The sequence below is a fragment of the Rhinolophus sinicus genome, chromosome 1 (assembly GCF_057876585.1).
Source record: "Rhinolophus sinicus isolate RSI-liver-muscle chromosome 1, RSI-T2T, whole genome shotgun sequence".
NCBI classification, from domain to species: Eukaryota; Metazoa; Chordata; class Mammalia; order Chiroptera; family Rhinolophidae; genus Rhinolophus; species Rhinolophus sinicus.
The window spans coordinates 13276633-13564990 of record NC_142501.1 but is presented as its reverse complement, the minus strand read 5'-3'; the positions used below and the strand labels follow the sequence as shown (position 1 = coordinate 13564990).

Sequence of the window (288358 nt, the reverse complement as noted above, 5' to 3'; positions counted from 1 at the left end):
ACCTTCTGCCTGAATTGCTCTTTTCCGGTAACTGTACAGAACTGGTTTATTCTGCTCTGTACCAGTCACAGCCTCCATGCCGTGATTGTCAACATGTGGTCCCTGGATCGGCAGCATCAGTATCACCTGGGAACTTGTTAGAAATGCAGGTTCTTGGTCTCCTCCCCAGACCTACTGAATGAGAAGCTCCAAGGATGGGGCCCATCGATCTTGGCTTTGCTGAGCCCTCTGGGTGTTTTTGGTGCACACTGAAGTTTAAGAACCACTGTCTTAGAACAAGAAAGATTTCTCTCTCATTCACCTGACAAGAGCACTGGGGGTTTTCCGTAGCTCTGTTCTATATCATCTTACTTTGCCAGCATATGGAGTCACCCCTATTGGGACAAGAGAGAGAGAGAGAGAGAGAGAGAGAGAGAGAGAGAGAGAGAGAGAGAGAGAACCCAAGCGCTAGTTCTTAAAACTGCTCAATGTGATACGTGTCACTTCCACTCCCATTCCATTGTCCTCGGCAAATCTAAGGGGAATGGGGCAGAAACATAATCCTGTCACAGAGAGGGGGGGACATAAAAAAGGGTAATAGGATATTGGATTAGCTTTATTTTTTCATTTCTCTCTAGATTTACAGATGACAGGAAGAGTGAAAGTGTTTTGACAGACATTTTTCAAGGTCATGGGACAATCATAATTTTTCTCATTGTTGAGCGTGCATGTGTCGATGACGATCCCGCACAACTGGGCACGACGAGGTCTGCCCGTATTAGGAAGGACGGGAATGCAACTTACGCCGTCTTTTTTTCCTATCTCTGCTCAAGTGTTGCTCCTTAGAAAACTTCCCCCATATTAAACTGCTTCATTTAATATGGTCCTGTCCCCTATCCTCTGTCACTCTATCACATTACCCTATTTAATTTTCTTCACAGCAGTTACACCAAGCTGAAGCTACTTTATTAGTGTAATTGTTTTAAAACGTATTACCGCATACACTTCATGAAAACGGGCACTTGGTCTGTTATTATTCACAGCTGTACCCCAGAACTTAGAGCAGTACCTCCCGTGAACGTGTTCATTCAACATTTTGGGATATTGCCTGTGTTGCTGCCCCTGAGATGGACCAACTAAACTGCTATTAAAATGTAGCTGCTCTTTAAAATGGAGCTGGGCCTGTCCTGAGCCTGAGCCAGGATCTGGAGAAGAAGGATAAGAAGTTTTCCAATCTGATGCCCAGACGGCCCAATGTGGATTCGGGTGAGCTGGCGGAGGGGCCCTGACCAACAGGAAGCTGTAATGTTCAGCTCAGGATTCCATGAAACTGCTGTCTAGCTTCTTCCTTCTCAACTTGGGCAATACCCAGCATTTGCAGGGAGGCTTCTCCTATGTCTTTTTAATGAGAGGGACCAAATATCCTGGGGAAATGCCTTATTCCCATCTTGAGAAAGGATAACGTTTGGTGAGATTTGATTGTTTAGGGTAGAGAATATAACATGGAAGTGGTATACTAGAAGTCAACTAGGCATTTCGCTCCTTCAAAGGGTTATAATATGGTAGACTATTGTGGGCATTGAAAATTAATTGATCATTATTATTATTGCTCGTCTATTTTACACACACACACACACCACACACACACACACACACACACACACACACACACACACACATTATTGAATTGGGTTCCAGAGAGAATGGCAGGAGATGAAGGAGAAACAGAGGGCATGGAAAATTATTTTGAAGAGTCTCACTGTTAACGGGGTCAGAGAAATGGGGTAGTAATTGTCAGGTAGGATGTAACTCTTACAGCTGTATCTTCCAGCCGTGAGGGAAATGCCAAGAACACGTCTGAGAATTTGGCCAGAGACTTTCCATTGATGAGGTGCTGACTTTATTGAGCAAATAATAGCTATTCCTGAGCTTTAAGCTGCTCAGTCAAGAAACCAGTACTTGTGGCCCAATGTGTCCTAGAGGAAATGGCACCAAATATATGCTTTCATCAGGCTCCTAGGCTCTTGGCACCATGGCAGTACCGTGTGGGGTGTGCGCCTTTGAGTGAGTTTCTGATGGGCTGTTGACCAGCTGTGTATATTGGGGCAAGTTATTGAACATACATGAGCCTCTGTTTCTTCATCAAAACAATGGGTTTTATCATCGTTCTGAGTCCATAGGATTATTCAGAGGATGAAATGAGATCATCCTTAGGAAGCACTTGGCAGTGCTTTGAAAATTGCACATGTTCAACAAATATAAACTATTGTTACTTTATAGAACCTTTATTTAACAGCTCTGGTTAAGGAAAAGCCCTTGAACACACCCCGTCTTTGGAAGATTTACAAAAGCCTAGCTCTCCTGGGCCTCCCTAGTAGGGCAGAGACATCTGAATTAAAATGACCTTGAATAAACTTCTAGGTCAGGGCTCAGGGCTCAGAAGAGGAACTTTTGAGCTCTGAGTCCTCGATATTCTTCTGCCAAAACAATAGGGCAATTCCCGTCACAGCTGTCTCCATCCCTCCGCCCCCTCCCCCTTGATAGAGATACTCAGTTGTTCATCACGCCACAGTGGCCCACAGAGTAGCCAAGTTCTCCATGAGCCTCCTCAGTACATTTACTGCTCAGCAACGCTGCCTCAGAAGAATTAAATCAAATGACAGTTGTCAAAAGTGTTGGCAGTTCTTTGGCCTGTGATTGCCAGACTCTACTTCCTTTGTAGGTTGGCACCTGGAACCAGTAATAAATAACCTGCCTGGCTCCCTGTCCCCCTATTTCCCTGACCCCCTACAGCACAGGCAATTGAATCCCCAAAGCAGGCCTGGCTTGCCTCAGCCTCTGAAAATACCCAGCTTCATAACCGGAGGAAAAAACCCTCGGATACATTGCCTAGCTGAGGATTTCATCGTGACCTCTATTCCAGCCCTAGAGTGAGCCTGGCTCTTGTTTCTTCTGATCCAGGAATTCCAGTTCTTGTTCCAGTTCTTGCCTTGTCATCCTACTCCTGAATCCCTGTCAGACCAGCACCCCCCTCACTCTGCTCTCCTTCTTTCTCCCGCTGGGGCCATCTGACCTCCATCTTCAGCTCAGACTTGCCCCTGATCTCGGGGGCCTATTTTCATCTGGGCTAGGAAAGGCACCACCTCTGTTGAATCCAGGTGTTGCTCTAGAACCTTGATGTGTTTTGTTCCTGTTATTGCCTGTGTCAGCCATATGAGGATGGTCAAGTCAGAAGGACCAGTGGCTTTCCCAAAGGCACACAAATGGTAACAAATATGTGCCCCTTTCCCAAGCGCACACAAATGGTAACGGGGAGGTGTGTTTTGAGGGAGGATAGATTGTTAGAGGGCGCGATGCATCCAAATGATTTGCCTCCCCCCACCCTCAACTTTGCTTTCCTTTCATCCTTTCATCTGACAGGTAAATTCTGGAAATCTGATCAGGTGTGGTACACTCGTGGGCAGGGTGAACATACATACAAGGGCAGCGCTAGGATCATAATAGATTCCCTCTCTGTTTCTCTTTCTCCCTGTCTCTCTGTCCTCCTCTCTCTCCCTTTCTCTCCCAGACTTGAATGTTGTCATTTGGTAAGTGTGGGGCTTTGGCCTGTGGGGTTGGAGTGGATCCCTCCCTCCCAGGCACCTCTTCATACTCCAGTTAAATTTACCAGCGGGCTCTGCACGTGACTTTGGGCACATGCCCAACTAATAATCAAATTTTACTGAGCGTCCCCATTTGTCATCATGCCCTGTGAATGTCTCTCCCTTGGGATGAAGCCAGAATAGCTGGATCTGAGTTTCTTTTGGGTTCCAAAGATCAAAACCTTATGATGAATTCCTGAACATCACGTCTCTTCAGGCTTCACATCCAGGGCTCCGAATATACAAAACTAAGTAAAACACAGGGCATTAAATGCAGCACCTTTCCACCACCTAACAGCCCCGGCTTTGATGTCGTCTCCTATGTATACTAAAATGCTAAGCATTTGCTCAAACATGCCTTTCATCTCAGACAGAAAATTCCATCCACAAACTTCCTATGGATAGTCTGCAGCGCCTTCAAATTTCTTATGTTTGGCTGAATAAAATCCCGTCGCTTCAATAAAGGGAAAATGCAAAGGCTTTTCAAAGGAATATGCAATACTAGAAGCATCCTTTATTTATTTTTTTAATGCCAACAGTGGGCTTTTTAATATCTGATGTTTGAATTTGTCGTTAGGGATTTCTTGATGTTGGGTCCATCCATTTCTGTGGTAGGGGTATTGCTCAAAGAACAATAATGCGTCTTTGAGACTTGCTCTGCGTTGGGTTGGTTGTATGGAAAATGAGGAAGCCGTAGTCTGAAAGGGGTTACTCCACAACTCAAAGACATCTCCCTTTGCAGAAACCAAGGAGTTGCCCATCCAAGTGGAGATTTCCCTCCAAGTATGGCTCCGAGCTCACCGTCAGGGGTGAGCTGATTCATCCAGTCTGCGTTTCCAGAATACTCTGTCGCCAGTCCCCCACCCCCACCCCTCAGTACTTGCTTGTCTGTATCGCATCCATCAGACTCAATTTCCTGAGAGATTTAGAATAAGCTCTGTTCCAGCCAAATGCTTATCTTGATTCTGCGACAGAGATTCTACCCTGAGTCCAGATCCCGCTCGCTTCTATATCTTGGAACAGAAAAGTACGGTGGGAAGAATGTGGGGCCTGAAGGGAGATTTTAGTCATATGTCAGTCCTCCCATTCCATGGCTCTGGGTAGGGCATTGTTAAGGGTAATGGTATTACTATAACAAAGCCCCACGCCTAAGAGACAAGGTAACAGATGTTTATTTCTTGTTCACTTACTTTGACGTGTGTGTTCCTTATGATTGGGTAGTCTTCCGTGCGGTAGATTTAGGGACTCAGACTCTGCCTATTTGGGGTCTTATCCCTCTCCTGAACCCCTAGAGTCCCCTGCATTCAGTCTGTACATGGGGAAATAAGGATGGAGACATTATAACTGCTGCTTAACCAGCTCAGCCTGGAGGTGACACACATTCCATCAGCAAGATTTTGTCACAGGGCCCCAGCTAGATGAAGGTGAACTTGAAATATACTCTTTGGCTGGTGAACTTCTTTCAAGCAATAACCTCTACTATGGGAGAGATAACAAAACTCTTTGGTGAGTCGTTAGCTGTTCTAAACCCCTCTGCGCCTTCATTTCCTTACCTGAAAAATGAAGCTCCTAGAGCAGTTAAATTATCCAAGGTCATAGAGTTAGTACATGATGAGGTGAACGCTAAAAGCAGTATCTCCCAGCTTATATTGCATCTTCTTACTACCACACGGCCCAGCATCATAAAAATGTTTCAGATCAGTAGAGACCAGGTCCTCTCCCCTTTTTCCTCATACCCTAATATGAAGCTTAGGAAAGACTATTTTGAGCTGATCAACGTCTAGGTGTCTTTATAAAATGAAGAAATAGATGATAAGGGCCAGTCATGGGGTGAATACTATCTCCCAAATATTCATGTCTACCCAGGACCTCAGGATATGACGTTATTTGGAAATAAGTTTTCTGCAGATATCCCGGGAGTGCCAAAAAAATGTGTACACGTGACTTGTATTCATCTTTTATTATCGGTATATATTGAGTGCTGCAGTTTTAATACAGTTCTTTTCCTTTCTTGAGATGTGTATATATTGTTTGGCACCCTCTGTATTTAGTGAAGAATATCAAGGTAAGACCATCTTAGATTTTGGGTAGGCCCTACATCCAATGACTGGTGTCCTTATAAAAAAGAGAGGACACAGAGGCCCAGGAAAGAAGGCCATATGAAGACAGAGGCAGAGATTGGAGTTATCCTGCCACAAAGCCAAGGGCCACCATAAGTTGGAAGAGGCAAGGAAAGGTTGTCACCTAGAACCTTGAGGAAGCACGGCCCTGCTGACACCCTGATTTTGGACTCTTGGCCTCCAGAACTGGAAGACAATACATGTCTGTTGTTCTACATCACGAAATTTGTAATAATGTGTTGTGGCAACTCTGGGAAACTATCACTGGCCCTTTCCAGGAACAAAAGGAGAGAGTCTTCCATTTTATTTAGAGGGAGCTGGGAAGAGGAGTTCTCAAAGCAAGAGGCTTTGGCCTGAGCAAAGAAAGGGCAGCACATATGTTCAATCTGTGCTGAATCACATCCATCTGAGTAAAACTCACTATCAAAAGAATTTGCTTCAGTAGGCACCACAAATCTGGGGGCCAATCAGCTCTTGGGGCTCTGGATTCAGCATCGCAAACATGTCTTCATACAGTAGCACTTCTGCTATAGCTGAGAGAAGACACGCTCAGTGTTAGAGCGGGGTTCAAATCTCAGTTGCCTTCATACCCTTTATGTGGTCTTGGGCCAGTCAGTTGATTTCCTCACGAAGTGGCACAATCTCCACCCCTTCCTTGTAGAATGCAATGATGTAGTTGCATATATAAAGCACCCTCCGTGGTGTGGGCACCTAGCAGAAACTCCAGTTAGTGGAAGCCTTCAGCTTCTTTCCTGTCCTCAGCATTTATCTGGGCCCCTGACTTTAGCTTTGGGTTTCCTCATTACCTATTTTCAATAGATTTTTAGATTTTAATCTAAATATAAGTATCGGTAAGGACCGTGTCTGTCTGGATCCGTGTTACCTCTCTAGCACCTGAGGATAGTGGTACGATAAATACTTGAATTTGCCTCTGCGCCTGGTCTAAGTTCTTAGAGAATAGGGGCCCCATTCTCTTATGTATTTTGTATCCCAGCAGGGCTTTCTTAGAACTCGATTAGAAAATATGCTGACAGAGGACTGTTTCGATTGAATTATTGTGAGAATGAGTGAGAATGGGAGGAAAGGTCTGTGGGTCCAAAAAGGGAAGAGTTTGAGGTGAATGCACGTTGGGTCTTTTAATTGTCGAGAACTGCTGGTTCTCAGAATCAAAGTGCTTCATTATCTTTTTAACTCGTACATACGGGGTGCCAACAAAATGTATACGTATGACTTGTATTCATCTTTTGTTATCGGTATATATTATTACAATTTTAATACAGTTTTTTCCTTTCTTCAAATGTGCATACATTTCTTTTAGCACCTTCTGTGTATAGATTTAGGAGTCTGTTTCAAGGAATGTAATTAGGATCATTGACTCAAAAAAAAAATTGTGACGCACAAACCATTTTCTTTTTGGAAGGACAGATTAAAAGGTTAGTGATGTTCAATTCAGTAAAATAATGCTTTTTCTCTCTCTCTCATTTCATTTCATTTTGCTTATTGAGTTTTGAAAACTTTCTGGGAAAAAGGTCCCAGAACTCACTGGGACAGAGTGAGCATTGCAGCATGCACTGTTCCCAGAATCTCGGGTTCCGACTCACGTCCCTTGGAGTGCTCTGCCAGCCCCCCGTGTCTGCCCTGCCCTCTGGGCGATGTGCCCCACTGACTACTGTGGAACATGGTAGCAGCATGAGGGGGAGGTGACTGCATGGCAGTCACTGATGGGGAAGGGCGTGGGACTTCCTCATTGGTCAACCAGGCAGATGCGACAGTAGTGACAATCCCTGAGTTGGTGCCAATTGGGATTTGTTTCAACAGCATCCTGCCACCTTGGAAATAATGGGTGTTTGTTAGCTTAACTGTGCCAGTCATTTCACAATGTATTCAATATCAAAACACCACGTTGTACACCTTAAATAGACGCCGTTGTTATTTGTTGATTATACCTCAGTAAAGCTGGAAACAAAATAATGCATTAGCAAACCTCTACCGAGGTCTTAGGAAGGTCAGACAATTAAGTTCGCGAACTCATCCTAGAAAAAGTGCTACACACCTCATTGCTGAATATCACTACGGTCACCTTCAAAGTACTTCCTTTGGGAAGCTATGCACTGATACCAGCACCTAGTCCACCCTTCAAAGCAGTTTTGGAACTCTTTTTCTGGAATGGCCATCAGAGCTGTCGTCATATTACCCTTGATGTCCTGAATGTCATCAAAATGTCTTCCGTTCAATATTTCCTTTATTTTCGGGTAAAGAAAGAAGTCACTGGGGGCCAGATCAGGTGAGTAGTGAAGGTGTTCCAATACAGTGATTTGTTTACTGGCTCAAAACTCCCTCACAGACAGTGCCGTGTGAGCTGGTGCATTGTCATGATGCAAGAGCCATGAATTGTTGGCGAAAAGTTTAGGTTGTCTAACATTTTCACGCAGCCTTTTCAGCACTTCCAAATAGTAAACTCAGTTAACTGTTTGTCCAGTTGGTACAAATTCATAATGAGTAATCTCTCTGATACCAAAAAAGGTTATAACATCATTGTAACAAGTTTGCAAACTTAATTGTCAGACCTCGTGTTACTTGTCAAGCATGATTTGAAACATTTTACATCATCCCTTTCATTGAATCCTCATAATTATCCACTACATTAGGTGCCGTCACTATTACCTGTCTTAGTTTTACACATGGGAATCTGGTCTCAGAGAGGTTAAGCAACATGCCTAGTGTTGCACAGCTCAGAAAGGCAAAGACAGACCTTGAACTTAAGTGTTTGTACAACGTAAGCACTGTGAGGAAGAAAGGAGAATCTCAGTGCCAGGAGCTAAATCCATTGCCCGAGAGGCCTCAATTCAAATAGTTTCATGCCCCATAAAATGGTAAAAGTGGGAGAATGAAGGACCACTCTCTCCGAGTGTCCTGACAGCAGTGGGGTAAGGGAATAAATCAGCACAGTAGAATCGATCAATCACTTCACTTCTCCACTTTCTTACTGGCCACAAGGATTGTTCCAAGATATCCCCATTTGAAGGTCAGTACACCATATTCGGAGGGTGTCTTAGTATCTTCTCCTCACTCTCTGTTTCCTACAGCTGGGGCCACTTCCACCTCGAGCCTGACTCCAATAAAGGAGGACACAAGGGTCAAAGTTGAAAACTCAGGGGAATCAGCCTCGTCTTACCCCTTCTCTCCTATCAGTTTGGAGTCCAAGTTCCAGGACGCTGGTTTCTAATTTAGTCTGGAGACGGGGGTTCCTAGAGCAGTTGCCCATGAAATGATCTAACCAGTTCTGGGAAGGAATTGTCAAGCCATTTACTTTGACTTTCCTCAGTGATGTTTCTCTACCTGGATCCAAACTCGTCCTTGTCCAAATTCCTCTGCCAGCGTCCGTTCCACCTCCCCACAAACTGGAATGCAGATTAGGGACTCTACTCCCTTCCATGGGAGCTGAACTTACATCATGGTCGTGAGATCTGAGGTCCAGCTTTGGTGTTAAAATAGAGCCGGCCTCGAGTCTTGTTGGGGTGAGAAGTATTTAAGTTTATCTCAGGAGGAAGGCTGCTGTGTAGGCCACATCCATCTTGCCAGAGGTCTCTGCATTGGATTTTCAGCCCAAGTCCCAGGTAATAAAATCAAGGGTTACTTTGCCTTTGATTAATTGGGCGTTGTCCTATGCACATTTCTCCATCAAGGACTTCCTGAAGTGATTATTGATCATAAGCAAAAACTAGAAAGTCATGACACAGAGGTTAAGATCATGAATTCTGCAACTAGACTGTTTAGATTTAAATCCTGGCGTTATCACCCACTAACTGGGTGACCTCAGTTTTTCATCTATAAAATGAGTATGAGTACCTATGATGTATAATAGAATGCCAAAGCTTTCTTCATGGTTTTTTGTGAGGATTAGGTGAGTTATTTCATGTAAAATGGGTTCAAGCAAGGCTTGGCACATAGTAAACATTCAACAAATGTTAACTGGGATTATTGTGGGCATGATATAATATCCAGCTTGGATTTGGAATCGAAAGTTGACCTGGTTCTCAGGTTAGTTCTGCCACTTAGGAGCTGTGTGATATCGGCTGAGTTGCTTAGCCTCTCTGAGCTTCAATTTCTCCTTATTTGAAAAATGAGGCTGAATGCTGCACCCTTGTTGCACTTTCTCCCACCTATCCTGCCCTTGGGTTCTTTCTTCATTTTCCTCTCTCTTGGGTAAAATTTGCCTGCAGTAAATACTATATCATAAGCGGACACCAGGGTGCGAGGCCCTGACCACCTCTCCTAGACGCCTCCTTTTACTACCTGGCTCGTCTCCGGGGAATCAAGGCCTGTGCTTCCAGGAAAATGCCTTGCAGAGAACAGTGTGCAGTTCTGGTTTTTTCTGGGGTCAGCCCTACCTAACACCATGTGGCCAGTTGGTGGTGAGATTGAGTGGGATGGAGGAGACTCACAGGTACTAAAGAGAGGTAAGATATTTCGAAACAGGAGTGGGAGGGAGAGCGTGGAGGCTAAGAAGGGAAAGAGCTGCTTGGTACAGGAGGGGCAATTAGCCTTTTGTCTGTGTATTTCTCAAAGTCTGTGACATAGTTCCTTGCTATCCTCAACCCTGCCCACTGGTTTTGCTTCTACTTCTTTTACTCCGTTTTGAAATACTCATACAGAAGTACTTGGGACCCCTTTGTTTCCAGAGACATCAATCATGGTCATGCATCTTTCTGTGGAGATACTCGGAGTCAGGTCCCAAGCAGGCATCCAAGAACAGCCAAGCACAGCTGGTGAAGCCAGCCGGTCTTCCTTTGTTACGGCTGGAGGACAACACTCTGGCCTGGGATGGCACAGGCGTCCTGCTCAGCCAGGCTCGCTTTACTTTCCTGGCCATTCCATCTTTGAAGGGATCCTAGCCTGCGATCTGGTGTTCTGATCTCAGAGAGGGAGTCTCGCAAAACCAGAAAGAGGTGGTAGCCCTCGAGCCTGTCAGTATCCTGACTTCTCTGGGACCACCCAAAATTGTTACCCCGGCTTTGTTCCTCTCGTGGAGTTTGGAGTAGCCCAACCCCACCCAAATCCTTCCATCCTTGTCTTCGGGAGTCCCTGAGGATGCCTCATAGGGGCTCACCAGGGGCTGCACCCACGTTTCCTCCCACCTCCTGGCATCTGCTCGTTACTCCTATCCGAGATACAGATCACCAAGTGACCCTTTAGCTGAAAGGTCACCCTCTTTCTGTTGAGGCGAGATAGCACTCTGCCTCCTCAACACCTTAACTGAGTACTTCTGCTGTAGCCATTGTCAAGGGAATACCTGGGGGTTCGTGTCCACTTTACCCACAATGCCTTCTGTCCATGGGTTATAAAGCTTTGCTTTCTAGCAACAGACTCAGAGTGACAGCTGTTTCACTGGACTCAGCCTTATTGTAGTATTGACCCGCTGCTGCCCTGTCATCTCACTCCATTCCCGAGGACTTCGGTTCCAGCCCCCAGACTAAAAGCCATTGATGGTATCCTCACAAAGCTTGATTCCGGCTTCTCTTTGACCCTCCTCCATTTCCTTACTACCAGCTTCTATGAAATAAATCTCTCTCAAATTTATTTTCCTACTGAATGCCGGCCAGGCGTCTGTGTTCGTGTCTGTGGTGAGGTAGTTAGGTGTGGTTTCCATGGAGCAGGGCTGTGTTGATGTCATTCTCTGCCATGTCCCAGCGCCTCACAGCGGCCCTGGCACATAACATAATCTCAGCAAACGCGCGCTGAGGAAGCTCAGTATTCCCCCAATGGCCTTCTCCCTCTTCATCATCCAGTGGCTCCGTTCTCACTCTGCAGGATTCCGCGGAAGTCGCATCGCTTCCTGGAAGCTTTCCCTCACTCCCAAGTCTGAGTCACCTGCTTCTCCTGTGAGCCCACCCGGTGATGTGCTTGCCCGTGGCGTGGCACTCCGCTCGAAGAACGTCATCATTTATTTACATGTCTGTTTCATGGAAGTAGCTTCAAGTCAGGGACCATCTTTTACTTGTCATGTTTCATAAACGAAAAGGAAAACAAGTGAATTAATGATGGCTTTGGTCCCTGATCACACCACGTGTTTAATTGTCAGCCTCTCATGTGCTCCTTGGCCTGTCATGTAAATAGATCATCAGAGTCTGGAAATGTCTTAAGAGGCAGTGGACACAGGCCTCAGGCGAGGTGTCCAAGACTCCATCCTAACACACGCGGGCTGACACTTAAGTTCACGAGCTCATCCTGGGAAAAGGGCTACATACCTCATTGCTGAATATCACTACGGTCACCTTCCAAGTACTCCCTTGAGAAGCTATGCACTGATGCCAGCGCCTAGTCCACCCTTCAAAGCAATTTTGGAACTCTTTTTCTAGAATGGCCATCAGAGCTGTCATCATATTACCCTTGATGTCCTGAATGTCATCAAAATGTCTTCTTTTCAATAGTTCCTTTATCTTTGGATAAAGAAAGAAGTCATTGGGGGCCAGATCAGGTGAGTAGGGAGGTTGTTCCAATACAGTTATTTGTTTCCTGGCTAAGAACTCCCTCACAGACAGTGCTGTGTGAGCTGGTGCATTGTCGTGATGCAAGAGCCAGGAATTGTTGGCGAAAAGTTCAGGTGTCTAACTTTTTCACACAGCCTTTTCAGCACTTCCAAATAGTAAACTCAGTTAACTGTTTGTCCAGGTGGTACAAATTCATAATGAATAATCACCCTGATACTAAAAAAAGGTTAGCAACATCATTGCAACAAGTTCACGAACTTAATTGTCACACGTTCATACGCACATCCTATCAGTTATTTAAACATGGCCACAGCCGGCTTCGAATTCAGAGGGTGCCAGGTCTCTTTATCCTTTTGTGGGGCCAGGGCAGGCGCAGGACCCAGGGCTCCCAGGGAACTTCCTGACCTCCACCTGGAAGAGCAGCCTGGTCAATTCTGAAGCTTGTACAAGTGCTCGTGAGGTGTTCCAGCAGCTCAGCATCGGAGATTTCGCTCCTAGACTTGCTCTGGCCCTGCGCCTCCATTTGACTTGATGTGACTAAGAATTTCCTGATAGCCTAGTGGCATGACACTTTGCCCATGGAAAGAGTGGCCAACTTCTTTTCTGCACAGAATTTATGTTTTTTTAAAAAATGGATTTCTGATCATGAAACCCACTTTTGGGTTTTTGCTGCCTTTGCTCAGGGTGCCCAGATGCTACCCATGAGCTGTGAGCTTAGATTCCTGCATAGCCCTTTACCCCTGCCCACTGCGGATCCACAATGCCATGCCCATTGCGACCCCTGCCTCTTGTTGACCTGCCAGAACCCTGACCCAGGCTCGTTTCAGTACGTGGTCCTTTTTAGGCTGGCCTGAGCCTGGCAAGTGTAACCTTCGTCTTCTGTTCTGACACATCTCAGCTCTGTGGAGAGGAGGAGAACAGACATTGCATTAGCCAAGTGGCGAGGGAAGGACTGCTTGCCCTCAGCGGTTCTGATGACAGCATCGCCAGGTCAGGACATTCTGACTGGGAGGGCACCCGGAAGCCTTGTCTTCTCCCTGGTTGCTGGGAATGCTTTAACAACCCTTTATGTTTCTAGGGAGCTCTGCTCTTTCTTCAACATTTTCTAGGTTCCCTCTACCCCATTTCATTCTCACAACAGCCTTGAGTGAAAGGCAAACAAGTGGTTTACTGTGGAAATGTGGTCCAGCGGTCAAGTCGTACTGCTCTCTGCTTTCTGAGTCTGAGTGTACCCTGTTGTCCGGCACACGCTGTTCTCTCCTCACCTCTCCTCCTTGAGCTTCGTCTCTCCAATCCATTTGCGCCATTCTGCTCCACCCCACTGTGCTCCATTCCACGCTGTTCCATCCCACTCCACACCAAAGCTTCCTGGAAGTACAGCAGTGTAGTGGAAAAACCATGAGCTTCGGTGTCAGACTTAGGTTCAAACCCTAGTTCCACCTCTTATAAACTATATGACATCACATCTCTCAGCTTCTGTTTCTTTATTGTAAGATGTGGAGAGCAATGAGTGATCCACAGGGAGATGGTGAGAACAGAATGCTGGGATGCAGGTAAAATGTTGTTATAAACTGCAAACCCACATGCACATGTTACGACTCTTGTAATTATTCTGTGGAAGGCACTATGCTCACCACTGGGGCAAACTCAAACACTAGAACATGGGGACTTGCAGTTTATAAAAGGGGGTGATGTCAGTATCCTTGTCCACTGTGTGTGGCAACATGTGTTGAGTCTCATGAGAAGTACAAGATATAGCCAAAGAAAATATGACGTCTAACCTGAAGGGTGTGTGTGCGTATGTGTGTGTGTGGCACCTGTGTGCACGTGCACGAGTGTACGTGTATGATAAAGCCTCATGAAGAAGGGAACATTTGAGCTGGGCCAGGAAGTAGGATGACATTGTGTCAGAGGGACAGGAAGTGGCAGCAGAAACTTTACATAAGTTACTTCATTTTTCTGAGCCTCAGATTTCCCAAGTGTGAAATGGGGAAATAATGTCCACCTTGTCAATTAATGCACAATAATAATAGTGAATGCCTATATAGCACGTGTGGGGGCCGGCCCGGTGGCTCAGGTGGTTGGAGCTCCATGCTCCTAACTCCGAAGGCTGCCTGTTCGATTCCCACATGGGCCAGTGGGCTCTCAACCACAAGGTTGCCGGTTTGATTCCTCAAGTCCCGCAAGGGATGGTGGGCAGCGCCCCCTGCAACTAGCAACAGCAACTGGACCTGGAGCTGAGCTGCGCCCTCCACAACTACGATTGAAAGGGCAACAACTTGACTTGGAAAAAAGTCCTGGAAGTGCACACTGTTCCCCAATAAAGTCCTGTTTCCCCTCCCCAATTAAATCTTAAAAATAAATAAATAAATAAAACCATCTTGGGGATATTTGTTTAAAAAAAAAAAAAAACAACTTGTGCTTGAGCCTGTTCTCAGTGAATCATATGCATGATTTCATTTAATTCTTACAACAACATGATGAAGTTGGTACCATTTTAATCATAATTTTACAGTCAAGGCAAGTGGTTCGATAAATGTCTACGGTTGCAGAGTATCATGGAGAACTGGGATAAATATGCAATGTTTAACCTAGGCTTGGGGGCTCCAGACAACCACGCTGTCTTCCAGCAGGGAGGAGATAGAGGCGGGGCTCTGAGCTCCTTTGGGCTCCCGGAATGTGTTCATGTTTACTCTGCTCACACAAACGGTTAGCCTCCCTGCCCAGGAGTTCTGAGGCCCTGCTCCAGAGCCTGGTGTGTTATCTTAGTGGAAGGAATAGCTAACAAAACATTTTTGCTCAGTCCTTTGTAAATGTGCAAAGGCTTCCTAAATGCTAATTTGTAAGTAGAATGCCTCTAAGAAAGAAGATTCATCACTGCACCTTAAAAAACACAGGTTCCGTGAGCAATTCTGCAGCAAAGTGGAAGAAGGAAGAAGTAGAATCCACAGCCCCACACCCATTCCTGTCATCCCTATCGCAGGGAAAGAAAATGGAAGCCAGTGGGAAAAGGGATGAAAATCAGTGAATCATATGCATGATTTCATTTAATTCTTACAACAACATGATGAAGTTGGTACCCCTGCGGAAGACTTCTGCTTTGTGGTCAAATACTCACTTGGGCGATTATTTCCTTTCCTCCTGTTCCTGAGAAAGAGAAGAATGTTTATGGCGTGTGAGGTTGGGAGTTGGCTCGATCAGGAATCAGGTGCACGTGACAGAGACTGTGGCAGATGTTTTCAGCAGGACGTGTTTTAGACAGAGCAGTCGGATATTTCAAAATCTTTGGGAGGGCTGGAGCAGTAGCCATCAGTCTGGGGCTCCTAGAACACCCCAGAATAACACTGCAGAATCAGCCCACCCATGGAACGGCTCCCTCTGCCACTATCGACAGTTTGGGGAATCAGGTCCAGCAGCAGATCAACTGAGCTGCTCTCCGGGGGTCTGGACACTGGCTGCAGCCGCTGCCTCTGGCCTGCTCCAAGGAGCCATGCCTGGTGCTGGGCACGCCTGCCTTTCAAGTTCTGAAGCCCTGACCCTGACCTTGACTGTCCTGCTCTCTCTCTTACGGACACCCATGTGAAAGTTAACCTCTCCAAGCCTCAGTTTCCCCATCGGTGAGATGTTGACAGATTTTGGGGAGACTTCAATTTGAAAACCGTGGACAGGGCACGGCAGGATGCTACCTCTGCTGAGCCATTCCCGTCTGGGCCTGGCAGTGCCGTGTGGTTTCAGGTGTGTGGAGCTGTGCTCCTGAATCCTCAAATGCTCCCTCTGCCTGTCAGGAGGCTTACAATGTTCACGATGCTCACAGATTGTTAGAGACAGAGGGAATTAGTTAGGATCGCATCATTTTTAACACGCAAGGTCCCCTGTGGCTATTTCCCTCCTGGGATCTAATGTTTTAGAAGGCTATGTCTAAAAGAGTGCATCTGCTAAGCAATAATTAATTTGTACTCAGGCTTTTTAAAAACCAAAGGCATTGCACAAGGAGGAGACCTTCTGATGGGCATGAATTAATCAGTTTTCCTACATCGAATGAGTATAGTTTGCGTCTTAAGTTAAAAAAAACATCTTCTATGAGTTTTTGTTTCTCATTTGTTTGTCTTGTTCTTTTGTTGTTTTTGGTTTATATACCACATATCAGTGAAATCATATGGTTCTCTGCTTTTTCTGTCTGACTTATTTCGCTCAGCAAAAACTCATAGACACAGACAATAGTTTAGTGGTTACCAGAGGGTAAGGGGGGGTGGAGGGTGGGAGATGAGGGTAAGGGAGATCAAATATATGGTGATGGAAGGAGAACTGACTCTGGGTGGTGAACACACAATGGGATTTATAGATGATGTATTACAGAATTGTACACCTGAAATCTATGTAATTTTACTAACAATTGCCACCCCAATAAATTAAAAAAAAAACACGAAAAACATCTTGATGTTTCAGTTTGCTTGAGTGGCCTCACCTTGGGTATATGTACAATTTCCATCTGGCTTTTGTCCCTACACGTTCTCCCTGGGAGAGCCTGAGGATTTTGGAGCTGGGTTCATTGACTGGCTTGGGGCCCCTTGAGCCAGGTGCGGGGTGCCCCCTGAGGCATGTGAAAGGGACATGGGGGAGGAGGAAGTTCCTCAGATGGATGTTGAAGTGTAGTCACCCAAGGAATGTAGGAAGAGTGCTCCTCTAGAACTTTCCATTCAGTCTTCAAAAGAAACCTGTGAGGTTGGCACAACGTAATTGCCATTTTACAAATGAGAAAATGAAGGCTTAACGATGTATGTATTTGCACAGCAAGGTCCTTAAGAGGTCCGCATTTGCACAGCAAGTCAGCCGCAGAGCCCAGCTCCCGGCCCTGAGGCTAGTGTTCTTTCCATGGGCAGATGATGCTCTTCTGGCCGCCAGCCTGGTCTCCTGCGGCCCTGTCCTGCCTACCTGGAGTCCCTCCTCTCCCTGTCCCCCTTCACCTTTAGGCTCAGCCTTTTTTACCAAGAGAACCCCCACAGTCCAAACTGCTTCAGAAGAGGCACAGTCCAAGTAGAGACCCTTGGAATCCACGATGGCTATAACCCAACAACTTCCCACTGTGGGCTGGGACATAATTATTGTCAGTAATTAGAACTAAATTACTCTTGTCAAAACACACAGAATTGCAATACCAGCTCTGTGGCATCTTCAATCCCTTTTGTCCCAGTTGTCTCCCTCCCTCCTTCTGGCTTAATTGAGACCCATGTGGCCCCAAGATATCCACCCTCAATTGTGGTTTCCAGGTGAGGCGGGATGAAAGCTGGTGATAATAATAGTAGCGGCTCATGGCAGTTACCGTAGAAGGAAACAAAAAATGCAGCTTGAAGTGCAGTGAAATTCCAGGAACTTGTCTTCCGTGAAGGCATCCTGCAATTACAGACGTGAATAAAAACAAGCGAGAAAGGAAGAGAAAGAGAGAGAGAAAGAAGACAGGGGGTGGGGGGAGGAAGGACTTCGACTGTTTCCTTTCTGATTATGGTAGTAACACATGTCAGTTTTAGAAATTTTAGAAAATAGACAAAAGTATAAAGAAAAATAAAAACCATCCCAAATCCTAATATACAGAGGCAGTTGGTATTCATATGTAGAGTATTTTCTTCTAGTTAGATGTTCTCTCTCTCTCTCTCTCTCTCTCTCTCTCTCTCACACACAAACATGATTGTTTCCTAAGCTCATTAAGAAGAACTAAGCGGTGTATTATTTTGCTTCTGTCCCCTGGCAAATGGAAGGCTGAATTTCACTTGCCCCCAACAGGGAAAGTATGAACATTTTTCCCCCAAGGGTGGATTTTAACGCTGGAATTCCTGCAAAGGAGGGAGGCTCCCACCTCTGAAGCAGAAGCTGGGAAGAATGGGCCTGGCGGGAAGAAAGAACAGTGTTACCTGCAATCTTTTCTGTACTGATTCTGTCACTCTGAGTTCGCAGGTGACCTGCGGGAGATGGCCCTGGAAGCCAGATTCCACTTGGGTCAGAAGAAGAATGTATTCTGAAACATTTTTAACCTTGAATTTGTGGAATACATTCATACTTGGTACACGGCTGTTCGCCTTGGGTGGAATGGTGCTGAATGTCCAAGATTGTAGAGCTGGCTGGCTCCCACTGACCTGGCGCAGTGCACACTTTCTCATCCATTCCGGCGCCTCTCCAGGTGCCTCCGGTGGACCGTGTCTCAGCAGGTTGGCTGGGCAAGGTCAGGATCAACAACCGTGGCCTCAGGAAAGAAGGGGCCCCTGGGAACCTCTTGGCTTCACTGGTTTGGGTGGGAACTGCCTGGGCTAATAGTAGATTTGCCGCTAGAGGGAAGGCCCAAGATGGATGCCCCCACAAAACACGGGGGTCCTTTGTATACTTGGCTTCACACTTCCTAGTGGAGCGACCTTGTGAAGTTTGCTTGACTGCTCTGTTCCTCCGTTTCCAGAAGCAGGAGCTAAGTCATCTCCTTTGGGCAAGAGAGACAGGCAAGAGGAGGAGGTGAGGAGCTGCCAGGGAGAAAGTCACGGCTGGCCCCTAATGACGGTCCGTGCAGACTCCTGCTGCACACTCCGCGTCCAGAGGTCCCCGGCAAGGGCTCTCTCATGGCTCGTGATACAGGTGTCCTTGCCTTCTGTTCACGGGAAGCTGAAGGTCGTTATTGGCAGAAGCACAGCTCCATGAGGCATGTTAGGCTGGTGGAGACTTCACTGGATGGCAAATTGTGCCCATAGTTAGGCAGCTGCTGATGCAAGGGGCTCAGAATCTAGTTTCCAGGCTTGCTCGGGCCAGAAACATCTTCCAGTTGTAAGTGGTCTGAAATGATGTGGGAAGGGGAAGGAAGGGACTAGGGCTGGGGAGAAGTGGAGTGGGGAGATTAAAGGACAGAAAGAGGGGATGAGAGGGAGAGCGAGAGGAAGGAAGAGATAAGGAAGGAAAGCAGGAAGGAGCATTTCAGCTTCACTGTCTCTGACTAGAAAGAGCACCAGACTTCATTTCAGAAGGCAACTGTCCTTGGTGTCATAACTGTGAAAAATTGTTTGGCGTTATCTACTAAAGCTACATTGACGAGGACTGACAATTAAGTTCGTGAACTTGTTGCAGCAATGTTGCTTACCTTTTTTGATATCACAGGGATTACTCATTATGAATTTGTACCAACTGGACAAACAGTTAACGAGTTTACTATTTGGAAGTGCTGAAAAGGCTGCATGAAAAAGTTAGATGACCCGAACTTTTCACCAACAATTCATGGCTTTTGCATCACAACAATGCGCCAGCTCACACGGCACTGTCTGTGAGGGAGTTTTTAGCCAGTAAACAAATAACTGTATTGGAACACCCTCCCTACTCACCTGATCTGGCCCCCAATGACTTCTTTATTTACCTGAAGATAAAGGAAATATTGAAAGGCAGACATTTTGATGACATTCAGGACATCAAGGGTAATATGACTACATCTCTGATGGCCATTCCAGAAAAAGAGTTCCAAAATTGCTTTGAAGGGTGGACTAGGCACTGGTGTCAGTGCATAGTTTCCCAAGGGGAGTACTTCGAAGGTGACCATAGTGATATTCAGCGATGATGTATGTAGCAATTTTCTAGGATGAATTCGCAAACTTAATTGTCTGACCTCATATGCCTAATCTGTGACCCAGGCAATCCACTCCAAGATTCGTATTGAAGAGAAATCAGTATACATGTCCACCAAAAGACATGTCCAAGAATAACCATAGCAGATCTATTCCTACTGGGGCCACACTGGAACAATCCTTGTGCCTATCCACAGGACGATGGTGAACATACAATGGGGTACCACACAGCAAGTTTGAAAAGAAAACAGCAAGAAACTACTAATAATTGCAACTACATGCTGTTTTGTTGAGCACAACAAGCCAGGTGGAGAAAAGCCACATTCTGTAACATTCCTTTTTTTTTTTTTTATCAAGTTCAAGAACAGGCAAAACTAAACTATGGAGATAGATGGTCAGAATGATGGTTACTTTTTATGATGGGAAATTAATTAGGAAGAAGCATGATGGAAGCTTCTGGGGGGATATAAATATTTTATACCTTGATCTGGGTATGATTTATGGATGTAAAAACTATGTAAAAAGTAAGCCAGCTGTACACCAAATGTGTACATACTTTATGTAAATTATAACCAATAAAACATTTTTAGAAGGAAAAATCGTGTTTACTAAAGCAATAGGTGAAAAGCACTCACTGGGAGTTCAAACTTTCATTTTTTGACTAAGTCAGGAAGAAAAATCTTTCATGTGTTTATCTGACCCAGATTCCAATGGGGATTTTTGTTCTTATCTCACTAATTTGAAAAGCCTTGTTAAATAGCCGTGTACTGTAATCTTTGTCTAGTTGTTGCAAGCCCTTTTCCAATGTATCATCTTTCATCATCTTATTCATGGTGGTTTTTTTCAATGGTGATTTTTATGTAGAGAGGGCTTGAAGTTTTAAGTAATCGAATCCATCAATCTTCTGTCTCAGCTGTTTCTTTCATTGCCTGTTTTTGTTTTCTTTCCAGTTTTCTTACTTCTGAGGAACTGATAGGCAATCTAGCTGGAGCAGCAGAGAGAGTGAGGGGAGGTGAGCAAAAGTGGGATTGGAGAGGCAGTGAGGGATCAGACAGCACGCGTTTTTAGACTTTGGAATGGATTCTAAGTGTTATTAGTGGTCAGGAAGAGACACAAGCAGAACAGTAAGGCAAATTAATCTGTGTGTGACGAAGGTGACTTTGGCTGCTAGGTGGGGAATGGATGGGAGGGATGCAAAACCAGAAGACCTGTGGAGACAATTTCAGTGGCCCAGGGAAGAATGGCTGGGATTGCTGAGGTGCCACAGAGACGGAGAGATGGGGAAGCATCAGAGACATGGCTTAGTACTTGGTTCCATGGGACACATGGTCTGGACATGGGGGGTGAGAAGGGAGGTGGGGCTTGGCACGGAAGTCCTAAGGAGTGGAAGATAGCTGACCCCTCACCTGTATGTTCCCCCTAGATTTCTGATTTCTGAGTTTGGACATTTGTTTGCATTTACTTTTATCTCTTTATCAGCACAGAATTTGTTTTTAGTGGTTCAGTTGAGGCTGCAGTTTTATTCCCCTTACCCAATAGTGAATCCCTCTGTAAAAATTTCCTGAATAATCTCTCATTTCCTCATTGACTTATGAGGTTTCCCTTCTCAGTAAGGAACGCGTCCTATTTCTCAACCACCTCCCTCTAATGATCTTTCTCCTTTTACTGTCATCACACAATTTTGATGGTTGTATGTCTTGATTCATTTATTTGTTTGTCATAAAATTCTCTCCTAATCACTCTTTTTAAAAAGTTCTCAGTACTTTCCTTATTAATCTGTTTTGTTTACATTATTGCTGTTCCCCCAGGTGAACGTAAATATTTAATAAAGTCCAAACAAATACCATTAGGAATATAATTGGGATTTCATTAAGCCCATAAATTAATTTTAGAAGACTTAGTGTACAAATTTCTCATATATGAATATTTTTGCATATAGATTAAAATATGTTAATGTTTATTATTATTTTTCAGCACATTTTTAGGTGTATCCCATAGATCCTATTTATTCTTCAAAAAGTTTTTTTTCTCTCAGAATTTTATGTTTTAGTTGCTATTGTAAAATGTATTTTTTTTGTCATTCTCTCATGGATTATTATTGATACATGTGAAATATACAGATTTAAAAAATACCTTCTATGAAATTACATTATAAAACTAACTTAAAAGATATGTTTCAAAAAATTGATTCTCTGGAGTTTTATAAGAATATAATTGCATTATTGTACAACATGATAATTTTGTACAATCTTTTCAATAATCATATCCCCTCTTCATGTTTCATGCTAATTGCATTGCTGAGAATTTTCAGAACAATTCTAAATAATGATGAAAATGAACATCTTGTTTGCTTGCTTTTGCCTTTGGTTTTAATGGAAATTCTCTTCAGTTTTTCACTTTGAAGATAATGTTAGTAGTTAGGTTAACATATAAAGTCTTAATATGTTGGGGGGAAAAAGAAAGATTCCTAATTTCCCCCAAAAAAACTAATTTTGGGAGTATAGAATGTACTTTAAATGTTATTGACTATTTTTTCTTCCTCTGTTAAAATTGTTGTTCCTATTTTCTTCTTAAACATATTCACATGAAATGTTGCATTAATAGATTTCCTTATAAGAAATGATCTTTGCATTTCTTGGGTAAGTCCTGTTTGGTCCTTGTAAATAATGCTTTTCATTTTGTTGCTGGATTTGGTAGCTTTGCATTAAGTTTTGAAATCAGGAAGTGTAAGGCCCCTTACTTAGTCCTTCCTTTTCAAGATTGTTTTGGCTATTCAGGGTCCTTTAAGATTCCTTATGAATTTTAGAAAGAATTTTTCTTTATTTTTTTTGTTTTAATTAAAGTTTATTGGGGTGACAGTTGTTAGTAAAGTTACATAGATTTCAGGTGTACAATTTGTAACACATTATCTATATCTCACATTGTGTGTTCACCACCCAGAGTCAGTTCTCTTTCTATCACCATATATTAGACCCTGTTTACCCTCTTCTACAGCCCCCCTCCTCCCTTATCCACTGGTAACCCCTAAACTATTGTCTGTGTCTATGAGTTTTTGTTCTTTCAGTTGTGTGTCTTGTTCTTTTGTTGTTTTCGGTTTATATACCACATATCAGTGAAATCATATGGTTCTCTACTTTTTCTGACTTATTTCGCTTAGCATTATGTTCTCAAAGGATTTCTCTATTTTTGCAAAATGAAAAGTCATTGAATTTTGATAGGGATTGCATTGAACTGTAAATCAGTTTGATTCCTTTGGCTTTAAATAAGTTATATATCCAATTATATATTGTTTATCTGATCATTACTGTAGCTAGTCTTTGGTTTCTGCTGCCTTGCATTATGGTGGGTTAATTCCTCACATAGGTCCCGTGGTTTATGATTATGAGGCGATGTTTTGTGAAACATTCTTTGTGGGAATTTTTAAGGTATGAATTTAAGGTATGGTTCTCCGAAGAGAAAGAAACACATTTGCTACTACCAGTGGCTTAGGGAGGATTGTCATTCTAGGACACTTTAAACTATATATTTTATTTTATTTTTGAGGGTAATGGTCAAGGTTGTTAAAACTCGTGTGAGTATAAAATTAGTGTTAAGGATTCCCTGGGTAACATCTTTTGTCTTTTGCTTTTTTTTTTTTTTTTTTTTCACATGAGCCTGAGCCAAGTCCAAGTCCAAGAGAGACCAAAATCCATATTGTCTATTTCTGAGGGTGTTTGTGTGTGTAATTTTATTTCACCAAGGATGGCATTCATCTTAGGGGGTTTTGGCTTTATTCAAGGGTCTCCATCTGTGTGTCCAAGGTTGTGTCTTCTGATTATGTGTCTTGTCCCCATCACACATGGGATCCTTTAAAACACACTCTAAGTCACCAGACAGTGACCTAAGTCCTGAAGTAAAATTGTGCTACCGACTCACTTATCTTTCTGCATTCATTCTTTTTATTTGGTTTTTGGCCTTTTAAGATTTGTATTACTTCCTAAGCAGCAGAACTATGCATTTAAAAACTCAAGCCCCATATTTTATCCAGTATTTTATATATTGTTCTGAGAAGTTTCTGGACATCTGGTGTCCTCAGTCTCATCATTAGAATCCAGGAATTACTTCCAGAGTGTAATTAAGAATTCTATTTTATTTATTTGTAATTCACCAATATCTGCTTTTAGCATTCATTTCCTCCTTTCTTGATGTTAATTTTGATGTTAGTTTTAAAAAATTAAATGCTTAGTTACTCTAATTGCAATATTTTCTATTTAATAATGGAAGCTGTTAAGGGATTTGACTTAGGTAAATGGTAGCCTTTTCCCATTGATTTTTAAAAATATTGTTCTAATTTTTGCTATTTTCTAAATAGCATGTAATTATAATTTTTATTCCTTCTTTGAACCAATCCTTATTTAATAGAATGTTGTTTAATTTTTAAGTGGTTTTCTCATTGTTTTGATTACATTTTATGATTAATTTCTAGCTTTAATGCAATGTTGCCAGAGAACATGGCCTCTACAATTTCTACTACATAATTAAATTCTGAACATCACATGAATGCATTCAAAGGTGTTTTCTGTTTGATGTTAATTGTGTGTATATATATATATAGAGATAGATAAATAGATATAGATATATATACATATATATACACATATATATTTTTTAATTTTATCATACTGTTTAAATTATTAAATTTTCTATATTATTCTCTTCTTTTTACATTTTATTCTCTCAAAGGTGAAGAAAGGTATATTGAAATCTTTCACAAAATTGTGCTTTTATAAATTTCTCATCTAATATATAAAAGTTTTTTCATATTTTGTCTTATCTTTAGACCTTTAAAATGTATGATTCTTTTATTTTGATTCTGGAATTGCTATTTAATCAGTTTAAAATAACTTTTTGAAATGATTTTTGCCTTGAATTTTTTTCTGTATCATTATTAATCATTCTTGAAGCATAAATTAGCTCAAACTTTTCTTTTCCTGAGATATAATTTACAATTAATAATTTACAATATAATTTATAATTTACCATACAATTTACCTATTTAAAGTATACAATTCAATAGTTTTAATACATTCAGAGTTGTACAACCATTGCCACATCTATTTTAGAAAATATTCATTAACCCCCCCAAAAAAGTCCTGACCCATTAACAGTCACTTCCCATATACCCCCTAACTCCTGCCCACCTTCCACCCCTGAGCCCTAGACAAATATTTACCATGTTTCCCCGAAAATAAGGCCTAGCTGGACCATCAGCTCTAATGCGTCTTTTGGAGCAAAAATTAATATAAGACCTGGTCTTATTTTAATATAATATAAGACTGTATCTCATATAATATAATGTAATGTAATGTAACATAACATAATATAATATAATAATACCGGGTCTTATATTAATTTTTGTTCCAGAAGACACAGTAGAGCTGATGGTCCAGCTAGGTCTTATTTTCGAGGAAACACGGTATCTACTCTCAGTTTTTATAGATTTGCCTATTCTGAATATTTCATATAAATTGAGTCATACCATATGTGGTCTTTTGTGACTGGCTTTTTCACCTAGCACAATGTTTTCAAGGCTCATCCATGTTGTAGAATGTATCTTTACTTTTTATTGCCAAATAATATTCCATTATATGGATACCACATGTTGCTCATCCATTCATCGGTTGACGGACATTTGTGTTGTTTCTACTTTTTGTCTAGTACAAATAACGCTGCCATGAACGTGGTGCACAGGTCTTTGCAGGACACATGATTTCATTTCTCATCGTGCATACCTTCCCAACCACGCACCCCTTACCATATTGATTTCATCAAGAAGGTTTGCTCTTTGCTGTCACAGTTATGATTTTCCTGTCCTTGTATTTTTGGTTACTGTTTGTTTATTGAAGCAACATCAACTTTTACTGAGTTACTACCATTAGCCCCAACCATTAGTCCCATGTTTCTCTGGTTCTTTTTCTGCCACATTTCTTCTCCCATGAATATTTTCATAAAGGACCTTTTAAAAGCAAACACTGTGAAACCTTAAACACATAAGAACATATTGTATATTCATTTTAACCTATAGTTTAGTGGAATATAAAATAAAAGTTCAAAATTCTCACCGTACCACACTTTAAAATATTATGCCATTGTCATCCAGAATCTAGTGCTAATTTGAAAACTTTGATATAAATAATACCAGTAAACATGACATATCATTTCCTATGTGATGGTGTCATTCCAGGCACTCACTGTGTGTTAATCTGTTCACTGCTCATAAAGACTCTTATTAAAGTGTGTATTGTTATTATTAGCTCTTTTTATAAAAAAGGAAACCATGGCACAGAGAAGTTAGATAACAATAATACAATGATATGTTGCTAATAATTGGTCCAGCTGGATTTGACTCAGGCAGTCAGGGGCTAGAGTTTGACCCCTATGTCACATTGCTTTAAAAGCCAATTATTATCCATTTGTACTTGACCTGCTATTTCTCTCTATAAGCACTTATATTTTCCTCCTTGTCTTTTAAGCACTTCCGTTTCACTATATGTATCTACTGAGGATTCTCTTTTATACCTTGTTCGATATTCTATGAGGGTTTTCAATATTATTCTTTCTTTACTTTGGGAATATTTTTTCCCATTGTGATAGCTAATTTTATGTGTCAGCTGGACAGGGCCATGGGGTTCCCAAATATTTGGCCAAAAATTATTCTGGGTATGTCTGTGAGGGTTTTTTTTGGACGAGATTAACATTTGACTGGGTACAGCAGATTGCCCTCCCTAATGTGGGTGGGCCTCATCCAGTCAGCTGAAGGCCTGAATAGAGCAAAAAGGCTGAGCTTGTCTTGAATGAGTCGGAACGCCTCCTCATTGACTGCCTTTGAGCTGGGACATCTTTTTTCCACTCTGCCTTCAGAATTGAGCTGAAACACTGGTTCTTCCTGGGTCTTGAGTCTGCCGGCCTTCAGACTGGAACTACACCATCAGCACCCCTAGGCCTCCAGCTCACCAAATGCAGATGGGACTAGTCAGAGCCTCCATAATCACGTGAGGCAATGCCTTATAATACACACACACACACACACACACACACACACACACACACACAGTTGTTTCTGTTTCTCTGGAAAACCCTGACTGATGCACTCACAATTTCTCCAAATGTTTTCATTCTTTGGTTTCTTTTTTAATCTCATTCTGGGATTTCTACTATTCCCCTTGTATTAGTCAATGATTACTATATTAATGCTGCATAACTGTCCACCCTAAAATGCAGTGGCATTTAATAATAAGCATGCATGTCTCATTCCGGTGTTCATAGCTCAGCTGGGATGGCTCTGCTTGGGGCTTCAGGTCTGAGTGTTGGTTAGATCAGCTCTGTTCCACATATCCCTTTGGGGGCTCCCGTTAAAGGGTCATGGCTTCTTAAGACATGTTCTTTCTATAGTGATGTGGTTCAGAAGCACACGAGGGAAAATCCAAATGGGCAGGCATGTTTTAAATCTTGCCCTCGTCACATTTGCTAACGTTCCACTGAGCAAAGTCAAGTCAGGCAACGGGAAGCGCTGTCCATGCAGCTCAGTGTCACGACCAGGCTGTGGGTACATAACACTACAGCAAGGAATGAAGCCTCTGAGCTAAGGAGTCCCTCGATCACAGCCAGCCTCAGGTCACACATGTAAAATGCACTCCCTCTCATCCCAAGACCCCCAAAACTTTCATCCCGTATAAAATCAGGCTCAAAGTTCAGAAAATTGTGTTCTCTATTATCAGAACTTGAATAGTACCTATAAATAACACTTTTGTCTTCCTCTTCTGAGCACAGAATCAATTGAAAAATCGTCCAAGGAATCAGAAGTGTGAACTTCATTTCAAGCACAGCTGGACTGGGAAATAAGGATTTAATCTAAGCTTTTTGGGGGGGTTCTCACTAAAAAAAATTTCTCACCTCACTATGGCAGCGTCAGAGTCTGTCTCAAAGAGTTTACCACAGAGAGAGATGTTGGCCAGAAAGGCATGTCTCTGTACACTCGCAGGACTAAAGAGGGGAGAGAGGCAGGACTGAGCCTGCAGGCTGCAACCCCCTGGTTCTCAGAGTGGGGTCCCTAGACACACAGTATCAATAAGAACCACCTGGCATTTACAAGTGAAAATGAATGGGCCTCACTTAGACCTATTGAGTCAGAAACTCAGGCGGGTGGAGCCCAGCAATCTGTGCTTTTAGCAAATCCCCCAGGTGATTCTGCTGTATGACAAAGTTTGACACACCATTTAGTCCAGTGGTTCTCAACCCTGGCTGCACATTGCAATCACCTGGGAAATCTTTAAAAGCATTTCCTCCTATCCTGTGAGACTATGTTTGGGTCCAGCCTGGTATTTGTTCTTCTGTAGGTGTCCAGTTTCTTTGCTCTCCATGTAGGCAGTTAGGCTTATCACTGCTGGGGAAGGAGCCCAGAACATGGTTCCTAGGTCCATGAGTCACGTGGGGACAGTGATGGTGAGCAGATAGGGTTCTGGGTATAGGATCAGATGTTCTAGCCCAACTTTGCCCCTCCCTGCCAATGTGACCTCATGTAATTCACCTAACGTCTGTGCTTTCATTTCCTCTTCAGTAAAATCTCAACTGCCTACTTTCTAGCGTACTTGAGAGAAATCAAACGTGAAATAACATAAGGAAAGTGCTTTGCCAACTAAAAAGTGTTTAGACCACGTGTAAGCAGTTATTCTCTTTTATGCATTGAATTTGTCGAGTCAGCATCTTCCGTGCCTGCACAGGAGGCTCGACCACCCAAGACCTGGCCCCCAGGGAGTTGCTTGTTTGTTCTGCTAATTGGAAGATAGCCCCAGGATAGCTTCCGCCCACTGTGTCACAATTCACCTTTCCCCTTATTACAGAATCCTCACTGGGGCGTTTAATTACTCAGCCTCCTTCCATTCTTTGCCAGCATTTTTAGCTTTATCTCTGGCTGGTTATTTCTGCTGGGTGGAGTCCCCAGCCATAGGCTCCAGTCCTCTCTGAGCCCTTCTGTGTGGCTGTGCTGTGTTGTCTCGTGGAAACTCTCTGGCCTTACCTGTTGTATGAGTGGGTATGGGGGGGAGGGGACACTGAGGGTGTGTTGTTCTCTAAAATCACCCTGTCCTCTATGTGACGGCAGGGACATCCCCACTTGCACAAAGCTCAGACTATTTCAGGACAAGGGGGAGTCGAGGGTGCCTTTTCATAGCAAGAGGAACTTTTCGTCAGATGAATATTAAGCGATTAGCCAAAGGCCCACGGCCAAGAATTGAGCTCAGATATTTGGCCCAAGAAGTCCGTGTTCCCTACTTGACACCTTCCTGTTGCACTTACTCTCCAGGCCGAGGATTAGGTGCAGAGACCAGGTCTACACACCTGCCCACTGAGTGTTAGGAACATATTGCCCTCGCAGGATTGCTGTGTAAATGAGCCGTCATGTATGACTTCGGTGATGTTGCAGGTACTTGACAATGAGCATCTGTTAGATGCGTAAGATAATCAACATCTTCTCACTCAGCAGGGCGAGAGTTCCAGTCACGATGGCAGAGGCATTGTTTTTCATACATTAGATCGAATTCATGAACGACTTGACTCAGAATTAGGACCCTAATATTTACACAATGGAAGGTTTTGTAGTTATAGATCATTGCATTGTCGTATTTCTTTGTATTTTAAAGTAACTTGTATAATGGGCACCATAAATATTTGCTTTTCTATTATTTTCGAAGACGTTATTAGTGGCTTAACCAACAACCATTTATCCCCTTCCTCTTTGCCAATAAAACCGTACTTTTGTTCAAGAAGAAAAAGAGTAAAGCACTGGTGAGGAAAGAAGTCAGGAATGTATAAGAAGTTCCCCCGCCCTCCAAGGGTTGTTGGAAAATATGTATGGTAAATTAGTGTCTCTCTCTCTCTCTCTGTCTCTCTCTCTCTCTCTCTCACACACACACACACACACACACACACACACGTTTATATGTATATGCATATGTATGCATATTCGTGGTAGTTATGTTCTCTCTATATACATACATAATATATACATACACGTATATGTGAATGTGTATTCACATATGAGAATTGACATGTACATATGTATGCACACAATAGATTCTCATTATTCACAGTAATTATGTTATATATACATACAAATAATATATACATACTATATATGATAAATACACATATGTGTGTATGTATATATATGCATGTGTGTGTATATACAAGGTATGATCACAAAATACAGTGAATGTTTAAATTTAAAAATTTTATTACAGTAAAAGACACATTGCCATTAATCCCCCTCAAAATACTCCTCCTTGCTTCAAACACACTTATCCCATCGTTCTTTCCACTTTCTGAAGCAGTTCTGGAAGTTCTCTTTCGTGAATGTCTTTACTATATCCTCCATTATGGCAACACTCCATGTTACACATCGCTACTGGTCCAGCAATTTCTGTCAAATAAAAATATTACGGTGTGTTCTCCTCCCCCTTAGTCACTGGATCTGGCACCACGCAACCTCTGGCTCTTCCCCAAAGTCAAAATGACCATAAAAGGTTAATGTTTTGAATCGATTCAAGACATCGAGGCAGCCATGACAGCGCAACTAAAGACACTCACGAAAGAGGACTTCCAGAACTGCTTCAGAAAGTGGCAAGAATGATGGGGTAAGTGTGTTCGAAGTGAAGGGAAGTTATTTGAGGGGATTAATGGCAATGTGTCTTTCACTGTAATAATTTTTAAAAATTTAAACATTCACCATATTTTGTGAACACACCGTATATATATATATGCCACAAGGTGAATGGATAGATATTACATTGGGATTTTTAGTTACCAGTATCTGAACTTAGGAGGCAAAAAGTGGAATTGTGGCTGGGGTACCCTGGTATCAGCTAAACTACAAATGGCAGGCAGTGGAGAGATGCAGCAGGCCTGGGCATGGAGTGTTCGAGTACCACCAGGATTCCCTTTGCTTCAGTCTGTTCCAGTGCACGCTGCTTCTCCACGTGGCCACCAGTGGGTTCTACAGTTTGAACCCTGTTGCTTCCACTTTCAGAGTCTCTCTTTTGTTTGTTTTACGCCTGGACCAATCAACTGAGAGTGGAGACAGGATAAGAGATGTGGTACCCTGATTGACTGTTTCGAACTTGATGTAATCAGGGAGATTGGGTTTGTGAGAAGATAGCAGCACCCATTTGAGCACCGTGGCTGGACTTGCAAGGGGAGAAGCTTCAGGAAAAGAAGGTGCTATTCCCGGTGGAAGGGAGGGACTCTGGGAAGACCATTATAGGCACCAACAAAATGCTTTAAAAAGAGCTATTTTTATTTTATTATAATAATAAAATATTGTTCTATTTCATTACATTTGAGGCCGAGGGGATGCCAAGATTCCTCCAACTGACCATAACCCTGGCATGTAAAGGGTAAAGCGATGTCACATCTCGTTGGGGTCAGAGGCAGCACCACGGAGGAGGTAGCACAGGGCTTCTCCTTGGTTGACAAGCAGGTTGATGAGTGGGCTGTGTCAGAGGCAGACCCTCTTCTTGCAGGTTAGAAACGTGACAGAAGGAGGCAGTGCAGCAAGCCAGTCTCCAGGCTTGAATCCCATATTTGCAATCTATTAGCTGTGTGCCCTTGAGTATGTATTTACTAGTCTGAGCTGAACTTCTCCTCCTTGTAAAGTAGAGGGTATCGTGTCTCCTTCCTGGGGATTTTAAAGAGATGAAATAAAATCATGCACTTAAGGATCTGGCAGAGCACGCGTTCAATAATGCTCGTTTCCTTCTGTTGTCAGGGTTCAACCAGCTAGTTAGTGGCAGATAGGTGACTTGAGCCCAGAACTCCTTACTTGGAGGCCATTCCCCTTGCCACCGCAGTTCCCGGGCCCTCTGAACTGTCATGCACTTAAAATCACGGCTTCCCCGTGACCTGATCTGCTCTTACGTGCACCGTGGCTCCCATGGGCTCACGGACGCGTACGTGCCTTGAAGAGCACATTAGGGCCTTCCCTGGCTCCTTGCCTCCCTCACTTTAGACACAGTGATAAGAGCGAGAGGTAATGGAAATGCTGACCTTTGGGGACTATGTAATTAATTGTAGGCTGGTGCCATTAATACCTTTACCAATGAGCGCAGGACTGAGCAAGGACTTGTGGCACACGGAGGTCCTGTCTCTCTTGATTAAAGATGATCACTTTGAAAAAATGATTAGGACTCTAACGACATTCACATGAAAGGGAGACCTGTCCACTTAGGCTAATTTGGCATTACACTAACAACCGGATGAAAGACGGGCGAGATGTCAGAGCAAACCGATGCCAAGTTGTGAAATGAGTGTTTGCAGGTGATGTATTCATACAAACCCACTGGGTCTCATTGTCATTATGACAACAAAAGTAACAATGTGAAATCAAAAGACGACAAGGAACTAACAAATGTAGATAAACTTTCCCGAGACCTTTCGAGTGCCAGAAACTGAGTACTTTCCATCTAGTATCTCGTTTTATCCTCCATTAACCCAACGAGGTGGGGAGCTCTATTACCTGTTATCCTCATTGCACAGGTGAGGAGTGTGTAGGCCAGGGAGGTACCCAGTCTGTAAAATGGGTCAGTAGAGGACAGTTATGCTCACCAGGGGTGTATGGAAGGGTCTTAATTCCTGCTTGGCGATAATGGGATGATGCTGGGTTCCTGGCTGAGCCCTGAAAAGAAGCCAGGATTCGCTTCCTGCCTCCCACATTTAGAGGAAGGGATGTGTGATAACTGGGGTGCACCTTTGTGCTCCATCAAGGGAACCTGTGTTTGCTCCCTTCCCTTAGCCAGTGTCTGCTCACAGGTTAGAAAATGGAAGTAGTTCTAATTGTCGAGGGTTGTTGGTGTAAATACATACTCGAGTCCCCCCTTTCCCCTGCCTGTGCTCTGAATCAATTGAGAGAGGGAAAGGAATCCAGCAAATGACGAGCGAGGTATTACTGTTATTAAAGCTAGATCAGTAATGTGGCTGGAATGAGTTGTCACCCTGGGCTTCCTGATACTCAGGTTCAGAATGAGACAGACTTCATCCACCAAAGACACAGGCAGGGTTGGAGAGTTCTCCCCAACAGGAGGGGGGACTCTACAAATAAACTACCATGTGGTTGAACACAGGTCAGTCCCAAAGAGAGAACAGGACCAGAAGTGTGATCTATACACACTTGGTTCTTTTCCCAAGCGCACCATCAGAGCAAGCACTGCCCCCAGGGGAGGCGTGAGGGAGGTGTCAGCAAGAGGCAGGGGAATCACACTGGGGGATTGTAATTCATGTGCAAGGACACATCTGATTATAGGAAAGACTTCCTCTCTCACATTTCTTCCTCACAAGTGGAAAGGTGTGGAGGAGAGCTGCTACTGTGGGGTGTGTGTGTGTGTGTGTGTTGCACATGGGCACACGTGAATGTGTACCTACATCAATATTAATTGATAAATACTGACACTATCCAAACAGTAGCTTTACTAATATTTTGCCTTGACAAGATGCAGAAATTGAAATATCATCACAAAAATGATCTTTAAAGAATAGAAACTCTTAAAACTACAAGTGTGTGGGTCAGTCATTTGGAAGACCAAAGCCTTCTCAGAATATAAACATTTCCTCTCTCCCCACCCCCACCCCAAGATTTAGCATCAGCCAACATTCAGTTGAACTAATGTCCAGATAAGCCAGCTAATGTTGCTATCTCTAAGAGTTTGACGTAGGCCTTCATACTTTCGGCAGAGGTCGTTTAGAAAGAACAGTGGACTCCACAAGAATCAACAGGGGTGTGAAAAATTAGTTGAACCACAAGTGGAACAGATTGGGTTATAGTGACAGAGCTGGGAAAGGAAAACACTATCACCCTCTCCCCTCTCATCCTGCATTCATGGAAAGAAGGCTGTTTTGTTCCTATTCTTCTTTGAAATGAAAGAGAATAACAAATACACACTTCCAGCATCTTAAGATGGATTCTTAGGAGGAGAGAGTCCAACTGAAAAACTCATTCATTTCAATTAAGTAAAAAAAAAAAAATCCATAGTAATGCAATGTTAGCCTTGCAGTAAAGCCATCGTTTCTAGAAAAAGGAAAGGGCTACTCCTTAAAGAAACACTATCTCCCTCTTGACACGGCTTCTAAGAGACTTATATTGACCAGGCAAATGGAAAAGCAAAGTTCTATCTTTTCAGCAAGCTACAAGGTAGGAGAAGGATGAAACTTAAATTTATTTGTCTTAAAATTTGCTCACATTTCTCTGTGTCAATGCATGGTGAGGAGGTAAAGAAGTTAGATAGAACTGGGCTTGAATCCTGGTTCCTCTTACAACTTTGTTACTGGGCACTCAGTATCTAGACTCTTTGAACCTCAGTTTCCTCATTGATAATATGGATGTAGTGATAATAGTATGTTTGAAATAGACAGATTTCTAAAATAAAAATTAACCAGGATCCAAAGGCTAAGTGGTTGAGAAAAGGAAGGAAGGAAGGAAGGAAGGAAGGAAGGAAGGAAGGAAGGAAGGAAGGAAGGAAGGAAAGAAGCTTTGCTTTATTTAGGCAAATACTTAATGATGGCTTGAGTTGGATTTCGCTCTTAAAAATATTGTTGAGAAGAACATTACAATGGAAATGTATTCATTCTTCGCTTGACAGATATCAATTGTGCACCTACTATGTATTTGGCAGACGGTACGATAGTGACACAATTTAACTTCTAAGAGGAGCTTAGGTTTTCCTCCACTTCATTTTACTCCAAAGGAGAGTTTCCTGTGTGTCAACGACCGTCTTGAGCTGTGATCTTGGGGAAGTGGGGGGAGTGGAATTTGGAGATATAAAAATCCACTTTTTATTGCATTGGGTACCATTTTATTTGGGGATTTCTTGTTTTAAATTTGGGGGATTTATGGTGCTCCTTTCCTTGTTCTGTTTTGGATCTCTCTGTCTCTCTCTCTCTGTCTCTCTGTCTCTCTCTCTCTCTCTCTCTCTCTCTCTCTCTCTCTCTCTCTCGACTGGAGTTTTTTCTTTATTTCCTTCCCATGTGGCTGGCTTGATAAAACAGGTCAGGGGCTGCATCTTCTTGGAAGATGCCTCATCCTTAGTGACCCAGGTAGGAACTAGGGTGTGGTTCATAGAAAAGGGAGCTCAGTTCAGGCCATTTAGACCTACCCTCCGGTCTAGGATAGAGGAACCAGTGGACTAACCTTGGTAACTAGGATGGAGACCTGAAGGCCTCAGTAAGGTAATTCCCTGGGCTTCTGACCTTGTAGGGAACAGAGTTCACATCAAGCTCTATCTGGCTTTAGAACTTACGGAGGATGGGAAGAGGATTAATTAAAACTCAGTGCAGCTCCAATGGGCTCCATTGCAGATTTTTAAGCCTGGAAGTGACTGGACAGAAAGAAAAGAATTAGAGAATGCTTGGGAAAGGAAAAAAGAGAACTTAGAAATAATTTAGTCCATCAACTTCTATTCTTTCTTATTTCTCCTGCCATTTTACAGAAGGGGGATTTGAGCCCCAGGGAGATGAATTCACTTTGCAGCAGTAAGTGATTGGCAAGACTAAGACACGGAGTTTCTGGGATTCCTACCTATGATCTCCATGGACTGGCTGCAGGGTATTTCCCATTAAGACTTTCTCACTGGCTCTCCTGTGTGTCCCTTAGTGCAAGCCATCCTGTGAAATTGGGTTTCTTCTCCAGAGAAGATTGTGAGGGACAGGATAATCATTGATGAGACACAGACAGGGTGAAATCAAAGTTGATTCCCAAGTTGGGTGGTTGAGTGAGTAAATGGAGGGGCCACCATTTGAGGCAGAGTACAAGACAAACAGGTTTGGAAGGAGATAAAAAATATTATGAGTTCAGATTTCTATATGTTGGGTTGAAATCACAGCGGATGGCTGAGTTGGAGGGTCCAGCAGGAAGTTGCGTACCTGAGCTCAAGCGAGAGGACCCATCTAAAAGGCTCTCCTCTTATCTGAAATCTTTCAAAATCCTAATTTCTCAAGACCCAGTCTGTGAAGTGGTCCCTAATTTCCCACCCCCTCCAGCTTCTCTCTGTGTGCACCCATGCCACATTGCTTGTACCTTCATTAAAGTCTCCCGCCATTCAGCTGTGTGAGAATTGTCTTCACAAATTGTCCCTTGAAGCAGACTCAGCACCAGAGGCCATGTAGCGTTTTGAGTAAGAGCACAGCCTCATAATAGAGTTCAACCAGAGCCCTACCGATGTTTTTAACTTCGAGTGATTTATTTCACCTCTCAGGGCCTCAGTGTCCTCGTCTGTAAAGGGGGATGATAATCACGTATTTGACCAATTGGGTTGTGACATTTAAGTGAATTTATAAGTGAGACTTTCTTATAACAGCACCGGGCACATAGCATTTGCAAGAGTGACAGGGTTCCCTTCCATTTCTAATTCCTTAAATAAATCTCTAGGTTCTCTGACCTCTCATCCATTCTGCAGGCCTCAATGCAGCATCTTTTCAAGTGAGTAAGTTCCTTAATTCAAAACCATTCTTTTTTCCTTTGGCTCAGCAAGGATCTTATGCCCTTGACCACCAGGATTCCCTGGAGGCTGTGTTTGATGTTTGAAATTTTAAACAATTCCAGAGGGAAAAAAAGTCTGTTTGAAAAAGGTACCCATTAAAGAGCAGGAGGGCAAAATGCCCTTCTCAGTGACCTGAGCAAAACCTTGGGGGATTTCTCTGACCAGTCCGCACACACGAGTCACACATCACGCATCATGGTAACTTAAGATTCGCTTTGGAGAACAGTGGCTGAAAAGTATCTTTTTTTTTTTTTTTAAATCCTTCCCTGCCAATTCTGACTGACTGAGTTGGGGCTACAACAGAAAGGGTTTTGAACCATAACTGGCATGTCTGTAGCTGCAAATTCAACAATAATACACTTGTTAAACTGAAGGAGAGGTGTGAGTTGGCAGCTTAGAATAGATTTCATTTTCACTCTCGTCTGCTGCCAGGAACACGGCTCACCTGTCTTCCATGCTTTATTTCCTGGTGGGATTCAAGGTAGATGGCAGTCCACTCCATCTGCTCCCGCTATTCCAACCCAGAAGCTGATTTCCTTAACCCCTCTTTGGCCACCGGAAGGTTTGAGCGGGACCTTTGGTTCTAGGTGTGGTTCATCAGGAACCAGCTGGTTAGCTATTTCTTGGCACTGGGGTGCTAGCAGTATGGAGCCGACAGGTGGACATTTTGTGTTACTTTTGATGTTGAAGAGGTAGGGCGGGAGGGCTGAGCATCACTGCTGTTTGGAGTCTGACCCGGATTTGAATGTTTGTTCTGCTGCCTTGAGCAAGTGACATAGCTTCTCTTTGCCTCAGTTCTTCTTCTTTGTAATGGACATGATGGTGAGAACCACTCTGGATTGTGTAAGGATTCGAACAATCGTCCAGTTCGTTGCCTGGCACTGGCGATGCCCTCAATCACGGTTTCTGTGAAAGGTCTCCCAGTTTCTTAACAGCAAACAGCCTTGCAGAGAAGATGCGTGCACTGCTGCTAGTTAATACAGTACTTTGTGCATTTATTTAAAAAAAAAAAAGAAAGGGTGCAATATGCGGGTGGATGCTCCTTGGGCCAGGGCCCCTGGTTTAGAGAGATGCGCAGCTGGATTTCAGCCCCCCGCCCCATACCTGCAGCGAGGTGCCTGTGTGCAGTGCACAATGTCAACAGTTGTGCCCAGTGGCTCTGAAGGCTGATGTGCATTCTGGACTCATCATGGTTGAGCAGCGTTGCTCTCAGGAAAACAGAATCAAGTCAAGTCCAGACTCGCATGGCATTGAAGGGCTTCTAGAGTGTGACCTACAAGTTAATTTTTCAGACTTATCTTCCACTTCTTTCCCGTAGGAACATTTACTCCAAACAAACAGGGAATTCTTGTTACCATGAACTTGGCACATGACCATGCTTTTGCATGTGATGTGCTTCAGCTGTCATGCCTGATTGGCCATCAGGGGGCAGTATAACATAGTGGCTAAGAGAAGAGCCCAACTTCCTGTGTTTGTAGTTGCACCTTGGTGGTAAATTACCTGTGTCATCTTGGCCATTATGTAATCCCCTTGTGCCTCAGTTTCTCATCTGTATAATGGGGAGAATAATAGTACCTATCTCAGAGGGTTATGGGAAGGGTGTATATGGTTAATACGTGCAAGATACATTGTGAGTACTCAATTAACATGAGCTATCATTACTGTTTCCATCCATTGCTGCCTCCCATGATATTGTTTCTTTCTGTCCTCCATAAAGCCTTTATAGATGACCCTATGCAGAAGTGCACTGTCCCCTCTCTGACATATGCCGCACTTAACGTTGTTAATATTCATGGAATAATCAGAGCTGTAATGGTTGTATATGACAGAAACCTAATTTGTACTAGCTGAAGCTATAGAAATGTGCCAGCCTAGGGAAGAACATGAATGGCTAGAACAATGGATATAAATGCTAATAGGATACTCCTTCTCTCTCCTCTCTCTCATATCTTTGCTTATTCTCTTCATATCAATATTATCCTCTCAGCTCTGCTGTATCCATGAGACTGGAACCACGGTCTCAAATAGCTATAGGCGCATGTCTTTCCAAATGGGAAAGACCCTCTTATTCCAGGTATAGGCATGAAATCCCCAGGGAAGCATTCTGATTGGCTCATCTGGAGTCAAGTTTTTATCCATTAACCAATCTTTGTGGTTACAAATATAAAGTAAGCAGATAGCAATTCACATTAGCACTGTGTGGTGTGGAAAATGTTTATGGAAACAGTTCGGATGACTGGAGAGATGGTAATGCCATCAGCTGAGGCAGGGGGCACGAGAGGACTGAGCTGGCATGGGAGGCAGCACATGATGAGTTCCATTTTGGATACTCTGAGTCAGTAGGACATTTTAGGTCGATGGGTCTCAGGGCAGTTGAATACATGAATGCAGGGCTCAGGGGAGAGCTTAGGACTAGAGATATAAATTCGCGAGTCATAAGGACATAAAAAAAATCATTTAAAAATGTCCAAAGAGGACTTTTACTTCTAAGTAATATGTAGTAGATTGTAGCAGACTCACATTCCCATTGCATCAACTAGAAAAAAATTTAGTAAATTGCAAAACTCACATTTTTAAAGACATCTGAGAGAGAGCTGTGAAATCAAAGAGGAATAGATGAATGAAAATTCCAAAGAGAAAAGAACCTTTTCTAGGTGAACTGACAATTACCAGCCACTTATTCCCTCAGGGTCCTGCCATTCTAAACACAGGCCGAGGATCAGGCCTGACATACACCATGGGCTCTCCTGGGGATGCAACCCCCAGAGACTGCGCTAGTCACGCAAGGTTAGTACAGTGGATTGGAAACTAGAGAAGCCTCAGAAGAGAGGCTAATTGTTCTCTATGAGAGAGACTATTAGAAACACATGACGAATAGAAATACAGGCGTCTATCCTGAGACTCTTAACTACAAACCTACACTCACATGCACTAAAACCTAAGTATTACTTACGGGGAAGCATAGTTTTATTGCTTTTGTCTAGGATGGATGGAAAGAAATGAAATAAGCATCCCACCAAAGAAGCTACAAGTAGAATAGGTACAAAATCCCAAAGAAGTAGAAGGAAGAAAATAGTAAGAGAACAAGAAGAAATTAAATACAATGTAAATGTATAAAAAAGAAGATATACTCTGTAAATGGTGCAGTAATTGTCAACTTCTAGCAAGGTTGACACATCCCCCCCCCCCAAAAAAAAAAAAGAGGAAGCAGAGATAAACAATACTGTAACAAAAGGGAGCCATGACCAGAAATAAAACAACGATTAAAAAGAGAATATTATGAGTAACTTAATGTTGATAAATTTTAAAACTTAAGTGACATATCATAAATTCCTCCTAAAATGCGTATTATCAAACTGACCAAAGGAGAAACAGAAAAACTGAATGTTCTTATAACTATTCCAAAATATGTGGGTAGTTAAAATCTACGCACAGAGGCTCAAATGACCTTGCATGCTAATTCTACAGAACATAAAGGGACTGAGCCTTCCGGTATTTCATAAAAACTCTCTGAGTATAAAAAAAAAAAAAAAAAATCACTGACTTTTGGTGCAGGCTGAGATGGAATTAGTTCTTTGTAGCCTGTGTTTCCAATGGGTTATAACTAAAAATTTTATATCAAAAAATTAACTACCTGGGGATCCTGAAAGGTAATATCAGGCCAGTTGGGGCAAGAAGTCAAAACTGAAAGAATCACCACTACTGTAAGGGTAAGAGAATATTTGTAAATCACATATCTGAGAAAAGACTTGTATCAAGAATATACAAAAAAAAAAAAAAAAAGAATTTTTAAAACTCAACAATAAGAAAACAAGCACTCCTATTTTTAAAAATGAGCAAAAGATCTGAACCGACACCTTACAAAAGAAGATTTATGAATGGCACATGGAAAGATATTCAATACCATGAATTATTTGTTGAGATATTACTGTACATCTATCTCTATGGTGGCCGAACTAGGAAAAATATATACTTCATGTGCATCAAAAAGAATGAATTTTACTATGTGTAAATTTTAAATAAATTTTTGAAAAAGTAAAATAAAATTATTAAAAATGTCCCAACTCTTTTAAGTTTTCCACACCTAGACATCAAAACTGTACCAGGCTATTATAATAACAAAAAATTACAGAACAATCTCACTCCTGAATATACACATGTACCCTAAATCTAACAAAACATAAAAAAAAACACAACCAAATCGGGTTTTTTCCAAGGATGGCTGGTTAGTTCAAAATTAGAAAAATTTATTATTATTTTTTTGATTCAAGTTTATTAGGGTAACAATGGTTAGTAAAGTTACATAGGTTTCAGATGTATAGTTCTGTAATACATCATCTACATATCACACTAAAAATTTATTATAAGAATTACATTCCAAGTTAAAATTATTAATAAATGATCACCTCAATGTATAAAAAAATGAATTTATCAAAATTTCACAGCCATTCATGATAACATTAAAACTCTTCACAAGCTTAGAGTTGAAAAAAATTATTCCTATATATACACAAAAACCTTACAGCAAACATCATACTCAGTCATAAAATATTTAATGCATTCCCTTTACAATCAGGAAAAAGAAGAATGATAGCTATCACTGGTTATTTTCAGTATTTTATTGGAAATTTCTAGTCAGCAAAATAAGACAAGAAAAGGAAACCAAAGATAAATGCATTGAAAAACAAGAATCAAAGTGTCATTGCTTAAAGATGAGATTTTTCTGTATCAAAAATTTCAGAGACTCTATAGAAAATTATTATAGTGCATTAGAGAGTTTAACAAATAAGCTTAGCAAAGAGAGTTTTCCAGATAAAGGATCAATATGCAAAAGTCAGTTGCAGTTCTATACATTAGCAGTAGTCAAGTTGAAAATGCAACAACAAATAACATTTACAAAAAATTGAAATCACCAAAAATACATCTAAGAGAAGTTGTCCAAAAAATTTTTGTAGTGGAATCATATAAAATGTTACAGGAAAGGCATAAATGAAGATCCAAGTACTAGGAAAGAGGTCCGATGCTAATTTAGGACAGGAAAAGTCAATGTTATAAATATGTCAGTTTCTTCCAAATTCATCTCTAAATTCACCAAAATTCCAATCAATATTTCAAGGAGAAGTTTCATGGAACTTGATAGACTAATTTGAATAATCATAAAGGCTAACCAGGAGCTAATTAATAGTCAAGACACTCCCAAAGAAGGAGAACCAGACAAAGACTCACCCTCCCGGATATCAAGACTCTAGTTATAAAGCTATTATAATTAGTAATCTATTCTCCTGGTGCAAAAAGAGACGACTGCTCTAAGAGAACATATAAACATTCCTTTGCCTATAATGAGTCATGATATGTTTCAAATCAATGGAAGTGATGGCCTATTTTTCAATAGATGCTGATTAGTGGTAATTCATATGAAAAAAAAAGTCATGGATTTCCACACGTCACACATAAAAATCGCTTCCAGATGAATCTAAGATTTAAATGTGAAAAGAAAATTTTGAAATTGTTAAAAGGCAGTATAAGAGAATATCTTTCACTCTCAAAAAGGGTAGGATTTTTTAACAGGATACTGAAATGTGCAACCCCTAAGGAAAAGTTGGATAATTTTGACTGCATTCAATTTAGGAATCTCTACTCATCAAAAGACACCACTAATACATGCGACAAACTTGGAGTAGATATTTTCAATATATGTAACAGAGGAACGATTAGTCTCCAGAATGTATAGTGAATGCCTATGAAACAATAAGAAAAGGCAAACCACAAAATAGAAAATGAGCACAAGACAAAATCAGGCATTTTATAGAACAGGAAACTTGATTGACCAACAAATACATGACAAAAAGTTCTTAAGTTCTCAAATATATGGTGATGGAAAGAGAACTGACTCTGGGTGGTGAACACACAATGTGATATATATAGATGATGTATTACAGAACTGTACACCTGAAATTATGTAACTTTACTAACAATTGTCACTCCAATAACCTTTAATAAAAAAATTTCTTAACTTCAGTATTAATCAGAGAAAGGCAAAAATAACTATTAAATTGAAAAAATTTTGAAGTCTAACAATACTACAGATGTGAAACAATAGGAATCCTCATTCATTCACAGAGGGAGAGGAAATGAGAACAACTGTTTTGATAAACAACTTGGCACCACTTACTAAAGTAGAACATGGTACATGCTCTATTGGCCAGCGTTCTACAACTAGTATACGCTACGTAATTGCATATTTATGAGCATTGAGAGACATGTAAAGAATGTTCACTGCACCATTATTATTTTAAAATTACAGAAACAATGGCTAAAGTGTCTGTCTACCATCAAATGGGTAAATAAACTGTGCTTCACTCATACAACATAAATAAATAAGCAGTGAAAATAACTACAGCTACAAGCATCAACATGGATAAATCGCAAAAAGCATCGTACTGAGGGGGAAAAAACAAGTGGCAGAAAAATATGACATCTGTTTGATGTCATGAATTCAACTTCCAAAAACAGATAAGACTAAATAATAGGTAGTTTAAAATTATGTAATTTTCTTGTAAAATTATGAAGAAAAGCAATCAAATCGACCTTGCTATCACAGAAGTGAGCAAATAGCAGGAAAAACACACTGGCACAAGAATCAAATGCAGGGAACCCTAATCTAAATCGAGCTCTGCCATGCTCAGTGCCCCTTTTAGTCTTCCTCATTTGTAACAAGGGTGTTTGCTGTTCGTCAGCTCTTCACTGGGTCTCTTTCCAACTGAGTAGCTGCCATCTGGGGCAGAATTTTGTCCACACTGAGCTACCAGTGTAGGCCCTGGTTGGTCCAAAACAATCAGGTTGATTCCACCTTGCTTTCCACCATGATTGGTTGAGCATATCACAGGTCTAAGCCAGTCGGCAGATGGAATTTCCCTGGCCACCTGGATTGGTACAGAGGTGGCCCAGCCACCACAGAGTTCAAGATAATGCTTAATAATAGTGAGATAGAGCTCTCTGCTTTTCACTGGACATGAGATTGCTGCTTGTCACCATGCGGTGACCATGAGGTGGGTCAGCCCTAGGATGCGGCTAACACAGGAGAGCAGAGCTGAGACCTAAACAAACGAGGCCTTTTGTGTTACATCACTGAGCACTGGATGAGCCCGCACTGAAGCCCCTTTCCTATCAGATGAGCCAACCATCTCCTCCATTGATTAATCTGGTTTGAGTCCTCTATTCCTCGAAATTTGAAGAATGCTTACTGCTTCGTGGAGATAATAACATTTGACCAATTTTTTTCATGGGTTACGAAAGGCTCCGAGGTAACACCAGGAACACACATAGAAGAGCGTGTGCAACCATATGTCTTTGAATACGTGTAGCATCTATTTCTTTTCTCTGATCATTGGGCAGGAGTGAGAGGTAAAGATGGAGCCAGAAAAGGACTGGAAGCAACAGAAAGACTAGGATTTAGAACACTTACCTCGTCATGCTGCTGTCACTTATTTTACTGATTTTATTGAATCCATCTTGAGCAAATCACTCTATGTCTCTGAGAGTAGGTCTCCCCTTCTGTAAAAAGGTCATTTAAATGATATGTAGAGTCATTGAGCTCTATCCACATATGAATTGAGGACAAGATGCATATTCATTTATCTATTATTCTATTTGTAACAATGACTAACAGTTATTGAGCACATGAATCTCACATAGAAGAAAACCGGGGCTAGTATGTTAAGTAGCATGGCTAAGGTTCCAGCTGTGTGGTAGAACAGGGATTCAAATTTGGCTCTTTCTGCATCCAGAGCGTGTGCTTTTAACTGCTGAATAAGTAAGTTGTAGTTCCATGCATTCATTCAGCAGGCTGTGTGGAGACCTGTTCTATGCCAGGCCATGTCTTGCACCATGAGGATAGAGACATGAGCGTTTGACTTAAATGATTTCAAAATTGACAGAGGGAGACAGCCTAGAAAACAAATATATATTCATAAATATTCATGTCTTGTATTCCTCACTTAACCACAGCAGCCACTTAATATATATTTAATGAAAAAAAAATGAAAAATGAATACATGACAATGAAAAGTTCCTGAAAATATAATTAAATTTCTGAAACAAAACTCAATCTTGAAAGGGTAACAGAATACTTCAGAGCCAGGGGCTCTGACAAGATTCTCTTCATGATGTTTCATGGTTTCTCTGGCTTTCTGCCCAAGATGACTGGAGTTCTACCTCTAGGGATGCTACATGGGTATGCAGAGCTCTGGGTGGGGGATGTAGGTCCCAGGATGGCCCGGAGTCTCTATCTTGCTCTTCAAAAAGCCAAAGAATGGATGGAGAGAAGCAGGTAGCCAGTGCAGTCTGTTCTGCCTCAACACGTTTCATTGACATGAGTTAGTTTGTGTGGTGGGTTAAGGACATGGGTCTGTGTAATGCACAAGTTCATTCACAATGTTTCCTAGCGCCATTAATGCTTTGATGTGGTCAGGAGCACATTTTCCAGCAATTAAAGAAGACCCTGCAATGGAAGACAAACTTGTCTCTCGTACAGGCAATGGTTAGTTTGATGTCTTCAAAACTACTGTGCTTTGCATATATTAAGCTTCTAGAGAATCTGGGAGGACTTTTCTCCCATATTAAAGCAGTGGATTCAGGAAGAAAGCTACACCCTAGGTAATATTTTTAATTTTACTGACATTGTTAGTCAAAGGAGACATAAGCCCCAAGGTAGAAAGCTGCTGTCGGTTGACCGTGGTCTACATGAGTTTGCTGGTACAAAGTTAATTCCGAATTTGTACTAGGGTTGTTGCTGTTTTCTGAGCGCTCTGGTTACAGTTTTGAACAATCTTCCCCGAACTATTCTTCCAATGAATGCTTTTATTTTTATCATGCAACTTTTACAACTGGAAGGCATTCGAGCAATTGTGTTTTCATGGGTGTTTAATTTATAGGTCTCCCAGATTCCAGCCAGTCTTCCCACCTCTTGTGATCTAAATGAGATGTGTTTTGGCCTCCATCGTAGTTTTCAGAAGTTCAAAGTCTTGTCCTGCATTTGTAACAATTCCCAGGGGATTTACATTTCTCATAGCTGTCTTTGGCTTCCTTGCTTTACAGGGTATGTCGCCCTCTACTACACGGTGTCTCAGTGGAATACATTCTCAACCCGCACAGGAACTCAGCCTCTTACACACATACATTCACACAGGAGGTTCTTTTTAAGCCGTCCATGTGTTGATTGACTCCTGAAGATGTGTCCGTAAGAGGAAAGTTGGGGCACAGTTTACATCTCAAGCCCATCACTCTCGAACCATCTCTCCCTTCTAGGAACAAAAGAGATTTCCTCTCCTTTATAGGCTTCTCTTTTATCTCATGCAGAGTGGCTGATTTTTTTCTTTGTGGTCAGACTCCTGCCACCATCCATGCTTTCCGAGGCCCACCTTCTACCCCAAGAAATTTACTAAGGTATTTCCCTTAAAAAAAAAAAGACAGTTTCCTCCTTTAAAAAAAAATGTTGTGCCAGCTGTTAAGACAATGCATTTTCACTTCCACTCAATTTCCCAAGACTTTTGCCTTCTAGAAATTGTACAAAAGATTCAGATCCAGGGGCACTGGCTCAGATCAGAACCCAAGACTGTTTTTCTCCCTGAACTACTGTGTGTATGATTCTCCGTGCTCCTTCCCCTGCTGCTGCAAACCCTAAAGTCTTGTGTTGAGATGGCAGCATCACGAGATGGTGGAGCCTCTGTTTGCCTGGTATCTGGGGGATTCCAGAGAGCGGAGCTGCCTGTAGGTCAGCTCTGCATAGATACCAAGAGCAGAACTAAAACATCATTGCTCCAAGTAGTGAGTATTGTGCTTTCTCCCGACCATGCAGTCTGGCTTAACCTGTCTGAAACACATTCACCTGGGCACCACAACTGTGTTTCCTCTCTGTGTTTCCAGAGGCTGTTACATGGCAAGCCCCTTTATCATAGATGACTTATTGGATGTTAAGTATTTACAAGAACAAACATTTTTCTGGCATTTTTGCACGTGCTTGGCAATTGCATTTTGTATTTCTAGTGCCCTTCCCCCAAAAAGCATCTTTTGCTCTTCCAAGAGGTATTTGTTATCTATTAGAAGCCCCAAATTATGCTAGGCCCTGGGGTTTTAAAAGAAAACGTGATAGATATTCTCAGAGGGGTCTGGTGTCACTTCAGTGTTTGTTGAAGATTTTAAACTCATTGATCGATTCACTCATTATTCAAAGTCTATTCAGTCTTTCATGTACCCTGCTAAGCAGTCATAATTTAGCGGTAACCAAGATAGAAACACTCATGAACCTCTTGGAGTTTGAAGTCTAGGGGCAAATGCAAATATTGAACAAATAACTCCAAGTGTCAAGAATGCAATAAAGGAAAATCATAATAGTCATGACAATAACTGACAGGTATGGAATTCTTATCATACGGCAGACTGTGCTATGTGAGTGAGATGCTGTAACGTAGCTAACGATCACAGCGTTACTCCCCCAGTGTGATATTCAAAAGGAACATGATGCACAGAGAGGTCCAGTAACTTGTCCAAAGCCCACAGCTAGTATGTGGTAGCCGAGGGCACAACTTCAGGCCTAGGGATCCCAGTGCCCACACTCTTAGCCGCTCCAGTATTCTGACGGACTCTCAGGGTCAGGGGAGGCTTCCTGGAGGAAGTGACGTTTTGGCTGAGACCCCAAGTCTGGGCTGGAATGGCTTAGGGGAGGGCATCAGGGAAGCACATTTTGAGGATGAGAGCAGCGAATGTGGAAGCCTCTGAGAATGGAGAGAGCAGAGGTGTCTGAGCCTCTGGGAGAAATGCAGAGGTCCTAGTGCGAGGGGCCTTGTGGCCACCTCATCCTACCCAGCTCCCTCCACGCCCCGATACCAGCTCTTTGGGGGGACTCCATGATGTTCTCCGTAAGAAACCCAATGCTCCGCTCAGCCCTAGTCTTGACAGCACGCGCAGAATCCACTGATGGAAGAGGACTCTGAGCCCCCGTCACCTGCGTCCGTAAGCCGAGGCTCTGCCAGGCCGGGTCACTTCTTCCAGTGACAGTGAAGGCTGCAGGGGGCCCCAGGGAGCCTGTGGAATACAGTGTAATTGCTGAGGTGACAAGATCAAGTCTTCTCTTGGAAAGAGCAATCCCCAGAGGGGCTCCCAAGCTTCTGTTGTGAACTATAGAGAACCTCTTGTTTTTTTTCCACTTCAGCGGATATTTGATCGTTCTGTGGGAAAGAGTTTTGGAAGAGCAGAGGGAGGCAAAAGAGCTGTTTTATTTCTTTTCGGATTGGAGAAAAATGTGTGTCAAGCCAAAAAGATGAACAGAACAGAGCCAGACTGTCAACTTCCTCCCCTCTCCTCCCCTCCCTCCCCCCAACCCTCATCCCTCATTCTTCATCAGCCAAGTGACAACTTGGGGACTGGGGGAGGGGGCACCCAAGCTTCTTGCTCCTCAGAACACAGGCAGCTGCGTCATGTCAGGGCTGTACAGTCCTATGGCATCTGTGGGTGTAACACCATCATGTCTCAGTGCACAGTGAGGCTCCACTTGTTTGTTTGCAAACACTCACCTAGTCGTTCTGTGGATGTAATTTGAAGGGATGTCTTTGATCAAATCTCAGCTGGGTGCCACTTCCAAATTGTGTGACTTGGGGCAAGCCTCATACCCTTTCCAAGCCTTGGTTTGGAAGAATGGAGAAAATAATAGGACCCCTGAGGATTTAGGGGAGAATTCAGTGACATAAGTTATGTGTGCCCATGTTCAGTCCATTAGAGGTAGCGTTAATATTAGAGTTATTATTACAATTCAATGCCAGGTGTTAAGACAGTTATCAATTAAACAATTAATTATTAAGCGACTACTTTTGACCAGTGCTATGCTAGGCCCCGTAAAGATGAGAAAAAGATGGTTCCTACTCTTCAGAAGCCCCCCTGTAGTGAGAGAGGTACCCCTCTATGGTGACAAGCATCCAATAGAATTGCAAGAATTCAGTCAAGCTTGCTGAATGAGATATAACTGGAAAGGGAAAGAGGAAGCAAGAAGCTAAAGGAGGTGCCCAGAAGCTGGGGCCGCCTCTCCAGCATGGTGCCTTCCCCTACGGAGGACACTGAATGTGCTCCATAGAACTAGGAAAAAAACTGCCAAGAATGATGCAAGTGTCTGCTAGATGAGCGTGTCCCAGGGACTGAGTTTCACCCTTTGGGAAGGCTTTCACTGCATGGTGAGAGAAAGGACAGGCAGGGGAGAAAGCACATGTGCTGAGCCAGTAAAGAAGCTAATGTTGGAGAATTACGCCAGAGGCTTCATTTGGCTCCTTCTATGGAGATTCTGACTCCAAGAGGGAGCCCTTGACAGAGGGGAGGCCAACCAGGGGCATCTTCAACAGCGCTGTTTCTCGGCTGGGAGGACAAAGGCGTAGGGCGTATCAGGCAACGGCAGCGATGTGAAGTCTACAGATAGTTTGAGTATGGGGAAATTCTGCCTCAGTGTGGGGGAGCCAAGAGAATGTGGGCATAAAGGGGACACTTCTGGAATAAATCTTTCCATTCCTTAAGCCATGTATGTCTTCATCCATTTATTCAGCAGGTGGCATCCTGGCTGAACGTCAGGGAGAGGCACAGAGATGAGGTTAGGGTTCCACTTGGAGAACAGTAACAGGTGGAGGCCAAGTTATGGAAACATACACTTACTGTTACCTTTTGCTCGGAATACCTTTGGGAGGACCATCCTTTAAAGAGGTAACTACACCTCACTGTGATGGATGTTGTAAATCCCTACAAAGGAGACTGAGGGACTCATTTGGCCTGAGGAAAAATGAGAATCTGGAATTCATTCAAAGACAAGGAGATACTTAAGCTGAGGCTTAAAGGAAAACTTAAATTTGCCTCGTGATGTTTGATAGCGCAGAGTGTGGCGACATCGAGGATGAAGGCATGAGGCTGTAGAAGAGTAAGGCACATTTGAAGAATTGGAAACATTTTGGTAATGACGAAGTTTACCATGCTTTGGAGGAAGTAGAGAGAAAAAAGAATTGAGAAGTAAAATCAAATCTTGGAGGCCTATGTCCTTATCTGAAGAACGTGGATTTAATCCTGAAAGTGATGCAAAATACTGGGGATGCAAAGGAAAAAAAAGAAGGGTCCCTGCTTCTGAGAGGCCCACAGTTGAGTAGGAAAGAGGGACATAGATTTTAGGCAGGAGAATAGGGTGACCAGGAAGAGCCACAGCCCATGAGTTGTTGAGACAGCCCGTGGTGGTCTCTGCTCTTGAGAGAGGCTCAGCTTTAGCTGATTTTAACTCTCAAATCAAACTGAAACCAAGAGACCAACCGAGTCCGGGGTTCATGCTGCCTGCGCCGCTCAGCCAATAGACCGACACAGGAGTTGGGTCATAGAATAAGCGTTTATTATGAGAACACCGGTGGTCTGAGAGGGCAGTGGGTTAACACCTCCAAAACCTGCCTTAACATTCTCAGACTGGCGTGGGGTATTTAAGGGAAAATCTGGCTGTTCCTCCAGAGGCTACAGGACAGTTTCAGGGGTCTGCATGGAGCCTTTCCTCTGGCCACAAGATTCTCTGGTGGAGTCAGGAACTCAGGAACAACGATGGGAACAGCCTGGAAAGACTAGACCAAGAGACTGTGATCAATAAGCCTAAGGGTATTAGTCACAAGTTTCAGGGTAAGTTTTTCTGAAACAGGGCACTGAGTGGGACAAGGGACAGTCTGAGCGATGATCTATTGTTAAGCTCTAGGTCAAGGGTGGAGGGTGTGTGTGTGCCAGCCAGGCCTTGCTTCAAAACGACAAAAACATTCAAAAACAGATTTTACGGACGGTGTTGTGGGTTGCACATGGCACAAAAAACTTCATCAAACTTTTCCATTAGACATTTTCCCTATTTATGTCTATAAATATAAGATCTTTATAAGGTGGGAAAAAATCTTTATATCTTAGCTGTTAAATCTTTTCTTCTCCACCCCAGTAACATGCCCAGGGAGCATGTTAGAGTGATTGTGTGTGGTAGGTAAACTGCTTTCTAAGGAGAACAGTTCAAACTCAGGAAGGCCAGTTATATGCCCTCAGGAAGGGCATATTAACCAAACATGAACTTGGAAAGGATGGAAAAACGCCACATCTCAATATCCTGGGCTTGCCCAGCTCTCATGCCATCTTAATGCAAGAAGCAAACAGACCACTTTCTTCTACTCTAGATAACTTTTTTTTTTTAACTTTTATTTATTTAAGTGTGTTTTTCAATCTAGTTGTGGAGGGCGCAGCTCACAGTGGCGCATGTGGGGATCGAACCAGAAACCTTGGTGTTAGGAGCACCGCACTCCAACCACAGAGCCAACCGGCCGCCCCTCTAGAGAACTTTTTTCTTGGGAAGTTTAGAGAAAACACATTTGATGGGCTATGTTCACAGAAATGGAATTCTCTCCTTGTCCAATGGTCCAATGAACATGTTTCCAATCCTTATAAAGCTCATAGTCTGGTGGGAGATACAGATAAGCACACAGATGAGTTCCATATGTCATATACTGGGACAAGAGTCGAGTGCCATGGCAACACATCTTAGGAACAGTTCACATGGTCTCAGAAGATTGGCAGAAAAGCTTCTAGTAGGAATTTTCATCTACTACTGAAGGACGACCAGCAGTTCGTCATGAGAAGCAGAGGAGGGGCAGTGATAGTGAAAAAAAGAAATCCAAGGCTGGGGAGAAAGCATGTGCAAAGGCCTGGGGGTGCAAATAAACATGGAGAAGAAGGGAAATGCAATCAGTTCCAGAAGTCTAGATCATAAGACAATGTTGGAGTGAGGCACATATGAGGTCTGACAAGTTCGCAAACTTATTGCAATGGTGTTGCTAACCCTTTTTGATATCAAAGGGATCATTCATTATGAATTTGTACCAACTGGACAGATAGTTAACCAATTTTACTATTTGGAAGTGCTGAAAAGGCTGTGTGAAAAAGTTAGATGAAAATGACCTGAACTTTTCTTCAACAATTCATGGCTCTTGCATCGCGACAATGCACCAGCTCACACGGCACTGTCTGTGAGGGAGTTTTTAGCCAGTAAACAAATAACTATTGGAACAGCCTCCCTACTCACCTGATCTGGCCCCCAGTGACTTCTTTCTTTACCCGAAGATAAAGGAAATATTGAAAGGAAGACATTTTGATGACATTCAGGACATCAAGGGTAATAGAATGACAGCTCTGATGGCCATTCCAGAAAAAGAGTTCCAAAATTGCTTTGCAGGGTGGACTAGGCGCTGGCGTCAGTGCATAGCTTCCCAAGGGGAGTACTTTGAAGGTGATGGTAGTGATATTCAGCAGTGAGGTATGTAGTGCTTTTTCTAGGCTGAGTTCGCAAACTTAATTGTCAGACCTCGTAGGTGGCCGGAAGGAGGAGATTTAGTTGGGAAAGGCTAGCTAGAGATAAAACCAGAGAGGCTAACATGGCCCCAATTCATGCACGGCCTCATAACCCATGACCTTCCCACATTTACTCTGGGCTTGATCGTGTGACTTGGTTTGTTTGGGCCAATGAAATGGCAGCAAAGGCATGGAAATCACTTCCACGTTAGGGCTTGCTCTTGTTTTCTTTCTGCTCTTTGAACTTAGCCATCATATTAAGACATTCAGACTAACTAGCTGGATGGAGAGAGGCATGTGACCCAGTTGCCCCCATCACTCCTGTCCATCACCAGGCATCCAGGGTCAGCCATCCCTCAGCTGACCTACCAACTGAACACAAAGACATGAATGAGCCCAGATGACAGCACATAGAGCAGAAATGAGCCCTCCCCGCTGAACCCTGTCCAAACTGCCAATCCACAGAACTATGGGCAAATGATTGGTTATTGTTTCAAGCCACTAGATTTTGGGGTGGTTAGATATGCAATAATAGAAAATAATACAAATCTCATCTCCACCAAGTTCCTAAGGAAGCAACACATGCAAGAACCAATGGGAGGATATGTCCCAGTTCCACTTGATCCTGAACAGACCCAGTACCCAATGACCCTAATATATTCACCTATGGTAAACACTGTATTGAGCTGTTGTTGGGTTTAGCCCTGGAGGCCCAAGTGCGACTCCTGTTTTTCTCTGAATCAAAAATCTTAGCAGCAGCATGTTTTCAGTTGTCTATGGGGTGGGGCTGGGGGTGTGGGGAGGAAAATACAGCTAAATCCTGAAAAGGGTCTGATTCAGTACAGAGTGGAAGGGGAGATGCAGAAGAAGGCATGGCTCTTGGGAATCCTGACCACTCAGGAACGGTGCAAAGCCAAGGTGTTGGGTGCTGGCCCATCAGATCTCCTTTCAGGCAGTTCTCCTTTCAGGCAGACTGTGAGAGTTAGGAAGGGGAGGTCAGCAGTGACAGAGAGAGGGCAGCGTTGCTGCTTCTATAAAGGAAGTGTTCAGAAGACTTCGTTTGAATGACCTCTGTTCTTTTTTTTTTTTTTTATTTTATTAAATTTATTGGGGTCACAATTGTTAGTAAAATTACATAGATTTCAGGTGTACAATTCTGTATTATATCATCTATAAATCCCATTGTGTGTTCACCACCCAGAGTCAGTTCTCCTTCCATCACCATATATTCGATCCCCGTTACCCTCATCTCCCACCCCCCACCCCCCACCCCCCTTACCCTAGGAATATTTGTGACAACATGGATGGATCTTGAGAGTGTAATGCTGAGCAAAATAAGTCAGACAGAAAAAGCAGAGAACCATGTGATTTCACTGATATGTGGTATATAAACCAAAAGCAACAAAAGAACAAGACAAACAAATGAGAAACAGAAATGACCTCTGTTCTTAACAAGCTCCCTCCAGTAAGAAAGATGTAAATAAATACCTTTAGTCAGGGTCCAGTCAGGACACAGAAGTGACACTCAATATTTCACCCAAGAGACTTTGATCAAAGGACTTGGTGACACAGATGCTGGAGAAGTGAAATAGCCACAAGAGAACAGTGAAGGACTACAGAGATGGTAACTGCAGGAAGCAGCCACCACCGCTGGGGTCGCGGGAACAAAGGGACATGTTGGGGTCACCAGAACCCAAGAATTGGGAAGAGGAGCTGTGAGGAGCTGGGCGCACACCTCTGGGGAGAGAACGCTGCTCAGGTGATGGTGATGCTTCAGCAGTTCAGAGGCCCCCATGGACGTGGGATGCAGGGGAGGGCACTGGCCGTTGCCAAGGGCATCCCTAAGGGGGGTGACGAGGCTCAGCCCAGAAGTACATGAAAAAGCTGGAGAGTGGAACCAGTGCCCGTGGCAGGGGAGAGGCCCTTACTGGGGCAAAAGTGACAGAAACTGCAGACAAATATAGAGAGAAGCAAGTCCTTCTGTTTCCTGCCGTGCAGGACCCCAGGAATACCCTCGACTGGCAGAATCTAATGAGAACCCCTGTGGTCAGGGAGACGTGTGGTTTGCAAAGCTCCAGGCTCAGCCTCAGAAGCACAGTAAAGAGTAGTGGGTTTGGGGCGGAGACACAGGGCTTTCCCGCCTCACAGGCTGGGTGTGCGGGGAAGCATATACAAGGCTTGTCACCTACATCGGAGGCTTCTTCCCAGGTCTGCGAAAGGCCAGCTCGCTAGAAGTGGCTTTCCTGAAGTGGGGTGCTCGGTGCTGGTGGAACTGAGATGAGTTGAGGTGGCTTGGGAGACGCAGTTAGGTGTACGCGGCTGTGGAATTAAATAACGTTAAGCATTCATGTTATTTACTGAGCTATCTACTGAGATAGTCGTTTTCCAATTTCCATATTTCGATTAAGGCAACGAGAAGGTCCCAGTTTAGTGTGAGTGTATCTTCACCAGCATTCATTCTCACTCTTGCTGTATAATACGTTTGTTTGTTTGTTTGTTTGTTTTGTTTTGTTTTTTGTAAGGGGATCAAATATATGGTGATGGAAGAACTGACTCTGGGTGGTGAACACACAATGGGATTTATAGATGATGTAATACAGAATTGTACACCTGAAATCTATGTAATTTTACTAACAATTGTCACCCCAATAAATTAAAAAAAAAAAAAAAAATATATATATATATATATATATATATATATATATATATATATATATTACATTTTAACAAAGGGAGAGAGCAGGCCTCAGGCTTAGAATTTCTAGCAGGAAGCACTGTAGGGTTTAATACTATTGTTTCGTCTGTGTGGCGTTTATTCCCTATGCATACCTTCTGGTTTGTGGAAAGGAGTTCCAGTTTTTCATTTACTAGAGATTCTTGTTTAAGTAAATTTATTTGAGTAAAAATGTAAGTAGATATAAACCAATGTAGTGAGTAAATAGTAATAATGGAGGTATAGGAATATGACAACAAAATAATCTCGAAAGTGGCAGGAAATGACCCATGCTTAGGAAAAACTGCCCCGAGACCGTCCATTAGACAGCCTTTGACTGCACACTAAGCAGGGATACAATTAAAGAGTGGAGAGCTGTGAAGTCTGCATATTACAAAGAGAACGTCTGTCAGGTAACTTTGAGCAGGGGCGTCTTGCCCCAGCTCGGGGAAGGAGGTCTGGACCAGCCCCTGGAGCCTATCTTTCCATTTGGCAACTCTCTTTCCCAAAAGCAAATGTATTTTTGGCCAAGTAGGCACAACTTCTTGAGAAACCTGACAGAGATGTGGCTTCCACACTCACATTTCACTTGTTCCCCAAGTGGCACCCAGACTTACTGGTTTCCTTAGAGCCGGTTCCCTAGTAAAATAATAATCACTTTCCCTTCTATTTCCTTCCCGGTCTTGCCAGCATTGTCCCATCAGAATATGGCCTCATGAAGGTCAGGACTTTGTCCTGGTTGCTGTTATATCTCCAGGCTCCAGGACAGTGCCTGGCATATAGCAAGACAGAATAAACATGAGTGCATGGATGAATAAATGAAATCGATCAGGGCTTTTCAAACTTTTAAAAATCTTTGAGTTCTTTCTTCAAAAGAAATCCTAAACCAATATGGAGCTTCTTTGGACATTATTGAGTAAGAGGCCCCAGCCTTTGTCTTTCTTTGGTTTCTTTCTACCCTCCTCTCTGGCAACACTGTAGTGATTTAAGGAACACATCTTTTAAAGATCTTTTTGTGGAGGGAGGGCAGTTTTGTTCATAGCAAAATTCAGAGGAAGGAACAGAGAGTTCCCATATCTCCTTGCCCCCCCACACATCGCCACCCCCATTATCACCACCCCTCACCAGAGTGGTACATTTGTTACAGGTGATGAAGCTGTATTGGCCCGTCATAATCACTCAAAGTCTATCGTTTGCATTAGGGCTCACTCTTGGTGTTACACATTCTATAGATTTGGACAAATGTATAATGGCATGTATCCAACATTAAGGTATCATACAGAGTATTTTCATCACCCTAAAAATCCTCTGTGCTTCCTCTGTTCATTCCAACCTCCCCCCAGCCTTTGGCAACTGCCAATCTTTTTATTGTCCCTATAGTTTTGCCTTTTCCAGAATGTCATATAGATGGAATCATACAGTATGTAGCCTTTTCGGATTAGCTTATTTCATTTAGTAATATACATTTAAGGTCTCCTCCATGTCTTTTCATGGCTTGATAGCTCATTTCTTTTTAGTGCTAAGTAATATTGCATTGTTTGGATGTAACACAGTTTATCCATTCACGTACTGAAGGACATTTTGGTGACTTCCAAGTTTTGACAATTATAAACAAAGCTGCTATAAACATCCCTGTGCAGGTTTCTGTGTAGACACAAGTTTTCTATTCCTTTAGGTAAATACCCTGAGTGTGATTACTGGATCATATGGTACGAGTATGTTTAATTTGATAAGAAACCACAAAACTATCTTTCAAAGTGGCTGTGCCATTCTGCAAGGAAACACATTTGAAAATCAGATCTCCATTATACTTACAACAGCTCTACAAGGTGTTTAAAAGTTCAGTCCTATTTTGAAGATGAGGAAATTGAAATTCTAGGGCATGTCATGAATAGCCCAAGGACCTATAGCTATAAGAGACAGAAATGGGGCTAAAGCTTAGGATTTCACCATGAAGCTTGCTTTCTCTCTAAGAAAAGGAGGCAACAGCAAGCCCAGGACTCTGCACTATTCTCCGTCCCTGTAATAAACACTGACGTCAGTTCAAATCTATTCACAGAGAACAAGATCTCAAGCCATTTGTTTTGGGGTCGGTCATGTACATGAGCAACCATTCTGTTGAATACTTTTTACTGTTTGTTTTTTCAGTTGACAGTTGTGACACTGTATCTTCTCCATTTTTACACACTAAAGCAGTTCACGTGAGGATATTTCAAGGGGGTGGATGCCCCTGAGGTTAAATGATGTCGGTAGAACTTCCTTCCCATAACCAAGCTCATATTCTAGGACCTTCTCTCTCTGGGCCACAGGGGAATCTCACTATGGACTCCTGTGGATAACTCAGTGCCGTTAGAAGCATCTAATTTATCTGTTAAGGAATTTTAAAAATCAGAAGCGACTTTTAAAGAATCTTAATGTCTTTGAGTTTAAATGGCATTTAATCCAAATTCTTATTTCATTATCTTTTAAAATGGTCATAAAAGTAGATTATTCAGTCTAGGTTTGAATATTTCCCAGCAATGGCAGGAGACAACAGGCGTTGGAGGCTCAGCGTCCTGGGAAGCAGTCTATTCCATTGCTGGGAAACCCCAGAACGGGGAAATTTTTTCGTAACATGGAGTGAAAATGTGCACTCCTGTCATCTCTGCTCATTGATCCAGGATGTTAGAGACAAGGGATCTAATATTTTTGAGCACTCACTATCTGTTATTATGGTTATGATTTATATTCCATCTCCCACTTACTCTTCTTGGAGATAGTTACCATGATCCCCATTTTACAGATGGAGAAATCAAGGCTAAGCCCACTTGAGCAACCTTTCACTCTCTTTAATAAAAGATGTCATTGGGGCTTGACTGTTACCGGGCAAGCATGTAAACTTGTACCCTTTCAACTGCCTCACTTCCGAGAGCTTGCCAAAGCTCTCAGAAACACTGTAATCCAATAGCTCTTACCATTTCCCCTTACCTATGCTATTCATATTCCTATAAAAACAGTTCTCGTTGCACGTCGCTGTGCTTCTCCGTAATGGGGCCAGGGGAGAGGGGGGTGTTACACCATTTTCCTCTTCTCTCCCTCCTGTAGGGAAGCAACTATGAGAATCCCTAGGTTGGAAGCAAGCATACCCACCCTAAACATATTGACAACTCCAAATCCTCTCTCCATGCCATATATTTATTTTCATTAAGAGTCTCTGATAATGTAAACTCTACATTGTACCAGTGAGAAAGTGGCTGCCCAGATGGGTACCTTTCAAAAGAAATGTTTGTAAATGGGTGTTCGCTTAAGGTGAGTCTACAAGGGGGGAAGTTTGAGTGTCTCAGAAGGGCAGCTGGGTTAATCCAAAGTCATCTTGAAACTGGCACCACTTCAGGTCACACAGATATACAAAGGCTGCATAGCCAAGGTGAGCTGTCACAGTTAGTGCAACTTCAGCACCACGTACCTACATGAAAGGGTGCTGGGATGGATGTGTCCACGACTCAAGTTTAGGGTCAATTTGGAAGACATTTTCCACAATTTTCAAATCTGCTTAGGCAAATTAGTGTCTGGATAAACCATGACTCATCTATTCACTGGACGAATTCCTTTTGAATTCGGAAAGTTGCTTTTGAAGTCCCAAAGTCAGTTTGTTATTTTTTATTTTTTATTGGGGTACAGCATATTTCTCCAGGGCCCATCAGCTCCAAGTCGTTGTCCTTCAATCTAGTTGTGGAGGGCGCAGCTCAGCTCCAAGTCCAGTCGCTGTTTTCAATCTTTAGCTGCAGGGGGCACAGCCCACCACCGTTCCATGGAGGGAATCGAACCCGCAACCTTGTTGAGAGCTTGTGCTCCAACCAACTGAGCCATCCGGCCGCCCCCAAAGTCAGTTCTTATTCAGATTTTCATCTCTGAAATCTATTTGACAAAAATCCCCAATGTGTTTTCTCTTGTTGGGTTTACATTCTTATTCGGGACATAGGGAAGAGTCACGTTGGCTGATTCCTACTAGAAGGAAAAGGAAATCATTGCCTCTGTTCTGTGTGATAGAACACTTACAAACATTATCGTGTTAAACCCTTACAGTAACCCTTTGAGATGCATATTGTTGCTTTTATATTAGAGATGAGGACAGTGAGGTTAACAGAGTTTCGTTATTTCCCCCAAAGTAAATGGACACCGAGGGCCAGAACTAGGACTTGAATCTTGGCATTTGAATCTCGTTGATTAACACTAGACAAAATCCCCCAGAGTCTAGAGAAATTCCTTGGGTCTAGAAAATTTTAAGCTGTGATCTAATAGTTAATATATAACATCATCAAACATATGGCCATGAAAGGAGAACTGACTCTGGGTGGTGAACACACAATGTGATATATAGATGATGTATTACAGAATTGTACACCTGAAACCAATGTAATTTTACTAACAATTGTCACTCCAATAAACTTTAACTAAAAAAAAAGATATAACAACAAATAACATTATATAGCTTTTCCCATAAGCCAGGCCCTGTTCTAATTAGATAGATAGATAGATAGATAGATAGATAGATAGATAGATAGATAGATAGATACTTAATTTAATTCAGCAAGACTTTAAGGTAGGCAGTTATAATATATTATCCTCCATTTTAAACATGAGGAAATTGAGGTTAAAAGGCTTAAGCCCACATTTTAGGTCCTACAACTAGTCAGTGGAGAAGCCATGATTCACACCCAAGCACTCTGGCTCCATGCCCTTAATTGCGAAGCTCTATTGTGACTGGGTTAGAAATACGATTTTGTTAAAGGAAACAGGTTATGCCCATGGAGCCTGGACTATTTCCTTCATTCCTAGAAGAGGAGTGGGGGTACTTTGCCAAATGACGATGACAGGCCAACTGAGTAATGAACCAGTGAGGTGAGGTGGGTATTCTTGATGGATGTCATCCAAATATACTTGTTCTGACATCGGAATCAGCAAGCGATTTCCTGGGAGAATTTGTCTTCACATGTGGCTCCCTAAAGGCAGAGACAAACTCATCCTGGCACCTCCCATCACTATCCTCTGCCTATCAGCCGAGTCCCAACTGCAAGTATTCATGGTCTTCCCTGATGTGGCATCTACCTCTCCACTTTCAACTTCAGCTTCCATTACTTGCATCCTACCTTTTTGTGGGGACAGAGCTAAGAGTGCAGTTTCCAGGCTCTCGCCCTCACGTGGAAAGGTGCTCACTCGTGTAGTAAATGGCCATCAACTGTGAATGGGTGGCCATCAGCTGTGGCTAGTTGGCTGTCCACTGTAACCAGTGAGCCACTGGCCACTAATATAACTGCTGTGGCTACGCTAGAAGAAAATGGAAGCTAGCAAGAAGATGATGGCTGAGCTAGCAAGAGCGGATTGCAGCTAGCAAGCGAGACTGGTGCAGAAAGCCCCTTGTTGGGGTGCTTATGGATGTTTGCTTCCTGTGTCTCCGACCTAGTCGTCAGCGAGACTATAGTGGTATGACTCCCCTATCTATGGCTCTGTGGGTGTTCCTTTTTGGCCTCACCATATCCTGCATTCTTATGTGGGGAGCGGGAGCTGAGACCCCACCTGTCACCCTGCACGACACATGGCACAGCGAGGAGGGTGTGGTGTCAGCTGAAACTCTCTGGAAGGTAATGGAGCAGTTTGTGCGTATGGACAGTCTCAGGAAGACCAGGAGGAGCAGCTGCCAGAGAGCTGGACCCCCGTGGAGGGGTGGGAAGAAGTGGACGGTTCCCCAACCAGCATAGGCTGGAGAAAGGGAAGGTCATTGCAGCCCTGTGGGCTGGGAAGTGCTTTCTGAGGCAGCCCAGATGCAGGACCTGTAGTCCCAGGAGGAAACGCTTGCTGAGTCCTCTGTGGGAAATGAGGGTGTGGTCAAGGTCATCCCTCATCCCCAGAAAAGCCCTGGTGAATGACTATGGACTGTGGGGAATTGCCTTCTATCCCTAATTTAATGACCGCTTGACTGTTTGCTTGAGAACATACCAAGCAAACAGTGGAACTGGCGGATGTTTGCTTTTGTATCTCGACCAGCCACCGTGGAGAATATGTGAGAAAAACTGGCTGTGCCCAGGAAGACTGGCTGTGCCCAGAAAGACTGGTGGTACCCTGAGAACCCTGGCTGAGCCCAGGAAGACTGGTGGTACCCTGAGAACCCTGGCTGTGTCCAGGATATTGCATTCACCTCCAGGCTCCTCACACAGGGCCCCTCGCGGAAGACGCTTGTCACGTAGATTGTGAGGCAAGACCCTGTAGGGGTGGAGTGTGGGGACAGAGCCAGGAGTGCAGTTTCCAGGCTCTCGGCCTCACATGGAAAGGTGCTCACTCGGGTAGTAAATGGCCATTAACTGTGATTGGATGGCCATCAGCTGTAGCTAGTTGGCCGTCAGTGAGCCATTGGCCACTAATATAACTGCTATGGCTACACTAGCAGAAAATGGGAGCTAGCAAGAAGATGGTGGCTGAGCTAGCAAGAGCGGAGTGCAGCCTTCAAGTGAGACTGGTGCAGGAAGACCCCTTGTTGGGGTGCTGGCGGATGTTTGCTTCCTGTGTCTCCAACCCAGCCACCAGTGAGACCATAGTGGTATGACTCCCCTACCTATGGCTCCGTGGGTGTTACTTTTTGGCCTCACCACATCCTGCGTTCTTATGGGGGGAGCGGGAGCTGAGACCCCGCAGGCCGCCCCTCACGACACCTTATTCCCACTAACCTTGTTTCTTGAATGGGCAGTGCCTAGATGAGCCGGCTGTTTTCATGCCTCCATAGCTTTGTGGGTGCTGTTTCCTCTGTGTGGAGTGCTCTTTCTCACCATCTCCATCTGGTAAACTCCTGCTTACCTTCCAGACCCAGATCAAAGCAGGTGCTACTGTCAACTCTCCTGATTTCCTCCAAGCAGGGTCAGCCTCTCTTCAGTGGCACTGAGGTTATCTAGACTTGGAGTTTTGCACTCATCTCTTGCTTTGTACGCATTTGTTTGCACGCCTACCTCTGCTAACAGACGGTTAGTTCCTAAAGGGTAGGGATAATTATTGTTCATCTCTGTAGTCACGGTATCTAGAATATAATGAAACTAAGCATTGAATGGATGACTGAGTAAATAAACATAACATACTGAACATTATTACCAATGAATCAGGAGATTTGCTAAAAATATATTAGTTCCTACGTTATAGATCCGGTCTCTTGTAAATCTGGGCAGTGTTAATCTGTCCTCTTGAGTTATATCTCCTGTAGCTATTGAGACAAAATTGAGGGTCTAATTCTGCAAAACTGGTAACTAAACTCTAGACAAGAGTAATTCTGACAAGGCACTACTGTGCTCAGAGCAGTCAGCCAGACTCCTGGTTTGATATTTCTTGTCTATAAGCAAAAAGGGAATCTTCCCGAGGGTCGATGGTATCCTAACTGTCCTGTGTAATAGTCCTAAATGTAGTTCTTAGACCCTTTTATTAAAGAGCATTGTTGCCAGTAACTAGATTTGGAATCAGTAGCATTTATTGAGCACCTGAGCTGTGCTGAGGTCTTCTCTTACCCATTCTCCTACTAATCTGATTTGATTTCATTTGACCTGATCTTAGCAACAGCTCTGAGATACGCCCAGTTATTTTCATTTCAGAGATGGGAAATCTGAGGCTCAGAGTAGTAAAGGATTTAGTTGAGGTGATATAGGAAGTTCCTGAAGGAATCGCCATTTGAGTCCAGATATCCTGACTCCAAGCGCTTTCTACCACCACAGAACAAAGTATTTGAGGCAATAGGCCCAGCTTTGCCAATTCAGCTGGATTGGGACAAGGGGATCTCCCTCTTGTATCAGGGTGTATTGTTTACTGAAGGAGGAGTCAGCCTGCAGGCAGGGCCCCCCAGACAAGACAAAATGTAAGAGTCTGGTGTAGAAGACATCCAGGTGCTCTGACCCAGTCATTCCTCTCTCCAGTCTCTCTCCGGCCCTTCCCAGCCGGTCCCCCGGATGAATCATCTACACTAGCAGCCTTTTCTTTTCCTCTCTCATTTTTTTTCTTTCCTCCTCAGAATGGAGTTTCACTAAAAAGCAACTGCCCTGTTCTCTCTGCCTCCCGGTGGATGGATAAACTCATCTGACTGACGCTATTGGAAAAAGGCTAAAGCTGCTTGTTCCACCCTTTCTTCCCCTTCTTTCAGGCTTATCTCTTCATCCATGCACTCAGCGTCCTTGGCACGTTCTACTTTACAACCAAGAGAACTAAACTGGGGAGGGAGGTCAGTTCAAGGGAGAAGGAAGACACCCATGTGGCCACACTTCAAAGCCATAGTTTGTTTTCCCCTTGATTCTTGTGTTTTAATTTCTCAGTTGGTTCTGTCCGCAGGCTGGGAAAGTAGAGATGCTATTAACTGGCTCCCCAAAATTGATCACACTCAATTGCAATCACGCTTCTCATCTGTGACCTCCTAATTGCCCCCTCCAAAGGATTCTTTTCAGTCCTTACCTGACTTGATAGTAATGACCACTTCCATCTGGAAACTTCTCTCTTCTTTGTCTTCCCTTTCCTGGCCATTCTTTTCTTAGACTCTTTTATCTGCTCTACCTCCTCCCCTTTCCCTTAAATCTTAAGTTTTTGGCATCCATTGCTAACTCCTTTTATCAGTCTCTAAATTATCCTTGAGCAATCACACATGCTTCCGTGGTTTTAACTATTACCTCTTGTCTGATGACACTCGCCTTTATATCTTTCCCGACACAGAGACTTGTGGATGCCGCTACTTAATAGACCTCTCCATTTTGATGTTCCGTGAACGTCACAATCTCACACATGTCCTAAATCAAACTCACTGTGGTCCCCATTAAACCTGCCCCTTCCATTTCGGCGAACTCATTTGATGGCACCACCTCGTCCATGGTGTCGGAAGCCTGTGAGTTATTCTTGAGTCTGTCCTCTCCCTCAGCTCTGCATTCTATCAGTTGCCTATCTGGCCCATTTTACCTGCAAATATGTTTTAATTAATTCTCTTCTCTCATCCCTACTAGAGCTCTGTGTTCCTTCAAAACCTCATTATCTTTCACCTGAATTACTGCTCTCGCTTTCTATTTTCCTATGCCCGGCTCACACCTAATACATCATCCATGCAGGCACTATAAAGATATTTCTGAAATAAAACTAAGATCGTGGCGCTCCACTTAAGGTCCGTCAGTGGCCCCCTAACAACTGCAGGAAAAGGTCCATGCCCCTTAGCACAGAACACATGCCCCCGAGATGTTGCCTCCTCAACAACCTCATTTCCACTTCACACTTGACCCTCTAGTCAAACAAATCTTTTCATAATCTCTACACATATTATGTGTGCTGCTTCTCTTATTTCTTGACCACAAAGCAGTCTTCCCACATTCCTTTGCCTGGGTAATGCCAGCTCCGCTCAGTGACCACTTCCTCTAGGAGGCCTTCTGGACCTGCCTCCTTGGACTGAGTTTGCCACCACTCTTCTGTTCCTCCAGTTTACCTGTGCTTATCCCACCCGCTGCCCCCACCACACCCTACTCACCTACATGGCTCCTGGGGACGGCAGGAATCAGGCATTACTCATCCTCAAACCCCAGATCCTAGGACAGGACCTGGCAGAAAGTAGGGACTCGGTGAATTTTAATAGAACAGCACTGAGGAACACTATTGGACGTTTAGAGGATAAAAATAAAGTATTTCAGTTGAAGCAATGAATGAAGTGGGATATAGCCAAAAGCAGGGCTGCTTTTTCTCTCTATCCGGCAGGACCCGCCAGATAAGATTAAATCCAAGAGTCGGGCTTAGAAGACACCCATGTACTGCGGCCTAATCCTTCAAACCCTCCTTTCCCATCTCTCTCTCCCTGCTCTCCCTGCCATTCCCAGCTGCCCTAAAGGAGGTCTGGACAGACCAGGGCCATCCAGGGTTCCCTGACTATCGGATAATCAGATCCTAACAATAAGCTCTGTCTTCCATAGAGTCTCTGTTTTGTTGGAGTCCTTTCATTTTTGAGCTCTTCCCAAGGGGAGTGAAGTGGAGGCTGTAAGACCAGAGTGATATAGCATGATCCCGAGAAGATGGCATAGCTGAGAAATCTTGAGCCTGGTCTCTCTCCGCTTAAAGTATCCACTAAAAGACCCCGGCATCAATGGCTGTCTTGGGCTGCCTGCTTCTGGGATTGACCACTCCAGAGAGTTCTGTCTCTCTGACCTTTCTACCTGAGGCCTTGGAGCTGCACTGCTTCATATTGGGGGGAAATTTCAGCTCCTAGCTATTTGCACTTTGCACATTTCTCCTTCTACTGTAACCTGGCTTCATTACTCTTACTGTTTTATTTTTTCTCTCTTTTTTATTTATTAAACTTATTGGAGTGACACTGGATGGTAAAATTACATAGGTTTCAAGTGTCCATTTCTATAATACATCATCTATATATCACGTGTGTTCTCCACCCAGAGTCAGTCCTCCTTCCATCACCATAAATCTAACCCCCCTTTCCCCCTTCTACCACCCCTCTCCCCCCTTACCTTCTGGTAACCACTAAACTGTTGTCTATGTCTATGAGTTTTTATTTCTTTCTTTGTTTATCTTTTTGTTTACTGCCTTTAGTTTTATATGAGTTAAGTCATATGGTTCTCTTATGTTGGCACACAGTTCTTGGGGTCACAAAGTACTGCCACATATTGTGTTTCTTTTACTCCGCCTAGCAGTGGAAACTATTGCATCCATGAGCTCATAGACCATATCCTAATAGGTCATATGAAGGGTGATTAATAAATACGGTGAATGTTTACATTAAAAAAAATTACAGTAAAAGACACATTGCCATTAATCCTCCTCAAAAATATTCCTCCTTGCTTCGAACACACTTATCCCATCACTCTTGCTACTTTCTGAAGCAGTTCTGGAAGTCCTCTTTTGTGAGTGTCTTTAGTTGCACTGTCATGGCTGCCTCGATGTCCTGAATCGATTCAAAACATTTACCTTTCATGGTTATTTTCACTTTGGGGAAGAGTCAGAAGTCGCACGGTGCCAGATCCAGTGAATAAGGTGGATGAGGACACACCATAATGTTTATTTGATAGAAATTGCTATATACCAGAAGCGATGTGTGACATGGAGCATTGTCATGATGGAGGATGATTTACGGCACACTTTAAAACACACCTTCTCTCAACCGTAGCTCACACCCGACTGACTGCACTGAACAAGTTGAAACTTGTCACACACTGTCAGTAAGGTTAGATCTGCCGCTTCCTGTGTTGAACATCCCTGCCTTTCCATTGGATGGCACTCAGCAGCAGCCTTCACTGTATTTTTTGATCATAGAGGGGAGTTCAGATTTGAACGTAGGCCTCATTATTCCAGAAACTGTATCTTTCTATTAGTCAATGTGGGAAGAAAATTCCAGACAAGGTCTCATTCATCCATCAGCTATTTGTGGACACTGGCAAATTATTATTATTGTTATTAATAATAATGAAGAAGAAGAAGAAATAATAGTAACATTTACTACCCCTAAGTTAAATGCTAGGCATCTCTAAATTTATATAAGAACTTTTACTTTACAACACAATTTCCTAGTAGTTATCTCATGGTGCTTATAACACAGAAAAGGAAACAAGTACAGACATCTCTTCCTTTTATCTATATAGCACCCATTTTTCCACTGCACCTCATTTTCTTGTATCTCTCTTTTTATAAGAATGTCCTATTTTCCTGCCAAAGTGATTTATTTGGGGATATAGAAATATGGTCCAAGCTGAACCGATTAGATCTTCCACAGAGACTTCTGCTGGAATTTTTGGAAAGACTTATTTCCCTTGGAAATAAACTGTGACCCCTGGGTTGCCGGTCACCATCTTTTCCTTCACGTGAAAAGACCCTGTGTGTCTGAGAACTGGAGAGAGTAACAGAGTCTCGACTATTTTGACAGAACCCCAGGATCTGGCCTTGCCTAACTTTTGTATTTTTCTAGACTTTTTAGTGATGTGAGTCAGTGAATCAACAAATTCTTTTTCTCCTAAGGCTTGGTTACTTTGGGTTTCTCTCACTTGTCCCCAAAGCACTTTAGGTTCTATTTAATGGAGAGGTTATGTAAATCTATAAAGGTTTTGTAGCTTACAGTGGTCTAAACAATTTTGAAAAACACAATTTGTTTAGAAGAATCTTCTTTCTACAAACGCATAGGTGCCTCTGTAAGACTATATATGCCCAGGCCCCACACTTTGCCTAATGTATTATATATCACCTGTCTTCACTCAGACAAGGGACCTTGAAATGGAGTCACTCACCCGGCTCCTCCACCCACCTTGGCCCAGACCCAGCATTGATCTTCTAGTTTGTCCTTCATCACGTAGGTGCCTTTTATGATTGATTCAAGATTGGGCGGCTCCTCTGTCAAGGGCTTTGCACCCCCTTTCACAGCAAGGCTGGTGTTATTTATATCCGGTCCTTCCTGGACATTCAAGAACCTATTGATCAGTCTCCTTTCAGATTGAGCAGTCGACTCCTATTTCTCCTGGATCGCTCCTGTCGGTGGACACATTTCCCAGGGACCTTGATGAGCCGAGGGGTAGGTCATTTCACAGCTGTAGGGCAGTTTGTTTCAGGGCAGGCTGTGGCCTGACACATAACTTAGAAACTGTATTGAAAGCATTCATTTCCAAGTCAAGTCCAGGACTGTTCCTGCAAGGTTTCTAGAGAGAAATTCTTCTGAAAAGTGGATGCTTAGCTTTAAATATTTTTCAGAATGAAGAAAGAAATGAAAAGACGTTCCTTTCGAGTCTTTAGTTTTCCTGACTTCTTGAAGACATCATACCCGCCCTGTTGTCATACCACGTGGGAGCTACCACTTAAAAACAGGCCCCTGACACCCTAGCCTCTTTTTCTTTTTTTAACCACTTTAGTGTTGAAGCACCTGTCAAAACTCACCCTGCATCTTTGGACTTTTTATGTGATTCTCCTGGTCTCTTTGAGATGCCCATCATTATGCCACTTGCCAGCTGTTTTATGGCTCGCTTCTCATTCTGTGGTGTTTCCTGAAATCATCTGGATGCATCCTGAGACATTGCAACATCAGGCGACAAACGCAGACCCTCAGGCTGCAGCTCTGTGGTTTATCTCGGCATGGTCGGGCATGTTTCATTCCATCAGCTGAGGTTCCGGTAGTTGCCACTGCCCTGGTTTTGAGGACTGTTCTGAGGTTTCTTGCTCAGTAGAAATTTGGACAGTGCCTCTGGCCTTGCTGTTCTCCCCAACCCAGCCCCCATACGCCCAGTCCATTCCAGCCCCTGTGCCTTGTACCTGCCTAAGTTCCCCAGAATAGCATTTCTTATTCTGTTCGCCATGGCCTGAATCTCAGTGGAAGCTTCCCAGAGGGAAGAGTTCCTACATGTTGGCCTTTGGAATAACCATGTTGTATTACATGTTGTATTAGTCAGGGTTCTTCAGAGAAATAGACCCAACGGAATGTATGAGTGTGTGTGTGTGTGTGTGTGTGTGCGTGTGTATGAGAGAGAGAGACAGAGACAGACAGAGACAGAGAGAGAGAGAGAGACAGAGAGAGAGACAGAGACAGAGAGACAGAGACAGAGAGAGAGACAGAGAGAGAGAGATCTAGATCTTGCTCGATCTAGGTCTATCTGGATCTAGATGATAGATAGATAGATAGATAGATAGATAGATAGATAGATAGCTATAGAGACAGATATAGAGACAGACAGAGGTAGCAATAAGAGACAGGTAGAGAGAGAGATATAGATATAGGAGATTGATTTATTATTGTAAGACATTGGCTCGTGTGGTTATGGAGGGTGACTAGTCCCAAGACCTGCGTTGGGCGAGCTGGAGGCCCAGGAGAGCTGGCGGTGTTCTAGTCTGAGGCTAAAGTTATAGCCTGAAAGCTGCAGGCTCAAGACCCAAGAAGAGCTGGTTTTTCAGCTCAAGTCTGAAGACAAGGAAAGCAGCCGTGTCCCAGCTCGAAGGCAGTCAAGCAGGAGGAGTTTTTCTCCCCTTGAGGGAGGGTCAGCCTTTTGATGATTGAGGCCTTCCGTTGATTGGGTGGCGTGCACTCACATTGGTGAGGGCAGTCTGCTTTACCCACTCTCCTGATCCAAATGCTAATCTCATCCGAAATGCTCTCACAGCCACAACCAGAACCATGTTTGGCCAAACGTCTGGACATCCTATGACCCAGCAAGTTGACACACAAAAGTAACCACCATACATGGTAATGCGGATAATAATATTTCCTTCCATGGACATTGTACAATGCAACCTGCAAAGACACTTTCACCTTTTTAAATTCTATTTTATCCTCAAAAGCCATGTGCTGAGACAGAACTTCCTGTCCCCTTTTCTTACATGTGGAAACTTAAGCTGACAAAACTCTAGGGCAAGGTTTATTTAGTCGTTTGTCTTCTATATGCCAGATACTGTGTCAGGCATTAAAGATTCAAAAATACAGGAAAAGCCAATTCACCATCACTCTACCAATAGTGCCACAGGGGTTCGGGAAAAATTGGCTCTGTGTTAGTCTGGACCTGGCTAGACTAGAGATGGCAGAACACGAGCTGTATTTGAAGAATGGTTAGTGAAGAATCCGGACAAGTTGGCTGGCAGATCAGAGGTGACTGAGAAGCTTGAAAGGGAGCAGTGAAGTCATCTCGGTTTGCGATAGTGATGGAGGAAGACGGAGGAAGCAGTGGGTGTGCTGGTATCTGAAGCACGTTTTCAGAAAGTTTCAAGAGGAGCTAAGTTGAGGTTCTGGATGGGAGGATAGCTGAAAGTGAACTGGAGAGCTCGCAAAGCTGTCATTTCTGCCCTGAGCACTCAGAGTCTGCAGATTAGACCTTTCCCCCCTCACTTTCAATTAATAAATCCTGCTCATGCTGTCTCCTAAATATCTCTTCAATCTGTTGCCTTCTCTTCCTCCCCAGGGCCACTTCTTTAATTCAGATCCTTCTTATCTTGACTAATGCAATAATATTCTGCTTCCCTTTCTACCTCCTCCAAGCTTTTCTCTACCCAGTCACCAATAAACATTCTAAAATGTGGTTGAAGACTTTGGAGTATGACAGGCCTGGGTTTAAATTTTGCCTATTTTACTATTATGTATTATGTTACTCACACGCACACGTGCATGCACGTGCCCGGGTGTGTACATACACAGTTTTGTGATACATATATCTCAACATTTTGGTAGGGTTGGGATGATTTCCTAGGCAGGATCCAGGCTTCCTGGGCCCCTAACTAATACCGTATCATATTATAAAAAACTCCCCTTTCATCTCTAACATGAAATGTATGCAGGGTGCTTAGCACAGTACCTGCCACATGACTTTGGGCTCGCTAAATGATTGTTGTTTTAATTACAGATTTCTGTTTTGCTTGCTCATTAGTTAATGGCTCCTGATCACCTATAATTTGAAGCCCTGTAGCCTTTCTCAATGAGGCTTCAAACCAGTTTTCCACTCTCATCTTCCATCTGTCAATCCCATGCTCCCTGTGTTCTACCCTTATTGAAGAACCTAATAGGTACTTGGTCCATTGTGAAGGTGCAGACCTCCATGTCTTTACACATGTTATGGGGTGTGTGTGAGAGAGAGAGAGAAACAGAGACAGAGAAAGAGAGAGACAGAGAGAGACAGAGAGAGAGAGGGAGAAAGAGAGAGAGAGAGAGAGAGAGAGAGAGAGAGAGAGAGAGAGAGAGAGTCTGTGTGATGCTTTGGGGAATGTCTGGAAGTCTTGTACTGAGTCTCAAAAACACAATTCAAATGTTACCTCTCTAAGAAGCCTTTCCTGATTGCTCTGAGCAAAATTAAGGAGTCTCCTCTGTCTTACCACTCTACCTAGTGCATACTGTTCAGATGCAAGATTGTTTTACCTAATGTTTTCTGTATCTGATTTGATGTCTACCTGCCCTCTTACTTGAGCAACTCTGCATAGTAGGCAGTATGGCTCACAAGGGAAATGTTTTACATCAGATGAGGACAATGTATCAATATTAAGGGAAGATACGTAAGACACATGAGTGAAGGTGTGTGTGTGGGGGGAGTATATAGGCAGATGGAGCATCAGAAAATAAGGAAGGGAAACAGCCCTGTTTATACCCTGTGATCACAAAAGTGAGATCAGACCTACATGTGTACTGAATTTGTCCCAATAAAGCAGGAGATACAGATGGAAGAAAGCTGTATCCTGGTAATAGAGCCACCCCACGATAATGATATTGAAATAAGGAACCCATCCATAGTTCATGAAATAAATCTTAACTAGACACGAGCTCCTAAGGTTCTGCCCAGATACATTTTGGAAGCATGTCCAGGGAGATATTTGGCAAAGATTTGTGCAGCAAAGAAGGAACTCAGGAGGAGAAGAATTTGAACCATGTGTAAAGTGACCGACATTTTAATAACCTTCTTGGGTAAACAACCGATTTTTGTTGTGGTCAGTATAAATATCAAAATAAATGTATTGGGAATCCTCATATCACAAATGCGTCTCCCAGCACCACCATATGTGGAGGGACGTTGGGCTGCAGGGACACCTTCTTCTCGTGGCCCATTAAGTGGCTTGGGACTGGAGACATTGGAGTAGCCTGTGGTTTATGTCCTCTCCCAGCATCCTGCTTGTAGGCCGAAGTATATGGACCTCTTAGAAGAGGTAGAGAGAACTTTAGAAATGAGTCAAAAATTTTAATCTTTACATCTGATTAACAACTCAAAAACTAAGTCAGAATAGCTCAGAGACATGACTGACTGATAACATGTACTGTCAGGAAGGCTAAAACCCTAAATATGTGGCATCTTACCTAAAGAAGTATCTACCCTATGTAGTACACCTGAAATTAGTATAAAATAATACTGAATGTCAACTGTAATTGAAAAACTACAAAAGGAGGGAAAAGATAAAAGGGAATAAGAGGTCTAAATTTCCAGGTATAAAATAGGTAAGTCATCGGGATGTAATGTACTACACGGGGAATATAGTCAATAATATTGTGATAACATGGTACAGTGTCAGATGGTTGCTGGACTTATCATGGTGATCACTTCTTTAGCATAGGGAATATCATAAATAATGTGGTAATATGTAACTATGTATCGTGCCAGGTGGGCGCTGTTGAATAACTATAATGTACACCTGGAACTAATATAGTATTGTACGAGGTCTGACAATTAAGTTTGCAAACTCATCCTAAAAAAAGTGCTACATCTCTTATTGCTGAATATCACTACAGTCACCTTCGAAGTACTTCCCTTGGGAAGCTATGCACTGATGCCAGTGCCTAGTCCACCCTTCAAAGCAATTTTGGAACTCTTTTTCTGGAATGGCCATCAGAGCTGTGGTCGTATTACCCTTGATGTCCTGAATATCATCAAAATGTTTTCCTTTCAATATTTCCTTTATCTTCAGATAAAGAAAGAAGTCACTGGGGGCCAGGTCAGGTGAGTAGGGAGAGTGTTCCAATACAGTTCTTTGCTTACTGGCTAAAAACTCCCTCACAGACAGTGCCGTGTGAGCTGGTGCATTGTCGTGATGCAAGAGCCATGAATTGTTGGTGAAAAGGTCAGGTCGTCTAACTTTTCACGTAGCCTTTTCAGCACTTCCAAAAAGTAAAGTTGGTTAACTGTTTATCCAGTTGGTACAAATTCATAATGCATAATCCCTCTGATATCAAAAGAAGTTAGCAACATCATTGCAACAAGTTTGCAAACTTAATTGTCAGACCTCGTATGTGTAAAATCCATTAGTGTAGACAAAACTGGTCAGTGTTTTTAGGCTGCAGTATTCTTAGCGTTTAAGAGAACAGGTGTTAGGTTCTGGGAGATCTAAATTCAGACTGTGCCCCTACAATTTCCCAGCCCTGTGTACTGGGTGGGTTATTTCATTTTTCTGAGCTGCAGCGTCCTGACTGACTCACTAGGTCTCTCTCTACTTTGCAGGATTGTTGTATGGATTCAAGTTTGTAAAAAACATGTAACATAGTGATATGTACTATGGACCATAGAAAATGTTCTGTATGAACTTATTATGTTATAGTCATGATGCACGTTGATACCTGTAGCAGGCAAACAGTGCCTTAGGAAATATTAATTTAAAAAAAATCAAGATTCAAAATTACATACACAGAATGATTAAGATTGTGCAAACACCAAAAATGAAAGTAACTGCATAGAAAAAGACTGCAGGGAAATGTATCAAAATTGTTTTAGAGTTCGCCTTTAGAGGGGGTGTCCCTTTTCACTCTTTGGTATTTTCTAAATCTTCTGTGATCAGCACGTAATATTTTATTAATGGGAAAATTTAATTTTATGTACCCTTTTAAACTGTATGCTTCTGTTGCCTTAATCCTTACAGGAAATGAATAGAAGTATTTGGGGGGGGGGGGGAAATTTGCCAGTAAAATGTCAGTTTTACTAAATATTAGCAAATTTGCCTGGCAACTACTTCACTGAGTAGTGCAGGTTCCTGAAAGCACCTCGAGGTGAGGTGGGGAAGATGACGAGCTGGGACTCCAGCACATCCCAAGGGTTCTAGAAGGATGCAAAATGTGAATTCATCTTCGTGCTCAATCCCGTGATTGAACTAAGAAATCCCCAGGCTCTGATGGAGCCTGGCAGGTGCCACCTCCTTGTTCCGACGTAGTTGAGTCTGGAGGAAGCAGAGCTCCCTGAGCAGAAACAGTCCTGCTTTCTCGGCACTGATGGCTCCAGCAGCCATTAATTAGGCCGAGATTAGCTTAAGTACAGTAGTTAGTTAATTGTGAGTTTGACACAGAGCTCCCTGTGTCACAGCATGCAGCCTAGGATCTAAGCCAGAACAGTGGGATGCTTTCCAGGCACATTGCAAGCACATCAAGTGGAAATGAATATACAGCAAGGATGTGGAGGGGGAGGGTGGTCCATCCTGGTTTGGGTGTCCCAGCTCAGCTTGGCTTGAATTCCGGATGGCTCTTTTAAAGCATCTGGGTTGGTTGTACTTGAAAACTTGGTGGAGGGTGTGATGCCAGACACAAATTCTGAAGATTGAGTAGGAAAGAGCCAAATAGGTGGCTTAGAAGACTTTTGAGTTCACAGGGATCGGTCAGAGAACCGCAGATGCAAAAACAGCATTTGGGAAACAGGAGGTAGGTCAGAAGGTCAGGTATAGAGTACAGTGGGGGAGGAGTTGAGAGTGGTGAGAAAGACATAAGTAAAGAGGAGACAAGATATTCAAGGACGAAAGATTAAGAACGATTAAGAGAGTGACACCAGCATCCTCCAGGGACTAGGACAGTCAGAGGAGAGAGAAGGGAAGGGAACGGGAGCTCAGGAGTCCATCCAGGAATTGAAAATATTGACTCATCCATCCATCCATCCACCCATCCATCCATCCATCCATTACTTGGTTCTTTTTTCCACAAATAAAAATTAATCATTCTCTTTGTGCGTAGCACTGGTTTAAGCAAGCAGGAAGAGGAGGAGACAGACTCAAAAATGGGTTACACACACATTGTGATCAAAACTATAATGAAAGTTTGTACACGATGCTACGGAAGGGAGGAGGAAAGAGGCAGTCGGGAGAATGAGGAAAGAATTCATAGGAGAATTCAGAGACAAAAGGCAGAACATCTCAGAAAGAGAGAAGAGAGGAACAAGGCAGTTTTTGTTTGGCTGATGAAATAGATGGTGGGCAGATGAAAGCACAAGAGAAAGGAAAGGGAGGTAGGTGGGTTGGGATGGGAAGAGTTTGGAGTCCTTAGCTGGGAACTGGAAAATAATTCTATAGGCCAAACGGTCTCTTTTCATCGTGCATATTATCAGTTAATAATTTTGAGTAATACCCCCAATAATGCTCATTTATTCATTCAGTGAAACATTACTGAACATCTACGGTATCCGTCACTGCTTCCCATGTCTCTAGATCAGGTTAACTTTCCTAGGTATTACATATGGAGAATCTTTTATCTTTTTGCCATATTTTCATATTCAGTATCTATACATACATACATAGGATAAATATAGAAATATATGTTATACTATATAAATTTTCAAGGACCTGTTCTGTGTTAGAGACACTGTTGTTTATGATTTTCCCCTTTCAGTGGAGCTCAGAAGCCACCTTCTAACTTCATTTCCTGCTCAGTCAATAACCCCTGCCTGTTTCTAATCCCTTTCTCTAGGTATTTTATTGGGGTTTGATTTGACCATCTTTGCTTCATGTCTCTGATGGAATGAGTTTTGTGTATATATGCAGTGATCTTGTGATGTGATAAAATGCTCTTTGCCCCCAAAAGTAGATACTTTTTAGAAATTAAGACAACATAATGGTTATTCAATCCTTATTTAATCCTTTTTTTTACATTATCCTTAGTGTTTTGCATGTGCAATGACTCAGTTAGTCTTTCTTTAAAATTAGTTTCAGGTGTACAAAACAATGTACTAGACATTTACAACCCTCACAAAGTGATAACTCCCCACTCCCAATCTACTACCCCTCTGACATCATATATAGCTGTTACAATTCCATCGACTCTATTCCCTATGCTGTACTCCACATCCTGTGATTATATATACATATATTAAATCACAATTGACATTCAATATTATTCAACTTCAGCTTCAGGTGTACAGAGCAGTGGTCAAGCATCTAGACTCAGTTAATCTTCACAGCAACCTCCCTGAAGAAGATTGCATTGTTATCACTGTGTCATAGGTGGGCCAGCTGGATGCAGGGAGAGTGAGCTGTCACCTAAGGTTGCTTACTGCACTCACAGAACCAGGTGTTGAGCTAACTAAGTTTGGTTCTGGAGCCCACACCGTTGATCAATGCATCTTACATATAATGCACCATTTTAAACCACAAGTAGTGCTTGTGAAGAGTTTACTGTGTGCCAGGGACAGTGTCAAGGGCACAGAGTGCCTTAGCTCAGTAAGCTCTCATAACTCCCCAGTGGTAGAGGCACTGTTACAATCGCCCATTTCACAGATGAGGAAACTAAGGCTTCAAGACATTAACTAGCTTGCTGCAAGTCATTTAGCAAGTGGGTGGTTGGGTTGGACTTAGGTAACACATGCCAAAGCCCATGTGCAGAGCCCATTGGATGCACCACCGGCACCACCTGTGGGAGGCCTTCCCTTTTAACTGAGTTTCTTGCAGAATGTGCAGCGATGACGTTTAGGGTCTGGTTATAGGTATATCGACTTACTACCATTATTGGTTTAATTAGAATCAATTAAGGAGAGAAAGGGCTCGTTCCCAACAATTGCTGAACTCTACCAGATGCCAGGCACAGAGCTAGTATTTTCATAAACATTATCTCACTGAATCTCCCTGACAGCCTTGCAAAGGAGATATTATTATCATCCAGTTTTCAGGTGGGGAATCACCCTTATCAGTGCATTGCTTAAAAGACATTAAGTGATTTCCCCAGGACCAACAGCTGATAAGGGGAAAGCCCAGACTGAGACCCACCGAGGTTTGTCTAATTCCAAACCTCATTATCCCTCGGAGCTTCTGGCACCAGTCCCTGGGTTGTCCCCTCATCCTCCACCTGAGGAGAGAACACAGAATTGCTCTTGTCACTCATGAATTATTCTGTTCCTGAGCTGCTGGGGCTCCCAGAGAAGGCGTCTGTCAGTGATGTCCACAGTCCAAGTGACGGCGTCCCTCTCGTCCGCTTGTCAGCTGCACTCTCTCAGGAAGAGCGCTTGCTCCCGGCGGCAGGATTTATGGCTTCAGCTTCACTCACCTGCTTCCGAGACGCAGCGCTCTAACCTAGCCTCCTTTTCCCCATTTATCTTCCCCAGGACGAGCAAAGCTTGTAAATTCACAAAGCTTATGATTAAGCTGTAAGAGTTACTTCCTCCCCCATCTCTGCCAGACATGCAGATGCGCAGACACACACACACACACACACACACACACACACACACACACACCTACTCATATCTCTTAATTGTGGCTATCTAAAAACACAGGGTTTTTTCCCACCATACTGTAGTGGCCAAAGCTATGGATGGACTCTGCGACCAGACTGTCTAGTTCAAATACTGCCCCTGACACTAACTAGCTATGTGATCTTGGGTCATCTGTCTGTGCCTCAAAATTTTTAGTAAAATACATATACAGATATATATATATATATATATATATATATATATATATATATATATATATATGTGTGTGTGTGTGTGTGTGTGTGTGTGTGTGTGTGTGTTGTGTGTGTGTATGGGCACCAATCTCACAGGGTTGTGCTGAGGATCAAATTACCAAAGTAAAGAATTTAAAACTGTGCCTGTAGCATATTCAGTGCTCCATAAATCTTATTTTATCATCACCTCCTCGCCCCGCCCCCTCATCACGTTGTTATGCATGGCTTCTCAGTAGTTTTACTTCTCAGGAACGTGCTTGTTCCACTAAATCCAGGGACACCGTCCTGGAAGGTGACTTTGAGCCTGATGGTGGGCCTTACACCTCCCAGGTGTTTTTCCCGCAATAATAATAATTTCCACTCATTGAACAACCTATTTTATGCCAGGCACTGTACATCTACAATAAGCTCTGACGGATCTGTGCCTAGTTCCACCTCCCTGCTCCCATATCCTAATCCATTCTTCACTCTTCACTTGCTCATCTCAGTCTCATGAGGAGGCTGTATATCCCCAGATCCTGCTCCGCGGGCTTCTAGCTGCATGTAGCCAATGGGCAGCGTAGGTGGAAGACCGGAGGGCTGGCGGGAGGGAGAGGCTAGGTGCATCTGTCAGCTATTGCTATGTAATAGCAAAACTCAGTGCCACACTATGGTAAGCTTTTCTTTTGGGCCCCCATGACAGTGGAACAGCTGGGGTCACGCTGCTTTGAGCTGTAGTAGCTGAAGGGAGTATATTCCATGCTTTGATTTTGCAAGTTACCTGGGGGATCGTTACTCTATGTGTCTCTTATTCTGTAGGGATGCATTGGCTACCCAGGGCATATTCTCCCCCATTACACAGTTGCCAAAGTGCCAGTGAGCAAGTCTAGCTGGGCAAGCACATTTTAAGCCTCTGCTCATGGCATGTCTGTTAATACCTCTGGGCCAGGGCTAGTTAAGCGTAATGGTTAAGCGTAACATCAATGGAGTGGGAACATTCACTTTGCCCATGATGGTGGGGGCAGGGAGTATATAATTTTGAATATTAAGCAATCTATCTCGCCAGAATATTTCTTGCTTCATCCTCTGCCTTCTCTCTTCTTGGGGATTTATCTTCAGAATGACTCCGGCTTCCTCTGACAAGCATGTTTGGGTCCCAGCTTCTGCTGATGACTCCGGCCTTTAGGCTCCTGTCCTGCCACCCCTTCTCTTTTCCCTCCCACTGGTAGCAGCTTTCTGTCTGCTTTTTCCCATTTCTGCTTTGCCTCACTTTCTCTTAGTTTTATTTTTTTGCTTTATTTATTACAATGAAAGCTCACACAAATTTCAGAAAGTACTAAATAATACACAAGGAATGTGCCATCTCCCTCTCATCCCAACTTCCAGAATTGGTCCTGTCAAGAGTTTTTGGCATTTCATCCAGAAAATTTCCCAGCAACTCTTGTAATTTAAAACTCATCACAGTCCTGTGAGGGATGTAATATTATTCCCAGTTTACAGATGAAGAAAGCAGTCATTGTGCAAATTTGGGAAAGTTGCTGAATCTTTCTGAATCTGCATGTCCTCGTGAAATATAGAAATGATAATAGTACCCAGGTGTAAGGCCCATCAGTATACAGAGACAATGCGTACGGGATGCTTATTAAGCACATTATAGGAAATATTTTAATGTTTGATAAGTAACAATAATAATAAAAGTATTACTATGGTAGTAAGTAGTAGTAGTAGTATTTCTCAAGGTCATTCGCAGACTTCGGGGCAGAACTGGCCTCAGAACACACATCTTCTGCGTTTTCATATGAACAGGAGCCATACTCATAGAAAGAGTTTGGTCCTTCTGAGAAAAATTTCTGAAGGCTTCTTCACCGTCCCAGGCCACTGAAGGAGACATGAAATATGTTTTGCCAACCCTTTTGTTATCTGGGTACGTTGGCCTTTGTCGGATTCATTTTCAAAAAGTCAGATAATAACTCCTCTTTCAAGATGCTTCCCCTGATTACTCCATTTCACCAAACTCTTCTTGTCAGTACTAAATTAGCCATCTTGCATGTGTGGTTAGAAAACTTGAAAGTGAGAATTCCTGGGTGTCTTGCAAAAATGCACATTCTTGGGCCTTGCCCCATTCTACTGAAACTTGGGACATTCAGGTAGAGCCCAGGGTTGGCATTTTCAGCAAGCGCCTTGGGTGACCTTTTGACAGGATTTTAAGGACACAGTTTAGGCAAAGCTGCCCCAATCTGACTCATGTTCATTCAGTCTCTCAAAATACGTTGACTGAGTGCCAGCTCCATTCTGGGCACTAAGGGAGGCTATGAAGATAGAGGTAGAAGTAAGGCAAAATCTACATTCTCAAAGACTTGGAGTTCATTCTATGGGAGGGATGGGGACTGAATAGAAAAACAATAGTTTATAATAGAGGGCAAGGAATGCTATGGCAGAGTACAGCTGTCTGTGGAAGCTTAGACTTTGGAAAGTAAGAGAGGCATCGGTTGTTACTTATGTAAAAGTAGGACAAATGATTAATCATAAGCTTTGTGAAACAGGTCTGGATACCCACCAAGAGGGTTAGAGATAATGTCTGAGACAGAACACCTTCTGTGAGACTCGCACTGTTTCCTCACCTACTATAGTCATCTGGTATATGAACAGCTGTTTCTTAATTTCAGTTTACATTATTAGTAAATGGGACTGGTAGAAGCGTTTAAATCATGGAAGGTACTGAATGCATCATGAACTGACATCGGAGATACTCTACATTTAGGAAGCAGGCTTTTTTTTTTTTTTTTTTTTTTAACAGGATGCTATAAGGTTAAAGCCAAAAAGAACCATGCACAAATACTGTATTCTTATAGGGTATGTGCTACAGTTCTGTTATTGCACGTATATACTTGTTACACAAACAAGTGAATACATTATAGCTAATGTGAGCCAGGTATCTTGTCGTAGAAAGAAGTTACAAAGAGGGGAAGGAGAAAAGCTAGAATGAACTTAGTGGCATTGGATTGGAATCGAAGGTATCAGTATGAATTTATGGTTCTAAAATATATACAGATAGAGATACAGAGAAGTAAATAAGATATGTATGCATACATATATTTCCCAACTCTGGCCACTGAGAGAACTTAAGCAATGTCAGTCTCAAACTAATCATGAGAAAACAGCAGATAAACCCAAACTGAGCAACAGTCTACAAAATAACTGATCAGCACCCATCAAAAATGTCAAAGTCATGAAAAACAAGAAAATAACAAGGAACTGTCACAGATTGAAGGATACTAAGGAAACATGACTAATAACTACATATGGAATGTAGGATTCTGGATTAGACTCTGAAACAGGAAAAGGACATTAGAGAAAATCTGGTCAGACTTGAATAGTCTATAATGTTAATTTCCTGATTTTGATCGTTGATCTACGGTAAAGAAAGTTGTTAATATTGAAATGTAAATACTCTGTGCTATTTTTGTTGCTTTCCTGTAATTCTAAAGTTATTTTTTAAAATGAAAGTTTTGAAAAAGGATAAAAAGACACTTAATCTGATTGCTTCCTCCACAGTACTTGGCTTACAGTAGAGATTGAATATATGCCTGTATAATTGTTTTGCCACCATATCCTTGATCAATCATTTTTCCCCTGCGTGGGGTGCTGTTCTTTCATCCTCACACTTCCTGGTTCTTTTCATGACATTATGTGTGACCATGAATTATTTGACGTTGATGGGAACTGTTGGTCAGTGCCATGAGCATTCTGGGGGAGGCATTAGAGGAGAAACAGAGGTACATATGGGTATTGAGAGGACGCTACAGTATTCTTCAGGCCCAGTTCAGGCATTGCTGGGGGCTTCGGGAGCAGGGACCTAGCTCCAGTATCTTATAGACACATGCACTGCCCCGCACTCCTGAGGTAGGGGGCAGCAGGCCACTGAGAATGGAGCATTGGAAAGCTCTGCTGAGTTGGGGGCTGGTAGGCTCCCAGGAGCTGTCCGTGGTTCTAAAATGTTGCCTGTACCAGACTGGCCAAAGCACTGCTGTAGGTGATCTTAGATTCTGCCGTGCGTTGTTGGTCATTGAATATGACACTTAGGCTACCAAGCATTGTGTGGGGAGCGTGTGTGTGTGTGTGTGTGTGTGTGTGTGTGTGTGTGTGTGTGTTTCAAAGCCAGGCTCCAAAGACTGCCTCATTGTGAAAGACAGAGCTGGCTCAGGCCAACGACTTGGACCTGGAGTGACTTAGGCCCCACGTAATCAACACTTTCTCTACAACACGTTTCATAAAGTGTAGTTTCAACTATATATACAGTGTAATTTCCCAGGGCTTATCAAAAATGCAATAAGCCTCTCAATAAGCCTTGCCTAAACCAGACATTTTACATCAGAATCTAAAGGAAAGATTGGAGGGAAGGAGGAGGGGAGAGCTGGATGAAAATACTCATTTTTAAAAAGCTTCCCTGGTGATTCACATTCATCCTGATGTTAAAAATAATTTTATATCCATTGCAAACAGTCCAAAGGTAGTAACATTCTTGGGGGGTGGGGGTTGGGAGGAAATCACTAGACCTACTATTTGTATTTATTTGTATCTCTTTCTTTAACATTTTCCTTTTTACAATGTGCATTAACATTTGCATAATATTCCACTACATGAATATACATTAGTTTGATACATGAATATAACTCATAAACAAATATACATGTATATGTGTGTATGTGTGTGTGTGTGTGTTTATTATTTCATTCAACAAATATTTCTAGATCACCCACTACGCCCCAGGCACTGTTCTAGGTGCTTCAGATAGTATTGAATAAGACATCTTTGTCCTCATGGAGCTTATATTTTCCTCATGGAAGGTGAGGGAGAGACAGGGGCAGATATATTGCTGATGCATGCGTAGTTTTTTAAAATGTGTAGAATAGCTGATTTTTTAAAATTTAGAAATCACTCATTTAGGCTTTCAAAGTATCACAATCAGGTTCATTCCATTTTATACAAACCCAGCCTAAGTTTTGAAGTCAGACTGGACATGCTTTTCATCCTTTCTGATGGTGCTATCTGTCCCCCAGAACTTTACTGGTCCCGAGGGATGCCCCGTTCCTACGTTCTGGTCCCCGCTCCATCTTGTTGTTAGTTTTCAGCAGCTCTCCTGTGGCTCCATTTTCCTTCCTTAGCAAAATAGACATGGGGAGCCCCTGCTGCTCTGCTGCTGTGACAATAAATGAGTGTGTGTTTTTCCAGCACCACCTCCTTCTCCTATGCAAGGAGCTGAACAAAATGTGAAGTGATTCCTCTCTGAACATGCATACTTCTTTCAAACAGCAAAAATGCTGTTTTGTACTTATCTGGTGCCCTCATCTACAGAAGAAGAATTTATTATTAGATCGGCAACCCCCTCACACACTGAATAAAAGAATAAAGGAGAACTACTCGCACTGCATCTCCTTATTGGAGGCCTCTTGACATAATGTGGGAGCTCCAGCGTGTCACCATAGTTTGCAGTCACACTGATGTTTTTTCACTGGGCGCCTTGGAGTCAGGCAAACAGAACTCATATTTCAACCCAGACTCAATTTGCATAGCACAGATGATAACATCTCATCGTTCAAAGCTGCCTGCCCTCTTGGGATTCCTCACATTTTCCAGTTCCCTATACAAAAGGATGTTCTGTGATTAGTGTAAACAGCTTCTAAAACCCATTGGAATTGTTGGCTGTTGTAGGCTCAGCAGGCAGAGTGATGTCACATCCAAGTCCTGACAAAGCAGATTGGTCATGTATTGTCACCTCTTCACCACTTGGGCAGCAGTCACTCCCAAGTCAGGGAGTACAGATGGTTCAACAATTTGGCGTGGAAATAGTATATCGTGCTGCTAAGAAATGATGTTGGAATGGGGAAGAAACCAAGAAGAGAGATTATTTATGTACTAAGGGCTCCCTAGACAGAGATCAGTCATTCACTCATGGAACCACTCTTTACTGAGCATCTACTCTGTACCAGGCACTGGGCTTAAAGCAGCAAAGATCTAGACCCCTAGGTCATGGAGTTTATAAGCCTGTAAGAAACAAGGACAACGAACTCAGTGAGTATAAGAGAAAATGGGTTAAGTGCCACCGTATAAAAAGCATGGTGATATTGGGGAAATAACTGAGGGCATCGTACCTCATTCGTGGCCCTCAGAAAAGGCTTCCTGGAGGTAATGTTTACACCGAGACTCAAGGAGGAGTCCCAGGATCTGGGTTCTAACAGGCACCTTGACCCCGTTGCTTTATTTCACTTCTTTCGGCATTTAAAAAATGTGACTGTATTCCAAGTCCTGTACCAGACATCCAGGACATAGAGCTGCATAGACCTGGTGACTGACTTTAGGGACCTACCATGGAACATGGGGGTGGACACACAGAAAGGGGGTACGAACCAGGTGCTCTGGAGAGGAGAGCAGAGGAGTGAAGAGCCTCCTGGAGTAGGTTTCATTGACAGGGTTGAGACTTGAAAGGAAAGGAGGGATTCCCCACGTGAAAATGTTGAAAAGTTGACTTCAGTTCTATTATAGCACGTGCAGAGGTACGAAGCTGTGAGAAGTCCAGAAATGTCCAGGGACTGGTGAGAAGTGCTGCCTGAGTGTGTATGATGCAGACGAGAATGGAGCAGTAGGTGGGGGCCAGGTGACATATGCCAAATGCAAGAGCAGAGATCGACTCTTTCAGGCAAAGTGGAATTTGCAAAGGATTTTGTGCAAAAAAGTGTCACATCAGATTTGCAGTTTGGAAATACCCTTAGAGCTGGTTTTCTAGGGGAAGGAAGTGTAAGAGACAAGCAAAGCAGTCTGGAGTCTATTTTAGTTCAGGTGATAGGTGGTGAAGGCCAGAATTAAAGCCCTGGTATTCTTGGTAGAAGGGAACCGTTTAAAAGTTTCCTGTGGGTGTATTTTTCTAGATTCTGTTGTCTGATTAAATGTGCGATGGGGGAGGGGATAAGAAGACAAAAATGATTGAAATTTTATGTACAAGGGATCATTGGTTCACCAATATGACTGTATGCTAGAATCACCTAGGAATCTTTTACAAACTATGCATGCCAGGGGCCCCAGACCAAAACAAATCAAAATCTCTGAGGTTCAGCCCATCCACCTCGTTTTAAAACTCCCCAGCTGTACCATATGATCTCACTTATCTGTGGAATCTAAAGACCAAAACAAACAAACAACAACCAAAAACAAAACAGAAACAGACTCATAGATACAGAGAACAAATGGATGGTTGCCAGACGGGAGGGTTGGAGGACTGGGTGAAAAAGGTGAAAACATTAAGAAGTACAGATTGTCAGTTACAAAATAGTCACAGGGATGTAAAGTACAGCATAGGGAATATAGTCAATAATATTGTAATAAGTATGTACAGTGCCAGGTGAGATCAGAGGGATCACTTCGTAAGTTTTATAAATGTCTAAGCATTATGCTGTATACCTGGAATTAATATAATATTGAATGTCAGCTATAATTGAAAAAAAAAAAAACCAAACAGCTGTAAAAACATGAAAAACAATACAAAACAACAACCTTCCTACATGATTTTCAATGTGCTTCCAGGGTTGAGAAACATGGTCTAGCTCAGGGGTCGACAAATGATGGGTCACAGACCAAGACCAAATACGGCCCACCACCTGAGGGTTTTTTTTCCTTCTTTTTTTTTTTAAATTGAAATGTTTCTTGAGATAGTTTGTAGATTCGCACGCAGTTATAAAAAAGAATAATAACCCAAACCTCGTATAGTGTGCCATTTTCCTTCATGATAACATTTCGTAAAACCGTAGTATAATTTCATAACCAGGAAATTGACCTCAATACGACCCACTGACCTTATTCAGACTATTTCCGGTTCCACTTGTGCTCACTTTTGGGGGTTTTATTAGGTGTTGTACAACGTTGTCTTCTCTGTAGGTTTGTGTATCAATCACCACAGTTGTCAAGTTCATGGACAGGTCCCACACCACCACGCTCCCTGTGACCACATCTACCTGCCTCCCACTGCCGATCTCGTGACCCGCACCATTAATCGGGCCTTCATTTCTAAAATATTGTCATGTCAAACATGTTATGTAAATGGAATCATACTGAATGTAACCTTTTGGGATTAGTTTAAATATATATATATATATATTGCTCCAGGATGAATTTCTTGGAAATTAATCCAAGTTATTTTGTATATCAATAGTTTTATTTAATTTTATTTAATTTAACTTTTTAGCTGAGGAGTATTCTATCGTATGTATATACCACAGTTGTTCAACCATTCACCAGTTGAAGGACATCTGCAATGATTCCAGTGTTTTGCTATTACAAATAAAGTTGCTATAAACATTCATGTACAGCTTTCTGTGTGAAGTTTTCTTTACATGCACAAGAATAAAATTGCTGTGTGTATAGTAGTTGAATGTTTAATATTGTAAGACACTACAAAACTGTTTTTCAGAACGACTATACGGAGCATTGTACATCCCCACCAGCCATATCGGAATGATCCAGTTCTTCTGCATCCTCACCAGCATTGGGTGCTGTCACTATTTTTTATTTTAGCCGCTCTGGTAGGCGTGCAGTAACAGCGCATTGTGGCTTTAATTTACATTTCCTGATGACTAATGATGAGGAAGATCTTTTCAGATGCTTATTTTCCATCTGCATATTCTCTTCAGTGAAGTGTCAGTTTAGGTATTTGCCCATTTTCTAATTGTATTGTTTGTTTTTCTACTGTCCCGTGTTGAGTGTTCTCTACATATTCTGCATACTTGTGCTTTGTCAGATATATGGCTCACAGCTATTTTCTCCTGCTCTGCAGCTTGTCTGTTTTATCCTCCTCACATGGGATTTCACACAGCAAAAGTTTTTATTTTATTTTAATTAAATCCAGTTTATCAATTTTTCCCTTTGTGGGTTGTGCTTTGGGGTCAACACTAAGAACTCTTTGCCTCACCCTAATACCAAAGATTTCTCCTGTGTGTTCTGGAAAAGTTTTATAGGCGTGCGCTTTGTATTTCAGTGAATGGTCCATGTGGAGTTGTTTCTACCATATATACGGTATGAGACTTACGTCAAGGTTTTGCCTAGGTTGAGGAGTTTTGTGTTGATGTTTATGAGAGATATTGGCCTGTAATTATCTTGTACTGTTTTTGTATGCTTTTAGTATCAGGGTAATACTGGCCTCATAAGATGAATTGGGAAGTACTCCCTTCTCTTCTATTTTTTGGAAGACACTGTGTAAAATTAACGTTAATATATACTTAACATTTTGGTAGAATTTTCCAATGAAACCATCTGGTCCTGCATATTTGTTTTTCAAGAGTTTTTAATTACAAATTCCATTTCTTTCATGGTTGTAGGGCTTTTCAGATTGTCAGTTTCATCTCGGATGTGTTTTGGTAGTGTGTGGTTTCTGAGGAATTGGTCCCTTTCTTCTAAGTTGTCAAATTTATGGGCATAAAGTTGTTTGCAATATTTCTTTATTATCCTTTTACTGGCTTCAGGACCAGCAATGACATTCCATTTTGTTCCTGATATTGATGATTTGTGTTTTCTCTCACTCTCTTTTATTTTGTCAGTCTACCTAGAGGTTCTGATAGATTTGATAGATTTCTTTTTTGGAAAAAACTTTTTATTTCATTGATTTTCTGTTGTTATCCTATATTAAATTTTATTGAATTCTGCTTTTATCTTTATTATTCCTTTACTTTGGGCTTATTTTATTCTTTTCCTAATTTTTTGAGATAGGAATTTAGGTTATTGATTTGCAATCTTTCCTCATTTCTAATGTAAGCATTTAGTGATATTGATTTCCCTCTTAGTACACTTTAACTGCATCCCACATATATTGACATGTTGTGTTTTCATTTTCCTTCAGTTCCATGTATTTTTTTTTTCATTGACTTTGAGACTCCTTCATTGGTCCCTCGATTATTTAGATGTATTTTGTTTAATTTCCACATGTTTAGAGATTTTCCTGTTGCCCTTTTACCAGTGATTTCTAGTTAGGTACCATTATTGTCAGAGAACATACTTTGTATGACTTAAATTTGCTAAAACTTGCTTCATGGTCTAGGTGTGGCATCTCGGTGAATGTTCCATGGCCACTTGAAAAAATGTGTTGGTGAAGTGGTCTGTATTCTCATATATCAATTAGATCTTGCTGGTTGCTTGATTGTTCAAATCGTCTATATCTTTGCTAATTTTCTTACAGTTCTATTAGTTCCTGAGAAAGGGGGGCTGGAATCTGCAGCTATAACTGTGGGTTTGACTATCAGCTCTGTCTCATTTTTTGCTTCATCTATTTTGTGACTCTGTTGTTTGGGGTGTACACAGTTAGAATGGTTGTCTTTCCTGTAGATAAGATACTTTTATCATTATGATATAATATCCCCCTTGGTCTCTAGTAATTTTCTTTTCTCTGAAATCTACTTTATCTAATACTTAATTATAATATATTTTGGTGTGGATTTCTTTGGGCCTATCCTGCTTGGTGTAAACTTAGCCTCTTGGTTTCATAGGTTTATATCTTTCAACAAATTCATGAAGTTTTCAGCCATTATTTCTTCTAATATTGTTTTAGCCCCATTCTCTCTTTGCTTTCCTGCTACAACCCTGACGGATGAATATTGGATCTTTGTTATTGTCCCACAGATCTGTTCCTTTTTCCCCCCTGGTCCATTATATCTCTGTTGTCCAGATTGGATTCTTCTGTCCTTAAGGTAATTGATTTTGTCCTCTGTCATCTCCACACTTCGATTATTGAGCCTATCCTGTGACCTTGTTTTTGTTTGTTTGCTTTTAAAATTTCTGTTATTGCAGTTTTCAGTTCGGCAATTTCCATTTGGTTCTTTTTAAGTAACTTCTTTTTATTTGCTGAAAATTTGTATTTTTTTTTTTATCTTTATTAAATTTATTGGGGTGACATTGGTTAGTAAAATTATATGGGTTTCAAGTGTACAATTCTATAATACATCATCTACATATCACATTGTGTGTTCACCACCCAGAGTCAGTTCTCCTTCTGTCGCCATATATTTGACCCCCTTTACCCGCTTTGCTGAAATTTTTAAAATTTTGTTTCAAGATAATTTATAATTGATATTGAAGTATTTTAGTGACTGCTACTTTAAAAATCTTTTTCAGATAAATCCAATATTGGACGCCAATCCGTGTTGGCATCAATCGATTGTCTTTTCTCACCCAAGTTGTGATTTTCTTGGTTCTTGGTGTGATGGACGATTTTTTAAATCGTATCCATTGTATCTATTATGTTGGGAGACACTGGATTTCATTTAATCTTTTATTTTAGCAGGCAGTCACCTGTTTGGTTTTGCCTGTGGGTCTTGGCTTACTTTTGTGGACTGTGGTTCCAAAGGAAGTTTTAATTTTCAGAGACTTTGCAGTGTGAATTTTGGTCTTCCTGGTTTATCTGGTGCTAGTAGAGTTCCCATCGGGTCCCTGAGATGCTGCCTAATGGGGTGGAAGGGATTTCCTCAGCATTGGGGAGGGGGCTACTGGATGTCTGTGTGGGGAGGGCTGTGGTGAGAGTTTCCTACTGGTGTCGCTCGGTTGCCCCGGGGTCTCTGGGCAGGTGAGTAGAGTGTCAAGCCCATGTGTACAAGGAGGCTTTCTGGACCAGGTGCTTCCTACAGCTGAGTGTCCCCTGTCAGTTCTGCCTGCTCACCTCTGGCCCAATGAGAAAGGAGAGTGCTTCGCCTGTGGTAGTGTTAGCCTTCCCGGGTGTTGTCAGAAGGTCTCCTGGGGTTGACCTGGTGGAGGAATGAATTGATGTGAGGTACCTTCTCTTACGAGGCCAAGGTTCAAAACACATTAGGTCTGGACGGCCGCCTTCTGTTGGGGATGGGACACAAGATGCCCAGGCATTAGCCGGTTCCTCCAGTCCTGGGGGTCCCAAACCTGCTTGCCTTCTTCTCACTACCTGTCAGGTTCTCCTGGGCTTGTCTCTTGTGTCATTTTCAGGGTTTATAGTTGTGCCTCATGGGGAGGAGCAGGGGCAATCAGGCCGATGTCATCTCACCCGGACCAGAAGTTCTACCTCCTATTTACATTGGAACACAGCTACCCCATTCATTTTCTTTGTCCTCTGTGGCTTCTCTTGTGCTACCACAGCAGGATCAACTAACGACAGAGACCACCTCCCCCCTTTCCTCTGAGCGATTTTGAGGTGAGTGGGGTAACATATTTATTATCAGGCCCTTTACAGAAAAGCTCGCCAACCCCGGGTCTGGGTGAGCTATTGACCAAGAGCTCATGGTTGAGAGATTTCAAACAACTCCCAAGCCCTTTGGCTGAGTACCTACTTAGGCAAGATCTTCCGATCTAGACGAGGACTTGAGTAATAACCGAATACTTTCCAAAGTGCTTTCCCATTTGTTATCCCATCTGAGCCTCGCAATAGCCCTGTGAAGTGGAACGTTAGTAGATTCGTAGCACCCCTATTGTATAAATTAGAAAAATGAGGACCTGGGAGTCCTAATGCTGACTCCTGGAATCATCCGGCATGTAGGTGCCAAGCCAGGACGATATCTCTGATCTCATGACCCCCGGTTCAGTGTGTTGCGCTGACTTACAAGATAAAACTGCTGATTCTCTTACTAGGAAGCTTATAATATATAAGCAGCTATAGGATAACACCCCTACAACAGACGAAGAGGGCATAAAACCTATGCGTGTGACATTAGCTATATGGTAAAACCCTAATCTTGCTGTAATAGGAGGGCAGGAAGTCACATAACGAAGCACTTTTTTTTTTTTCTGTGTCCTGTGCTGCATTTTGCTTGTTTATTCTCTACAATTTCACTTTTTACAAATGTAAAAAAATGATTCACCCCCCAGTCAACCAACAGCTGATAATTTTAGATTCATTATGTCTTACAGAGCATTTTCATAATCATTATGTCATTGAATTCCCCAGTAATCCTGTGAGGCAAGTGTTAGTTCCCCCTTTTACAGAAGAAAAATCTGACGTTTCGTGAAATAAGCAGCCGAGCTAGAATTTGAATCCAAGTCAGTCTGGTATTTGTTTTGAAATGAAACTGGCTTCCACAGGACATGAGACATGGAATAGAGGCAAGAGGCTTCTAGTATGAGTCCATTTCATTCCATTAGTAGGGAAACTGAGTCTTGGGGGGGGAGGAGAGAACCATGCCTTAAAACTGGAATTTCTGTGGCTACAACTTTATTTCTCTCCCCTTGCATGAGCTTTTGGATTAGTCTAAAAGTCCATTGGCATTTGCTGTGGAATGAAACATGGAAAAAATGGCATTGTTCTTCTGAAAGAAAACAGAGATTAGTAGCCTTCCATTGGCTTCCTATCTCCAGCTTTTCTGCTGAAGGGTATTTGAGGAGAGAGTTCATTTTGTTCAAGGCAAAGGGGGAAGCCTTTTCATACCTTTCCAGCTGGCCGAGATCACCTGGTTTCCAATTTGGGACATGTGTGTAATTGTTTAGGTGACCAACCCATGGTCCTAACTAATCCCCAGTCCCTGGGGGCCAGGGAATGTGGTGTTCCATGTATTTATAGATGGGCTTGTGTGCAAGCAAGGAGCAGGTTTCCTCTGATAAGCACAGTGTTCCCACCTGCTCCCATGTGTAAGGGGGGACAGAGGTGGAAAGACCAGGTTCCTTTTGACTCTAAATCTGAAGAAAAAGCAGGCTGGCCAGGCATAGATTTCTAATGATAGTAGTGGTCAGTAAGAAGTAGGTGTGTGTGCACACTGGTAAACATGCCTGTTTCACGTGTGTGCGTGCATGTGAGTGCATTTGTGTGTGTGTGTGACTTTGAAAGGGCATGTGCATTGAATATTTGTGATTGTGCAGGAGAGTGGAGATTTTAGATGTGCTGAAAGACGTGGTGTGTGTTCCTGAGCTGTGATTTTGTGTATGTGTTTGCTTGTGGGGAATGTAAGATGTATAGATGTCTTGCTAATTTAATGTGTACTGTGAATGTGAGTCATGTAGCACACGTGTATGAGGTATGGTCATGCTTATGTCAATCTGCGTGTGGGGATTGTCCTCCTAACTCTAGGTGATTCATTCTGCAAGAAGAGGGGAAAATCTCACTCTCTCCTCCTGTGGAACTTAGGTCTGGAGTGAGATCAGTCTCAGATCCAGGCCAGAGCGGAATGTGAAATAGATCTGAGTCTAGTCTGAAAAAGGGTTTGTGCAATATCCCTGAGCCAGCATCTTGAGGTAGGACTGTTTACCCAAGAGGGAAACCAAGCCAGGAGTCAAATCAGAGCTCATGGACTTGTTCCACTGTGCCTGGGATGACCTTGGATAGAGCTATGAGGAATGAGGCAGTGGGAGTCTTATTTCCCAGAGCTGGCCAGAGAGAAGAGAGGGAGTTCTATCATATATTCTCTTTCTTTGGCACCCTTGTCAAAAATCAGTAGACCACAGACGTATAAGTTTGTTTCTGGACTCTCAGTTCTATCCCAGTGTCCATATGTCTCCCATGGTATAATCTTTTGAGCAGACTAACTCTGCATAAATGGAAACTGTTCTAGGGATACAAGGAGACAATTATGCAAATGTTGAAAGGGAGCCAAGTCCATCCTCGCCTACAGATGGGATCCCACCACAGCTTCCTCTACACAATTCCCCCAGCCTCTGGTTAAATGCCTACTGTGGGGACGCAGTGTAAATCCATTGTCATACAGCACCTGACTTCCTAGGAAGTTGCTTCTCCCCAGGAGACCAGTTCTGTCTCTGTCTGACTTCTACCTCTCTCTGTCGTTTGTGCTCCTGGTGAGTAAATGACTCTCTTTCACTTGAGGGTAGTGTGTTGTAGTGGAGAGAACACCAGCTTGGTCCTGAGCTTAAATCCTACCTTGTCACTGACGAGTTATGAAATCCTAGATAAGGGGCCTTCCTGAGTGCCAGTTTCCTAATGTGAAGAATGAAAGTGAGGGCAAGGCTCCATGCCTCACAAGGGTTGTTGGACAGATTCAACAAGATAATGACTTTAAAGTACAACGCATTTCCTGGATCTTCCCAAAGGTCCGCTTCTTCAGTCGAAGCTGCCACATTTTCCTCAGTGGTTCTGTACTTCGTGTTATTTACAGACCCTCAGGGTTCTGTTTTCCATCTGCTCGCTGTACGTCAGTTGGTTGATATTGTTTTGAAAGTGTAGTTCTCAGGTCTGAACACAGGGCTGTAGCTGTGCTCCGAGTATCCCAGAAGGATCAGGATACTCACCTCCTTTATAAGGAACAACATCATTCTCCTAATACAGCGCTAGCGTTCCTTATCTCTCCATAGCTATATCCTGCTGTTGCTATTCTGACTCATGGCACAGTGCGATCATTACACCATTATGGAAGTTCGTGGTCTCTCCCTTTCTCCCTCATCCAGTATTTGAGCAGGGAATTTTTGAGCCTGGCCGGGGGGGTGGGGGGGGGATTAGTACACTTTAAGTCACAAGAATGAAAACTCATTTTCCATACCCAGGCCCTACGCAGTCTAGTCCCTGCTTCTGTCTCATTTCCTACAACTCTCCTCCTCGCTTCTTTCACTCCGGTCCCTCGGGTCTCAAATTCCTGCCGCTCAGGAACATGGTACAAGGCACTTCCTTGGCCAGGAAAGCTCTCCCCACTCCCACAGTTTCTCATGACTGACTCGTCATGATGCAGGCCCTTCCCGGACTCTAAACCCCAAACCTCTGTAGAGCCCCTCTCCATCTATCTACACTCCATTACATCCCACTTCATAACACTGATCACAGTTGGTCATTACCTTGTTGGTGTATTTGTTTATGGTTGGTCTCTAGACTCAATACTCAACAGAACAACAGGAGCTGCCTTGTTAACCTCTGACTATCCAGCGTGTAGCACAGTGGCTGACATATGGTAGACAACCAATAAATAATTGTGGAGTGAAAGGATGCATGAATGAGTTTATTCTTGTTGCATGTAATCTGATGGATTCGGTCACTTTGATGCAACCTCTGAATTGGATGTTTTGAATGATACTTGCTCATCTAGCTCTCTCGGCACTACACCATCTGCACATTTGCTCAGTGTGCTAAATCTTCATTGAAATTGTTGATGAAACTCTTGATGAGGGTGAGTCCCAGGGTGAGCACACAACAAGCCACTAAAGACACCCAATATTTTGGAATATGCTCCAGGGCACAAGGAGGATTGCAGTAGGATGGGGAGGATGACCCGGTGCAAATTCAGCCCCATGAAAGGAAGAAGAAACCACCGTACCTGTCTTCCGTTGCAGTTGGTTTTGATGGGCTTCTGTGAGTTCAAAAATTGACAGTGTATATTGACAGCAACAGCAACAACAGGAACAATAACCAAAATTATTTTTCAATCTGTAAAGTAGGGATCTTATTAGATACAACAGTACAATATGGGCAATTTTATTTGGCTCAACCTAATAATCATGATTGCCCACTAGGGTTGTTAAGTGAGGGTGTGCACAGGAAGTGTTTGGCACATGTTGCTCTCTCAGTAATGCTCATGATTATTATTGCTATTATTTTTGCTGTTATTATTGTTATTGGGTGTCTGATATGAGACAAACACACCACACTGTGTGTTTTGTTCTCGGGTCCTCTCACTTATCTGTGAGGGTGGAACATTTCTTTCCTGCCCCTGCTGTTCCCTTCCATGTGGAGGGACATAAATTAGTGTGACACTCCTCGCCTCTCACCTTCCACCCCTGTTTGCGTGTCAGCAGAAGTTGAGATTTTTCCCTTGGTGACTTGGGGAGGAGCAGCTACTCCTGAGTAAGTCAGCCCTTGCTCTTCCTCTCCTTCTTGACAGGAGATGCCCACCAGATGCACGCGTGTCCGCCTCTGCTCTCCGAGCTGCCGTCCTCACTGTAGCTCCCTTTCCCTGCCACCCTGTTTAAGAGAGCGTTTCCCCATCTCCCTGATGTTGTTTCATTTTTCTCCACAGCACTTATTCCATAACATTTTATGTACGTGCTATTTTTTTAAATTCTCTAGTGAGCCTCCCCATCAGCATATGGTCTTCATTTTGTTAATTTTGTCCCTGGTAATGTTATTCTATGTCTTCAGAGCCTAGAACAGACCCTGGAAATGGCAGGCGCTTTATCAATATGTGTTAAATGCATGTGGCTCTCCTCATTTGTAATTTGTCTCAATTCAAGTGAAGAAGCCAACAGACAGACAGACATAACTATTCCAAACTCAAAGCTTAGCGATCTTGCTCACGCCCTTGGTGGCCGCCCTCCACGCAACACCCTCAGAGCCCTGAGCAGACCACTCAGCACCTGTGCTGCTTCTGCACTCAAATCAGGGAAGCTGCTGCTGCCACAGCCACAGACACTGGTTCTGGACACTGGCAGTGAAGTGACATTAGGAACTGCGGACAGATGGCATATGACACAGCCCTAGATGAGTGAGACGGGGCGATACCCTGGCCCCAGGAAGAAGCGCAGGAGGCCCTGTTGCCTCTTCTTGTGAAGAAATGTTAATGCCAGAATGTTTGCTTCTATGGGTTTTTTAGGTTAGGTCCAGGGGAAACAATATAGCCCTTCAAAACGTGTTGTTTTAGTTTATATTCCACTGTAGTTGGGGGCCCCCCTGATTTGTGATCTGGTCCTTCATTTATATTTTATTCATTCATTTAGAAAATATTTATTGAGAACATATTATGATCCAGCATTTAGCAAGGCACTCCGGACATGATGATGAGAAGAAAGAACAGAAGGCAGAAAGAACATTACCCAGTCCGCCTTGGGACTCACACTTCTCCTCACTCCCCCCTCCGCCCGCAGGATGCTCGTTTGGCCTCCTCGCTCCTTTTCTCTCTTCCACTCAGTTCTGTGCCCAAACTACTTGGTACCATTTTACTGCCTTTCCCCGCAACTGCTCAAACCTCCCCCTGCGTAGCCCCTCCAAGCTTCATTGCCCACACAATTTGCTCAAGAAAGTATGTGTGCTACACAGTCAAATGCTGCAGTGTGTGCTAATAGCGTAATTACTGACACACCTACACCCTGACTTTGATGAAAAAAATAGTAAACAGTTCTTAAGTGTAATTGTACTTATTGTATTTCCTGATTTTATATTTAAAAAAGAGATCATTTTAATGTGGATGATATTTACTTTTGTTTTTATGTATTGGTTTGAAGGTAGATATGTCTGCTCACTCTTCCTGTGTGATCCCTCTATCCAGGATGCCTTTTCCAGGGTTTCCGTGATGGGGAGGGAGCAGTGGAGAGCCAAGCCTGGGCGTGGATCCAGTGGTCTCAGTTCAGCCCAAGCCCAGCCCATGTTGCTACATGTTGAATAGTAATGTGGGGGGAAAAGTGACTCTGGAATTACTGATACGGGGTACCATTGATCAGTGAGCTCTTTTCCTTTGAACTTCTGACAAGAGACATTTCATTTATTTGGAACTATGGGATGGGAGTGGGGAATTTTATAGCTCAGGGAAGAAATGTTATCATTCATTCTGCCTCTTGCCTCTGACTTGTGGAACTCAACTTCCTCAAAATAGCAAGAACTATGCCTTGTGTTTAAACTTTTCACTTTGCTACCAGCTTATCTCATTGAATCATTCATAGTTTTCATTGAGGCAGATATTATTGTTATCTTTATTGCGCATATGTGGAGACTCTAGTTCAGAGCCAGAATTGTGCAAGGTCACCCAGCTTGAAAGTGGCCGAAAGGACTATTCACAAATAACAGCTTTTCTGCTGCCAAACCATGAGCTCTTTCCAGGGCTCATCCTCAATATTCCGCCATCCACCCACTGCCTTTGGCAGTTCCTGGTACTTTCGCCCCAGGCAGAAACTCCTGAGTAAGGAGTTTCTCTCTGCTGCAGCTTCTAACTTGCCTGTTAGGAGCAAATGCTTGGCTTTCTCAGATACTGTGAGAGCTCCCACCCACCAGTTTCCCTGCTGGAGTCAGAGGAGCCATTTTGCTAGCTTAACTAGATGCTATCATCATAACACAATTGCTAATTCACCTCCAGAGTCCCTTAACAGCCAGTTTAGTGGAACACAGGGGCTGCCTTCCTTTTATCTTTCTAATTTTTATAAAGAAAAATGCAGAAACAAAAAGAGAGAACCAAACTTAGATCTGCTTTAGAAATGCCTCCCAGTCTTCTCTGGCTTCTTCTTATCTAATTCTGGGCCAAGGCAGAGTCTCAATGTCTTACTAGAGGTAGCCAACTAACATTAAAACTTGATGAAAACCAAAGATGCAGTGTTGGCACTGAGCCCCATGAAGCTGAGGGCATGGCACGTTTGTCTTCCGGCCTCTACCATCGAGTTCCCAGACAGATGATGACACCTGAACTTGACTCTGGCCCATAAACCCCACCGGTCTACACGTCCCTGGCATCCCAGGACACCGTTCATGATTTTAGTCCTTCTGATTCCTCCATCCTCTTCCTCTGTCAACCCCTTACTTCCTTCTATTTCCTCTTGCTCTCCAACTTCTCTCTTCCTATTATAGATGGTTTGCAAAAATGGTCACAATTCCTCACTCTTCCCTGTACTTGTATAGCTTTTCCCATTGAAATGTAGAATCTTATTTTCCCTCCCCTTGAATCTAGGCTGTCCTGTGCCCTTCTTTGATAAATAGAATATGGCAAAAGTGACCTTGTGCCAATTTCGAGCCCAGGACTGAAGAAGTCTTATACATTTCTGTTCATTCTCTTGGAACCATGCTGAGCCATATGTCAACCCCCACAGGCTATGCAGCTGGATGATGAGGGATACATAGCCCCATCTCGCTGGCACCCCAGCTGAGCCAATCAACTCCCCAAAGCAGTGCCAATTATTGACTGGCAGCTGACTACAGATTTAGGAATGTACCCAGCCAAATCCATAGAACCATCCAACTAAGCCAAGACTAATTGTCAACCTACAGAATTTTGAGCTAACTAAATGGCGTTATCTTAAGCTACTAAGTTTGGAGGTTGTATTTTATGCTGCATTAGCTAACTGGATACATCTCCCTTTCATCCTTTTCCAAATCCTCCCAGTAGAGCCGTTTTTCATTGACACAATTTTACTTGCCTCTCTAGCTCCAATCATGCCTCCAGGAACCATGGCCGTGGCCGCCAGGGGAACAGCTCGTGCGCCTCTTCTTTCTCTAGACCCATGATCCAAAGAAAGAACTGCCGTTCTCTTATTAACGCCACCTCCTTTCCAGGCCAGAGATGAGTGTATGGCCAAATTTGGACAAAATCAGAGTACTTTACACCCCAATGACAGTGACTGTTAGTCCCATGTGGGGAGGGCATATGAACTAAACCAGGGCAATCAGAGTCCTTCTTGGAACTTCTCAATTAGAGAACTGAAGTAGAGTAAGAAAGGTTTCTTTCCAAACTAGAAAGCAGATTGTAAAGATGGTAGCCTACCGCTTGCCTAACTGCCTTTTCAAATGGAGAAGCTGAGCTAGAAGAATGAAGCTGGAAGACAAGTTCAATCACCAAAGAGTGACTCTGCAGATGAGCTTCGAGTGCCTAGTGTCAATCTCCCCTGACCTTGGTGTGGGCTGGGTGTGCGTGGGTCTGTTGTGAGAGATGGATGGCACAATACTGTAGATCCATGATGCAGTGCCTCACTCATAGTACATACCTAATAAGTGACGGTGCTTGTTAATATTTTCTCTTTTACAAGGACCCATAGCCCTGAGGCAGTTATCACTGACCCTAGTTTGCAAATGGTGCAACTGAAGCTAGAAGAAAATGTGTGTGTGTGTGTGTGTGAGCATCTATGTGAGTGTGTGTGGACATGTGTGAGAGCACTGTGAACATGTATGTATGAGTGTGTGAGAGGAGGCGTGTGAGTGTGGGTGGAGTGATAGGACCAGAAAAATAACCACTTTAGTGCTAGACGGAACAAGTCAAGGTAAGCGAACGAGGCAAGGGAATAATGTCAGGTTGTCATTTTTATGGACAAAGAGAGAGAGTCCGGGCCTGAAATAGGTTAATTGTACCAGAGACAAGAAAGAGCAAATGCATAGAGAGATGCTGTGGAGGGAGAAGCAAGTAGCTTGAATGACAACTTGACTGTTGAATTTCAGATGAGTCAAAGATGACCCTAAGATTTCACATCTAGACAATAGAAGGGAGAAAGATGTTGATGATGGCCAGGTTTCTCTTTGTGGAGGCTGAGTGAATAAAGAGATGAGGGAATGGGAGATAGGACAAATATGTTTTGATGAGAAACAAGTGCTCATCAAAGAAGCAGATTGTAGGCAACAGGTGAAGAGAATAAGCCCAGGTGATAGGTAGCATCGTGGGCAGTTTCCTAACGTCTGTAGAGGTAGGAGGCTATAAGGCAGGGCTGTCCAAACTTTTTTCAACGTTTTTCACCAAGGGCCATATGCGGTAAAATACACAAACAGCCGGGCCACTCACTCGAGGTGCAGTACGTATTGCCTCACCTGGTTTATTTAAGTAAACTAAATATATTTTTGGAATTTGCTGCGGGCCAGTTAACAATGGATTGTGGACTGCAGTTGGCCCGCGGGCCACAGTTTGGACACCCCTGATATAAAGTCTGTGAGAGATCCTACTGATGAGGGAAAAAGGTGTCAAAAGACATTCATTAAAGTTTACAATTTTCTCAAGTTCAACCCTATCCACTACTTAGTATCGTTGAAAACACTAGAGTAATCCAAAAGGCAAGTCACATTTTGAGAAAGAGATAAGATAGAGAAAGCTTCTGTCTGAATTTATCCATCCATCCTTCCACCCACCCATTTATTTATTGCTCACTTGTTCCCATTACAAACCACATATTAAAATATGGATTTCTTTGACTTCCAGAAATTCATTCTAACAGGAAGCCTCTTATATGATTCAAAATTTAAATACAATTTGTAATTCTACAATATAGATAAGCATCACAGTTTCATGCAGATACTCTCTGGAAGCTCAGTAGGGTCTACTCAGGATTTTGGCCTTGGCTCTCACACTGTCTTGCTAGGAAGCTCCCGCTATATATGGAAAAGTCATAGGAAAATCTCTCCTTTAAACCTTGGCTTCCACATATGTAAACAAGGGAGGGTTGGAAGTAGCAGACCTGGGCGGTCGCCTCCAGCCATTTGTCTCTAAGAATTGTGTTATGGGAGACCCTTCAGTCCCATAACATGGAGCCTGAGAGTGATTCCACTTCCCCCATCCTTCTCTCCCTGCTCAGAGCACTCACTGAGCTCTCAGTCCCAGGGTCACAGGAAGAAGACTTTTAGGGGAACAGGGCTGTGAATAAATCTCAGGAAGTGGCTGACATGTGTGCACAAACATACTCTGTAGTAGACCCGGGTAGAAGCTCTCTGGCAGCCCCTGTGGCTTGCGCTTTGTAATTTATTGGAGTGTAAGGGCTGCTGCTCAGCTTCCTGACTTGACTTCTGTAGCCCAATAAATCTCCTACCTCTTTTCTTCAGTGCCCCAGAGTGGGGAAAGGAAGGCATGGAGAAGAGAGAAATTTCACCTGAAAAGAGGATGGTGTCTTCTTCTCCTGGATCTTGATTTACTCTCATTCTCCTTAGGATCCTGTGTTGTCCACAGATGTTTTATGGAAGCAGCCAAAGTGTACAGCCTGGTGAGGGGTCCTGGGCACAGTCCTTGTAACTCACTTCTTTTGGTGATGTGAGCAGCTACCACAGTCTCCAATCTAGGCAAACCAGCCTCAGCATGTCACGGATAGACCATCGCTCGCCCTCTTTTCTATAGACACGTTCTTTCTCCTTCATGGAATGCCCTCTCATATGCTTTCTTCCTGGGTGAATTCCATCCACCCTTCCAAGCAGTATTTCTGGATTCTGTCCGTTCATTGACTTCCATCTTTCCAGTTATCACCCGTGTGCTTGGGAGGGTGAGCTCTGGGGCCAGACTCCATGCATTCACTGTCAGCTCTACCACTTACCATCAATATGACATTTTAAAAATCAGTTCATCTCTTTGTGTCTTAGTTTTATCAGCTGTAAAATGGGGACCATAAGAGTACCTGCTACTTAAGGTGACAAGGTTTAAATGAGATAATATGTGTAACCTGTTCAAAAGGAAGTAACCTATTCAATCAGTGTTAACCCTCATCTCTTCCCTGGGCTCTGCCTCCTGGCTGGCTTCACACCTCCACCTTTGACCCACCCATTGTCCTCTGTGCTCCAGAATCCCCACTCCTGCCCTCATAACTTTCCAATGACTTCCCCTGGCTGTTTGGATAAAAACCATGATCCTTACAAGGATAGAGCAGAACTTGTGGGTGGCCCGGGGTCTTGCGTCATCTCTCTCTCTCATGCTCTGCTCTTCAGCCACACTGGCTTTCTTTGTGTTCCTCACGTCTGCCCGTCTGCCTCCCACCTCACGGTCCTCGAGCAAGCTAGTCCCTCTGGCTGGAATACCTCCACAGCAACTCCTTCCCATCCTTCAGATGCCTGCTCACAGGTAATTTCCTCCAGAAAGCCCCTGCGGGACTTCCGTGCAAACCATCGCAGGCTGGGTGGCTTAAAGGAACAGAAATGTCCTCTCTCCCAGTTCAGGAGGCCGGAAGGCCAACCTCAAGGTAGCAGCAGGATTGATTCCCTCTGGAGGCTCTGAAGGGGGATTTGTTCACGCCTCCCTCCCAGCTTTTGGTGGTTGCTGCCAACCTTGCTGTTCCTTGGCTTGGGGCTTCCTAACTCCAATCTCTGCTCTGGTATTTAAATGGCCCTGTTCTTTTCTGTGTGTCTCCGTGTTTTAACTCTCCTCTCTTGTCTCTTATGAGGAGACCAGTCATCGAATATCAGTCCCATCCTAAATCCAGGATAATTTGATCATGAATTCCTTAATTTAATTACATCTGTAAAGACCCTATTTCCAAATAAAGTCAAATTCGCAGGTACTGGGGTTAGGACTTGGACATATCTTTTGGAAGGGAACTCAGTTCAGACCTCCACACTACCCCTTCCCTCACCCCCGCCCACTGTGCCTCCCAACAAACACATCCATCCTCCCCTCTTGATATGCACACTCCTGGCACCATGCATTTTGGCTATTTTATAGCTTTTATGACAGTTGTCAGTTTACATTTATCCACGTGATTATGTGATTATCTCCTACTAGATGGCAAGTTTCATGAGGAAAAGAGCCAAGTGTATTTTGTCACCTTCAGCTCCGCCACAAAAGTGACACCCGAATTTAAATATTTATCAATGTAGGCGATTTCAAATATATTTAATGATAGGGGAAACAACTCACAATAGAGTGTTAAGTGAAAAAATACAATCCATAAAATATTTACACACATTTATACAATATATGCCTATATAGATATATACGAGCGAGAGAGAAAAAGAGAAATACATACACCAAAATTTTGACAGAGGTTATAAATGGATAGCGCACAATTAAGGATCATTTTGCTCTTCTTTATTCCCTCTTCATTTTCTGTATTTTACATAATGCATTTGTCATGCTACTTAACTCATTACCTCCTACAAATATATGGTAGCAATAAAATTTAAGAACTCTTAGGAAAATTACTTTAGAAACATCACCACATGGCCTTAGTGGTTTATAATATACAAGGTTATATAATAAACTGCAGTTATTTCTCATTCTAAAGTATAAGTCCAGTGATTTTGAGCAGATCATTTTGTGATAATCAGAAAAATTATGCCTGTTTTCCCCTGATAGACCCAAATTGACCAGAACTGGATTCGCTGTAATATTTTTGTGCACGATACATGTATGTCTTCAGTCTATGCATGGCCCAAGGTCTTTACTTTTTTAACAACATACCTCCCCATGAGCCTGCTCTTGACCACCAACCAACTCGACCCTTCATTGGCACGTGTGCTGCTCCTATCCTGTCCTCCTGGCTACGTGGGCCCCTCCCCCACCAGCCACAGCATTTAAAATCCAAACTCTCTGGGTACTTTCACTTTTCTATACCTGGGTGGTAAACCTCCACTGAACCCCAAAGCCAGGATTGTGGTGCCCAGAGTGAGCAGGACCCGGAACAGAGAACTCTTGTACACGCTTTCTTGGTGACGACTGCTATCCCTCAACTGGCTGTTCCCTGAGAGCAGTGTCTGACTCATGATAGGTCCTAAATAATCACATGTGAGGGAATAAGTGATTGAAAAGAGGAAAACATTGCATTTGGTGATGGGACCATTCTACCTGGCCCAGCCTTCGTTAATGGCAGGCCTTGGTTGAAAAATGAAACCAGGAAACTCTTGGATCCTGGGTTGTCTTGGCTGGATTGCCAGTTGGTTAGAACAGTGGTTCCCAAGCTTCCTAAACATCAGAATCACCTGGATAATTAAACTCATTAAGAGTTTAAGTGGGAGCCAATTCCTGGGTCCCACTCCAGATCCACTGAATTCTCCCTTCAGGGATTCTGATGCCCAGCAATGTTCGACAGGCCTGACTTAGAACAGGGTGGAGGAGGCCATAGGGCTGAGACTGAGCCCACTGTGTGTCAGGATGAGTTTTCCAGAGAAATCTTGATGCTCTGGCCACAGGAGACTTCAGCAGTGTGAACCCCTGTTCCCATGCGAACTGGGCCAAGAAGGGACCTCTGAGCTGAGAGAAGAAGCCTGGAGAACCCTGGGAGGACAGAGCACCTGGGCTTCGCTCAACCAGAACCTCCAAAGAAGGGGAAATGGGGGGATGAGCTCTGACTGCGTGAAAAATAGAGCTCTCCTGAGGGCGAGGCATGACCCTCAACTTTGGAGAAAAGACGGAAACGAATGAGCCTTAGAAGTGGCAAACGAGTCACTGTCATGCAGGGTGTCCAGCGGGGTCTCTGCTCCCGCTCTCCACATAAGAACGCAGGATATGGTGAGGCCAAAAAGGAACACCCACGGAGCCATAGGGAGGGGAGTCACACCACTATAGTCTCGCTGGCGGCTGGGTTGGAGACACAGGAAGCAGGAGCCATACGATCCGCAATCCATACTCCACCACACTACACGCTTGCCAGCCACCATCTTCTTGCTAGCCCCCATTTTCTGCTAGCGTAGCCACAGCAGTTATATTAGTGGCCAATGGGTCACTGGTTACAGCTGATGGCCAAGTAGCCACAGCTGATGGCCATCCATTCACAGTTGATGGCCATTTACTACCCTAGTGAGCACCTTTCCATGTGAGGCCAAGAGCCTGGAAACTGCTCTCTGGGGCTCTGTCCCCACAGTCAGGTTGGGCTAACACACATGCAGAAATGGGCTTTTGCTGTCGCTGAGCAAATTTAACTCAAATCACCTTTTTATGTGACTCTCACTTTAGAATAAATAATATGAAGAAAAGACATGTTGGTTAAAATGAAATAAAAGACATAGAGAAGGAGAAGCTGGAACTGCCTTAGCCATTTATTCCATGCAACATGGCTGAGTCTTATGGTGGCCGGGTGGCTTCAGGGGGGTATAAACATGTCTCTCACATTCAGGAAGAAAAACGTAGGCAGTTGATTCCATCTCCACATAAATGTGATGTCCCAGCACAGGTTTTGGAGCTTGGAAAACTATTGGCTCCAATGTTTAACTAGTGTGTGCTGTTAGGCACATTTCTTAGCCTTCTAGAACCTCCGTCTCCTCTTTAGGATGTGGCAAACATCCCAGATTTGGCCCAGAATTTGTCTGGTGTGGGCAGCCATAAAGGAACGTAGGGGAGACACTCCAGGGTGCAGTTTTCACAAGCTGACTTAAGGGGCTTGATGGAGGGGACACGTTTCGTGCCTGAAGCAGAGGGCAGGGGAGTTGGGAGAAGCAAATGGTATGTACCACACAGGTTGTTCTCTTAACCCGGATGCCTAACCCTCTATCCAGATCCTAGAAAAAGAAACGATGCGGACAGAAGCTGAAGAAACGGTTTCTGCTGTTGTCATTTCAAAATCTCCTTCAGATATTGGTGCTCAGGCAGCCCTGTGTGGGGGCTGAGAGGATCAAGTGAGATGCCAGGCTGGGGAGGGAGAAACTTTTCTCTATGGGGCACGTCATGCCTTTGGCCCTTTGTGAGTTCCTGGGAACAGAGTGCCATTTTGGGACGTCAGGGTTTGTGGTGCGTCAACAAACAGGAGAGGCTGTCACAGGGGCCAGCAGAAGGGTGCTTGGTGGTGAGCCTCCGAGGCAGGGCCGAGGTAGGCACCTTTACACAACTGCCCAGGGGTTCGCTGTCCTGGCCAGGACACCTTTCTGGGGCGTCTGAAGTTCAAGAGCTTGGTGGGTGCCTTGAGACACAGAGAAAACTGTTCATGAGCTCACACGAAACAACACTGAGGGGAACTGAGTCAGTGCAGCTTGGGGATGGGGAGGGAAGCAGCCTGCACAACTAAGAGATGGTCACTCTTGTTGTAACCCAACTTGCCTAAAAGTCTGGCGTAATCATGGGGACACACAAATGGGGGATAGTAGCCTGTCACTCAAAGCCGGGTTTCTCCACCTTGCATTCTAAGCCAGATAACTCTTTGTAAGATGTGAGAAGCATCCCTGGCTTCTACCCACTGGATGCCACTAGCACCACCTCCACCTCCTCCCCACCCCCCATTTTCATGACAGTCAAAAATCCAGACACTGTCACGTGACCTCTGAGGGCAAAGCTGCCCCTGTTGAGAACCACAGACTCAAGACTTATGATGCGCATTGAAAATGTTGTAAGTTAAATGCCCCGTCTGGCACGTGGTGTGGGCTCAGGCAATATCCGTTTCCTTCTTCCTTCCTGTCACTGGGACCGGAGCTCCTGTGCTGGTCTGTGGGGTCGGAAGATGGCGTGTCTTCCCCACCAGGGCACGTGGCTCACAGGTAGCCAGGGCTGCTGTTGTTCTAACAACCCTTTGATGGTGACCGGGGGCGAACTCGCTGGTCACTTGAGCTTCCCTAACAGCAAAATGACAGACTTAGACTTGGTGACTTTCAAGAGCCATTTCAGGGAGGACATTTCACACTTCTTCGAGTACACGGGCCAGGGTTGGGAGAAGGAAGACTGTCACGAGTGCCTTATGAGGGAAAATGGAAGGCCCTGGCTTTGGGAGATACAGCAACATGGTGGCTGAGAGGGGTGTGCTAATGGTTGCCAACTGCTTGGGGGCTGGAAGTATAAAGGAAAGTGCAATCTTAGGCCTCAGCACGGTGATTAGTTAAGAATGGAATCAAGCCAGGAGCTAACATCAAAGTGGAAATGGAGATGTCTGGCTAAGGAAGGGCCCCAGGAAACCCCGGAGAAGTGAACTGTTTGTACAGGCCAGACACCAACTGCCTGGGTGTGGTGGGCAGAATTCTGTGATGGTCCCAGTATTCCCAGCCCATGGTTACATACACCTTTTCCCAGTTATCCAAACGCTGATCTATGTACTACTGGGAAGAGAGTTTGCAGATTTCATTAAGTTGACCTTAAGATAGAGAGATTATTTTGGTGGGTCTGACCTAGTCATAGAAGCCCTTTAGATCTGAGTCTAGATCTAAAGTATGGAGATGGAGGTCAGAGATACCAAGTGAGAGAGGGGTTTAAAGGAGACAGATAGAGGGGATGGAGTGTGGGGGGCTACTAGGATCTGAGAGTAGCTCCTGGCTGACAGCCAACAAAGACATGGGGTCCTCAGCCCTGGTAACTGCAAGGAACCGGAAATCCAGGCGTGAATGAGCTGGGAAGGAGATCCTTCCACAGAGCCTCCAGACGAGCATCCTCGACTTGGCTGATATATTGCTTTCAGCCTTTGAGACCCTAAGCAGAGAACCTTGTTGCAGCCCCTGATCTGCATACCTACAGAGAATAAGTGGACGTGGTTTTAAGCCACTAAGCAATAGAACCTGTGATGCCTGTAATGGCTCTGAATCGTCCCCTTGGGCCATCCACTCCCTTTCAGCCTCCCCAGCCTAACCCCTCCGGCTTGGTGGGCAGAGGTACCACTGAGTATGTCACTCATTGCAGAATCAGCCGCATTCCTACATTGTTGGCTCCAGTAGATCTCTGTTTGGAGCCATCTTTGTTTACAAGTGGCCAGTGGCAGCTAAGAAACTGCAGAAGCAGAGGTGGGGGTGGGAAGGAGGGGGCAAACTCCCTAAGGCTTTGACTTGGGATAATGGAAAAAATGTTTTTAACTCGGGGGTCTCACCCTAATAAAGTTTTGTTTTCTCCTTTCCTATCACTGTTTACAGAGATCACCTAGTGTGAGATCAGAGAAAGTTCTGTCTTCTCCAAACAGAACTCCCCACTGACCAATCCTGGGGCTAGTGGGGGGAGTAACAGCAGTTGTAGTGTTTCTTAAAGTAAGTTGGTGAACACAACCGGATGCGCTCCCTCGTGAAGCAAAATGAGCCTAAAGATGCAAGATCTGCTGTGTGTTTGTGGGTAAATGAAGTGTGTGAATGTGTGACATGAAGACAGAACGTTCGATCTGTGGTTACCAGAGTGTTGTGATGTGTGGTACGATGGAGTCATGATGCAGTCGGTGAAGCTGAACTGTGGTTGTGGGGAATTAGACGTAGGATTATCCATGTATAACAGTGTGTAATGGCTGGTGATGGAGGGTAGTTGGGATGGGGACAGGGTGTGTGTGAAACTGTGACTCTGATATATTCGTATGTGATCAGGTAAGTTTGTGAGTGGGTGGCGTGCGGCACAGCATGGTAGTGAAGGAGTTATGTGTGTAGTTGATTGTAGGAATGATGGGGTGGTGATGTGGTGTGGCAGAGGAAGACATATTCACGCACAAGTGTGGAAGGTATATACGGGGGGGTGTTTGCAGTAGAAGGGTCTGAGTTGTCGGGGTGTGGATTCATGGATCCTCCTCAATGTATCTCTGTCCTTGTGCCATTGCCTTCTTTAAATTTCCCCCTTGCACTTATGACTGTCTAAATCTATCTTATTTATATAATTGCTCATTAGTTTATCCGTCTACTGGTGCGTAAGCTCTATGAGAGCAGAGCCCGTGTCTATCTTATTTACTGATATAATATCAATCATTCAGAACAGTGCATGGCCTATGAATAAATAAATGGATGCGGGGGTGACGTGACAATTGGGGTGTCTGCATATGAGTGTATGTAAGATGCTAGAAGGGAATTTACTATGATAGTGGAAATGAGATTAGGTAGCTCATTATCTGCGAGTTAGTGAAGGGGTGAAGTAAGGTTGGATAGAGGTGATAAAATGTATGTGTGATTGTTTACTATGTGTGGAGGAGTATGTGGTGAAAGTATGTGTGAACCTGAAGGGTGTGTGGTTGGTGGCGACGTGGTGGAGAGAGAAGGCAGGGATGTGTTTATGTATTTATGTTTCAGCGCATGTCATTTGCGATCTCTATTGACTCACTGGGGTGTATGTTGCCAAACCCTGACTCCTCCAGCTTCCAGGGGCCCAAAGCTGAATTGTGTCTTCCTAACGTGTCTTCCTGTCTAACAGCTGGGTCTCAGGAGCCATGTTTTCCCTAGAAGGCACAGGTGCAGTTTAGGGGAGATAGAATTCTGTCTTCTTATGTGCTTCCCTCAAATGAGCAGCAGGTCTTCTTGGAAACCTGTAAGACATGGCAATGAAACATGACAGCCTGAAGTCCGGGTGGCTTGGTTTGTTGGCAGTGGTTATGTGCTGTGGCGTGTGTGTGTGTGTGTGTGTGTGTGTGTGTGTGTCTGTGTGCGCACACACATGTATGTGTGTTCTTTTACAGAGCCGAGCTTTACCAAGTTCAGTTCTTGTGTCTTCAACTCGAGGCGTTCATCTTTCCTCATTATTTTTAAAGAATTATTCTTTTGCTTGACGGTGTAGTTTTGCTGCTAAGAGCCCTAAGTGTCTGCTAATTGTCTCACTCAGCTCTGGGACCAGCTTTGGGCACCTTCCTCCTTGTCTGAAGGACCTCAAAGCCAACTGGAATGACCTCCATTCCAATGTCTCTTGAGTTCTATCTCTTTTCACTGCTCTGGGAACGTCTGAGCTTCTGGGTTTAGGGTCCATCTCTCTTTTTCCTTCTCCTATGTCTCTGATGTAGCTGGAGGGTACTTGATCTGCTACGAAGAACAACTGAGTTTCAATGGTAGTATAACGCTAAAATAGAATTTGAAAAAAAAAATTTTCCTGGAAATCTTCAATTAGATGGTTTGACCTAAAATTTACTAGGTGGCAAGTGCTGCAAAAAGCACCTTCCCTGTCCTCATTTTTTTTAGCTTACTATGTGAAAGTCATTGTCTTAGAACATGAAAGTGGAATAAGAGAGGACAGAGAGAAATTCTAAGGAAAAATAAGTAAAACATAGTTCTAGTTTAGGAAAAAGAATTCTTGGAAGAGCAGCATCCAAAAGACAAAGTTGAACCATCACCGCCGTCAGCATCTCTCTGACCATCATCCTCTTCCTGACCAATAGCCCTGTACAAGTTACAGAATAGGAATCGTCAGGCTCTCCTCGTCTTCTAGTCTCAAATCCACATTAAAAGGGCAAAAGATTATTGGCTCACCCTAAGTCTTGCCCCCCCCCAGAGTGGTTTTCATAGAACACAAACTTTATGGGGACCCCTCCTCTGCCCAAGATCATTCAACTCCCCCATCTAAATTCAGATCCAATCCAAACTCTTCTGACAGCCAATCAGTGCTCACCACGCCCCAGGCCCATTCGGTGTACCTCTTAGATCCAGTATGAATTTGTCAACTAGTGCATATACCTCCTGGTACCAGGCTGTGTGAACTGTGGATACAGAGCTGGGTAAGAGATACAGAGCCCTGTCTCTGACCACAGGTAGTTCACAGTCCAGTGGGCGAGGGAAGGTGTAGCAGAGCTGAGTGCAACCAATCCTGGGCAAAGGGTGGTCATGAACGGGTTGAAAAAAGGGAGATGCTGGAGCTGAGCCTTGGAGGATGGTGCAGGAGTGTACCAAGGGAATAGTGGGTTACTAAAAGGGATGGTGTCCTCAGCGGTGCTCCCTGGCTTAGACACAACACGTGTTCTAACCTCCAGGCTTTCACTGAGGCATTTCTATTCTTAGAAATGTCTGCCTCCTCTTTCCTTACCTACCCAAGTCCTGCCTACCCTCCAGGGACCACATCTAGTCTCACCTTGGCCACGAAGCCTTCCCAGACCACTCGAACCCATCCTCCCTCTCCCCTCACTAAACTCCTGTAGTCCGTTCCAGACCATTGTGCCCAATATTGCTTTGTGGGCGAAGGTCTTGCTTTTCCACCAAGGCGGAAAACTCTGAGGGCACTGGGTCTAGTGCACATTCTTGAAAGCCAGACTATGAGAGTTGAGACTGTGACTCTTGTGCTTACCAAATATGCAACTTTCAGCATGTTATTTCGATTTCCAGTGCCTCAGTTTACTCATCTGTAAAATGGGAATGATAAAAGAGGTTTATTGCCAGAATGAAATAAGTTCATGAGTGCAAGGCCTTTGAACAATGCCTGGGAAGTAGTTAGCACTAAATAAATGTTGCCTATTATTATTATTATTACTATTATTATTATCATCTGATACAATCATATATTAAAAAGAGCAGAACCCTGCTGCTCTTTTAAAGATGAAAAGGCACAGAGAGGGGAAGTGACCTTTCTAAGGTCACCCAGCTTGTGAGTGGCAGCACTGGGACCAGAACTTAAATGTCCTAACTCCAGGCCAGGGCTCTTTTGGCAGCATCATGGCACTTTTTGGTTTGCCCACTGATGTTAGCCCAAACCTTAACAGACAGCTCCATACGTGTTTGTCAAGTAACTGACTGACCACTGAACCCAGCCAGAAGTCACCAGAAAAACCGGCTGGGTATGAAAAGAGAACAGCTGAACTAGTCCCAGTCCTGGGGGTCTGAGCTCCTTACCCGGAGAAACGCTAACCCACCCTTCCGAGAAGACAGGGCCTGTGAGCTGGAAGAAAGGAAGAATCCAGGTAGTTGAACATGAATGCTCTTGGGTTGGGCTTAAAAGCTCCACCTTCCTCTCTCTCGATCTTTTATTACAACCTGGAGGTAACTTGGCTTATGCCAGTTTAAGAAGCAGCTCCATTTAAAAGCCATTAGTTTTTTAATTGCAGAGAGATTGCTCTCCTGCTGCCGGCTGCAGGCTCTCGCTTAGTCCCAGGTACCCGGGAACTGAAGTTCCAGGCAGCCAGCCAGCCATGCCTCAATGCCCCGCAGGGCAGAGCTGGCCTGCAGCTCTCCCTAACCCAGCCCAGGTCATCCTCCTACCTGAAGGTTCCCCTCCTGGCGGCTTACACAGGTGGGTCGCTGGAGAGGCAGAAGCAATCCTGTACTCTATTCTTTCCTCCACCACAAACTTGCTGGGTGACCTTGGGCAAGTTCATGTGAGTCTCTGGACTGTAACCTCTTCATGACAGTGAACAACATTTACCGAATGTCTTTCATGTATTCAATTCGGGCCTGTCCTAATTCATCTGACCACTCAGGACAGAAGGTTTTATTATCCGTTTCATATGCAAGGAAGCTGGCTCAGAGAGGTGAAGTGACTTGCCCAGGGCTTCAGTGGAGGCTGGATGGGAGGCAGTGTGGCACAGTGGGAGGAGCTAGGAATACCTTTGCGTCCGTCCCGATTCTGCCAAGACTGATGGGGTATCCTTGAGCAAGTTCTTTTTGGAAAGTGAGAAAGCCTTTTATATGAAAAAGAGCTTTATATTTAATATTCTGGGATGCAGACATTCCCAAATGTGCCTACACATCTGAGTCTCCACTGGAAGCTTGATTGAAAACAGATTCCCAAACCTTGAGCCAAGCTTAGAGCATCTCGGATCTCTGTGGCCAGGACCTGGGGATCTGAAGTAGAGCAAACTCAGGTCTGACACATGGAAGAACGCGTCTACCTACTGCTTCTCACATTCTGAGACTGCCTGCGTTCGTCAAGTTCGTCGGGTTAGAGCAGTACCAGACAAATCCCAAATTGTTTTGCGTGATTTCACACCCCAAAAGTATATTTTCTACTCCACTAATGTCTGTTGTCAGTGTGGGTATCTCTCCAGAGCAGCTGCCCTCCACCTGGTGGCTCCCAGCCAGGCTGTTATGACCTGTGGCACCTTCCTGGCAATATGTGCTTCTGTCAAGCTCCCTGGAGCGGGAAGAGGGTCATGGCAATGGGATCCTTCCACTTCGAAGGGTCACATACCCCTTCTGCTTCTATCTTATTATTCAAAGTAAGCCCCGCGGGCCAGTTGGGAAGCTTTCCATTAGGCAATTAAGAGCAGTCATCCTTGGGTGCCCCAAAGTAGAAATGAACTGGAGACTGGTAAACAGCACAAATGCCTATCGCGGTGACCTCATGGAGATGCTCGGATCAAGTCTCATCCCCCTCCACCTGGTGGTGCCGGTGGGGAGAAGGAAGGCCGACGGGCCAGGAAGGGTTCTTAGGAGTTCTCATAGCCACTCATCCATTGATTTGTTTATTGATTCATTCCAAAAATACTCTCTGAACCCGCATTATGTGTTTGGTACTGGACCAGGGAGTAAAGAAACAAAAATGAGTCTAACACAGGTTACTGAACTGTAGGCATTCGCTCAAGTGCTGAAGGCAGACATGTATGTGGATGATGAGCATAAACAGCCACAAATACCAACTGGAGATACGAGCAGAGAGCATTTTCCAAATGCAGAACAGCATGGATGGAGCTATGGAGACAGGAAAGAGGTTAGGTGCTCACCTGTCTGGGAAAACTTTGTATGGCTGGCGCTTTGGAGGCAGATAAAGAAAAGGTTGAAAGATAAGGCTGGGTGGGGCGGTGAAGATAAAAATCAGGGGGGAGTGACAACACTGGCGAAATAGTGAGAGAACCTCAGAGGTGCTGTACCTTTTCATCCACTTTGCTTCCTTTGTACCCTTTTAAGCTGGTGGAAAACATTTTGGTTTTGAATAGACCTGGTTGAGGATAACAACTCTCTCAGTTCTTGAGTGACTTTGGGCAGGGTACCCAACGTCCCTGGGCCTTGGTGGCACCATTTGCGAAGTAGGTATTTGTGCAGCTGTGGGAGTGGCGCCCTCAGATCTCTAATCTCAATCTAAGAGAGAACCTGCTATAAGGTGTACAGTTAGTTGGCTGACAGCACCCCCATGGTTAACCTTCAGGACCCATGGCAGAATTGATGCCCGCACTCGCCCTGCGCTGTTCCCCGTCAAGGATTGAGCACATGGGGAGATAGTAGCTGGGTGTCGCTGTCTGCTGTGGGACCCCTCTAACGGGCCCTCTCTGCTCTGGGGCTCCCAGCAGCCTTGCTGTGATTTTCTCAGAGCTGTACCACAGCCCGAGGCTCTTCCTGCCCAGCGCTGCTCCCTCCCTTCACAGATGTCAGACCCGCATTTTGGTCTGAGGCTGTCTCCATCTACTCCTGCTCACTCTCCCTTTATCCTCCATAGGTATTTACTCCAATAAATGCCTCATGCTTCTAATTCCATTTTGGCAACTTCTTCCTAGAGAAGCCTTGCTGACACAGTATCATAATGCCAACACTGTGAGCTTTGAAAGAGGATTAAATGATATAAAATAGCGGTGCAGAGTGGGTGGACAACATATGCTAGTCTATTTCCTCATGTGCTCTTTTTTCCTTGTACCTTAGAGGAATATATTATAGTAAAAAGGACACTAGACTTGGAGTCCTCTGGTTTTGGTTTCAAATTCTGGCTTTGTCACTTTTTAGCTCTGTGATATCATACAAGTTACCCATTTTGAGGCTCAGTTTCCTTATGATGGAAAGTGGATAGTGTCAACCTTCAATATCAGTTCTGAGTGATTAAATAAGGCCCATATTAAAGTGGATTGTGAAACATTATTATCCATCATTCCTCTGAGCTCTTTTTCTCCTGAAAATGTCCCTTCATCTTTCTCTGTCTCCATTTTGAACCACTTTCCTTTCTACTTGAAGGTCATACACACACACACACACACACACACACACACACACACACACACACGACCTGGAGAATCTGGGCTTTGAGTAAGTGGTTGGGCTTGCACTAAAATATACACCTTCTTACTGGCAAACCATATATCCAACTGTGAAATTTGCTCAAAAGTTGGTTTGGACTTGAAGCCTGGGCAAGGTCCCCTAAACAGAACACATTGGTTTCTTAAAGGTACTTGAAATGTGCACCTATGTTCTGCCAAGCGGAGGGTTGGGGAAATTGACATGAAAGGGACATGGTTCCTTCTTTAAGTACGGTCCAGTCAAAGGAAAGAGTTTAATTATTACCATTGATATTGGCTTCTTTTCTGCCCTTCACACCTGCCTGGTGCTTTGCACCTGCTTTACTCTCTTCCTGGAATAATCCATCTTTTGTTGATTGGATGGTTGATTCCTTTTTCCTTCCTACGTCAGTTCATATGACGTCTCTTGAACAGACCTTCCTTGATCACCAAACCCCAGGTAATCTCAGTCAGACTGTGCCATTTGTTTTCTTTATAACACTTATAAGCCACCTTGGAAAGATCTCGTGTGTTTATTTATATTTTTGCTTCATAGTCGCCCCCAGCCCTCAAACCTCACCACTACCCCACTGCCTCCCACCCCTACAACACAACATAGGTCCTTGAGGGCAAACATCACGTCTGTCTTGCTCACCTCAGTATGTATTTTTAGAAACTAAAACAGCGTTAACATCTCAATAAATATGTATTGACTAAATCAATTCGTTAAAGAAATACTCTTTGCCAAACACATTAACTCATAAACACAACAATATTATTTGTTGCCAACAGGAAAATATACATGCTCCTATCACATGGGAGAAGCTGACTTGATGGGGACAAGTGTAAATGCAGCTTAATTCTTTCTCCCGCTGGCCTCCAAGCCACCTCCTGTGGGTTCGTTCTTACCCTGACTCTGGAGGAAATCTCATGCAGGTACCATAGCTTTTTGAGTTCCTTTCATTGTCAAGAATAGTTTCGTTTTGGCGATTAAACTATGTAATCCAATATAGATTTTTAGGTTGAACCACAAGAAATTGTCAGTATTTGATCATTTTTGATCCACGTAAATGATCATTTCATGTGGTTCAAGCTAATAATGAGTGGAAAACCAAAGATAATTCAAATTTAAGCTCCCCCCCTCCCTCAGCTTGGAAACTGGCCCCCAGTGGGGACAGAGGGTGTGACTGGCTTCTTGTTTTTCTCTTAACTACGTTCTACTCCACTGGCAGCCTGCTGCTTCTGTCGTCACGAGGGTCAGCCCAAATGAAGAGGTGATTGGAGAGGGGTGTCGTTTCATGAGGCTGACGCTGTGGGAAGCTGGTGTTGGGGTTTAGGCTTGGTGAACAGTTAAAACAGCTGCTTCATTCTTGGACCACTGTTGTGTGTTTTCCTTGGGATCTTCAAGCAGGGCAATTTCTTTTCTTTTTTTTGTTTTGTTATTAGTTTCAGGTGTACAAAACAATGCAATAGTTCGACATTTATCGCCCTCACAAAGTGGTAATTTCTTTACTGGAATCACTGCGTTCTCTCGGGGACAAGCTGGTGTGTCCCGGCAGCCCTTGGGCTCCTGGCACTCCATCCTCTGGTTGGGGGCCTCCAAACATCCTTGTACACAAAGTCTTTCCAAGATGCGCCAGGGAAGCTGTCTTCCTTGTGGCTCATCTCCAGTCCAAGAAAATGACACCTTGGCCCACTGGATGGCTGTCACCTAGTAGAACTCTACTCACCGTTGACTCCAAGCTTCTCATACTAGGCCTAACGCTCCCTCAATCCCCAGAGACAACAGGCTAAGTTCTCTGTGTGGTCCCATTAACCCTCCATCATCTAATCTAATGCCGAGAGGTGCAACCCCTTCACTCCACCTTGAGAAAGAGGAAGAGTGATCCTATAGCCCTCCAACGGCTCTCTATTAATACCTCCAACTCAACACTTTTATAGGCTGGAGGTAAGTGATTTTGCTGGCAGAACCAGCTTAGTCACGTGCCTTTCATGTCCTGTATAGGGGTCTGGTATCCCATTTTAGGATAAATATAGGGATACCTATTATACATTCTAGGCCTTTGGGACCTCTCTGTTGAAACTCAGACAATAGGAAGAGCTACCTTTGACATCCGGTTTCATTTATGTACAGGTGTGGATCAAGTCCCACCTTCCCAGCCATTATAGTTCAGAAATGACAGGCATAGCACAGGCAATTCTGCAGCTTCTGAGCCCATTAGATGACGATTCAGGAGATAACTTGGCTGCCTGTCAGAATAAGGCCAGTGTGTGATCACTATTGTGCGGGAGACCTTCAAACTCAGTTTTTTGCTAGGAAACGTTACTTGAAAGTATATCGACTGACCAACCACTCACAGAACTGGATGATTTAAACATGGCAGCTGCTGACAGTTTGACAAACATCAAACCTCATACCTATTTTTTTTTCAACTAAATAAGATGCTCTTTATTTAGTATTATCCATGCACATTTAAAAAAAGTTTTATGGAAGTATAGTTGGCATACAATATTATATTAGTTTCAGGTGTACAACGTAGCGATTCATCATTTGTACACCTTACAATGTATACAAACTCTTAAATCTATTTTTTAATGGTATTCCACAAAGAATATGGACCTTGTGTGGAGCAGTGAATAGCACAGGAAAGTTCTAGGATTCCTGCCTTTGCCACTAGCAGGTAGATAATGTAGTGTAGTCGCTTAGGGCCCAAGTTTTGAGGTCACACAGCCCCAGGTTTGAAGTTCTGCTCCCCTCCCTTACTAACTAGGTTCTATTGGTCATATTTTCCTCATCTGGAAATAGATTTATAGAGTTTATGTGACCATTACACAAGGTAAGTTACTAGCACTGAGCCTTGGACATATTAAATACTTAATATATATTAATTATTATCACCAAATAGTTATTATGCCCAATGTCGTAACTTTAGGCTCAAGAGTCAAATGACCTGGGTTCAAACCCCACCCTTCTCTGGCCTTGTCCATAAACTGTGGTATGATAAAACTTATCCCCCAGGGCCGTGGAAGTATTCACTTCAGTTCATAAATGTAAAATACATAGAATAATATCTAGAACACCGAAGACTCCCAGCAATTGTTAGCTGTTACTATGATTACTGAGCATTCTTTGTAGTCCTTTCCCCCCAGGAATCCCATAGATAAGAAAATGCGGTCTATTCAATCATGTAAGGAATGCTTAATTTCTTCCCTCTCTCACCATTTCATTAAAATGGATCAAAGACATTCATAGCTGCAAATCAGAATCTCTGATTAGAAGGGGTAGGGGGACCCAACAGTGTTATCAGGCTAATTCCAGTCAAAGTAAAAACTTTGAGCATTTTTGTTAACCAATGAAGCATTATCCCTCCAACTGCGTTTTTAAAAATTTTGAGACAACCCTAAACTTAGAAGAAAAAAAAATTACACACTCTGTAAAGACACTTTTTTCCTAAACCATTTGAGCATAAAAGTAAGTAACCTGATGTCCAATTACCCCAGAACACTTTAGTGTGTATTTTCCACAAGAAGTGACATTTTCCTACAACATAGCCACAAACACATCCCTCCAAACAGGAAATTTGCATTAAAACGTCACACCATCCATTCCACAGACTCATGCCCATTTCAACAATTGTCCCATAATTTCCATTATGGCTAAAGGACTCAAGTCATAAATCATGCATTGGACCTAGTTTTATGTGATTTTTGTTTCTTTTAGTCATTTTTCCAGTTTTATTTGACTTTCATAACCTTGACGCTCTTAAACAATACAGGTCATTTGTTTTGTAGACTGTCTCCCCATTTGGTTTCAGATTTCCTTATGATTAGATTTAAGTTGTGCATGCTTGGCAGAAATATTGCAGAAGAGACACTGTGTTCTCCCCATTGCATCCCATCAGGGGGTGGATGATTCCATTTGTTCACCTTGATCTCTTGATGAAGGTGCTGTCTGCCAGGAGTCCCAACCATAAAGACATTTCTCTTCGTTTTGTAACTAATACTTTGGATACTGTGTAAATATGCCATTGTCATCAAACTTCTCAGTTATTTTTATCAGTATGGATTCACAGTTTCCTATTTTATTCAGTGTGTTAAAAGCTGTTATTATCATTCTTTATTGGGTTACTCAAGTTGTCCCCAGTTTGGCCAGTGGGGTTCCATTCAAACTGGGTTTTGTGCCCCTTTAATATGCTCCTACGGTTTCTCTCTGTTGCAAAATGTTCCAGTCTCATCTTGTACTTTCCGTGCCCCGGTCCTGAAATTAGCTGTTTCCTGAGGAGTTCTGGTTTCCCTTAGTGGAGAACAGTATTAATATTAAGAAAGCAAGACATGAGCTCTAGGTGTGTTCTTTGCTGTGGGGATGTCACTACTCCCAGGTTTCTCAGTGGACAGGACTGGGGAAGGTATTATGTCTGCATAGTCACACATGTACGTTTATTTCTATCTGTATTAGAAACCATGAATTCATTTCAATTGGAATCCAACACTACAGTTTTCATTCTTATTTTCCGCCCTTCCATATTTGTATCTTCCTTCTCCAAATGGTTCCCACCATCCCTACTTTATTTACTTTTTCAATCAATACCTCGTATGTAACTAATCTCCACACTCCACTGCCTCCCACAGAGCAGATGCCGCCCTCCTCCATCTGAATTCCAACACCCCAGGGCAGGCCACGACACTGGGGACACCCTCCTCACCCTGTTGGGTCTTAAATACCCTGCTCTGGGCTGCCCCCCGCCCCCACATGTGGGTATATACTTGAGGATCCTACTTGGAGCTTGGCAGCCCCTGCCAGGCACCCCTCCACTTAGTTCCTGCTCTGTCTCTCCACTAGCAGCTAATCCCCCACCCGCTCCCTTATGACCCTCCCCACGGACTGCCCTTCCTGGGAGTCATGCCCTTCATCCCGCTCAGGTTCTGGTTTCCCAGGCCTGGCAACTGCCCCTTCCCACCTGAATAGACACCCTTCTCACCCCACGTGGGCTGTGAAGGATGCTTCTCTTTGTGGATCTCCCCCCTCTTCCCCGCCTTAGCGCACTTGGGATGACTCTACCCTGACATGGACAACCTCCCCACACGCTCCAGACCCTAACATGTTACACCCGCTGCTTTGATGGATGCCGTCCTCACCTGGTCAGGCTCAGGTTATGCTGCTCAGGGCAGCCCTCACGTATGCTCCCCCCCTCCCTGGGCATAGCCCCCAACTCTGTAAGTGCAGGTGCCTACCCTCTTCTCACCTAATAGATGTAGGAAGGACTGAATTATTCAGCAAGGAAGGAAAAACAAGGGGAGGGGAGGGAGGAAAAGGGGAAGTAGAAAAATGGAGAAATATTTGAGGAAAACATTGATCTTTCACAACTGAGCTCTGTTTTCAAAAAATATGTGCATAAATTAATAAAAAGCCTAGTTCCTCTAATACTTTTGAGAAGTATCAGTTAAAACAAAATCATAGGCTTTAAAAAAGAGTTGTTTCAAAATATTTTCACATACGTTTTCAAATACATAAAATTGACCTACGTCTATTGTTTTATCTTTCAAATAGGAATGAAGTCCCATCCCAACTAATGTTGCTGAGGTGCTATAAGGATCAAATAACATAATAATGTGAAGTCACTCTTCAAACTGAGAAGTGCTATCTAAGGAGAAATAATAAAATGCCCAAGATAGCGCCTCCGTTTGCCACACACACAGGCACAGCATTATTCCCGTAACAGTTATTGTTTTCTAGGAGACAGAGTCCAGGGCCCCAATCCACCTCCTTCCTTTCCTGTCTTTGATGTTCCCCAAAGATCAAGCTTCCCCCATCAAAAAGGAAGAGTTGGAAGGATTCCCTTATTCCAGCCTATTTTATGGGACCATGTTCCCAATGGGTAGAGTTTTCAAGGAAATGAAAGCATGGTACATATGTCCTTTTTCTTCCTTCTACAAATCGGTGATGGATCAGTGATGGTACAGATTCACCTCTTTTCTTCTCCCTTTTGTATGCTCTTTTCTTCCAGGAGACAGTGTGGTCCATATGTGCGGCCCTAGACTGAGAGGTCTGTGCTCAGCCTAAGCAAGCTTGGCCGCCCATCATGGGGCAAACATTGTTTTTTGCTCTGGATCATTTTTCTGTGGTGCCTCAAGGTCCCTTGAAGTAATTAGGATACATATTTGAACAATGGGAAGGAAATAGACATGGTGGGCCTTCAGCTTGATTGATTCAAGGCTGTATTTAGAGCTAACAAGTACAGGAAAAAAGAGACCCTACAACTGACTGAGTGTTGCTTATTCGAGTTCAACTCTCATGTAAATTCCTTGCCTTGTTCTTCTTTCTTTGTGGCTGGTTCTTCTAAGACCTATAGGAAGGAGTTGTGGCTGGTCCAAGCTGGGGCTTGGATATTCTTGGCTTTTCTTTGTTCACTCAGTAACTACTTGTTGAGCTCTTAGGTACAAGGCACTATTTAAAGATGCTAATATATAGTGACACATGGCTCTTCTCTTCTAAAACTTAGAGTCAGATGAGAGAGATGGACCTTAAACTAGAAAACAACATGTATTATGACAGATTACACCACTGATGCTCTAACATTTAAACGAAGTAGAAATTAGGCAGGTGGAGTTTAAAGAATTATGTTTGCAGCAGAAGACACAGCACGTGTAAAGGCCCTGGAGCGAGAAACGATTTGATAAGTCGAAGGGAATAAAAGGTACGCTGGTTAGAGAGCAGTGAGGTAGGGGGGCTGGAAGCATAAGACTAGAGAGACAGGCAGCTGCCAGCGTGCTGTCTTTCAGGCTGGTAAGCATTTCTAGTTTGATCCTAAGTACATGAGAACGAATGAGAGATTTTAAGCAGAGGAGTAGCATAATTTCATGTAAAGATATTGGTGCCACTTTGTAGAAAACGCATTGAAAAGGAGCAAGATTAAAAGGCAGCAGGTCGTTAAGGAGGCATTGCAATCATCTGGGTGTGAAATGATGGTGGAGTGCAGCCGAAATGCTTCGAGCCTTCATCCTCCGCGGTCCCAGGCCAGGCCGAAGGAGGTAGGCCCACAGGTGGTTTGAAGACATGACCTCCACCTCATGAGACCAATCTCCTAACTTTTGGCTAAGCCAGCCATAGTGAAACAGAATATTTCCCCCGTCATCTGGGAATGAAGCTCATTATGCTTTGTAATTGTTGGGGAAAGTCAGTAGTTCCTCATTCTACACATTATGGAGGGCATCTGTGGTATATGGCCTCTAAGATGGCCCACATGAGCGGCACACACCTCTGGGTATTCATGCCCTGTGTCCGCGCCCCCCTCCAAGCCCACCCCCAAAAGCTAGACTTACTCATTCTCTTCTAATGAACAGAATACAGGAGAAGGATCAGGGTTTCCTCAGATAGTAGAACCCATAAAGACTGTGGCTTGCTCACTCTGAGGGAAGCCAGCAGCCCTTTGGTGCGCTGCTCTATGAAAAGACCACATGGCACAGAACAACTGTCTCCAGCCAGTAGCCAGCAAGGACCTGAAGTCCCACAGCAGCCACATGAGTGATCATAGAAACAGATCTTACCCTGGTCAAGTCTTGACTGTGGTCTGGCGAACACCTCGAATGCAGCCTTGTGAGAGACGCGGAGCCAGTGGCACCGAGCGAAGGTGTGCCCCGTGCCCTCACTCACAGGAACTGTGAGGTAACAAATGCTTCTTGCCCTAAAATGCAAGTTTAAGGGCCATTTTTGCACAGCAGTGAATACCTCATACTGCAACATAATGAAATACCTCACGTATTTGTCAATTGTATCTAAAAAGAAATCTTGTATTTATACCTCGGTCTTCTACAACCACGTGAGTGGGTCCATTCCTATCAGGAAAGTAGTCACCAGCCACAGAGTAAGACATTCCTGGAGACTTTGGTTACAGATCTAGAAGAACCCTAGAGACCCATGTGCAACCCTCTCCAGAGATGGGTAAGTCAAGATTCAGAGAGGAGATTCAGGAGGAAGAGCTTCTGAGCCCACGGTTTTAGTGTGGGGAGGACGCGTTTGGTCTTGTCACTTCCAGATTGATTTAGCATCTCAATATTCTAGCTTTCAGGGCAATGAGCCAGAATCTCTGATCAGAAACTTCTAGGTGATATTCAGAGTGTTGGCACTGTATTATTTTCCTATGGTTTTTGTAACAAATAACCACAAAATTAGTGATTTAAAACAGCACAGATTTACTGTATTACAGCTCTGGATGTCGGAAGTCTGAAATGAGGCTCATTGGGCTAAAATCAAGGTGTTGGCAAGGGCTCAATTTGTTTCTGGAGGCCCCAGGGGAAATTTTATTTACTTGCCTTTTCCAGCTTCTAAAGGCTGCCCACACTCCTCAGCTCTTGCCCTGATGCCCTCTTCAAAGTCAATAATGGCAAGGTGAGTCTTTCTCATGTTGTATCACTCTATGCTCTTTTTTCTGCTTCCTTCAAAAAACTCTTCTTCTACAAGTTACTGTCTCAGGTCCGCCTGGATAATCCAGGATAACTGACCCATCTCAAAGGTAGCTGATCGGCAGCCTTACTTCTATTTGTAACCTTAATTCTTTGCCACATACAGTATCATATTCACAGGTCTTAGGAGGTGGACATCTTTGGGGTGGGGGCGTTATTCTGCCTGCTTCAGGCATCTTCCCTCTACCTTCCTCTGCACCCTGTTGATTGTTGTGGAAATGTTACAGTAACATCATTATTTACCAAACATATATGCCCTTCCCTCTCTCCCTTTGAGTTACATCTTCAACCTTCCTCTTCAGGCTCCATTACCTTGTGGATAAGCCTTTGACCGTATGTGTAACCAGGTTTTCACTACAGGTGTTTCCAATCTCAGGTACTGGGTCAATAGGTGGTAAATGGCCCAATGAGACTTTTATGAAGACTGAGAACAACACTTGGAAATTTAAGTGCATGCTGGCATATACATAAGGCTAGATTTTCTGTTGGTATCATCTGATGCCTGGTGTGGGAATGGCCACGTGTCTTGCCATCCCCAGGACACATCTTGTCTTTATTTTCTGTGGGGGTCTTTGTTAGTGGCTGAAGCTCCCTAGGCTTGTGAGACGAAGTATTAGATGGGAAAGGCAGAAGAAAAATTTCTTGTTTCTGGTGCATAATTCATGAAGCCTGGATATTAATATTAATGATCGCGTCCACCAAAGTCAGGTCGATGAAATATGCAAAGGAAGATAAACTTAGAAGCTCAGAAACTTCAGGTCTTTCAGGCTTAGTTCCCCTGAGGGTATAGCTATAAAAGTATAGCCAGATTTGTGTAGTAAAATTTAGCTTTCTAAGAACCTCGACATTTCTTAATTTGCATTACGCCCACAATAACCCTGTAAAGTACGGGAGCGAGGGAGGAGCTTCCATTTTATGGATGGGAAAGTGGGGCCCCACCAAAATCCCATTGTTTGACAGGGGCCGAGCTTAAGCTAGTGGTCAGGTGACTTGATTCCAAATCTCACGTCCCCTCCATGTCCTCACTCTGCTGTTAGTTGTTACCTGATATAATTAAGACGACACACAAAGCCCTCTTAATGTCAAATAAAGTAACAACAATAACAAGGAAAAGCCACTGTGCCCCGAACATTTTATAACCTCTCTGTCTCGTAAAATGTCTGTGTCTATAAAATGAGATATAAGTAGGGCTCATTGCGTAAGTTTTTTGGGTGATTAACTGAAATAATGTACAGAGAAACGTCAACACAATGCCTGAACATTGTAAGCATTCAGTGAATGGCAGTTATTACAAGAACTAAGTAGCTAAAGAAAATGGTATTTCAGACAAAATAATCTTTGTTTACTTATCCATTCATTCATTCAACAACTATCTATTGAATTTTTAACAGCTTTATTTAGGTGTAATTGATATACCAAACACTGCACACATTTGATGTATTCAGTTTGGTGAGTTTGGACACATGCACACACCCGTGAAACCATCTCCACAATCAAGGTAACAGAGACATTAGCTCCCCAGATTCCTTGGGTCCTCCCCTCCACATACACACACACACACACCTTTTTTGTGGTAAGAACACTTCACGTGAATATTAACTGCCGGGTTTACACAGAGCTTCTGCCACATACAGCATACCTCTTCTTAACACAGGGGTTACGATCGTGAACAAGAGGCAAAGACCATTCTCTTTCACCTTTTGGTGCAGGGGGTTGACAACTCACAGATAAGAGTGGTCTCCACCTGGTAATAAAGTGGAGATGAATAGCTAGATAAGAGTATACCCAGAGTGCCAAAAGGGTCACGGAAATTCTCTCTGAGGAGGTGACGTATCCACATTATCTGGGGGAGCGAGCCATAAGGCTGTCTTGGAGAACATGGTCCAGATGTGGAAAAGCAAATTCCAAGTTCCTGAGACAAGAGATGGTTAGCAGCTCAGAACATTGGCTGGCATCCTCGGGGTGTTCAGTAAGCCTCAAAATCAAGGTGCCATGCGCTTCCGTCCTCCACCACGTCCCTCAGCCTGCTGGCATTCACTTCCCACGTCTCTGCACAAAGGCTCCCAGTAGAAGGTGGAATTTCACCTTTCACATCTTGTTCCAGGGTACTGCCTGTTTACCTTGAAGCTGGTCAACCGAGTTCTCTATCAAACCACATCCGGTCTCTGCTTCGGCTCAACTGAAAAACGCCTCCTATACCCTTATTATGACATCATTGCACTTTACCTGTTTATTTAACTCAGCAAATATTTGCTGAGCATCTACTATGTACTGGCACAGTTCCAGGCGTGGATATATAATCATTTATCTCTTTTTAGTTTCTGGAGGGTAAACAGTATGACTTCGTCGGGTCGTATCCCTAGCACCTACAATTGTATTGATAAAAAGCATGAGCTTAAAAGACATTTGGTGAATTAATCAAATTAAAATTCAGTGCCTTTCTTACTCTTCATCTCTCCCCGCCTTTCATAAAAATAATACTAAGTCCCTTATAATTTACCTCAGTGAGATTCCTAAGGCTCTTTTGTGTAAATTGTTCCATTGGGAATTAGGACACTTAAAAATGTTGATTCACTTCAATTCAGTAATTATACTTTTGGGAAATTCTTCCAAGTAAATACAAAGAATCTAGTCAAATATTTGAGTGTAAAGGTACCCTTTTCAGCATTATTTATATTAGTTGAAATTGATCATGGTCTATATGCTCAGGGAGACAGTAACAGTCTGTAAATTATATTTCTTCCTTTCCATTTACATCTTTCTCCTCCTCCTCCCCTTTATCCTCATTCTCATTCTGATCCTCTGGTCTATTTTCTTCTTACAAAGAAAGCTATACGTAGTATCCAGGACTCAAATGAGCTTTTTCCATTTTGAAAGATGACAACTATCGAGTTGAGGGAGAAAGCTAGGCTCAGCCTACAAGAAAGCTATGCAAAGTTAGTTTACTGAGGTATGCATATTTTCCTGGAAACTTTACCTTTTGAAATAATTTGAGATGGGTTATTCCAGAGAGAAGATGTACCTATAATTTCTGCCAACTGCCTGGGGACAGGGTCTACCAGACTAGGACCATTTTAAATTAAGTTCTTAGCTGGACGTTCAACAGGTAAAGTGAATTTTGACTGCCACCTGTATGGTGGCTTGTTTGTAACTTCTCGTGAGACATTTTTCTTCTCCATTCATTGCCAAGAATTCTTGGGCAAACTTATTATTGCAAGTTTCTTTGCAGTCTTCCAGGATGTGTATTTCTGATTCTCCTGTACACTAAAGTGTACCAACGCTCCGTAGAGTCTGGCTTTATTGGGGAAACTCAGTGCTAGACATCATTTTGACTTGGGTGGACTCTGGGTTTTGTCTCCTGTCTCTAAGTCCTGTAAGGCTTCAAAAACTTAAACTTAAGTTTCACAAAGATCAGAAAATGCCCTCTAGGCATAAATCTGCTTCAGTGCTATGCTTGCATCTCTAGGTCTGTATCATGAGCATTATTTAACTTCTTCCAAATTCGTAGACGCCTTCAAAAAGATTTTAAAAAAAACAACCAAAACTGTTTTATCCAGCATTGCCTATTGTTTTCAGCAAGGGCATGGGGGATGTTGGGAGGAGGGACCCACTTTACTGTGTGACCAAAAACAGAAGTTCCTCACTAAGAGAAAGGATTTGGACGCAAACCCAGATTTACTTGCCTCTGAGGACCCTTACCCATTCTATTGTATAGCTTCTGAGCTGTATTACATCTAATACCGGGGTATTGAGGGTGTCACCCTATTCCAATTTTGTCAGACTCAAATAGGCACTACCTTTAACTCTAAGAACTGTATGACTTTTCTCCATGACTTAGCTCTAGGATACAACTTTGTTCTGTTCATTCCAAAGCAGAGAAGGCGCCGAGCTTTGGTGGCAGGCGTGCAGCAGAGAGCAGGTTAAAGGGAGCAGGTAGGGTTTCCTTCCTGGAGTGTTCACAAGTGACGAACTAGTCCCTGAGTGGTGAACGTGTCCATCTTCCTGCTCCATTCACCTCCAGCCTCTTCCTTCCCTCTCTAGTCAACGTGGGCGCATTATTCTCAGAATTCCAGAGGGAGGCACGTCAAGATGAATGGACTGTCACCTATTTATATAAAATCTGCTTTTGTTTTCCTCTTCGGTGAGATACTCAGACACATTATGATGGGTGGTACAAATACCACAATAGGTAACCATTTTACTTGCATTTCCTGAGACTTCATCTAAATAAGGCATCAACTTTGTCCTGATGTCTTCTAAGAGAGTTACCATGGGAAAAAAATAAAACAGGAAAATTGTTCTAGCTGTATATTTCACTTATACAAGAGGGAACTAAAATTCAATACTACCTGAATGGAAAAGATGTCTTTTAAATGAATTAAGTTGAGTCATTCATCTACCCATCTATCCATTCACCTGTATAGCTACCAATTCAGTAAACCATCCATCCATCACACTATCACCCTTATAATTATTCCCCTCCATCCTTTATTTGCATCCATCCATCATTCATCCATTCATTCAACCTTAATTCTATCAACATATTTTCCATCCATTTATTTTCCCACCTGTATATTCATCCATTTACCAATCTATTCATTCATCTATATTTTTACCTTACCTTTTCCTATCAATCCATCTCTTGATCCATCCATCAGTCTGTTTAAAACTATTTTTAAGCGCCTAATGTGTACGAGATGCTGAATGAGTCTATATGTGAATATAAAGATTAGTATCATTACAGTATAAGGCAAGTGTGGCAAACACTTTCGTATGAACAAAGTTTTCAGGGAAATCTGAGAGTGGAGCAAGGAGTGTTTCACGGGATGCATCCCCCCGTCTGGTGAGTGGCAACATGTGTAGTAATGAAATTCTAAATCAGACAGAGCTTTGTTGAGGGTAATAATTATTGTCTCATAATGTTATCAGATACGTGCATATAGACGTGCTCACTAAATAGCTCTTATCATCATTCTTTGCTTTTTATGTGAGATCTTCAATAAGTGGTCATGTAGCCTTTGAATATTCTAAAATTAACTCTGATTCCATCTGCTGTTTATTCTAGAGTTGTATACCGCTGGCCCTGAACACCATTACCCCCATTTATTCGTTGAATAATTGATTTAATAAACATTCAATGAATACCTACTTTATGACCTATTTTACAGTACTGTGCTCTTTACATATGATGTCTTTTCATTCCAAACCTGACCAGAGAAGTATTGTTACCTCTGTTCTAAGAATAAAGCAACCGAAGCTCAAGGAGATATCTGAAGTCAAATAATTAGTGAGAACGTGGAGTTGGGATTCGAATTCATGGTTTTTTTTAATAACCAAGATAATAGTACCTTCTCTGATGTAGCCTCTTGTGTGTCAGGCACTGTGCTACAGTTTTTCCGTCCCTTATCTTATTTTAGCATCCGCAACACCTATGATGCAGAAGTTAGTACCGCCGTGTTAGAGATAGAGAAACTGAGGGTTGGGGAGGTTACATAGCTTGCCTGAGGCCACAGAGCTGGCAAGTGGCAGAACCAGCATATGAACCCAAGTCTCTGCCTCCTAAGTCCATGCCAGTACCACAATGCCTATTTCTCCTTCCAAACCTTGGGCGAGAGATGGGAGGTGGGCATCATACTTGGAATACAAGGTTGAAAAGGGCTAATTGGGCAACAAAGGACAGGTACAGGGAGAGATTTTGTCTCTGGCTAAGAAGGATCAGGGAGACTTCGGACAGAAGGAAGCATTTAAATTGAACCTTAGAGATGAAGCAGATGCGGATGTACCAGAGGAGGTGGCACTGGGCATCCAGGCTCTGGGACAAAAGATGAAGGGTCAAACGGGCAAGGATGCAACTTAGGGACAAAGGGAGAGCAAGCCGTGAGGTTGGAGGTGGGCATCCAGGAGGCAGGATCCCCCTCCTTCTGCTCACGCATTTCACAGATTGCTCTGCACAGTAGACAAAATCCTGACTGTGGAGATGGGTGATCAACTAACCAAAAACGGGAGGAGGCGGGGCGGGGGGGGGGGGGAAGGGCAAGATAATACAAGGTCAGACAATTAAGTTCAAAAACTCATCCTAGAAAAAGTGCTACATACCTCGTTGCTGAATATCACTATGGTCACCTTCTAAGTACTCCCCTTGGGAAGCTATGCACCGACGCTAGTGCTAGTCCAACCTTCAAAGCAATTTTGGACCTCTTTTTCTGGAATGGCCATCAGAGCTGTCATCCTATTACCCTTGATGTCCTGAATGTCATCAAAATGTCTTCCTTTCAATAGTTCCTTTATCTTCAGGTTAAGAAAGAAGTCACTGGGGGCCAGATCAGGTGAGTAAGGAGGGTGATCAATACAATTATTTGTTTACTGGCTAAAAACTCCCTCACAGACAGTGCCGTGTGAGCTGGTGCATTTTTGTGATGCAAAAGCTATGAATTGTTGGTGAAAAGTTCAGGTCGTCTAACTTTTTCACGCAGCCTTTTCAGCACTTCCAAATGGTAAACTTGGTTAACTGTTTGTCCAGCTGGTACAAATTCATAGTGAATAATCCCTCTGACATCAAAAAAGATTAGCAACATCATTGCAACAAGTTCTAAACTTAATTGTCAGACCTCGTACATCTATTACGAAAAGTCAAACAAAGCTGCCTCTCTCCCAGTCCTGTACTTTCCTTTCTGTGAAGCATGAAGCCCAAAGCTCCTTGGACTAAATGGGGTGAGGGTATTAAAATGAACAGTCAGAGACGGCCTTAACAAAAATGGCCATAGAATGGTAGAGTTAAGTGATAGATTAGCACTGATAGATTTAGACTGCTTGGGCTTTAGTCCCAGTTTGCTGCTTACTGGCTGTGTGCCCTCAGGCAAATGCCCTCAGCTTTCTGAGCCTCAGTTTCCTCATCTTTCAAATGGGGACAATAATGCCCGCCTCATAAGAATGTTGCGGTCATCATAGGCACGTACCTAGCACGTGGTAGCTATTCATTCAACATTAGCGTTGTTCCCCAGCATTGGAGGAAACGAGAAAAAGGAAAGAGAGGGGCTGATATAAAGGGAAAGCAGAACAGGAGCACCAGTGTGGATGGCAAACGTGGCCGCTGCCTTCCTGGGGATCGTGACCTCGGTGCTGTCTTAAGTGCTTTCCCCAGTTCTGCCCACACAATTGCCCATAGCTCTGCCTCTGTTTGGAGTTGGAATATCACACATCTGGAGCCTTTATTACAGCAATGAAGGGCTCATACAGTCATTCTTAAGAGTGTATAATGGACAGCTACATTTGGGGTTGCCCAAGTGAGATTGCCACGTGGGGAACTGAGTGCCCACCACTGGAAAGGTGATGGGGAGGCGGCGGGTGTGAGGAATGCTGTGGCTGTTCTTCACAATGGGTGGGGTGAGGGGGACAGGAAGGCCATGGCAGGGGGAGGCTATTGAGGACACCCACGGTGTGCCAGGGGCCTGGTTCTGGTCCCACAAGCTCCGTCAGCTCCACTGAGCGCCCAAAACATCTTCTCACATAAAATGTTCGTTTCTGTTCTATTTTTGAGGGACCTGATCTATAGATTCAACCAAAACCTAGGGAAGGGATGCTTCCACTACGCTTTAGATTGGCCGTCTGTTGAGGTAGGATGGAAACGTGCAGTTTTCCCCCAGCTCCCACTTCAATACCAGAGCCCCAAGAAGACACCTGTGCTGGGCGAGGTCCACTGTCAGCTCTCTCTGGGGCTCTTCCCTACCCCTCGCATCGTTCACCCACATAGTGGTATTTCTGCCAGGAGACTCAGTAAATGTTTGCTGGAGAGAAGGGATGGAGGGAGGGAGGATAAAAGTAGGAAAGAAAGGCAGGAGGAAAGGAGGGAGGGAGAGAGGGAGAGACGAGGGAAAAAGGAAAGCGAGGAGGAGGGACGATATGCATGGGCCTTTGCTTTAGACGTCATAAACACTCTCTGTCCCATGTCCACATGGCGGAAAGAAAAGAATTCTGAGATACTAGAGCTCTATGAGGCCGGGAAGTTGGATTCCCAAGTAAATACCACCTGATGAAGAGTTAACCACTTGATCCATCTGACATTTACGGGACTCTGAAGGAGTGAGAAATGAGCTTCTGTTGTGTTGAACCAATGAGATCTAGTTTGGGGTTTGTGGTTTCAGCGACTAGTGTTAAGTATCCTAATTAAAGCACTTACAATGTGCCGGATTATGCCCAACGTATTTTGGAGAGTCACAAAGTGTAAGAGGTTGTTTATATACTGCCAGTAATGAGCTGTGAGATAGTCTCCCCCACCCTCTTCCTCCTCACTTCCTCATCTCTAAGAATCTAGACTTTGTTGATTATGAGTCTTCTAACTCAGCAGCCCTGAAACTGGTGTTCCCAAGAGTGCATTCCCCCTGTAGCCTGGTTATGCCTAGTGGCCATTCGATTATAAGGATATGCAGTCTCCCTATTAGTTCTCAGACTCCTCAAGTGCAGGGTGGCTACCTTGCAAATCAGTATCTCATCACAGTTGCCAGTACATTGCTGGGAATATTCTGGGTACTTGAGAGCTCGCGTCATCGCATGGAAGTACAACCCTTCTCACTCCAGCCTCTCCTGTGGTACGCCCTTACATTTGTAGGGGTTTTTATAGCTCATGCATTCCTCACATACATCTCCCAACACCCTGATCAGGCAGGCCTGGCAAAGAGCCTGCTCCATATTACAAAGGAAGAAATTGAGGCACAGTGAGGGGGAGGGACTTTTCTCTGATTACTCAGGGTATAAATGGCGGAGCAGGTGTTACGCCCCCCCTGGCCCCACCCCAGCCTCTCTCACTAGTGTTATTCTTCCTGTGGCCACTTAGCCTCAGTCTGTGTACAACCTGACCCCAACTGGTTGATTGTAAGTTCTTCATTGGGTGAGAGATCAAATTGGATAATCTCTAAGGCAACGGTCCCAACTGCTGTCAGGACACATTTATGTAGTGTAGCAGATAACCCTGAGGGTAAAGAACATATGGTAGAAATCCTGGGAATTCAACCTCTTTTCTAAGCAGTACTTAAGTGTTTTGTTTTGTTTTTTGGTGTCATTTTTGAGCCAAAAGCCAAAATGTCAGCCACCTGTGGGGCATTGGAGACCCGTGCTCATGTCTTGGAATGCCCACCTGACTCAGCCATCATCAGAAAGGCTCTGCTATGGGAAGCCACCACAGAGAGAACAGGGTGGAGACTATGGCGGAGACCATTCTCACCAGATGCCACGTGCCTCCCTGTGTTTCCCACCCTCCACTGCGGTTGTACTGGAGCGATAAGTTCTGGCACCTGGACGGTGAGCAAAGGCGACTCGTTAGTCTGTTGCGATACGGCTTCCAGTACCTCCCTGGGGAGAAGTTCGTCTTTCTACCCCAATGATGTCAGCTTTGGCCAATGGAATGTGAGCAGAAGAGGAACGTGCCACATTCAAACAGAAATCCTTATGTCGTCATGCAGTCACTGCTCTTTTCCCTCCATAAGGGTAATGGCATGTCCCACTTAGGGGCTGCTCCTTTAGGATGCACCCTAGAATAAAAGAGACTTATGGAAGACAGCCCTGGTCTACCTGCAACATGTACTGGAGCCTCGCAGCGCTAGGGAGAAATAAGCCTTTGTTCTTACAGGCTTCTGAGAGCTTGGGTTATCACACTGTAGCCTGGCAAATACTGACCGATACACCAGCCAAATGGCAGAAGGCTTTGCACAGCTGGATGCGACTTCACGTCCAGGGAGCCCCCCTGCTCCCATTTTCACTGCAGTCTTCTAATGTCCCAAAGGCCTGGTGTGTGGGTTTTTTGTGGAAGAGACCGCAGAGGGGGCTATTCCATATGCTAGTGGATAGTGGGGACATGAGGAAACCAGGACCCAGGAGACACAGGGGCTTGCAAACCGAAGCTTCTACCTGTATCACCGACACTATTAGCAGGAATCGGGACCTTCCATGGACCATGCGATTAGAAGTCATCAAGACAACATTCATATAAATCTCAACGGCTGGGAAGAGGCCTCACTGACACCTGCACCACATAAGGAATTTGCTGTTAAGTAAACAACACAGTGTTGAATGAGTCACTTTTCTGAAACATTAGATTCATTTCGGTGTAATCTCTATGATAATATAACTTCCACTCTCGTGCTTTGCTATGTGCTTCCTCAAGGGGTTAGACAGGGTGGAGGTTCTAGTCCATGGAATTGTGCATAAGCCCCAGCCAATCCCAATCCCCAGGGTGTGTCTATGCCGTAGCCTCGGGGACAATGCTGGATTTAGGAAAGTCTTTAGACCAGTACTGTTCCATAGAAATATAATGTGAACCGTACATGTAATTCCACATTTTCTAGTAGCCACATGAGTAAAACGCAAGCAAACAGGTGAAATTAATTTTGATTATATGTTATTTAACCCAGTAGATCTAAAATATTATCATTTCAACATGGGATCAAAATATCATGCATGAGAGGTTTTGCATTCTTTCATCACATTAAGCCCTTGAAATCTAGTGTGTATTTTCCACTTAACGCAAGCACGTCTCGCTTCAGCTACATTTCAGGTGCTCAGTAGCTACCTGTGGACGACGTCCACTGCACTGGACATCACAGCTCTGAGCTCTGTTCTGTAAGAAATAGCCAGGACAAAGCAGTATGAATTTCTCCAGTGGGTTCTATGTGCTCTGGTTAGTACGTCTGACCTCTGAGCTCTCCTACTATTCCCTTATGAGGGCAATGTCCCTGTACATGGAAATGGACCCGACCTTATCAAATGCCTCACAGAACAGCTGGAGGAGACATTTGGGGGCGGGGGGGGGGATACCGGATGCATAGTCCACCTGTCGTCTGCTGAGACTGCACGTTGCCTGAAGGCAGTTTATTCGCACTGCTTCCCCCATCTGCCCACTCTCTTTTGCACATGATGGCTTACAGTCCTTCCCCCTCAAGTTCCCCTGGAAGCTCACCCTCTCTTGTCCACCCCCCTCCATGCATCCCCTGTTTGAGCAGAAGCAAGAGGAAGGAAGGCCCTTGTTATTTCAAATGGGGCTTAACGCGGCTTCACAAAGCACATAAAATCAAACCATTTTCACAGGCAATCTCACCCGGGTAGTTAAAACAAACTGAGAACTCAATTACAGCCCATTACTGTCGGATCCGGGGCTCCCCATCTCTCCACATCCCTTGGCTTCTGGAGAAAGGGTTGGGAAAGGGGCAGAAGATACCCACTTTTGCAGTCTGTTAATATGCTGGGCCCACTGAAAAAGGCCTTGATTTTGCCGGTCAAACCTAGTAGGAAAAGACCAGTGAACAATTCTGCAGCTGTTTAAACAGCTGAGAAATAGATGATGATGTTGACAAGCTCTAAGCAAAGATCCTTCAACACTTGATTAGCAGTATGGACCAAATAATGTATCTACAGTGTGTGCGCATGTATGCGTGTGTCTACACGTGCCTGCGTGCATGTGTGTGTGTTCTCTTTCTCACACCCGTGTAGTGGATGCAGGCTTCCAACTTAATGGTAGTGAGAGAGAAAACAAGAATTCAATTTCGTGTGGGCCTCCTGAACATATCGAATTAGTGCCTCTTCTCTAAGTTGGGGATAATAACACCATCTACCAAATAGGTTGTTAGAAAGAGCAGACATCGCCAGCCTTATCTAAGTTGCTCTCTGGTTATTTATTTATTTGCTTATAAATGGAGGGAGTGTGGTGTGAACCAGATGGGCCTGGGTAATGGAATGGTGGAAAGCGATGAAGATCCCTGTGGGACAATCTGAAGATGCGGGCACGTTCTGAAACACCTCTCTCTGACTCGATTGCATGGAAATTAAAAAATGTTTTCTATGATCATAAGAAGGACGCGGTGTGTCCAAAAGCGTAAGCATATAAAATAAAATAGATAATGGCGAACCTGGAGTGGTAAGCCTAAAGCTTAACCATCATGAACTGTGGGGTTTGGATCAGACATAGGTAGTTGGGGTTGGGAACTCCTTTCGCACGTGGGGTGGGGAATCCCTTTCTCAGAGTGCATCCCATGCATGGAAAGGGCTATACCTCTGTCCGCCACGTGAAGCCAGGGCCTGGATGGCCCCTGGACTGAGGCTTTAATACCTTTGGCTTCCCACCTCCTACTGTGGCCAGGACTATGCCAGCAAGAGGTGGCTGGTGGCAGGTGGGTCCCATTTTGAGCCTGCTCCTTCATTTTGCAAGTGGACCCAGGATTATACAATACAGGACAAGGAGGAGACCAAAGTTTTGCACTTTCTAGCTGCATGTTCTGCACTCTATTCAACTTCTCTGTTTAAAGAAAAACTGAAATAGTTTCTCCATTTCTGTGTCATTCCCACGGTGAAAAAACAATACTAATCGTTCATTCATTTATGACAGGTCTTCTATTGTTAGCCAGGTACTATCTTAGGGAAGCATAGTCAACATACACCCAGTCCTTCTGGCCAATAATAATAATACACAGCCAAGTATTTGCAATTCACAGCCTCCCTGAGTCCTGCATTAACCCTGTGAAGGATAAACAAATGAGGAAACTGAGGCTCTGCCAGGTAAAGTAGCCTCTGACAGATCCCTCCGTTGGGATGCTGTGGGCAGAGGCTGCAAGTCAGACCTTCTGATGCCTTATAAGAACCCAGAAGACGTCCCTGCAAAATAAAAGATCTTAGTCTGGAGTGTGTGAGGACCACAAGGTTTCTAGAAATGGCAAAGCTCATGTTGCCTTGAAAAAGGCAAAAATTCTAAAGAATGAGCCCTTTCCAACTGGAGAAAAAGTGGGAAATGGGGTCTAGGGAAAATGATGGATAAGGGGTGAGGTAGTATTTTATACTGACTAGGATAGCTACAATTTCCAAAAAAAAAAAAAGGAAAACAATTAGTGTTGGTGAGGATATGCAAAGATTGGAACCCCCTCCCATGCGTTGCCTGTGTGAACATAAAATCGTCCAGCCACTATGGAAAACAGTTTGGTGGTTCCTCACAAAGTTAGTGATAGAATTAGCGTGTTTCCAAAATTACCGTGTTTCCAAAAATAAGACCTAGCCGGACCATCAGCTCTAATGTGTCTTTTGGAGCAAAAATTAATATAAGACCCAGTCTTATATTACATTATATTATATAAGGCCGGGTCTTACATTATAGTTAAGTAAGACTGGGTCTTACATTAATTTTTGCTCCAAAAGACACATTAGAGTTGATGGTCCGGCTAGGTCTTATTTTGGGGGAAACATGGTATCATATGACCCAGGAATTCCTCTCCCTGGTATATACCCCAAAGAATTAATAACAGGTACTCAAACAAAAACATGTACATGCATGTTCATAGCAACATAATTTACAATAGCCACAAGGTGGAAACAATCCAAACATCCATCAATGGCTGAATGAATAAACAAATTATCGTGTGTATATAAAAAAGAATATTATTCAACTATAACAAAGAATGAAGTACTGATTCGTACATACGTAAATTGTGTATGAATGAACCTCAAACACATTTTGCTAAGTGAAAGGCACCAGAAACAAAAGGTCACATATTATATGATTCCATTTAAATGACATATCCAGAATCAGAAGATACATAGAGACAGGAAGCAGATTGGTGCTAGAGGCTCTGGGGAGGATAAATGGGGAGTAACTGTTTAATGGTATGGCGTTTCCCTTAGGTGATGAAAGTGTTGGAGAACTAGACAGAGGAGGTGGTTGCACGACATTATGAATATACTAAATGTCACTGCATTTTTAACATTGAAATGGTTAATTGTATGTCATATGAATTTCACATCAATAAAAATAAAGAACAAGAAAATCCCAGCTACTTTGGCGCCAAAGTTTGCAGTCATCTTGTTTGACCAAGGCCATGGTGCTTCTCTCCTTTGGTTCTGGTCGTGGAACCAGCACCAAAATTGGGCTATCTATGCCAGAAAGAATGAAAGTTAAATGCTAATGACCTCAAGAGTGACCTTGAAACAATCAAAATAACAAAATTCTTTTAAAAATCTTTTATTTCCCCCCCCCCCCGTGTGTGTGTGTGTGTGTGTGTGTGTGTGTGTGTTTAACCTGGGATGAGAAATTTCTTTCTTTGTAGAATTGCTGGTGCAAGTCAGGGGGTTGGGAGTGATTTAGGAAGAAGAGATAAAATGGAGGAAACATAGATGAGGAAAGGTTGGGTCAGAAGACATGAGGGAGAGAAACAGAAACACCTGTGTGCATAGCTACGCTCCCTGATGGAAAGTAAACTTCTCTCAGGCCGAGGAGCTTGTCTTATTTATCACCAACAGAACCTATTATAGAATCTCATTTATAGCAGGCACTCAGTAAATATTTGTCTAATAAATAAACTATAAAGGAAAACACGTTTGGGTTTCACCCTGCTGACCTAACTCATGAATCATCACACTAGGAAAAGGCAATGCTTTTTATCCTGTAACTAACTGGATTCTTTGGTTCACTTCACTCATCCATCCATCCACTTTCCTTCCATCCAAAGTTCTGCAAGCTTGTACTGATTGCTTCCCCGATGCCAGCCACTATTCTAAGAAGCTGTGGCTACAGATATGAGTCAGATGCCATCCCTGCCCTCCATGGGGGGTTAAGAGCAGATAAGACGGAGCTGGAGAGATAGGCTGGGCAGTGAAGATCTTGGAGAGAAAGAAGTGTGAGGAGAACTCAGGCAGGTGGTGAGGTTTCCTGGACTGGCCGACCACGGAAGGAGCCTTGTCATGGCAAGTGACGTGGGTGAAAACCAGGGGAGGCTGATTCTTTATTAAGCCCAACGGACAAGGACAGAATTAGAAAGGGGGGATAAAAGCAAGACCAAACTCCAGGCAAATTCAAGAATGAAGTGGGGAACCCACACCAAGGGACAGAATTTCAAAATCAACAAAAACTCATAGACACGGACAATAGTTTAGTGGTTACCAGAGGGTAAGGGGGGTTGGTGGTTGGTAGATGAGGGTAAAGGGGATCAAATATATGGTGATGGAAGGAGAACTGACTCTGGGTGGTGAACACACAATGGGATTTATAGATGATGTAATACAGAATTGCACACCTGAAATCTATGTAACTTTACTAACAATTGTCACCCCAATAAACTTTAATTTAAAAAAAAAGAAAGTTCAAAATCATAGGAATCGTTGAGTTGTGACACCTCACCCTCATCATTTGGTGTCGGATAAGGGATAGGTCTGCGCGATATAAAGGCCCAGGCCATGATGAAGAGTCATGATGACAGGCTGGAGAGCTTGCAGCCTTAAACTGCCTGTGGAAGACAGAATACCCCCCCACACACACACAGTGTTCAGGCTCTCATCATTAGATTCTGCAAGTGAATGTGTTTCTTGACGTGACAAGAGGAACTTCGCAGTTGTAATTAAGTGTATGAACCTTAAAAGAGGGTGAATATTTTTGGAGGACTGGCTGGGCCCAATCTAATCACAGCAGCCCTTAACGGCAGAGAAAGGGCTGGAGTAACAAACCTGCCATGGAAGGAGACGTCAGGGAAAATCAATCACAGCAGGACAGGGACTCACGCTGCTGCTACTGGAGGAGGAAAGCAGGCAGCTTCTAGGAGCAAAGACGTGTCCCAGAGGACAGCCAGCTAGGAACCAGAACCTCAGCCTTACAACCGTAAGGACCCGAATTGGACCAGCAACCGGAATGAGTTTGACAGTCGATGAATCCCAGAGGCTCCAGAAAGGAACCTCCGGAAAGGAAGCCTTTCTGGTGCTTTCATTTCAGTTTGAGGCTCTAAGCAGAAGATCCAGCAGAGCCACGCTGCACTGGACTTTGGACCTACAGAACTGTGAGGTGATAAGTGGGTGTTTTTTAATATGCTCCATCTGTGGTCATTTGTTAGGGCGGCAGTAGAAAACCAGTCACTGCCTTGGACAAGAATGTGTCTCACATTTGATGAAATCGTGATTTCCTCCAGAGTAGGGAGTATCCTTTATTATCCTGGAGGTTGAGCACAGACTCTGGATGGCGTTAGATGGCTGGGTTCAAATCCTGCCTCTGACAGGTACTGCTGGGTGATACTGGGTCATTCTTTTAATGATTTTGAGTGTCCTCAGAAATAAAACTTCCTATAGGGTTGTTTTAAGGAATAAAACAAGTTCATATCTGTAACTTGGAACTGTGCCTGGAACAGAGCAAATAACCGAATGTATTTGGTTTTATTGTGATGAAGTGTCTGGAACACAGCAGGAGCATTGAAGAAATGACAGGTTTTCTCCTTGTAGATCCCATCTTTGGGTCGACACTCCCGTTGCCCCAGACACTGAGAGTGTTGACTGAGGGGAACTGCCTATTCAAGGTCACGTCTCCCTGGGGCCAGCCTGCATCCAGTGACCGGTCACTGCTTGAGATCAGGGTTTGGCTTCCTTTCTGTGGTTTAAGTCAACTCTCAAGGACCATCTCAGCTTCAGAGTCCCGTGGGGATTGGCCAACAGCTCTGTTACAAGTTCACGGCAGTTCATCTGCTCCCTCTGTCCTCTTTTTGCGTCCCTCTCTCAGAAGTGTGGGTCCCAAGATCCCTCCCCAAGGAACCTCCTGCATGCGTATCTCTGCCTCAGAATGTGTTTCCCAGCGAACCTGATGTAACACTACACTTCTCCTTTTCCCTTTTCTTCCTCTTCTTGCTGTTGGCCGACGACGCACTGTGCCTTATGTATGGACCTCAACAGCTATAACTCAAGGCAGATATTACTACTTGCTGTCTCAGGATAAGGTGATTGAGACATTGAGTGGTTACGTATTTGTCCAAGATCAAAGAGCTGGCAAGAGGCAAAGCCAGGTTGAGAACTGCGGCACATAAGGGAATTCAAAGCCAAAGGCACCCTGTTTATTGCATTGAATTGCCCAGACTGCCCTTGGATCTGCCCTTTGGGCCTTAAATTCCATGTTTTCTTGGGCTTGAGTTGGCACTCCCCTTGGATATGGAGTCTGGAGCTACTTTTGCTGCCTTGGATGGCTTTCCCTGTTCCTGTGCAACCCAGTTCTGGTTTGTCACCAGCATTCTTCTTTCTCCTGAGTGGGAACTGTATGTGGTCCCTGCAGCTGGCGCCTCACCCATCCTGAAGGAGGTTAAAGCTCTTGTGTGACTATGTTTTCTCTTTAAGGGCAGGATGTGATATCCTTCTGGGACCAGAGCCCCTCCTCTCATGACCAAGGACCCCTCCCACATATACACTCACATAACCTCATCACCTGGGGGGTTGGTCAGGTAGGTCAGGCAATGGCCAGTGACCAGGCTCGTCCTTGTTCGTAGGGCCTAGGGCCTAAGATTCTCCACGATGTCAGTACAATTCATAACATAATTATGTGTGTGGACTTCCGTTTGCAGTAGTGAGATGAGGCAACACAGATTCCAAACTGGTCTGGACAATCAACACAGTCCATAAATTTATACCCACACAGTCTCTGGGCATGAGAGTTATAACCTTAAAACATTGACCTGCTGCTTCATGCGAGCTAGTACTGAAGAAACTTTTATGTTCCAGGATGTGAATCACAGCATTGCTTAGAGAAGCAAAAGAACAAGGGAACAATCTAAATGTACAAGAGGAGTACAGCCAAGTAACTGTGAGCAGATCGTATTGTCATAAAACTCATGCCTTCAAATAATATTTGATGCCATGAAAAAATCTCAAACGATAGTAAGTGAAACTAATACTTTTATTATCACTGTCATTGAAATTTACCACCAATTTTTAATATGATATGCTAATAAGAAAAAGGACTAGAAAAAAATCCATCATGGTGGTTATTTGGGGGAACATGGGATTGTATGTTTTGTTTTCATTTTCTTCTTTATACATTATGGTATTTCTCAAGTTTTATGCAAATAGTGGGAACTACCATTATCAAGAAAAACAGCTTTTTAAAAAGATACTGTAAGATTCTTTTTTTTTTTTTTTCTATTGCTTTCCTTAGGCTGGCAATAAAACACATGTGGGGTCTTATAATCTATCTCAGCAGAGGTCCGGGAGTGAAGAGCATGTGTAGTCCAGGTGTTTATTTTTTTTTAATCTATAACCTGCTCTATATGTGTGGTATGTTTTGTGCCTGGTTGTCAGCCAGTAGTTCATAGCATTGGATGGCTACCTATCTAAAGCATCCAGAGGATTCTGATTTCTGAATATTAGGTCTTCTACGTGCCACTTTTTACCAACTTGATATATTTTTTTAAAGGAAAGGAAACAGTGCAGTCGTTCCAAGAAGACTTCATGTATAGCTCATGCCAGCAGCTGCCTTAGATAGTGAGGATACAGAGATCCCTTCAAAGAGAATGTTTCCTTTTTCAAACCACAGTGAATTACATGATGTGCTGTCATTACCTTATGTGCCAAGAATTATGGGAGGACAGAGTGGAATAAGCATTTCTAGGGTTGTCAATCAGTACTACAAGGAGAAAGGGATTTTTGAACTGGGTCTTGAAGGATAAGTAGGAGTTATCTAAACTGAGAAAAAGGGACAATGGCCATTCTAAAAAGAGGCAATCATATAAGCAGACGTATAAAGTTATGAAAATATATTCTGTGTTAGGAAAAATATGTGCAAGTGGTAAAACAGGTGGCTGGGAAAGTAAGATGGGCCAGATTGGGAGAGCAGTTGAATGTTGTGTTAAGGGATCTTTACTTTGGTTTTTAAAGGAAATGGAAATGTTGGCTAATTCCAGTGGCGGTATATAGAGCGTGAATGAATGGGGTTAGATGATTCAGCGATTCAGCATAAAAACACTTAGATTCTATCAGCCTGATGAACTGAATGCGTAGAAATACCCTAATGAGTCACAGTACAATTATTTATGACTTTATTTAGCATATATTCTATGTGCACAGCCCTGTTTTAGTCACTATGAATAATATGTAAAAAATTTTAAATCATTTTTTTTTCTATTAAGTACATTTGCAGCATGCCAAATATAGGCCACAGGGTGGGAATGATGATACTTTAAAAATAAATGTTACTGGGAGATAAGACCAAAATATGTGACTCAGCTATAAAAGAATAAAAGAAGTGAGAATCCTAAGATTCTCTACGATGTCAGTACAATTTGTAACATAATTATGTGTGTGGACTGCTGTTTCCAAGAGTGGTAGATGAGGCACCACAGATTGCCCAGCGAACATGGAGGGAGGTGTGACCCAGTGGCCCACTGAGAAATCACGGTGGGTTTTCAGAGCTGTAGCAAATCCTCTGTCAGCCTTTGTCCGCACAAAGGAGTGTTTCTACAAAGCAACCTGCTGTACCTTTAAAGGAAGAGAAAATACGTGAGGTGTGTGTGTCTGTGTGTGTGTGTGTGTGTGTGTGTGTGTGTCTGTGTGTGTGTGTGTGTGTGTGTGTGTGTGTGAATAACGCAATGGTTAAAACAACAGACATTGCATCCAGACCGCCTCAGCTCAAATGCACACTTTGCCCCACATACCAGTTATGCAACCTTTGCAAGTTTAATCGTCTCTCTGTGCCCCCATTTCTTTGTAGAGATGAAAATAGTACTGACCTCACAGGATTGTTGTGAGGATTCACTATGAAGCGCTTACAGTGGTGTGAGGCACATAGGAAACAACTGATAAATATTAGTGATGACTATTACTAGTGTCTGTGATCATTTCCTAATTATCTAGGGAGTCAGAAAGGAAGAGGCTTAGGGAATTGTGACCCTGAGGAACACACTGGGAGGGAAAGCATCCGGAAGAAGGGGCCTTGGGTCTGAGAATCATCCCTTCTTCCCTTCTTTCTTCCCTTCCTTCTTTCTTTCCATAATAATTTATTGAGTACCTACTATGTACCAGAAACTCTTCTAGATACTATGGAAATTACAATGAATAAAACAATTACAGGTCTGCCTTCAGGGCCCTTAGATTCTAGTGAAGGAGAAAGAAAAACACACCAATTTAATGCCAGGTAGTGATGGTTGCTGAAGAAATTGAATGAATTGGATGTGGGCTGTGTTTCCTTGGAATGGTCTTAATATTGGTTGGGATAGAAAAAGTGCAACGCCAATAGGGAGACAGGTCTTTTGTGATGGGCAATATGGGGGTGTCCAGGAGCTGTCCTGGGTTGGGAAACCAATTAGCCCAAGGGATGTCTCCCTGGGCTAGTCTCGTTATCCAGAGCCGCAACGCCCTGTGCTCTCAGGTCTTGCACGTGGAGCATCTGAGAATCTCAGGACAGGAATATCACCCTGGGTCCTGAGGCCTTGTCTGCCAACCATCTCTCACTGAGTAAGTGTAATCAATGCCCTACACGCACTAACATCTTCACACACCAAATGACCAGCCACCATGTGAGGCTACCTTCTAGCAACGCCCAGGTCCTTGGGGAGCTAGTGGACAGGACCACCAGCTGCCAAGGGAGCAGAGCAGGAAGTACCATGGTTTAGTCTGAGAGTAAGACCAGGGCATACTACTCTACTCTGTGTTTCTTTGCTCATAGGGTACAGAGCGTATGATGGTTAATTTTATATCTCCACTTGGCTAGGCCACAGTGGCCAGCTATTTAGTCAATCATTAGTGTAGATAACGCTGTGAAAGTACTATTTAAATTGAGATTAACATGTAAATAAGTAGACTCCAAGTAAAGCAGGTGACCTTCCGTAATATGGGTGGGCCTCATCCAATCAATTTAAGAGAAAAAACACTGATATCTCCCTTCCCTCTCCCCCCACCCCACCCAACAGTCTGCACTTGGACTCAAGCTGCAACATCAGCTCTTCCTGGGCTTCCATCCTGCTGCCCTCCCCTGCAGATTGTGGACTTGCCAGCCTGATCTGTCTAATCTATCCACCCATCGACCCATCCACTTATCGACCCATCCACCCATCCACCCACCCATCCACCCATCCATCCATCCATCCATCCATCCATCCATCCGTCCATCCATCCATCCATCCACATAAATACATACATGTACATTTGTTAGTTCTCTTTCTCTAGACAATCCTGACTAATACAAAGGGGAATGGAGACCTCAGTCACATTTGGAGAACTCCTAATCTTCCTTCAAGATATAGTTCAGATGTCACCTCCAAAGTAATGTTTTCCCTGGTGTCTCCATCTTGGGTTTAGATGCGTTTTCTCACTATGTAATAATTGTTCCTATAAATTTCTTGGAGAATTAAGGTCACGTCTTACTCATATGTATAAACCTACTGCTAGTGCCCAGCAGAGATCCAAGCTTCTAGTGAAGAGCTCACTAAAGACTAAGACAGGAATGCAATTATAGTTCTGGGCAGAGCCCCGTCCCAGCCGTCTCTGAATATACTTAGCGTCTGATGGATTGCTAGGTTTTCACTAAATGTGAGTTGAACTGAACTCAACTACCTCATCGTCAACCGCTATCATGGCTGGTTTTGCCTGAGAAGGGGTTGAATTATCCCCGCCCCCAAATTCATACGTTGAAGACCTAAGCCCTGGTACCTCAGAATGTGATTTACTTGGCAATCTGGTCTTTACAGAAGTAGCCACGCTCAAATGAGATCATCAGGGTAGGCCCTAATCCGTTATGATTGGTGCCTTATACAAAGGGGAAATTTGGACACAAAGAGATGCATAGAGGGAAGTTAGTGTGAAGAGACACAGGGAGAAGACAGGCCAAGGAGACAGGCCTGGATCAGCAACTTCCCTCACAGGCCTCAGAGGGAACCAACCCCGCTGACACGTTGATCTTGGACACCTAGTCTCCAGAACAGTGAGACAGTAAGTTTCTGTTGTTTAAGCACTCAGTCAGTGGTACTTTGTTACAGCAGCCCTAACAAAGTAATACAGAGTATATTCCCACCAACGAATGCATCATTTTCAGTTTACTCGGGCATCTAGCTACCGTGTTTCCCTGAAAACAAGACCTAGCTAGACCATCAGCTCTAATGCATCTTTTGGAACAAAAATTAATATAAGACCCGGTATTATTTTTATATCATATAAGAGCAGGTATAATATAATATAATATAATATAATATAATATAATATAATATAATATAATAGTGGGTCTTATACTAATTTTTGCTCCAAAAGATGCATTAGAGCTGATGGTCTGGCTAGGTCTTATTTTCGGGAAAACACGGTACCTATGAAGCTTCTTTCAAATCTCTAACATTTGAGGGAGAAGCTAAAAATTTAAGTCACTGAGGTATCACAAAATCTTGACTAACTCACTTCCTGTTCGTTTCCTTATTTCTTATTACAGCTAGAAAGTAAATTATCTCCAGAGCAATTCCTGGCACATAGTAGGCATTCAATTGTATCTGTTGAAATGAATGAATAAATAATGAACATGTGTGATGCCACTGCCTTCCAGCACAATGAAACCAACCTCCCATGTCCTGTTTGACTCTCTTAGATCAGCCTCTGTATTCCAGTCTAGCCCCAACCCCCTTTGAAGCTGTTATTTATTCCTTACCAGGTGCTCTGATTCATTAGTGGTTTCCATTAAAGCTATGGTTGAAAAGGCACTTTCATTTGAAACCCTCAAGCGTGGTGTTTTTGTTGGCTGGCTTCTCCTGCTCTGAAATAATTACTTTTTCTGAGGTGCTGAACTTTCTCATGTTTGTCTCTCCTCTTTGACAGCCTTTTCTTTGATCTTTTCTGGAAGGACTTGCCCAGGCCCATTTAGTAATGCCAGAGGATCTTAAAGGAAAATAAATCATGGGCTATTGAGGCGGAAAAAGACCTGGGGAGATACTTTCGTCCAAACCCTTTACTTCCCAATGAGGTCACGGTTTTCAAAATAAGTCATGTGCATGGTAGTAGTAGCCGTAATAAAAATAAAAAAAGCATTTGTTATTTGTTGTACCATTTGAATATAATGCTCACTCGTGTGATTTTTATTTCATACAGTACCTTAAATAGAGTGAGGTAATGTGGAGAGTGAAAATGATTGTTGACCCTGGTGGAAAGCCCCGATAAGTATTCTGGCACTGCCACTTTTGTTCTGTCATGACTTTGGGCAAGTCACTTCCCCTTTGTGAGCCTTTGTTTCCCCAACTATAAAATGAGGATAAACAAGGCTCCTCAATAAGGTTGCTGAGAGACAAAGAATATAAAAGATCTTGAAAGTTCTACAAAAACATAAAAGGAGGTGATTTTTTTTAACTCCAGCTTTTCTTCATTGATTTAAAAAAATCGTTGTTATCAGCGAAACAGGGACAGTTTTTTTAAAGGAATTTTATTTTTGAGTGAGAAACGAGTAAATGTGTGCCAACTGTAGAGAGTGCCAATTGAATTCACAGTGAGATGCTTAATACATCAGAGATGGCATTCATTAATATGGTCCTGATATTTCAGACGCGTTTGCATGTGAATATCTCTCTCCACCACTGCTAAGTTGCTTTTTTAAAGGAATACTTTCTTCTCTAGCCCTTGTTTTGTTTTTATTCACTCTTTCTGGTTACAAAAAAAGTTCACTTGTTCATTCACAGAACAAATATATATTGATCCATCGGGTGGGTACAAGTTGAGGCACTGGAGAATATAACCAGTAACAAACCAAAGTACCTGCCCTCTGAAGCGCACATTTTAGATGGAGGAGATAGATGGTAAACACAAAGTAAGTGTATAGTATGTCAGATGATAGCATACATTAAGGAGAAAAATTAAGAATGGTAACAAGCAGCGTGCTTAAAGGTAAATGGTGGGACCTACAAACACTGCACTCACCAGAGGAAATGAGGGAGAAGCCATGGGGAAATCTGAGGGAAGAGAAATTAGGCAGGGGGAACAGCAAGTGCAAAGGTTAAGAGGCAAGCTCTTCCTTGGCATGTCTGGGGAACAGCAGGGAGGTTAGCGTAACAGAAGTTCAGTGGGTGGGAGAGAGAAGTGGGTTGTGAGGTCTGAAAGACAGTGGTGCTGGGCATGGACGTGGCAGAAATAGCCCTAAAGGTCACACAAGACCTTGTAAAGAATTGCATGAGGATGTTGTCCTCTATTTTGACGAAGAAGAGAAGCCATTGAAAGGTTTTGAGTGGAGGGGTAGCATGACTCAATTTATGTGTTTGAAGGATGACTTCAGCTTCTATGCTGAGAATAAACTACCGGGCGGAAGAAATAGAAACAGGGAAGCTATTGTGTGCTCACTTCTAAGGTTGACGAAGGCTTGGACTATTGTGGTCACAGTAGAGGTGAGGAGAAATGCTTTGTATCAGTCACAATAGGTTGTATACGGCCATCACAAAAGAGCCGCCCGTGTCTCAGTGGCATAGATCAACAAAGGCTTGTCTCGTGCTGAAGTACTGGTGGCTTCATGGATTGCCTGTGGCTCTGATTCATGTCATCTTTACTTTAAGACCCTGGCTGACAAAACAGCTTCCGTCTGGAACAGGGGCAGTGGTAAGAGAGGCATGGGCCAACGCAAATCACAGGACTGCTCCTGAGTTCAGCAAAGCACAGATGAAAAATTCTGCCCCCGGTAGGAGCATCTCAGGGAAAGAAGTCAGGATAGTTGTAGAATAGCCACGTAATCGACCACATGCTGAAGTCAGGTTGTGTTTTGAAGGCAGAGGCAACACATTTGCTGTGGACTGGACCTGAGCTGGTGATAAAAAGAAATGAGTGAAGAATGACCGAATGGAAAGACAGAATTGTTCTTTTCTACGAGGAATCTGATGGTGGGAGGAGCAGGTTTGTGGCATGCTAGGTTTCATGAGGTGCTATTAAGTGTTCCAGTACAGAAGTCAAGGATGCCGTTGGATATCTGAGTCTGAAGTTCAAAGAAAAATTTTGGACTAGTGATACAAATTTGGCAGTCATGCTCAGGATAAAAAGAATGGAAAATAGAGAAAAGTGTTAAAAATAAAAGGACACCTACAGAACGGCTTTGTTGAGGTAGAATTGATAGAGAAGAAAGTGGACATAGTTAATGAGTACAGTTTCATGACTTGGACATATGCAAACAGCCCTGATACCATCACCATCAACGAGGTAATAGACATAGCCGACACCTCCCAAAGTTTTCTTGTGTCCCTTTGTTTTTGTTTCGTTTTGTTTTGTGGTAATTACACTTCACATGAAATCTGCCCTCTTAACAAATTTTGAAATGCATAACACCATGTTGTTAACATAAGCTGTATGTGCAGCAGGTCTCTAGAACTTATCCATCTCGCATAACAGAAATTTTTCACCCGTCGTGTAATAGCTCATCATTTCTTCCAGCACCTAGCCCCTGGTAATGACCATTGTGTTCTCTACATCTATGAGTTTCACTATGTTGGATACTTCATATAAGTGGCATCACACAGTATCTGTCCTCTGTGGCTGGATTATTTCACTTAGTATAATGTCCTCCAGCTTCATCCATGTAGACATAAATGGCAGGATTTCCGTTTTTATGTTTTAAGGCTGAGCAATATTCCATTGCATGTACATGCCACTCATCTTTCAAAGGACACTTGGGTTATTTCCACATCTTGGCTGCATTGAATAATGCTGCAATGGACATTAGAGTGCAGGTATCTCTTTGAGGTCCCGATTTCTGTTATTTTGGATATATGCTCAGAAGTGGGATTGCTGGATCATATGGTAGTCCTATTTTTCATTTTGGGGGGGGAACTTCCATACTGTTTTCCATAGCTGCTGCACTATTTTATACTACCATCAACAGGGTATAAGGGTTCCACTTTCTTTACATTCTCATCAACACATATTATCTTTTTTAAAAATAATAGTCATACTAATAGGTATGAGATGATATCTCATTGTAATTTTGATTTGCATTTCTCTGATGATTAATGATGTTGAACATCTTTTCATATACCTGTCGGCCATTTGTATGTCTTCTTTGGAGAAATGTCTGGTCAAGTGTTTTGCCCATTTTTTATTTGGGCTATTTTTAAATTTTTATTTTTTTGTCTATTGAGTTGAAGGGGTTCCTTACATACTTTAGATATTAACTCATTATCAGATATATAGTTTAAAAATATTTTCTCCCATTTCATATGTTGCCTCTTCATTCTGTTGATTGTTTCCTTTTTTATGCAGAAGCTTTTTAGTGTAGTTTCATTTGACTTTTTTGCTTTTGTTGCCTGTGCTTTTTTGTCACAGCCAAGAAATCATTGCCAAGATCAATGTCAGGAAGTTTTTCCTTATGTTTTCTTCTAGGAGTTTTATAGTTTCAGGTTCTATATTTAAGTCTTTAATCCACTTTGAGTTGATTTTTGTGTATAAAGTAAGGGTTCAGTTTCTCTCTCTCTCTCTCTCTCTCTCTCTCTCTCTCTCTCTCTCTCTCTCTCTCTCTCTCTCTCTTTTGCATGTGGATACCTAATTTTCACAACACTGTGGTTGAAGAGACGATCTTTTCCCAATTGTATATTCTTGGCACCATTGTCAAAGATCATTACCTTATGTACATGGGTTTATTTCTAGGCTTGTTATTCTGTTCCATTGGTGTAGATGTCTGTTGTTACGCCAGTACATGCTCTTTTAATAACTGTAGCTTTGTAGTATATTTTGAAATCGGCAAGTATGATGCCTCCAGTATTTTTCTTCTTTCTCAATATCCCTTTGGCTATTCTGGGTCTCTTGTCGTTCTATATGAATCTGAATTTTTTTTTATATCTGCAAAAAATGCTTCTGGGACTTATGATATGCCCAGCGTTAATTCTGATACTGAAGCTGGAAAAAGATACTACAAGAATAGGAGGTTACAGGCCAATATCCCTGATGAACATAGATGCAAAAATCCTCAACAAAATACTAGGACACCAAATTCAACAGCACCTTTAAAGGATTATGCACCAATGTTAAGTGTTATTTATCCCTGGAATGCAAGGATGATTCAACATGCACAAATCAATAAACTCAATATATCACATTAAGAATGAAGGGGAAAAAAAATCACAGGATCGTCTCAATAGCTGCAGAAAAAGTATTTGACAAAATTCAACACCCTTTCATGATAAAAACACTCAGCAAATTAGGTATAAAAGGAATGTATTACAACATATTAAAGGCTATATATAACAAGGATACAGCTAACATCATGCTCAATAGTGAAAAATTATAAGTTTTTCATCTCAGATCAGGAAAAAGACAAGATGCCCATTCTTACCACTTCTATTCAACATAGTACTAGAAGTCCTAGCCAGAGACTTCGGCAAGAAAAATAAATAAAGGAAATCAATCAAAAAGGAAGAAGTAAAAGTACCTCTGTTTGCAGATGAGATGATCCTCTATATTTTGGAAAACCTAAGGACTCCACGCACACACACACACAAAGCTGATAGAACTAACGAATTCAGTAAAGGAGAAATGAATTCAGTAAAGGATACAAAACCAACATATTAAATCCATACACTAATAACAAACTATCTGAAAAGGAAATTAAGAAAACAATACCATTTAAAATAGCATCAAAAGTAATAAATTACTTAGGAATAAACTTAACCAATGAGGTGAAAAATTTATACACTGAAAATTATGAAACATTGATGAAAGAAATTAAAAGAGACAAATGGAAAGATATTTTGTGATCATGGATTGGAAGACCTTATATTGTTAAACTATCGATACTTCCAAAAGCAATGTAGATATGATTTTTAAAAGCTACCTCTGGCCAGTCAGCCATGAAAGAGAAGGAAGGTATCACTTGGGAATTCCCAAATTGTGACCATAGACTTGATTTATAGTGTTAATATAATAACATCTATATACGTGTTTCTGCCTTAGAGGCTACCCAATGTAAGCCCCCTTTACTTCTGGCCTCTCATCTGGATCCTTTACTTCTACTTTGGTGCTAGAGCTGGTCTTAGGACCCAAGGCCAATCTAATGCACCAACCTGTAAAAGTTTCCATTATAATCTATCACTTTCTATTATCTCATCTAATTATTACCACAGCTTAGGTCTTTCTGACACCCAGTGCAAACTCTTTCCATCATTCCAGATAATCTCAATTTCTCCTATCAATAAAAACTACATCCATGCCTTTGGAAGGTTGGTTTTATGGTTTAACTCTTACTAGAAGTTCGCAATATACTTGACCCCTTTCGAAATACAGAAATAAGCCCCACACTTCGAGCTAAGGATGTTTAGATATGGATGATTTAGAGCTTGTGTAGTGTTATGACCCATTTTACGCAGAAAGCCCCTCTGGAGCCTTCTGAGTGGCCTTCTGGCCTTTGTGGTGATGTACTCAGCCCAAATTCAACAAACAATTCCTCAACACTTGCTTCACAGCAATCCCTGTGCTGGATATTCTGGCAGATACAGGGATAAGGAAGGGTCCGTGCTCTAAGAGAACTTGTGCTGTAATAGGCAGCCTGTTCCATTTTGGAGCAGCTCATTAGAAACTCCTTCCTAAGACTGATTCAAAAGTTCAGCTGACTGCAGCGTCTACTCATTGGCCCCCTAGAGTCTAATGCAGGGGTGTCAAAACTGCGGCCCGCATGCCAGCTGCGGTCCGCAATCCATTGTTAATTGGCCCGCAGCAAATTCCAAAAATATATTGCAATACGTACTTCACCTCGAGTGAGTGGCCTGGCTGTTGGTGTATTTTACCGCAATGGCCCTTGGTAAAAAACGTTGAAAAAAGTTTGGACACCCCTGGTCTAATGCATCCATTAAGTGCCAAAGGGAGAAGGTTCAGGCAGGAGGGGAAGTTTCCTCTCCGCTTCGCTGCCAATCCTTCACAAGGACAGGGGAGTAACCAGTCTGATAGATCACAGTCCAGACCACACATCATAGCACGTTTGCTAATGCACTGTATCACTGTACATCAAAACAATGCATAAATGCACATAGGTCTTCCCTCCGTGCTTCCTTCATGCAGTTGGGTTGGAAGCTGAGCTAGAACCCACATAATACGCAGCTATTCTGAACTCTTTTCCTTTCTTCCTTGCATGCACATCTGACAAGCATATCATCATTTTGTTTTTGTGACCAGTGCAGCAAGCCATAGAACGTGTGATTTGAAGATCCACGGGGGCTTGAAGGAAGGTGGAAATTCTAATGGGGATAGAGATGAGGCTTTTGTGATCTAGTGATATCAGATGTCTTTTCTTTTGGGTGGAAACACACTGGCCCTGTCAATCATAAATTATTCATTCATCTCTTATTTGCCATTGTTCTTCGTAAGTAGTTTCCTCAAGAACTTTACAGGGAAGGGGGGTGAGGCAAAGATTTGTGTATTCCCAGGTTTCTTGGCTCTAATGCTATCAGAACCTTGTGCCAGTTGTAAAAGAATATCTATTATTAGAACAATGTATCTATTGCTTGAGTGTTATCTTCAACATCTGGAAACATTCATGCAAGCTGTATTTATACACTTCCAGTGACAGGGACCTTTCAAAGCTACTCTTTCCATCTTTGAACACTTCTAATGAATAAAAAGTTCCTTTGCATTTCAAGCCAAGTGTGACCCCTAGTAAGTTCCATCTCATGTACCTATTTCTATCCCTCAAAGCTAAAATGGGATGAATTTAACAAGCCTATTTCTTTTATTATTATTACTATTATTATTATTATTAATTTCAGGTGTACAAAACAAAGTACTAGTTAGACATTTACACCCCTCACAAAGTGACAACTCCCCCCCACTCTACTGCCCCTCTGATATTGTATATAGCTGTTACAATTCCATTGACTCTATTCCCTATGCTGTACTCTACAGTTTGGGGAATATAATCAATAATGTTGTAAAGCCCATTCCTTTTTAGTGTAACAGCTCTTCAACGTGACTACAATTCCCTCTGGTTATGTTAAGGTCTGATAACCCGCGGGAAGGAGATATTCCCAAGTGTTGGCTGTTTCTCTATAATTGGCTTTTCTGCTTAGTGCTCAGCACACACAAGCCACTGTTGATTAGCTGATCTGAGATCCCCTCTGTGTACACAGCCAAATGGAGTGCAACAGCTAGAGTACAGGTAACGGCTATGGGTGAAAGTCATGGCTCCTGGTACATCTTCATTTCCTTTGTAATGAAACAGCCCATTCTCAGGGCTGTAAAGGAGACCTGGCTTTGATGCCCAGTGATCCTAACACTTGCTGAATGTGGAGTTCTCATGCAAATAACACCCTTGTTTAAGTGCCAGATGGGTAAGTGGTCCTTGGTATATCTGGGACATCACTGTGTACACACAAAGGCAGTGTTTGTACATTACAACAGGTAAGAAGCCTGTCTACTCATCTAAGAGTGAGAAAGCAGTAAACACACAAGAGCAGGAGCTACAGAACCAGATGGACCTGGTTCAAATCCCACCTCTACCACTTACTATCTTTCGTGCACCTGGGTCAGCTACTCTATCTCTCTGGACCTAATTTTCCTCCTGTATTTGCATACCAGAGAAGAAATAGACTCCCCACAGTGTTGTTGCTAGGATATAAAGCAAGTGAAGGGTCTAACATAATGCTAAACACAGAAAGATGCTCGAAGATGTGAGTTATCCTATATTTGCAAACCAGAGAAGAAATAGACTCCCCACAGTGTTGTTGCTAGGATAAAACAAGTGAAGGGTCTAACATAATGCTTAACACAGAAAAGATGCTCGAAAATGTAAGTTATCTTTTTCAGTCGTTCAGTTTAATATATATATATATATATATATATATATATATATATACACACACACACATATATATATATCTATACATATATACACACACACATATATATATACATATATATACACATACAAACATATATGCAGAGGGTGCAAAAAAATGTATGCACATTTTAAGAAAGGAAAAACCTATTAAAAAAATAAAGTGCTTAAAAAAAATTGTAATACTCAGTATATACCTATAATGAAAGATGACTACAAGTCATGTGTATACATTTTTTTTGCACCCTCTGCATGTGTGTGTGTGTGTGTGTGTGTGTGTGTGTGTGTGTAGAGATATCTCTCTATATATAGATACATGTATATAGTTTAGTGATACTTGGATTCATTTGATCTAATTTTCGGCCTTTGGGCAGGGCCATTGCATATGTAAATATGTTCTGTTCTAGGAAGACATAAAGAAACTTCAGAGGGAATTGTGCAACCTCATCCTGGAAAAGTTCTCTGTTCTTCCCAGCTTTCATTATTCATGCTTCCATCTTTCCATCTATAAAATGCTTAGGTTGAACTAGATGGTCTCTAAGGCCTGACACTCTATTCTTACTCTCATCTGTTATTCTTATAGCTGTCTACAGCTATTTTTATTCTGTTCTTGAAGGAGAGATTAGGGGAGAACTCACAGTTCCTACAAACCTTCTCACTTCCAGGGGCTCTATTGAATACTCTTTGTAGTATTGCTTTATACTTCCACTCTGTGAGAGAGTTCTCTCTCCTTTCTCACAGACAAATGGAAAAGGTCATAGAGATTAATAAATTGGCCAAATCACTCATGGAAAGTGGCCAACATTCCTAATTTAGGTGAGGACATGGGCTTGGGGGAGGGGATGCTTCCACTAGGCAGTGACACAAGAGCCCCCTACATGACGTATTTTGCCGTGTATAATGTGCACTCACATTTTTGGCCCAAACTTTTAGGGGAAAAAAAATCATTTGTTTTAATTTTCTAATTCAACCATTTATTTGTTTACATTTAAGTACTTGTTTTTGTATTATAAAGGAATTTCAGCATTTATTTCTTAACATATTATGGTGCAAGAAATTTTATGTAACAAATAATTACAAAACACAGGAACAGATACAAGGTACATGAAATTTTATGTGCCGGCAACAAATTTATGATATTTACACATCATAGAAGGCCAAGAACTCTTTTTCGTTCCAAGTTTGTCATAAATTCAACAAAACCGATTATCCTATTCCAGGGTATTAATTTGCATATGGATTTCATTATTGATTTCTAGAGTTGCACTCTTAACTCATAAGCATAAATAAAAGAATTAAAAACATTTCTATAGATATGGAATTAGTACTACCCATGTATAATGCACATCCTTATTTTTCCCTCACAAATTTGGGCAAAAAAGTGTGCATTATACACGGCAAAATATGGTAACTCGGTGCTCTCCTCCCCAAGAGAGGACATCATGGAACAGAGAAAGAATACATAGTTCTAAGAGTTGGGAACCAAACGTCTGGCTTTTGCTCTACCTCTACGTTGCATCCTGAATCATTGTTTCCCAGAGGCACTGGAAAATTACCTGCTAAACCTTCCTTTATCTTCATGGTCACCCTGAAAGGTGCATGAGCAGGATGGAAGAATTAAAGACAGGGTCCAAAGAACTGCAGATCTGGGCTGTAAGTTTCCATTACTCCCTGGGTGGCCTTGGGAAGCTTGCTTGCATCTTTTGACTCTCAGCGTCTTCACCAGTCAAGTGAAAGGGGTGGACCAGCGTCTTAAACTGTGGTCCCCAGAAGCAGCAGCAGCAGCAGCAGCATCACCTGGGAACTTGTTAGAAATTTACATCTCAGTCTCCACCCCAGACCTAGCGAATCAGAGGTCCTGATAGCGGAGCCCGTAATCTGTGTTTTATTAATCCCTCCAGGAGGCTCTGACCATAGTAATACTGGAGAACCACGGGGAGAGCCACATGCTAAGGACTGCAGGTTCTGGAAGGTGTGAATAAGATGGTGCCAGCCCTAGAGAAGTGAGTGAGGCCGAAACCTGAGGGAACAATCAGTTGACACAAGGCAGGAGGCCTGTCAGCGAATCCGTGTCCTGTGTGTAGTGTCCTGCCTGCAAGTTGAGCCTCTAGCACGCACTTGTTATTTTGTATCCCTTCATACCAGTAGTTCTTAACCTCTTTCACTCTCAACTTCTCATCAGCAAAGAGCAGGGGAAAGTAAAGCTCTTAACTGCCTAATTTTTCTGGGAATTGAATGATGTCATTTGTGGGAAGTAACTGGCACATTAATAGACGCTCGATAAGTGGTTACTTAGCCTCTCTGGGTCGCCATCCTTGTGGTAAAATGTAAAAAAAAAAAAAAAAAAAAAAAAACCCTGAAAATTAAAGAAAACTCTTCCGTTATCTGGATGACATGGGGGTTGTCTGAGTGAACTCATGCAGGTCAGACCTAAGGAAACCTAGCCCCTCAGAGGGGCCGTAACCCACAGACAGATTCTGAGTCTATTTTCAGAACTTCCGAGTTTGTCTCTCGAGGAAGCTGTATCTCTTCGTGATTGACTGGAACTTCTTTAGGGTGTGTGAACAGTAAGGGCATTTTTTAAACAGCAGGAACCAACTTACGCTTTAAGCAAAATAAAAGTAGAAAGTATTCTGATACAGGCAGGACATGGCCCACGATCCCAGGGCAGGAAAGTGGTCAAGTCCTGGTGGGGACAGTTGGTGACAGACCCGTCTGCCTCTCTCTCTGCCGCTCTCCCTTCAGCAGTCTTCCTTTCCTACGCCCAGATCCCTGGGGAAGAGAATCTTGTTGGCTGAGGTGAGTCAGGTCCCTCCCTTTCCTTGGTCTGATTCCCTGTGGCTCGCGACATGGGGTCACCTGACACACTTAGTTCCCCGGGACCTTCCCTGGAAGCAAGAGGGCAGTTTAGGAAACTCTTAGAAACTGGGCAGACCATCAGAGATGTTCATTTTGACAAAGATGGGAGAGAAATCTAGCAAATCCTCAGGAACTAGGGTCTGCTGATTGCTGACCATTGGAGGATGTGATCAAAATCCTGCCATTTCATGTCCCTAGTAAATGGTCACAATTGATGATGCTAGATGTTCTTTTAAATTTCACTGACAGTAAAGGCTGACGAAGCAACCCTGGGATATGGAAAATAAATGTTTTGATTCTATAAACACACGGAATTTTAGTGTAAGCCAGGCAGTATGGCGTAACATAAACGACTGTTATCTTCAGTGCATGTCACGCTTAATAGCAGCTTATTGAATCTCTGTGTTATGTAAGGCAGTTCTGCTACGAGGACACAATTTTTGTTTTTCATTTTACAAGAGGTAATTGAATACAGAAAAAAAAATTATTTTTACTTAAGGCGAAAAATGGGGGTAATGTTGCGGAAAATACTCTGGGCTAAGAGTCTTTTCTCACTCAGCCACAGGTGAGCTGTGATGTGTGGGCTTCCATCTCTCAACCGCAGAGTGACTAAGTTCGACCTAACGATGTGCAAGGTCCTCTCACCGCTGACAATATTTAGGTTTCCTCTGACCTCCTGTTGGCAGAGATTCCATAAGTGGCCCCAGGATGCTGGATCTACCTCCTGCAATCCTGAGAATGGCCTCCTTTCCTGCCCTGATCTGCCCTCCCTCTCTCAGATGCCTGCAGTGCGATCACCATCTCCCTAACAGACCCTTTTTTCAAGTGTTCATGCCCAAAGTACCCTCAGGCACAGTTGTTTTCCTTTTATACCCCTTCTCTTGGAAGTTTCCTTCTCCTGGGCTGAGCTTCCTTCCATCTCCCTGAAAAACAACACTGCTTCATCTGAGGCTCTCGGTCAAACCCGACAGGCTCAGAATCACCTCAAATGGACGTGAGCTCTCCTTCCCTCGTCAAACAGCTTTGCCTTGTATCTAAAGCTTTCGGTTCAAGGAGAAGTGATGGTGCTACCCGAGCCCAGAAGTTGAGACCCTCCAGTGGGAGCCATAGTGGGGACTTCCCTGCGGAAGAAACGGTGCTAGAGTTGGAGACGCTCCCAGAAACCTAGAGAAAGAGGGAGAAAAATATCCCGGCTTGTCTCCTCTCCAGGCTTCTGCCAGGGTCTCCCATGAGCTGAAACCACTTGGGAGCCAAAGAGCAAAGGTTCCTGGGAAGTGAAGTTCCCTGCAGTGATGAGCACAGCAGGAGATGACCTTGGAGTGGATTTCTGTGAACAAGCAAGATAAAGGTCAGCTAAGGTAGCAGTGATGGAACAGGAAGAGAGCTTAAAAGAAGCTCCCAACAAACGTGCACTTAAAGAGAGGTACAAAGGAAACACACTTCTCCAGAGATGTGGATGAGGTTTTTAAAACAAAGAAATTAGAGAAATTAGAGAAATGTGCTGCGTTGGAGACCTGGAAGTGCTGAGGCTGATAAGAAGGGAACAGTGTGGCAGAGGTGGAGGCAGCCGTGACAGTGTTGAGATAAGCAGCTGCATCCCTCTAATAGAGATTCTTCCCCAGTTCTAAGAAAATTCTACCTTCAGAACCTGTCAGGGGAGACGTAATCCACTTGGGAAGGACAGGTGGGAAAGATAAAAGATATGGGGGTGGGGGTGGGGGCGGAGGCAGACAGAAGGGCGCTGTTGTCTTAAGGACATTCTGAGCTTTGGCGGTCACCTCGCTCCTGACCTCCACACAGCCTCCTTTTTACAGGAACTGTTACAAGTGGACACTTATATCGCAGATTCATCACTACTCTTCAAGGAAAATACTTCTGTACCCAGCAAGGAAGACAGTCACGGGCCATTGAGTTTTAAAACTGCTATTTCCTCTCCAAAAGCCATCAAATGAAGAAGCTTCCCACAGTCCACCTCTCTCAGAGGGTGACAGAGACATAATCTGTCTTTTGGGAGTTTCAGACGCAGCTGGACTTCGCCACACACATATCCAGTGCCAGGTGCCAAGCCTCGGTGCTGTCATGTCTCATGTACTCTTCCCAACCACACCCCGAGGGGGATTTTGCTCTCTTGATTTAATAGAGGAGGAAACCGAGACTCAGAATAGAGAAATGACAGGCTACGGTCAAACAGCAGAGAACTGGAATCTGAGTCTTCTGGTTCCAGGTCAGGTATTAATTCCTGAAGTGGAGGACGGAGGCATGTACACTGGTGACATACAAGATGATTGTAGGTGTCACATATAAACCTCTAAAACAAAATTTTAGCACTTGTGGGTTTATTTTATTATAAATTAAAGTATTTTACATATAAACCTATAAAACAAAATTTTAGCACTTGTGGGTTTATTTTATTATAAATTAGAGTATTTTAAAAAGAAGCTTGTATATATAACCAGTACACTAAACCTCATATATTACCAGCACATAGATACTATTGCCTTAGAAGGAGTTAGATACATGTTTTATTTGATTTAAAAAAATAGTGAGTTTATAATAATAAGGCTTTATCAATATAATAATAGCAAATATTTTTATGGTACTTACTGTAAATTGACCATAGTTTAAGCTAGATATAGTTATAGATTTCTGTGTATAATTAATTCTTATGAGTTAGATAGTATTATTATTATCTTTTTGCATTTTACAAATGTAGCAACTGAGGCACAGAGAGCTCAAGTAACCTGTCCAAAGTCACACAGCTAGTGAACAGCATGGTTTGGATTTAAACTGAGGCAGCCTGGCTCCACAGTTTGTGCTCTTAACTGCTGGTTATGCCCTGATGTCTGAAATTTGGAAATAGACATGTATGCGGAACTCCCAGACTATGGCAGAGACTTTGCCCCCTAATATACATTCTGCCTTTCTTCAGAATGCCAGAATTTGAGGTCCGACACACGGCCACAGATTTCACAGCCCAGATGTGGCCTCAGGACTACGTCCTGGACGGCAGAGGGCAAGCAGAGTTACAACCACAACTTCCAGTTCACAGCTTCCCGTTTCTCTTTCCCACTGCTCCCTGGCTGAAATGGGGTGGGGGGCGGGGTGAGCCACCTCGGGACACGGCAGATGTTGGCTACAACCCAGGGAGGCCAGAGGAACAAAAGAGAAGGAACCTGGTCTGCTGGCTTTGTGGAGAAGTTATCCCAGCTCCAGCCTTCATGTGAGAAAGAATAAACCTGCATCTTACTTTTGGTTCTGTGACCTGCAGCCAAACCTATATCCTAATACTTCTCAGAGGCCTGTAGCGCTCTTGCAAATTTGGAAGTGCAGTCTGGTATCTGAAGAATTTGTCCAATAGGCTTATGTGGAAGCAATTTAAACTTAAAGGTATCCTTACACATAATAGTAATATCATCACCATCATCATCATTATCACCATCATCATCACCAAGAACACTTACTGTGTGCCATGCACTTTTCTAAGTACTTAACACATTTTAACCATTTATCCCTCACTGTGAGGAAGATACTACATTTGTCCCCATTTTACAGAGGAAGAAGCTGAGCCACAGGGAATATAAGGCACTTCTTCCCAAAGCACACGTGTGAATGGCAGCGATGTCATGTATGGACTCTTTGAAACTTAAAACTAAAAAGAAATTTAATAGTGAGTGGAGATCACCTTCTCCTGACATTACAGAGAGTTGGAGGGAGAATAGAGTTTCCTTTCTTCAAACTCAGTTTGCATAGGGCATGTCCAGAGCCCATGTTAGGTGAAGGGCACCCTGCATGACCTTAGCCCGTTCCTGTGGCTTGACTGTGTGGTCCCCAGTGGGTGGCTCATCACCGCTCTGCATTCCAGCGGGAGAGCAGCAGGAGACAGGACAGAACACCCTGCGCTGAAAAGGCACTCATCCACTCTGCCTGTCAGCAGAATCCTCGCTTCCTGCTGGTGTGCCTTGCCCCACTGATTGGGGCCCCATGGGAATGAGGGAGCAAGGCAGGGCCAGCTTTGAGGAGCCAGGAGATAAAACGAACATCAGTAAATCAAAGGGCACTTGAGCAGGCTGAGGGCAGCAAGCCAAATTCAAACTGCGCATGCGCTGCCGGCTGCTGGGGTTCCAGTGACAAGGAGTAAGGCACCCCTGCACCGAGGCCAATGTTGGGCCCTCTTCTCTTCTGGTCCTAGCTACATGTTTTAAAACTCAGCATGTATTCAGCACCTACAAAGCAAGGCGATGAGGAAGGAGAAACTCAGTGACTGCGCTGAAACAGAAGAGAAAACTGAATCTCAGTGTTTACTCCTGGGCAAGTTAACACTTGGGGGGTGGGGGGGTGAGCTGGCAGGTAAAGGAATGCAAGCCCAGAGGGGACTGAGGTCAACTCATACTGTACTTTTTATGTCCAGTTCAGGACTTGTCAAGGACAGTGGGCATCACTGATGGAGGTTAAGGGAGTACAATGATCAGACCTGCATGTTGTAAAAGAGATCGAAGGGCAGCTTTCCTGTTCTTGCTGCCTTAGGGCGCTGCCACAATAGGTTGGGATGCGTCTGTTCCAAAGCGCACCACCCACCAGCACGCTGCACCCTTTAAACCTGCTCCAATCAGGATGCGGTCTCCGCTAATGTGCCGGAGCTGTCCAACTCCCGCGTTGCCGAGGACACGGGCCAATGGTTTCTTCATCTAAATTGTTTATCAGCGTCATTTGACACACGTGATGACTCACTCCTCACTGAAATAGTCTCTTTACTTGGGTTCTAGGATGGCAGAATCCAAAGGTTTGCCTGCTGTCTTCCTAGACACACTTCTCACTGTCCTTTGTGGGATCTTTCATCACTTCCTGAGCGCTCCATGTGGGGGCACCGCCCCACCCCCAATGCTCAGTTCTAGTTGCTGTCTACATGGCCTTACTCCATCCCAAAGCGTTCAGTACCATCGATAGGCTGTTAACTCTTAAATGTCTGGTTCCATCCCAGAGCTCTTTTTCAAACTGCTAACTCCTATGTGCAATGCTTACTTGATTTCTCCACTCAGAAATCCAGCAGGCATCTCCAACTCACACGTCCCATCACTTAGTTTTGATTCCATCCCCAGTGCTACACTTTCTGTATTCTTCCTCTTCTGTGTAAGTGGTACCTTCACCCTCCCAGCGGCTTACGCCAGAAGCCTTGGAGTCTCATTGACTCCTTTCCTTTTCTCTCTCTGCATTCCCACACATCGTCAAGTCCTGTCTGACCCATCCTCTGACCACGTCTCACCATCTCCACCACTCTGGGCTTCTGAAACAGCCTCCTCCTCACGCTCCCTGCTTCCATTCTTTCTTTCTCAGCGTCTAAACGCTACACAGCAAGCAGAGCGATCTTTATAAAATTTTTGTTAGTTGATGGCACTTCTCAGATAAAACATTCCTCTGACTTCCCATAGAGCCTTCAGGACCAGATTCCCAAATCCTGACCATGGCCTAGAAAGAAAAGTGTGCTGTGGCGCCTGACCTATTTCTCGTTCCTTCTCCCCTGCTCTGTCCCGGCGTCACCCTCCTCCAGCTGCACTGGCCTCCTTGCTGTTCTCGAACACAATGCGCGCCCTCCTTCATCGGGACACTTTCCCTGGCTGCCTCAGGGTTTGCTCCATGATCCCAACCCAGCCTCTGCTCAGGTGTGACTCCCCCAGAAAGGCCTTCCTGCACCATCTTATATAAAAGAATGCTTTTCTCCATCGCCCTTACCTCGTAGTACGTCTCACCATTGACATGTTACATATCAGTTTATTAATTTACGGTCTGTCACACCTGACTAGGACATAAGCTTTAGGAGGGCAGAAACTGGCTTTTCTGTTTACTGCTGTTTTCCAGAATCTGGAACAAAGCTTGACATCTAGAATTGGCTCTATAAATACTTACTGAAAGAAGCATTGTTCACCCTCACATTCAACTTCCGTGCAGACTCAAACATGCACACACGGCAGTTCTCACATGCCCTCTGGTGTAGACTCACTCTTTCTCACTCTCATATTTACACACCTACAGGGTTTCCATAAAGTCCCTATGCCTGTGACTCCCTGTCAAACCAGGTGAAACCTAAGACCAGCTCTCAGGGACGGTTGCCATAGAAGAAGATGACCAGAATAAAACTTGAAATCTACGTGGAGAATGTAAGGGAGCACATAGGAATTTTTAACTAGTCTGCATGAGGACTTTAAAGCCAGGCAGCATGGTCTGGTACATACCCATGTGTGTACACTCAGACCCATATACGTGCTCGCACACCCCCTGTACGCACACATTCACACGCAGAGACATACACACACAGACACACATACTTGTACCTACTCACCTGTTCATACATACTCTGAACGCATGTCCCTATGGGCTCTCCATTGAAAGCCACATACCGCGTACACACACATGCCCAGGCACCCAACTTTCCCTTGGTTACACACCATCAAACACACTCAGACCTTGAGGAGATACACTCACTTGCTGTCTCTCCATCTCCACACACTGGTGCACAGAAATGACTCACATAGTCTTGCCAGCCTTCTTATCCCAGCCACATGCATAGTCTTAGCACACCCACTATAATACTCTTAGGTACTCCAGTCCTGATCCTTGCTACAGTTGCTGGAACACTCACATCTGTTCATGCACATGTACGTGCGCACACAGACACACACTTTAAGAACTAATCTAAAATGCTGCATCCTGTTGTTATGGCAGCAGAAGCCCTCCAAGTGTCTGGGAAAGCACAAGGACACACAGAGACAAAGCCCAGGACCAGCTCTGGGAAAGGAGGTGGTTGTGTGGTTATAAAGAAGTTACTCTGGCGTGGCCGGTTAGCTCAGTTGGTTAGGTAGCACTAAGGCTATTGTTCCATCCCCGCGAGGGCCGCTGTGAGCTGTGCCCTCCACAAAACAAAACAAAACGAACTTACTCTGAATGGAGGCCCTTTCTTCCCACCTCTCTGAGAAAATGAATGGTGTCAGATAGCACGTCCTGGTGGACGACCTAAAACGTACCTTACTCTGCACTTTCAGCTCCTTCCTCCTACTCTCAGAGGCAGCAGTCTTCTCTCTTCCTTGTGTGGACTTTCTCCACTGGTGCTGTTGGTCTCATGCCCGCCTATCTCAACCCAGACCCTGCTCTATCTGTTTCCAGCCTTTCTTTCCCTCCTGGCTGCTGCCTCTCAGATGAAAAGCCTGCTCAAAGGTCTTCCATAGTGAGAAATTCCTCCCTCAGCCATTCATTCCCCTCCAGTTGCTTCCCTCTCATTGTCAGAGCCACGTTCCTCAAAAGAATCACCTACGCTTGCTGTCTGCACTTCCTCGCTCATCACCATTCAATCACTCCAATCAGCTTCGTCCCAGTCTATTGACCGGCACTGCCCTTGGTACACTCAGCACTGGCCACTCTGTGAATAAGTGGTCAATGGATAGAATACTTCTCCCCTTCTGGGCCCAATCACTTAGCAGGTCCTTGAGATTACAAATGCTTTTCATCTCTCAAGTCTGTTTTTCACTGCCTCCTTTCCCATACAAAATATCCAAAAGTGTGTTATCTCCCACCCACCTATTTAAATCACCTTGTACCTAACCCTCCTAGACATGCTACTTGTCATTTAAAACCCTTCTTTAGTTTCTTTAGCCCACAGGGTAAATTTGGTATCCAGATAAAGATTCACCTTGCCTCTTGTTCTCCTGTCCCTTCTTTGTACATGTCGGTCTTTAGTTCTGGCCGTATGGATATTCCTGAATTTCTCTGATAATTCCAGGCTGTTCAAGCCTTCATGACTTAGTTCCTGCTGCCTGGAATGCCCTTGTCTCCCATGGTCCCTCCACGGTTTCACCCGACAGGTGGTCATCTATTCATCTTTAAAGACTCAACAGTGTCTGCCTCCTTGAGGCCATTTCCACCCCTCTCCTTTGTTTCTCCATCCTAAACGGGCTTCTATCACTACAACTGTAAAACTTAAGTACCATTAGCATAGGACTATCTCCTTACTATGTTGAAGCTTTAGGAAAGCTTTACTCTCTGAGGCACCACGGTATTGCATGTGTTTGGGCTCATTGCATGTGTCTGAGTTAACAAGCTGCTCGGCGTTATCATAGACCAAGTACTAAGTATTCAAAGGCTGTGGGAGCATCAAAGAGGGAGTGACGAACTCTGACCTCTGAGATGCATTCAGAGCAACACTGCTAATTGTAAACCTCTGGACTGAAACCAGCAGAAACACGTTTTGGTTGACACGTACAGTGTTTGTAAGAAAACTGGCAAGATCCCTACTCTAGCACAGCCCTACTACTCCCTTTCTTTTCATCTAACACCTTCATGTATTTTTGTTACCTGACTGGTTCCTGAATGCATTTAATTCACCACCCCTCATTTAGACACGGACAAGATCTGGGGCATATAAGGAACAGAAAAGGGCCCTTCTCTGTTTTACGGTGGTTCCAGAAGAGATGCTTTAGAATCAATGGCCTGTTGGGGATTCTGTTAGGAGATTGTGGGGTGATCCAGGAGAGGGGTAACAGGGGTAACAGCGCAGAGGAAGGGGGACAGGTGGGCCAAGCGCTTGGCGTGCAGGAGGCAGGCAGCTTTATGAAATAGGGCAGCATGTGTAGGCTACATTGAGATGGAGGAATTGAGTAAAGACATGAAGTAGGTCAAGAGTTAGCTAAGTGGATAAATACTGGGAGAGCATCCTAGGCAGAGAGAACAGCTAAAGCAGAGGTCCTGAGGCAGGAGCACATCTGGTGTGTTTGAGAAAGCAGCAAAGAGGCCTGAGGGGCCGGAGTGGAGCAAGGGAGGGGAGAGTGAGAGGAAGACAGAGAGGCAAGAGTCTGGGCCATGGAGGGCACCAAGGGTCATCATAAGGAGGTCGCTGTCACTCTGGAGAAATGAGGACTCATTGCAGGGTCTTGAGCCAAGGAGTGACATGGTCCAACTTTTTTTAAAAAAGGATCTCTCAGCTTCTATGTTGAAGATGTGACGGTGAGTGGCAAGAATGAAAGCAGAATATTATTAAAAGGCGGGTACAAGATAATGATGGTACAGCCTGGAACATTTGCTAGGGTCTTGGAGCTAAAACAAAGGAGAGTGACTAATTTGTGAAGACGAACGGGTCTATTCAGATGTGGCCAATTCTAGTAGGTCCGTGGGCTTACATTATCCTGATCCTTTGCTTTGCTTCCTTCCTTCTCTCTTATAATGATCCCAACTCTAGAGAACAATAATAATATCCATAACAACAATAACCCATTAGAACCTGGTATTTAGGTCGCATGTAGTACAAGCTAAGCACTGTTTTAAGTGCTTTACTTATATGAACTCTTTAAAAATATATATATGAGGCGGGTTCTCTTCTTACCCCATAGACAGAAGTGGGCAGTGAGGCACACACAGGCTCGTGACTTGTCCAAGGTCAAATAATTAATAAGCGGTAGAGCCAAGATTCCATCCTGGGCGGTATAACTCTTTTACTCTGTGCCGCTATACCGTGCTATTGCCCTAGTAGTAGAAATGTAAATTCAAGGACTTTATTATTCAGTCTTTATTCCACAAGTATTTTTTAATTCCTTGCTGTCACTAACTCTTATAAAGTGAGTCGGGCACAGGAGTAGGCAATTGAGTATTTGGGGCTACTTGAGTTTTTGAAGAGGCTACTTACATATAGTCATGATACATAAATTACATAAATGTCATTAGTACATATCTTTAGATTTGTGGAACCATTCAGTTTTTAATTGTGTCAATATTTTATTATCCTCCCCCCCCATATTACTATCTTTGCATGTTCTTGTTCTTAAGATATTTCCTCAGTTTGGGGTTGTGGGGGTAAGGTTGGATTATTGCTAATTATTATAAAATAAGCAAAATAGTTCTGCTCCCTGTTCCCAAGAAGTGTCTTGGCATCTTCTTGGACTTCTGTGGGGAAAATCTTTCTTCCAAATTTTAAACCAAAACATCTCAGAGAATCCTACGATCCTGCTATTTTTTTACTCATTTCCTGAAATAATTGCAGTCTTTAAGTTTTTAATGTAATTATTAAAAGCATGCAAAATTGCTTAGAGTATCTTTAACGAGTTAAATTAACAAAACCAATTTAATCTTATAAATTCCAGCTTTTATCTACGCTTAATTTGTTTATTCAGTCATAACATGCATCGAGGCAGTGCCATAATTAGATGGTTTCAATGAAAATGGATTTTCTGAATTTGAAATTAACATTCTTTAGCTTTGAAATATTTAGAAATGGTGGGTGAGAGGGTTGGTGGTGATGAAGTGTGTGTATCTATGTGTGTCTGTGTGAATATTAGGGTTTCTCAATCCACCGCTGCTATGTTTCCCCAAAAATAAGGCCTAGCCGGACAATCAGCTCTAATGCATCTTTTGGAGCAAAAATTAATATAAGACCCAGTCTTATATTATATTATGTTAGATAAGACCCGGTATTATAGTAAAGTAAGACCAGGTCTTATATTAAGTTTTGCTCCAAAAGATGCATTAGAGCTGATGGTCCAGCTAGGTCTTATTTTTGGGGAAACAGGGTATTGATATTTTGGGTTAGATCATTCTTTGTTGGGGAGTGGGGGCTGTCCTATGCATTGTAAGATGTTTAGCAGCATCCCTGCCTCTGCTCACTAGATGCCAGTACCACCCTCCTCAGTTGTGACAACTAAAAATGTCTTCTGATATTGCCTAACACCTCCTGGGGGAGCAGAGTGGGTCCTGGTTCAGAACCACTGCTCTGTCTCATAAGCCTGTTTAGCAATAACCATCGCTTGACTTGTTTGCATATTTACTTCCGCCCCCTCAGGCCTCTTTGCTGCTTTCTCAAACACACCAGATGTGCTCCCGCCTCAGGACCTCTGCTTTAGCTATTCTCTCTGCCTAGGATGCTCTCCCAGTATTTATCCACTTAGCTAACTCTTGACCTACTTCATGTCTTTGCTCAATTTGTCCTTCTCAATGTAGCCTACACACGCTGCCCTATTTCGTAAAGCTACCTGCCTCCCGCACACCAAGCGCTTGGCCCACCTCTGGTTTATCTTCTAGACACAAAAGCTGTAAGTTCTGGGATTCCATGCTGTCCACGCCACTAGGATGAAGCTCCACGCAGGGAGACACTCCTACCTCTTGTTCGCTGTATCCGAGTACCCGGCACAAAACTGACAACCCATCAGTATCTGTTGCATCCATGAAAAAAATCTTTCAAAAGAGGTAAATCTGAAATGTCACTTATCGGAGAGCTTTTCGTGCCGTTGGTTCAGTGACTTAACACCCTAGTCCTCAGTTTCTGGTTTCCGTGTCTACAGAATGGAGATAATACTAGTCCCTACCCCGTGGGTTTGTTATGGAGTGACCCCATGTTCTGAGTTGCTTGAATCAGTTTTGTCTGTGATTTGTCTATGATTCCCAGCAGTTACCAATATGGATGAGGAAAGGGTTCCTATGGAAAGTAATCAGGGTGATCTGATCACAAATTCCTAACTGGGAAGGTCACGGTGGGTAGTCACCCCCCAGGCACATAACTTCTTTAGTAAAAGACGTAGCTTTGCCTTAAGCAGCCCTGTCCATTGTTTCCATGCACCTAGGTTCACACATCTTTGAAATGCCCCTTTCAGACCCCTCCTTCTAAAGCATGAGTATAACTGTCCTGTAATCCAATCCCCACCTTGCTTTCTCCCACCATCATGTAAGCTTCCTTACGTGCCCTCCTTAATCTCAAATGCATAAAAGAAACTGCAAAACTGTCACTCTCCAGAGCATTTGAGATCTAGCTCCCCAGCAGATGTTGTCAGTTTGACTCAAATAAACTCTTAGAAAAATTCCCTACAGGTTTGGACATTTCTTATGTCGACATTAGTAATGCCATTTTCACTCTCAAAAGTGTCCTGCCTGGTTTGACTGATAAATCATAAGGCAACTGTTTTGTGTCAGTCTCAGCCTATTGCTATCCATTGTTGTTCCTGGACCTTCCCTTGTGGCTCTTATTATGGTTGCAAGATGCCCTTAGCAATAACCATCAGGAAACTTGGAAGAGAAAAAAAAGGTTTATTACCTACAGGTCCTGGAAATTACATGGCACACCTGGGGCCACACAGCAAGGTTACGGGTAGAGAGATTTGCGAGAGCACAGCCAGGGATTTGGCTTTTATTGGGGTTGAGGATGAGGCCCTAGGGTTTCTCTGGCTTACTTTTTATTGGTGAATTTCAACTTAAGAATTTAAAGCACAGGAAGAGAAAAAAACAAAACAAAAAAAAACAGTGGCCCTAAAGGTTACTTATGGAAATCAACCAAGATGTCTAAACCAGAAGAGCCTGGGGATTGGCGGCTGGCTCTTTCTCTCATCCTGTGGCTGGCAATGTGTTTATTTGAGAGAGCCACCTTTGAAGTGGATGCCTCTTTGAAGTGGCAATCAAAGCTTAAGTCAGGCCCTTGCCTCAACAATCAAAGCTTTAGGTCAGGCACTTGCATTACAAAAAGAAAAACCAACTGTCGGGGCTGAAGAAATCGGGAACTAAAGTTTCAGGCCTGTACACTGCTGACGAGTGCCTGGCACAAAGCTAGTAGGCCATAATAGTCCCGAGTTATTACTCAGGCTGTGTTCCTGATAGAACCTTCCCAGTGGCTTCCCATGGGGTTAGCATGATGTCCCACGTTGTCCAATGGCTGGAAAGTTCTTTGAGGATCTGACTGCTGTTGATGCGCCGGCTTTGACTCTCAAAACACTCTTTCCACTCTCCCCCCTGCCCATTTTGAAAACAGGTTTCTCCAACAAGTCATGGTGTCCTCAACTCCAGGACTTTGAAGCAACTGTGTTTCTGCCCAGAAACCTCCTTCCCTGACACAACTATCTAACCCTGACTTGTTTTACAGATCTTGAGTTAAGTGCCACTTCTTCCAAGAAGTCAGCCCTTAATCCACAGACTAACTTCCTCGGTTCTATGGTGCCACAATTCCTAGTAGCCCAATTATTGTAAGTAATGCTTTGTAGTCCATCTTTCTGTGTTGGGCTGGACGTTGTATGATGCTTGTGGCTTGTGACTGTGTTTTTCTCTCCATTGTATCCCTGGGATAGAACTGACAGTAGGTAGTCAATAATTCTGTATTCAGTGGATGAATAAATTAACTAATGTAAGATCCGGGCTCTGACACTGCTTCTGAGTTTGTACCATTTACTTATGCTCTTTGAGACTCATTTGTCTCATTATAATAGTAACCACCTCATCATGTTAAGGACAAATGTAATGACGTTTGTAAAGTTTCTTGCACATAGTAGGAGCTCAACTTATATAAGTAGATAGAAGCCACCTCTTTTAAACCGAACATCCGCTCTCAAACACAGCTGCCATTATTCATCCGGGTCTAACTGAAGGAATGGAAGGCAACTTCCAAGTCTTCCTGATCACACTTGAAGGATGAGATTCTGCTAACGATAACGAATGAAAGACGCTTTTGTCTTAATGGGGTTTCATTTTCATAATGCTAGATTTGAAGCCATTTAAAGGGGGGGGGGAGTCATGTGTCCTACATGGTTAATGATCCCCAGCAAGCAATCTGTCCAGCGTGAGGAAGATTTCTTTTGCAACCTGACAGCTTACCTATAATGAGGTTCTGCTCAGTTGCCATCCTGAGCCCCTCCCCATAGCTTTCCGTGGGGCTCAGTGAACACCCTATGGAAGGAAAAAGCCCACACCTTTTGTTACATGCATTTCTGATTTCCCAGAAGCTTCTCAACAGAGGGAGACTTGCAAAATGCCTGCCAGATGTGGCTTTCTCTTGTGGGAGGGGAATGCCTTTTCCAAGTGTTTTGGGGTTTAAGCTTGGTAAAATTTTAGAGCTGATGTATTCTTTTCCTTTATCCATTCAATAAACATTAATTTGGCAAGTACTACCTCAGGGACTGTGATTGCAAAGATAAGCAACATAGTTTCTGCCACTAAAACTCCCAATTTAATAAGGGATATAGAGCAACGAGGCCGACTGTTACAATAAAGAATAATTGCTGTTCTGAAAGGAAGTGCACAGGGAGATATAGGAACCCAGAAGAGGGGTTCCTAGTGCATTCTGTACTGGTGTCAGGGAGGGCTTCCTGAAAGAGGTGTCAGGAAAGATAACCACAAATTAGAGAGGGGAGCAAAGGTGTTTTAGGAAGAAGGAACTGCATATAAGAAGGCATAGGGATTGAAGTAGCCTAACATGAAGAGAAATTAGCAAATTATCAGGAGAGGAGTTTTAAGTGCCAATCAGAGTAACAGAAGTGAGGGCAAACAGGTAGACAGGATCCAGGTCACGAACGCTTTAGATGTCACATTTAAGAGATTGAGTTTATTTCGAGGCTATTGGGACCATAAGAAGTGTTAAGCAAGGATGTATTCCAGTCCCGAAAGACCAGACAAGGGATCGAGCCTACCACTCGCTGATTAACAGACACAGTGCTACCCAGAATCCTCATCTCCTTGGTTAGCATGCAGCCAGGTGTGGCCATGTGACAGAACTAGGGCCGAAGAGATACACCCACAAGCCATTGGAGGAGCTCTAGGAAGGTGTTTAGAAGCGATAGACTTGGCCAGCATATACACCTTAAACCCTTTGTCTGTCTTTCTTCTCCCTCCCTTGCTGTCAGACATGAAGCCCTAAGGTACAGCAGCCATCTTGAGACCATGAGACAGCAAGCAGATGCTGAAAGACAAGAGAATCATTTTTGGTTCTTTGTATCTCCACGTGAATGTTAGAATCCGCTACAAAAATATCGGGGGAAATGTTTATTGGGGTTATATTGCGTCTACAGATCAATTTGGGGGAAAAACTAACATTTTTTGACTGGCTGGAATTTTAAATCTATGACACATCTCTTCAGTTATTTAGGTCCTCTTTATACTCTTTTTGTAAGATTTTATAGTTTTCCATGCACACGTTTTGAATGCCTTCTGCTAAATTTATCCCTAAGTATTTTCTGTTTTTGATTCCTTTGAAAATGGTAGTTTCTCTTTTTGATTGTTCGTTGCTTGTATATAGGAATACAGTTGATTTTGTATATTGATGTTGTCTCCTGCAACATTGCTAAATTCACATATTTGTTCTGGTAAGTTTGGGGGGTGTTGTATAGTCTGTGTGATTTTTTAATGTAGGTGATCATGTTGTCTGTGGATTCAGTTTTACGTCTTTCTCATGACTGGGATTCATTTTATTTCCTTTTCTCACCTTCTTACACTGACTAGAATTTTCAGTATAACGTTGAGTACAAGAGGGAAGAGTGGACAGTGTTATCTTGTTTTAGGGGAAAATCATTTAAATTTTTCAGGATTAAATATTCTTTATAGGTTTCCCAAAGATACCATTTATCGGGTTAAGAAAGTTCCTTTTCATCCCACCTTTACAGAGAGGTTTTGTCAGAAATGAATGTTGTTAGATTTTGCAGTGCTTTTTCTCCTTTATTTTGAGATGATGGTAAGATTTTTTTATATTTTTAATCTGTTTATATGGTGAAATACATTGATTTTTCAGATGTTTAAGGCCAGCTGATTAGCAATTTTGATTTCATCTGTAACCTTAAGTCCCCTTTGCTGTATGTATTAGTTTCCTATTACTGCTGTAACAAATTAACCCAACTTAGTGCCTTAAAACAAAACAGAACAAAAACCTATTCTCTTACAGTTCTGATGTCAAAAGTCCAAAATGAATCTTAAAGGGCTAAACATCAAGATGTCGGTAGGGCTGGTTCCTGCTGGAGCCTTCAGGGAGAATTTGTTCCATGCTTCTTTCAGCTTCTAGAAGCTGTTGGCATTCCTTGGCTCCTGGCTCCCTCCTTCTAATCTGTGCATCTGATGTCACAGCACTTTCCCCTTTGCTTCTGCCCCTCCTGTGTCCCTCATGTAAGGATCACTGCCAGTTCGCAGGCCCACCTGAGTAACCCAAGACAACCTCCCATCTCAAGGTCCTTCACTCAATCACCTTGGCAACGTCCCTCTGGCCACAGAAGCTCACATTTGCAGGTTCTGAGAACTAGAATGTGGAACTATTTGGTGTGCCATTATTCGGTCTACCACGTTACATAACATACTCACAGGTGTTGGAGATTAGGATACAGATATCTTTAGGGGACCACTATTTCTCTAGCATACCCCTTTTACCTAGGATTGTTCCTTCTGAATATATTAACAAACATACTGGAAATTCGGAATCTATCCTTCACACCTCTTAACTCTCTCTCACTTCGCATCTCTTTGTCTACTGCACTCTACTCCTAGGCTGCTTGCTCAGGTCAGGCTTGTAGCTGATTAATTGATTCTTTAGCTCTTCACATTCTACCATTTATCTGTTAATCTATTTTTTCTAATTATCCTAATTTTCAGTTCCAGAGCTATGGTTCTGTTTCATAGCAGATAGTTTTTTAATCTCCCTGGGGATATTAACTATATTTTTCTTTATTGTTTTTAATAAATTTACTGGGATGGGGTGACATTGGTTAGTATAATTATATAGGTATCAAGTGTACAAACATAATATATCATCTCTATATTGCATTGTGTGTTCACCACCCAGAGTCAGTTCTTCCTCCTGCACCCGCCTTTGACCCACTTGTACCCTCTGCTACCACCCCCTCTTACTCTCTGGTAACCAATAAACTATATTTTTTTGAAGTATTTCCTGTATATCCTCAATTTATTTGGGTTTTTGTTTGGGGGGAATAATTTTTCTGATTATTCAGTCTGATGCCTCTAGGTACATGCTTGTTCAGATATTTGATGATTCTTGGCTATTTGTGGCTAAAGGCTAGAGTGAACACTAGTGGAAGCTGGAACACACTTCGTTAGCTCAAGCACACATCTCTGCTTACCTGCCAATGATTCTGAATTCTGGACACTAACGAGCATTTTCTTAGTGATCGCACATGAAGGGAAGGGTGCATAGCTAAAGTTACTGTGCTTTATCATCTGGGTGTCCTGTTTTGTACCTCTGGACATGGACCACAGTAAGTCTCCTAAGTTAAAACTATACTTCTGACTACTTTGTGGGAGACCTCAACTGCAACGAACTCTTTCAAAAATAAAACTTTCTACGTGTACATATGTATGGATCTTTTTACAGATCTGCCCCAGACTCTGCTATGTTTATTTCTCCAGTGCCAACACTCCTGTCAAGAGCCTTTTAAGAAGTCATTTGCTTTGTTTATTCACTTTGTTTACATATTGATTCTCAGGGCTTTTGCCCAAGGGCAAAGCCACGGCCACCGAATGTTCAATGTGGAGGAGAGAGAGATATTCAGTATGAGCAGCTATTCCAAATTTAGTCTGTAATTAATTTCTCTGATTATTTTCCCATGTTCCCTCCAGATTGTTGTACCTGACTCTGAGCTTGGCAGTTCTCTGGAGAGTCTATGGGAAAACCAGCGTTAAGATCAGTAGTTACCTCTCCCCAAAATTGAGTTTTTCTGCCCTTGCTTCTACTTTAGAGCCATCCAATGTGCTTTACTTTTCTTTCCCTTTGATATTTTGCTTTTCTGGGATTCATAACCATAAGCAGAATTGCTGAGTCATCAAGTATGTTCATCTTCAGCTCTAATAGACATTGTCACGTTGATCACCAAAGTGTTTAAAACCATTTCCATTCCCACCACAGCATAGGAGAGTTCCCATTTATCTACATCGTCACAATACTTAGTATTGTCGTACTTTCAAAATTTTGCTTAACTGGCAGGTATGAAACGATATCTTCTTGCAGTTTTAATTTTCATTTTCCTGAACACTGATAGTGAGATAGAGCATCTTTTCATATTTTATTGGGTGTTTTGTAATCTCCTCTGTGACTTGACATTTTATTGGTTAATTTACCTTTTTATGGATAAGGAGTTTCTTCTATATTTCAGTTAGTTATTCTCATTGATCACATTGAATTGCAGATATTTTCTCGCAATTTGCAGTCTGTCTTTGTACTTTAATTACACTAGCTTTGATTTGTCAAAGTTATTGACTTTAATGTAGTCTTTATATGTAACTTTTCCTTATGCTCTGTGCTTTTGTGTCTTGAGTTCACCGGTAATATATTTTTATTTATGTATGAGTTTGGGATCCATCTTTCCCTTTATGCATAATCAAATATCCCTCACCTTTTATTCAATAAACACTCATTTCCCCAGTCTGCAATGCCTGTTTCATTTGTTAATTTCTAATTATATGATTTTGTTCCAGAGCTTTTTATTGTCGTGTTGCTTAATTTGTGTTTTCCCTTTAAAATGCCATATTTTGTTAAATACTATGTATTTATAGAAATTATTCTTGATATCAGATAGGGCATGCCCCCTCACCATGTTTTTCTCTTTCAAAAAGGAATTGGCTATTTAGGGCCCATACATTTTCTAAATAAGTTTCAGAATCAGCTTGTTAACATCTACAAGGAATCCTGGTGGGATTTTAACTTGAATTATTGGAATATGTAGATATAGTTGGGGATATGTGATGGTTTACAGTCTTAACTTCTGTCAATGTGCACAGAATATTTTTCCATTTTTTGGTATGTCATTCATAACAGTGTTTGAAAATATTCACCCTAAAGGTCTTGCACATCTTTTTTTAGATTTTTTTCCCCTCTATGTATCTAGTTACTTTTCTGCCTTATAAATAATCATTATCTAATTGTTCATTGCTGGTGTCTAGGAAAGCAACTGTCTTCTGTATGATTATCTTATTTCCAGAATCTTTGGCATATGCTCTTATTAATTCTACTAATTTGTTTACAGATTCTCTTGGATTCTAAATAAGAAAGCATAGCCTTTGGGAATCAGGACAGTCTTCAACCCTAATAATTTTGTTTCTTGTCTAGTTCTGTTAATAAGACCTGTAATGCAATGCCATAAAGGCCGAGTTCTGTGTAACTCTAGGGAATGACAGCGACGTAGTGATGCATGCTCTGTGATGCACTGGCAGGGATCTCCAGTAGAAACAGTGCTGGCAGGCAGCTTTGTCTTATTTTTAATTTGATAAGGAGTAGGATCTAATGCTTTGCCTATTAATTATGATATTTTCTACAGGGTTTTTTTTTTTTTTTTTTGTAGATACACTTTATGGAGTTAAGTATGTTTTCTTTTAATTTCATTGCTAAGAATTTTTGTCCCTGTGGGTATTAATCTTTATCAAATGCTTTTTTTATTCCCTATTGAGACAATCACATGCCTTTTCTCTGTATCGCTTAATATGGTGAATTGCAATAATGTATTAGCTAATGTTATGTTCTAGTGTTTCTAGGGTAAGCCCAACTTTATCATAAGTATGTGTGTACGGAAAGGAGGTGGAAAGAGTGTCGTGTTTGATTTGCTAAGATATTTTGATAATTTTTGGCCTTTCAGTTCGTAAGTGTAATAGACCTGCAATTTTCTTCTCACAGAATTATTGTTTGGTGTTACTATAAACATCATACTTGTTTTATACAGTGAGACTATAATGTTGCGTCAATATTCTTTGACTTCTCTATGAGAATTTCTATAATATTGGAATTCTCTGTTTCTTGTTTTGTTTGTTTTTTGTTTGTTTTAGTAGAACTCAACTGCGAGTCTGTGGTGGTATATTTTTAACTCATATTCAATTTGTTTAATGATACTGGTCTATTCTGATTTTTTTCTTTGTGAAAGTTTTAGTAAGGTACATTTTGATTATGTTTTTAAATTTGTCCATTTAATATAAATTTTTAAATTTATTTACCTAACTTTTTAAAACTAGCATTCTTTCATTTAGCTTTTGAATCTTTATTCCATTTATAAATGTGTCCTTCTTTTCCATGCTATCCTCAGATTATTTACTTAGACCTTTCCCTTTTGCTCTTGGCAATCATACCAGTTTATCTTTTTTATTACTTAAAAATAAAACTATTAACTTTGGTTTCCTGACTATTTTAAGTTTGTTTTCTATTTTATTGTTGTATGTTCTTATCTTTGTTGTTCCCCTTCTCAATTTTCTTTGTTTTTACTCCATTTTATCTCACTCTAAATTCTTAAATGAACATTTATCTCATCAATTTTCATATTTTTAGCACAATTCTGAACGAACATTAGTTTTGTTTGAATTGTGCCTTTAGCTGTGTCCCACAAAATATAATATGTAGTATTTACATTACTTCATCCCTTATTCTTTCTTGAAATACTTAAACTTTAAAAAAAAAGTCAATTTAAATTATTGTGTGTTAAGAAATATGATGTATGTGATAATAATTTTTGGAAATTTGTTGAGACTAGCTTTATGATCTGATAGTCAGTAATTTTCAGAAACGTTTATTGTATGCTCAAGAAGAATGTGTATTCTTTGAGTTGTGAACAAGGTTCTATTAGGACCCTTAGATCAAGCTTGTCAATTATGTCACTCAAATCATTTGTCACTTATGTTGTCCTGTTCTTTTACATACTCAGTTTTTTTGTCTGCTATTCCTATTGAATACTGAGAGTGGTATATTAAAATATCCTGCTGCTATCCACTGTGATTTTTTAAATTTCATTTTGTAAGTATGTTTCTTTTCTATCATAAATTCTGCATGTATGTATGTGTGTACATGTATGTAAATACATGTAGCTATGTAATACGCAAGAAAGTTCAGAATTGCCGTATTTTCCTGGTGAAACTTATGTTGTATCATCATAGAGTTTTGGTTTTTAGGTTAAGTTTTTATTCTAATACAATTATCATGTACCAGGTTTCTTTTTTCCAGAATTTAGCTGATATAGCTTTATTCTAATTATTTTACTTTCAACATTTGTTTGTCCTTATCTTTGAGGTATGTATGTCTTTTGTAAAACACATAGAACTGAGTGTATTTGTTTGCTAAGGCTGCCTAACAAAGTACCATAAACTGGAGGGCTTAAACACAGAAATTCCTAATTTCACAGTTCTGGAAGCTAGAAGTCTAAAACCAAGGTGCTGGTAGTGTTGGTTCCTTCTGAGGGCTGGGAGGGAAGAATTTGTTCCAGGCCTCTCTCCCAGCTTCTGGTTATTTGCTAGCAATCTTTGGCATTCCTTGATTTTTAAAAACATCACCTCAATCTCTGCCTTCATCTTCACGTGTGTTCTCTCTGAGTCTACGTCTCTGGGTTGATATTTACCCTCTTTCTAAGGATAGTAGTCATATCTGATGTGGACCCACATGCTCCAGTATGACCTCTTCTTAACTATTCACATCTGCAATGACCCTATTTCCAAATCAGGACACATTCTGAGACACTGGGGGCTAGGAATATAACATGAATTTTGGGCGACAGAGTTCAATAGTACTTAATTTTAAAAATCCAATATAAAAATAGATGTCCACGTGTATATATATTTATACTTGATTGCATTATATACAATATTGCAATAATTGTATATACATATATTGTATGCAAGTATAATGTTTTGTATATACATATACCGGGGTGCCAAAAAAATGTATACACATTTTAAGAGAAGTTATCTGTGTATTACTTTTCAAAATTGAATTGAATTATGTAGCAATGTGTAGTATGACATTCGTTCAGAAGATGGCATTCATCAAATGAACGCTAGTTCATTCACTGTATTACAATTTTAATACAGTTTTTTCCTTTCTTAAAATGTGTATACTTTTTTTGGCACCCTCTGTATATTTGAATTTATGTTACTTTTTTGCTTTTTATTTTAGCTATTTTATACCTTTCTCTTTTCTTGGCTTGCTTTTGATTGATCAAATCATTTCGTTTCTTTTTTCTTTTTTTTTCTTTTTTGTAAGTTACACACCAAATTCCTATTTTTTTGTCCTGATCTTTAAAATTTAATTAAGTGTATAATCTCCTTCAGAACTGTACAAAAAACTTAAGACACTTTTGCTATCATATACTCTTACTATTTATGTTTATTATTACCCAGTATATTTTTATTTCCCACTTGTTTTTAACACAATTCCAAGTTAGCTATTATTATCATCATTATTTCATATAGGAAATGCTTTAAAAATCTCCACAGCACTTACCTGTTGCTAACGCTCCCTACCCTTCTTAGATCTAAGTGCTTCCTCTGAACCTGAGTTTCTCCTTCCTGACATATGTATTTTAGGCATTCATTTAATAAGGGACTTTTAGTAATAAACTCAATTTTGTTTTCCTGAAAAATAATGTTATTAATTTTAGACTGAAAGCTGGTTTTCTCTTTGCCTTGCCTACTTTAGCAAATTTCTTCTATTTTTGTGTTCTTCAGCATTATAACAATGGGTTCAGAGGTTGATTTATTTTTTAAAAATGATCTTGATTAGTATTCATTGTGCTTACTAAATCTGAAAATATGATTTCTTCAACTGTAGAAAATTCTTACCCATTATATCGTCAATATTTGCCCCCACCCCCACCCCATTCTCTCAATTTCTTCCCTAGAAATCTGATTAGATGTGTATTATAAATTTCTCATTCTACTCTCTGTGGCGAATATGCTCTCTCTTTTACTCTCTGTGCTGCATTCTAAATAATTTCCTAATTTTTGATCCACTTAAAACATTTATCTATCCTTTTTTTAAAACCATTTGTTCATTTGCCAATTTCAATAATTATATCATATTTTTAAGATCTGTTTGGTTCTTTGTCAACCTTACTTGGTACTTTTTATTGTGTAGTTTTTATTTCTCATATTTTCAATTCTGTTTTTAATTTTCTACATATTTGTAGTCTGAATCTGCTGATTCTATTTGCTGAGGTTACTGAGGGTCTAATTCTTATGTTTATTCTTTCTGCTGAATCTTACTGTCTGACTTGATGTCACGAGTATTTATGCTGGAAATATGTAAAGTTAAATTAGATGTCTTCTTCAGCACATCTTCAGTTGGAAAACCTTGTCTGAATTTCAGAAGTTGTTTCTCTCCAGAGAGGATTTTCATTCGCTATTGGGGCAGACCCAAATGTGCCTCAGAACCCCACTCCTCATGAGAGGCAGCCTATGGTTCGCTGTAAATATGGAGGGAAGGCCTTTTCCCTCCCAAAGCCAGTGCTGAGAATGACACTTTGCCTTGCAGTCTCCTTTGTTAGAGGAGATTTTTTCCCCCTAATACACTGTTTTAACTGCAGTGTAGCCACTCAATGGCCTCAGGTTCATTCAGGGCTACCATTCCAATTTCCACCTGTAAAAAGCCAAAGGCCCTGCTTTCTTCTGTGACGGCCACTAAAACGCAAACCTCCTGGTTCATAATAAGCATAGCAAAGGCTCTGAGGACAGTCGCTGCATGGATGGCAGCTAACAACTTGAATTTTCATGTCTGCCTCTGTGTTAGGTCCCTGAAACGTATCCTCCTCTCTCAGAAGCTCAGCTATGCATTTAAAAGAATGGTTGTTACATTTTCTCTATTATATCCAAGAATGTTTTTATTCAGAAATTTTCCCAAAAGTTTCTCAGGTAGTCAGATATAGAGATATTCTGACTGCTTTCTATATTTTAAATATACATCAATATTATGGTTCACTGGTGACATCATCATTTTACAGTGCTGTTCAGTATTTACTTACTTACTAATATGTTTTCCATCATTCAAAGGGATTTTTAAACAAAAAGTATAAAAAGCACGTGAATTCAGTCTACCATCTTGACCCAATTTTTGAACTTGGTCTTGAAAGTTGAGTAGAAACTTGCCGGGTGGAAATGGCGTCCAAAATCAGTTGATGCTAAGGCCAGACAGTCATGAAGGCAGACACTTGCCTTCGGGAACAATGAAAAATTAAATTGTGTCCATTAGGACAGAGATACAAGGTGAATCTAGAAGTGAGGCAGATTTACCTCATGTTTAAAAGGGTCTTACCTGATAAAATAAGGAGTCTGAGTTCTGCTCTATAATTCAGAAAAACCAGTTGACATTTATTTGTTACTTACTAGTGGTAGGCACTGTACTGGAGATTTTGCTTAGGGTATGATTATTATCTACATTTTATAAATAAAATGGGCGAAGACAGATTTACTTTCCTAAGGTCACTCAGATGCCAGAGGGTGGAACTTGACTACAGAGCTCATGAATTAAGTCACTTTCTGCAGTTTCCCCCAATAAACAAAGTCAGTAAACATTTTTAACACAGAAGTGAAGTAATACAACTGGTTGCTTAGGAAGATTATTCTGTTGGCCTGGCCAGCACAATGAGTGAGAGCATTGCATACAACTCTCAGCTGTTCATTGTCCAGAGAAGGAACTTGGAAAGGAAAGGAAAGGACAAAGGGGGATGGTAAAGGCCTTTATTTTTACTCTCCATGAGATGGGAGGTCTTTGGAGGGTTCTAGCCTAGGAGTGAAATCTTTACAAATTTTAAAAGGAGCACTCTTATGGAGAATGGGTTGTGGGAAGGCAAGGGTTAAAACACAGAATTATGCGTATTCTGTTGCCTTTATTGACAAGCATAGACTGTTTGGGCCTCCTTGATTGAAAAGCAGAGGTGAAGCATATAAGACTATTTAAGAGACCAGCTTTTTGGAGTAACAGCTGACTAGAGTGGTGCACGGGTGCCCATATTGTTTTTCTGAAGTAAAAAGGGAGTGAGGGGCGAGCTCAGAAAGATATGGAAATGAGAGAAATAACACAGGCAGGGGGGCAGGGGAATATCAGTGATAAGAATGTAAATCACATTTCTGGTAGTCAACGTTTGTATCCCCTACTTCAGAAATTCTCCAGAGAACCCTAAAAGAGAAAGGGGCTTTGCCACTTGGAAATAGTCTATGTAAATGAGAAATGATTGACAACTGCGGCTTCACATTATACAAATACTCTCTCATTTAATACTTTAAACAATTTTGAGGGACAACTATTATTACCCCCAATTTATAGAGACTCAGCGATGTTAACTAACTTTTCTAGAGCCAACCACTAGTAATTGGCAGAAATGGAATTCAGACACAGAGTTTTATGTCCCTAAAAGGTGTACTTTTTGAGGACACCATGCTGGGAAGAAAACTTTGCCTCGATCAAGGTGAGAATTATTCTGCAGTGGCTTGGAACTCAGAGGGGAGCCCAACAAAATTGCAGTGGCAGCCCAGGCAGCGACATCCTGGAGGTGGCTTTCACTTTCTCTAATGTTTTCAAGTGTGTCACCCTGTGTTAACTCTCCCTGGTCCTGAACATAGTTCCTCCTCCCAGAATTCAAGTTCAGTTGTAATTCTTGAACCCCTTCCCCCTCCCATGGGTCAGAAGGAAGCCAGAGCTCCTGAGGGTACCCCAGTCTATTCTTATCAAGGCAGCTCCACACGCCCCAGGGGCCCATGCTATTCCGAACCCTCACCTGCCCTTGCTGCTTCCTAATTGTGGGACCTGCTGATAACCATTCTGGGCAGGATGCATTTAGGGGGCATCCTGGGGATTTGTCAAGTAGCTCTGCTTTTTCAGCAGGCAACCTGGGGCAGGACTGGGGAAATCACTCCCTTTCCATTTTCACTCCTTTCCATCACCATGGACCGTGTGTGTGTGTGTGTGTGTGTGTGTGTGTGTGTGTCCCCACTTCTTTAGATAAAAATATCCAACCATCTTTTCTTTTGCTTCTGTTTGTTCTAAAACCCAAAATTCACCATCTGTGCATAAAGACAGGCATCAGATTGGAACAAGAATTCCATGGGTCAGGAGAATAAGGCAAGAGAATAATCAAGGAAGGAAGGGTTGCGGAAAATGTTTAAAAGAGGGACAAGCAAATAAGACAAACTTCATCAGCTGATGCTAGAAAGATTTAAGATCACATGCAAAGCCTATCAATTTCTGCCAACAGGACAGGTTCAGTTTACCCTGACTGAGTGCCTACTCGGTGTTGGGTATGGAATACTCAGCTTTTCTTCTGCTTTTCCTCATTTAATTTTCACTTAATTCATTTCATTTAATTAATTTCAACCTAGAGAGGCACTCATTATTAGCTGCCTTTTACAAATCAAGACAGTGACATGCCCAAAGTTTAAATAATGTGTCCGAGTTTGTTCAGCTCTAGGTATCAGAGGCAGGAGTCTAACCCGAATCTATCTGATATCCGAGTCCAGGACTCTTCCCACCACATGAACCTGCAGCCTTTTCCAAGAGTGGCTGGGAATTGGAAATGAATAGAAGGAAACTGAGCTGCTTTGGAAGGAAAAAGGGTGCAGAGAAATGGTTGAGTCATGTTCATGTATCTGCATCTATCTTGACTCTAGGCCTGGCACAATGCCCCTCAGCCATGTCTACTTTGTGCTTTTGCGCATTCTCCCCAGTGTCATACTCTGAAATTGCTCCCAGAGACTCTGTTCTGCTCTCTTTCTGGGCCCCTCTCCAGTTTACCAAGGCCTTCATCATTCAATTCTATTCATTAAGCATTAAGTGCCTACCATGTGCTGGCAACTGAGACACCAAGGAACACAATTGTGACCGCAGCTCATAAGGAAAAAGAGGTAAGAGATGGGATCAGATCTAGATTTCGGTGCCTACTTCCGGTTTGGTTGCCAGACACGTAATGGATATATTGACCTATTCAACAGATATTGGTTGAGTATACACTAAGTACTAGGCATTGTTCTTTTTACTAGGAATATAGCCAGGAATATAATAAAATAGCTGTTCTACAGAGAGTTTATGCTCCGGTGGGAGGAGTTATATAATAAACAAACAACTATAGCATGTCATTTGGCAACAAGTGCAATGGTGGAAAATAAAGCAGGTGACAGGATGACAGAGAGTGCAGATGGAGTTGTTATTTTAGGGTGTTGTGAGAAGACCTCTGTGGGGAAAACCATATGAGCAGAGAGCTAAATGAGGTGAGAGTAAGCCCTGTGATTATCTGGAAAAGAGCATTGTGGTGGAGGGAACAGCCGGTGCCAAAGCCCTCATGGTGATGCATGCTTGATGTGTTCAAGGAACGGCAGAGAGCCCCGCAGGGGCAGAGCTCAGGGACAGAGCTGGGGAATATTGGAGGTGAGGTCAGAGAGCTAGCAGGGAGCCAGAATAATTGAAGGCGCCTATTGTAAAGGTTTTGGGTTTTCAGGAGTAATATGAGAAGCCATCCGAGGGTCTTGAGCAGGAAATGAAATATTCTGACATATTTTAAAAGGATGTCTCTGGTAGTTATATAGAGAATAGATGATGGGGAACTGTGCTTGGAGTGGGAGGGCCAATGAGGAAGCTGACGCAGTATTCCAGAAGAGAAATGATGGAGCCTGGGGGCCAGGGTCATATCAGTGGGAGTGTTGGAAAATGTTTGGATCATGGATATATTCTGAAGTTAGAACTAACTGAGTTTCCAGACAGATTGGATATGGGATCTCAGATGACGTGTAAGGACTGGCTCCCACATTTGTGGCCTGAGCAGCTGGAATAATGGAGTGCTGAAGACTGGCCGTGAAGGTCAGGAGTTCAATGTCGGACGTGTTAACCACGAGCTGTCTATTAAAGAAACAAGTGGGAAGGCCGAATAGGTTGGGATATGAGTCTGGAAAGGAATGAAGTCTGGGGTGGGATTAGAACTGGGAATATGGAATGTGGGGACAATGTAGCTATAGTGTGAGATGAACTGAGATCACCCAAGAAATGATTGCTGTTAGAGAAGAGGTCAAGGAATGAGTCCTGGAGAATAAAGCTAGCATTTTATCCCCAGGAAGCTAGAAGAAACCAGCAAAGGACGTTCAGAATAACTGGTGAGTGGCCAGAGGTGTACAGGAATCAAATCAAAAATGTACTCCCAAAAGGAAGACATGTCTGCTATGGCACTGAGCCACGCTGTTCGGACATCCTGAGGATCGGGACTTGAGAGGATAGAAAGACAGAACTCTGGCAAGATTGTTGGTGTCTCCAGGGTTGACAGGGATATCTGTCTCTATGTGGCTTTCAGAAAACAAATGACATGGCAGGAAAACAAGAGCAAAGCCCAGAGGGATTTGAGTTGACAGTGGACCATGAACCCCTGTGAGACATCCTTTCAATAACACCTGAACTAATTAGGGACTAGCTTGAAAGGACCCATTTATAGTAATCAAGCCCCTGGGGATTAATTTTGGAATTAAATAGAAATGTAATGAAACCCTAAAATTATAAATAAACAGATTTGAATACAGAAAATGTTTAGATTTTCTGCATATTTAAAAAAAAACCTACCCCCCAAAAAAAAAACCCCACAGAGAATGTCAAAACAAAACAGTCTGTAAAACACTTTGCAAACCTATAAAAGGAAAGGGTTAATTTCTTTTACCATAACAAAGCTGTACACAGGAAAAAGACCAACAGTTTGAGAAATGAACAAAGGATAGCAGCACACAGCTATAGAAAAAAATATAAATGGCCAATCAATGAGAGGAATGCTAAATCTCATTTGTCACTGAAAAATGCAAATTTAAACAATGAGGTATTTGTCACCTTTCAAATTTACAAATATTAAAAGGATTGATAATATCCACTTTTGTCAATGGTACAGAGACACAAACTCTCATATGTAGTTGGAGTTGCTGGAAGTCTATACTGATGCATTTTAATGGAGTAATTTGTCAGTATCAACCCAAATATTCAATAAATTTTTAATTTTAGAACTCTTTTAAATTTATAGCAAAATTGATAAGATGGTAAAGAGGGTTCCCATGCACCCTCATCCGTTTTCCACTATTATTAACATCTTACATTACTACAGTACATTTCTCACAATTAATGAACCAATAATGATCCATTATTATTAAATAAAGTCATTCCTTCACTCAGATTTCCTTGGTTTTTACTTAACGTGCCTCTTCTGGTCCAGGATTCATCCAGGACAGCACGTTATATTTACTCATAGTGTCTCTTCAGGCTTCTCTTGGCTGTGAAGTTTCTCCGATGTTTCCTTGTTTTTGATGACCTTGACAGGTGTTTTTTTTTCACCTTTTTTTTTAAATTAAATTTTATGAGGGTGACAATTGTTAGTAAAGTTACATAGATTTCAGGTGTACAGTTCTGTAATACATCATCTATAAGTGCTGGTCAGGTAAACTGTCCCTCAGTTGGGATTTTCTAATATTTTTTCTCACGTTTCTATTGGGATTATATGTTCTTGGGAGAAAGACCAAAGAGGTAAAATGCCATTCTCATCACATCATATCAAAGGAATATACTATCCTCATGAATTCCCACTGTGGATGTTGACCTTGATCACCTGGTACAGGTGGTATTTATCAGGTTTCTCCTCTTTGTTCTCTAGTCCCTTTTTCAATACTGTACTCCTTAGAAGGAAATTACTACGTACGGTCCACACTTACGTGGTGAAGAGATAGGCTCCAACTTCTTGACAGTGGATTAGCTCCATAAATTATTTCAAGTTTGTCTGCATGGGCGATTCGTCTCTTCTCCTCCATTTGTTTATTCAATAATTTATTTACATCAGTATGGATTCATAAATTTTTATCTTATACTTTGGGTTACAATTCGATACTATTTTATTTTGTTACATTGTTCCAACTTTTCCTTTGGGAGCTCTTTTAATTGGTTCCTCTGTCCCTTTGACATACTCCCATCATTGTACTGTTTTTCAAAAACACTTTCTTACTTTTTGAAACTACAAGATGAGCTGCAGGCTAGAATCAGCCATTTCTCCAAGGATCCCTGGTTCCTTTCATTAGAAAATGTAATTAGAAAGCAAGCTCCAGGTACAACTATTCTGGTTGCTGCTAAGGTGTCTTTCCTTCCAGGTCCCCTCAGCTGATAGAATGCAGAACGATATGTGTGTATACTAATCATTTTATATACGACATCGGACAATTAAGTTCGCGAATTCATCCTAGAAAAAGTGCTACACACCTCACTGCTGAGTATCACTACAGTCACCTTCGAAGTACTCCCCTTGGGAAGCTATGCACCGATGCCAGCGCCTAGTCCACCCTTCAAAGCAATTCTGGAACTCTTTTTCTGGAATGGCCATCAGAGCTGTCCTCATAATACACTTGATGTCCTGAATGTCATCCAAATGTCTTCCTTTCAATATTTCCTTTATCTTCGGGTAAAGAAAGAAGTCATTGGGGGCCAGATCAGGTGAGTAGGGAGGGTGTTCCAATACAGTTATTTGTTTGCTGGCTAAAAACTCCCTCACAGACAGTGTCGTGGTGATGCAAGAGCCATGAATTGTTGGCGCAAAGTTCAGTTTGTCTAACACTTTCACGCAACCTTTTCAGCACTTCCAAATAATAGACTTGGTTAACTGTTTGTCCAGTTGGTACAAATTCATAATGAATAATCCCTCTGATATCAAAAAAGGTTAGCAATATTGTTGCAACAAGTTCGCAAACTTAATTGTCAGACCTTCATATGCATAGCTGTAAATATTTCTCTGCAGGTGAAAAACCATATCTATGATATGCAAAACATTAATTGATACTGATGCCTCCAATTCTAATCCATTACCACCTGGGTCATTCTAGCCTTGTCATCTTGTTTGTTTGTAACCTCCCACAACAGTAAGAAGCCTGGCTCCCACAATCCACCACTCATTTACTTAATTATTCAATCGCAGTTTATATGTATGGAGGTTTCAGAATTGTTACCCCACATTTCCTGAGGAAACACCTTTCTCAGCTAGAATAGAAAAGTTAGTTATGTGCACTTTATTTTGCCTTCACTCTTAACAGACTCCATTTATTTCCAGAGTTACTTAGGTTGGCACTTCTTTCCTCCACTTCCTTCAGTGAGTGTGTTTCATACACTTGTAATACAATTAGATTATTTCTATCACATTCTGCATTTCATTTTGGGATGTTCTCATCTCCTAAATTATGTTTTTAGTTTGTCTACATTTGACAAATGCATAGTGTCGTATACTCACAATTACAGTGTCAGACAAAATAGTTTCCCCATCCTTAATTAGTCTCCTTTTGTCACCTAATAGGCTCCGCCCCTGACCAAATGTCTGGTAAGCACAGATCTGTTTAGCATATCTATAGTTTTGTCTTTTCTAGAATGTCATATAAATATCATACAGTTACATAGTGTTGAGACTGGCTTCTTTCACTTAGCAATAGGCATTATTGACATTTATCCACATTATTTGTGTGGCTTCATAGCTCATTCATTTTTATTGTTGAATAGTATTCCATGCACAGATAGATATATCAGCATTTGTTTATTGGCTCACATAATGAAGAACATCCTGGTTGCTTCCAGTTTGGGGCTATAATTAGTAAAGCTGCAATAAACATTTGCATTCAGGGTTTTGGGTGCACATGACTTTTCAAATCAGTTTTGTAAATACCCAGGAATGTGGTTGTTGGATTACTGGTAAGACTGTGTTTAGTTTTGTAAGAAACTGATTGTCTTCCAAAGCAGGTGGGCCATTTGGCATTCCTACCAGCAATTAATGATTGCTCTGTTGCCCTGTGTCGTTCATAACAATTGATATTGTCAGTTTGGGGATTTTAGTCTTTCTCATAGCTACTTGTAGTGGTATTTCATTGCTGTTTTAATTTGCATTTCCCTAATGTCAAAAGATATTGAGCATCTTTTCCTATGCTTATTTACTATCTATATGAGTATATCTTCTTTGGTGAGGTGTTCAGATCTTTTGTCCATTTTTAATTGGATTATTATTATTTTATTGTTGAGTTTTAAGAGTTCTTTAAATATTTAAACAATTCCTTTATCAAATATACATTTTGAAAATACTATCTTCTATTTTGCAGGTTTTCTTTGTATTCTCTTAAGAGTGTCTTTCACCGAGAAGTTTTTAATTTTAATACAGTCCAACAGAACAGTGTGGTCCTTCATGGATTGTTCTTTTGATGTTGTAGCTAAAAACTCATCGCCAAAGTCAAAATCACATTGATTTTCTCCTGTATTTCTTCTAAAAGTTTCTATAGTTTTGTACTTAACATTTAGGTCTCTGATTGATTTTGTGTTAATTTTTATTTAAGATTAAGGTCTGTTTCTAGGTTCATTTGCTTGCATGTGGATGTCCAATTATTCCAGCCACAGTTGTTGAAAAGGCTATGCTTTCTCATTTGCGATGCCTTTTCCCTTTTATCAAAAATTAGTTGATTATATTTGATAAGATTATATGATTTTTCTTCTTTGGCCTAATGTGACTTTGCTGCTTGATAAGGTAGATTACAATGATTGATTTTCAAATATAGAACCAACCAATTGGTCCTGTTGTGTACTTCTTTTTATATATTATTGAATTCAGTTTCCTAACATTTTATTTAGAATTTTTTAAAATTATGTTTACAAGTTATATTGTTCTGTAGTTTTCTTTTCTTTATTATTGTTGTCTGGTTTTAGTATTAGAGTAATGCTAACTTTTAAGAATGAATTAGGAAGTGTTCTCCCTGCTTCTATTTTCTGGAAGAAATTGTGAAGAATTAGTATTATTTCTTTCTCACATGTTTGGTATAACTTACCATTGCAAACATCTAGTAATCATCTTTTCTTTTTGGAAGATATTAATTATTGTTTCAATTTGTTTAATTGACATAAGGCTATTCCATTTATTTGTTTCTCCTTGTGAGAGTTTTGGTACTTTGTATCTATTAAGGAATTGGTCCATTTTACTTGTTACCAAATTTGAGGGGACACAATTGCTTGCAGTGGTCCTGTACTATTCTTAACCTTTCTTTCATTTTTGATATCAGCAGCTTTATCCATAATTGCCAAAACTTGGAGGAAACCAAAATGCCCTTCAGGAGGCAAGTGGCTAAATAAAATATGGTACATCCAAGGTGAGACAATTAAGTTCCCAAACTTGTTGCAACACTGTTGCTAATCTTTTTTGATATCAGAGGGATTATTCAGTATGAATTTGTACCAACTGGACAAACAGTTAACCAAGTTTACTATTTGGAAGTGCTGAAAAGGCTGCGTGAAAAAGTTAGATGACCTGAGTTTTTCACCAACAACTCATGGCTCTTGAATCACAACAGTGCAACAGCTCACACGGCACTGTCTGTGAGGGAGTTTTTAGCCAGTAAACAAATAACGGTATTGGAACACCCTCCCTACTCACCTGATCTGGCCCCCAATGACTTCTTTCTTTACCTGAAGATATGTGTAATATACAAGTATAATACGATGACAGCTCTGATGGCCATTCTAGAAAAAGAGTTCCAAAATTGCTTTGAAGGGTGGACTAGGTACTGGTGTCAGTGCATAGCTTCCCAAGGGGAGTACTTCGAAGGTGACCATAGTGATATTCAGCAATGAGGTATGTAGCACTTTTTTTAGGGTGAGTTCACGAACTTCATTGTCTGACCTCATATATGCAATGGAATATCACTCAGCGCTAAAAACAAATGAGCTACCAAGCTATGAAAAGACATGGAAGAACCTTAAATGCATGTTACTAAGAGAAAGAAACCAATCTGAAAAGGCTACATACTGTATGATTCCACCGATATGCTATTATGGAAAAGACAAAACTGTGGAGACAGTAGAAAGATCAGTGATTGCCAGGAGTTAGGGGCAGAGAGGGATGAATAGGGGCTCACAGAGAATTTTGAGAGTTCTGAAACTATTCTCTATGACACTACATTGGTGGCTACATGTCATCATACATTTGTTAAAACCCATAGAATGTACACCGAGAGTGAACCCTAATGCAAAGTATGGACTTTGGGTGACACTGTGTAGGTCCATTGATTGTAACAAATACACTAAATGTTGATAGTGGCCATGTGCATGTGAGGGACATGAGTTATATGGAAACTCTTTATTTGCCATTCAATTTTGCTGTGAACTTAAAATTGTTCTGAAAATATTAAGTCTATTAAACGTATTATATTGGTAATACATATAATATTAAATATATTATAAATATGTACATGTTAAATATGTAATATAAATGTGTAATATACATGTATTACATGTGTATTTACATGTCATAAAATTTGAATACATGTGTACACACACACGATATAGCAATGCAGCACTCCATATTTTGTTTGCTGGAAAAAGTAATGGACCTTAGGGAATATAAAATATCCTAACCAAATTTGAACTAAAATCTTTGCATAATAATAAAATCATCATGAGTTAGTTAGCCCAGCCAATGACACAATTTTTTATTTGAACTTTGTGTCATTTGGTTTTGTAATTTTCAGTTATAATGACAATGAAAACTAGGTATCAAAATAAACTGGATTTTGAGCCAGATCTTCAAATTATTGTATCACATTGTGATCAACTATGATTTCCAAAAGTAATAAAGCATATTCAATCACACTGTCCTCATGAAAATATTAATATTGAGATGATTTAGTAAAAGAAACAAGATTTTTGTTGTGTTGTCATGTAAAATAAAATTATTATCAAAAATTGTATCTTTAACTCATCTCTCCATATTATTTTGTGTAGGCCAGATCTCTTTTAATAAACTAATACACAATGTGTAATTTAAAAATAAGTGATATATGTTTTGGGGGTGTGATCACATTTTTTACCCCCTCAGAAGTGTGTGATCAAAAAAGTTTGTAGGCCACTGGTTCAGAGAGTGAGACACACTAGTAAGTAAATGGTTTTATTGCCCAGATCAGTTGCAAAGGCATGGAACAAGGGGCGTTAGGAGCCAAAAAAAGGGACACTTCTTGCTTTTGTTTTGGGACTGTCAGCAGCGTTATCACAGAGCATTTATTTACTTCGTATTTCAAATAGAAAATGTTCATGGGCCTCTAGAAAAACTCATTTGCCTAACAGTTTGAAAATGCCCACATTATGGAACCAATGCCCTTTCCCTGTAAATTGTTTCCTATATTTTGTAACAGTATTTAATACAAAATTAATACCTATCCAGGGGACAAAAATTCTTTCACCCATGCCTTCTTGGCTGGTCCATTCCCAGCCTTCTGTACAGACTTTACAATGTATTCCTGTTTCCTACCTTCTGGTTTTTCTCATTTTCCCAGAACTAAGTTGGAAAATCTGTGACATCCTGCCAGACATATATAGGAGGAGCAGCGGATAAGGTGTTAAGCACCCACTATCTTATTCTGAGAGAGGCGAGAACAACAGACTAGAAAATGGTATCCCCGTGTAGAATAGCAATGAGTCATCTTTTCCTTACCCATTGAGAAGGTTGTAAGACACTAAAATCATAGTGTTTGTTAGCCCAGCAAGAGACCTTAGAAATAATCTAATACACCCCTCTTATTTTAAAGATGAGGAAATTAAATCTTTAGTGGCTTAGCCACAGAATCATCAATATGAGTAGCTCATAGAAATACTATAGTCTACTACGTCCATTTACAACTGGGGAAACTGAGGCTTAGAAAGTTAAAGCACTTCTCCAAAATTACACAATTGAGATGGGGGTCTAAGAGGAGGGCCAGGTGTGTGGACTCTCAGAATCCTATGCGAGGTAGGCAGCATAGAATTCCGGTAAGATCACTCAATCTGAAGACAAAGGTTGAGAAACCTTTGTGATGAAGGTGAAATCCATTAGATCATATGTCAAGTCTGAATCTGAACGTTCTCATTGTGTGGTGAAGAACTTGGCTGGCCTTTGTCTCTACTCCTGGAAAATGACCTCTAAATCCCTGGAATTTCTTGAGCACTAGAAGGGTTTTTGATATTCACGATGGGCCCCCAGGACCACACCTTATAGTTTATGTTGACTGTGATCGTGATGGAGCCCTACATATTTTATGCTGATGAGATGATTCGGTATGGGAGCTGGCCATGCCACAAACACCAATCAGATGATTAGAGGAGCTTTGTGCCCGAGATATCAGCTCTACCTCCAGGAGGATAGAGCAGCTGGAAATTGAGTTCAACTACTTGGCCAATGATTTAATCAGTCGTGTCCATGAAACCCCAATACAAAACTCCATTGAGCTCCCCTGGTTGACAGTACTCTACAATATACCAGAAGGGTATCCTTCCTTGAGCATGACAGAATCTTCCCATCTGGAACCCTCACAGACTTCACCTTATATTTCTCTCCTTTTGTATCTCTGCTATAATAGCATTGCAGTGATAAGCAGAGCATTGTCCTGCGTTCTCTTAGTCATTCTAGTGAATTATCAAACCTGAGGATGTAGTAAGAACCTATGAGTTTGCAGACAGCTGGGCAGAAGTGGGGGTGGCCTGGGAACGCTCCAACTGTGGCTGATATCTGAGGTGAGGGCAGTCTTGTGGAGGACCATGCACTTAACCTGTGAAGTTCGGCCTAACTCCGGGTAGTTGCTGTGAGAAGTCATTGCACTCCTGTTCCTAAGAGTCTATAGTCTAGGGGATGAGGAAAGAAATGCATCTGGAAAGCTAAGATTAAGAGAATCAGCAGTAAAGTAATCCCTGTTTTACTGTCAGAAACACCCATTTTCCCCAAACTCTGGCCCTTGCCAACCCATGCCAGTGGCTCTTGCTATAGTTTCCCAAGGCTCCCAGCAACCCCTTCATTGAATCATCCTAGAAATATTCTCAGTGCAGGAAATAGCAGAGCAGTGCTTTTTTCTTCTGTGCCAAATTTGGTTATTTTAAAAGCAAGATAAAAATCTTTCAGTCATTCCTCTCATGTATGCAATAAAAGCAGACAAGAATAAAAACCACTTTGCTTCTTGTCTTGGTAATTGCTGGTTTGCTTTTTGCAAAGTAAATTCAGGAATCACTGAATACTAGAATGAGTTGGCAGCCAAGATGGCTGCCTCTCCTCCCCAATTCAGGAAATTGGGCTCATTCTGCTTTATTTTTCCTCTTTGGAGCAGCAGGCAGTTTTTAGAAGTCTTTTCTTGAGTCTCCTTGGTACCCAGACCTGAATTCTAAAAGACAGAGAGAATGGAATGGCTAAAGAAAAGTTGAGCTGTAATGCTGAAGGAAAGGAAAATGTAGGTGTGTAGCAAGAACCATGTCTTACATTCAAGATGCCAAAGGTTACTATTTCCTTTGCTTTTTATGGTAGTTTGTTTATTTGTTTGTATTTTAAGAGCACCTCTTGTGGCCACAAGGTTTAGAAAATGCAGGAAGAAAATGGGGTGAAGCTGCTCCAGGCTTCTAGAAGGAGGGGAGGCTCTGACTTCCTCGGCCTTGCTCAGATGAGCTTGCTGAGCAAGCATCCAGGAGTTCCCTCCCCTCCAACCAGTGGGGCACAGAGGTAGTACTACTGCTCTGGTCTTAGAGCAGGATTGCTGGAAGAGGACCCTGGACATTTTGGGAGGCTAAATGGGTTTGTTCTTCCAGAAAAGAATGGGCTGAAAGGGAAATTTTCTTCTCCCTCACAATTAATGTGAGATGTAACCTACTCCACATAAGAAGCATGGTTGATCATTAGAAATGTAGGAATTTAATTAGTTTCTAAAACTATTTATGGAACAGGTGCTATGTAGACCTGACACTGAGCTGAGAACGGGGAAGAATAAGAAACTTCCCAAGCAGGTCATCGGTGAACAGACGAGTAATTACTGTCTCATATGGTAAGAGCTATCGTCGAGAGACGTGGAGCAGAGGTGAGTACCCAATTCCAGAATGGAGCCAATAGAGACGGAAGACCAGGGAATGTCTGGAACTGGAGGTAATCTGACAGTGTGGAAAGGGCAGGGATTTTCAAGTCCGTCAGATAAGGTTCACATTCCCTTATCCAGCTCTATGATCTTGGGAAAGTCACTTAACCTTTCTGAGCCTGTATTTATTCACTATAATAGGAAGATGGTACCCACTTCATTGGGTTAGTGTGAGGATTAAAGGAGACCTGTTACATGAGTCATCTAGAGCAGCGCGTGGCCCGTGGTAAATCCCCAGCAAATGGTAGCTCAGTGGTTGTAATTAAGGTCCAGTTGGAGCTCTCCATTTCAGTGGAACAGCTGTAGGGAAGCAGATGGTGCAGGTCTCTCCCTTGGACAAGTAGGCAACACTGAGGAGAAGCAGAATTCCGTCTAAAGAAAAAAGCTGGGAAATGAGTATGGTGTGGAATAAGTTGCAGCTGACATGCCCGTGGGACTTCAGGGAAGGAGGATAATTAGGAAAGGAGGCAGAGGAAGGAGGTGGGATTGCTGACTGCCCCAGGGGAACTGGGACCATCGGACAGCTCAGCCCCTTCTCTGCCTCCATCTTTGCAATTCTTATTAGTCAAGCAGAGGATCCTGTCTCTCCAATGACTCAGACTTTATTTTGCCTCGTGTCCTTGAACTCATTGAGGACAGTGGCAGTTAGACATGAGCCCTAATTTGACTCATTCTTTTTTTTTTTAATTCTGTAAATATATTTAGGTACCTACTCTATGCCAAAAGCTGATGTAGAATCTAAACAAACTATATTGAATGAAATCGTTGATTTCCTTGCTCAATAACATTAAATATACTTATGTGTATTTAAATGTTGGGTATCTCCATGCCCCTCGTTACTCACTGACAGTTTAATACCAATAGAGGAGGACGTTTTTCCTTTCGCAGCAACTCTGGATGACTTTGTGGCAAAATAGCAAAGGAAAAAAGAAAAAGAAAAAGATCTTGGAATATTTATTGAATGTATGTTAGGTACCAGGTGGTCTTATTTTTTTCTAATAGTAAAAGAAGGCTAAGAGCAGTGTTATGGACTAAAATCCATACATTGAAGCCTAACCCCCAGGATGTTTGTATGGGGAGATGGGGGCCTCTAAGGAGGTAATGCAGGTTAAATGAGAGCGTAAGGGTGGGTGCCCGATCTGATAGTATTAGTGTCCTTATAAGAACAGACACCTGAGAGCTCATTCATTACACCCCCAACCCCCTACGCCTACCCCCACCCCACACCTGCCCTTGCACATGCCCTGTGGGAAAGCCATGTGAGCACATAGGGAAAAGGCAGCCATCTGCAAGCCACGAATAGAAAAGAGAGCTGTCATCAGAAACCAGCACCTTGATCTTGCACTTCCAGCCTCCAGAACTGTGAGAAATCAATTTCTGTAGTTTAAGCCCCCCATTGTATGGTATTTTTTAATGGAGGTCCAAGCAAAGACAGGCAGGTCAAACGCTTTGTCCAAAGTCACCAGTGAATATACGCAAAGGCCAGTGGATTCGTTTGCTGTTGCTCTAAAACAAACCACTCCAAAACTCAGGAACTTACACCTCAATCATTTATGATTTATAATGTAGCTGCAGATTTTCCAGGGGCTGACCAACCGAGGCTGGCCTCTGCTATGGAAAAGTTTGTTCCACATGTCTCTGACTCTCCTGCTGGGATCAGCAGACTTTCCTGCGGAGGTCCCTCACTTGGCTATAACGTAGGTGAAAGAGAACAAGTGGAAAACCGACCATGGACACTTCTGTCTCATTCTGTTGGCCAAAGCAAGGGTTAGAACTGGAGTGTGGTTACTTCTACTTCATCCTATTGGCTAAAGTAGGTCAAGAGCCCATAGTCATAATAAGAGGAGAATGTAAAGTTTCATGACGAAGCATGTGGATACAGGGAAGGATGCAAAATTGGGAGCATTACGGCAATCTGACACATCCAGGACTCAAATCCAGGTCTCTGTAGGCCCTACTTGGGGTTGTTTCCACAATTGCTAATTACTTTTGGTTTTGATACAAAACACACACACACACACACACACACACACACACACACACAGGGACATCTTTCCTCTTTGCTCTCTGTCAACCCTTCTAACAAAGCCGGAAGTTAGACAAAGCGCCAATCACAGCCAGCCCTTGCTGTGTTCTTTCCCCCTTAAATGTCACTTGTCACCTCCTATGATCCATTCTCTATGCCTGAGGCTACCACTTCTGTACTATGACTTGGGTCTTCTTAGACTCTCAAACCTGGGATCCTGAACCTTTCTTTCCTCTGCCTACTTCATGAAAACCTGCTCTGAGAGGGGGCTGAGCTGTAAGAAAAACGCTGATCACTACACTGTGATAACTTTCATTCACTAGAACAAATAGTTACTGAGTATTTAATCTATATGTGGCTCTGTGCCTGGTGTGGGGGTGTCGGTCTTAGAGATGAGTCATAGATCCAATTCTCAAAGAGCTTGCACTCTGGTGGGAGAAATAATACATGTACATAATTAATTGTTTTCATCCCAGTGCAAAAGATTATTGAATGGAGCACCAAGCATTGTCCTAGAAAGCTGGAGCAGAACGATAAACAAGAAATACTCACAATCTCTCCCCTGACAGAGCTTCGAATCTATAAGGACCTGGGGTGGATCTGTGTGGGCAGAGCAGCAGGAAGACGGCAGGGCTTCTGTGAGTTGAGGGGAGTGAAATGAGAAATCAGATAAGGTTTGGGGATAAGGTAACAGTGACATGGGTCTGTGCAGAAGGAACTGGGGTGTTTCTCAGCAGTGCTGTTTCTCTAGGAACGCAGTTAACAGTATGGACTCCAGAGGTCGTGGCCTGGGTCTGAATCTTTGTCTTCACACTTAGGAAGGTGGCTGTGGGTAGGTTACTACACATGTCTGTTCAATGATGTGCTAAAAGATGTTTAACAGGCAGCTTTCCAGAAGGGAGGGAGGGAGGGAGGGAGGGAGGGAGGAAGGAAGGAAGGAAGGAAGGAAGGAAGGAAGGAAGGAAGGAAGGAAGGAAGGAAGGAAGGAAGGAGCCAAGCTAACTGGTTAGCACTGCGTTGTATGTAGCACCTGCCATCTCCCATGGTGTACGTTCCCTGCCGTGGCCTCCTTCAAGCTACTAACACGATGTCACTGATAAGCGATGTGAGTAGCACACCATGTTATAGTTCGTTCATCATGCCAACACAATATAAATGGCCTCAAAAGCATAGATAATAGTAAAACGTCGTAACATAACTAGGAAGCAATGAGTTTTGAACACTCTGTTTTAAATATAATGTATTTTAGTGTCAGTTTATAGAGTTTGATTTGTAACCATGGCTGTGCTTAACAGTCCGGCAGAGGAGATGAGAAGGAGAGGGAAGGGCATTTCACGCAGAGAGAACATGGGTAAACGAAATAGTCAAGTAAACATTTTATTTTTAAGAATAAGCCCCAAAGTAGAAAAGTGAAACATCTAACAGAGACGTGGCTTCACCGTGAGGATGGAGGGTGGGTTAAATATACAACAGGGGCTAAATTAAAGAATACCTTTGAGGATGATGCCGGTTATAGTAAGGATATTAGGGATGTGAGAGTGTGGGTCATCTGGTCTACCCCTCTTGGTGTACAGATGGTGGGACCAGGATAGAGGAGTCAGTGATTCACTGTCCTCGTAGAGCCAACATTTGAACCCAGCTCTTCAGATCGCTGTTCCAGTGAATTTTTTGTTTTCCTACAACTTAGAGTTGAGAAAAAGGGGCTCACATCCCGAGTTCTAGGAAATCTGGAAGGCATTTGAAATGGAAAGTCTATTAGAGATGACAAGGTCACAAATGGATAAACAATTAGATTGTTTAAGAAATCAAATTGATTTCCAACTGTGCACATACAAAGACATTCCCAGAGGAGGGGGCAGAGGCTGATGAGTTCAGGGGGCCTGCTGATGGGAATATAGCAAGTCACCGGCAGGGCTGGGATTAGAACTTGTGTCTCCAGACCCCCAGCCCAGCACTCTTTCCCGAGAATCGGAAGTCCTGATAATTTCTTTGTAGCAGATGTCCTTCTAGGTCTGGGAACTGCCCTCCCATGACTCATCCTTAAAGAAGAGAGAATGCTCTACAAGAGAAGTTAGGGTCCATCGAAACTTTCCGCATGATAAAATGGGAACTATCCAGAGTCCAGCTTTGCAGTTACAAATGGGAAGCGAATGGGCCGTGGTGTTTGCACAACAGGTTATGAAGATGGGTGTCTCCAAGCTCACTTACGCCCAGACCCCTGCTGAGAAGTCACTCCCCTTTCCTCCCATCCACCTAAAATACACCAACCCACCAACTCCTGGGTCAACTTACACACTCCTCGTGACAATATTCCTAATAAGTCCCTCCTGCACTCATCACTCCTGATTTAGGCCTCCCCATGGCAGGAATGGGAAATTGACTATAAGAAAGCCGAGAGCCAAGTTTGTACTCACTTGTGTTTTTTCCTGTTTTATCTTCATGACAGGAGAACACATGCCTGGAGGGGAAAAACACCGTGTCTTCTCTTTATTGTGTCCCCTAATGATGGTTCATATATATAGGCAATGCTCAGAAAATAAATGCTCATTTGGTAAACACTGTCATGGCGTCTGCTAGGCTATGCAGGTAGAGAGGTGAACCGGACACCATCCCCGCCCTTACGAAACTGCTACGCTCCTGGGAAACGGATTTTTTTTCAACTACAATTGACATACAGTATTATATTAGTTTCAGGTGTGCAACATAGTGATTAGACATTTGTATAACTTACGAAGTGATCACCCCAATAAATCTAGTACCCACCTGGCACTATACATTGTTATTATAATACAATATTATCGACTGTATTCCCTGTGCTGTATTTCACATCCCCATTTGTACTTCTTAATCCCTGCCCCCTTTTCACCCATCCACTCAAACCCCCTCCCATCTGGCAACCATCAAATGTTCTCCGTATCTATGAGTTTGTTTCTGTTTTGTTTGTTCCTTTATTTTTGTTCTTTAGATTCCACATATAAGGGAGATCATATGGTATCTGTCCTTCTCTGTCTGGCTTATTTCACTTAGTCCATACATGTTGCTGCAAATGGTAAGATTTCATTCATTTTTGTGACTGGGTAATATTTCACTGTGTATATGTACCACCTCTTCTGTGGAGTTATAAATGGGAAACTAATGGGCCCAAACCAATCGGCTATTGACAGGCACTTAGGTGGCTTCCGTATCTTGGCAATTGTAAATAATGCTGCAAGGAACACAGAAGTGCATATATCTTTTCAAATTAGTTTTGGATTTCTTAGGATAAATACCCAGGAGTGGAATTGCTGGGTCAAAGCATAGTTCTACTTTTAATTTTTTGAGGAACCTCCATACTGTTTCCCATAGTGGCTGCACTAATTTACATTCCCACCAACAGTGCATGAGGGTTCTCTTTTCTCCATATTTTTGCCAACACTTGTTTCTTTCTTGTCTTTTGGATGATAGCCGTTCTAACAGGTGTGAGGTGGTATCTCATTGTGGTTTTTATTTGCATTTCTCTGATGATTAGTGATGTTGAGCATTTTTTCATATGTCTGTTTGCCATTTGTATGTGCTCTTTGGAGAAATGTCTCTTCAGGTCCTCTGCCCATTTTTCAATTGGGTTGTTTGTTTTTCTGTTGTTGAGTTGCATGGGTTCCTTGTATATTTTGGATATTAGCCCCTTATCGGAGGCACTGTTTGCAAAAATCTTCTCTCATTCAGTTGGTTGCCTCTTTATTTTGTCGATGGTTTCTCTTGCTGTGCAGAAGCTTTTAAGTTTCATATAGTCCCAGTCATTTATTTTAGCTTTTACTTCCATTGCCTTTGGAGTCATTCATAAAATGCTGTTTGAATCCAAGGTCCATAAGTTTAGTACCTATGTTTTCTTCTATGCAGTTTATTATTTCAGATCTTATGCTTAAGTCTTTGATCCATTTTTAATTAATTTTGGTACATGGTGACAGATAGCAGTCCAGTTTCATTCTTTTGCACGTGGCTTTCCAATTCTCCCAGCACCATTTATTGAAGAGGCTGTCTTTCCTCCATTGTATGTTTTCAGTTTCTTTGTCAAGAATTATCTGTCCATATTTATGTGGTTTTATTTCTGCGTTCTCAATTCTATTCCATTGGTCTATGTGTCTGTTTTTCTGCCAATACCATGCTGTTTTGATTATTGTTGCCCTGTAGTACAAGCTAAAGTCAGGGAGTGTGATACCTCCAGCATTGTTCTTTTTTCTTAAGATTGCTTTGGCTATTCGGGGTCTTTTGTGGTTCCATACAAATCTGATTATTTTTGTTCTATTTCTTTAAAAAATGCCATTGGGATTTTGATGGGGATTGCATTAAATCTGCATATTGCTTTGGGTAATATGGCCATTTTAACTATGTTGATTCTACCAATCCATGAGCATATTTTCTTTTAAGGTGACATTTACATACAGTACAAACACACAAATGTTAAGTGTACATTTCCTGAGTTTTGACACATATATATGCCTGTGTTCCCCAGGCCCTTGTCAGAACACAGCACAACCATCACTCCAAAGTTCCCAAATGCCTTTTATCAGGCAACACCCCCCACTCCCACTGCCAAGGCAACTCGTGTTCTGACTTTTTCCCACCACAGGTTAGATTTCTCTGTCTTACATATAAATGAAATCACACGATATGTACTCTTTTTTGGACGGCTGCTCTTACGTAGCATGCCCTTGAGCTTTGCCATGTCATTGTATTAATCAGTTTATTCCTTTTCATTGCTGAATAGTATTCCATTGTTTCAGTAGGCTACCGTTGTTTATCCATTGTCTTATTGATACACGTAGACTGGAGTTCTGTGCTATTATGAGAAAAGCTGTAACAACACTTTTATACAAGTGGCTTTATGAGCATATATTTCTCTTTTTATTAGAGGTGTTGCTGAATCATCGGGTAGGTACATGGTTAGTTTAGAAAGAAACTGCCAGTCCTTTCTTCAAAGTATTTCTTTCATTTTATACCAAGATTGATGAGAGCTGGGTTTGCTGCATGTACTGGCCAGCGTTTGGTGTTGTCAAATTTGTATCCCTTTTTTTCACTTCCTTTCTCTCTTTCATTATTTCTTACATTTTAGCCATTTTCATTATTGTATAGTGGCTTCTTGTGGTTTTAATTTAGATTTATTACCCATTCATATATCTTCTTTTATAAAGTGTCTGTTAAAGACTTTTGCCCTCCTTTTCAGTTGTTTGTTTGTTTGTTTTGTTATTATTGAATTATAGCAGTTCTTTCTATTATTTGAATGTAAGTCTTATGCTTGATATATGCACAGTGAATTTTTTTTATCTCGGTTAGTGGTTTACATTTTGATTTTTCTTAACTGTCTTTTGAAAATTAATTTAAGTTTTCAAGGTTTCTCTTTTATAGAAAGTGAATTTTTGAAATCTTCACAAAGAAATCTTTGCCTGCATCAAGGTCATGAAGATTTTTCTTTTTTCTTTTTTCCTAGAAATGTTATAGTTTTAACTTTTAGACGTAGGTCTATGGTCCATTTTAAGCTTCTGTAGAAGGTACAGGGGAAGAGTGTGGGTCGTAAGCTGCTCATCGTAATGAAATGCATTAATAGAGAAAGGAGCACGGGAAGCGCTTGCAAGTTAAAGAGAAGGAGTTAGAAAGTCAATTTTCCCTGCTCCAGCCTCGCGCCCTGTAGAATAAGAGAAAGTCCACAGCAGTAAACGCCTTCTGGTCTTACCCAACTGTGACATTTACAAAGTTACAAAGGCTCACCACCACTCTATTGATGGTCAAGGCAGTGCTTCCCATTTTACAAATGGGAAAACAGAGGCTCAAAGAGGCAAGTCACCTTGCCCAATGTCACTGTATTCAGTTAATCATTGTGTTAATATTCTGTTCATTGTTTTGAGAAGCAGGCTCAGGTCCTGAATGGACCACCATCCATTCAGGAAAATGTTCCCCAAGGTACTAAGGAGACATAGGTGATGTTTGTTTATCTCAGCAGTGACATTTTTAGCATCTGCATCTAATACTTTAGACACTATTCCAATTGTAGCAGCTAGGCTATATTAGGATTCATAGATAAAGCAATATCGTTGGAACATATTGAACCCAGATTAATCAAAGGGGTAACAATGCTGGAAGCACGAGGGTGTTGTGCTGGGGCCACCCAGAATAAGGAAAGGATGACACCCAAGGCTCCTGACTCAGTGGTGATGCACAGCTCACACAGCACCTTCTACGTGACCTTTCCTCTTCTCCCCACTAGAACTGTCCATTTCCCTTTGTGTCACTGTCTCACGCAGATTTCAACGAGCATTTGTAACACTTGTTTACAAGCCTGTCTCCTCGTGGTCAGGAAAAGTATTCTTCATGCCTAGTATGGTGTCTGGCACATAGTAGCCATCTTTCTGCAGAAATGAGACCTAGCCGGACCATCAGCTCTAATGAGTCTTTTGGAGCAAAAACTAATATAAGACCCAGTCTTATTTTAATTTAAGACCAAGTCTAATATATAACATAACATAACATAGTATAATATAGTATATAATATAATGTAATACTGGGTCTTATATTAATTTTTGCTCCAAAAGACACCTTAGAGCTAATGGTCTGGCTAGGTCTTATTTTCGGGGAAACATGGTAGGTGCTTGACCTGCACACTGTATAGCATCATGCTTAGGATACAGGAATCAGGAATGAGGGTTAGAGTCCCCACCGCGCTGTTTATTAGCTGCAAAGCATCGGGCAGGTGACTCACCACCCTGTGCCTCAATTTCATCATCTGTAAAGTCATGCACATTGAAGTCTAATACATAGTAAGTGTTCAGTAATTACCTGTTATTACTACTAATGATCAGTATTGGTTGCATATCACCTTTAAACAAACATGCTAAAACCCAAAAGACACAGACATTTAGTGATCCTGACTCTCTGGCCAGAGTCCCAGCTGGACTCATGTTGAAATGAAGTTGGAGGAAAAAAGAAATTACTGGACCATGCATGCTAACACATGGGGGGCAGAAATAATTCTGCCTTCTGCAAGTGAAATTAATCATCTTGGCTTTCCTCAGCAGGCAGGCGGCAAGAATGCCAGTTTGCCCCCTTCCCTGCCCCTGGAGGGATTATTCAGGAAATGAAGAAAGAAGATAGGATTGTGGGAGGAGGCAGCCCCACGGACTGTGTCCTCCGCATCAGATACAGGCATTATCGGCTCCCTCCTTCCTCTCCATTTTTGCTTACTTAGGCACCAAGCACAACACCCTCGTGCTTCGAGCATTGTTACCCTTTGATTAATCTGGCTTCAGTATGTTCCAACGATATTGCTTTATCTATGAATCCTAATATAGCCTAGCTGCTACAATTGGAATAGTGTCTAAAGTATTAGATGCATATGCTAAAAATGTCACTGCTGAGATAACCAAACATCACCTATGTCTCCTTAGTACCTTGGAGAACATTTTCCTGAATGGATTGTGGTCCATTCAGGACCTGAGCCTGCTTCTCAAAATGATTAGCGGAATACCACTGTGCTTCTTTACATGTAGGCAGAGCTTTTTAGTTTTTGTCCCAAGCACCCAGTGATGTGCCTTCAACCCCAATTCTAGTAATAATTGTGTGGCATGGCTTGGGTTCATAGCACTATGTCTATTTTACACATGAGGCAAAATTAAGACACAGAGACTTTGTCTGACTTGGCTAAAGTCATAGCTACACGTTTTCCTGTCTTTCATACCCACAAGTGTTCTACAGCGATACAGTAGACACGTGTTATCTACACACCATCCATTCTCCCTTTCTTCTCAGTAAGAAAGAACAATTAGATGTCCAGCTAATAATACCCATCTCTCTGTATTTTCCTGCAGCTAAATGTGGCTGTGTGAAGTGTCTGGGAAACTGCTTTAAAGGGTACAGTCTCAGCATGCCCTTCAGCTTGTGGGCCTTGCTTGTCGTTTTTGCCTGTGATATAAACATGAGTCTGGAAGTGCGGCAGCCATCTTGGGACCATGAGGGACAAACATTGGGATAAAATGCTAAGGATGGAAGAGGGAAATGATGAAAAGAGCCTGGTATCCTTGCAGCATTGTGAAGCCCTTACACTAACACGAGACTGCCCACTCCAGCCTGCTTCTCATTGCAGTAAGCCATTGTGTGTTGGGTTCGTTCTTAGCGATAAACATGATCCAGAACATAACATTTCCCTTTGGATTAAAATGCCTTTTAATTTCCTTGTCAATCAAATAAACTTCTGCTCAAGGAAATTATTATTAAATCTCATATTATTAAATCTGCTCAAGTGTTCCCATGTCTGTTAAAGCTTCCCAGAGCTTCCCAGAGTAATTTAGGGGCTCCCTCCCCTGGGCTTCTGTAGTGCCCTATAGACATCTCCTTTATCACACACATTATGAGGTGTGATCAAACAATACGGTGAATGTTTAAATAAATAAAAAAATTATTACAGTAAAAGCCACCTTGCTATTAATCCCCCTCAAATATTCCCCCTCGCTTCAAACATACTTATCCCAATGTTCTTGCCAGTTTCTGAAGCAGTTCTGGAAGTTCTCTTTCATGAGTGTCTTTAGTTGCCCTGTCATGGCTGCCTCGATGTCCTGAATTGATTCAAAACGTTTATCTTTCATGATCATTTTGACTTTGGGGAAGAGTCAGAAGTCACACGGTGCCAGATCCAATGAATAAGGTGAATGAGGACACACTGTAGTATTTTTATTTGACAGAATTGCGATACCAGAAGCGATGTGTGACACGGAGCCTTTCTGTTGTGATCAAAACCTATGGTGAATGCTGCTGCCGAGAGCCATCCAAAGGAAAGGCAGGGATCTTCAATATGGGAAGTGGTAATCGAACCTTAGTAACGGTGTGTGACAAATTTCAACTTGTTCAGTGCAGTCAAGCGGGTGTGAGCTACGGTTGAGAGAAGGTGTGTTTTAAAGTGTGCTATAAATCGTCCTCCATCATGACAATACACCATGTCACATATCGCTCCTGGTATACAGCAATTTCTGTCAAATAAAAACATTACGATGTGTCCTCATCCACCTTATTCACCGGATCTGGCACCGTGCCACTTCTGGCTCTTCCCCAAAGTCAAAATGACCATGAAAGGTAAACGTTTTGAATCGATTCAAGACATCAAGACAACCATGACAGCGCAACTAAAGACACTCACGAAAGAGGACTTCTAGAACTGCTTCAGAAAGTGGCAAGAATGATGAGATAAGTGTGTTCAAAGTGAGGGGCAGTATTTGAGGGGATTAATGGCAATGTGTCTTTCACTGTAATATTTTTTTTTTATTTAAACATTCACCATATTGTTTGATCACACATATATTGGGTAGTTGTATGTCTGTTCTCCCCCAGTAAACACCTTCAAGGACAAGGACTAAAACTAACAGCACCAGACTTGTCACTTATTGGTACTCAATAATATTTCAGACAATTAATTGCTTCACCTGTGTGGTACCAGCCGCATGCATCCCTGAATTTTTATCTTTCTGAAGCTCTCCTGGCCCATCTTGTAAATAGTGATGTTTTCCAGAGCCACATACTCAGCCTTCTTCTAATTTCCTTCCTTGAATGATCTCACGCAGTCTAATAGTTCATCGTGCTATGAAGGTGCTGGTGCCTCTTAGCCCAGATTTCCAATTCAGAATTTGGGTTCTACCATCACCTTATAGCTTATGTTTGTATGGTCTAGGGATGAGGAATACTGTTTTGGAGCCCATCTGCCAGTGTTCACGTCCCACCTCTTCCACTTATTAAATATGTGACTTTGGGCTCATTACTCAAACTCTCTGTGCCTCTGTGTCCCTATCTGTAAATGGGGAGAGTAATTGTACCTATATAGGACTGTTTCGAGGGTTAAAATCCTATGATACACTTAAAACAACTTAAAACAGTGCCAGGCTCCTAGTAAATGTGGGTTATTATGACTGCTGTCACCAGACAGGACCACCTGGATGCCCCATAAACACTTCTCAACATGCCCATTCTCAATTCATCTCTTTCCTCCCATACAGACCGTGTTTCCCCGAAAATAAGACCTAGCCAGACAATGAGCTCTAATGCGTCTTTTGGAGCAAAAATTAATATAAGACCCAGTCTTACATTATATTATATTATATTATATTATATTATATTATATTATATTATATTATATTGTATTATATTATAAGACTGGGCCTTATATTATAGTAAAATAATTTTTGCTAAAAAAGACGTATTAGAGCTGATTGTCCGGCTAGGTCTTATTTTCAGGGAAACACTGTAGGAGCCTGCTTGCCTTTCTGCACTGCCAACTCAGTTAATACCACCATCATCTCTCCAGTCCCCTTCATCCAGAAACCTAAATTAGACATTGCCTTCTCCTTAACCCCTCATCCAGTTATTGAAAAAGATCTGTCAAATGTGTCTCCTGAATCTTCTTGACTCCATCTTCTTGTCTTATAACTGGTCAGACTCAAAGCGTCTTCCTCATCTATTAGAATTGTCTCTAACTTATGTCCCTGCTGTATTTTTATACCCATTAAATTGTTCCACAACCCTTTGGCCACAGTCACTTTTCCCTTGTACAAATATGATCATGCCATTTCCTAATTAAAACCCTTCGACAGCTCCCTGTCACCACGAGGATGACAGCCCCTCATCAAGCAGTGTCTCTTCCTCACCTGTTCTTCACTCATCTGTGCAGCTTCACAGCTACCAGCCTCTCCAACATGGCAGCCCTGCCGCCATCTTGAATTGTCTGCTCTTCCTCAGATTCACCCCGTTAGTGCGGTCCTCTGTGTCTTTGATTACATTATTCTTTTCACCTGGTGTGTGTTTTTTCTAGCCTGCTCCCCACTGCTCCAGTCTATAGGTCAGAATTCTGCTCGTTCTTCAAGTTTTAGTTTGGATGTCACTGCTTCTGTGGATTCCCCCCAGATTTCCCAGACAGACCTGTTCAGACATGTCTGTCAAATTGCAAATCTCATTGGATTATAACTGCCTTCTTGCATGACTGTCTTCTCTAGATTATAAACCAGAACGAGGCTGTTTTTGTTCATCTTTGTAGTCTCAGTACATAGCCCAGTGCCTGAAATAGTTGATACTTTATAATTACGGAATAAATAATTCCCTATCATTAGGTAACACTATTTTATTCACAGTTGACCCAGGCCTGAGCTGGCATTATTATCTCTCATTCTACCTTTTTAACTTCACAAGAAAAGACCTGAGGTTCAGAGAGGGAGAGTGACTTGCCTAAGGTCATACAGTAAGTTAGTGACAAAGTTCGAATAAGAAGCCTGGTTTCCCAGATTCCTACTTACAAGTCATTTCTGCTACACTTCTATTTTACATAGGTGATATTTTGGTAAGGATATAGCTTCATTTGTATCAAAATCTAAAATAATAAGGATATTAAAAGATAAAGTTAATTTTTCTCCCATAACAGCCTGCCAGTAACAAGTCCAAGTCTGGTACAGCTCCCCACGGTGACAGAGACTTAGGCGCACCTTCTGTCTTGTGATTTCAACCATCGCTCAGGTATTGCTCTCAGCCTCATGGTCCAAACTAGCTCCCGACCCATTTGCATTCCACTCAGCAGGGAAAAGGGGTGAGAGGAAGGGGAAATATACCTCTTCCCTTTAAGGGTATGACCATAAATTGCATACACTTCTCTTTACATAGAACTTAGTCATGTGGCCACACTTAGGTTTAAGGCAGGGGTGTCCAAACTTTTTTCAACGTTTTTCACCAAGGGCCATATGCGGTAAAATACACAAACAGCCGGGCCACTCACTCGAGGTGAAGTACGTATTGCCTCACCTGGTTTATTTAAGTAATCTAAATATATTTTTGGAATTTGCTGCGGGCCAATTAACAATGGATTGCAGGCCGCAGTTGGCCCGCGGGCCCCAGTTTAGACACCCCTGGTTTAAGGGAAGTTGGGAAAATATTGTCAACTCCAGGTACCTGTGTACACAGCTAAAAATTAACACTGTTTTTATTTGATACTAACAGTGAACCACTAAAAAAGCTAGGGTTATTTAGTTTTTCTTATTTCAGAGATCATAAAACTAAGACCCTGAGATGTGATAAAAATACTGGCTTTGGTCTCAACAAATGTAGGTTTAAATGCTGGCATTTAGTGATTATTGGATTTGGGGCAAACTATGTATCCTTTCTAAGTTTCAGTTGTCTTGTCAGGTGACATCTTCCTTTCTCATGGGGTCATTGTAAGTGCTAATTACATGGAAAGTACTTGACACCAATCCCTGAAAGAGAGTCATCCTTGCTATTATTATGGGGTAAGTTCATGGCCTTACCTGAGAGCAATGGCCTCACCTGTGTGGTTCAGTTCAGCACTGTGTCCTCCTCACACCTAGCATGGGCCCTGCTGGAGAATAAGTCCTGAATAAATATTTGTTGAGAGAATAAATTAAGTTAATGAGTCAGAACTGGAACCCAGATGGCTTCAGCTCCATGCCTCATGCTGTTTCTGTGCTGCCAGGATGCCAGTCTTCCTGTGATGCCTCCCTCTAAAGTCGAGCCACATAACGCACATCGATTCTGTCTGGACCCAGGAATGATGCTTCAAAACCATGTACCAGCCAGCAGCGCCCGGATGCTGGAGCAAGTGTGGGGCTCCAGGACAGACCCAATGCCTTTCCCCTGGGCCCTGATTGAAGCAAAGAGCCTTTGCGAATTCGCCAGAGTTGGGTACCCCAGTTATCTGCCATCATCAGCGAAGCCCACTGCTTACCCAGTACTGCATCTGGCTGGCTGGCTAGCCCAAACCAGTTTACCTTTCCTCTTCCAAATGAGAAGACTTCTCCATGGCTCTTTTCATGAAGACCCTGTTCATCCTCTTCTGAGCTTCCCAGTGTGAACCATTCCTAGGATGGGACACAGTATCATCCAGTTACAGCCAATGCTTGCTCTCAAAATTAATCAGCAGCTGGCAACTGATCCTAAAATCAAAATGCTTGTTTTGGGGACTAGGCATAGGCAAAGGGAGAGCAGGCTCTTAGGAAAAAACAAACGATGATTTGATATAGGTGTATATTGCGAAATGATGACCACACGAAGTTTAGTTAATATCCGTCACGTCACGTACATTTTATTTTCTTTGTGATGGAGACTTTTATTATCTTACTCTCTTAGCAACTTTCAAGTATTCAATATGGCATTGCTAACTATAGTCACTACACTGTACGTTACATCCCCAAACTTATTTTTGCTGGGAATGTAAGTTGGTGCATCTGCTATAGAAAATGGTATAGAGCTTCCTCAAACAATTAAAAATAGAACTACCTTATGATCAGCAATCCTACTTCCGGGTATATCGCCAAAGAAACAGGATCTCAAAGAGATATCTGCACCCCCATATTCATTGCAGCATTATTTACAATAGCCAAGACATGGAAAAAACCTAAGTGCCCATCGGTGGATGAATGGATAAAGAAAAGGTGATATATAGGTATATATATAATGGAACATTATTTAATCATAAAAAGATAAAAAGAAGGAAATCCTGACATTTGTGACAACCTGGATGAGACTTGAGGGCATTATGCTAAGTGAAGTAAGTCAGAGAAAGACAAATAGTGTCTTATCTCGCTTATATGTGAAATCTAAAAATCCCAAACTCATAGAAATAGAGACCAGATTGGTGGTTGCCAGAGGCAGGGCGTGGGGGTCAGAGGAAATGGGTGCAGGTGGTCAGAGGGTACAGACTTCCAGTTAACTAACAACTTTACATGCCAGTTGTTAACCTTTGGTGGCTTGACGTCAACCATGGCAGAAGCATTCGTGGCACAGAAATTGGCATATTAGGGTTGTCGCCATGGTCTTTAAGAGCTATGTCACAGACCAACCTGGCTGCACGGAAGGCTGGAAATAGGAATTATTTGCTGAGCACATTGCCTTTCTTAACAGACAGGAGCTCTGTTTGCAAGGAAAAAATCAGTGGCTATTTGAGAGGGAATGAGTCAAATCTGCTACCAAAAACTCTGAGAGGTTGTTGTATTTTGTGTGAGCTTGGCTAGTTGGAATCTCTTCAGTGCATGTGATTTCCTGTCCCAGTTGCCCAAGTCATTAAATTGGAGGAAAGAATCCTGCATCAGTGAGCTGGTGAAGCACAGGGTTGAGGGAGGAGATTAGGCATCCATGGGTATAATGCACCAATCTCTGTGATTATCCTTATACTGTTTAGGGAAACCATCATCTTTCTGCAGCCTTTCTGAGTCACAGTTCAACGATCTGGTCTAAGCAAGGAAAGGGTACAGGGTCTCTTCAACAGTGGTTTTATTCAGGGATAGTTCTCACCGGGCATCCAGATGTTAAAAAGAATGCTAAAGGAAACTGTTCAACAACCATCCTAGTTTACAAGTGCACAGATCTATAGGCAGAATTTTTAAAAGGCTGACAGAAGGAAGGCCAAATAAATTCCTGATTTGACAAGGCCAATCTTAACGTCTTTTTATACCTGAGGAGCCTCCAGGTGCAAAGCTTCATCTGGTGATGGGCTTTTTGTAAAAACGAATCCATCTCACTTATGCCAATGAATGCCTAAAGAGTCTGGGAGATGGAGTACTGATGAGCTTTTTGACTTAATGGGTATAGATCAAATCACCCCAAGCATAACAGACTAATGAAGAGGTCGATACGTAGCCCCAAGGAGATTGACCAGGACCAAAAGATGCCTGACCTGCTCATAACACGCTGTTCCACCTCCATTCCAAGTTATTGAGACTGTCCCATGTCTGTATATCTAGGTGAGGATATCGTGAGGTTGTTTTGATTTTTTTTTGTTTATTGCTTGTTTGTTTATTTTGTATTCTGTCCTGTCTCTCTGCTGTGATCAGCGTTCCTCTAGAAGGGCTTCTGTTCCCATTTGATTTGCTCGCAGAACTAAGCTGTAGGACACTTTGCACTTAGTAGGAGCTCAGTGAATGTTCACCGCCTGACCTTTTTCTTCCTATATAATAAGATGAAATCAGTAGGAAGGTGAGCCAGTCTCATCAACCAGCATTCTTTGACTTTAAGTGGTAAGCAGAGAAGCTAGGATTTGAACCCAGGTTTCCTGAAGCCAACCCCACTAATCTCTCTCCTGCGTGATAACACCTCCCCAACTGACAGTGCAGCCTTTTGCACCAAGAACCAATTTGGTCTGTTGCTGGAGTCAGACTCTATTGCTGGTTCCATACAAAAGAAAACATCAGCTACCCAGGTATCCCCACCACCAAACAAAAGTCCAACACTTACTTGAGTGGATACGAGAAAATCTCATTTATGACTCACAGCAATACTTCTTTAAAATCCCTTCTCTTCCTTAACTTTTTCACATTCTATAACTGCTCTAAGCCACACGGTCCAAAAGCACTTACTGTGATGACGGCAGTGCTCCAACATGTTCGCTGTCCGGTGCCGTAGCTACGACCCACCTGAGGCTGTGAGCATCTGATCTGTAGTGTCTCTGAGGATACGCAGTTTTACTTTAATTTGACTTAGCTGAAGTTTAACTTGTATAGTTGGGTGTGTCGAGTGGCTTCTAGATGGATGGCGCAGCTGTAGAGTGTCCCACCCGTAACCCTCCAAATTCTCACCTGCATGTCATGTTTGCTGTCTCCCCTCCCCCACCCAGCTGTCCATTATGTGGATTGCATTAGCTCTCCTAAGTTTTCTCCTCGCTTCACCCATTGCTCCCAATAAAGGAGCTGCTGGGAACTGCACTTGACCACAAACGTCTCCTTTCCCCCATGCCCCTAGTCCTCTCATTCTTTACTCAGATTCCCCATTCTGCACAGCACGTATGGGGACCTTGGAGCAAACATAGAACTCTCTTAAAGGGCGGGGAAGGAGAAAACGGTGGAGCAAAAGAAAACAGATTCTCCTAAGTGAGGGGCGGGAGTGAAAAGGAGGAACGAAGTGCTGAGAATGCTCAGAAATTCATCAGCCACACCGTATCATATGGCACCCATAATAACACTAATAAGTCACCCAGCCTCCAGTGATTCAATTCTGTCCTATAGTATTCACCTTTTATTTTCACGGTGGCAGTGGTGGTTTCAAAAAACCCACTGGGAAGAAAGTATAAGCAGAGCTGAGAAAGTGGACACTGGGTGGATCGACAGGCGAGCAGCCACATTTCATGAGAAGTAAGTGAGTCCACAGGCTGCAGCAGGGCCACCGGCAGTGCAAAGAAGGTCAGTGAGAGCTGATGCTGGGGACACGTGTGACTGATTGGGTAAAGTTGTGATCAGTGCATTCTGCTATGGCAGAGGCCCTTTTGAAAACTTGGGCTCTGACACCTGCCCTCATTAGCCTAACTGGGCCCAGCTTCTGAGCCTGGCACACCTGTTCTGCGCCAAGCGTGGTAGAGGGGAATAAATGTTAGGCTAGCGACCACAGGAGAGATGTCGGTGAACAGCTGGAGGTGGCATCACCATAAGCCCTAATCCTTGGCACAACAGTACAGAGCAGGAGCGAACAGCAGCCCCCACCACCTGCCGCGGGTGCAGAAAGGCAGAGGGGGGGCGTGTCTCGAAGGAAGACGCGGTCATTAATATTAATGATAATTCAACTGGATGTCTTTTTCTTCTTTTGCTTTCTAGTTTAACCTCACCCATCTTCTAAGTCCCTTTGTCTCTGACTATGTCCAGGTAGGGAATTAAATTCTACTCTCTCTGGGTAATAAAAGAAGAAGAATTTGGAAGTCTAGAGTTGTTTTTGAAGGGAGGAGCTGATGGTCAAAGAAAGAAGGGGGAGACAGAATTTTGCAAAAAGGGCAGTGGGAGGTTAAGCGGCATGAGAAGACAGGGCGGGAAGAGGCCGTGGCGGCGTTGGGACAATGTGGAATAGGAGATTTGAATTGATGGCTCTGTGACACCCGCATGTTGACTCCAAAATCTCCAGCGAAACCTAAACACATGTATTTTTTCTCTTTTATTGTATTTGGGGACGATGACAAACTTAATGACAAGGGGTTATGTTCCACATGCACATGAATTCTGGGGGTGGAAGAGAAATAAAAGAAGATAAAAGTACAGCTGCAAAACTGCAAGAGTTCAGAGGGCCATGGGAGACGTATGCAATGGGAAGTCATGGGAAGAAGAAGAGATCAGAGAGCTGGTGTGAGGTCGCGGCTCTTGGTGGTGGCCGGGACGGGAAGCCAGGAGAGCACCGGTTCCTTCGCCCACACTTCTGACAGGTCCACACACAGATGCGGGGCCCGCGGTCTGAGGAATGGGGTGAGCAACTCCCAGCGTGGTCCAGCCCTCCTTTGCTGGCCACCCGCAATTGTCACACACATGTTCTGGCTGTCACTCTGCGGGACTTTCCGGTTTATTATTTCGGTGTCTCCAGGCAGCGACACTGCTGTGAAATGGGGATGGGGTGTCAGGTCAGATTATTCCCGGGATGATGTGAAGAGACAAGCGCTGGGGGAACGTGCTACTTCCTTGGTTCCGGCGTGCAGCTCACCACTGGCAGGTTATGCTGCTCCATCAGCCCTGCCTTCCTGTTAGAACAGGCCCAGCCGTGCTGGAAAGGCGGACGTGCTTTACATTGACAGGCCATGAGTCTCTGCTGGCTGCAGCAATGATCGAAAAGTGAGGTACAGAAAAGCAAGAGGAAGGGGATTTATCGTCCCGCTGTGGGCCAGGTGCCACGCTCACCTACCTCGTCTCAGTGTAGTGTAGTGGCCTGGCCTTTGGGTTGGCAGTGCTGGTGTGCAATTCTGAGTCTACTACTCAATCGTGGCCATGAGCAAGTTACTTAAACCCAGGTAACATCAATTTCCTAGTCTGTAAAACGGACGGGAATGGCTACCTTACAGTTTTGTATAGGACTGAATAAAATCATTCATTTATTCACCCAACAAATAGTCAGAATGTATTTGAATAACAAATATATATATGTGTATATACACATATATAATAGAATCTGTATATATATATATATATATGTGTGTGTGTGTGTGTGTGTGTGTGTGTGTGATCTACATAATCTGTATATAATCTATGTTTATATCTATATTTATATCTATATCTATATCTATATCTATATCTATATCTATATCTATATCTATATCCTCCCCCCCAACACTGCCCCAGGATATTGCAGTAAAGAAAACGGACAAAATCCCTACCTTCGCAAACCTTATATCCTATTGTAGGGAGACAGAACACAAAGCAAACAAATGATTACAATGTGTATAAGGGACTTAGCAGAATTCCTGGCACATCATAGACTTTGATAAATGGTACAATTAAAATTTTATATCATTCCTAGGAAGCATTGTCAGTCCCAACGAGGAACCTGAGGCTATTTGAATAACTCGCTCAAGATCCTGTAGCCAGATCTTTGTTCAATTAGGAACCCCGAGGGGATGAAAAACAAGAGGGGTGCACGTGCACACAGCGTCCCCTTGATTCTTGAGTCAGCTGAAATCATGACCTACAAATTCAAAGTGAAAAGTTTCCAGAGAACCACTCACAAATTGTTGAATCATCTGTGAATACGTGGGTTGAATTTGCTCATATTCACGAAGGTGGCTCAGAAACGGTTCCCCTGGGTTGACCAGCTGTCCTACTTTGCCTGAGACTGAGGGGTTTCTCAAGGTGGGGGACTCACAGTACTAAAACCAGGACAGACCCAGCCAAACTGGGTACGTTGGTCACTCTAGCTAAGACCAAGGCCAGATAACGTTTCTTAAGCCACATAATGAGGCTAGTGTGGTTACAAAGGCAAAATAAGTAGGTAGGGAACACCGCCACGCTAAAGAAAGGTAGTAAACCAGGCAGGGAAGGCAAGAGAGCTGAGGAAACATACACTCTGAGCCAAAGCTGCCAATGCCTAAAGCATCTTATCTTACCAGTTTCTCTGTGGGATTTGGCTCCGAAACACGTGGGCAATGAATAGCGACCACCTGGTTGAATACCCCATCACCATCGGAATGAGTGTGGATGGCTAGTCAATAAGTGTTTGTGCACTTCTTGGGCTGTTTGCGATCTGTATCAATAATCCGTCCTTGAGCTCAGGCTCAGTCCTTTAGAGTAACAGGCACCACAAACTTGGAAAGAGTGTGGAACTTAGCATTAGACACCCCAGCTCTGCTTTGCACAAGTTGGGTGCTCTTGCCAAGTCCCTTAATCTCTGTGAGTTTCAGACTCCTCATTTGCAAACTGGAGATAAATTATTATCTTCCCTATAATGATAATGGATTCACATGAAAATCAAATTCAGCGATGTGTAAGCTTTGACCGCAGTTTTGAATTTGAGGTCCTAGGGTCTGCTGAACTTGGGCCACCTCCCCACATATCCAAACCAAACTTTGACCCTTGTTGTATTTCCATAAGAGCTAAAGTGCATTACTATCCCCCGCCCTGTCTCACTCTCCTTTGATTTCCTGTCAAATGCAAATGCAAAGCATTATCCAGGTATGACCTGCACATTACTTGCCCTCCGCCTGCAGGTTTGTTTTTTTTAATGTAACATTAATTTCTCTTATGGATACAGCCGAACATTAGATGAGAAGTCAAATAGTTCTCTAAGACATATTATGACACACAGCACCTACTGCCCTGCCCTGTACTCGCACCCAATCTCATCTTTTCATTCCCCAGAGGCAATCGCTTTCAAGTCCTCTAGTTGTGGTTTTGTTTTGTTTTTTTAGGATCAATCTCCATATCTCAAAATAATATATCTATATTACAAAATCTTAACCTTCCCATTGTGGTCATCATATATTGACTTTCAACTCTTAGATGAGAATTTACCCTATGAATATATTACTATGATTGTGTAACCGCATTCACAAACCGAGCCAGGTAGTATACTGGGAATTCACTGCCTTTCTTGTTTCAGGCCCCCACTCTGCTACCTAGGAGTCAGTTTATTTTTCATTCAGTGACGTAGTTTCTTATGTTCCTATCACGAATCTCTAAACTCATATCATATGTATAAATAAGTCTCCCTTCAATAGACTCAAACACCTTGGGGTTCTATCAGCTTCATCATGGAGATATCTTTCCTGGAACTGCTGTCCTCTTGCTTCAGTCTCGGAGACCGTCAGTCATTTTGGGGACCTGTTTTTCCTCTCTCCTGCATTGGTTCGTCTGTTTCTTAGCTCTCATACCTTCTATCTCTTGGTTCACTCCCTTATTTTGGGAGAGCGCCTCTCCAGTAGCTTCTTGAGAAAGGCTGCAGAGGGGGTCAATCTTTAGAAGCTTACATATCTAATATTCATTCATTTGTCTGCGTATAGAACTGAAGGTTGTTCAACATTGTTACAATCCCGTCAGAATTATAAAGGAATTCTTACTTCGTCCTGTATCTTCTTTTGTTAGTGTTGTGCAGTCTGATGCTATTCTGATACTAAGTCTTTTGACTGTGATTTATTTTTTTCTCCAGAAACTTTAAGAATCTTCTTTTTGTCTCCAGAGTTCAGTAATTCCATCATGATTTGCCTTTGTGTTCATCTTTCTCATCCATTAGGCTGGGCATTCGGGAACCCTTTCGTCTAGACACTCTTGACCTTTGGTTCTGTAAACGTTCCATATATATAATTTTTCCTCTCTATTCTGTATTTCCTAGAACTTGTATTAGTCGTCACTTCTATCTTTTTCATTTCTATTCTGAGCTACTTACTCTCGTTGATCTTCCATATTTGATACTGAGTCTTTCATTTCCACTATCATATTTTTAATTTTCAAGAATTCATTTTGCTTGTCTGAATGTTCTTTTTATAACATCTTGCTTTTGTTACATGGATACAATATGTTTCCTTATCTGCCTGAGCATTTAATTTTCTTGGTTGTCTTCGTTTGAAAAAATCTCTTTTCTCCAAGTTACTGTTTTGTTTCATTTCTTTCTTTTTCTCTTTTCTTGATTCTCTTTCCTTTCCTTTCTTTTCCTTTTATGTCTCTGTCTCTGGAGACCTTTTTCAAATGTCTAGTGACATTTGGCTCTCTATTCATATAAAGAGAGTGAGGCATCAAAAAGTTGATTGGAAGCCCTGTGTAGGGGGGGTGAGGTTTATTTACTGGGGAGCTTTATTATGAAGTAATCCACTTGACCACCTGGTTAGGGGACCTGCTCTAGTCAGAATTGTTAAAATGAAATAAGATGGAGACTGGGCTTGAAAATACCCCAAACAAACAAAACCATTTAAGCCACATAAGCAAAACGAAATCTGCTTTATTTCATGAAAATGAGCAAAATTTAACCTAGATTATATTTTGTAAATGTCTCTGATAATTATAAAATAAACTTCAGTCATCTTCCTAAAATGGTATAACCAATCCCTTGCCAGTGGGACACCCCCCTTGTGATAACCAATCCCTGGAAAGGTTTGACAACTTCCTCACTTTCACTTTATAAGCCGTCCTATAACAGCATACCTTTGAGCTTCATACCAGTTTGGGGTTTGAAATGTCCCTGTGTTCACAGTCTGTCACTCAGTAAAATATTCATATCAAGTAAAGCTCTCTGAAATTTTTCTTTTGACAGTGTCTTTAAATGTTTCTCCTGGGCTTCCCGGATTGCTGAGACGGATCATTGCATCTCCTGCTCTGGAGTGTAGCATGGCCTTGCTTCCAGGGTTACAGGTCTCCAAAGTCAGACCGGACTGGAGCTCGTGACACAGATTCTCACTCAAGCTCCCGTCTTCCTAATAGCGCCCACCCTCTACTGAGCCTTGAGGTCCATGCGCCAATAGCTCTCCACCTCCCTCTCTTTCGTTATCCCCAGAGTAGAAACACCACACCTCAGCCAGGATGGGGGGACAGGGAAGGGTTAACTCCGTCATCCATAGACTTTCATTCACTCTTCTGTTTGCAGCCCCACACTCACCCCCACATTTGCTTGGACCCGGCCCAAGTTCTGAGCCGTTCTGAGGCACTGCAATTGCTTTCACACTAAGTTTTCTTGGGTCCATCTGATTGCCAGATCCCCAAAAGTCCTTTTCCATTCTTTTGTTCTTCTAGATTTAAGTTTTAAAACAACAGCCACCCTACTGCTGATTGAGTGTGGTGATGGAGGGAGCAAGAGGAAACATATGTATGTGTTCAATGAACCATCTTTACCAAGATGCCTTGTAAGTGGCAGCGTCCCAGAGCTACCATTGCTCACTCAGCTGCTAGAGGAAGGGGATGACAGCCTGCAGATAACCCAGCCCCTCAAGAGACAAATCACTCCTTCTGGGAAAATCCATTCATAATCATCTTGTTTTACTTGAGTTCCAGTGGGACACATCTCGCGTCCTAATGTTGAAACAAACAGAACAGACGAGGGAGCGTGCTTGCAAACCAAGGTGCATTCAACAGGAGGTTGCAAATGCTACAAGCTTTCCCCCCAGGTGGCAAAGGGGTGGGGCATCTCTGAGATGGGCACCCAGACCTTGAGGTGCCCTGCTTAAAAATAATTGATAATAGCCACAGTCTGTGTGTCTTGTCAAAAACCCAGAACCAGTAAAATTTAAAACCAGATCAGGATAACGATATTTAGTAAGAGTTTATGGTGCACGGAAGAATAGTTCACAAATGGGAAGTTTTCAAACGCAAAATTGGAGTGAAGCTCAGAGGCATGGCATTACGGAACTGCTTATAAAGTGAAAGGGAGGAAGTCATCCAACTTTTTACAGGGATTGGTTATGACAATGGGGGTTACCAGTTGACAGGGGATTGATTAGAAGTGATTAGCTTATATGTTTTTAGGAAGATGACTTAAGTTTTGTTTATGACTATCAGAAGTATTTATAAGAAATAACGTAAGTTAAGTGTCACTCATGTTCATGAAGTAAGTTAGATTTAGTTTTGTTTATGTGGTATAAACGGTTTTGTCTGCTTGGGGGATTTTCAAGCCTGGTCTCCATTTTATTTTAACACTCTCTTCTGCTTCCTGAGAAGGAAAAACATTACCCTGCAGCTTTGGTGGAGCGGGGATGGGGTGGGGATGGTGGGGGAGTTGTCTCAGGCCCCAGGTAGGGAAGTTTCTGGAGGGTCTTCAATTACGTTTGATATAAAGGTATAGGTTTGGATTTTAAATGTACAACTCACCAGTCACACATCTTAGAGGAAATAGTTTGATATCGGAGTCTTAGTTTCCACATCTTGAAAATGGGAGTAAAAGACACCAAGGTGCAGTTACACTGGTTAAATGAGTTATATTCCAACGACGTCAGTAAATCTGCATTAAGTCTGATTCACACGTTAATTTCCATGACTGTTTCCCTTCCCAATCACTCCTCTTATGGCACAGCCCTGACAGGAGTGTTTGTCATTCCCCACATATTACTCATTTTTGCAATCATACATTATTTACTAAAATAGGGAGGAAAGAAGTTAGATTAATTTTGAATATAGCTGAGGTTAAAATTTATTTATTTTTTCAGTGTGACATTTTTCATGGGAATAATTTTTAAAGGAAGTAATACATACCTCCTTGGCTTTCTTAATGTTCAGAGTACATTTCACTCTTCTTGGATATACTGAGGTTCTTTGTTCAATTCCTATGTATTTTGTTTGATTTAAAAATGATTTCTTTTGCAAAACGAAAACAAAATAACACAAGGTTTTTCTTATTACCAATGCAATATACACTCACTGAATAGAAATAAAAATTGCCACTTAGGAAAAAAAAAACTACCAACACAGAAACAATCAGAGCTTTCATACACACACACACACACACACGCGCGCGCGCGCGCACACACACACACACACACACACACACACACACCCAAGAGGCTGAAAGAAAATGATTGATAGCTTGACTACATACAAATTTAAAGTTTCTCCATGTCAAAATCCACATAAACAAAACAAAAAGCAAATCGCAAGCTGACAAAATATTTGCACTAGCATGACAGATAATATAGTTAATACCTTAAATATATAATAACTCCTTGCTTTTGAATCTTGTCTCTCCAGCCAGACTTTGAGCTCCTTGGAGGTAATGGGGACGTCTCTGATCTTATAGTGACTCCCTCTCAGGGTTACCTCCGCCATCCTTTCCAAGTTCAACTGGGCTGAGTTGAAGAAGGCTGGCTTTGAAGTTCATTTCTAGGTCTGCCTCATAGCACCTCCTGCAAAACTGATGTTCAGTAAATATTGGTTGAATGAATGTGTAGAGAATAAAAAGTCATTTATTCCTTATGAAGTTCTATCGTTACATATTGGCTTTGTGTAACGAATAGAGCGATGTCTCTCTCTTGACCGCTCTGCTGAGCCATCAGCTGTTGCATCTCCTGCCATCACTGTACCCCCCGCCCCCATCTAGGGTGTTGTTTCTAATCTCTTGGCCACAGGAAATGAGAACACTTATTATGTACCAGGCGCTTTGCTCGGTCATAGGGATACGGAAATAAACCCTATCTGCGGGTCCTTAAATAGTTCTCCGTCTTAGGAGGGCAGGTGGGAGGCAGCTCCATAATCACCGCTGACTCGGATGGCCACTGTGCCAAAGGGATGCAGAATGTGAGGAGTGTAAGTCAGAAGGCTGGGTGGTTGAATGTGGCCTGTGGGAGAGGGCAGGGCTTCTTACCTTCCACCGCATACCTGGCTTGAAAAACATGGGGTGGAGGGGCTGGGCGTGGTAAAAGAATGATATATTCAGAGATGGCAGTCTAGGCTCAGAGCGGTGACCTGAATTATAGACAAAGGGAAAAGAAACATCATTTATTGATTGCCTCAATATCCCCAGCATGTTGCCAGGCACTTCACATATGTCCTCTAAGTATTCTTCTGATGGCTTCTTTGACAAAAGAGGAAACTAAGAGGTCAGCAATGTGATCAATGTCCTACATAGCCATAAAAGAAGGCCTCTGGATTTGAATGGAGTACTGTCTGTCCCCAAAGCCTTTATGTGCCATTGTTTTCTGGGTTATTTTTTTTCGGGGTCGGGGGTGCTTAGGGGATTCCTCTCACTCAGCTCAGATATGTCTTGACAAGATGTAGATATTAGGGACAAGTAAAGTGCAATCTAATGTCTTTGTTCTAGTAGGAGGTCCCTAGCTGGGGTGGGTGGAATGCTGGTTGGACGCTACACTTGTAACCATAATGCTCTTTGCAGCGTCACAGTCAGACTAACTCCTTTCTATAGAGAAGAGACCGGAGTCACAAGTTGCCTGCTGGAGGCAGGTTCAGCTTGCTGTGGGAAGCTCTCTTCCTGTGAGCGCTCAGGGGAACCCAATATTTAATGACTCCTTAGATCTGAAGGTGCCTCTAATCTATTATCACCCTCAACATGACACTGGGGCTGTTTGTATGTTTTTCAGAAATTGGCTGCATCGATTCCTGCCCAACGTTAAACGTTGCCCGGCTGTCTGGGAGGCACTGAGGCGAGAGAAGACAAGAACCCATCAAAGACAGTGGAGTTTTTCTATGCGGGTGGCAGCCTTTGAGGAGACGCAGACTGTCTGCCCCACTTATTCCTTCTCTCCCCTGGCCTAGCACAATGCCTGGGCTTCCACTGTGAGCGACAGAGACCTTTCCGAGCCTGCGTAGCCTACGGAGACCATCCAACACCTTGGGCAGCAGCAGATGAGCCAACTGAGACGCCTGGGGGGAAAGGGCTTCATGAAGTCATCAGACAGGTACTGGCAGCTTTTTCAGCCCTTTAGCCCCAGGGCCAAGCACCTCCAAATTGCTCACTAAATATTTCTATATTTATTGATTGAGTCTTAAATGCACACTTTCAAAAGAATAGAATTGTGACACGAAGAGGGGAAGGTAGGAATTCTTAGTAGAGGGAACAAGTCTTAGAAAAGGTCTTAGAGGCAAGAAAATCGAGGCTGTGTTTCAGGACTTGGAAGTGGGAGGCAGAGAGTACAGGGTTCACGTAGGGCACTAATAAAAGAGGGACCCAAAAGACAGGTGAGGGCCACTTGCTGGAGAGCCCTGAATGCCAGAGTTGGGGCACTGTGCCTCTGCCTCTGCCCTGTCATCTGGTAGCCCCAGACCTTTTGCTCAGGATGGCATGCGTGACTTGACTTCTCGGGATACCTGTCATCTTCCTTGAATATGGCAACGTGTTTCATCCGTTCATTCATTAGCAACCGTTTTATGAGTGCCTACAGCATGCCAGGCACAGGACTAGGCTCTGGGGACCCAATAGGGATCGACACAAACAAGGCTCCTGACCTCGTAAAGCTTACATTCCTGTTGCATTTAACACCATAAACACAAATAAGTGAACAGCGTAATTGCAGATTGGGCTACACGCTCCGAAGTAAAGAAGCAGAATAACGCTTCTTTCTACCAAGTTGTGGGAGGTGCTTTAAATATGATAATCAGGGAAGGCTTCTCTAAGGAGGTGACCTGTGAACTGAGACTTGAAAAAACGAGATAAGCTGGCCATGCAGAGAGACGGGAAATGCCTGGCTCAGCTGGACAAAACTACATTTATTCGTATAAGACTCTAGAGAGAAAAGAATAAGATGAAAGAATCAGAAATGACCCAGGTTATCTCCGTCATGGATAAAAAGAAATGGGAGGATTATAGGAAGGGGTCTTGGGCACTGGACAAATAAAAAACATGAACAATCCACGCTACAATGAAAGAATAAAGTCCTTGCAATAGCTACGTTAAGGTCAACAGTTCTCAGACTTGGATGCACATAAGACTCATCCAGACAGTCTGTTAAAAAAAGCACATTCTTAGGCTTTATCCCAAGAGATTTGGAATATTTTTAAACAAACACCTCCGTTGGCTTTGAGGTCATCCTCAGAACACATTTGGAAAACCACTGAATTAGACGAGAAGGGAGGCCTGTGCAGCGGGGCACAGGTGGGGGATGACAGGTGTGGGGTGCCAGGGGAGGATGACTCAACGTCCTGCTTCCCTACTTCACCATGACCTGCTTGTATCTGGCTTTGTACCCAGATTGGCACGCTGAGTCATAATGAGAGCAGTGAATGCTACCACACTCGATTCTGGGAACCCTAGAACATTCCTGGGGACATCAGGTTGAAGAGTTGTTATGGGATGGAGGAACATCATTGCTAATGGAACCCCAGTGATACTCATCCCACCCACATTTCCCCCCGCCACATCCTCTCAGCTTCAGGTTAGAGATCGGTCCTGGCTTTTCTGGGAGGATAAGAAGTGCAACATAACGCATTTTCCGTGGGCTTGAGGTCCCACTGGACCAGCTGGATGTCATTGTTAGCAAGGCGTGGGCTGCTGAGGAGCGCTTCAAAGTAGGGCAAAGGCAGTGGCAAGACAATGGCTGTGTCGTTCCAAACCCATCCGAGCACATTACATGGAAAGCAAGCAAGCGAGAGTCATTATGACTTATATAAATATATGTTGCAGATTTCATTAAGATTAGGCCAGCTTTGCAGTTATCACTTGCTGGGTTGTTTGTCTGGTCCTTAATCTTCATTTGCAAATGCTGATTAGCCTCATAAAAGACTGCCGGTGGCAAGGAGTAACCCCAACTCTCACCTTGCTTTTTTTCTCTCCAGGACCTCTGCCAAGGAGACGCAGACCTGGGGACACAGCCTGGAAAAGACCTCAAAACGGATCTTCTCAAGGTACCTAAAGACCAAAGGGGTATAGACACCCCAGTACAAGAGCCTTCTCGAATCAGAGTCCTTCTTAGGGTGCCAGGCACGGCAAATGACCAGATGCCCACCTGCAGATGGGCACTCAGCCAGGGTGGTGGTGGTTTCCATGTCGGTCGGGCAGTAATTCAGCAATTCATTTAAATTCAGTTACTAAGCCAACGATGGCAGGCGGTAAGACAGACATCAGGGATACAAAGACAAAAAAATTAAAATGCTGAAATTCCTTGCCCTAAAGGAATTTACTCTGCCTTAAAGACTGGTGCACAAGCTTGATCTCAGGATAATGGTGGTGGTGTTGGGGGGGATGAAGTCATAATGCTTCTGCAGTTAGCGCAGGGATTTGGGGTTTATCAAGCAAGCTGAAGGTTTACGAGTCTTCTAGAAACACCATCTTCTGTTTTTCCAAATGAGGTCTCATTCAGAACCTCACACAATAGCTAGTGTCATCTTTCTAAAATGTCAATCTGACCATGTCACTCCTTGACTTAGGGCAAGGGACAGCAGACTCTCTATAGATGGCATGTGTTTTACAGTTTGCCGGTCAGACAGTCTCTGTTGGAACTAGTCAGCTCGACCCTTGCGGAGCTAATGAAGCCAGATGCAACGGGTAAATGAATGGTCACACCTGTGTTCCGTGAAGTTGTATTTACCAAACCAGGCAGCCTACCAGATTTGGCACGTGGCTTGCAGTATGCTCGGCCTGGGCCGAGAGTCACTCAGCGGCTCCCATCTCCTTAGCATGAGACCCCAGGCCTTTCACAGTCTGAATACCAGCAGCCAGTGGACCACCCTGTGCCCTCTCCCACCACATCCTCTGCCCCAGTCAAGGGGGACTTCCCCATGTAACCTGTGCACACCGCGGCCGTTCCCAATGCTGTGTCTTCGTATATTTATTCACCCAACCTGAACTGTTTTTCCTTTAAATCATCAATGAAATTCCTATTTGTTCTTCGTGTTCCAGCATCAGGGTCCCCTTGCTATGTCTAAATGTTTTGTCCCTCTCCATTTCCAATGATGAAATCAAATGCCCAAAGTGATGGTGTTGGAAGGTAATTGGGTCATGAGGGCAGAGCATTCATGAGTGAGATTGTGCCTTCAATACACAAAGCCCAAGAGAGCTTCCTTGCCCCTTCCACCATGTGAGGAAACACTGAGACGTCTGCAGTCCAGAAGCTGGCCTTTGCCCAACCATACAGGTACCCTGATCTCAGACCTCCACCCTCTCAAACTGTGAAAACTAACCTTCTGTTGCTTATCAGGCACCCAGTCTACGGTGTTATATACCAGACTAAGACATCCCTTGTCTCATTTTTGGGGGGAACACATGATTATTTTAAAATATTGATTACTTCTATGCTTCCCTACTCGAGCAGAGTCTGAGTTCTCGAAAGTAGAGACCATGCCTTTCTTCCTCTCTGGATCCCAGCTCCCAAGGCTAAGGAATGTGTGTTCAATGAAACACACCCCAAGAAATGGGAGGCAGTAGACTAAGGGCAAACACAGCTCTACCCCTGTGTCTTGCTGGTTCAGAAGTGTATGGTCCATTATAAGGAGATGTCACCGTCTTGGATGAAATGCACAACCTCTAATATTTAGCCCTGGTGTAAAGGCAGCTCTACCAAATACCTCATTTGTCCTGTAGCGCTGAGAGTTAGCCATTCTCTGATGTCCTGTCACTGTGGCTCCTGCTGCCCACTGTATTTCTTATCAGAGCTGTACATCTGCCTCCCAGCTTCCAAGCTGGGACATCCTCTCCCGGGAGCCTCCCTGTTTCCAGATTCCTCTTTCTTTTCTTTCTCCTCCATTTCCTCTTTCTTGTTTTCTTTCTCTATCCCACCTCAACTCCTCAACGCACACAGAATTATGGTGGGTCATTCAGTGCTTTTTATTTAGTAACTGGAAGTTTGGCCCAACACCATTAATTCAACACATATGTTTAAGATCCTTCCATGTATTTAGGGTATACCAGTAAAAAGGTAGAAATATTCCCACCTCTCAAGAAGCTCAGAGTTTATTGGGAGTCAAAGCAAGGCTATGGATTGGTAAGCGGTGCCGTACAAGGTATGGGTCATCGAAGGAGCAGCTTCTAAACCAAACCTGGGGTGATGGGAGGTAGAAAGTCAGGTCTTTCTCCCTTGATTTAGTGATGTCTGAGACAAAGCCTGAAGTAGGAGTTAGCCAGGTGAGCAGAAACAAAGAAAGCACTAGGCAGGAGGACAGAAAAGGCTAAGAGCTGAGAGGAGGAAAGAGCATGCATTCAGGGAACAGAGTAGTAATTCCAGCTCAGGGAAAACTAGAGCATGTTCAAAGTCCATGGCACGTTGGATTGGGGCTAATGTCACTATCCCAGGGGTGGCATCTGGTGAGTGGGGCCCCCGCAAAAATCTCAGCAAGAGGCAATACTAGGAGTCATTTAGGTGGAAGCCGTATAGTCCCAACCAACCTGGGTTAGAACGGGATGGGCTACAACCCAGGTCCTAAGCAGAGAGCCAGCAGTTCATGTATTCAAGAAATATAAGTGCGCCACTGTCGTGTGGAGGCAGATATAATGGTGAGACAGACGGACAGGGACAGGTAGCTGTACAGAAGCCCATCAAGCAGGCTGCAGGAGGTGTTGGGGGTGGGGAGCTCAGGATCAAGTTCTCGTAGCAGCGAGGGCACTGAACTGCCAATGAGAAAGTAAGACAGAATGAGGAAAATAGAGGAAAGGAAGACCCCCAGTGGTGGGAATCAGGGTAACAAAATTCTAGTTCCGGATGCCCTCACTGGTGCTCTGCAACCCATCTCTGCTCTATCCTGCCCGGCTTGGGTACTACCGGTTCTTGAGGTCAGGGGTACTCTGCATCATCACTGCTGTTATCTCAGTCTATAGTCAAATGGCCCTGAAGACTACAGCAGCTTACCTGGCCCAGGTGAGGGACCCAAAGCCCCAAAACAGTCTGACGGCAATGGGGGTTGATTTTGCTAGTGACATGGCTTTCCTTTCTTTCAGCATGTGGCTACCATTTTATCCTTTGAATTGGGGAGAGAGAAAAAAAAAATCCATCCACCATAGTCAAGTCCTTTTCACAGAGATTCTTTTTAACTTTCTTCTTTAACTTTCACTGTTCTCTCCATGCACACCTCGTAGAGCCCCCTTCTGAGACTTTTGGGCTCTGGAGTTAGAGTTCAGCCCTTAATTGGGCCTCTCCACACCAAGAACAGACAACAAAGGCTGTCTGCCAGAGAAGATTTACATATTCAGCAGCCCAGCTTCTCTTTCCTCTTCTCCATTCTAGACAGAAAGGGGGTACAGAAGCTTTGATGTCCTAGTGGTCTGTGGCCAGGAGGTGGAGAGATAAAATTGCTTTGTTGAGGACCCAAGGGAAGACCACGCTATGGCTGCCTGAGTCTTATCAAAAGAAAAACAGTTACAGCACTTTTTATTTTAATAAGTAATTCAGGGGGAAAAAACGTGTAAGTAAGACTATGAAATTAAATTTGCCAAATATGCTGAGAGTTGGTCCTTGGAGAAACTTTATCTCTACTGCGTAGTCAAACACATCAACTTTGGGGGTGCCTGGCAATTACCACGTGGCGTAGATTGAATTTGTTCTCGTGTAGACAATATTATCTGGCACCAGGAATAGGAAACCGCGGTACATAGTTTAGTAAACACAATTCCAAATTGTGAAGAAGGCCTTCTGGGGGCCCTTCATGGATGTTGCAACAGGACCAGGCCAAATCTCCCCACTGATGAGCCGTGTGGAGGAACCTGGGGAGTGGGGGCATGAAATAAAGGGAGCAGACATCCTCTAGTGCCTTTGATCAACTGGCATTTCTCGAAGGTTGGGCTGGACAGATTGTGGAAAAAACTGAAATGTCCTAGTGTGCCATATCAATAAAGACCATAAAGCCAGTTTCATTTTCCCTGAAATGAGTTTTAGTCATTTGGGGGAATAATTTTCATTCACTTGCATGTATAAGGACAGACATGCTCACCTATCCAAAACTAGAATTCCACTTGGAAGAATGATATGGCATCGCCATGCAGCCTTCCACCAATTGCAGGCAAATGTCAAATGCTGTTAAAGGGAGGGTAATAGGGACGTGCAAAAAAGTTGCCCTGTAGGGAGAAGGTAAGACAGAAGGCCGGGACCTACTGTTCCTTTCATTGTTTTAGTTCACTATACTTTGGCCAGATGCCAGGTGCTGGGCATTGGCAGCCACCGCTCCGTTTGCCGAACTATGCCTTCAATACATGCTTCATTCCAGATGTGCACACATGGTCATTTAAGTACTGTGTTGCTACTCTGTACTGTGGACTACTAGTTTTCTATTCTCTAATGGTCACCAGGCCTTTGCTACCTCCAGCCCAGCCAGGTCAGAATTCCATCCTTAGGAGTCTAATGCCTGTAACAATTTCAGATACCAAATATTGTATTTGTCGGGATTTAGTTGCAAATGGCAGGGCTCCTTTAACAATTTTTTAAGAGATTTAATGCAAGGAATTATTGGAGGAACTAGAGGAACAGGCTGTAGAATTGGCTTCTAAGATTGATTTCTAGATAATACTGTATAATTGGCTACCAGAGAAACTACTACCTCTATCCCAAAACAGATGCTGGAGGGCAAGAAGGCATTACAAGGACTCTTATGCCAGGGTTATATTGAGGCTGCAAGGTCAATACCAGCAACACAATGCCTCCGACGTTTTAATCTTCCCTGCCTGCTTAGGTCTGATTCAAGCCTTGCCAAGTGTGTCTGAATGCAAAACCAAAACTGTATCCGAAATCTTAGCTGCAAGGGAGTCTAGGAAATGTCATTTTTAGTTTTCTAGTCTCTATAGCACAGAAGAAAGAATACTTGAAGGAAGTGGCCAGCAAATATGGAGGGAGCAACCCATAGTATTTACTTCCTCACCACCGTGATTTTAATCCAAGTCCCCAAATTATGAATCAACTGACCAAGTATTTGTTGCAGCCTTTTTGGGCACAAAGCACCTTAGAGGGTGCAGAAATCTATGAGGCATGTCTAAAGTAAGATGTTCACTGATGTTGGATTAATGCACTGGAATGAAAACTTCCCTTTAAAGGGTAATTTTTTTGTAGCAGACATGGTAAGTCTGGCCTTAGACATTTTCTGGACCTCCTATTAGGAATGGCCTGTAGTTTGTGAACATACACTAATATGTGCATTTGAAAATCAGATTCATAATTTTAAACTCTTATCTGTCAGAGTACCAGCTTATGTTTACTGTGTGCCAGGCACTCCGCTATGTTCTCTATAAACACTATCTTATTTCAATTGCACAAGAAATTACATTGTGAATTAGGTAACATTACTATTTCTCTTTTACTACAAGAAATAGAAGCTCAGAAAAATTAAGGTAGTTTCCCAATGTCGTACATTTCCTAAGTGTCAAGTAGGAAATGGGAACTGAGGACTTTGTGGGTTCGAAAACCATTCTCTTCCCATAACATTGCATTCCTTTCCTTAACGAAGACAATGGCGTTTTTCTCCTTGCCTCATAACTCCCCATATCTCTCAGGCTTGGATCCCAGGGCTTTTGACTCTTTCCAAATAGGGCATCCTCTCTTGGTGCCCAAAGATGTCTTTGACTAGAAGAAATTCAAGTGAATATCACCTAGGATCTACAACCACTCCTAGAGAGAGGAAGCAAGAATGTTCCAAATGATAGCTTTATTCTCTCATGCACTCAAAGCTTCCCCAGGTGGCTACTTGAGAAGGGGGTAATGATCAGCTACGTATAATAATCACAGGATGTATAATCAATAATTACCAAGATTTGTAAGGGAAAGTATGTTTGTTTAAAATTTAGACATGTTACTTCATTTGTATACCTTGGTAAAATTTGGTTCCTGTTTGCGTGTTACGTAGAATTTGTTCCCTCCTTCACTTTCTTCCTGGTACAATGTAACGTGGAGGTTGAACACATAAGCTCAGTTTGGTTTGGATTCCTGGCTCAGCCACTTACTAGCACTGGGGACTTGAACTAGTTACTTATTCTCTCTTAAGCCTCATTCTTCTTATGAGCAAAATGTTGATAATAATAGACATTTACCTGGCAAGGTTACTTACAGAGTTTTGAACAGATTAAATCCGATAATCCATTGAAATCATTGACATACTCTCTGGTAAATAGCAAACACTGAATAAATGTGAGATATTAATTTTTAATCATTTTCAAAACTCTGCATTGGGAGCCCTGGAAGTTCTCACCTGTGCTAATTCAATAAACATTTTCTGAGTGTAGGGAATGAAAAAGAAGTCTGATATGGTCTCAGCCCTCCAGTGGTGGAGTTGACAGGTGTGTAAACAAATCCGTGGAAGTAAAAGTCTATAGCATTTATCTGCGGGACATATCTCTCCTGGCTATAGTGCAGGCAACAGTGAGTGGATAGTTCTATTTGGCTCTATTGTCTGGGGAGACTTCAAAAAGGTGATGCTTGAAGAAACTCTAGAAAGATGGCTTCCAGAGGGTAGAAAGAAAGGGAATTCCAGGCAGAAAGAAAGTAAGAACCAAAGCAAGCTGGCATGAAGGGCACAGTAGGCAATGGGGTGTATCTCCAGCATGGGGTGGGAGGCAGGATTTAGAGTCTGCTGGGAAATCGCCCTAAGCAGTCACGTACAATGTCAGCTAACATTGCTGTCAACCGTGTAAATCCAGTGCTCGTCATGGCCCAGTCTCTGCACAGAGTCACATTCCAGGAAATAGTCTAACTGCCAAGAGGTGATAAATGGCTATCAAATCTTTCCCAGCTGTCTTACTTCACAATGGCAAAGGGTAGGAATAGGGTTGACCCCAAGAATCCCTAATACTCTTTTCTAGGTTTGTGTCTCTCCCCAAAAACTCACCCAAGACACTTGCAAAATACCGTCTCTCTCCTCTCCAAGTCCCACCACGGAATTCCTTCGGTGCCGTGCTCCTCCCCCCCCCCCCCCCCCGCCCCCAGCCTCAGCCATCCCTCAGCACCTGCTGTGCTCACCCCTTGCTGGCCGGTCCACGTGGGGCTAACAAAGTTCTCCACCTCGCTGTGCTGTGGGACACCACAGAAAAGGCACTGATGTGCAGATGGAAATCCCATGGGTTCAAGGCTCATAGAAAGAAGGCCTCGGGCAGCAGATGGTCCATGAGTTGTGCTTATGCTGTTTGAGAGAATTTGAACAGGTGGAAGAGGAGGAAGAGGCTATGTGGGGGGAGGAGGGTAGAGGGCAGCAGACTCAACGTGGATACATCATCTCTAGCGTTGGGGACGGTTGTATTCACTTTCTCTCAGCATGCCCGTGGGGCAGGTTTTCTGAGAAATCACAGCCATTGGGAGATGGTAGTGGCCTTAAGTATTCTGTCATCTTGCCCATGGCTTTGGAGATTAGGTTAAGGCCCAGAGTCAAAAAGGATAAACAGATTTAAACTTCCAAAATTTACTTACCTGAGAATCACTTTTTTGACTGGTCTTACGATCTAGATTCATCACCGGCAGGAAACTGTCATGTGACCAGACCAGTCGTGGGCATGAAGGTGCGAGTACAATCACAGAAACGTACGCAATAGGCAGGTGTGTATTTGTGTGTTTTTTAAAAGGGATTGACTCCTGGGGTAGGTGATTCAGGATTCACTTTACCAAGGTTGGAAGGGGAGGGTGGGGGGCAGTGCAGAATGAGAGTTTTCAGGGCTGGGACTATTTCTCATTCTACCTGGGCTCTGCCACATGCAAGTATTGTGGTGTTGGTCAAGTTACTTAGCCTCTCTGATCCTCAGCTCCCCAATCTGTAAAATGGAGTGTGTATGTAATTGCACCTTCCTGCCGGTGTCACTGTAGGGATTGATTGAGATAATGTACACACTGTACTTAGAAGCAGGACTGGCACTGAGTCCCCGCTTGGTCAGCGGTAGCTAATATTATTCGTTTTGTTGAACAAACAAATTTTGCAGGCGCAGTGCAGCAAAAACATTCTAATATGCTCAGTGTCCACTTCAATTTTATCTATTGTGCTTATCGTGTCTTCTGGGCCATGGTCAGTATTTACAGGCAAAGGGTTCTGTTGGCAGCACCAGCATTGATTGTGGGGCCACCTGGGGCCATTAGGCTGTCCCTCCCTCAAGATGGCCAAGCCACTCAGCCCTCAGAGGGACAGCAGGGCCCTGCCAAGTGTGCCTGGTGGTAGAGCATGTGGGCAGCAGGGCTGGCACAGCCTCCGTGCTGGCTAGGCAAGGTAAGCTGGCAGATGTTGGCTCCAACGCAGACGTTGCCCAGGAGAGAAGCAGCCACTGGTGTCAGAATTTGCTAATTGCATTGCCTCTTGGCCCAGCATTCTCGCACAGCCCTGGAATCGCCCTTACAGTTAGAAAAGGACCCTTCCTGCTTCTCATTTTGTGGCAGTTTCTTTCCCAGGGACAAAGCCTGGCTCAGGGACGAGATTTGGTTTTCAGAAAAAGGCTCTTGTGCTCTGCCCAGTTTTCCAGCTGGGCTGCTCTGTAGCCTAGAAAGAAAATTAACTTGGCCAAGTTCACCTGGGGAGCCCACACGCTCAGTGGGACTGTTCCTTCCATTCGACATCAGCTTCTTCCATGAAACCATCTCTCTTAAAGGCACAGCACACTGATCCTTTTGTCCATTCCCTGTCAGAGAACTCACAAAAAAACATACACATCCTTTAATGCAGCGTATTTAATATTTCTCCCTCTGTATTTCAAGCATGGCTATGTTTCACAGCGGGAAGGGATAGCCTTTGTATCAGAAATCTTGATTCCGAGTACTGGCTTTGCCACAACCATTTTGTGACCTTGGACAAGGGATTCCCTTCTTGGGGTGCAGTCACCTTGTGTGTAAAATGTGGATAAGACAGCCTACCCCGACTCATTGCAGAGTTTAAAGGAGTTCAGTTATGTAAATTACTTGATGCTATGCCTAGAGCATTATAAATTCTCATTAAATGTCCCTGCTATTATTCCATGTAACTAGTTGCAGAATAAATAAAGTCACATCTCTTTTAATAATACAATTAATTTCTCAAGCTTTCCAAGAGGCCCAGAGTTTCCTACGAGGGCACCTCCGCTGCCCCTGCATGATCCAAGAATGCTTAATCAGCACAAAGGAGGCAGCTCTGCTGAAAAATGCTTCCCAGTGAGCCGGAGAATCCGTTCAGCGGGTGGGCCCCCATTTCCCGTTGTTGCTCCATGCAGGATCGACATTGAAACCTGGGTGGCATGACCCGGTGAGCCTGTGTCTTGCTGCACTGATACCAGTGCTGGGCCGGCAGCAGTTTTTCCAGGATGCAGAGATGGAGGGCAAGGCGCGCTCCATCCCAGTGGAATGCAGATCTGTAGTCCAGGAGGCCGCCATGGGCCTATTTTTCAGTTACAGGGACACTTGAACTGCAGTACAGTACTGGTAGTGATCCTTGTGTGGGGGGGCTGTAGCTGCTTAGCTCAAATTTATTGGTACCCGAGGTGGGAAAACATAACAGAGTCAGGCTGAGAGACTCAGAACACTGTAGTGAGGAAGTGTGCAGACTCAGAGGCCAGATGGCCTGTGTTCTAATGCGGATGCCTCCTGTGCACCCTCAGGCAATTTACTTGACCTCTCTGTGCCTCCACGGCCCCATCTGAAAAAGGGAGGGAGGGGTCCTAATGGTAATGCCTAAGGCAGTAGGAAGCATTAAATGGTTTGAAACATGCAAAGCACTGAGAACAGTGCTTGGCATATACAAAACACCATAAATGTGAGCTCTGTAAATATGATCTATCACTACTTATCGGTGTGGCAGGTCATTCCGTCTCTCCAACGTGGGCTTTCTCCTGTGTAAAATGCAACAGATGGAAGTACAACCCTATTCGTCGTCATGAGATCAGGTTTCCAGTCCCAACCTGCCCCTAATTAGCTCTGGGAATCGTGCCTCCGGATTTTCTCCCACAAAACAAGAGGGCGGGATCAGATCATCTTTTAATCCTGTTAGTGTAAAAATAGATGTTTCCGTTGTCTTAGTGTATTGCTGAGTACAACTCAGTACCCGTGATCCTTTAAATCCGGAATGTCCTTTTTATCGTTTCCATATGATTACGATTAATTACTTCATGGGGTTGTATCAAATGGGAACATGCATAGCGTCTCAACAACCCTGTGAGGGAATATCAGTGACAAGAACCGCTAACATTGTTTCCATATTTACCATGTGCCAGGTCCGTGTTAAATACTTTACAAGCTCTACTTCATTTAGTCTCCACAGTGGCCCTTGGAGTTAAATCTTAGCCTTATTCCTGTTGTTCAGATGAGGAAACCAAGGCTCAGAGGTGTAAGGAACATGCTCAGTGCTACACAATTAGTGAGGGAGCTGGGGCTCAGGGATGGGCCTGTCTGACCCGTAGGACATGACTGCTTTGTGGACAGGCAGTTACTAATGAACGCGCCTCACAGAGGGTGATGCTGAGACTCAGCCAGCAAATCATATGCCCAAGTTCACGTATAAGTGAGCGGCACGGCCAAGACAAAAATCCAGACTTTTTGTCCCCCATCTGGAGTGTGCTGTACCCTGCAGCCTCTCACACCCGCTTGCTTGTGCAGTCCTTGGATACAAATGAGAGTTGATTCGCATTCATTTCCAGCTAACCAGTGGATGTATGTGCTCTTTGCTACACACTTCTAACAATCGCATCCTCGTGCATATATGGTCCAGGCTTCGGGGACCTCTCCTCTCTCTCTGACTCACTGTCTGGCCCTGGGAAACGAAGATAATACCCCGTCGGTGAGCATATCAGAACCAACACCAGCGAGGGCCACAGTGAACGCTGGTGGGATGTGGCAGATGTTACCGCTTAACTAGTAGCGAAACGCGAGACCGAGTTCTCTAAGTGCAGCTGACACAACCACCCAAGATGAAACACACCACAGTAAATCTCAGGGTCGGCAGCAGTTTCACGAGGCTCTGAAGAGAATTCTCTAGGCTAATTAAATGTGGAATGATACATAAAATGAGTGCTACCCCATGGCAGGGAGGGGAAAGGTACTGTGCCCTCTCTTTTTAGTGGATCTGCAGTATTGGGACATCTGTCATTTTGGGTACCAAGTCTCAAGCAATGTCCTTGAAGGAGAAATCCAGGTAGGAGGCTCTACTGTGAAATAGAGGATAAAGATTTTGTTGGAAAAATTAATGACTTCATTAATGAAAGATAACTCATAGAACTGAAGGGCCAAAGACAAGGCTTAGCACATATCTTGTTTCCCCCATAATAAGACCTAGCCGGACAATCAGCTCTAATGCATCTTTTGGAGCAAAAGTTAATATAAGACATGGTCTTATTTTACTATAAGACCCGGTCTAATATAATATGATTTAATATAATATAATAATATAATACCGGGTCTTATATTAATTTTTGCTCTAAATGATGCATTAGAGCTGATTGTCTGGCTAGGTCTTATTTTTGGGGAAACACTCTCTAATCCTTAGTTTTCTTGTGTATACATTTATTTGCAGCATTTTTTGAAAATTAGGTGAAACCTACATAAAACAATTCAGTAATTACCACATCCATTTTGATACATTTATGCATTTTGACCATCCAAATGCAACACACAGAAAAGTTGCTTTAAACCATATGTATCATTTTTTCATGCTTTCCTTCAACGAACCTGAGTTTTGGAGGAGCAGGGCTGGTCTTCCCGTCAGATTGAAGGGACCATGCCAACCAGCCTGGAAAAGCAGGGTTCAGCCTGAGCACAAGAGGGCATTACTTAAGACTGAACACCTCTGCTCTGGGGAACTGTACTAAGGTGGGAATTTTCCATGTTGACGTTAATTGTCATCTTGGGGCCAGAGAGTAAAGTCACATTCTCTGGATGGGGTAGGGTTTCCCTGAAACGAAGTTACAGTCCAACTGCCAACCTGATGTGAAGAGGCAGAACTGAGGTGGAAAGTGAGGATGCAGAAAGTGGGCCTTGATCTGGGTGGGAAGAGAACGTCTTCTTCCCTCTGAACCACCAAGCACTTGGGACCGCAGGGCTGGGAATGGAGACACGTTCAAGGACACGCTGATGGAGGAAAGTGTCCACGGTCCGCTGACCTGTGGAGACAGCCTAGAAGCTAGTCCAGGAGGCACCCACATTGGGTGGGTCTGGGCCTGTACAGCCACATCTCATAGGTACAAAGTCCATAACATGCTGGTGAAATTAATGTAGATGTGCGTTTTGCAATATTAATGTAAATGTGATGATAATGTGATTCCTCAGCTAGGAAATCCAGAAAAGCTACCACAGATGCTTACATTTCTTTTTATTTCATGGGAGTTGAGAACTGTGTGACAGACACAGTTTCTGTGATCACACTGACTCCTTGAAAGCTCAGAGGAAATTTTTTGATCAACTGCAATATTCATTGAAAAATGTTTACTGAGTGCCTACTTTCAATGTCTGTTTCCTTTTAGAAAAAAAATTGTTTCTAATTTCTGCTATCTGCTCTCCTGTAAGATGCCTGAAATTCTTTCTGAAACAAGGCAGGCTGTAATGAAACTGTGTGATACCACTGTCAGAGGATGCTGACACCATCTTAAGATGCATTAATCATCATGTCTCACATTCGCATAGTTTTACAGTTTACAAAGAACTTTTACATCCACTATTTCAAAGTGTTGCATAGCGTGGAATTTACCCAGGGCTCAAGTGGTTTTCCCGGAGTCACATGGGCTGCACTGTCCAGGAGTAGACACATGAATAAAATCTGGTTTCTGTTGCAGAAGTGGAAGGATTGTAGGGCAGCCAACAGGATTCACTACGGCCCCCTTCCCACATCCTAACAGCCTTGGAGCCCTGGACGTGGGCTCAGTCAGTCACCATGTTTCATCATCCTGGAGCCATGGATTGTTAGGTTTTAATCCTGTCCAGTCAGTGTAAGCCTCATGACTTTTGCTCCGCTGACTAGAATAAAAGCTCTTTCTCTCTTCCTCTATACAAGGGTGGTGTGAGGCTGGAAGGCTCTAGAACTGCTCTTGCCATTTTTAATAATTACAAAGGAAAAGCAGTCTTTTCCTTTGTAATTATTAAAAATTACAGGAGGGTGCTTACACCCGGAAGGTGTCAAGGCATAGAGCATTGACAAGAAATGGGACAGAACCCTAACGACGCTATGGATCCCTGACTCAGACTGTACCTGGAACTCACCCTTACACTGAACTTTTCAATTACTGAGATGATCAATTCTCATTATTTTTAGATACAACTTCAGTCGTGCTCTCTGTTTCTTGCAATATGAAGAAACCTTACTGACATAGCAGAATCCAGTTCAGTCAATTGAAAATGTCCCTAGTCATCAGAGCTGTCTCCAGAATGAAGCAGCCCTCCTCCTGTTCACTTGTGTCTGCCCTCACTGGAGGTGTTCATGCAGAGAGGGGCCGACCATCTGTCCAGGATGCTTAGAAAGGAATTCTGCATTGGTGGGAGGCTGAAAATCCACCTTCTAAGAACACTTCCAATTCCAGTATGCTTATTATACCCCGATCAAGCCAAGATGAAAATAGCAAGTGCACTAAAACCTGTATAGGAGAATCTAAATCAAAGTCACATGGATGAAAGATGAGCGTCTTTCCCTCTGAAGCAGAACTAGAGAAGAGGCATGATTCATTTATTTGTTCTTTGATGCATTCATTTATTCTTCCATTTACTTATTTATTTAACAGACATGCATTGATGTCCAAATATGTGATAAGCACTAAAGATACAGGAACAAAGAATAAGCAAGAGCCTGTTTTCATGGAACTTCCGTTCTAGTGGTCATGCTATAGTGGAAAGACCCGGGCTTTGCATTCTGAGATATCTCAATGGCGGTCATGGTCTCTACTGCACATGTAACCATGGGCTGGCTTCTCGCGATCTTTAATTTCTTCATTGGTTAAATGGGAGCTCTAACACCTACCTCATACAGTAGCATAAAGGTTAAATGAAATAATACATATATGTAAAATATCTAATAAAGGCCAGGAACAAAGCAGTTAGTCAATAAATGGTATTTCCCTTGTATACTTAGAGCACTAATAGCCATGGGTTAAAGGGAAAACGCCAACATTTCACCTTCTGCATGACCTTCACAAAGCTCAGACATAGTTCAAGTAGAAGGTCATGCAGAACTCTGGAAGAAATTGATCTAAAATGGATCAGGGCAACATAATTTGAATGAGAGATGTGCAAAGTGTCTAAGCTCATTTATTTATTCATTCTTTCAACAAAAATGTATGGAGCATCTTCACTGAATTAGCAACTGTTCTAGATGCTTGGGACCTAGCAGTGACCAAAACAGAGAAGTTTCTTCCCTCACAGGGCTTAGGTTCTACTGAGGATAGAAATGCAAGAAATAAAATATAGGGGAATTGTCATCATGCTGCACGGCACGAACTGCTACATAAGTGGTGTTGACACCGGGTGCTGAGGAAGTAGGGAAGAAGGAGACGGATCCAAGGGTTTGGGTAGCCAGAGAAGACTTGAGGAAGAATTCCGGGAGCTGGAGCTAACGGAGGACGTGCTAGCCTCCTGTGGTGCTCCTTAGCAAAAGGGACACTGCGATGATGACATCCATATTTGAAAACTCTGCCAAGTGATTGCAGGCCAGGAGGATGTTGATGAATTAATGCATAAAATTGTGGGGAATAGTGTCACCTTATAATTGAGTCAAAGTATTCAAATCCAGACTTTACTACTTAGTAGATCACTAAGGGCAAGTTGTAACAGGTCATAGAGTTAAAGTGAGGATTAATTGAGAGAAAGCCTGTAAAGTACTCTGCCCATAGCAAGCTTGCAATAAACAATAATAACAATAATAATTATTATTACCATGATATCAAGGCACATTTACCAGGTGTATTCATTTTCTATGCCTTCTATAACAAATTACCCAAAACTTAGCCACTTAAAACAACGCCCATTTATTAACTCACAGTTCTGTGGTTCAGAAATCTGTATGCACGTAGCTGAGCTCTCTGCTCAGGATATCACAAGGCTGAAATCCTGGTGTCGGCTCGGCTGAGCTCTTATCTAGAGGCTCTGGGCAAGAATCCACTTCCAAGCTCACCTAGATGTTTGGAAGAGTTCAGTTCCTTGTGGTTGTAGGACTGAGGTCCCCATTTTTTTTTGCTTCCAGGGGCCACTGTCTCTTCCTGGAGGCTGCTCACATAGCCCCTCCATCTCCAAACCAGCCACATTGCATCACGTCCTTTTCACACTACGAATTTCTCTGATTTCCTCTTATGCCACCAGCTAGGGAAAACTGTGTTCTTAAAGGGCTCACATGAACAATTGTTAGGCCTACCTGAACAATCTCCCGATCTCAAAGTCAGCCATAATTATACCAACAAAATCCCTTTTGTTTTGTAATCTCACATAGTGTGATACCTCATCACATTAACAGGGGAAGAAATTATCTATGGCAGAAGAGCTTTGGGAACCATCTTAAAATTCTGCCTACAACACCATGTAAGGACTTCTCAAGGAACTAATTTGTGTGATTTCAGAGGGTGGTGGGGAAAAGAAGCAAACTAGAAAACGGGAGAGCTACGATTTGGGTGGCCATGTTGAAGTTCTATTCAGTTAGCGCCTAGCCTTTCTCAAACATGTCTCTGGACAGCTGCCTTATTTTATAATAGTACTTGAGTAGCCTATAATATTCCAAGTCAGTTATATGGGTCCACTGATCAATCTGCTGAGATTGACTTGGGTTCCTAGTATATCACCAATGTACTTGTTATGCTTCCAATGTTAATTTCAGACATGATAAATGTGGCTTCTTTGTCTCCATCCAAGACATTGAGGAAAAGATTATGTAGAATAGAAATAAAAGGGAGCTGGTCGTCTAGCCCTGGGGACTTCCTCCAGGTTCACAGGAACTATTCATCACCATCCTTTGGTGACAGTTATATACCTCCATAATCATCTTCTGAATTTTGCTGGCATCAGAACCTATGCTCTGCCTTTACTCCTTAAATATCCTGAAGTATGTGATCCATTTCTTGATGAAGTCTAGTTATCTCTTTTCACTGCCGGTCCCTCATCTCCACTTCCCCAACCCTGACTCCATTTACTACATCAGATATCAGCAGTCTTGGACTGGATGTTGGCAAGTTTTAGCAGTATTATGGTGTGTTGGTAAAACATTGTCACAGATGGTTGCAGCAGGACAGGAGGTAAATTGTAAGATGTCACCTGGAGATGAAAGAACTAATTACAGACCACACCATACATGCTGTGGGTTCCACTGGCTTATGTGGAAAGAATGTGAAGGCTACTGTGGTTCTTATGTTGCCACAGCAGATGAAGCCAGAGATAATTTGTTTTCTGTCTTTTTTATTGGGAGTCTGTTTTGAATCCTGGTTGGGTTGCAGAGGCCCAAGAAATTCCGGGTATATGACACATAGGGATCACAGTATGTGTCCCACAAATAAATTATGTGAGGATAAAAAAAGATCATGTGTTTAAAGTTCAGATACAATTCATGGACCATGAACAATAACAGTAACTTACTTAGGCCAAGAGACTTATGCTCATTTAAAAAATGAAATTTGTTCTTCTTTTTGAGGAACGTTTTACCCATTTTTAGTTTCTAGTACCCTGTTGACTAATATTTGCCCTTTCTCTTTGATTGAGATATTTTCTTAAAAGAAAAGAGAACAAAGAGAAGAAGTAAAGAGTATGGCTTCCTCACTGTTACCTCAAGATTTTACAATGGTCCTCAAGTGCTCAGGTTCCCTCTTCCTTCCATGTCTTCTTATTCCAAACGTATCTAAAAAAGCCCTTTTTGGCGAGTGTGATGCTAGCTCAGGAAGAGACAGACAGATCGATGGAACAAAATAGATGGTCCAGAAATATATTCCAGTATGTATGAGAATTTAATGTATGATAAAGGAGACATCACACATCAATGAGAAAAGGAAGGATTGTTTAACAAATGGTGCTGGGACCTCTGGGTAGCAATTTAGGAGGGAAAAAAAATCAATTTTAGGCTCTTACTTCATATCATGCAGAGAAATCAATTCCAGATGGGTTAAAGAATTAAATATAAGAAATATCAAATCTTTGAAAAACTAGAGAAAAAGGAGAAGTGAATAAGAATTCAATCTCCAGAGGAGTAAGAGCTTTCCAAGCTTACAGAGACAGAATAAAACACAAAGGAGATCAACAAATTCAGCGACTTACAATTTAATTTTTTAAATCCTGACACACAGACATACAAAAGCTAAAGTCAGACTTGAAATAACAGCTGCAGCAAATATTATCAAAGTGTTAATTTTTCTATAAATGGCTCATATCAATCAATGTAAAAGAATACTAAGACCTAGATCAATAAATGGGCAAAGACACAGAAGATCACCCATGAGGAAAACATATCCGAATAACAAAAGTGGGAAAAGATAGATGCTCACTAGAAATTAAGAACACAGTATATTTTAAAAATAAAGTATGAATTTAAAACCACAGAATTGGCAAAATTATTTTAAAATAAGAATATCCAGTGCTGGTGAAGGTGTAGAGAAATGATCACCCTTCCCTACTGCATGGAGTAGTGTGAATTTGGGTACGACTTGTGCACAACATTTTCACAATTTGTCCTAAGACACTTGCAAAGATTTCAGATCATCTTAAGCTGCATTTTCAATTTTAGGAATCTCAGCTAAAAGTTATTTTTAAATGTTAGAGAGAGGAGAGAAACAGAAGAAGGGGAGCCATTAACAAGAGATTCTCTGCAGCACACTTTAAACTAATAAATAAGTAACATTATTAACAAGAGGGAAACTGAGTTCATTATGATATATTCACCCAGGCTGTAAATGGTGTTACTAGGTATGTCAGTCAGGGTTCCAGCAGGAAACAGACGATGAATTCAAATTAGAAAAATGTGAAGCAGGTTCAGGAAAGAAACTGTTCACAGGGGCATGGACAGCGGATAGGAAAACGTAGGGTATGGCGTTAGTAAAAGAAGAGCTGTGGCTAGCTGCAAGCCGAACGAGGCGAGGGAAAGGCAACGGCCAGAATTTGCAAGGATTGACTATATGAACTACCCGTTCATATGACTATATAAACAGGTACACCTTGAGAGGAGCTGTGGACATAGCCATCCTGAAGCCACCCCACAGGGGAGGGAACCAGGGTAATAAATGTTCTAATAACCTTCCCCTTCAGCTCCCCAGGAACTTTCCAGAATCCCCCACTCGTTAGCGCTAGTGGAAGCTGGAGGACAAGCAAGCCGTTTGATGGCATCCACACAAATCAGCCTTTCAAGAAACAACAGAGGGAAAGGAGGCATAAACAGATCAGGAGAGATCGAATGAAGACATCCAGTACCATGGAGAAAAGCAGGGTATAAGTTTGTCCTTATGGTATGAACTAAATATTAATCTTTTTAAGAAAAAGAAGAGGTAAAAGAAATGCACTAGAATACTACATTTCATGGTAGGGTCCTAAGACTGTTAGTAAATTGTCCCTTTCTTCCTATTTTCCAAATGTGGGGGTTGTTAAACTAGGTAATGAACTATTTTCTTCAACCTTTGCATCTCGAGCGCAGAGCATATTATCTGGTACAGGGCAGGCATTTAATAAAATTTACAATATCAGTCCTATTGTTGTCCTGTTGTTGGAAAAATTTTATCTCCAACTCAAGAGATGCACAGACCCCATCCCTTATCACATCATTCCATAGTGGTGTTAACTCACTTTCACCTAATATTTAAAATGTTTGCCATAGCCAGCATCTTTCATATTGAGGTATCTGGGGTCAGGGAGGAGGTAAAAAGAGAAACACGCCATTAACTGAAACATACCTCATTTCCTGCCTCTCACTGGCCAGTTGGTCATCATAGACACCTTCTTCCACCTTTTTTTTCCGTTTCCCTTACATTGTATCAGTACCTTAGGAAGAGGGGGACCCTGACCATTTCAGTGGGATCTGAGTCTTGAGAGGTCTTGTTTTATTAGGTTGCCACAGTTTTCCACTGACCAAGAGTACTGGGCAAGGAAGTTCTAGGGTGCATCTCAGTAATTCTCCTGCATTTTAAACATGGCCTTATTGTGTAGCAGCAACCCAATTTCCTATGGGAATTGAGTCAATCATGCTTGTAAGTATAGGGATCCCTTCTTTTCCTGTTGGTCTCTTAACATAAAGAGTCCAAAAAAGCCAGAGAACAATCTTGGCTTACAAATCATTAGAACCATGGCTGTACTTGCTGGAAGCATTACTCCTTGGGTAGTGGTACCTACAAGCCCACCAGGCTGAAGGTTGCCAGGACAAGAAAAAGTTCTTCAAATGGGTTACTGGGCATAATAGTATGAGAGTCTGTTCCCACCTTGACCTTGACCTATGCATTCTGGCTATGTGGTTTAGCTGCTGGTTTATGGTGTTTATCACATCCTGTAGGATGGTACCCCCACCCAGGGCGTGGCTCCCACGTGGTGTAATAATTGAGACTTTAATAACCATCATTCTATCAAGCCAGTTGCTTCTGTGTAATGGAGAAACTGGCAAGAGCAGTGAAGATCATGAATGTGAGTCATGAATACACTTTCTTTGCTATCAAATGAGTTTCTCAGTCAAAGGACATGGTGTTTCAGGTATCACGGTTTAGATAAAGCAGAATGTAATTTTGAACTAAGAACATTGGTGCTAACAAGGCAGTTGGGGCAGGGAAGCCAAATGTAAACTTGGAATTTGTGACACTCCCCCTTAGAACAAATGGTCACCCTATCTGTGAAGGGAGGGATGCCGTGATACTAACATTTTAACAAATAGCTGACTGGTTCCCCCTGGAATGATGCCATTTCCAGGGCTTAGAGTTGGCCTCTGAGCTTGACAAGTTAGACAGTCAGGTCAGCATCGAGGAGAGGAAGTCCTTGATGCTGAGGACCACCGCTGCTGCCACGCCCACTTTGCATATGGACCCGCTGAGCAAGCCCCAGGGTGTCTGGGGACTGACATCCACAAAACATTCTTGACCATTTGACTTCTCAGAGCTTCCTCAGCGACGGATGCCCTCAAACAGGAATTGATATAAGATATAAATGTCTCCACTCTCTTTACCTATTCGGGAGGCCCAGGTCCATCCCTTCCTTACAGATCTCTTTGTCCCAGTCTTCCAATCCAGTTCTTTCCCTCAAGCAGCCACCCAGCCACCAGCCACTGCTTGTGTACCTGTGTAGATTGGCAGCTCAGACCATCTTTCCTTCCCTGTGAGTTGGACAACCAGATGTAGTGCCTGAGGTTCTTCCCCTGGGATACTTTCCTCCACTGCTCTCTTTTAGAGACATCCCAGAGTAAGACTGCAATGCCGCAGCCATCCACTTCCAGCTTAGGCTCTCACATTTTGCAGATCCGTCATTAAACCAGACCACACTTTTCCTTCCACCTCACACTGGTCGTAGGGACCTCTTCATGAAGTCAGAGGTGTGAGTGGAGGAAGAGGCAGCAGAGCAGTAAATGAAGCTTTAGAGCAGTCTTACCATCTGTGAGTGCAGTTTACTTGTATCTTCCAGAACAACTCAGGCGTGGTCCCATATATTCCACTTATACTTTGTAATGAAATACTACTGTATGTGCCAATTTTATGCTTCAGTGTATCAAGTAACATCAAGGTCATGATGAGCAGGTCAGGTCTCACAGTACTTGGTATCTCGTGGTTACACATTAGGTTTCTACTGGGTTCCAGTAGCTGCTATTCAGACAGAGAATAATTGTAACAGAAGAAGTCCTCATTACAAACCCTAGGAGTCAAGCACCTTTTGGGGCTTGCCAGAGGCTTCATACAGTGTCACTGTTTGCTATAGATGTTTCTCATACCACTGGGCCTGCAACATCAAAAGGCTCTGTAATGCTTTGCATTACAGACTGGACTTGACACAGAGCTTGATTTGGCTCTAAGTCCCATTCGAAACTGTCATCATTATGAGTTACTCGATCAATGGGTCAAAGGAGCATGACCAAACATGATGTATGTTGTCTGCAATAAGCAAAAAGACCCACCAATAGCTGTCCTTCTTTCTTTGGGACATGCTGAAAGTCAAGGCAACCAGGCTCTGACTTCAGTGGCCTAATGCTGATACGCATAGAGCTTTCGGACCTTAGAAACTCCATCCGTGTGACAGGCATTGGAAATGTAACAGGATTTACTTTCTACCTTCTGACACAGCCATGTCTTAATAAGGTATGTGGGGTGTTTGATGTTTCCTGCTAGCCATAGCCAGTTAACATAATGCCATCAATGTGACAGGCCAGGGTGATATTTGGTGGGTTATGAGAATAACTGTGGCCCCTCCAGATACAATGACAAAGGCCAAGAGAGCTGACGTAGCCCTGGGTCGAGGCAGTAAAGGTACCAGCTAAGTACACACAGGCTGACTGTGACTCTGCTTACTACCTGAGATGGGGCAAAAAGCACTTGCTCGGTCATATCTATGTGTGCTAGGGACTGGGTTGGGTTGTTCCAGTAAAGATGCAATTTCGAGAACTGTAGCCGGGAGTAGCAGCACCACTTGATTAAGTTTGTGATAACCTGCTGTCATCCTCCATGACCTAAATGCCTTTGGAGCAGCTGAACAGATGAGTTGAATGGGAATCGAATAGGGATCATTACTCCTGCAATCTCTGAAATCTTGGCTGGAAGCAGTAATTTCTGCTGTATGTGATATTGCTTTGGTTTTCTATTTTGTTCTGAGGGTAGATGTCAGGTCACGTCAGTTACGAGCCTTTCACTTGACCTTGACCCTTCCAACTGCCATAACCCTTACTCCAGCAATTCTGCCAGTTTCTAAATGTCTAAATATATATATATATTCTATTATATATATTATATATAATATATAACCTAAATATATAGTGTGTAAGTTTGCCCTAATTATATGATTAAGATTAGTAATAGATATTGGGGGGGGGGGGAATGGTATAAATAAAATAAAACATCTGTTTTTGTTAGATTACAGATGGTTTTGCTACCTTCATAAACCTATTTTTCGAATTGGGGTAGGAACTAGATCATAAATTCATTAAAAATAGGCACTGTGGCTTTTAAATAAAGCTCTTAACCCCCAGTGTCCAGTATGGTAACTTGGAAATAACAAGTACTTACTTGATTTTAGAAATAATAAAAAATACAAAACGTGCACTTGGAAAATGCAAAATGCATACCTTTTCAAGGGCATACAGAAACAAAAAAAACTTCAAAAATTAACAATAGGCTGGACCATAAAGAAAGTCTCCACAAATTTAATGGGCTGAACCCATACAGAGTAGGTTCTCTGAGCACAGAGGAAATGAACTTGATTTTAGTAATAATAGGACAACTGGAAAATCTCAACATGATTGGAAAGTAAGCAGTATGCTTCTACATAACCCTTGTGTCAAAGAAAACATTCACAATGGAAATTAACTGAATGACAATGAAAATAATTTCCATACTTAGAGGGAAATTTATAGCTGTGAATACATCTGTTAGGGGGAAAAAAAAACTCTGAAAACCAGTGATCTCTACAGATCCTTCTCAAAAGATTTACCCAAGACCAGATTAAACCTAAGAACACATAAAGAAGAAAATAATATATAAACTTATGAAATATATCTAATGTGTACATGGTTGCGATTTGATGTGGTCTACATTATGAAGGGACTCCCATATCTAGTTAACTAACACGTCCATCACCTCACATATTTATCTTTCTTTGTTTTGGTGAGAGCATTTAGGTCCTACTCTCTCAGCAAATTTTAATTATATAATGCAGTGTTATTAACTATAGTCACCATGTTTTACATTACATCTTCAGACCTTATTTATCTTGTAGCTGAAGGTCTGTGCCCTTTTATAAACCTCTCCCTATTTCCTCCACCCCCAGACCCTGGCTACCACTTTTCTACTCTCGTTTCTGAATTTGACTTTTCTCTTTCTTTCTTTTTTTCTTCCTTCCTTCCTTCTTTCTTTCCTTTTTTCCATCCTTTCTTTCTTTCTTTTTTTTAGATTCCACATATAAGTGACATCATGTAGTATTTATCTTTCTCTGTCTGGTTTATTTCACTTGGCATAAAGCCCTCAAGTTTCATCTGTGTTGTCACAAATGGCAGGATTTACTTCTTTCCCATGTCTGAATAATATTTCATTATCTATCTATCTATCTATCTATCTATCTATCTATCTATCTATCAATCAATCGATCTATCTATCTAGAGCTCACATCTTTTTTACATCCATCAATGGACAGTGAGGTTGTTTTGTGGCCTAACATATGATCCATCCTGGAGAAGTTTCCATGTGCCCTTGAGAAGAATTTGTATTCTGATGCTGTTGGATTGAATGTTCTGTAAATATCTGTTAAGTTCATCTGATCTAATGAACAGTTTAAATCCAATGTTTCTTTATTGATTTTCTGTCTGAATGATCTGTCCATTGTTGAAAGTGGGGTGTTAGAGTCTGATACTACTATTGTATTGCTGTCTGGGTATGTTAATATTTGCTTTATTTTTTTAGGTGCTCCTATGTTTGTGCATAAATATATCCTCTTGTTGGATTGATCTCTTTATCATTATATAATGACCTTCTTTGTCTCTTTCTATATTCTTGGCTTAAAGTCTATTTGTCTAGTATAAGTATAGCTACTCAGCTTTCTTTTGGTTTCCATTTGCATGGACAATCGTTTGCCATCCCTTCACTTTCAGTCCGCTTATGTCCTTAAATCTGAAATAAGTCTTTCATTGGCAGCTATAGTTGGGTCTTATTTTTTTATCCATTCAGCCACTTTATGTCTTTCGAATCGAGAATTTAATCCATTTACATTTAAAATAATTATTGATAGGTATGGACTTACTGTTGCCATTTTGTTAATTAAAATCTGGCTGTTTTGTAATTCCCTGGGTCCATTCTTCTCTCTTACGCTCTTCCTTCGTGATTTTCTAAATTTCTGTAGTATTATGTTTAGTGTCCTTTGTTTTTTGTCTTTTGTGTGTCAACTATAGGTTTTTGCTTTGTGATTATCACAAGGCTAAATAGAACACCTTGTACTTATGACAGTCTGTTGTAAGCTGTTTACAGCTTGACTTCAAACGTGCACCAAAACTCCACATTTTAACTCTCCTCCCCCACATTTTGTTTTTTATGTCATAATGTACATCTTTTATCTTGTGTATCCATTAGCAAATTATTGTAGTCATAGTTATTTGTAATACTTTTCTCTTTAAACTTCATCATACATTTATAAGTGATATACCTAACACTATTACATCATTAGAGTATTCTGAATTTAACTGTATATCTTACCAGTGAGATTTATACTTTTATGGTTTCCTGTTACTAACTGGTGTTCTTTCCTTTCAGCTTGAATAAGTCCCTTTAACATTTCTTATCTGGCTGGTCTAGTGGTGATGAATTTCTTCAGCTTTTGCTTGTTTGCTTGTCTGGAACACTACCTCTTCAATTCTGAAGGACAACTTTGCTGTGTAGAGTATTGTTGGCTGGCAGTTTTTTCTTTCAGTGCTTTGAATCATGGCACTCTCTTCTGACCTGCAAAGTTTCTGCTGAAAAATGTTCTCAGAGTGTTATGGGGGTTCCTTTGTATTAGGTTGGTGCAAAAGTACTTGCGGTTTAAAAGGTTAAAAATAATTGCAAACACCTCAATTTTCACCAACCTAATACATAAAAAGTTGTCTTTCCCTTGCCACTTTCAAGATTCCTTGTCTTTACATTTTGACAATTTAATTATATTATGTCTCAGTGTGTGTCTCTTTGGATTCATAATTTTGGAACCTCAAGAGATTTTTGAGAGGGCAAGACAATGCTAATATGTATATCAACCAGTAATATGTATAACAAACAATACTAGATACTGTGGCAAACCCATCATTGATCACTTGTAAACTCTGGATAATATACTAATATCTATATTTTTTATTCCATCAGATGTTATCTATCCTTTTTAAATCATTCTTTCTTCTTTTCTTACCTGTCAACATTTTTATCTTTATTTTACTTTTATATTGTCAAAAATAATAATATTTAAATTTTTAAATTATATTTATGTCTTCAATGCTTTGCCTATAGGTTGATCCTAAAATACAAAAATCAATAAATGTTTTTAATATTTCTAGGACTTTGAAAATATTTTTCACTACAGAACTAAAAATTATTGTGATTACATTTCTTTTTCATGGTGCTTTTACTTTCTTATCCTGGAATTTTTACTTGCCTGTGTTTCTTATTCTTCCGTATTTAAAACTTCTCAATTCCTAATTTTGTTTCATTTCTCCTTCCTATAAATGTTCTTACCAGTCTTTTATCCTGTTTTATTGGTTGCCACTTCACCCATGTTTCTTCAATTCTTTCATGACTAATGAGCCTTTTCCCATTTTGTTCATAGTTAAGGGACACTTTTCATTTAGTGGGACATTGAAAATAGGAGATAAGTATATCTTTAATGCCAAATCCCTTATACATTAAAAAATATTTAAAATCATGTTTTCTCATCATCAATTTCATAATGAAACCATGATTACTCCCTTATATAATGAAGATATAAGCATACTTCCCTCACTATAAATGCTTTTACACCAATATGCTTATTTCGCTTTAGAATTTAGAGTTGAGTCCTGGATTATTATTAAATACTTCATCTATTTTTAAACTCTTCTCACTTTTACTTTTTGTGAAAAATTTTACATTTAAATTCTCTTTTGCAATTATATTAAGAAAAAATCACTAAGAGTCATTTTGAATTTTAATTGGTTTTAATCTCACAAGTCCTTCTCGGGAGAGGGGCTATACTCCATCATTGCTGAAAACCATGCAGAACCACCATTCTCTTCATGGAGATGAGAAGAAAGGAAAGTGCAGCTCCCACAGATGTTGAGTCAGTATGGTATCCCACCCTTGAATATATTCCCTATCATTTCTGTTTTTTTCTACATCAGGCAGTACAATTTCTAGTAACAGGCCAAAGGCTGAAGAGCATGGACTTTGGAGTCAGACACTCTTGGAGCCAAATTCACCTCTAATACAACTAGCTGTGTGAACCAATTAAACATTTTCCTCAAGCCTCAATTTCTTCACCTGTAAAATGGTGATAGTAGTGCCTGCCTCAGAGGGTTATTGTGAAGGTAAATTAGATAATGCCCAGAAAGTATTTCCTCTGATGCTTGGCACATAATAAATCTTTAATAAGTGCTGCTGCTTATTATTATTAATTGTGGTTGGAAAGCATCTCCTCCATGAACAGATATGCTATATATTTGCAGAAGGAACAACCACACTCTCCTCGTTGGATCAAGATCCGACCAAGAAGGTCTACATAATACAGTTATAAAGGAGAGAATGTAAGACCCACAACTGCGGATGCCTTGTCTTTCTGATTCGCTGGTATCTCCTAAGCATCTAGAACAGTGTCTGACATATGGTATACTAAGTAAATACCTCTGGAGTAAAGAAAAAGAAAAAGAATTTCTAAATAGATGTAATTCTGCGTGAATCCTGGCTCAACCATTTCCTAGGTGCGTTAACTTTGGGCAAGTCACATAACTTGTCTGTCTGAACTATAAAATGAGAATATATAATATATATAATCATTTCTAAGTAGCAGAATTAGTCACATATAATAACACATGTTAAAATTCTTTATAAACTCTACATCAAAATTCAAATGTCAGTGTGACTGTGGCTGTGGTCACAAGAAATATCAAAAGTTCTTCCAAAAAACGTCATCATTCCCTCTGTTTTTGGCCCAGTGTCTCCCCTTATGAGCCTTCTGGGCACAACAAAAGCACTGTTTGCGACACTAGGATTCCCACCCCATCCTCCTCTTTTTCCCATTCCATCTCAGCCACGCTGTCAGCTCTTGGCTTTGAGAGCATGTCTTTGTCGTTGCCTCTGGAGCCCTAGGCTTGGGGGGTTGACTTGGTGTGGCTGGTGTTTGAATTTATGATGTCCTAAAAAGACTCTGATTTTACATGACTCTTTTGTTCTCCGTACACTTGGGTGAATCCGTTAGGAATTCCTCACTCTGGTTCCTGTCCTGTGGCACCAGCACTCCTGTTCAATCCCCTGCCCCACCCCCAGCACCCCATCCTCCCACACACACACGGCGAGAGTAAATCAAAAGGGTGAGTCCCATTTGGTTATGTTTCTAAAATCCAGACTTATGTGGAGCTGCATGGCTTCTGAGGGGGTTAAAATCACTTGGAAAGGAAGATGATGAAGACCCCTAGAATTTTTTTTTAATTGGTAATTACCCAATACAGCAGACAACAAAATAGGACATAGACAAGTGCTTGGTAGAGTGTGCTGGAAGGAAATCGGTAACTCTTTGTACATGTTGTAATGGGCTGACTTAGTGACAGTGTCCTGAGGGAGAGTTCAGAGCCATCCCCGAAAGTTCAGCAAAGACATCTGTTCTGATGAAGACATCTGCTCAATGAAGACACCACATTGGGAGTGCAAAAGAAAAGAGAATGTTGGAATGAAATAAAATAAAAAGCAACTGAGAAAAATGAGTAGAAGAATGAATCTCTTATTCAATGCTGCTGGCACCCCTCATTCTATCAGCTCTATGTAGATGCTGCATATACTGTACTTAGCTCAAAGGCACAACCTAAAAGCGAAGGTCCAGTTGAGAGCAGTCTATCCACAAACACCACTACGTCTTCAGTGTGTGCCCAGCTCTGTCCTAGGTCCTCCAGCATTCTTCTGGTAATAATTTCTGGCATAGAATCAAAATGGCTTGGGAAGTGCTAGAAATAAAATATAGAGATGATAGCAAGGGACCTGATCCATAGCAAGCATTTGATCAACTTTGCCAGAGTAATTAGTGAATTGAGTCTTTCACAAATAGTTCCTGAGCCCCTGTGGCACTCTGGGCACTGGTAGAGGCCCTGGAGACAGAGACATGAACAAGACATCCACCTACCCTTATGGAGCTTCTATGCAAGGAAGCTGAGATACACAATACACAGATGGTGCTACGTACAGGATGAGAGGATAGAAAGAAGGGGGATGTGGCTCAAGGTGGCCAAGGGAGACCACTCAGTGGAGGTCTCATTTGAGCAGGGGCCCGCATGAAGTGACTGAGCCATGTAACAATCTGAAGGACGAGTGTCCCAGTTAGAAGGGACAGAGAATACACAGAGGACAAGGCACCTCGAGCGTGGCATCTGTGACCCACTGCATGGAGCAAGTGTGGCTGGAATGGGATGTGCTGAGGGAAATTGATGGATAATGAGTTTGGAGAGGAAGCCCGGGTCTGACTTGCAGTCTTAATAAATTATGGTAAGAAACTTGGAGGTTTGGAGAAAGGGATTCAAGTGTGCATGTTCGCATGTGATTGAATATTGATTGACAGTTTTTCTGTGGTCTCAATATTTGACTAGAGGCCCAAAGTTAAAAACAATAGGATCAAAGTATTCTCATCTTCTAGAAGCTTCCAGATTTCCCCCTGACAGAGTTTGCTAAAAGATAGAAGACTTGCTCCTTTAATCCTCACCTTCATTATCGCAATCAGCCGTGTAAGAGAAGACTGAAATTTTGGGAAAAGTATTGGCCTCAAAATTTTTGAGTGTGGTTGCATTTTCCTGCACTCAGGGTGGGAGGGAACCCCTCCTACTCAAGGGAAAGTGAGAGACTTTCTAAGAGAACCCCACTAAGATGTTGGCTTTGCTTCCAGGAAGGGAACTGACATCTAACTCAGTTGGGGCACTAGCTGAGTTGTAGGTGTTCGTACTTTCGTCTCAATCTGCCACTAGAGTAGAGGTGGCAGGAGAACTCTTGAGGAGACTAGAGACTCCCGGAGCATGTATACAGAGAGTAGCAAATTCTCACCAGAAGATTTCTGAAAGAGAATTGGTGACTTGACTTGTAGATGGATTGGACGGACAAAGAGTGAAAGGGACTCAAAAGATATGTTCCCCTAATTGTTGACACTCTCATTAACTCGTCCTCTATGGAAATTGCTGGTTAGTTGTCACAGACACGTGTAAGCAGTCCCCATCTACCAATCGGTATGAATCGGTGGGACACAGGGGGATTTTTAGGGCAGTTAAACTATTCTGTATGATACTGTAGCGATGGCTACATGACACTATGCATTTGTCAAACCCATAGAACACAAAGAGCTCACCTTAAAGTAAATTATGGACTTGAGTTAATAATGTATCAATATTGGTTCATTAATTTTGACAAATTTACCACACTAATGTAAGATGTTTCTTTTGTTTGTTTGTTTGTTTTTATTATTAAATTTATTGGGGTGACAATTGTTAGTAAAATTTCATAGATTTCAGGTGTACAATTCTGTATTGCATCATCTATAAATCCTATTGTGTGTTCATCACCCAGAGTCAGTTCTCCTTCCATCACCATATATTCGATCCCCCTTACCCTCATCTCCCACCCCCCAACTGTGCAAAGAGAGGGTAGATATGGGAACTCTCTGTGCTATATGCTCAATTTTCCTGTAAATGTAAAGTTCTTCTTAAAAAAATAGTCTATTAATGAAGAAGTAAAAAATACCCAGAGCCATAGATAAAACCACAGGGGAGAGGCAAGAATAGGTTATGGATGATGTTGAAATATACAAGACTACAGTCTGAAATTCATCAATGTGTAAAGGGGGGTTGCGAGGGTACCAATAAGTCTTCTGAGACTGACTTCCAAAGTCCATCTGGCTGAGTACGAAAAATGAATCCGAGATGGGCAAGAAAAGACGTGGAGAGACCATGAGAGCATTTCAAGTGAGACACAGTGATTCTTTTTTTTTAATCTTTATTCTTTTCTTTTCTTTTTTTTAATTTTATTTTATTAAATTTATTGGGGTGACAATTGTTAGTAAAATTACATAGATTTCAGGTGTACAATTCTGTATTACATCATCTATAAATCCCATTGTGTGTTCACCACCCAGAGTCAGTTCTCCTTCCATCACCATATATTCGATCCCCCTTACCCTCATCTCCCACCCCCCACCCTCCACCCCCCTTACCCTCTGGCAACCACCAAACCATTGTCTGGAGACACAGTGATTCTTAAGCTAGTGTGATAGCAATAGATGTAGAAGAAAATAGAAGGAGTTGAGTGCTGTTTAGGATTAACAGGATTGGTGATTTCCTGGTTGTACAGCAGGAGGGAGAGGGAAACGTGTAGGATTATTCTCAGCTTTTTGGCTGAGCAATTGGACAGGGAGTAGTGCCACTGATACACGGGTTTGAGAGGAAGATCATTAGGTCCCTTTTGGATCTGTTGAGCTCAAATGTTCCTAGAAGACTTTCAAGAAGAGATGTTGAATGGATCGTTAGACATGTACATCAGAAGCTCAGCCGAGGGGCCTGGGCTCAGACGCAAAGGCCCTGGAGATTTTCACACACAAGTGCATCTTGGGTCCTAAACTAATATTAATGCAGCTAAGCTTTCTAACTCTTAGTATGTACCAAACATTATGACGAATACCCTGTACTGATGGCCTTATTCAATCTTCAGTCCCTGTGAGGCAGATGCTATTGGTATCATCACTTTAGAGATAATAAAACTGCGTCTCAGGAAATTTAAATAACCTCTCCCACATCACACGCCTCGGAAGTGACAAAGGCACAACTCAAAACCTAGCTTATGTTTGCCAGTCTTCCAACTTTGAAACCCTATGTTTTCATGTATCCATATGTCAAATATTCAAGTACGTTTTCAAATTATCTTCACAAGCTTTGATGGGGATAAGAGTTCTCAGCCTTTATCAAGATTTTCTTCAGGAAGAAATGTCTAATACTGCTTTGTTATTCAAATCTTTGCATGTTTCTTTAATTTCTATATTGCGATGAAACTGGAAAATGTGATCAGATAGATTTCAAGTCTCATTAGTCAAATTAATGTTTGTACTACAAGCAACCTGAAATTTTAGCAACTGCAATGAAAAAGGTTTAGAGGAATTAGTGACAAAAATTGCTGTTGGAGGAGAAATTAAATAGATATTTTTATTTAGGAAGAGGAAAACAAGTTTCAATTTATAAAATAATGTTTTGTTCTGTTTTTAAGATTCCCTGAGATGAAATTAGCCCAAGGATGAGAAACCCAAATCCAGACATTCAGTGGCTCTGGGTCCTTTGATAAGTCACTTCTCCACTGTAGCCTTCAGTTTCTCCATCTATAAAAGGAGAGGAAGAGCATTTTCCCCGGTTACCTCACAGGTCCGTGACTGAGACACAGGTGAGATAATAGATGGTGAAGTCTCATGAATCGTACAAAGTGCTAGACAAATACAAGAGTTCATTTGAATAATGATTGTGTGGGTATTACAGCCGGACCTACAGGGGTGCAAGAGAAGGTGGACCTTAGCGATTATCAGGGTGAAGACTCTCACTTGACAAGTGGGGAAAATGGGGCAAGATAAGGTTGGTGGCTCATGCCAAGTCGATGACAAAGCTGAGACTAATGACTGCATTTCTCCTTCTGGTCTATTGGTTTCTCTCTCTTTCTTTTGGCTAAGACACATCTTGACTATTTGGAGGGTCATTGCTATCTCCTGCCAGGAAAGGATCTGGAACAATGAAAAGAGAAAAATCTGACTGCCACTTTGAGTCCTAGTAAGATAAATGGCTTAGCCCAGGAAGGAAAATGCGCTAACCGAAAGCTTACAAAGGCTTAGTGGTTCCACATTTCTGAGAGCATAGGTGAAACCACAGCAATTCACATTCACTAACTGCTCAATATGTGCCTGGACCATGCGAAGCATTTAACCTGCATCTGTGTCTCATTTTATCCTCCCAACAGTCCCGTGAGTTGTGTGCCATTATTGACTCCATTTTATAGATGGAAACACTGAGGCTTGCAGATGTTAAAGAAGTTGCACCCTACCACAGGCTAGAAGAGGTGAAAGCAGAGATTCACCCCAGCCAATGTGGCTCTTAAGTTTCCAGATTTTAACCACCGGACACATTACATTCTACTAAATCCTCAAGTGCTTGGAGCTGCAGTTCCAGGCTCCTCACGATCTCCTCAGCCCAGTTTTCTCTCTAGCTGTAAATCTGTAGAAAACTTTGGGTCTGACCGTTCACTTCTTCACACAGTAGGGATAACTCTCTGAATGCGTGTCCCCACATTTTGCCCCCACTAGTCTCCCTGCCCAGGCTCTCTCTCCTCTTCTCTATTCAGTTCTTACTCTTCTGCTGAGGCTCCCCTGACATTCCCCCACTATCAGGTCTTCCCGGCCACTCAATCCACAGTGGCTTCTCTTGTTCCATTGATGGGTATACATAAGAGTTCTCAGCACTTACTCTCCGTATCTTCTGTGGGATCTTACAGGGCTTAGCCGTCTGAGAACCTTTTTTTTCATTTGCTGTGTAGATCTTTCGGAATGGTCATCTTATGTCTTCAAACACATTAGAAGCTCCTCAAGCTCCATGTCAATGGCTCTCTCTCTTGCGTCCTCCACAGTGTCTAGAACATGGCTAGTGGGTCAGCAATAGTCAAAGTGTTAAATGAATAAAATAAGAACAATAGGAGTAAGCAACTGAGAGGCTAAATTGAAGGATAAATTCTCCATTGGCAACGTTTTTGTTTTTGTTTTTGTTTTAACAATGGGGAGAACATCCTTGAGATGTCAGTATTTAGCTATCATTGGAGGTGTTTGCACAAAGGATTGCTCAGGGATGTTTTGGATGGGATTCTGCTTAGGGGGAGTTGGTGAAATAAGCCTCCAAGAGCCTCTCCAGCTAGTTATGAGTCTAGGACGCCATGGCTGAGTGAGCGAGTGAGTGAGTGAGTGAATGTGCAGACGTGGGTCACTCATACTCGGGCTCTCGCCCACAGCAATGAATCATGCTATGCCACATAACTCAGATTTTTATATATATAAAAAGTACTCACGTGAAATAAGTGGAGAGCAGATCTTATTTTCTGTTTTCCAGATGAGGAAACAGACTTACTGAAGTAAAACTAATTCGCCTGAAGTCAGTAGTTGGCTGCTGACCCAAGCCAGCCTTCACAAGCCTTGGCCACTTCAGTGTTTGCTTCAGAGCCTCAGCCAGCTCACTACGGCCCAGCTGCTCTCCTTTGTGACGCACCCAGGGAAAGCTAGGAGAAATCCTAGAGACACCTCTGCTCTCCCTGCTCTGAGCCCTCACAAAGCCATTTGGGTTTTACCTTTTGAGTATTGCTGTGTGGTCCCCTTCTCTATATAAACATTGCAGTGTCTTCATGTTCTTAGATACAAAGGAAGGCACTAGAGTTAGGCAGGCTGGATTCTCTTCTCAGCTCTGACTTGGCCACGTCGCTTAACCTCTCTGAACCTCTCTCAGCCATAATTAGAGCCTACCTCACGAGGACAACATGAGGTTATACGGAAATAGGTGACTAGAGGACGTTTGGAACAGTGCCTGGCACGTAGTACAGACTCAGTATATGTTAAATTGTGTCTCTTTATTAGTGGAGGAGGGGGAGAGGGTGCTTTTTTCCTAAGTGTATAACCTTGGGTAAGTGGCTTAACCACTCTGTGACTCAGTTTCCATATCTGTAAAATGGAGATAGTGATAATAATAATCCTTGCCTCCCAAGGATTTTAATGAAAAATAAACACGTTAATGTACATAGAGAGCACTTAGAAATTGCCTGGTAAATTACAGGTGTTCTAAGTGTCGCGATTATTGACTTTCCTGATGAGTGACAGTTGCACACGCCCGGCCTCTTGCATGTGCTTGATGGTGTGTGCTCTTCCCCTTGGATCAGCTCATCACTTATAGACCATCACATTTATTGTTTTATCACCACAATTGTTTTAGTGATTTCTACTTTTATTCCTTCCATAATCATGCTTGCTTTTTTGCTAGAAACTTCCACACTCTGATTTTTCCCTAACCAGACATGATGGTGTCAGTCATGTCTGTAAAACACCTCAAGACTAGACAGGAACACTGAAAGCACGCCACAGATACTAGCAAACAATTCAGTGGTAGTCTAATCCACCAGGATCCCCAGAGGAGGCAAGCAGAGGTGCTGGCCTTGGTCCTGAAACAGAGATAGAGGGGTGTCTGGGAAAGCCAGCAGTTGGTAAACAGAGGACTTCAGGATTAGCTCACATGCTTCATATTGCGAGGTCTGTGGGGGTTGTTTACTGAGATCCCATCCCAACCATCTTTATCCCTAGTGCCTGTCTCAATCCCTGCCTCCCAATGAGTGCTCACTAAAAGTTGACCAATTCACACACACACACACTTCTCCATTTTATAGATTTGGTCAGAAACTGGCATAGAAAGGATGAGTAACCCTTTCCAGTGACATATCAAGAGTTGCTCAGCCCCTTTCCATTCTTCAAAGTCAAGTTCAAATGCTAACTCTTCCATGAAGACTTTATTGATGTACCCCAAGCTGAAACACAAATTTATTTTCCCCTGAACTCATTTAACTCCTTTAATTGAATAAACCAAAGTACTGAAACAGTCCATATGACGATCATATCATTACTGCAGGACATTAAGAGTCCTTGAGGGCCGAGTCCATGTCTGGAATTTAGGAAATACTAGAGCAAACCTTTCTGCATGAATAAATAGATGAGAGGTGGCATACTGAGAACCAGAATCTGGGGTCCTGTCTCTTCCTAGGAGATCACACTTCCTCCACTAGAATCAATCCTCCCGATCTCCTGCCCGCTTAGGGCCCAAGCTGGGTGGAACTGCTTCATAAAGATCTGTATCTGAGAACTCCATTTATGCTAATGTGCTCTTTAGCTAATGAGGGTTATCCAGGTGCTAATGGTCCTGTGACGACTGAGGGTGGAAGAAGTTTGGGAGACAGAGAGGGAGGAAGGGTCCTGACCCAGTTATTCACTGGGCCTTTCACGTGGCTCAGATTTACAGGAGGCCAAACTGAGATGTCTATTAAGCACCTTTGGAGAATCTTTATTCTAGCAAATAAGCATAGCTATAATGGGAGAAATGAACAGGTTCCTGCAAGAGAAAATGCCCGTCATGACCTTGGCGCGCTCTTAGCCAGGTTGATTCTGAACGCAAATGCACTAAAAATAAGGATGTGTTTCTCCTCAGTGTTTTTACATTATCTTGGAACAGCCACTCGACCTATGCACCAGCCTCCCATCTTTAAAATTTCGCCTTTCCCCCAGCCCCCTTCCCCTCCGAAACTTCTCTAAGACAGGATGAAGCCCAGGTCCTCCAGGGCACCCCCTGATTTCCAGCCCTGAGCTCTCCACGGGCCACCCAGTCCCCATTTAGTGTCAGTTGACCTTCACCTACAGACTTGGGTGTCCCTGTCCAGGCTCAGGCTATAGTAGCTGATCCACTCCCTAAGAAGGAGGAGGGATGTTGTTTCAAGAATCTCTAGATTCATTACAAACTAAAGATGCCCTTGCTGCTTTTCTCGCTAGCCTGTGTCCTAGCACTGGAAACCAGGCCTCTGCCTCCTCTTGTGTCCTGGGCCCCACCTGGTGCCTGTTGCCTGGTGCCTGAGCTTTATCTGTGTAACTGCCGTGTCCCAGCTCCTTGAAGACGCCCTGCTTTCTAGCCTGCCATTCAACTTAAGCCACCATCCCCATACCTACCGTTGCTTCAAACCTGTCGGTAGGTTTCCTGATTCTCCTGGGCACTAAACTACTCTCCAGGAAGTTCACGGTCCTGTAAGAATTGGCTCCAGCTCGCCACACCTCACACCACATCCTTCAGGGTCCAGCTGCTCTGACCTTCCTTTAGAGCATCTCCACCACAGCACTTTGGCATGTCACGGTCCTTCTCCCGGAGGCTTCCCTTGGAAATGCCAAGCCAGGTGGTGGGAGGGGGAGATGTTTTATAGTCTAGGAAAGTAAGGTCAAGTACTTACAAAAGGCCACATGTTTCATGTACTTTCTTCCCAGGATCAAATGCATCTTGGAGGTGGAGGAAGCACGGTTAAAAAATGGAGGCAGAGTAATGGACCTATTAGCTGACATAAGAGAATGCACAAGGGACAGAAGATGGGGAGAATAGATCTCTGGGTTCTGACTGTCCTTCCACAAAGCAGCCATTGAGCCTCACCTCTGTTTTGGGATGAGGTGATATGTAGGAGTGCCCCCCTTTTAGCTTTTGATATATGGGGATTGAGTAAGGCTGTTTCCAGCTATAGCAGGTGGGAGGGTAAGTTTACTTACAGCCCTATCTTGCAATGATTTTAGCCAAGCTCTTGGCTTACTGGAGATTTATAAGCTTTCTCTCTGTCTCTCACATTTAAAAGGCGCTATGAAGAGAACAAAAACTTTTAGCTGCAATGGGATAAGTGTTTTTTGTTGTTGTTGTATTACCGCTTCTTTCTGATCTAATGGAATGTAGAAGGAAGTTATTTCTTAGCAAAGCAAAGGATGAAAAATGTGGCATGTCCCAGCTAGAAAGATCCATCAAGCCCCTAGTCTCCCTTATTGTGCAGAAGCCCAGCGAGGGACAGTTGCTTTCCGAGTAACACACAGCACACTGACGGCAGAGGCAAATCTAGAGTCAAGCCAGAGATTGTTGGCTAGAAAGCCCTTGCTGGCAGTGGGTAAAACTCCTAAAATCGGTAGGTAATACTTTGCATCTATGGGCCCAGTGCATCTGCAGGGCAAAAGCCGCCACTATTTTCATCAGATTCCTGAAGAGGAATCTGTAACCCAAACCAGCTTCACAGCAACCAGCCTCCTAATACGCAGTCCTTACTGCTTAGGTGTTTATAAACTGTCACTGAGGCAACCAAACTTGCCCAGAAGAACCAATCATAGAAAAATACCAGACAGCCCATGGTTTGGTGTTAAAATGTATTACGTGGATTATGAACATCTTTAAGAGGAAGGAAAGAAGGTGCTGTCTGACCCCTAAGCGTAATAATGATGCAGAGCGTCTCTGGGCCCAGTACCAATTCATGTCTTTGTATGTTTAGACTGTGCTCATCCTCACGGCGATATATTAGGTATACACTATTATCTCCCGGTTTTACAGATGAAGAAACTGGGGGAAGAGAAGCTACGTTATTTGCATAAGACCAACGGCCAGTAAGGGGAAGAACCGAGACTGGAATCACCCTGTGACATTGCCACCATGTAGGAACCCATGCAGGGCGTAGGGCACAGAGGAGCACGTGTCACACAGCTGCTGCCTCTGGGAGTTGATGGTCTTTTGGAGGAGGCACGTGCGAAACCACTGGTGATGCTTCTAAGGGCGCAAGCTATAAGCAACTTCTAAAGAGGCAGCAGATGGGCAGGGTGGAGGGGAAAGCCGGACAGAACCAGAAACCCACCAGGCAGGTGGCAGGGAGGTGTGACTTTAAAGCCAGTCTGCAGGAGAGCCTGGCCATGCTCTGTGGGTTCTGTCCATGCAGACAGATGAGCCCTAATTTCAGAAGCAGACCATATCCCAGGCGATGAGGTGAGCCAGGTAGTAAGCCCAGCCAATAGCCAAACACCTGGGAGCTGGCGGTTCTGTTCTCATTCCAGAACACCTGTCTCTGCTGGCAGCAGGACTGTGGGACTAGCCTAAAGACTGGCAGTTGGGGTCCTGGGCCCCACCCAATGATGGCTAGTGATAATGAGTGAGTAGGGGAAAGCAATTTTCCCGGCTTAGAATGAGGCAAGAAAACTGAGCACCGCTCCAGACCTGCCCCTACTGGCTGTGGGACCTTTGGTCATGTAACCTGCACCCACCTCATAAGTTTTTTTATCTGTGAAACAGGATACTCTCGTCACCTCTCTTGTAGGATTGCTGCAGCGCTTAAGTGAAATAGAGCATTTTTCACAGTGCCTGACATGAAGTAAGCACTCAAAACACTTACTATTGCATTCACTGAACAGAGGTCTGTTAAGTACCTACTATGCGCCAGGTTCTGGGCTCGATGCTTGCAGAAACACACATTGACAAACCCGTGTGGCTTCTGCACTAATGGATCTCACAGTCCATTGCTCTTCTCACTGAGGACTATTATTCATGGAAGACGTAATATTATCGTCATCTTTATTATGAATACTAAGGAGGCCTGGCTTTCTCCCCTGCCGCCCGTTCCCTCCATTCGACCTTCAGGAGTGCCCCCATCACATTGCAGTTCTTTTTGCTTTCATCTGGCACTAGAGCAGGCCTCTTATTCATTCTTATTTATTCCTATACTCCACATGCTGCCGCCTACTCATTTCTACATCCCTCAGAGGCTGACCCAGATAAGCCCCAGGTGTGTGTGCTGGCCTGAATCGGATCGAGCCTGGACAGAGGCCCAGACCCTTGAGCAGTCATTTTGGCAGGGTATATGGTACATGAGTGGCACGCATGAGTGGCTGTGGAGGTGGGGGGCTGCTGCCTTCCAAGTCTTAGGGTTCACCTCTGCACTGCTGGCTCCAGACCTGGGTGAGATGCCCAGGGGCTCCAGGGACAGCAGAAGACCCTAGCAGTCATGCTGGGACCCAGCCCAGATCTGAGAGCAGGATTGGACCCCAACTCCTGCAGACAAGAGGAAGTGAAGTGTGAAGCGGTCCTGCGTCTGCTGAGATTTGCTCAGGAGCAGGTCTGAGCTGCAGGCGACTGTGGGAGGCATCAGTGGCCGTAACTGAGATATCGGACGGATCCAGGCTTCATGGGCTCTGAGGCTGGTATGATTTGGGCTCTCTCTAAGAAAAAGAATGCAAAATTCGGTTTAAAACAGAATTAAACATGTAAAAAAAAAATTTTTTTTAAAAGATGGCATACCAAACAATGACAACTTCAGAGAAATAACAATATTTTTATTAAGTGACCACTTTGGCAATATACTTGTGTCCTAAAGTTTGGGTGATCAGCTCGCCGTGTGACAGCAATTTTGTAGTATCGTTTTATAGAAAGAATAAGGAGATACTTAGGCTTCTCTCTATTCTCTCTAGTTAATTTTATGAATAGTTTATAAAAAAGGGTTCTTTTGGCATCACAACTCAATATTGGTAATATCATGGAAATGTTTATGATCAGAGTCAAAATGTGATGTCTTCTACCACCTGTGCTTCCCCTGTGAGCTGTTATGGATGTGCTCACTGTTTGTGGTTTGTGGTACTGCTATACGTGTTCTCCCTAAAAATGTCAGGATTATGATAAACCCTATTTTCCACAATTCCCTTCAAAAAAGATATGCCACCTTTAAAAAGCCCGCGGTGTTTATAATTGCACATGCTGCGTTATCATGTATATTTCTGACAAGGGAGCTTTCATGTTGAGAAGGCATTGATGGGACGTGAATCAATCCCTCACTTACAAATTTACATCCTCTGATGAGGAGAAGAGCGTCCCACATATTAATTTCAGGTTCTGGACATTTCACACTGTGTTTTCTCCTACTCCCCATGCTCTTCCAGCACCAGGTGCTAGAAAACGTACTGATACCACAACGGACCCCCAGCTCTGTTTTCCGGTCACACTGCAAAGTGTTGACACAGCAGGAAGCCATTCCTACACCAGAATAACATCTTTATTAGATACAGATGCAACACCTTGATTATATGTAGAAATGGCTGCAACCACATAAATATGTCTCACTAATTCCAAACCAAATATCTTCCCCATCTTAATTTTCCCTTTGCCAATCCCAAAGAGGTCCTGGGTCACTCCAAACCCAGCATGAGGGGACATCTGTCTTGGCCAATTGTGGCTAATACACCTTACTTCTGCAAACTTTACAACAAGGTGGTGGTATGGACTGAATGTTTAGTCTCTCCAAAATCCATATGTTGACATCTAATCTTCAATGTGATGGCAGTTGGAGGTGGGGCTTTTGGGAGGTAATTAGGTCATAAGAGTGAAGCCCCTATAAATAAAATTAGTGTCCTTCTAAAAAGTACGTCAGAAAGTTAGCTTGTTCCCTCTCCATCACATGAGAATATACTGTGTTTCCCCGAAAATAAGACCTAACCAGAAAATAAGCCCTAGCATCCCCTGAACATAAGCCCTAATGCATCTTTTGGAGCAAAAATTAATGTTAAGACCCGGTCTTATTTTCGGGGAAACATGGTAGCGTGAAGTCAACAGTCTACAACTCAGAAGCAGGCTCTCACCAGAACCAGGCCATGCAGGTTCCTGGATCTCGGACTTCCAGCCTCCAGAACTGTGAGGAATAAATGTCTGCTGTTGATAAACCGCCCAATCGCTAGTACTTACGGCAGCCCGAGCAGACTAAGACATGCTCCTGTGAAGACGTTGTTAGGGATTCCCCCAGAGCCTCAAAAGGACCTTGTACACGTGGATGTGTATTCCTGAATCTTCAGCTTCACTTATTGCCTTCAAGGTGCGTTCACCTTGGCAATAAGTCATGAACCCTGAGGAGGAGAGAGGCCTGGTGGCACCCGTGAGCTGTGATTCCGTAGCATGCTGGCACTGGGCAGGGGCTGCCCAGGACAGTCTGTGCCTTTTGTCTGTTGTGTCCCTATATGGGGCCGTCTGTCCCCATCTCTCTGGGAGAATCGAGGTAATTTTGAACCTCCCTAAAAAGGCAGGAATCGGGGAGGCAGGTAGGACCACCCCTGCCCCCACCTGCCCCTGATGAATGGGCGCAAGAACAGGACCTAGCAAGCCTGGCTTAGCACCTTCAGGGGCACTCAGCACTGAAAAGGACATTGACAGTGCATCCTGAGCGCCCTGTGTGTTTCTTACCTTCAGAGCATTGTATTAAATGTCAAAGAATTCCACAAAGTTCTGATTCTGCCTCATGATAACAGCTTAGATGCATTTGTTGAAATACTAAAATATCAAATTATTTGCAAACAACACTTTTTTTTTATTGCTGCCCCTTCTTTGCAATTGCCCTGTGTGGGCAGTTCAGCTCATGTATTCAGTGCCTGAATCCTGGAAACAAGGCATCTGCCAGAAACCTTAGAAGTCACTCCGTCCAATGTCCCTATTTGTACATGGAGCGTAAGACTCACAGGGGAAAAATGACTCGGCCAAGATGACGCAATAAGCTGGCAGCAGAAACGGTATAAATACTCAGAGTTCTAATTCCTCATCCAGGACTTGACCTGCATTATTCGTCCATCTGCTTTGCCAGAAACAGAGTTCCTTCCAAAGCCCGGGCCTCCCACACGACCTTCCAGACGAGGCTGTGATCTCCTGACCAGCAGAGAACCCCTCGGCCTTCTGCCACACGTTCCGGTGCCTTGCCCACTCCAAAGACACCTGTGCCATAGGTCCTCCCTGAGGCTTGGCTCCCAGCTCTGGCAGAATTAGGAAATACACGTTTACCTGCTCAAATCCCAGCCTGCCTTTTTGTAGTGTTCATTTCTCAGCCAGAGCACCAGGGCAGTGAACATTAGCCAGAAACGGCTGGGACCTGGGGACAGTGGTGTCAGGCGGGGGTCCAGGGCTGCTGTGCAGTTAGAGGGAGGCTTCTGGGGGGTGCTGGGAAGCAGGGCAGTGCTGACCACCCCTCTGATGCCACCTGGGCTTTAGTCTCCTCTGAAAGCATCTCCATCTCGGCCCTCTCTTGACCTGGACGTCTAGCCAGGAAGCAAATTGAGTTTTGTCGCTTTTCTCTCCTTCTCTCTCAGTGATCCAGTGGAGTCATTAGACTCTCCTGCTAGGATCATTTCCTAACTAAATCCTCCCCTCCCATAAGGTATCATTCAGCTATCACCTCCCGAGTGAGGTCTTCCAGGAGCATCCTCTTAGAGCGGCATGACCCCACCCCATCTCCCATCTCTTTACTCTCTACCCTGTTGCCCTGTTTTGGTTTCTTCACGACACTTATTCCCTGAAATTTATTTATCTTATTAGTGAAGAAGTAATGTGGCCCTGTTGTGAAGACCTTCCTCTCTGGAACCAGGCTGTCTGGGTTCAAATCCTGCTTCTGCCACTTGTTAACTATAAAACCTCAGGAAAGTTCTCAGGAAACTTCCATCGCTATGCCTCACTTTCCCACGGGTAGAGGGAGAAATAATAATACCTACCTCACAAGGTTTTTATGCAGATTAAGTGAATTCATCACAGGTGCTTAAAGTGGCACTTGGCACATTGTTAAGACTCAATAAATGCCAGATAGTATTATTGTTATTATTTGTTTTTCATATTTTAGTTTTCCTCTTTCCTCTAATGTAATTCAGTTTGTCTACATTAGTTTGTCGAATGTAATTTCTGGGAAGCCAGGAGACCCTGCCGGCCTGTGCATCTCTGTCTCCAGTGTCCACAAAAGTACCTGGCACGTGGTTGGTGTTCAATAGATGTTTGTCAACTAAAGGAATGAGCAGCCTTCCTCAGTGCCCTTCTGCCTCCGTCTCCCCCTCCTGCATTCTATTCTTGAATGGACGTCTACTCACTCCCCAGGTATAATTAGCTATCCCTTCCTTTGATCCCCGTGGATCCCTGTCCAGTCTTTAACCATAGAGCCTGGGATTCTTTATTCCAAGTTCTTTGTTCTTTATATACACACTATGGATTCCTTAAGGGCAGGGACCATCTGTTATTCACCCCTTATGCTAAGTCATTCCCAGGCTTAGCATGCTGGCAAGCACATGGAAGGTTCTATGTAGAGGCAGGAGGGAAGGAGAACTAGCCCACATGCCTGGAAGGACAACTAAGTTTGCGAACTTTCCACCGTGTAAGTGCATAAGAACTTAATTGTCCGACCTTCATATAGGTCTGATCATACCACACTCTTCCTCCTCAGATCGCCAGTGACTCCCCAACCCATGCATAGCAAAGGCCCATATTTCTAAGAAAGCATTCCTTCCCTTCCATGGCCGGGTCCCAAATACTGTTTTTATTCTTTCCACCCTCTGTGCTCCTCTCCCACTGTGTACACAAAATCTCCGCGTACTGTGCTTCTCTCCTCTCTTTAAGCAGTCTCAGTAAGTCCCGTCTGGGAGCCTAGCGTCCTGGCTTACCGCTGCCTGGAATACCCTTTCCCGATCTCCTCTCTTAGAGCCCATAATTTCACTGAGGATACCAGACAACATGAGAAATGTCTACAAGACAAAAGAAGCCACCACATTGGGAGCACAAATGCATGAAGCACCTACTATATGTAAAAAGAAAATAAGATATAAATGCATTAGTCCTGCCCCTTCACCTAACTTATCTCATAAATACATTTGAAACCAGTCAAAAGCAGCCTTAGAGATTATCTTACCCAACCCTGCCCCCCACCCATTTTGTAGATGAAAACTCTGAAGTCTAGAGAAGAGGGCGTGACTTGCCCTGTCTCATAAACTGAGTCACGGCAAAGGCAGAATGGCAGCTCACATCTAATACGCTTTCTACCGCTCCTGCTCCCTTCTCAAACAATCAGGAAAATTAAAGAACATCCCAAATCTTCTTTGCAATAGGATGAAATATTACATTAATCAGTAGGTAAAATACCACATATGGGCCACGATGCTGAATGGAATGAGAAAGTACTATGGCAGTCTATTGTCACAGAGGAGGCAGGACCTCACCTGGGGTTATGGAAGTAAACATCTAAGATGTGTCATTTAAAGAAAGTATTGGGACGGCTTCCAAGGAGCCCTCCGCACAAGCAAAACCAGCCATGATTCTGACTGTTTCCAGGACACCGAGAAAGCGTAGTGCCTCATAGTTTGAAGGGATCTATCTCATCCATGCCACCCTTTCCACATATACCTGGGGAAGAAAACAATACCCTCTTTGATATCACAGAATGAGCCAGTTCCTGATCTAAAACCCAGGATAGTTGGTCAATGACAACATAAAGAAACGGAGAATGCATAAACATTGAAATTAGACTGAGCGGCATTTGAAAACTCACTCTAACCAATTACTGTCTGTGGCAGTTGCAAAACATGGCCACAAAAGTTGCTAATGCTTCTTCTAGCAATATGAGGTGGACCCAGGTGCTTTTATCTTCCTTCTGTGTCCTGTAAGTTCTTCGACCGATGGGATGCGGTGGGAGTGATGCTGAGCATTTTCCAGGTCTGTGCTTTGAAACTGGCAGTTTCCATTGTCTGTACCTTGGAACACTTACGCTTGGACCCAGCCACCATGCTCTGAGGAAGCCCAGGCCTCCTCCCTCCCTCCCTCTCTCCTTTCCTTCCTTCCTTCTTTCCTTCCTTGACCGGCTAAGTATTTACTGCTATGTCATGCGCTAAACACCAGGGCTTAGCAACTCCCTGTCCTTGGAACAGCCACACTTTCATGTAGAGAAAGAAACCTGTCGATGGTGTGATAGGTACTGGGATGAAGGAAACCCAGAGTTCGATGGGAATCCTATGATGAGACATTGGTCCTGCGTTGGGGATAGACAGAGGGGTGTCAGAGAGGGTTTGGCTCAGGAGGTCTATTCAGCCAGGACTTCAAAGAAGAGGAGATGTTTCCAAGAGGACAGAAGTAATCCTCGGTCCCCTTGAGACCAAGCATTCTCTTACACAAGGCCAGTGGACAGGTCAGAGGCAGACCTGGCCCCGCTTCAAGTGCCCTGAGAAGGCCCAGCTCCTTAGCACGGCAGGTCAGGCCCTACATGATCTGGTCCCTGAAGAAGAACCACCATTCACACCACAATTGCCGTCCTGATAAAAAGAGGACAGAACACAGAGAAATACACAGAGGAACAAAGGCCATACGACAACAGAGCCAGAGATTGGATTGATGCAGCTACTGGTCAAAGAACAGCCAAGGTTAATGGCAACCACCAGAAGCCAGGAAGAGGCACCTTTCCTGGCACCAACAGAGAAAGCAGACCATGGCCACATTTTGACCTTGGATTCTAGCCTCCGGAACTGTGAGCGAATACGTTTCTATTGTTTCAAGGCACTGGGCTTATGGTAATTTGTTACAGCAACCCTAGCAAACAAATACACCTTCCCTAACCCATGCCCTCTCACCCCGCTTGTTCAGAAACACCCACCCCTTCCCATACACACACCACTTACACACTGACCTGGCAATCTAGCTTCCCTTTGGTATCACTTATCACAGTTCGCAATTATGTATTTATTGATGTGATATTTTAATTGATGGTTGTCTCCCCACTCAATTATAAATCCTGTTATGCTAGGGAGGCTTATTTGTTTTAAGTCACCTTTAAATCGTCTGTTTAGCCTGATGTGGGGCCTCCATAAATGTTATTTTATTCAATAATTATCAACCTATCCCACACAAAGGTTAATAACTAGAAGAAATCCATGAAATACGTGCCATGAGAATGGAAAAGAAAAGAGGTACCGGGGGCAGAAGGAAGAGAGACCCTGGTGGTGTGGAGTCTACAGAGAAGGCTCGGGGCGAAGGGACTGGAGTTGTATCTGCAATGGATTTAAACACAGAAAGGCCTCCACGGGATAAGCCTGAAGCCAGGAGCTTTTCAAACTCTGTTGACTGTAACCCACAGGGAAACCGACATCTTTAATCGCAACCCAGTATACACGGGTGCCACAGGAGGAATGGTTTAACGAGGCAGTTCCTACTCCCACAAGGTGGGATGTACCCTGACATTTTCTATTTTACTCCATTTGATTCCATGTTATTTATTCCTTCCCCTCTTCTTTTTCTTCTCCTCCTCTTCCTCCTTCTTGACAGTACCCATTAAATGTATTTCACAGCCAACTAATGGGCTGTGACGGTACGTTCTAGACCATAAGCTCCATAAGAGCAGGGATCGAGCTGTTTCTTCACAGCTCTATCCCCAGAACCTAGCGCAATCCCTGACATGGATTTACTACTTGATAAAACGTTGTTGAATGAATGAATGAATGAACGAATGAATGAATAGATCAAGAGTTTCATATTGTGGCATCTCTTTTCATAGTCGAAATAGATCAAGAGTTTCATATTGTGGTTTCTCTTTTCATAGTCGAAGCTCTAAGACCATCCCTATCTCTTTTCTGCCCCTTTCCAAGTCCGCTGTCCTCAAAGCTAAGTAAGGTAGATTGCATTTTATTATTTATGTTCAGTGTTCCTTTCCATGCCATTAACCATTCAGTCAGTTCTGAGCTAGAATGTAAATCTAATTATTTAACTCCTCCATTTAAACCTCCTGTCTATTTATTTGCTTCCATAACTCACATTTATGTAACTCGTACCACGTGTGTAAAGGCAGACACTATTTACATATTCACCCTGCCAGCCTTACCTTGGGGTCCTTTCTTTATGCCTTTTAATTCAACTGCACCTTAAGTGCGTCATTCCCCTAAATACCTGTGGCACCCTTTCCCGCCCATGCCTCTCCCAAGCTTCCCCCTCCACTTGGAATTCTTGAAAAGCCCTTTGCATAACTCACTCAATTGAAGTAGAAACTTCTATACCTTCTAACAGGGCCACTTCATATTGGAACCGTCCCCCATGTGCACATAACTCTTTGTATAGAGTTTCACAATTTGAACCCAGATATATCATTTCTTACATTACTTTTTAGGGATGTTTTGCTGTTTTCTCCCGAGGCTGTGAGCTCCTTGAGGACAGAAAGGAATGGAATGTTATTAATCTTCATCAGGTATCTCTGGCCCCAAGCACAGAGTGAGCAATTGGAAGGAAATAGGAGAATGGGAGGGAGAGAGGAGGACGCAAATAAAGGTCCTCCACTGCCTTATCACTGCGCTGTTTTCTGTCCATCACTGTGCAGTTCGCAGCGTTCCAGCTCCTTCATTGCTTATCCCGGCTCCTGAACATTGAAATGCTTATGAGGCTTTTACAACAATTTATCAGTTGATGTGTTTTCACAGAGTTAGACCTCCAGCAGATGTCTGCCTTATTGCAAATCCCACTGGTAAAAGATCTTAATTCTTTGCAGACTTTGAAATCTGTATATTTAAGAAAGGCATCATCTGTTATTTTATTTTGAGTCTGAAAATCTCTAACCCCCTAACCTTCTTTTCCCATTGTAATGATGCTTTAATAACTTGCATTTTTATCATATCAAGTGTTTTGAGAACATTCCATTCCTTTTCTAACAGAACAGAATGCAGCGTGTCCTCGCTTTTCTCTGGTTCTGAAGGCTGTTCCCTCCCTGTGGGACTCTTCCCCGTCTCCTCTTTCCGTCCTCCCCACCTCTTCGCCTCACTTGCTCTTATTCATTCCTTGCATCTTGGTTTGGCCAAATGAGCTCTTCCAGATTCCTGCAAGACCTCACCTGTTCCTTCTCGCCTTGAACCTCACCCAAAATCGATCTTTTGTTAAATCACTTATTCAATCAGTACATATTGAAGGTCAGTATTGTGCTCGGTGTAATATAAACAGTAGACAAGACACAGCCCCTGCCCTTCAGGAAGGTGGAATCGAGTCCAGAGGTGGGCAACATGTACATACACACAACACATTGAATGCAGGTGCAGTTAACCCTGGAATGGAGATGCAGAGGATTTACCAGAAAAGTAACCTTCAGGGTAAGACGTAGAATGAAGAAGGAGCGTGTCACATCACAGGCCCTGGGAGCACTGCTTTTTCTCCTATAAAAACTTACAAGTTGTGTTCTTGAGAAACACTTTTGTTGGGAAATTGTGTTGCAATAACAATTGTTTCTTCAGGAAAGAAAAGAACTTGTAGTGAATTTCAGGCTCAAAATAACAAAGTTGTTTTTCTTCCCCAAAATGTCAGAACTAAAGGTGTTTATAATAGCTCAACGTTAGTCTTTATTGCAAGCTAAAAATAATAACTTGGGTAAAAAATGTTTCAAAACCGAACCTCAATGCAGCTTTGTTTGCCCTTCAATTTATAGGTAGTCTCTCCTATCACCCTTGACCATGATCTTGCAGTTTTGCATGTAGCATATACCTGAGCAAACTCGAAGACTAAAGATGACAAGCATTTAAAAAAAAAAAAAAAAGGAACAAGAGAAACTCAGCAATTACTACTTTGTACTCTGCATTCCTAATTCTTAATTGTTACAACCTGTAGGGGTCTACGTAATGCAAATCGTGTATCTAATTTATTAGTTTATGGTTTTATAACCAATGAGAAGACCTGGAGTTCAGTAGGATAAGACTTTGCTTCAGCTTGCAGGTTTGAACTCTTCCCCTTTGCGTTCATTACTTGGATGCATCTGCTATTCCAGGATCCCAGCACTTTAGACCTGTTTTATTTAAACAAGTTGCATCCTTGTGTTTCATTTTTAGGCACAGATCCCACCCTATGAAAGCCCGAAGTCCTTGCACCCCTGAAAGCCAGGGCCCCTTCTGTGGCCCAGGCTGCTCAGGTGCTTCTGGCTGCCTCACCACGAGTCCCGCAGCACCTCTGGCCTTAAGCATCCGTCTCCCAAAGTCCGGCTGGATGTCTCTCGTTGCTCTCCTCCTGGATGGTTCCAAAGATAAACTCACAGAACTTTGTCTTTTATGGATTTCACTATTAATTATTATGGAAACAAATGGAAATGGAGGGAGAAATTTGAGGAACAATACATTATGGAAGACTATTACAAATGTCCCAGAATTTTCCAGTTCTCAGACCCATGGTGGGGAATTTTCCAGTTCCCAACCTCTTTGCCAAGAGGCCTTAGACTCCATGCTGAACTTCTGATCTCGTCTTTCGCTCCTAAGGACATTTGTAGCTCACTGAGGCTTTTCTCTTTTCACATGGAGACCTGGACATGCGGTCAAGGTGCGTCCATACATACAAACTCGAGTACATTGAAGTATTTATTCCTCTTAATGAGCTCATTGGAATTTCTGTGAGCACACAGGGAGACATAGTGCATCTCACAGATTTGTGCATTTGGCAAATACTACTCACTGAGCACACACAATGCACCAGGCAACGTGTCAGGCTTTACACCTCCGTGAGCTCACTCTTGCTTCCCTCTGTCTGATTTCATTCCATGGTCACACAGGACATACACAAAAGCTGCCCAAAAAATGTATACATATTTTAAGAAGGAAAAAAGGACTATATTAAAATTATGCTGATGGCAACCACTTTGAGCACCTCTTGTAATTGCAGAAGTCAAACGTGACTTGTATTCATCTTTTGTTATCAGTATATATTGAGTGTTACAATTGTAATACAGTTTTCCTTTCTTAAAATGTGTATACATTTTTGGTACCCTCTGTATAGCATTCAAAATTCTTCCTCACTAGTGTAACTTCTCTTCTGGTGAATGGGGAACTTGTGATGGAAGAACACACGCTCATGTGTTCGTAATGCTTCCTCCCCCCCTTCACCCTCCCCTTCCTAAAGTAGAAAGCACATCCCATTGGTGAGTGTCAGAGAACACACTGGCCTGCAGGACAAGCTGCTCACCAGCATGGAGTCTGGCCAATTCTCAGCCAAGCACTGAACGTCCCCACTGCAGAGGACTGCATTTTTCCCAGAGTTCCTCGTGACAGAGTGGATTGAGTTCACTTTAGGAAGCCCACATGTTACCATGACAAGTTACCATGACAAGATACCACAGACTGGACGGCTTAGACAGCATCACAGTTGGAGGCTGGAAGTCCAAGATTGGGTACCAGCATGGTTGGGTTCTGGTGAGAGCACTCTTCCTGGCTTGCAGATGGTGACATTCTCCCTGTGTCTTCACAGGACAGAGAGGGAGAGAAAGAGAGAGAGAAAAAGAGTGATAGAGAGAGACAGAGAGAGAAAGAGACAGCTCTGGTTTTTCTTCTCATAAGGGCACTAACCCATCAATGAGAACCTCACCCTCACGATCTTTTCTGAGCCTAATTACATCCAAAAGGCCCCGTCTCCAAATACCATCACATTACGTGTTAGGGCTTCCAATATGAACTTTGGAGGGACACAGTTCTGTCCATGTCACCACATGACTAAAGGACATTAATTAAGCCACATTCTCCACCCAGCTTTGATTAGAAACAAAGCTATTCCTAGAAGTCCTTCTTTCTGACTTTCCTGTTCATCTCTAAAGCACTTCCCAACTCTGGCTGAAAGTAGAATTTTATGAAGCTCCGTCAAATGCTAACTGATCTACTGAGAGATTTGCCGAATTCTGGAAGGAGGTGGCAGGGTTTCTATAGAACTGGTACATTCCTCTAGATCAGTGTTTCCCAAATGGGCGCTATGGACCACTAGCTTTTTCATGACACATAAAGAGGCGTCGATGGGGAAAAACAGGTTCTGTGGTCAAAGAAGTTACGGGACACTTTATTCTCTCACCCCTTGTGAAAGTCACCATGCAGGTTGGTGTGAGACATCCTTCCCTAAAAGACACCGATTAGGTTTGTGGAACCCGGGATTTTTCACTCTTCCTTCATCAAAGGACCCTTTTTGGCTAGACAACAATTAAGCTCATGGAGAGCTGGTATTCCCACACTCAGGAATAGTTGTTCTACATCATGCCCTTGGTTCTCCATTGTCTCCTGACATCCTGTTTTGTCTGAGTCCTTCTTGAATCCCTCTCAAATTTCAATTTCAAGCCTGCTTGATCAAGGGAGCAAGTTTGCTTTTACCAAAACCCTTTCTTCCCAGTAGCCTCTAGCAGTAGCAAATTCGTTATTCTAGTATCTCAAAGCACAGTCCAGAAGGCCAGGGCTCATTTCTTTGAAATTGTCCGCAAGAGTCACTCCACACCCCTTCCTTTCTCCTCTCAATTATCATCCTCTAGTGGGGGAGAGAGGAAGACATATCAACATCGTGTGTCTTGAGGGCCTCCATCTTCTTCAGCAGACGTCAAACTATTAATACTAGAGGCAGGTGTCAAGCTGCTTGAGGTTGGATCAATTTTACCCACACATTCTCTAGGAAGTGGATGGTGGATTGGCAGACACACAGTCACTGCAGGAAGTCAGCTCCCTGGCAGATCAGGTGTATCCAATCTGCCCACAGACGCCCCCATACAGCTTAGCAGCCTTCCAGACCACCCCTGGAGTCTCTTTCTCTTGGAGCAGTAGTCACAAGACACCTTGAACCTGCTCCTTGATGGCTCTCCAAGCATGAGCGGCAACCACTCTTTCAAAGGGACAGCTTTACCTTCTGCAGCAGAGCCCCCGACCCACCAGCCCTCCAGCTTCAAAGCCTTTTCCTTCCCTTCTTCTTCTGCGCTGCATTCTTCTTCTGGCCAGCCTCGTGTCACTGGGCTTAATTCCTTCTCTGTATCCCTTGATTTTCTTTTACTGCCTTATTCGATTATGTCTCCCAGCCAGACAGGGACTGTTTCCTCCTCACTAATAAGAAGGAGCACAGCCAGGAATCCCTAAAGCTCTTCTACCTTCTCCCCAGCAGGGCGCCCGGTTTACAAGCACCCGTAATTGACAAGCGAGTGCCTTCAGGCAGAAGGACAAATGTAACTCATTCCCTGCAGGTCACTGGAGCTCTGTCCACACCTCCTGGGCAGCAAGATAAATGACAATCTTTTGTGGCACCTCCTGAAACTCCCACACTCTTAACTTCTAAGCAGACGTGGATGGCTCATCCTCCGGTCCCAGCAGGGACTCATGGGCACACAATTTTGAGACAGCCTGGCCAGCCCCACCCACTCCCTGCTTACCTGCCTCCATTCATCTGATAACGCAGCATTCCCAAACTTAGGAAACCTTTTAACACTTTGAACTCTGTCACAACTTTTGTGGGTTGATGGAATGACGACAGGGGCTCGTGCATTATAAAGAGCAATTGTGTGTCCTCACTGGGAATCGCATTCTGAGGTTTTGTTTGATTCAGACGCAGTGTGAGGAACACTAGATTCCAGAATTGGTTGAAAGTGTCCCTCTTGCGGCCACAGATCCATGGGGAATAAGGTGGAGTCCTATAAATATTTACTGTGCAATGCAATTTGAATATTACCACAAAAGCGTATTGAAGTGATAAGACAGTTGCATAACCCAGAGGCCATTATGTGGCAGTCAATTGGTACGGCAGGATGCATTTTAAAGGTAGTTCATCACATCATTATATAAGGTAATTAAATAAATAGATTTCGTTTCTTGTGTGAAACGGTGATAAGAGCTCATCTTAACCCAGAACAAAAGTGAATTTTGTTATTGTCTTGCTGGATGAGTGGGGTCACGACTACACACGAGTGGTTGGTGGTGGAGCACCCCCTAAAGGAAATTAACAATTGCCTGCAGTCATCCTGGAGAAGTAGTTAATGTGGGGTCAGGAACTGGAGTGGCTTTGGGAATAGAAGAGAAAGGGGCGTCTTCCTCTCTGGGGCTGGAAGCAGTGCAGACACGTGGAGAAGGCTGGTGTGGTCCAGATGGTTGAGCTGAATGGCCCCTGGATATGTGGGGACAGCTACAGGTAAGTGGCACCATGGAGCATTCTGTTTTGTAGGCACTCTCAATGGGTGGCAGCACCAATACCAGAAACACAAAGAAGTAGCTAGCGCCTGAAACAGGCAGCAGTTGGAAAAGCCCCGTTTCAAGGAGTTAGAACTGCTTCTGTGTTCCAGCAAAGCCATCTGAGCAGCCATGACTGACAGGGTCTCACTGGGCCCAGGGAGGGGTCCTCAGCATCAGCCCAGTGGAACCAAGAGTCTACCCGTTTGTCACAAGAAGCCACAACCGAAGAGGCAGCAGACTGCAGTGAGAAAACTGGAATGGTAGGACCAGGGAAACTTGCTCCTCCATGGAAGGTTTGCGACACCCAGAAAAAAACTCAGCAAGGACAGGAGGGGACGCTGGGATGTGAAATAATCTCTAGCAAGTAGTCCCAGTGGGTGCTCATTTGGTGATAATGTTGGAAAGGAGGTATAGGGGCAGGTTATCAGAGGCTGAGCCCAATAGCTAAGATGTTATACTTAGAGATCTAGAATCAGCCAATTAAGAGAGCCAAACTCGGGAAGATGTGAGCAGAAACTGGGTTCTTTGGCACCACTTTTCTTTGACCCGCGCCTTGTCTGTGATGAAATCTCAGGAAAATCTCCCAGTTTCATCACTCTGTTATTAAACAAATAGCCTTTGCCTTGCTATTAAAAAATCTACTCCAGTAAATGTCAAAATTCCACATTTCAGACAATTAAAAACCTTTCTTTGCCCCCAGTTCAGGTCCACCTGAGGCTGAGAAGGTGAGATGGGAAGGGGGGGTGAGTCCCCTTTTCCCTAGCCCCCCACCTTCTACTGCATTCTCCTCCACTTGCCAGCTGCTATTTCAGATCCCTGCAGGTTTGAAAGAGTGAGGAGTTCTGAGATGACAAGTGTTGTCTGAGTTGCCTGTTGGGTAAGAAGGATGTCCAAAAATGTCTCTTTCTTAGCGCATTTTTGTGGGGGTTTTTGTAAACGCCCCAGGTGACTGGATCTTCGCAGCTTCTGTTCCCTTGATGAATTTCCCTTCAGCTCCTTGGTTGCAAATGGCCCACTTGTCTATTCTAGTTACCTCCCCATCCCCTGCCAGGAGTGAGTCCCAAGCGTCATGCCCTTCTTAGGCGCCCACATTTGACTCTCCAGAAATATGCATGCGTTCTTGTGTCAAAAACCTCTAGAAGTCAGGACCCTTCCCAGAGCAACTCTTTTTGCACCCCTGCCAACTGGGGAAGCGTCAGCCTCAGCTCTCATTTTCAGATTTTTCAAATGTGAGTCAGATACCAGGTCCTGCTCTTCTCAACCTCAGGGAATGCATGTCTAGTTCTTCCGATAGCTTCTTGAAGTTTTTCGTGCTTGGCTGGAGCTGTGGGTAGATCACACCCCTGCTCTGTGTGGAGAGGGGAGTGGGGACTCACAGCATCCTGACAGCTCTTTCTCAGAAAAGTCTTCATTTTTCAGTCTCTCCAAAGCCGTTTATTCCACCCAACTCCCCTAATACCGGAGCTGGAAGAGGTGCTGGGCTGGTGTGAGCAGGGATGTGTTCATATGCTTGGAAGCACATCTCTTTAGCATGTGGAAGGACTAGACACTGTTGTTTTTGCCCTTTGAGGCCTCTGAGAAAATAGGAAGCACCTCATTTAATATTCTTTTATGTATACTTCAGAACAAATTATTATTCCATCATTTATGTGTGTATATGTGGATGTGTGGATACAAACCACATCAACATCTACAGAACTCAATTTGGGAAACCTGGAGTAAGAATTTCTGATGAACTTGCACCAAATAGAAACAGCCCCCCTTCCCTCTGAGAACAACACTACCTCAGAGCATCTTAGGCTGAAGGATCCCAAACACCTATAATGTTTTGCTAAAATCAAACTTGAAGCTGCAAAGTTGCCTCCGAGCTTGGCGTGTCTTCCTAGCAGAGGGGCTTGGATTTGAATCGTTCGGCTCTATTTGGATGCAACAAAGCACAATTATACAACAGTTGTTCTGGACTTCTCAATGGTGGCAGAGGGTGGAGAATGTGCAAAACACAATTGTCCCACGTAGAGAAATTACCTAGGACCCCAATCTCACCATATAAGGCTAGTCAGCTTCCTCACCAGCTCCGTATTCTGAGATCCCGCTAAGCTTTACAAAGCCTCCTTGAGAATTAGAAATTAGCCAGAGGCAGGTGTACCTGCCGAGCTGGGTCTGGATTTCTGGCCCACCTGACCTCTCCAGCCAGGGGCCCTGAGCAGTGTATGAGTTCTGCAATTGCAAATGGTGACCCGAAGCCTAGTTAAATACAATTAATATTTCTACTATATGTGCAATACATACTCTTGATAAAAATTATTTCCAAAATAGTCTATAAAAGTTAACTCCTTTTATCGCATTTGAAAGACGTGTGCTATTATATTTCCTGTGTCTATTTTAAGTGGTTGAGATCATGCTAGATAAAATATGGTTTGTACAGTTCTTTCTTAATATAACATTATAACATCAGCTCTTTTCATGTTCTACAAATTCTTTATCAATATCGCTTTAAATGGTTCATCCATGCATACCAATCAGAAAGACATCCCCAAATCTTAGGGAACTCAGAGAAAGGCCAAACACAGCTAAAAATGAACAAAGAACTCCAGGGATTATCTTTCTGGAAAAGATTAAAAGAGAGGAACGTATCTGTAGGTGGAGACTTTAAAACCCAGATTTTGGCTGGTACTTTCCCAGGGTCAGAGTGCGCGTCTTGAAGAGACTTATGAATGAGGCTCAAAAAACCTGGTACCCGCTGTGGTCCACCGCTCTCTCCACTTGAGGAAAGCTAGATTAAAAAGTACCCTGAAACCTGTGTTACTTTACTAACAGTAATAAACTTTAATGTAAAAACAAAAAGGTGCCTTGCTAGCCCAACTCATGCCAGCTTCTCAAAGGACTGCGTTTTAGCCAAATACGTTGCTTTAAAGTCACCTGAAAGTCACGCCTTAAAAACAGTCAGAAGCATTTTGCAATGCTAATTAGTCCCCTCCGAGAGGTTCTGATGGACATTGAATACCCTCAGCCTTCACTTGGCAGGCAGGAAGTGGGAGGAGGGGAGTGAAATTACCAACTTCTGAGTTTCCAGTCATGGGAGGGCCAGGCTTTGATGGCTCTCAGGGGGCAGCAGAGTCACCCCCCTCACTCATCTGCTTGAGGGAGACCAGAGTTGAAGCAAAAAGGAGAGCCTTTTGCAGTTGTCACTTGCAGAAAGCTGTGTTTAGCTTTTATCCCCTTTCTGAAAGCACCTCCCCAGAGAAGGACCTCGTCCCCCATGCCCTCTCTTCTCCCTATCAAAACACATTCTGTAAAGAGCCAAATTTAGTCAGTCCCCATTTTCAGGAAAATTCAGAACAGTGCCTCCTATGACTTGAGTTCTCCAAGTCATTGAATCAACTCTGGCCAGTCACATAAATCCCTCTAGACTCTCACAGTGACTTGTTATATTTGAAAGTTCCTGAACTTCTGTTTTCATGAAAAGAACGCTCATGGAGATTTCAGGTCACAACTCATATATTCCATCCAGCAAGTGTTTATGGAACATCCTTTGTGAAACACAAAACCAGTGTTATAATAAACTATGCTAAATAATTCATGAGCATGGCCTTAAAGTGTCTGTATTTTCTGAATGGAAAAGGAAAGCAAAGTTGTTCATAAAAACTTCCAATGAGTCACTGTAACTGAATTGATTGTGGTCCCAACATGAAACAGATGGTTCGCACAAAAGAGAAAGAGTTTAAAGAAGCAGCTATTTATAAAAGTGTGCGCAGGCTTCAGAGAAACCCACAAGGGACCGTGAGGCACCCTGGGGCCAGCAACAGTGGAAATCTTTTCTTTCCCCTACACCAGAAGGGGCAAGGAAAGAGGCTGCTGCCAGAATTGACGAGAACTGTAGTTTCAGAAGGACATGGCCTCACAGTTGGAACCGTGGTTTTCATGAAAAGAAAGTACCCACTGCCAAACTGTGACCCAGAAGGGGACACAAGAAGGTAAATACTTAACCTTCCACCCTCCAATCTCCTGCCAATGACGCTCATTGACCGAATCCCAAGGAATCCAACAACCCTTCGAAGGCAATCTCTCGGGGCTCAGGAGAGTGATGGGAAAGTGTAGGGAGTGGGTCTGGGACAGCACGTGAAGAACATCCAGCAGCATCACCCCCCTTTGTCCCTTTGCCTTCACTTTTATGCTTTGGGTGGAAAAATTCATGTTCATAACAGATGAAACACAAAAATTCCTTCAGCTGTTATATCATCACCTGATAATGCCAATTCAGTCATATCCCTACCTTAAACCTAAAATATTAACACCAAGACCGCTCTTCATATAAGGTAGTGGGGTGGGGGCCGGGGGAGAAAGCAAAGGAACAATTAATTCACCTAACGTAGCTGCTACAGTTCACATTTCTGTAGCTAGTCACAAGGCATGAATTCATAACCATGGCTTTTTTCTACCCTGTTACAGTTACTATCTACAGAGCATCTCCTGCATCTTTACCGGGTGGGATAGCCAAACCCTCATTTCTGTAGATCTTAGTCGTTGATCATTTCTTTATTGAACTGTAATGGTTTTCCATTGACCCAGGACTATTGGACAAGGAAGTACTAAGAGGGACCTAATTGAGTCCTTTCGGGTGATAGGACACAATGGATATAAGACCATTGCTTTAATTCCTTCATCATAAAATAAATATCTTGGGGTATTTATAATCTCTAACTCCTGGTATTCACCTCCTTGTGTAAACCCCTCCTCCCTGAGTGTGTGATGGAGGCTAGACTTGATTCTAATGTACAGAATGTGGCAAGAGTGATGACATGTTACTCCTGAGATTCGGTTATTAAGGATTTTGATACGAGTATCTCACTCTCTCGCCGTCGCTCTCACTCTCACACTCACTCTCAATCTTCTGGTGTATATGCTCTGATGAAGCATGCTGACATGTTGTGAGGGGCCCTATGGAGAGGAACTGAGGGTGTCCTCCACAGCCCCCAGCCAAGGAATTGAGGAACTAAAGCCCCCAGTCCAACGGCTATTGCAGAACTGAATTCTGCTGACAACCATGGGAGTAAACTTGGAAGTGGATCCTTCCCCAGTTGAGCCTGCAGATGAGATGCAACCCTGACAGATCCCTTGTTTGCAGCCTTGTGAGAAGCCCCGAAGCATAAGACTCGGTTAATAAATGCTTATTGTTTTAAGCCACTAAGGTTCAGGATAATTTGTTACACCATAGATACATAATACAATCGGTGATGTAACGTGGGCTGCCATAGTAATGGATAAGACAGCAGACACCATTCTCCTTGTAATTAGGACCCAGTCTTCACAGTGGCCACCTTCTCTGCCTATTGGTTCAGCAGGATAAGCAGTCCAAAATGGCCAGGGGCATTCTCAACTTCAAATTTAACAGAATGCCTGTGTTTTCTGGTAGAAGCCGCCCTTCCTTGGGCACCAGAAGCTCCAAACACTTTAAGGGTAAGGTTGCTGGTAAAGGAAGTGAAAATGTCTAAAGTGTACTTTTACTCCCATTTCTTCACAGGGAAAGGCAACACCATATATGGGCCCCAGTTTAAGGCATATACTGGTCCCTGTAAGTTGTGACCTCATAGGGCGTTATCTCCCAGTTGGCATCATATGTACTCCAACAGGGCATTCCATCACTTTGTCAAGTCAGTTTCTCCTCGGGGATGGAACTCAATGGATCTGAGCCCAGTGGTATACTTCTTTCACCATAAAATAAGTTCTTTTGTCAGAGGCATCCAGTATGGGATACCATGGCAATAGATAAAGCATTTATAAGTTCATGACCGGTGGGACTGGAAGTAGCATTGAAAGCAGAGAAGGTTAGTTTATGTTTAGAATATCTATATCTATATAATTTCTATATAATCCATATCTATCTATCTGTCTATCTATCTATCTAAATATATATATATATATATATATATATATATATATATATATATACATTTACCTATCTGACTACACACACACACACACACACACACACACACACACACACACACACACGTTCCCTTGAAGGCAAATGGCTGCCACCTCCACAAGAAAAAAATTCTAATGTAATCTACCTACATTAAGGTGGATGACTTGTCCCCCAAGGAAAAGCCCATATCACAAGTTCAGCAATGACCTCTGTTGCCAGTACATGGGGCACTCACAAGGGACAAGAACCAGATAAGACTTCATGAGACAAAGTCCTTGGTGTTGAACCCAAGCGTCCAAAATAGGAAGTTGCCCACCAAATTCTGTGCCTCTTTTTTTGTTGTGGGAAGGGCGAGATGCTGCTGCTTATATCTTACTCTTAAGGGAACTTTTTCCAGAACAGTAGACGCGTAGAAACTTTACCGATACATCAGGCTCATGAATTTTCCGTTTTTCTCTTATTCTCTGGCAGGTATGTGTCTCATAAGGCATATCAGTTGTTTGGTATTTGGCTCACTGAGTCTAATTAGCATCATGTCTCTAGTGTAACAGACTAGCACGGTACCTCTAGGATCTCAGCATAATCAAGTGCCCTCATGACAATATTAAGACAATAAGCAGGAGAGCTGATATAATCCTGACATAATCCTGTGTTAAGACAATGGACTCCTTTCTTGGCCACTTGAGGCCAATTGCTTCTGATTATCTGTATCAATGGATATTGAAAAAAATTATAAAGCATTTGCTTGATCAACAGCTGTAGACTAGACACTAGAGACTTGATTTCTTCCAGTAACCATCCCTCATGTTGAGCCACGGCTACAGTTGGTGTCACTACCTACGTGTATTTGTGATAATCCACTTATTTATCAAGGCTGTTTGGATTTTACACTGGACAAGAGTGAAGTTAACAGGGAATCATCACCCCTGTATGCTTTCTATGGTGGCATTTATGTCCCTAATTCCCTCCAGGGATACAATGTTGCTTCTTTATTTGGAAGACGTGGTGGGCAATTCCTTCCTATCAAAATCTCTCTCACTTAATGGGTCAGTGAACCATAGGGATTCTGCCAATTACTAGTATATGTGCCGCCAATTGTATTTCTAATTTTCTGTTGCTGAGTAACAAATTACCATAAATTTAGCTGCTAAAAACAACACCAGTTTATTATCTCAGAGTTCTGAAGATGAGAATTCTGGGTAGACTAGACTGGGTTCTCCGCTTGGGGTCTCACAAGTTCGAAGTCAAGGTGTTGGCTGGGCTCTTATCTGGAAACTCTGGGGAAGAATCCACTTCCAGGTTCATCACATTTGTTGGCAGAATTCAGTTCTTTGCAGTTGGAGGACTGAGGTCTTCATTTCCTTGCTGGCTGTCAGCCAGGCTCTACTCTCAATTTCTAAAGACCCCCCTACATTCCTTGGCATGGGGCCCCTCCATCTCCAGCCAATAATGACACCTTGAGTCCCCTCTGGGCTTTGAATCTCTGACTTCCTCTTCTTCCACTAACTGGAATGAAACCTCTGCTTTCACAAAGGGCTCATGGGATTAGATTGGGCCCATCCAGAGGTTAACCCTCTTGCCATATTATGTAACATAATCACAGGAGTAATATGTCATCATACTCACAGGTCTCGCACACACTCAGGGGAGGATGTTATATTAAAGGACAAGAGTCATTGGGAGTCATTCTTAGAAATCTACCTGCCCCACGGATACACATTTATGGTCTGGGAAAATAACCACAGTGCAGGTCCCAGCCCCCTGGTTCCCCGGGAGTTAGACATACGCCACGCCTTAATCCATCACCTGGTTCCATAGGCCTTCATTCTGAATGAGGAGACCATACGGTATGTAGGTCTCTAAGGAATAGGCTTCAGGTTAAAACCAGTCCCAATAACTTCTGGGAAGTTCAGATACTTCCCATCCCCTAGTTCACCGTCACCTTGGCAAATGGCAACAGGTCCCTCAGAGAAAGCCTTGGGAGATCCATCAAGTAAGCTTTTCAAGGGTCTTTTCTCAAAGGGACCTGGCCTCCCCCTCAGTGGATGGGCTATGGATGGATGAGCAAGCATGGGTCTAGAAACTGAAAATGAGGTCATGAATCCCCACTATGGCAACTTGAGACTGGTACCCACGAGAGCTAAAGCATTTTCACTTATAAGTCAAGCATCTCCTTAGTAGGCTGCACATCTATTACTAGGGACCCAATGATCAATTAGCCATCACCACAGTTTCCTGCAGGTCAGAACACTCTGATTGCCACTCTTTCTCTGGGGCTTAGTTTGGAATTGCTCTCACTTATCTCTGACAATTAAGTTATGCCACCAGGCCTGTATAACTGCTGGTTTCCATTATTCCCACTGAAATCAGTTTCACTGCAGCATCTCCCACCATTATCATGGGCTTAAATAGTATATACATCACAGAACTTTTCAAGGACTCCCTCCTCTTTGCCAGGAAACATCTAGCATTCAAATCTCTTTGGGTGCTAGCGAATCGAGGCTTCAATTACCCAATCTAGTAGGTTGTTAATGCCATTCCCAACTGTTTACAGCAATTCATTAAATCTTAAGTCTTAGATGAAGGCCCCCCCACTGACAGATTTGTTCTGATTTAATCATATATTGTGATCTCCTTGATTTATTACTCTCAGAATCAACTCCCATAATCTCCAGACTTCTGTTGATAAAATTCAGCGAGACTGTACAAATCTAGCAGCTTATAGATCTGGTAAAGATGGCTACAAATGCTTTTGCTACAAATGCTTTGCTATTTGTATTCGTTTTCTAGGGCTGCCATAACAAAGTTCCACAGACTGGGTGCCTTAAACAGCAAAAATTTATTTCCTCATAGTTCTGGAGGTTGGACGTCCAAGATCAAGGTGTTTACAGGGTCAGTGTCTTCCTATGCTTGTAGATGGCCCCTCCTTGGCTTATAGATGGCCATCTTCTCCCTATGTCTTCACATGACCTTCCCTCTGTAAGCGTCTGTGTCCTAGTCTCCTTTTCTTATAAGCACACCAGTCATATTGGATTAGGGCCCATCTTAATGACCTCATTTAACCTTAATTACCCCTTTAAAGACCCTGTCTCTGGTCAGATTCTGGGGTACCGGGGATTAGGTCTTCAGCATATGAACTTGGGAGGGGCACAGTTCAGCCCATAATACTCTTCTTCCCATAAATAGGGAAATCGATCATTCCTTTCCTTGAATCTTAGCTGACCCTGTGATCTGTTTTGGACAACAGAGTGTGGTGGGGGGTGATATTGTATAACGTTTGAAGCTGGACCTTAAGAAATAGGCAGCTTTTGTCCTCACCTTGGCAGAAGCACCCACCAGGTAGGAAGCCGCACTACCGAGAAAGAGAGAGGGAGGCCTGAAACTGTCTTGGATGTTCCAGGTCCAGCTAAGTTCCCAGCAGAAAAATGACCCAGTTGAGCCTTGGCCAACCTATAGAATCACAGGAGAGAACATTCTATGGTTAGTTCAAGCCACTAAGTTTCAGGATAGACTGTTACCCACCCTAAACTAACCTAAAACAATAGGCTAGCTCCGTTTGGAGCCAGCCTTATACTTCTCTGTCTGACTGAGCAGGACTGTCATTATGAGCCTGGAGGCCAAGCCATAGTGAGGTAGGTCCTGAGAATTCAGCAGTTGCTGGGGTGAAGTTCATGTTTATACATGGGAAGTCTTCCCCGCAGCCCAGGACAGCAAGGGATATTCAGCGGGAGTTCTCAGCTGTAGCTATGTCCACCTAAAATCCCCATCCCGTGCCTCGGGGTCTCACTCTATCCTCCAGTCCCTTACGTTAGTATAAGAGACAGCAGCTGTTGGCTCTGCAAAACCATGGCCCTTACAATCAGGCTTGAGCTTGACCCTCAGCAACTATTATGGACAACAGAGACTCATTGAAAATGACCACAGAGGCTTTCTGATTTTACTCCTGTGCCTTTTCAAGGACAATCAAGTTTTGCTATTTATTCTTTTCTCTGTGTATACTCTCTAACGCTACCAGATGCAACCTGCCCACATGACATCTCTGAAATCTCTATGGTTGCCATAGTGACTGAGTATCTCAGTCCTTTGATCTCCCCAAATCCTGACCTCCACCAGCACGTTCTCCCATGCTACCGCTAGCAATAATTTAAGTAATTGACACCAACACGTGGCATGGATTACCAGTGTCTCATATTCCCCAGCAGGGAGGTTATCAGAGCATTCATTAGATATCTGAGCAAACCAATCCCTGAATCCTATTTCACTCGTTCTGGAGCAATCACTGTATCAGCCAGGGTCCTGGCTAAGAGTTTAAGGAAGGAACTGTTTACAAATGCATGGGCAAAGGTAAGAAGCAGCAGGAAGGGAGGAACAAGCACCTGGGTCTATCCACAGCAAGTATACCCAGTTCTGGGTCTAGAGGGACAAGGAATGGGGGTAGTTACCAGAGCCAGCAAAAGCTGAAGCTGTAGACGAGACCCGACCGATTAGAGTAGTAGCTTCCACGAGAGGAGCATAGCGCTGCTAAACCGAGGCCTGGTAAGAGGAATCCAGGGCAATTAATACCCCAGCCTCTCTCTCCTCCAGCCCACTCATCTCATCTCTCCTGCCAGCGACTCCCTTCGGCCAAAACCATCAGGAAGCCCAGGGGCAAGGGGACCAGACAGACAATGTTCACAGAAGTCAGCCTCCTGGGCTCCGAGCTGGCAGAGCAGGGTGGGGAGCAGATCTGGAGAGGCACAGAGAAAATTCCACGGCTCAGATTTCAGTCTTTTCTGCCAGGATGTTCTCCACAAAACCTGAACTGACCATCACTTCATGCTAACTGAGGCCCTAATGAAGATCTGGTTTTGACCAGAATGCAGATATAACATCCTCCTGTGTGGGTCACTGAATGTTTGGGCAAGACCCTTAGCTTTGCTTTTGTTGTCCTTACTACCTGCGTTTCCCTGAAAATAAGACCTAGCCAGACAACCAGCTCTAATGCGTCTTTTGGAGCAAAAGTTAATGTAAGACCTGGTCTTATTATAATATAGTATAATATAATATAGTATATATGATATAGTATGATATGATATATGATATGATATGATATGATATGATATGATATGCTATGATGATATGATATGATACCAGGTCTTATATTAATTTTTGCTCCAAAAGACGCATTAGAGCTGATTATCCAGCTAGGTCTTATTTTTGGGGAAACAGGATAAATATATTTTCCCCTTTCTTGATTCATTTACCCTTTTCTTTTTAAATTTCCATCCCCAACTCACTTTGTCCACCCTCCCGAATAGCCTCTCTGAGGTGTTCATTAGCTGTTCTTGAATTTATGTGTGTCCCTGTTTTGTGAGCATTGGTGTCTTTAACGTACAGAAATGGTGTTGCACAGAATCATTCTGTTTCCGACCTTTTTACTCAGCACTACATTTTTAAGATCCATTCATGTTGCTATGTATATAACCAGTTGGCCGTTTCTAACTAGTGTTCTATAGTCAGTAGCCAATCATTTCACTTAGCAATTCCCTCCAGTGATAAATGTCTAGGTGTCTTCCATCTTCCGGATACCGCAAGTAACACTCTGACGAATCCACTTTTCCCTGCTTCCTCATGGACCAGGTGAGAATTACTCAGAAATCTATATTCAAGACTGGCTTCCTGGGTCCAAAGGACTCTTACTTTAGGATCTTCAGAATGTGAGTTCTAGTTCTCATTTTAAATGTTGCTCAATTGTTTATGATACTTTCATTTGATCAAGATATTTTTTTTTAATTATAAACTCTATTTTAGCATTAGCTATCTCAATCTATATGAATCCTTTCGCAGGGACTTCTTAATGACCATCGTAACATAGAAAACCAGAACGACAGAAATGAGAGGGACCAAAGTTGGCCAATCTCCTCATTCTTGGAATGAGGGCAGTGGAGGCTAGAAAGGACACTTCTCATTCAACTGTGTCTTCTTTTTAGTTCAGCCGCAAGTAACTTGATCGAATACGATATTTCTGATGTGCCAAGTGTCAGAGAGTAGGTCTGTATGACCAGGGCTGCAATTTGGAGAGGCTGGCATGACTGTTCCCACTTCATGGATATATAATAACTGAGGCACAGTGAGTGCCTAAGATGTCAGAGTATATGAGCAAAGAAGCTGCCTTCTAACTCCAATCTCCTTGTGTTTGCCTGCAATACACCACTCTGACGGATGGATGGTTGGGATGCTTCTGCTAAAGTCAAAGCAACAAAAAGTAAGATGGGCTGTGTTATAGATCCAGGTGTGTCTGACCATGTTTCTACGTGTATCCCCAAACAAATAGAGTATCTCAGACTTCTTGCCCTCACCGAATGGCTATAATTGCACTGCTGGCCACTGCTTGTACTTATGGCTTCACCTCTGCTTTCCTAAAGCATGTTTTTTTTTTTACAGTTGAATTTATTTGGTAATAAGGAAAAGTTTCTCCATACAGAAGTAGGTTTAAGAAAGCACTCACCCTGTCTATGAGAGCATGAGCCTAGGTCCAATATCGGTCATAATAGTTCACAGCTACTGTACATTGAGCTTTTTACTCTATACTGGGCACTGTAAGGCTAAGTGTTCACAGATGCATTATCTTTCACCATGTGACTTGCTGGAGAAGTGGACTCAGATCCCCTCCGTCCCTACTGCCCCTAAGACAGGGGTCTGGGTGTGAGGTAGGGTGTCTCACTTGGTTCTGGGGTTGATGCTTCTTCACTCCCCAATGCCACCCTCACCCGGGAGTGCGAGCTCTCAATAAAACAGCCCCCTGGGTCTCAGTTCGTTCTTTCTCCCTGTGTGCACATTCTTTCCCAGAAGAGAGGAGAGATCACTGTAGGGTAGTTGAAGCCCCACGCTGAACGCTGATGCTCGTAACCACCCATGTACGTCATTTGCATGGCAGACATAAGTAGCAGGCTGGGAGATGTGACGGGACCTTCCCAAGTCACCTGAGTGGGCTGTCCTGTGCTTCATTCGGGTGTGCGTTAGTGTCAGTCTGTGGGAAATGCAAACAATTGGTTTCTTTCTAAAAGACAAAATTGTAATCCCTGGCACCGCCGCTGGGAAATGTTAGTACGGAGTTTTGATGACTAGATTATAGGTTTGCTAACGTTGATGCTTGCTTGCTTGCTTGTAAATAAAATTTACCCACGCTGTAATTCCTTAGACTCCTGTCCTCACTTTCCCAATTAAATCTAGCGTACCATCCGTCCTCCTCTGAGTCTTCTCGCCATCAGCAGTAGGAGAACTTGAGATCTAATTCCAAGCCACTCAGTCTGCTGAGGGCACGCTCTTACCCACTCGGACAGTACAGCAGGCGAAGCAAAGATCCAGGGCTCAGAACCTTGGCCCCCACTCTTTTGCCCTCCTGGTATACCCAGTTTCCTTTCAGAACCTCGGGACCCGCCAGTTCTTCTCCCTCACCCTTTGTAAGTCAACAAGCTCTCAGGGAGGCATCAGTGATTCTTGTCAAACCTTAGATGAAATGAGGATGTTAAAGATTATCTTTTGAAATGCCCACCGGAAGCAGGGATGCTGTCCCCAGCACATCGGCCATTGACCCCCGCTTCACCGGGAGAACCCTGACTTCTCCGTTGTCCCTTGGGTGACTCCCACGTTGGGGAGGTGCCAGCCTGGCTCTGAAATACCTTCCCGTGTACCCTCCACGTTGTACAACCCAGCTCCCGGGGCTGCCCAGACCGAGGTCTTCCTTCTGTCTCTTGACAGCTATTTGGGCATTGCCAGAGAGTCACTGCGGCTTGTCTTCTTAGATAAATGGCCCCATCCTCTTCCTTCTGTATTCTTTCACAGACAAACTCAGGCCAAAGGACTTTCTCTCTGGGGACTATTTCCCTCTTTACCCTTAGGCCTCGTATGGAAGAGGGACTTGGACTCTGAAAAGGCACCTCAAGAATTTATACGCATATTTAGGGTGAGGTTAGGGGGCTGAGAATGCTTTTTATTGTCCCTCAAAGGACACCAGGTAAGCAATCTCATATTCCCCTCACCCTTTGTATGTGGTGGAGTCCAGAGTGACAGTCACAGAATGACTGTAAGATGGGAAGAGCCCCCCTGCTTCCCCAGCACACACACAACAAGCACACACAGGATGGGTTTGCCCTGGGCAGGGGGCTGAGATCCCTGCCAAGACAACATTCAGGAAAAATAAAGTCTATGGTGCCACAGAAGCCAGTTGAGGCAAAACCGTCCTGCAAAGGGCAGAGACGTGCAGAAATGAAAGGGGCAAGAGGCTGAGGGGTGGAGAACCGAGCACTGCATAGTGTTGGAACACCTGACGACACGGAGAGGAGCTGCTTCTGCCGAGTCCGTTGGCCTTGACCAGGTTCAGTCAAGGAAGTCAAGTCAAGTCTGTGGCCCTCTGCTTTCAGAAAGGAACCTCAACAGCCACAGGCTGGCGTCCCAGACAAGACACATCGTATATCCCAGTCTGTTCCTCCTTCCTCTGAAACTAGCTAGAGCGGCCTAAAATCTCTTCTTAAGGAAGCAGAGCCTGATGTGCTTGGAAACTCCCTTCCACGCCTGAGGTCCTCACAAGGCAAAGGCTTATTGTCCCAAAGGAAACTTAGCAAGGATTCATTGTGTGTGTGTGTGTGTGTGTGTGTGTGTGTGTGTGTGTGTAAAAGATGGAATGAATTAACCCAAGGAAGCATATGAATGGTGGAACAATAGCTGGAGAAAGCATTTGCCTTGGAGGCAAAGCAGGTTGCCCCTGACTTTGCTTAGAGCTGATATGACCTTTCCAAACTGGAGATTTCAGGGTCCCCTGAGGCCGTGGTTGAACTGTGCAAGTCTGATTTCATTCAAAACTGTATTCAAATGTGTGGATTTATGAAACAATAATTAGTTCTACAATCCTTGAAAACAAAATGCAAATACAAGTATATAGGGTCAAACTCTTCTGGAAGAAGGATGAGGATAAATATTACAGCAGAGTTTTCAACCCACATCCACAGTGTCAGTAGCAGAAATGCTACCTCCTCCTCCCTTAAACCTCTGGCTCACCGCTAACAAGCCCATCCAACCACCAATACTATTCTGCGAGAGTCCTCGTCAACTGGCTTGACATATCCAGTTTTTAGAGTCTGCCACCCTTTTGTGCGTGCTCTAGGCTGAAGCTGGGGCCCCCCG

The 288358-nt window shown here is 42.9% G+C and overlaps 1 long non-coding RNA gene across 1 annotated transcript; it reads left to right on the top strand.

Moving 5' to 3' along the window:
* Window positions 1–93233: 93233 nt before the first annotated feature.
* Window positions 93234–221144, top strand: LOC148759011 (uncharacterized). Its single transcript, XR_016020303.1, has 3 exons — window positions 93234–93316; window positions 218884–219201; window positions 221075–221144. It is a non-coding gene; the product is annotated as an uncharacterized LOC148759011 (long non-coding RNA).
* The last annotated feature ends 67214 nt before the right edge of the window (window positions 221145–288358 follow it).